Source organism: Coregonus lavaretus, assembly GCF_964263955.1.
Source record: "Coregonus lavaretus genome assembly, chromosome: 9".
In the NCBI taxonomy this organism is placed as follows: domain Eukaryota; kingdom Metazoa; phylum Chordata; class Actinopteri; order Salmoniformes; family Salmonidae; genus Coregonus; species Coregonus lavaretus.
The window spans coordinates 52,118,036-52,406,393 of NC_139996.1; the positions used below are offsets into that span (position 1 = coordinate 52,118,036).

At 43.8% G+C, this 288,358-nt stretch overlaps 1 protein-coding gene across 1 annotated transcript; it reads right to left on the bottom strand.

Moving 5' to 3' along the window:
• Nucleotides 1-47,915: 47,915 nt before the first annotated feature.
• On the bottom strand, nucleotides 47,916-157,511 carry cspg4 (chondroitin sulfate proteoglycan 4; the record flags this gene model as incomplete). Its single annotated transcript, XM_084168522.1, has 10 exons — nucleotides 47,916-49,795; nucleotides 50,251-50,434; nucleotides 52,515-52,675; nucleotides 54,364-54,495; nucleotides 54,775-54,973; nucleotides 58,099-58,275; nucleotides 61,395-61,865; nucleotides 70,410-73,973; nucleotides 75,034-75,197; nucleotides 157,439-157,511. 10 exons carry the CDS (start codon nucleotides 157,509-157,511, stop codon nucleotides 47,916-47,918), a joined length of 7,005 nt encoding a protein of 2,334 aa, XP_084024648.1.
• Between the last annotated feature and the right edge of the window lie 130,847 nt (nucleotides 157,512-288,358).

Below are 288,358 nucleotides of genomic sequence, written 5' to 3' on the forward strand. Positions count from 1 at the left end.
ACCTATAGTAACGACTGACTCTGGTGTCGGTTTATATTAATGGCTACCCATTATGACTTGTATTTAATAAAAAGCAGTATCACTGTATTTAATGTCTCAGTGTCTTAATGTCTTATATAAAACATTTATTGGCTTATGTGTTATAAAAGCCAATCTAATGACTTTTTAGGCTATTGCAAGTTAGTTCCCCTGAATCCCCAATTCCCTAATTAGGCCTAAGTGTTAATTAGCCTACTATTTCATACGATATACAGCCAAAATATGAACTGGCAGCTGTAGGCTAAATCTGTGTCAGTGTGTGTGTCTTTTTCTGTTTTCTCCCTACCTCGACTGCACTGTCTTCTGTTGCAGCAGCTGATCTGTCGGTGCTAAGCCTAGCATCATTTCTCAGCACAGACAGTCACAACACTCGGTCAGAGCGGGTCTCTTTGCTGATGCCAATCAGAAAACCGGGCCGGCCCATCTTGGTTGGTGGGGGGGGGGCAGCCCTTGCCAACTGATCAGGTAAATGCTCAGATATATTATTATGACAACAGAGAAATGGTGCAAAAATCATTACAAAATATATGACAGGCCCATGGGCTGCCAACCGTGTCCCTTTTTTATTTATATTTAAATTTGCCAGAATTGCCTGATGGCCAATCCACCCACGGCCAACACTTTGGAAAACGTTCCAAAACCTTGAACCAGTTGCCAAAGTAATGCTAACTGTGCACTCCAAAGTGCCTCGATTCAAGAAAGTAAGGAAGTGGAGAGATGAAAACAAGTCAACCTCATCTCCTTTGAGATTTTTCCATAGGACATAGCTGAGGGTTGAATGAGGTAACTACCTGTTTTCACAAGTCAAGGGAACAGTTCTTGAAACTAGTCCAATGTGGCCCCAAAGCTCAAACACTGAACTCATTTGTACAGAGGAACTCATAGTATGCGTCCCAAATGGCACCCCATTCCCTATATAGTGCACTATTTTCTACCAGAGCCCAAAAGTAATGCACTACTGTATAAAGGGAATAGGGTGCCATTTGTGACACATATCCACTACCTTTCAAAAGTTTGGGGTCACTTAGAAATGTCCTTGTTTTCGAAAGAAAAGCAATTTTTTGGTCCATTAAAATAACATCAAATTGATCAGAAATACAGTGTAGACTTAGTTAATGTTGTAAATGGCTATTGTAGCAGGAAACGGCTGATTTTCTATGTAATATCTACATAGGCTTACAGAGGCCCATTATCAGCAATGGCCAGAAAAAATTAACTTTCTTCTGAAACTCGTCAGTCTATTCTTGTTCTGAGAAATGAAGGCTTTTCCATGCGAGAAATTGCCAAGAAACTGAAGATCTCGTACAACGCTGTGTTGTACTTCACTCCCTTCACAGAACAGCGCAAACTGGCTCTAAACAGAATAGAAAGAGTAGTGGGAGGCCCCGGTGCACAACTGAGCAAGAGGACAAATACATTAGAGAAATTAAGGCTGTTCCATGCGAGAAATTGCCAAGAAACTGAAGATCTCGTACAACGCTGTGTACTACTCCATTCACAGAACAGTGCAAACTGGCTCTAACCAGAAGAGAAAGAGGAGTGGGAGGCCCCGGTGCACAACTGAGCAAGAGGACAAATACATTAGAGTGTCTAGTTTGAGAAACAGATGCCTCACAGGTCCTCAACTGGCAGCTTCATTAAATAGTACCCGCGAAACACCAGTCTCAACGTCAACAGTGAAGAGACGACTCCGGGATGCTGACCTTCTAGGCAGAGTTGCAAAGAAAAAGACATATCTCAGACTGCCCATCTTAATCTTTTATTTTTATTGGCCAGTCTGGGATATGGCTTTTTCTTTGCAACTCTGCCTAGAAGGTCAGCATCCTGGAGTCGTCTCTTCACTGTTGACGTTGAGAATGGTGTTTCGCGGGTACTGTGAAGGGAGTGAAGTACAACACAGCGTTGTACGAGATCTTCAGTTTCTTGGCAATTTCTCGCATGGAAAAGCCTTCATTTCTCAGAACAAGAATAGACTGATGAGTTTCAGAAGAAAGTTATTTGTTTCTGGCCATTTTGAGCCTGTAATCGAACCCACAATTGCTGATTCTCCAGATACTCAACTAGTCTCAAGAAGGCCAGTTTTATTGCTTCTTTAATCAGCACAACAGTTTTCAGCTGTGCTAACATAATTGCAAAAGGGTTTTCTAATGATCAATTGGCCTTTTAAAATGATAAACTTGGATTAGCAAACACAACGTGCCATTGGAACACAGGACTGATGGTTGCTGATAATGGGCCTCTGTACGCCTATGTAGATATTCCATAAAAGATCAGCCGTTTCCAGCTACAATAGCCATTTACAACATTAACAATGTCTACACTGTATTTCTGATCAATTTGATGTTATTTGAATTGACAAAATTGCTTTTCTTTCGAAAACAAGGACATTTCTAAGTGACCCCAAACTTTTGAATGGTAGTGTATATACTGTATATACCCTACCTGTCGTTCATCTTGTTTCCAAAGTGCTGAAGAAGGATAGGTCTAGTCCCCCCTCAGGAGAGGGGCATATTTCTTCCAGCTCCTCCTGCGTGTGTGCTTCTAGAGGGGCACATGGCAAACCTGTTACAGGCCAAAGTGCCAGCAGATGTCCATAAAAAGAACAGCATGCTGTGAAGAGAAGAGAGAAACCAGCAGCTCATGTCTGGGAGTCTGATAAGAGACAGCATTATTTTAGCCCTGTTACAGAATACTTTTGAGGACACTGTGAACCCAATGAGCGTTCTCATTTGTCCCAAACTCATTGAGAAATCAGGGCATGCTGTGAAATGCAGTTTGACTATTACTTTGACAGAGCTATGGATGCAAGGACTGACCCTCCATGATACCAAATTATAGTTTTAACTATGTTTTGAGGCTATACTGTGTTTGTTTACATTGTTTACAAACATTGGAGTAAAATACGCGTATATTTTGGGTTCTGATGGGGTATGACAGTTGAACTAAGCTTGTGAGGCATTTATAAGTTATATTCTTCAATAATCAATGGATATACAAATACAAACGACAGCATACAGACAACTAAGGATTCTAGCTTCAAGGATTTTGTGTAGTTTCAACCCTCACCTAAAGCTAATGCAGAAACAAAAAAACAAAAATTGAAGTTTGTTGTTTTTGATTAGACTAATCATGCTCTCTCTATGAGACTCATAGATCGGAAGATATTAAAATACCCATCTTTTTACATTGCATTTAGGAAGGCAAGTGAGAGAGTAATGGTCAAATAAATGAAAGAAGCAGAGCGTACTCATCATGCACCTGGTTGCCATCTTGATGTGTCTGGCTCCAGCAGGCTAGTGAATTGTTGCCCTGTGACATGGTTGTAGACTCCTACACCATAGGAATCTATAGCCATGTCTCAGGCCACCTGTTGTACAGTGGATTACTGAATCTCTTTTTCCTGCACTCCAAGAAAACAAAGGGAGCAGATGGTCACCCTCGAATCACACAGTATGCACCTCTTAATCTTGTCTACCCACAATGCCTCAGTGACCACGACGTCACCGTGAGGGAATTCTGCCCCCAGAGACTAGGATGGGACAGGGATTCCTAATATCAGAACACCCTGGATTCATAACTGCTTGTGGACTGATCAGGGGCCTAGTCTGAAAATAATCTCTAGCCCCCTCTCCAATGTTATATCTCTTTGCAGATCTGAATGAACTGGACAGGTATGCCAGTGTACTTGACCCTGTCCTGGAGAAGTAGTAGGCTGTGCTTAACAGTAATAACACACCTGATTTGACTAGTTGAATCATGGGTGTTAGTGCTGGGCTGGAACAAAATCCTGCAGGGCCAGCATTGGTGACTAGAAAGCTCCTTCAAGCCCATTGAACCATCACTATTTTCTACTGCTTACATTTTAGTCATTTAGCAGACGCTCTTATCCAGAACGACTTACAGTTAGTGAGTGCATAATTAAATTTTTTTTTTTTCATACTGGCCCCCCGTGGGAATTGAACCCACAACCCTGGCGTTGCAAGCGCTATGCTCTACCAACTGAGCTACACGGGGGGCTTTTACATCTATCCAATCTTCAATGGGGTTTGGACTGGGGAATAGTCACCAGTCATAGGCTGTGTTCACACAGGCAGCCCAATTCTGATTTTTTTTTCTCACTAATTGGTGTTTTGACCAATCAGATCAGCTCTGAAAAATATCAGATGTGAAAAGATCTGATGTGATTGGTCAAAATACCAATTAGTGGAAAAAATATCAGAATTGGGCTGCCTGTGTAAACGTAGCCAATGTCAACTTGATTTTAATTGATTTGATTTAGGATACCAAAGTCTTATGAATGAGGACTATGAACTGATTTATCTGGAACTCGAGTTAGGTGCTAGCATGTGTTGGACCAATAAATGCACAATTATTTATGTGTCCAGGAAATACTTACTGACTGGGAATCTGACATGCACATTTATTTTCTGCATTGCCCAAAGCACTTCATTCTGTGCTCCTCCCTTGGATATGACATATTTTAAAGTAGCTTATTAAGTTACTTTAAAGTGATTTGTCTTCGAAACATAGCAGGAATGCAAGTTAATCTTATTACGTGGGTATGGAAGGAGTGTGTGTGGGATTTGTTTTTCTACTGAGTGTATCTGTATGGAGAGACAGACCCAAATAGAGCAACTTGTACGGAGGCATAAAGAATCTCAAGCACTTGTTCTTAAAAAGGTATTTGTTTATCACCGCTTTGCAAAACACATTTTAGTCATTTAGCAGACGCTCTTATCCAGAGCGACTTACAGTTAGTGAGCGCATACATTTTTCATACTGGCCCCCCGTGGGAATCAAACCCACAACCGTGGCATTGCAAGCACCATGCTCTACCAACTGAGCTACAGGAGGGCCTAAACACAAGGCCATGGCCAATTTATAGAATAAATATACTGTAAAGTAGTAAAACAAATATATTTCAACTGTATAAACTATTTGGTAACACTGTATATGAACCATCTGCCACCTATCACCCTTTAATACATTAAAAGCTTTTCTATAGGCCATGGAGAATTTCCTGACATGACCCAAACTAACCCAATTGACCCAATTTTAAATCAAACCCTATGGAATTTTTACCATATTGCTTACATTTATCAAAGCCTCAGATTTCCACGAGTTCATAGGCGGTAGGGATTAAGGGTTGTTTTGGGATTGGGCAAATATATAATCTTGGCTCCTTATAACAGCAATTCATAACACATTACACACAGTTGGTTCACAGAGTGTTACCAATCATTTTGCATCTCAAACTGGACATTGGAAAAAACACATAGGGGGTATCCAGTACACTTTTTACTGTCAATGTTTTCATAACAGATAAAACACAATGTTGACCAAAAAAAAGAAACAAAATGCCCTTCAAAACTCCCTGGTGTTTTTGTTTTTCTATAGTATTCATTGCCTAAGGCTTCTACTACTACTGTGATGCTTTGCTGTATCATTTTCTCTGCATGGGGACAGCAATGTGTTAAAGTAATGCATGCCTCCTCAGCCTTGCTGTGGTTAGCAGCTGTTTAGAGATGTGGAAATAGCAGCCACTCTTTCCCTCTCTATAGTACAGAAAGGCTATAATTGACCGATGACTTGCATTTTGGGGGGAGGGGCGGCTGCGACTCCAGATGCATCCTTCCAGGGGAACACATTGACGTTCTGGGGGTGGTTGTGAGGGGTTTTGCCCAGTTAGGTGCGGCACTTCTCCGCCCATCAAAACCAGGCGTCGAGGCCAATCACTCCATCCCAGCCCAACGCCAAGCTGCTTTCCTCTGCCTGGATAAGAGTGAAATTCCAGTGGGTTTGACTCTTGGAGCTTCAACATTCTTACGGAAAGTCCCAGTACTAGGCTACGTCTGCTTCTTATGGTGTTTCTCAAGATGAAATCCTGACAAGTTAATCATCTCCTGAGGGCCTCGTCCCTCGCTGATGACGTCACTGGTGTCCGGTAAGGACAGGGCAATACATTATTCAAATGTTGTGGTTTAAAGAAAATGCAGAGACCCTCTGCTGTCCTGTAGCAAATAAACACACACATATTTATACACAGATCCGTGCTGACACAGTTGTTATTCTTGGTTGTTCAAAGAGGGTCAGGAGAAAGGCAGTTTCCCAATTTGTCTTTCTGTCCGTCCTCTTTCCTTGAAGGTCAGAGGGGAGGGACCTTGGATCTTCTCCAGTGCATTTTGAGAAGCAGACAAGCAGGAAAGGAGAGATGATGTGGGGAATCAAGGAAAGTCAAGAAAGAGCCAAAGATGGACTTGGAAAGTTTGCACCTCCTTTTTCATTAGAAAACTGTAGACGGCCAACTTTTCTCTGCTTTTACAAGAATATCCTCAACTGTACATTTCAATGGTATCTTGCCATTGCAGACTTGCAGTGATTCATATAACAAGGAAAAAGTGTAATAGTGCTGTATTTTGTCGAGACAAGCTTGGGGATTTCATAGTGGTCCAACAGGTTTTCTTTAAAAAAATAATCAGCTGAAACAATTATTATTTTGGGCTGTAATTAATTAGATTCACATTTCCTTGTGTGTTTGTATATTTCTGTTTTTGTGAAGCGTTATGATGAAACTGGCTCTCATGAGGACCGCCACAGGAAAGGAAGACCCAGAGTTACCTCTGCTGAAGAGGATAACTTCATTAGTTCAAGTAACAGACATACCTCAACATCAATTGTTCAGAGGAGACTGTGTTAATTACATTTACATTTTAGTCATTTAGCAGACGCTCTTATCCAGAGTGACTTACAGTTCTTTAGTGAGTGCATACATTTTCATACTGGCCCCCCATGGGAATTAAACCCACAACCGTAGCATTGCAAACGCCATGCTCTACCAACTGAGCTACACGGGCCTAATCAGGCCTTCATGGTCGATTGCTTCTAAGAAACCACTATTAAAGGACACCAATAAGAAGAAGAGACTTGATTGGGCCAAGAAACACGAGCAATGGACAATTTGTCCTTTGGTCTGGAGTCCAAATTTGAGATTTTTGGTTCCAACCGCCGTGTCTTTATGAGACGCGTGTGGGTGAATGGATGATCTCCGCATGTGTATTTCCCACCGTAAAGCATGGAGGAGGAGGTGTTATGGTGTGGGGGTGCTTTGCTGGTGACACTGTCAGTGATCTATTTAGAATTCAAGGCACACTTAACCAGCATGGCTACCACATCATTCTGCAGCGATACGCCATCCCATCTGGTTTGGGCTTAGTGGGACTATAATTTGTTTTTCAACAGGACAATGACTCAACACACCTCCAGGCTGTGTAAGGGCTATTTTACCAAGACAGAGAGTGATGGAGTGCTACATCAGATGACCTGGCCTCTACAATCCCCCGACCACAACCAAATTGAGATGGTTTGGGATGAGTCGGACTGCAGAGTGAAGGAAAAGCAGCCAACAAGTGCTCAGCATATGTGAGAACTCCTTCAAGACTGTTGGAAAAGCATTCCAGGTGAAGCTGGTTGAGAGAATGCCAAGAGTGCGAAGGGTGGCTATTTGAAGAATCTCAAATATAAAATATATTTTGATTTGTTTAACACTTTTTTGGTTACTACATGATTCCATATGTGTTATTTCATAGTTAAGATGTCTTTACTATTGTTCTACAATGTAGAAAATAGTAAAAATAAAGGAAAACCCTTGAATGAGTAGGTGTTCTAAAACTTTTTACCGGTCGTGTAGGTGTTGGAGGGTAGCCAGATACTGTAGCTAAAGTTCTGGGAAATGTAGACGTGCCTGATAAAAAAGCCCAGCTGGGGAACATAGGAAGCCCTAAAAACCACAAGGAGGGCCACAAGGAGGGCCAAATACTTCTGCCGAAGCATGAAATTCGTTGTACACATCTCGAGCATGCCCTTTAATCTTGTGCAACAGCTTAATTTGGATGAAGTGGTGTGTTTCTTTCAAGGTTCCTGATTCACAAATATAGTCATACCGAACGTGATATAACGCCACAGGCCTCCTCGATGTGAGGAAGAGAAGAATGTTGGATGATTGTTTCTGTGAGACTTCTGACAATGAGAATGCTCCTCACATGTTTGAGATGTCCTGGTATAAAATAATAAGGGGTTTACAGCATGTGGAAATTATACTCAACATCCTGTAGTGTGCTGTCCTCACGAAAACCTGCCAAAAGATTCCTTGGTGACACTTTATGTAAAGCCTGCCATTATAACGCTATAAGCATGTATTAGCGTTATTAATGTCTTACAGTATGCAATACAACTTTATTGTCCATTAGTTACAGAGAACAACGGAAATGTGTCTTCTGCTCCATTCTCAACCTCACCACATATACAGTTGAAACAAGCACAGGGTCAAGCTGCAGTGCAGCACCCATGGATGGAGAGCATGTTGTGGAGTTAAAGACCATGCTCAAGGGCCCAATGGGAATGTCTTGAGGATGGCATAAAATAGATGTTTTGTTGTTGCAGCTTTAAACCTAGTATCCTGCAATTCAAAAATAAAATCTGTGAAGCAGAAAAAAAAAATGTTGCAGTTTTAAAGCTTAAATTACAGTGCATTTATGTAAAACAATTACAATTAAATGGGGTAAAACAAGAAGTATTGAGTTAAAAAAATGGATCATTGTTGGAGTACTGTGGATACCAATATCACCGTGAGCCTCCCAGGTCCATGTTGCCCAGGATTAAGAACATAAATAAGAGACTGCGTGAATCAGGCCTTCATGGTCGAATTGCTGCAAAGAAACCACTACTAAAGGACACCAATAAGAAGAAGAGACTTGCTTGGGCCAAGAAACACGAGCAATCTGTAATCTGATAAGATCAAGTGGAGTGTTTACAAAAGCACTACCGGACACATGTAAAATGGGTGGGCGAACTGCTCCACTATGCACCACTAAGCCTGGCAATTGAAGCTATAAGATGTTACCAAAACCTTACACCAATCAATTATTGTTCAACATCTTCACATTTGTCACCAGCTCAAGTTATGTTTATACGAAATAGAGACACTTAAGACCTTCCAATGGCCCCTCCTTTCAATAACATGCCTCTTGTCAATAACCACGCCAGACATGGGTCATCATTCACAACTCTTCGCCACGGGATTCGAGTCCGTCCCACTCACACTTACCCGTGGGTCAGGAGCCAGGCGAGAGTTCCTTCTTGAGACAACAGCCATTTCCTCAGAACACTGAGTCCGCATTCCTGGGATGTTGCCTGACCCCTGTAAACAACATTCCAGCATTGGGAAAAGCCACAGTGCAGCAATGGCCACAGAAAACCATTATCTCACTGTCATTACTCAAGTCTCCCTCCCTCTCTGTCATTGCATCCTCAGTCTCTCAGAGTCAATGTACTGTAAGTTCCCCATAAACTAACATGGTAAGGGCTTCCATCATTTTTACAGTTTTATATCATACACACTATGGAGAAGAACATCCTTCTGTGAGTGAGATTGTTAGACGTTAGAACATTACAGATAGACAGGCATGTACAGTGAGGGAAAAAAGTATTTGATCCCCTGCTGATTTTGTATGTTTGCCCACTGACAAAGAAATGATCAGTCTATAATTTTAATGGTAGGTTTATTTGAACAGCGAGAGACAGAATAACAACAACAAAATCCAGAAAAACGCATGTCAAAAATTGTATAAATTGATTTGCATTTTAATGAGGGAAATAAGTATTTGACCCCCTCTCAATCAGAAAGATTTCTGGCTCCCAGGTGTCTTTTATACAGGTAACGAGCTGAGATTAGGAGCACACTCTTAAAGGGAGTGCTTCTAATCTCAGTTTGTTACCTGTATAAAAGACACCTGTCCACAGAAGCAATCAATCAATCAGATTCCAAACTCTCCACCATGGCCAAGACCAAAGAGCTCTCCAAGGATGTCAGGGACAAGATTGTAGACCTACACAAGGCTGGAATGGGCTACAAGACCATCGCCAAGCAGCTTGGTGAGAAGGTGACAACAGTTGGTGCAATTATTCGCAAATGGAAGAAACACAAAAGAACTGTCAATCTCCCTCGGCCTGGGGCTCCATGCAAGATCTCACCTCGTGGAGTTGCAATGATCATGAGAACGGTGAGGAATCAGCCCAGAACTACACGGGAGGATCTTGTCAATGATCTCAAGGCAGCTGGGACCATAGTCACCAAGAAAACAATTGGTAACACACTACGCCGTGAAGGACTGAAATCCTGCAGCGCCCGCAAGGTCCCCCTGCTCAAGAAAGCACATATACATGCCCGTCTGAAGTTTGCCAATGAACATCTGAATGATTCAGAGGAGAACTGGGTGAAAGTGTTGTGGTCAGATGAGACCAAAATCGAGCTCTTTGGCATCAACTCAACTCGCCGTGTTTGGAGGAGGAGGAATGCTGCCTATGACCCCAAGAACACCATCCCCACCGTCAAACATGGAGGTGGAAACATTATGATTTGGGGGTGTTTTTCTGCTAAGGGGACAGGACAACTTCACCGCATCAAAGGGACGATGGACGGGGCCATGTACCGTCAAATCTTGGGTGAGAACCTCCTTCCCTCAGCCAAGGCATTGAAAATGGGTCGTGGATGGGTATTCCAGCATGGCCCACACATGGCCAAGGCAACAAAGGAGTGGCTCAAGAAGAAGCACATTAAGGTCCTGGAGTGGCCTAGCCAGTCTCCAGACCTTAATCCCATAGAAAATCTGTGGAGGGAGCTGAAGGTTCAAGTTGCCAAACGTCAGCCTCGAAACCTTATTGGAAACCTTTTTTCCAATACATTTTATTGTCATACAAAGGTACAATCATTTATAGGTATGCAGAAGAGCTGGTAAAATATATATATATATATATATATATATATATATATATATATATATATATATACAGTATATAAACAATGTACAATATCAACATAAAAATACCCAGCACACCAAAATTGGTTCTGTGAAGGTTCCCAGAACATTCGTTAGGTCGCGGAAAATTTACTCATAACACAAAAACTGTCCAGTCGTAGTGATGATTATAGCATTTTTGCATAAAACATCCGCCTGATGTTGCAAGAACACATTTAACCTGTTCTTGAAAGGTTCCCAGATTGTTTCTTTAGGTTGTGGGAAGAGTCTGGTGAGAACAATGTGGGGACATCACAAAATACATTTTTCCCAAAACACAAAAACTGTCCAGTTGTGCAGATGATTCTACAACTGCTCTTTTCGGGTGCAAAAAAACATTCACCTGATGTTACAAGATAGTTCCCAGAAAAGTTTTTTTCTCAGTTCTTTAAAGGTTCTCAGAATATTTAATTAGGTTGTGGGAACAGTCTGGTAGAAACTAGTAAAAATAAAGAAAAAACTCTTGAATGAGTAGGTGTGTCCAAACATTTGACTGGTACTGTATATATATATATATATATATATATATATATATATATATATATATATGCAGTGGGGAAAAAAAGTATTTAGTCAGCCACCAATTGTGCAAGTTCTCCCACTTAAAAAGATGAGAGAGGCCTGTAATTTTCATCATAGGTACACGTCAACTATGACAGACAAAATGAGAAAAAATAATCTAGAAAATCACATTGTAGGATTTTTTATGAATTTATTTGCAAATTATGGTGGAAAATAAGTATTTGGACAATAACAAAAGTTTCTCAATACTTTGTTATATACCCTTTGTTGGCAATGACACAGGTCAAACGTTTTCTGTAAGTCTTCACAAGGTTTTCACACACTGTTGCTGGTATTTTGGCCCATTCCTCCATGCAGATCTCCTCTAGAGCAGTGATGTTTGGGGCTGTCGCTGGGCAACACGGACTTTCAACTCCCTCCAAAGATGTTCTATGGGGTTGAGATCTGGAGACTGGCTAGGCCACTCCAGGACATTGAAATGCTTCTTACGAAGCCACTCCTTCGTTTTGCTCGGGCGGTGTGTTTGGGATCATTGTCCATGCTGAAAGACCCAGCCATGTTTCATCTTTAATGCCCTTGCTGATGGAAGGAGGTTTTCACTCAAAATCTCACGATACATGGCCCCATTCATTCTTTCCTTTACACGGATCAGTCGTCCTGGTCCCTTTGCAGAAAAACAGCCCCAAAGCATGATGTTTCCACCCCCATGCTTCACAGTAGGTATGGTGTTCTTTGGATGCAACTCAGCATTCTTTGTCCTCCAAACACGACGAGTTGAGTTTTTACCAAAAAGTTCTATTTTGGTTTCATCTGACCATATGACATTCTCCCAATCCTCTTCTGGATCATCCAAATGCACTCTAGCAAACTCCAGACGGGCCTGGACATGTACTGGCTTAAGCAGGGGGACACGTCTGGCACTGCAGGAATTGAGTCCCTGGCGGCGTAGTGTGTTACTGATGGTAGGCTTTGTTACTTTGGTCCCAGCTCTCTGCAGGTCATTCACTAGGTCCTCCCGTGTGGTTCTGGGATTTTTGCTCACCGTTCTTCTGATCATTTTGACCCCACGGGGTGAGATCTTGCGTGGAGCCCCAGATCGAGGGAGATTATCAGTGGTCTTGTATGTCTTCCATTTCCTAATAATTGCTCCCACAGTTGATTTCTTCAAACCAAGCTGCTTACCTATTGCAGATTCAGTCTTCCCAGCCTGGTGCAGGTCTACAATTTTGTTTCTGGTGTCCTTTGACAGCTCTTTGGTCTTGGCCATAGTGGAGTTTGGAGTGTGACTGTTTGAGATTGTGGACAGGTGTCTTTTATACTGATAACAAGTTCAAACAGGTGCCATTAATACAGGTAACGAGTGGAGGACAGAGGAGCCTCTTAAAGAAGAAGTTACAGGTCTGTGAGAGCCAGAAATCTTGCTTGTTTGTAGGTGACCAAATACTTATTTTCCACCATAATTTGCAAATAAATTCATTAAAAATCCTACAATGTGATTTTCTGGAAAGTTTTTTCTCAATTTGTCTGTCATAGTTGACCTATGAGGAAAATTACAGGCCTCTCTCATCTTTTTAAGTGGGAGAACTTGAACAATTGGTGGCTGACTAAATACTTTTTTTCCCCACTGTATATTTCGCCAAATATCTCGCAATGTGTATATTTAGATTTTTTCAAGTATGACACCATTTTAATCACGATAATCTCCTCTTTCTAATTATGTAAGGCAGGGCAGCGTACTCCGTTGTCATCAATCGTTAGACCAGAAATAGTCAGAAGTTGCAATTTTTTCCCTACTTCCTCGTTATGCAGACATAAGCACAGTTGACACCATCGAGGTGTGGATGTTTACTTTCTACACAAGTTGTTATTTTTCAGTTTCGTCCTAAGAACAGATTGTAGTGGTAAAATGAAAAAGTATAACTTTTTTGGTGCCATTTAGGCGAAATGGAATTCTAAGCATAATCCCAGTCAAAATAGGCTCTGCGAACATTCTATTCAATTCATTTGCTATGGGCTCGCGCTAGTGTTCCAGCTTAGCCAACGTTCTATTGCCATTTTTCAGCCCCTAGTTATTTTGGTTTTTGCAGTATGGCTTTATGGATTCTTGGATTTTTATTATTCCATATAAACTCTGAGATCATTGTGTCCAGCACCCTAAAAATTTTTTTAGGCATAGCAATTGGGATACACAGGAATTTTGGTAGGACCTTCATGTTGCTGAAATTTTGTTTGTACTGTATCCTGAGATATTCCCAAATTGAGTTAAAATCTTAAGCACCAGAGGAATGGAAGCAACTGGGTCTGAAATGTATAAATGCAAGTCGTCAGAATATAGAGATACTTTCTGTTCTCTGTCCTCTCTTTCCACTTCACTAATATTTTCATTGGCCCAGGGGTTCTATTGCAATGGCAAATAGGAGCCCTGAGAGTGGACAGCCTTGCCTAGTCCACGTTTTAGTGAGAAATATTGGGATTTGTGGCCATTCGTTCTTACTGAAGCACATGGTAAAGCATACAATCATTTTACACAGGAAATTAAATTGCAGCCAAGTACAAATGTTCCTAACGTTGCAAATAGGTAATCCCACTCTACATAATCGAATGCCTTTTCGGCATCTAATGATGTTACAACCTCTTTTTTTTTATCCCTCGAGTTTATAGATTATGTTAAAGATTATAGGGGACAGGTTATTTTGTATAAATCTGGTTTGGTTCAATGATATTATCTGTTAATTGTCTCCAACCATTGGGATAGGACTTCAGCTAAAATATTTGCATCCACATTATTTAAGGATATGGGGCGATAGGAACTACACTCAAGTGTGCCCTTATTGGGTTTTAAGAGTAATGAGATGCTTGCTTGGTTCATTGATTGAGGAAGTCATTTGTATTCAGAAGATTCAAAGTAAACGGAATGCAAAATAGGAGTTTGTCGGACATCACATTTTTTTGTAGATGTCAGATAGGAAGCCGTCAGGTCCAGGGAATTAGTTTGCATTGATTTAATTGCATTAAAAAAAAAAATCGACAGTTAGCTCTTTGTCAAGTGTATGTCTATCTCTAGAATCAAGAGTGGTTAATGGGCGGTTGTTGAAAATAATGTTACAGGGTGCGTTAGGGGAGTGTTTTCCAATGGATTCTGATTTATATAAATTAGAATAGAAGGTTACCAAAATAGAAAAAAAGGCATGTCTGATTCTTTTGAGGAAACATTCCCAACATTCCTCCAACACATTGGTGCGGCTGTAAAAAGATGTGTTAAGAAATTGTTAATGTTAAGTTGATTGAACTTAGAATAAAGACATTTTGTTACAAAAACATATCATAATCAATATGTTTAAGCTGTGACATTCGCAGTAATGGTTACAGAAACGTTTTACTTTTTACATATGGTTGTTTATCTACCTTAGTTGAATGCAATGACTGAAGTCGCTCTGGATAAAAGTGTCTGCTAAATGACCCAAATGTACAGTTACAAAGCATGCTGGGTATTATTCTAATGAGCTGGGTATTTTTACATTTTTAGACATTTAGCAGACACTCTTATCAAGAGCAACTTACAGTTAGTGAGTGCATACATTTTCATACTGGCCCCCCGTGGGAAACGAACCCACGACCCTGGTGTTGCAAGCACCATGCTCTACCAACTGAGCTACAGGGGACTATTATTCTAATAAATTCCACCCCCAAACAAGACAATCTCTGACCAAACAAAATAAACTAGTATATTTCAAATAAATGGACATTTCTTGTTTACATCATTTACTTAAAAAACATCATGAATGTTTAATAATTTTAAATAAAAATGTGTTAGTTGTACTTATTAAATTAATGTCAACAATTACTCAACTAACCTCTGCTTAAACCTATGTGAAATTACCCCCAAAAACATTAGTTGCGTGAAATTGAAACCAATCAAATGTTGAGAAAATGTACCAAATGTTGTACCTAGTTGTCCTGACAGCTTTTGAGTTAGAACTACTTATAAAGTGAATGCTCAATAAACGATAAATGGTTTTGTTATGTGAACAGTTTATAATCAAGTTGTTTAAACTTGCTGTGATAAAGTTCCTTAAAAAGTTAGCATTTGTTATCATAACTTTAAAAACCTCAGTTGATGTGACTTCTCATTTAGTTTTAAGTCAGTACCACAAACATTTTAAGTAATAAATACTTTTTTATTGACTTTGAGTTCAACTTACTACTATAGAAGTATTTAAGGTAAAAATGCATTGGGTTTACAGTATGGAGAGTTGACCTAGTGTCAACAATTAATAAATAACAAATGAAAATTTGGTCAATGGAGACAGGAAATCTCAGGCGGTATATTCAGCACACAATCTCTACACACATTAAATAAAAAAGCCTGAGCACGCACGCAAACTAGATCAGCACTTCCAAGGTGAAACATTTTACGAATAGGAAAACATAGTTCCCCTACATCCCTATCATACAGAACATAAATTAGCCTGGTGTAGAATAAACAGCTTATTGGCTGATACTGTATATCTGGTGGTATGATCTGATGGTATCAAGCACTGTGTAAATGTCAGGAGCTTAACCTTTTACTGCAGTGGGCTAAATCAGGGTCACACATAGTGATTCTTGGTAGTCTTAAACAAATCTACTCTGAAACAAAAGTAAACACCTCACACACATGGTTATGGGCTTAAAGAAATAAGACACCTGTACCATGTCAGATATAGGGTTGACATGTATTCCATTTTGAGTTTGCATCCCAATATTAAACTTTATATACATCACAGAAGACTGAAATATAACAAAACTGTTTGACATAGAAACACTGAATTTTTGTCGTACATTTTTAAAATCTTTATAATGATGAAGTTATTAAAAACATTCTACCCATGGGGCCACAGAGGGTGCTTTTGGTCATTGACTGCAGGAAAGGGCTACAGGCATAGTTTACCCAAATTACAAATTCCTTACCCTGTAAGCAGTCTATGCACAAGGTATGACAGCAATCCATGCATTGGTTTAATTTCTCTGGCACTGTTTCCACATAATAACGTTTTAGCATTTGTGGCACAAATCCCATTCAAGTCATGGGACCGATAGTTGCATCATGTCCAAATCATCCGAAAGTATCTCAAATGCTAAAACGTTAGCATGTGGAAACGGTGCCAGGGAAACTAAACCAAAGCATGGATTGCTGTCATACCTTGTCCATAGACTGCTTACAGGGTAAGGAAACCAATATGTTAATTTGGAATTTGCGTGAACTATCCCTTTAATATAGAGCAAAGGGGAAATGATAAGGAAGAGAAACGCCTGGCTTTGTTCTAACTCTTTGGAGGTGTGCCAACACATCTCGCCTTCCAGTATGCTATTCCAGGGATATTTTTTCTCTCCATCTGTGGTTATAAACATTCCAGAATGAGGAGAACACTAAACTGAAAGCAGATATTAAAGAGCAATTAGATTGCCGCCTGCAGAATTTAGGACTAAGAAGAATCCTTAAGTTTTGCCATTGAGTTTAGGTTGTGAAATGATCCATTTGGCGCTATTGGAAACATAATTGTAAATCTCTCTGTTCACAAGTACATCGATGCATGACGAATAATGTCTGTTCAACCTTCACTGTTGTAACTTTATTTGGTGGTTCAAGAAATGACTACCCGGGTGTTTGTCATTTCTAACAACATCCCACAGTTTGACTTATCTTCGTCCTCAGCTGGGCTGTCCCCCTAAAGTGACTGTGTAGACAGCCTTAAGTGTATTTCCAGAGGTTCTCTCCTAACATAACTGCACAGCCGGGCTGCATACCAGTTATTTTGCCCTCCCCTTCCCTCCACCCCTCCTCCCCTTCACTTGTTGGAAGACCGCCACCCACCATCCCATTGGCTGGCATACAGTGACGACATGGCCCAGATCAAAAGCCAAATCAAGCCCTGTTTCCCGTCGGGGCGTCCACCCTGGTAATTTCCCGCCATTGCCCCAGCCTCTGGCCTCCTCCGTGGTCTGGGGATGGGGTTCTGCTAGACTGAGAGCTGTGTTTTCCTTGGCTGTGTCTGGCTTTGTAGTCTTGCCCAGCCCACTGCAGGGCCTCAGACACTCACACACACACAACAATAGTTTTCCAACCTGTTATGTTTGATCCTTGATTAATGATAAACCGGGGCGTAGGTTAACTACTTTTAATAACGAGATACACTATATATACAAAAGTATGTGGACACCCCTTCAAATGAGTGGATTTGGCTATTTCAGCCACACCCATTGCTGACAGGTGTACAAAATCGAGCACACAGCCATGCAATCGCCATAGACAAACATAGGCAGTAGAATGGCCTTACTGAAGAGCTCAGTGACTTTTAACGTGGCACCGTCATTGGATGCCACCTTTCCAACAAGTCAGTTCGTCAAATATCTGCCCTGCTAGAGCTGCCCCCTCCAACTGTAAGTGCTGTTATTGTGAAGTGGAAACGTCTAGGAGCAACAATGGCTCAGCCGCGAAGTGGTAGGCCACACAAGCTCACAGAACGGGACCGCTGAGTGCTGAAGTGCGTAGCATGAAAAAATCGTCTGTCCTGGGTTGCACATTGCAAAATACCTCTGGAAGCAATGTCAGCACAAGAACTGTTAGTCGGGGCCGTCATGAAATGGGTTTCCATGGCCGAGCAGCCGCACACAAGCCAAAGATCACCATGCGCAATGCCAAGCGTCGGCTGGAGTGGTGTAAAGCTCGCCGCCATTGGACTCTGGAGCAGTGGAAAAGCGTTCTCTGGAGTGATGAATCACGCTTCACCATCTGGTAGTCTGACGTACGAATCTTGGTTTGGCAGATACCAGGAGAACGCTACCTGCCCAAATGCATAATGCCAACTGTAAAGTTTGGTGGAGGAGGAATAATGGTCTGGGGCTGTTTTTCATGGTTCGGGCTAGGCCCCTTAGTTTCAGTGAAGGGAAATCTTCAGGATACAGCATACAATGAATGACTTTCTAGACTGTGCTTCCAACTTTGCGGCAACAGTTTGGGGAAGGCCCTTTCTTGTTTCAGCATGACAATGCCCCCTTGCACAAAGCGAGGTCCTTACAGAAATGGTTTGTCGAGATCAGTGTGAAAGAACTTGACTGGCCTGCACAGAGCCCTGACCTCAACTCCATCGAACACCTTTGGGATGAATTTGGAACGCCGACTGCTAGCCAGGCCTAATCGCCCAACATCAGTGCCCGACCTCACTAATGCTCTTGTGGCTGAATGGAAGCAAGTCCCCGCAGCAATGTTCCAACATCTAGTGGAAAGCCTTCCCGGAGGAGTGGAGGCTGTTAAAGCAGCAAAAGGGGGGACCAACTCCATATTAATGCCCATGATTTTGGAATGAGATGTTCGACAAGCAGTTGTCCACATACTTTTGGTCTTGTAGTGTATGTTATAGCAATCTGTCAGTCGATGACACAGTCGATGATATGGTACCCGACCATTGGTTGATGCATGCAACGTCTAATTGAGAGCAAAAACTTGACATTGACAAGTGACTATTGCTGGTGTACAATTTAATGCATTCAAATATGTTTTTTTACACATTTGAATCACGTTTCTTTGCTTACAGACATTTCTCTTTTTGATCTGAGACAATGATGTTCTGCTCTCTCTCGCAATTATGTTTCATCTTGCTCATGCACGCCATCTCACGCCCGTTCGACTTTTGAATCGGATTTAACTACATAACCACTGGGCACACCACGTCATTTCAATGTGGATAATTGGGTAATATTTGGTTGGGATGTTGATCAATGAAATGACAAGCTATATTCACCCACTCAAAAAGACAGCGAAAAGTTAGTTGAATTTCATTATGCTTTCAAACATCTAAAAGCCCGACCAAATTCCAATGGAAAAACAATGTCTGATTTTGTTTTTCACCCAAATGTCTATCACTGTGTTTTCAACCATTTGAAAGCACAGAAAAGTTAAAATGGGGATACAATGTCAGATATTTTGTTTAGTTATACAACTGATTGTATTATCGCTGTGCTTAATCTAATAGCAGAATCAAATTACTTGGATTGCAGCTGAGATTATATTAAAAGTACACGTTGCAAGTGATCAATGCCATTCGATTATTACACCAATTGTGAAGACCACTGACCTGTGACGACCTATGCATGACTACATAAGAAGAAATGTATAGTTACAGTAACCTGCGGCCATGGATGTGTTACTCATTTTAAGGTTGAATGCTACATTTGTTTGTAAGATAGCCTTAACTTTAGGCTATTTGCTGTATTACAAAAGTAATATTGAATTATATTTGGTTGACAACACAACTAAATATGAACATTTATGGCTCTATTCAATCCGTATCGCAGAAGTTCAGCGTTACAGCGTGATTGAAATTTAAAGGCAACGTTCCCGCTTTAGCGGAGACTGCATTCACGGTAAATGCTGCATACAGTATGTCGGAACAATCTGAAATTCCCCTAAAAGGAGATGTACTGTATCTGGTGTTGGATAGTTCCATCTGTGCCACTGACTTAGTTTGGCTTTAATTCCAGTTTGTCTACAAATGAATCATTCATATGTTGGATTCACGTCTCCATCTCTATTATTGTCTATTTTTAGTTAAATTCTGGGTTGAATTGAAACAATAGCTGTTGATGTCTTTGCAAATGCTATATAAGCCTAAATAGCATCATTGATTATATATAAGTGATCAAGTATGGTCACATTTAATTTGCTCTGTTAAATGTACCATTTGGAATGACCTCGATAGCAACAGGGAATCTCTTTAGTTTTTAAGTGGAGATCTCTCCACAATCATTCTCAAGATAGCACATTGGTAATAGTCAGTGACAAAAACAGTATCATAGCAGAGTTTGTTTAAAACGCTGGATGGGAGACCAAAGGGTAGCTGTAGATAGATCAATTCTCCAGTAGGAGGTGCTGCCCAGCCTATTGTTTTTTATCTGGATAGAACTTTGAAGATCTGACGTTGTTTTAAAGGTACAAATTCAATATTTTTTATACAAGGTTTGTCTATGTTGGAATTTGGTTACCTTGGTAACACAATCCTGTGGTTAGATTTCACCCTAATTTCACTTTTTTTCAAATCCAATGTATTTTCCACATGAATTCCATGTCACAATACATTGACAAATGACGTTGAAACAATGTTGATTCAACCAGTTTGTGCCCAGTGTGTATAATCCTTTATTTTCTCTGTCTATTCATAGCGACTACCAATCTGACACCATGTTATATTGGTTCCTCATCAATGACAAACCGGGGCGTAGGTTTAACTACTTTGAATAACAAGATTCTTCAGCTAGCAATAGTACAGTGTGTAGCCATGCAATACATACTCCCAACAACCGAGAAACACTCTTTTCACGCCACTTCGATACAGCTCCGACCAGAAGTGACTTTTTCATAGAGGGTTAGGAGAACTTATGCAGCAGGTTAGGAGAATGAACGTAGCAGGTTAGGATAATTAGGTTATGGTTAGGAAAAGGGTTAGTGCTCTCCTAACCTGCTATGGAAACTTTCCGGTCGTAGCTGCTTGGGTGGTGCATTGCCTTGCTTAAGGGCACATTGTTAGATTTTTCACATAGTCGGCTCTGGGATTCCAAACAGCAACACTTTGGTTCCTGGCCTAATGCTCTTAATCACTAGGCTACCTGCCTCATGGGTAACATAGTCTTAATGTTATTAACACATAACACACAACCCATGACATTACGAGGAAACCCTGAACAGCTTCCACCCCCAAGCCATAAGACTGCTAAACAAGACTGCTAAATAGCTAATCAAATGGCTACCCACACTACCTGCATTGACCCTTTTTTGCACTAACTCTCTTGCACTGACTCTATGCACAAACACTGGACTCTGCCCACACACTCGCACAAGCTTACATTCACAACCCAACACACACACACTACATACACCCACACACACATAACAAGCACACACACACACACACACACACACACACACACACACACACACACACACACACACACACACACACACACACACTTTCACGCTAATCACATATGCTGCTGCTACTGTCTATTATCTATCCTGTTGCCTAGTCATTTTACCCCTACCTACAGTGCCTTCGGAAAGTCTTCAGACCCCTTGACTTTTTCCACATTTTGTTAGGTTACAGCCTTATTCTGAAATTGATTAAATCGTTTTTTCCCCTAATCAATCTACAAACAATACCCTATAATGACAACAACAAAAACAGGATTTTAGAAATGTTTGATAATTTATTACAAATAAAAAACTGAAATATAATATTTACATAAGTATTCAGACCCTTTACTCAGTACTTTCTTGAAGCACCTTTGGTAGTGATTACAGCCTTGAGTCTTCTTGGGTATGACGCTACAACCTTGGCACACCTGTATTTGGGGAGTTTCTCCCATTCTTCCCTGCAGATCCTCTCAAGCTCTGTCAGGTTGGATGGGGAGCATTGCTGCACAGCTATTTTCAGGTCTCTAAAGGAGATGTTCGATCGGGTTCAAGTCCGGGCTCTGGCTGGGCCACTCAAGGACATTCAGAGACTTGTCCCAAAGCCCCAACTGCGTTGTCTTGGCTGTGTGTTTAGGGTCGTTGTCCTGTTGGAAGGTGAACCTTCGCCCCAGTCGGTTCTGAGTGCTCTGGAGCAGGTTTTCATCAAGGATCTCTCTGTATTTTGCTCCGTTCATCTCTTCCTCGATCCTGACTAGTCTCACAGTCCCTGCTGCTGAAGAACATCCCCACAGCATGATACTGCCACCACCATGCTTCACCGTAGGGATGGTGCCATGTTTCCTCCAGAAGTGAAGCTTGGCATTCAGGCCAAAGAGTTCAATCTTGGTTTCATCAGACCAGAGAATCTTGTTTCTCATGGTCTGAGAGTCTTTAGGTGCCTTTTGGCAAACTCCAAGCGGGCTGTCATGTGCGTTTTACTGAGGAGTGGCTTCCGTCTGGTCACTCTACCATAAAGGCCTGATTGGTGGAGTGCTGCAGAGATGGTTGTATTTCTGGAAGGTTCTCCCATCTCCACAGAGGAACTCTAGAGCTCTGTCAGCATGACCATCGGGTTCTTGGTCACCTCCCTGACCAAGGCCCTTCTCCCCCGATTGCTCAGTTTGGCCAGTCGGCCAGCTCTAGGAAGAGTCTTGGTGGTTCCAAACTGTGTTCTTGGGGACCTTCAATGCTACAGAATTATTTTGGTGCCCTTCACCCAGATCTGTGCCTCGACACAATCCTGTCTCGGAGCTCTACAGACAATTCCTTCGACCTCATGGCTTGGTCTTTGCTCTGACATGCACTGTCAACTGTGGGACCTTATATAGACAGGTGTGTGCCTTTCCAAATCATGTCCAATCAATTTAATTTACCACAGGTGGACTACAATCAAGTTGTAGAAACATCTCATGGATGATCAATGAAAACAGGATGCACCTGCGCTCAGTATCGACTCTCATAGCAAAGGGTCTGAATACTTATGTAAATAATGTATTTCTGTTTTTCCTTTTTAATAAATTAGCAACAATTTCTAAAAACCTGTTTTCGCTTTGTCATTCTGTTTTTTTTTGTGTAGATTGCTGAGGATTTTTTATTTATTTAATCAATTTTAGAATAAGGCTGTAACGTAACAAAATATGGATACTTTCCGAAGGCACTGTATATGTACATAGCTACCTCAATTACCTTGTACCCCTGCACATTGACTCTGTACTGTTATACCCTGTATATAGCCATGTTATTTTTACTCGTTAATGTTATTAGTTTATTCATTGATTTGGATTATTTTGAGATGGGTGTAAGTGGGGTCACCACATAACAGCACAGTTTCCCACAATGAAACACAGAGACTGGTGTCTCAGAAGCTTCATCAAGCAATAGCGACCCGCACTGATTGGGACTAATATTGAACGTAAATAGAGGACGGAAAGAAGCCATTTTAAAGTTTTGTGACACCTTCTAATGCTGCACTTCTTCTGTCATCACCAAGCACCAGTAAATTAGACCGTCTCCCGGTCAGGAAGCTGAGGTTGCGTAAAAGGTAATTGCATGGTTCAAAAACACGCGTCCATACAGGCGTGTTTACAGTGAGCCAGGAACAGCTGTATGGGGTTCACACGCACACATACATGCACAGACTGTTTGTGTACAGTGGACCACAGGGCAACTGACACTATTTATCCTACAAACACAACAGCACCAGTGCCATCTCCAGCCCTCTGCATTCCTTCCAACTGTTAACTGTGCGCTTGTATGTGTGTGTGTGTGTGTGTGTGTGTTTGTGCAACTCAGTGAATGAGCCTTTCTTCTATGCAGACTGAACACAGAGGGACTGTTCGGGCCTGATGCTGGCTCCAGCCCTGATCCGACACACACTGCTGCAATCTTGACCTGAACATATGGCCCCTTGGTATCCTGAGACACAGCTAGACTCTGACAGCTGGCTTCAACTGTGACAGGCTACAGTATGTACTGGAGTCAAATAGAGAACATATTATACCATAATAAATAATATAATGAGATTGTTTTGGGGAAAAAATTGGGAATTGATTCAAGGAGGGATAATATGTGTATTTCCAAACCACAACTGGATTTTGTTCAACAATCTCTGATTTTGTTCAACAATGTGCAAGTTTATATGATGGGAAATGTCCGGTTTGTTCCGTACACGACTCCAATATGAGCAAGGTCACAATATGAACCCTCTTGAAAACTTGATATAAAGTAAATAGAAAAATATTAATATTGATCATTGAGAAGCAAGAGGAGTAAGATAAAATAGATTATTTAATATGTACCCATGGGATAAGCACATTACAGTTCAGCACTGTAAATTAAAATACACTCTTATGCCCTGGATATATCTGCACACTATCACAACAATCCAGAGTCATTACATTTTTCAGTTGTCAGCAGTCATTTAACTTGATTTACAGTGCCTTCAGAAAGTATTCATACCCGTTGACCTATTCCACATTTTGTTGTGTTACAGTCTGAATTCAAAATTGATTAAATATTTTTTTTCTCTCACCCGTCTACACACAATACCCCATAATGACAAAGTGAAAAAAAAAAAGTATAATTTTTTTGCAAATGTATTGAACATTACATTTAGTATTCACACCCCTTTGCTTTGACACTCCAAATTGAGCTCAGGTGCATCCAATTTCCTTTGATCATCCTTGAGATGTCACTACATTTTAGTCATTTAGCAGACGCTCTTATCCAGAGCGACTTACAGTTAGTGAGTACATACATTTTTCATACTGGCCCCCATGGGAATTGAACCCACAACCCTGGCATTGCAAGTGCCATGCTCTACCAACTGAGCTACACGAGGCCACTACATCTTGATTGGAGTCCACCTGTGGCCAATTCAGTTGTTTGGACATGATTTTTAAAGAAACACACCTGTCCCAAAGTTGACAGTGCACTTCAGAGCAGAAACTATGTTATGAAGTCCAAGGAACTGTCCGTAGATCTCCGAGATAGAATTGTGATGAGGCATATATCTGGGGAAGGGTATTGAAAGTTTCCAAGAGCACAGTGGTCTCCATCATTAGGAAAATGAAAGAATATGGAACTACCCAGACTCTGCCTAGAGCAGTCCGTCCGACCAAACTGAGCAACCGGGCAAGAAGGACCTTGGTCAGGGAGGTGACCAAGAAACCAATTACCACTCTGACAGAACTATAGAGTTCCTTGGCTAAGATGGGAGAACCTGCCAGAAGGACATCAGTCTCTACAACACTTCAACAATCTGGGCTTTATGGGAGAGTGGCCGGACGGAAGCCACTCCTGAGAAATAGACACATGACAGCACACCTGAAGTTTGCAAAAAAGGCACGTGAAAGACTTTGAGAGCATAAGGCAAAATATTATGTGGTTGTTTGGTCTGAATGCAAAGCGCTATGTCTGGACAAAACTCGGCACAGCTCATCACCCATCTAACTCCATCCCTACCATGAAGCATAGTGGTGGCAGCATCATGCTATGGGGATGCTTTTCAGTGGCAGGGACTGGGAGACTGGTAAGGATAGAGGGAACAATGAATGGAGCCAAATACAGGCAAATCCTTGATGAGAACGTGCTTCAGAGTGCAAATGACCTTAGACTGGGGCAAAGATTTACGTTCCAACAGGACAATGACCCCAAGCATACAGCCAAAGCAACGCTGGAATGTGAAAGTCCTTGAGTGGCCCAGCCAAAGCCCAGACTTGAATTCCATTGAAAATCTGTGGAAAGACTTAAATATTGCTGTTCACCGCCGCTCCTCATCTAACTTAACAGAGCTTGAGAAGATTTGCAAGGAAGAATAGGAGAAAATCCCCAAATCCAGATGTGCAAAGCTGATACAGACATACCCAAGACGGCTCAAAGCTGTAATCCCCACCCAAGGTGCTTCTACAAAGTATTGGGGTGGAGGTAGCCTAGAGGTTAAGTGTGTTGGACCTAGTAACCGCAAGGTTGCTGGTTTGAATCCCTGAGCTGACTAGGTGAAAAATCTGTTGACGTGCCCTTGAGCTAGGCATTTAACTCTGGATAAGAGCATCTGCTAAATTATGTAAATGTTTTGACTCAAACCAGCAACCTTGAGTGAATACTTATGTAAATAAGATATTTCTGTATTTCATAAAAAAATATAAAAAAACATTTCACTTTGTCATTATGGGGTATTGTGTGTAGATGGGTGAGAGAAAAAAAAAGATTTAATACATTTTGAATTCAGGTTGTAACACAACAAAATGTGGAATAAGTCAAGGGCTATGAATACTTTCTGAAGGTACTGTAAGTGGGGTAATTACGTTTAGTGAATGTAAATTGGGGGAAAGTATACCTTCAGTAAATCCAGCCCAAACTCCAAAGGATTAAGCTGTCAGACATAATTTATGTAATGGTGAAATCAATCCCAATTAATCTCAGCAACCCAGAACCAACATCTCACGTAAACTACTCAATTAGTTTCTGGGGCAGAGGTATGAGATACGAAACTAGCACATATGCTGGAACCTCAGTAGCTCCACCCCGCTCTCTCCGCAAGTTTCAGGCAAGTCTATGGGCCAAATGCCCCCTCCCCTTCCGAAAATCAAGTCTGGTGTAGGTGAATTGTGATTCGTCCAAATAACCAGTGAACAATGTACAGTGGCTTTGGAAAGTTTTCAACCCCACATTTTGTTGCGTTACAAAGTGGAATTAAAATGGATTGAATTGTCATTTTTTTGTCACAAAATACTCTGTAATGTCAAAGTGGAAGAAAAAGTCTAACATTTTTCAATACATGTTAGAAAGACCTTTGGCAGCAATTACAGCTGTGAGACTTTTTGGGGCCTCATTTATAAACCATGTGTAAGTACAAAATATACCCCAAAATGTGCGCGCTCCAGTTTTCAAACAAAAGTTGGCATTTTACAGACACAGCATAAATGAATGCTAAAGATGAAAACATCCTGCCAACACAGTAAATAGACTAGTAGCTTACGTAAAATAGTTGACAGTATTGGGTCAAGACATTTCAGCTTTTCATTTTTTATTAATTTGTAAACGTAAAACATTCCCTTTGACGTTATGGGATATTGTGTATAGATTAGTGACACAAAAATGTAATCAGTCAAGGGGGTTGCATACTTTCTGAAGGCACTGTATAAGAAAGTTTTCACTTAGAACAATGTGGCAGAACCTGTTTTCAAACAATGTAACAGGGTGCATTTGGCCGTTTGCAAGAATAATCTGTGCCATTGTAGTCTTTGGAGGTTGCGTAAATCATACCCACTCTTCAACTCAACTCACTTCACATAACTCCACTGACTATTCTGTTCCTGTGGACATCCAACTGAAATGAAATAACAGATTATACACACAGGTAAATAGAGAGAGAGGAAGGCGGAGAGAGATAGAGAATAGAGAGGAAGAGAGGAGGGAGAGTTCTACTAATCCACACAGTATATTTGAAAATGAACTTCAAATGAAACTATTTTAGCTGTATCTTTTTTATTTATATTTCTGTTGACCACATTCTTGTTCATCGAAACCCCTACAAATGTGTGAAAATAATGATCTACTGATGCATCAACACAAGCAGTCAATATACTGTTCAATGATTACAGTGTGTAATCAGTGAGTGTGATTACAGTACAGTGATTAAAACAATGCATGCCCAGAACACTTTATTAAAAACCCAACAACTGTAGATCTCAAAATCATCTTGCCTTCCAGATTAGGACTGTTTTGGAATCTAGGGGGGATTGTAGACATAACAACTATATCAAATAGTTGATTTGTTCTTCCTAGCTATGGCTGCACCCAGAAGTCTCCTGTGTGAATAGCAGTTCCTATGCTGTATCTGTCTGGATGTGTTCACTGATGTGTTCACATTATCTATTGTTGAACTGAGGGGGATGCAGCAGTATGCAGTGGATGTGATTCTAGACACCAATACAGCACAGCCCTATCTCATCCTGTCTGAAGATGGAAAACAATTGAGACTTGGAGATACAAAACAGCGTCTCCATGACAAACCAAACAGATTTGATCATGTAGTCTATGGACTAGGAAAGCAGAGCTTCTTCTCAGGGAGATTTTACTATGAGGTACAGGTGAAAGGGAAGACTGACTGGGTCTTAGGTGTGGCCATAGAGTCCATCAACATGAAGATCAACCGGGAAGGGAGAATATGATTTAACCCTGACAATGGATACTGGACTGTGAGGCTGTTGAATGGACTATACCAAACATTGGGAACACAGTTTTGTGTAGTTGTCTGGATGTCCTTTGGGTGGTGGACCATTCTTTATACACACGGGAAACTGTTGAGCGTGAAAAACCCAGCGGCGTTGCAGTTCTTGACACAAACTGGTGCGCCTAGCACCTACTACGATACCCTGTTCAAAGGCACTTACATATTTTGTCTTGCCTAGTCACCCTCTGAATGGCACACATACACAATCCATGTCTAAATTGCCTCAAGGCTTAAAAATCCTTCTTTAACCTGTCTCCTCCCCTTCAACTACACTGATTTAACAAGTGACATCAATAAGGGATCATAGCTTTCACCTGGATTCACCTGGTCAGTCTATGTCATGGAAAGAGCTGGTGTTCTTAATGTTTTGTATACTCAGTGCAGGTATGGAGGTCTTGGTTACCCCTCTGTCCTCTCTATTAATCAGAAGCCCCAGAAGGTGGGGGTGTTTGTGAATTATGAGAAGAGTTAGGTCTCTTTCTATGATGTGGAGGTCAGGTTTCATATCAACTCTATCACTGGCTACACCTTCACTGAGAAACTCGATTCTTCAGTCCAGGCCCTTATGAGACTGGTAGAAACCCAGCCCCATTGGTCATCACTCCTGTCAGTAAAACAGACTCAAACTTTTGTTGACACATGGAAAGGGTCAATATTTTTCTCATGTTTTATTTAGGTAGTTTTCTCATCTGAAGTAGTTTAACCATGTTTTTGTGTCTCTTACACACTTTTCCTGCTATGCAATGATCTGTCTGTGAACATTTCCTGAAAAAGAGGGGGAAATAAATGACTACATGAAAAGTAAACAGAGGCATGTTATCCTTCAGAGTCAGCATGCACTCACACACGCACACAAACCTGGATATCCTTGATTATCCAGGTTATTGTACTATGTATACGTAAGCCTTGTACTTAAGAACCAATTGTGTTTAGATGCTGTCAGCAGACTTCTGAGCAAAGTAAACAGTCACATCCTTTGTACTTAAGCTGTCTGAGAATCAGACTTCAATGATAAACCCCAGAGTCAACAACACTGGGCTTTCAATGATATTAGAGGTTAATGACTCAACTCAATGGTCCTGAACCAACTTGATCTTACACAGTTTGGAAACAATACTAGGACACTGGAACCTGCTGAGTCTGCAAACTTTTGCCAGTCCATGGTTAATGAAATCTGATGCAATCTGTTATCTTCTTGTTCCTGAGAACAAATTGCCTCAAGGTCTCAACAGATGTGGATGGTCCAACCTGTTTTGTGAGTTGCAGAATCTAGATTAACCTAAGGCATCTAGCATAGAAAAATACTGAAAGAAGCTGCTACGCCAAAGAAGTTGTTTGCCAATTACAGTTGAAGTCGGAGGTTTACATACACCTTAGCCAAATACATTTAAACTCAGTTTCTCACAATTCCTGACATTTAATCCTAGTAGAAATTCCCTGTCTTATGTCAATTAGAATCACCACTTTATTTTAAGAATCACGTTTTTTATCACATTCCCAGTGGGTCAGAAATTGACATACACTCAATTAGTATTTGGTAGCATTGCCTTTAAATTGTTTAACTTGGGTCAAACGCACTTTTACACTCACCACATACGCTGCAGCTACTGCTCCATGTACTGTAAGCTGCTGCTACAGCTCAGTCTATTATCTATCCTGTTGCCTATTCACTTTAACCCTACCTATACAGTACCAGTCAAAAGTTTAGACACACCTACTCATTCAAGGGTTTTTCTTGATTTGTACTATTTTCTACATTGCAGAATAATAGTGAAGACATCAAAACTATGAAATAACACATATGTCATGTAGTAACCAAAAAAATAGTTCAACAAATAAAAATATATTTTAGATTTTAGAGTTTTAAAGTAGCTACCCTTTGCCTTGATGACAGCTTTGCACACTCTTGGGATTCTCTTAACCAGCTTCACCTGGAATGCTTTTCCAACAGTCTTGAAGGAGTTCCCACATATGCTGAGCACTTGGCTGCTTTTCCGTCACTCTGCGGTCCAACTCATCCCAAACCATCTCAATTGGGTTAAGTTCGAGGGATTGTGGAGGCCAGGTCATCTAATGCAGCACTCCATCACTCTCCTTATTGGTCAAATAGCCCTTACACAGCCTGGAGGTGTGCTTTGGGTCATTGTCCTGTTGAAAAACAAATGATAGTCCCACTAAGCGCAAACCAGATGGGATGGCATATCGCTGATGAATGATGTGGTAGCCATGCTGGTTAAGTGTGCCTTGAATTCTAAATAAATCACGGACAGTGTCACCAGCAAAGCACCCTCACACCATCACACCTCCTCCTCCATGCTTCACGGTGGGAACCACACATGCAGAGATAATCCGTTCACCTACTCTGCGTCTCACAAAGACACGGTGGTTGTAACCAAAAATCTCAAATTTGGACTCATCAGACCAAAGGACAGATTTCCACCGGTCTAATGTCCATTGCTCGTGTTTCTTGGCCCAAGCAAGTTTCTTCTTCTTATTGGTGTCCTTTGGTAGTGATTTCTTTGCAGCAATTTGACCATGAAGGCCTGATTCACACAGTCTCCTCTGAACAGTTGATGTTGAGATGTGTCTGTTACTTATTTGGGCTGCAATTTGAGGTGCAGTTAACTCTATTGAACATATCCTCTGCAGCAGAGGTAACTCTGGGTCTTCCTTTCCTGTGGCGGTCCTCATGAGAGCCAGTTTCGTCATAGCGCTTTTTTTGCGACTGCACTTGAAGAAACTTTCAAAGTTCTTGAAATTTTCCGGATTGACTGAGCTTCATTTCTTAAAGTAATGATGGACTGTCATTTTTCTTTGCTTATTTGAGATGTTCTTCCCATAATATGGACTTGGTCTTTTACCAAATAGGGCTATCTTCTGTATACCAACCCTACCTTTTCACAACACAACTGATTGGCTCAAACGCATTAAGAAGGAAATAAATTTCACAAATTAACTTTTAACAAGGCACACCTGTTAATTGAAATGCATTCCAGGTGACTACCTCATGAAGCTGGTTGAGAGAATGCCAAGCATGTGCCAAGCTGTCATTAAGGCAAAGGGTGGCTACTTAAAATATAAAATATATTTTGATTTGTTTAACACTTTTTAGGTTACTACATGATTACATATGTGTTATTTCATAGTTTTGATGTCTTCACTATTATTCTACAATGTAGACCACTACTCTCCACCAAACCCTCGTCGGCCAAGGCGCCCTGCTCGAGCAACATGACCAAGCCCTGAAGACCCTTCTGGGACACATCAAGGAGTTTTCACAGAGCCTGTCTGACCTACAGGGCAGACCCTTTGCCCAGAGCTCACAACCAATTCCAAGTCCTTCTCCTCCGCTCCGGGAGCCGTTTGTTCCGACTCCCGAGCATTACGATGGCAACCTCGGAGCCTGCAGAACCTTTTTGGTACAATGTTCACTAGTATTTGAGCAACAGCCCTACTCTTATGCTAGCGAAAATGGCCAAGATTTCTGATTGGCTGCCTCCGTGGAGCAGCGCTTTCCTGGGCCACGCCGGTTTGGGAGAGACAGTCCCCCATCTGATTCTCCTACTCCAGATTCACGGAGGAGATTAAGAAAGTCTTCGACCACACGGTCTGCGGTAATGATGCCGCTAAACGACTCCTGTCCCTCCGTCAAGGCCCCCATAGTGTTGCTGAGATGGCATGTGAGTTCCGCACCCTCGCCGCTGAGAGCGGCTGGAATGAGGAGGCCCTTCAGGGAGCATTCCGGAACGCGCTCACTGAGAACCTCAAGGACGAGTTGGTGTCCAGGGATGAGCCTGATGGACTTGATGAACTCATCTCTCTCGCTATCCTCATCGACAACCGTCTCTGGGAGCGTCGGAGGGAGGGGGTAGGTAGGGTTGCATGTCCCATAACATCTGCTTCAGTGCCTTGTCCTCCTTCTCGGACTGCATCCCATCCCCAGGCTCGTCCAGATCCTGAACCCATGCAACTCGGCCGGGCCCGTCTCTCTTCAGAGGAGAGGCAATGACGAATCGGCGCTAGGAGCTGCCTATACTGTGGCCAGGTTGGTCACTTTGTCTCCACTCGCTCCACACCTGGTTTCCAGAATTTTCCCCTGACCTGCACTCCATCTCCCGCCTGTGTCTCAATAAATACCTTGGTTACTTCATCCCAGTCTCCTCGTCTGCTCTTGGGTTCCCCTGTTCCACTCCGCGTAACATTGGTGTGCTTGGACCATGTTAGTTTGTTGGTGATGTGGACACCAAGGAACTTGAAGCTCTCAACCTGCGCCACTACAGCCCCGTCGATGAGAATGGGGGCGTGTTTGGTCCTCTTCTTTTTCCTGTAGTCCACAATCATCTCCTTTGTCTTGATCACGTTGAGGGAGAGGTTGTTGTCCTGGCACCACACGGCCAGGTCTCTGACCTCCTCCCCATAGGCTGTCTCATAATTGTCGGTGATCAGGCCTACCACTGTTGTGTCGTCAGCAAACTTAATGATGGTGTTGGAGTTGTGCCTGGCCATGCAGTCATGAGTGAACAGGGAGTACAGGAGGAGACTGAGCACGCACCCCTGCGATAGAGATTGCATCATCTGTGGATCTGTTGGGGCTGTATGCAAATTGGAGTGGTTCTAGGGTTTCTGGGATAATGGTGTTGATGTGAGCCATGACCAGCCTTTCAAAGCACTTCATGGCTACCGACATTAGTGCTACGGGTCGGTAGTCATTTAGGCAGGTTACCTTAGTGTTCTTGGGCACAGGGACTATGGTGGTCTGCTTGAAACATGTTGGTATTACAGACACAGATAGGGAGAGGTTGAAAATGTCAGTGAAGACACTTGCCAGTTGGTCAGCGCATGCTCGGAGTACACGTCCTGGTAATCCGTCTGGCCCTGCGGCCTTGTGAATGTTGACCTGTTTAAAGGTCTTACTCACATCGGCTACGGAGAGCGTGATCACACAGTCGTCCGGAACAGCTGATGTTCTTATGCATGTTCCAGTGTTACTTGCAAGCATAGAAGTAATTTAGCTTGTCTGGTAGGCTCGTGTCACTGGGCAGCTCGTGGCTGTGCTTCCCTCTGTAGTCTGTAATAGTTTGCAAGCCCTGCCACATCCGACGAGCGTCGGAGCCGGTGTAGTACGGCAGCTCTACCATTTAGCTCAGTGCAGATGTTGCCTGTAATCCATGGCTTCTGGTTGGGGTATGTACGTACGGTCACTGTGGGGACGACGTCATCGATGCACTTACTGATGAAGCCAGTGACTGATGTACTGTATACTCCTCAATGCCTTTGGAAGAATCCCGGAACATATTCCAGTCTGTTCTAGCAAAACAGTCCTGTAGCTTAGTATCTTCTTCATTTGACCACTTTTTTATTGACCGAGTCACTGGTGCTTCCTGCTTTAGGTTTTGCTTGTAATCAGGAATCAGGATTTGCCAAATGGAGTGCGAGGGAGAGCTTTGTACGCTTCTCTGTGTGTGGAGTAAAGGTGGTCTAGAGTTTTTTCCCCTCTGGTTGCACATTTAACATGCTGGTAGAAATGAGGTAATGTAGCTGGTGATTTTGGACGGATTCAGGCGCAGGAGGGTAAATCACAAAATAATATGTTTTATTCGGCAATACAGCAGTACGCAGCAATGCGTAAAACACTACAGTGCGGTATAACGGCGCACTGGAGAAAACAAGGCACACGGGTGAAAATCCCGGCGATACAAAATACAATATAGCTCCACCGAGCTATAGTCACCTCCACAATAAACAATCACACACAAAGACATGGGGGGCAGAGGGAATACTTATACAGGTACTGATGACGGGATATGAACCATGTGTGTGTAATAAACAAGACAAAACAAATGGAATGATGAGATGAGGAGCAGCAGTAGCTAGAAGGCCGGTGACGACGAACGCCGAAGCCTTACCGAACAAGGAGAGGAGGCAGTTTCGGAGGAAGTCGTGACAGTAACCCCCTGCCCCCGACGCGCAGCTCCAGCAGCACGCCGACACCGGCTTCGGGGACGGCCAGGAGGGCGCAGAGCAGGGCGAGCCGGATGGCGATGGTGGAAATCCTGCAACAGGGAGTGATCAAGGACATCCCTCACCTCCGAACCGTACCCCTCCCACTCCAGGTACTGAAGGCCCCCCAACCGACGCCTCGAATCCAGGATGGAACGGACAGAGTACGCCGGGGCCCCCTCGATGACCTCCCGCACCTCAGACTCCTGGAGCGGAACAGCCACCACCAGCCTGAGGAGAGACATGTGAAATGAGGGGTTAATACGGTAATCTGGAGGGAGTAGTAACCTATACGTAATCTTAGTTTACTCTCTTCAGGACATTCAACGGCCCCACAAACCGCGGGCTCAGCTTCCAGCAGAGCAGGCGGAGGGGCAGGTTCCGGGTCGAGAGCCAGACCCGATCACCCGGTACAACGACCGGGGCCTCACTGCGGTGGCGGTCAGCGTTGGCCTTCTGGCGACGCACGGCGCGCTGGAGGTGGACATGGGCAGCGTTCCACGTCTCCTCCACGCGCCGAAAGCAGTCATCCACCACAGGAGCTTCGGTCTGGCTCTGATGCCACGGTGCCAGGACTGGCTGATAACCTAAAACACATTGAAATGGAGATATGTTAGTGAAGAGTGGCAGAGAGAGTTCTGGGCATATTCGGCCCATGGCAAGAACACCGACCACTACCCCAGCAGGTCCTGGCAGTAGGACCGCAGGAACATTTACATTTAAATTTTTTACATTTTTGTAATTTAACAGACGCTCTTATCCAGCGCGACTTACAGTTAGTGAGTGCATACATTTTCATTCTGACCCCCCGTGGGAAACGAACCCACAACCCTGGCGTTGCAAGCGCCATGCCATACCAACTGAGCTACAGGGGACTGATTCACCCTTTCCACCTTCCCATTAAACTCGGGGTGAAACCCAGAGGTCAGGCTGACCGAGATCCCCAGACGTTCCATGAATGCCTTCCAGACCCTGGATGTAAACTGGGGACCACGGTCAGACACTATGTCCTCTGGCACCCCGTAGTGCCGGAAGACGTGAGTAAACAGGGCTTCCGCAGTTTGCAGGGCCGTGGGGAGACCGGGCAGAGGAAGGAGGCAGCAGGCTTTAGAAAAAGTCCACAACGACCAGGATGGTGGTGTTACCTTGAGAGAGGGGAAGATCAGTGAGGAAGTCAATTGATAAGTGGGACCATGGCCGTTGTGGAACTGTTAAGGGATGTAACTTACCCGCTGGAAGGTGCCTAGGTGCCTTACTCTGGGCGCACACCTAGCAGGAGGAGACATACACCCTCATGTCCTTAGCCAAGGTAGGCCACCAGTACTTCCCGGTCAGGCAGCGCACTGTACGGCCGATACCTGGGTGACCAGAGGAGGGGGACATGTGTGCCCAATAGATAAGACAATCACGGATAAGAGACGGCACGTACCGCAGCACATCTGGGCACTGAGGTGGAGATGGCTCTGTGTGTAACGCCCGCTCTATGTCCGCGTCCACCGCCCACACTACCGGCACCACAATGCAGGAGGCCGGGAGTATGGGGGTGTTGTCTATGGGCCTCTTCTCTGTGTCGTACAGCCGTGACAGTGCGTCTGCCTTCACGTTCTTAGTGCCTAGGATGTATGACAACCGGGTGAAGAACAAGGCCCACCTGGCCTGGTGAGGGTTCAGCCTCCTCGCTGCCCGGATGTACTCCAGGTTACGGTGGTCAGTCCAGACGAGGAAAGGGTGTTTTGCCCCCTAGAGCCAGTGCCTCCATGTGGTCAGGTCTCTGAAAACAGCCAACAGCTCCCAATCACCAACGTCGTAGTTCTGCTCCACCGGGCTAAGCTTCTTAGAGAAGAAGGCTTAGTGGCGGAGCTTGGGTGGCGTACCCGAGCATTGGGAAAGGACAGCACCTATCCCTACCTCGGACGCATCCACCTCCACTACGAACAGTAATGATGGATCGGGATGTGCCAGTACTGGGGCTGAGGTGAACAAAGCCCTCAGGTTAGTGAAAGCCCTGTCAGCCTCAGCAGACCAGCGGACGGCCCACCCTTCAACAGAGATGTAATGGGAGCTGCGACCTTGCCAAAGCCCCGGATAAACCTCCGATAATAATTGCAAAGCCAATAAAGCGCTGCACCTCCTTTACCGTGGTTGGAGTCGGCCAATTACACCTGAGGTGGTGATGTGGTATCCGAGGAAGGAGACAGACTGCTGGAAGAACAAACACTTTTCTGCCTTGGCATAGAGGTCATTCTCCAACAGTCGGCCCAGCACTCTACGAACCAGGGACACATGCTCGGCGCGCGTAGCGGAATACACCAGAATGTCATCGATGTAGACCACCACACCGCGACCAAGCATGTACTGAAACACCTTGTTCACAAAGGACTGGAAGACTCATGGAGCATTCATCAACCCGTACGTCATCACCAGGTATTCATAATGCCTCGCGGTTATGCTGAATGCTGTCTTCCCCTCGGCCGGTGACGACGAATGTCGAAGCCTGCTCAAACAAGGAGAGGAGGCAGCTTCGGAGGAAGTCGTGACAGGTCAAACTGATTTAAGTTTCCCTGCATTAAAGTCCCCTGCCACTAGGAGCGCCGCCTCTGGATGAGCGTTTTCCTGTTTGCTTATGGCCGTATACAGTTTATTTAGTGCGGTCTTAGTGCCAGCATTGGTTTCTGGTGGTAAATAGACAGCTACGAAGAATATAGATGAAAACTCTCTTGGTAGATATTGTGGTCTACAGCTTATCATGAGATACTCTACCTCAGGCGAGCAAAACCTCGAGACTTCCTTAGATATCGTGCACTAGCTGTTGTTTACAAATATACATAGACCGCCACCCCTTGTCTTACCAGAGGCTGCTGTTCTATCCTGCCGACACAGTGTATAACCCGCCAGCTGTATGTTATTCATGTCTTCGTTCTGCCACGACTCGGTGAAACATAAGATATTACAGTTTTTAATGTCCCGTTGGTAGGATATACAGTGAGGGAAACAAGTATTTGATCCCCTGCTGATTTTGTACGTTTGCCCACTGACAAAGACATGATCAGTCTATAATTTTAATGGTAGGTATATTTGAACAGTGAGAGACAGAATAACAACAACAAAATCCAGAAAAACGCATGTCAAAAATGTTATGAATTGATTTGCATTTTAATGAGGGAAATAAGTATTTGACCCCTCTGCAAAACATGATTTAGTACTTGGTGGCAAAACCCTTGTTAGCAATCACAGAGGTCAGACGTTTCTTGTAGTTGGCCACCAGGTTTGCACACATCTCAGGAGGGATTTTGTCCCACTCCTCTTTGCAGATCTTCTCCAAGTCATTAAGGTTTCGAACCTGACGTTTGGCAACTCGAACCTTCAGCTCCCTCCACAAATGTTCTATGGGATTGTTTCTAAATACAAGATTCACTGGCACAAAAGGCACATCTCTCCTTCCATGGGCACTGTGCATCATGGCTGGATAGCTCTCAAAATCCATGTCATTATCAACTGCTTTACTGTTAATACCTGCTTTTTGTTGTCTTAAATCTTCCCATTAGCGCTGCACAGTGGTGTGGTGCTTTTTGTTTAGCTGAGGAAGCACAAAACAATTATGTAGTTTGTACTGACAGGTGTAGCCAATTGAATATCCTATCATTATAGAATATGCATAAAAAGCATCCTCCAATTGCAACGTCTGCCTGTGCCCACACATATTATCTCAGGAACATTGTCTATTTTCAATACCCTCAAACACCAAGTTAGGCATACCTCATTTCAAAATAAGCCATCATCACTGTCAATCGTGAATGATAATTCTTCACGTTTTACCAGTGAAATGTCCAAACTTCATCTCCATGCCAATCATTTGATTGATCTCAATCAGTTTCATGGGAATATGCATTGAGATCTTCTTGAATGACTGTTTCGTGAGAGAGCAGATGGTGTTAACAAACTATTAGCCTTTCTTGTATATATTTTTTCAATCAAAGTATATATCCTGCCTAGTGGCATGCTCTGTTGAGTTTTGACGCATTATCATTTTTTTGTGACTATTCTGCTTCAGCTAACCATCCTAAAATCTAATTAGAATATAATAATAACAAAGTATAAGCAATAGAATGGCAAAAGTCTTACCAGACTTGATACATATCAAACAGGGTTTATTAAAAAGTAGTCACTTACAAACAAATACAAGAACATGTTTCAGTTTAATACTATACACAAAATAATTGCTGTTGATGCCGAGAAGGCGTTTGACCGCCTTGAATGGGCTTTTCTATTCAAAACTTTGGAAGCGTTCAACTTTCCTGCTGAAGTAATAAATGTAATACAAATATTATATAAATGGGCCTCCCAAGTGGCGCAACGATCTAAGGCACAGCATCGCATTGCTTGAGGCGTCACTACAGACCCGGGTTCAATCCCAGCGGCGTGTGACCGGGAGTCCCATAGGGCGGCGCACAATTGGCCCAGCGTCGTCTGGGTTAGGGGAGGGTTTGGCCGGGGGGGCTTTACTTGGCTCATCGCGCTCTAGTGACTCCTTGTGGCGGGCCGGGCGCCTGCAGGCTGACTTCGGTCGTCAGTTGAATGGTGTGACTTCTGACACATTGGTGCGGGCGGGTGTTAAGGAGTGTGGTTTGGCGGGTCATGTTTCGGAGGATGCATGACTCGACTTTTGCCTCTCCCGAGCCCGTTGGGGAGTTGCAGCGATGAGACAAGATCGTAATTGGGGAGAAAAAGGGGGGTAAAAAACAAACCCCCCAAAATATATATATATGTCCTAAAGCAAAAATATACACAAATAATACATTATCTGATTAAATGACTTTAGAAAGGGGGACAGGGATGTCCTCTCTCCCCCCTCCTGTTAGCACTGGCAATTAAACCGCTTGCAGAAAGAATTAGACAGGACCCAAACGGAACAGGTATCAGTATTGGTAAACATGAATATAAACTACACTTATTTGCAGATGATCTCCTGATATACCTGACCAATATTGAAAACTCAATGCCCCCCTGGCTAAAAAATATTTTCAGAATACTCTAAAATCTCAGAATATAAAATGTACGTGGGAAAAAAATGAAATAATGGCAATAGGAAAAAGAAAAATAATAACTCACGATCTACAGCAATCCTTTAAGTGGACCACAGAAACATTTGAATAATAAGATTGCTTAATAAGTGACAACAAACAACACATACTGTATATTTCAGGAAATGCAATATGAGGGTGGAGTTATATACCCGATGGGTTGGACGATACTTTTCTTGTCAATCATCTTGAAAAAATTTATACTTAAAAACTGGAAATCAACCAGTCCTCCATTGTAAACACAATGGGAAGATCTAATGCTTTATTATCTAAATGTTGAAAGTGTGTGGGCGACGGAGAGGAAAAAAATGATGCAGTTTGAGGCCATGTGGCGGAAAGTGATGCGGGCGCTGGAAATGGGGGAGTGAGCAGGTGGGTCTGGGCAGGGGTGATGTTGTGGATGTTTCTGAGTGTCTGTATGTTGTCGTTTGTATGTGTATGTTTTGTATTGTTTAATTCGAAATTATGTGTTTTTGGTGTAACAGTAACATTATAGGCATACTATGTTATGGTATTATATTCAGTTCTGTTATGTAAAATGAAAATTCATCATTATGTGATCTTATGAGACATTGGTTCAGATTTGTTCTAACTTTAGTAAACGAGCACAATTGTGAGAAAAGATAATCTTATATTTCTAATAAAAATAATAGTATGACTATTAGGCGTAGGCAACAGATCTTGTGTAGGCGTCATTGTAAATAAGAATTTGTTCTTAACTGACTTGCCTAGTTAAATAAAGGTAAAGAATGCATAGATTAAACATGCTATCAAATCAATAGACCAAGTAGTGAACATAAATCATTACTATGTAGAATTGCACGAAATTCATTTTAAAACAGCCATAAAATCAAGCTTTTGGTGTGGTGTATTCATGCAGCTCAATACACTATAACCTAAATGCATTATTACCTTCAACTTGGCCCAATTCAAATGTCCAATTGCCCACCCTGACGTACCAAGCTAGAACAGGCCCTGCATCTCAACCAACAGCCAATGTAGGCTAAATATCTCAATCAGGACTACAGAAACTTCCAGGGAGGGTCAAGCTCCTTGGGCTTTGCAGTGGCCACTCTGGTTTGGGTGTTCTCAGCAGAATGGTGTCGCCGTATCCAAGTGGTCACATACTGTATCGTTCTGGGTTCCACTCCGCAAGAGTAGAGAGGGGGTCCGTGGAGTTTTATTAACATCAAACCTCTGACGGGCCGCCGCAGTGCACACACATAGCCTATAGTTCTTCAGCATTCTTGCCACCGCCAGAGAGAAGACAGGGACCATTTACCTACCTCTAGGCTGCTATACATATTTATTTGGTTTGTCATTCTATTGTTTTTCATGGAATTTTAGTGGTAATTAAATATAATTTATTTAGAATTTATCAGAATACATTTTCCAGAAATAGTTTGACCAGCTCTGTGTATCCTCAAATTGAAAAACGTAAGGGAGCACCGCTCCTCTGCACTCCGGCAGCACTACACCCCTGGCGCGGCATGAAATTGTCACTTTTCAAATCAAATCAAATTTGATTTGTCACATGCGCCAAATACAAAAGGTGTAGACCTTACCATGAAATGCTTACTTACAAGCCCTTAACAATGCAGATAAGAAGAATAAGAGTTTAGAAAATATTTACTAAATAAACTAAAGTAAAAAAAAGTAACACTATAAACGTTGATGCTTGTTTTTAAGGACACACCTCAAATATTGCCACCCCTCCCACCTCAGCGCAAGCGAGATGATGTTAGACAGGTAAATTGCCGACCTGCCGTTAGGGCTGGTAATGCCATTGCGACAGTTTTTACATGACGAAATTGCAAACTAGCATGCGTTTGACACTTGCGCCTCCTTAGCGCCGGCCGAAAATAGAGCCCTTAGTGTAAGAATACTTTCATATGCACACAATAATACGATTATTGTGAATAATCAGATTAATATAATAGTTTGATTAAAACATTTACATGCTTTGCAAAAATAACTATTTCCCTAATAATCCTGTTTACCTGGACATATCTGATAGGACTTTGATAAATGCAGAACATCGCCAATCAAAATAAACATTTTACCACAGCGATCATGTTATTTTTGGGAAGCCTATTTGATTCGTAGTTTGGACATATGAAGTTTGTATGTGAAAAATAAGATGCATACTTTCAGTTTTTCTTCACTCGGCAAAGAGTGAGACTTGCTCTGCTCGTGCTAGCACATATCAAATTGACCGCTGGAACTCTGATTAAGGAGTGATCTTACGCCGATTAAGATAAGCAGGGTAAGGTGTTTACATGACTAATGCCATACTAGGGCTACTGCCATAATCAGTTTAAATATCGAATTATTAGTGTGCATGTAAACATACTCATTGTTTTCAGTGAAGTTCATTGGATGTCACCATCAAGCTCTTACTTTATTGTATTGTTTTAGACCATAATCAGCGTATTCTAAGGTCCCTGTCCCACTACCTCCACAATTTAAAAACAGTGACTACTCATGTTAGTTTCTGTCTCATTTGCCTGTTTTCTCCCTGATGTTCTTTTGGGAGAAGTTAAGGGAGGAGCTGGTCTACTTGGAACAAAGACTGATTGGCTGATTCTAGCACAGCCAGCAATCAGCTGCTCCCTCTCTCTTTCTCGCTGTCTGTCTCTCTCATGGAGAACGATAGAGGACTCTACTGCCCAAAAGCCTATATTATCATGGGCAGCGCCATTGAGGACATTCACCATTTTGAAGTAGTCAGTTGGGTGGGACTTCCTATGGGTTAAGGAAGGATCACATGATTTCCATCCAGGTAATCAGGAGGGGTCAGGCAATGAATTATACTTGTGAGCAAACATTCCAGAACTGCAGGTGGCAGTAAATCGTCAACCTTAGCTTTATACCTGTTCAAACAACACACTCTAGGTGGCAGTGTGCACCCTTTCAGTTGGTTTGCCAACTCATAGAAGCAGTAGAAGAAGAAAATGGACTACTTCAAAATGGAAATGACCTCAATGGCGCTGCCCCTGCTCTCACAGACGCCATAATGAGACAGATACAATGATGCGATGTCTATCTAAGTCTACGGTCCCTCCCTCCTCTCTCTCTTGCGGCTCCAACTGCTAACGAATAGAAGCAAAACAGACAACAAAGGAATGTAGGAGGAAGAAAAGCATTTCCTTCGATATAAAGACACAGTTTGGGGAGTGAAGTTGGTGTAGGGTGTAACCAATTTACCATGACAATCTCACTGGAAACATACTGTACTGTTCCATCCAATTGTTTGTCCATGATGTAAGACATAAGCAAAGCAAACACACGCAGAAACAGCTGTGTTAATGTATGTTGGCCAAGGAAGTTATGAAACGCATCTTTAGCATATCATTGAAGAGCACATCCAGAACACAAGCAGGAAAGCATGAGGGCTGTTTTGACAAGACAGAAAAAGCAGGAAAAAGCAGAAATAAGCACTGAACGTAAAGGCCGTTCATAGGAAAAAATGATGTCTGAAGAGGGACTTGTTAAATGCTGACGAATCCTGTACATACGTCGTTACTTGAATATTCCACTTTCACCCTTACGCCACCTGGTGTCAAATAGCACATATGACACCCCACCAAAATTCATAGTTTCACTGAGGGAGTGCAAATCTTAGTCTCAGTTACAGCAATTTAAATTATTTCAGATGTGTCAAAAAAAATTATGCAAGCTTCTGTGTGAAATAAAATGAAATATCACTCAACCAATGAGTCTTTGTAAGTAGAGCTACTCGTCACCAACCAACTGCTGTAATAGTAGAGCTAGACAAAGGCCTCTGTGTATAAATCATTTTATTTTCTATAGAACAGTCAAAAACAACCTGAAAGACATATTCCATGGGCATCTCTCTTTATTTGACTGAGGACTTTAATAACAATTTAAGGCACACGTTGTTGTTGGGTTACATTTACAAAGTAAATCTCTGACAAACCAAATAACCAAGTGTAAGTATGGCAGGAGTGACCAATATAAATAAATACAAGCACAAACATATTGGGGGTGATATGCAAAAACACCCTCAAGGGGGATAGAAAAGGAGAAACTGCAGATATAGAAAATATGGCATATAAGCATTGCAAATAAAATAAACTAGTATTCAATTGTTTTTATTTTTATTCTATGAGGTATGCACAAGCAATGGTATTTAAAAAGACAACATTTACAAAATAGCCATCAAGGCATGGACTTAATCAAACAGAAACGAAACAAGGCTCCTTGTCTATAATAATACTGTAAAAGGAAACACAATCCAGACATTTCCTGAGCTATCTCCTGAATGGTGTATCTGATATCAATATTATACTGGAATATCATGGTCTGCAAAGAAAAAAAAATACAAAAATAGCAACAGCCTCTAAAAGTAACAAGGTAATGTGTAGCTATCTAAAGATACTGGTACATACAGTGCATTCGGAAAGTATTCAGACCCCTTCCCCTTTTCCACATTTTGTTACGTTACAGCCTCATTCTAAAATGGATTAAATTAAACAAAATCCTCATCAATCTACACACAATACCCCATAATGACAAAGCGAAAACAGGTTTTTAGATATTTATGCAAATTTATTAAACATAAAAAACAGAAATACTTGATTTACATAAGTATTCTGACCCTTAACTATGACACTCAAAATTGAGCTCAGGTGAATCCTGTTTCCATTGTCATCCTTGAGATGTTTCTACAACTTGACTGGCGTCCACCTGTGGTAAATGCTATTGATTGGACATGATTTGGAAAGGCACACACCGGTCTATATAAGGTCCCACAGTTGACATGTCAGACCAAAAACCAAGCCATGAGGTCGAAGGAATTGTCCGTAGAACTCCGAGACAAGATTGCATCGAGGCACAGATCTGGGGAAGTGTATCCAACTTGACAGAGTTTGAGGGTATCTGCAGAGAAGAATGGGAGAAACTCCCCAAATAGAGGTGTGCCAAGCTTGTAGCGTCATACCCAAGAAGACTCAAGGCTGTAATCGCTGCCAAAGGTGCGTCAACAAAGTACTGAGTAAATTGTCTGAATACTAAATGTGATATTTCAGTTTTTTTCCTAATCAATCTAATCCATTTTAGAATAAGGCTGTAACGTAACAAAATGTGTAAAAAGTCAAGGGGTCTGAATACTTTCTGAATGCACTGTATATAGTCATTTCAAAGGAAAATAAATGTACAACTGTTGCCTAAATGTGTTATACTGTTAGATTTCGTAACGTTACTAACCTTCAGGACCATTTATTTTCATCAAATTATACAAATGCAACAAACAATATTCTTATATAATTGGGGATTATATTTCTATCTTTACCCTTTATATTGTCTAATTCCCAACTAATTAATTCCTCATTTGACAACTTCACAACAGTCGACAGCTAATTTAATTTAAAAGCAACAGAGTTTATACAAGGTAATAGGCACCGTTAAATTAAATTAAAGAGGACATTTGGTTAGTAAAATGTAGTAACAATATGAATCATGATCTTTATTAAAAAAAAAAAAATCACCAATGTTGTAACTAAAAATAATAAACGTTTCTGTAAATTGTGGTTGAAATGACTTACTACCTATTATTTTCTATCAGATAACTATAGCAAAGGAAAACACCCTGCAGTGCACAGACAGTAAATAACAGCTTTAATGTTTTTTTGATGGAGTTTCTTACTCAAACTATATTTGTCCATCAATGTCCATCTTGAAAATAATTTTGCTCATTTTCAGGCTTCTCTACAGGTTTAGTCTATATATAAACATTAACACCACCAGGATTTGATGCCAATTTGAATGTTATTACTTATGGCATAAGGTACACTGTATCTCCTGAAATTGCAAGATTGTACTGTACCTTCATCTGGTCAACTTAAATATGGAATGCATAATGCTATGGGACACACAATCTTTTCAGCACAGACTACCTAGCCTGGCCCCAGATGTGTTTGTGCTGTCTTGCCAAATCCTATAAGTCACAACAACCATAGCAGTTGGAAAGACATCACAAACAGATCTGGGACCAAGCTACAGAATACCCTCTCACAGAATGTGTTATTCTACATGATCCAACCAGTGGAGCTTAGGTAAACACCTATCCTATCACAGAAATCACGTTTCTCTCAACTTCACATATAGAAATCAGAGCCTTTATTAAACCTTAATTGCAGGCCTGGAAAATAGAACTCTGGAAGTTCTAAAATGACCTCACCGCTGCCTGTTAGCCAATAGAGATGCTTTTAAGACAGCCACTCGTGAGTCACGTCCTGTCTGTGGTCTCGAAATGTTATACTATTTTGTGTCATCAGTGCCATAGGTCAGTCCAGTGAATCCAAGCAAGCGGTTCAGTTTTGAGTGACTCTTCAGCATTGAAAGGCTAATGGAAAGGATATGATTAAAAGCTGGTTGAAAGATTTAGGGTCAAACTCAATCATAACTGCCTTAGCAATGTTTAGTGAGCACTGCCCTGATACACTTGTGTCATCATCTGAAAAATTTAAGTATATACCTGTGAGGGTAGTCTATCTGGTATTGGAACAATACTCAAAACCAGAGCCATATATTTGGATTATATTTGTATATAAAGATATACAGTATCTCGTTATTAAAAGTAGTTGACCTACGCCCTGGTTTATCATTCATCAAGGATCAAACAATAACGGGTTGGAAAACTATTGTTGTGTGTGTGTGCGTGCATGCATGTGTGTGAGTGTCTGAGGCTTTGCAGTGGGCTGGGCCAGACTACAAAGCCAGATACAGCCAAGGAAAACACAGCTCTCAGTCTAGCAGAACCCCATCCCCAGACCACGGAGGAGGCCAGAGGCTGGGGCAATGGCGGGAAATTGCCAGGGTGGACGCCCCGAAGGGAAACAGGGCTTGATTTGGCTTTTGATCTGGGCCATGTCGTCACTGTATGCCAGCCAATGGGATGGTGGGTGGTGGTCTTCAAACAAGTGAAGAGTGAAGGGGAGGAGAGGGCAAAAAAACTGGTATGCAGCCCGGCTGTGCAGTTATGTTAGGAGAGAACCTCTGGAAATACACTTAAGGCTGTCTACACAGCCACTTTAGGGGGACAGCCCAGCTGAGGACGAAGATAAGTCAAACTGTGGGATGTTGTTAGAAATGACAAACACCCGGGTAGCCATTTCTTGAACCACCAAATAAAGTTACAACAGTGAAGGTTGAACAGACATTATTCGTCATGCATCGATGTACTTGTGAACAGAGAGATTTACAATTATATTTCCAATAGCGCCAAATGGATCATTTCACAACCTATACTCAATGGCAAAACTTAAGGATTCTTCTTAGTCCTAAATTCTAAGTAAAGATATTTCTAAACTTAGTGTGAAAAAACTGCAGGTGGCAATCTAAATGCTCTTTAATATCTGCTTTCAGTTTAGTGTTCTCCTCATCCGGACTGCCAGATGGTGAAGCATGATTCATCATTCCAGAGAACGCGTTTCCACTGCTGCAGAGTCCAATGACTGCGAGCTTTACACCACTCCAGCCGATGCTTGGCATTGTGCATGGTGATCTTAGGCTTGGTTGCAGCTGCTCGGCCATGGAAACCCATTTCATGAAGCTCCCGACGAACAGTTATTGTGCGGATGTTGCTTCCAGAGGCAGTTTGGAACTTGTTAGTGAGAGTTGCAACCGAGGACAGACGATTTTTACACGCCATGCACTTCAGCACTCGGCTGTCCCGTTCTGTGAGCTTGTGTGGCCTACCACTTCACGGCTAAGCTGTTGTTGCTCCTAGATGTGTACACGTCGCAATAACAGCACTTACAGTTGACCGGGGCAGCTCTAGCAGGGCAGAAATTTGATTTACTGACTTGTTGGAAAGGTGGCATCCTATGTCGGTGCCACGTTGAAAGTCACTGAGCTCTTCAGCACGGGGCATTCTACTACCAATGTTTGTCTATGGAGATTGCATGGCTGTGTGCTCGGTTTTATGCACTTGTCAGCAACGGGTGTGGCTGAAATAGCAGAATCCTCTAATTTGAAGGTGCGTCCACATACTTTTGGTGATGTAGTGAATCTTATAACCAAATAGAAGGCTCTGCCCAAAACCACTCAGATTTGATTCTACAACAGGACAAATGTCGTATGTGGCTTTGTAATTACTGCAACCAAGTTCGATTGAATTGAGGCCTAACGACGAAGCAAAAAATATATATACATGGTCAATAATACATTTATAGAAGAATAATCAACCTTTTCCTTCATATAGCATAGATCTACCTTATGGAGTTGAATTATGTACACACTTGTCCACCTTTACTGTTGAAGCGAAACTACAATGACCAAAACTTCAAATCAATCTGCTTATGTAGTCAAATGAGTAATATTGGCCTATGATAGCATACTGAATATATTGTAGGAGCACACAAAAAACTTTTTGCGAACACAATATGTCCTCAGCAGTTGTCCTAAAAATAAATATACGTGTTAGGCAAAACCCTCTTTAGTTTAATGGTGACATTTTTATCAATGGAAATATTCAGTGTTTCTTGACCTGAGGATTGGCGCAACATTAGTATGTGATAGTGAAATGTCCAATGATATCAAAACATACACATTTCTTAATACTATCGTGGCAAAAAGGTCTAACACTGAAAAGGAATGATTCAAGAAGAAGGCCGCATTCAAAATGATAGAGGATCTACCTCTCTGTTTCCTATGTCTAAGCATTCAGTCAGCTCTCATACCCAGTACTGGTTCTTTTTTAACGCCGGGTTCGTTGTCCGACAGTGCTGCAGCAACTCAGGGTCGGCGTCTTTGGAGTCCATTTGGGACATGGGGATGTTATTGGCCGGGTCGGTTTTCCGGAAGGTCTCCTGGCTGACCTCTCCGTTTTTGGGCTTGGAGCCGGCCACCGTCTGCACATTGTGTTTGCCCGTCTTGTTGCGACGCACCAGGTAGAAAGCCAAGATGGCTGCCAGCAGGAGGAGGAGCAGGAGGACCAGAATGGGGATGAGGATGGACCACAGGTTGTTCCTCCTGGACACAACTGGTTTCCTATGGGAGTCTTTGTCAGTGGAGGCGGTGGTGGGGGCGTCTCCTCCATGAGGCCAGTCCATGTTGCCCCTCCAGCGGGGGCTGGCTGGGGTGATGCGTGGGGATCCCGCCCCTCCAGGGAGGTCGTTGCTATTGGACCATGCAGACCCGGCGGGGACCTTAAGGAGAGTGGCCGAGTAGACCCCTGAGGCGTTGTAAGGGGCCGTCTTGAAGGAGAGGACGCACTCAGCGGGAGGGACCCCATGGGCCTTGAGCAAGAAGCGAGCCACATCCTGGACTTGGCTGCCTCCTGTTCCATTCAGGATCTCCATGGCCACACGGCCCTCATCCAGTTCTTTCTGGGTGAATGTGTCCACGGGCTGGCCGTCTCCCTCTGGCCCTCTCCCGCCAGCCCTCACGAAGCGGGCGCCTTGTGGCTGCTGAATGACGCTGAAGGTGGGCGACGTCCGGGTCTTGTTGGCCAGCGGCGTGGCATCCAGCAGCTTCTTGTCCAGAAGCACAGTGGTGCCCCGTGGAAGCAGGGGTTCCTGTGCGATGTTGGCCAGAGGCTTGACCGTGATGTTGAGGACAGAGGAGACGTTGGCCGCCCGGCTCCGGGCCACGAAGGCCACGCTGTCCCGGGGCGAGGTGGACTTGATGAAGCGAACGCTCACCCGGCCCTCCCTGATCTGGGTCTGGGTGAAGGCCGACGTGGGCTGCCGGTCCACCATGACGGCGGCATACTTGGGCACGCTGGTGATCTTGTAGAGGACATCTTCCTCATTGGGGCCGCCCGTGGTGGCCCTCAACATCTCCTCTGTCACTAGGGTCTCGTCGTCCCCCTGCAGCACCTGGATCTCCGGGGCTTTGGCCAGCACCAGCGTCCGGGCCAGGACTCCTATGTGGAGCGTGTGCGGCTCGGTGTGGTGCTTACCGTCCGACACAGTGAACTCCATGAAGCCGTCTGACAGGCTTCCGTCACTGACAAACCCCACCTGGCCCTGGTTGACCGCCTCCTGGGTGAACGTGGAGATGTGGTCACCCTTGGTGGCGTCCACCAGCCGCCCGTTGGTGGGCGCCTTGGAGACGGTGAAGCGCACCTCGTCGGGCGTGCTGTCCTCATCGCGGGTGTTGAGATACTTCTGGGTGATCACCGTCATGGAGCCCTGGAGAACCTCCAGAAGAACGTCCAAGCTCACCAGCTCTGGAGGACTAGAGTCCCTTCTCCGGATCGAGATGTTGAAGACCTCCTCCAGGACCACGGCCTGGTCTGGGGAGGGGGGAGGTGTGCCGCGGCCCTGGGAGTTGAGCCGGGCTCGGAAGGAGAAGCTGTCCACGGAGGCTCCAGAGTCGTCGTGGAGGTACTCCAGCTCACCCTGCGCAATGTCCTGCTGCATGAAGTAGGGGGCACCCTGGGGCAGATCCAGGCCCCCCAGGGTGACTCTCCCATGGGCCGGGAAGCGGCGCAGCTCAAAGACCACATCCAGGAGACCTCGCTCCGCCTCGGGGAGGCTGGCCAGCAGGTTGGTGGCGTCCAGGATGGAACTGTCAATCACCTTCCTCTGACCTTGCACTATGTCCAGACCTGAGAAGAAGAAAGACAAATAATATACATTGACGGATAGGGCCACAGACTTCCTTTGTTTATATGACACTTGAAACAACTTTTTCCTTTTCTTGTAATGCTTCTTTGTAATTATGCCAACAACAGGCCTGATTCAATAAACCTTCTATAGCAATGTTTACAGAATATTTGTGTTTACAAACTGCTGCCTCTACACACATGCATATCTTAGATTGATAACAGGCAGCCAGACCTGGGTCAAATACATACTGTATGGCAAGTCAGCTTGATTTATCTTACTCAGTAGAATAGAACCAACGGAATAGTCACTAGTGCTAGCTAGTACACAGTTATCTGCATCTTCAGATGTTGTGAAACGTCTTGAATCCCATACAATGACTGACCTGGACACCATTTTCTTTGGTGTCCACCACTTTTGACATGACACCTGCCCAGATCCACGTGGCTCTACCTACCTTTGTTCTTCCAGAGCTGTGAGGAGACGTTGTGGCCAGCTGCGTAGTAGGACACGGTGATGGGGAGGACGTGATGCACAGCTGGGGCCGGAGGGGAGGAGAGCAGGAGCTCCACAGAGTCCCGGACCACCCAGAAGGGCTCCTCAGGCATCTGGTGCTCGTAGAAGACGGCCCCGGACTCCAGCTGTGGGGAAGAGCAGAGGATAGGACATTGTTCATTAAGGCAACGTTTGAAATGTTTAGCAACAAAAATGAGCGTTTCTCATTAGACAAGACCAGGTAGTCCCTCCTTGTTTCAGTATGTAATCTTCAGTTCGGCGCTTAATGAACACGACCCAGGTAGCTGTGCGTTTGTGTGTGTGTGGGTGTGTGTGTGTTTGTGAGTGAGCATGTGTGTGTAAGTGTGTGCGTCAAATATCTCAATTACTTTCACATACAATGAGATCCAAAAGTATTGGGACAGTGACAATTTTTTTGTTGTTTTGGCTCTGTACTCCAGCACTTTGGATTTGAAATTATCCAATGACTATGAGGTTAACGTGCAGCCTGTCAGCTTTAATTTGAGGGTATTTTCATCCATATTGGGTAAACCGTGTAGAAATTACAGCACTTGGAAAGTATTTTCAAATACTTATTTCAAATACCTGGGTTAAATGCATGCGAGTGTATTTGAGTCAGTGCATTTTAGTATTTGAAATACGATTTAGCAGAATATTTGGTTTTTACAAATAACCATTCAAATTCTCAAATAAAGTACTTGTTTTGGGCTGTGTATTTCAAAAGAGGTTAAAGTGAAAATAGTGAAAAGTGTATTTTAAATATCAGATACACATGTATTTGAACCCAGGTCTGGTGTGCGTGTGTGTTACTTTCAACCCAGTCAACGTTAAGCTACATGATTACCCAGAAGCACTGTGTCAGTCTTGACTTTTACACCCCTGTAGTTGGTGTCTGCGTGATGAGGAGGATGATAAACATAACCCTATGTGAGCCGGGAGATTAGAAGGAAAAATTAAGCTCAAAAACTTCTAAATAAACTTTTTATGAAGTGCTTTTCTGATCTAGCCTGTTTTGTAATCTGTTTTATTGATTTGTGTCATGACGATTTGTGTAATTGATTTTTCTTATTGGCTGGACATCTTCATGATCTTCATTTACCATCCTGTACTGTAAGATTAGATCACCACTGAGCACTGGAGGTTGATGGCACCTTAATTGGGGAGGACAGGCTCGTGGCTGGAGCGGAATCAGTGGAATTGGATAAAACACTGTACATCAAACACGTGTTTGATGTCATTCCATTAGCTCCTTTCCAGCCATTATTATGAGCTGTCCTCCCCTCACTGAGGTAGTGTAGAGTGCTGAAGATAGATCTGGGTAACTAGACTGGGAATGTGATGGAAGGTAGACTGGAATGTGCCTATGTGTGCTCGTTTGAGGTGACTGTGTCTTGAGCTGAACTTTTCAACACCACTAAAACGTGTCTGCAACACGCTAATCAACCACACATGGGAGCATATATTGCAGTATGCAGAGTCTATTTTGTATAATTATTTTGATATCCAAGGTAGCCTAGCGGTTAAGAACATTGGGCCAGTAACCGAAAGGTCACTGGTTCAAATACCGAGCCGACTAGGTGAAATCTGTCAATGTGCCTTGAGCAAGGCATTGAAAGTCGCTTTGGATAAGAGCATCTGCTAAAAGGTGAAACATGTTGTTTTGATATCCAAGATAGTTTTTTTTAGATGGAGATGAATTTTGTGATTTACTTAAATTCACTGAAAACCCGCACTAACACAGTTATATTAACAGTATTGCACTTTTCAAGTAGTCTAATTTTGGCCTGCTAATAGCCTTACCACCGATCAAGCAACATTATGGAGTAAACGTTCAAATCCTGTTGCTGCAGGATTATTTTGCTGTGTCAATACTGGTCAAATGAAGATCCTACATTGGATGCATGTATGTAATCTTTTCCCTATCTTTCCTTTTTCCCCCCATCAGCATATACATAAAATATGGACCATAGCCCCCTGGTGACATGATCAGAGGCATTGACATTGGCTTGTCTCATACAGCATTAGTTAAGTATTGGTTTCCAAGCTCATCATAAATTGAAAACCAGATGCACTGACTGGACACTTTTCCCACAGGCAAGGGAAGTAAATGTCTTATCCATTCTTTGGAATGTTCTTATAATGGAAGACGGCACAATGGAAATGACATTATAATATTCTCAGTCATCTGGAGATCCTCTGTCTTACCTCTGATTGAGAGAAGCGTGTGATCTCTTCAAACTGGTTCCTGTCGTTGGCTAAGATCAGTCTTCCCAGGCGAGGAGACCTGACCAATGAGAAGCTTATCTCATTTCCATCCTCATTGGTCACTGCCTTCAGAATGGCACTGGTGATGGCATGTCTTGTTCCTGAAAAATTGTAAAAATGGTACAGATTCACTATAAGAGCTCAAATGCAGGATATAAAACACATACCCTTTCATTGTATCTCTTAGCTTCTTCTCATTGACACCTTTTAGGCCTTTAAGGCCAGACTTTCTAATAGCTCAGACACCGGTAGGATTGTCAAACGTTTGCCTGCCGACAGTACTTACTTAGCACCTCTGAACAGAGTGTCGGCAGTCAATCTCTTTTGTGTTCACACAGCAAAGACCTTGAAGTCGTCAGCCACTCAGCCTTGTTAAAATACACCAAACCAGAAAGTGGCAGTAGGGTTGTTTGGCAATGCATGTCCATGTGTGTTTCTTAGTTTATGGTGTAGATTCCCATGTTAGATAGCTAGCTGCGCTAATGTTGCTATTTTGTAGAAAGCCCTTGTTGATACTAGCCAGATGGCCACAGCTAGATAACTACCTAGCAAGATGACCAAGAAACAATTGAATTCACTCTCCATGATCCCATTCTGCCAGCGCCAGCCCATAGCCAACTGTTTAGCTAGCTAATGTTAGCATATTCGCTAGCTAGCACAACTTAGCTTGCTAGCTAAGGACACGGCACTAACATTGCAGCTAACACAGGCAGCTGTTTCATGGAAACTAATCCATTGTAATTTAATTATGTCAATACTAGCTACAGTGGTTAGTTAGCTTGGAGGAAGTATTTAGTGTTGTGTGCATTGCTGGCTACCATCCCATAGCCTACATTGCATATGAAGTGTGACTGGCTCATGACATTTAACTGAGGATGTACGGAGAAAATGCCCTATTTTTTCCATTTTGTTGTCACTCTTGCTGGCTCCCCCATCTGGGGGTTCCTGCGCTCAGATTGGCTCAAAGTCAAGTTGTTGGCCACTGACAAGCATTGCCAGGTTCGTTGCTACCGGGTTGGCGGCAGGTACTAGTGATGGGAAAATAAAACTTCATGATGCATTGAGCATTTCCCGCCAATTGTGTCAAAAATAGGTTCATTACCTGAGGCTTTAATCAACACAGTGTATATTAGTGGCACCTGCTGGGCAAAATAGAACAGCCAAATTATTATAGATGACGTCGCACACGCTGTAGCACGTGTGCAGTGTAGTCTTTTTGTCTTCTACCAAAACCAATACCAGACCAATCAGGTGGTTGTTCGACGAAACGAAGCTTCGAACGTCATTGATCACGTGGTTCTGATAAAGCGGTACAAGCATCGGCATACTGCTTAGAAATAAACTGCTTAGCGATTTCGACACATGCCTCAGGGCTCCGGTTTCAAACGTAACTCGCAGGTACCACTTTTGTTCTAGCAAGAGAAGAAACGGCATCCCACTGAGATAATACCTATTGGCAGTCTATCGGCAGTGAGATTCTCGGTGTGTTTCATGCTTAAGTGTGGAATGTCTACATGATGTGATTTAAAGAGGGGAAAAGGGATTAGAATGGAAAAGAACAGAAAACAAAGCTAAACATGACACATCCTGAATTGTATTTATTGTAGGCTACAAAATACCCATGGACGTATTTTAATCTGATGTTGAGGCCTATTTGTTATCCAATAAACGAAATGAAAAACAAAACCATGCTGAGACATAATTTGAAATGGCCATTATTTGTTAATCATAAATGTCTGGTCAAGTTGGGTTCACCACTTCATGACCCAGCATGCTTTCGGCAGCTCACCTGGAAAGATCATGAGCTCCTCCCCTGTTTCCATGGTGATGGTGAGCTGTCTAGCCATAACGACGAAGCGGTAGAGAGGAGAGGTGTGCTCCCCATCTGTCACGGTAAAACTGAAGCCTCCAGACTCCAGACCTGAAGGAACAGTTCAGAATAGTACGTGGCATAGGTTGACCAACAGAGTCAAAGATAAAGCTTACAAAGCCTAGGGAGCTAACACGGGGTTTTCCGGTCTCAGACAAGGTATACCAATTGCATCCTTAAAAAGAAAAGGAAAAGCTGCACACTCTAGTAGCTCCGATGAAATAATTGATTTACCAATGTTTCAACAGAAAGCTTTATTCATCCACCTGAAAGTAAATGTGTGGCCAGTGAGGTAGCTGAGGCTGTAGGTAGAAGCTCAAACAGCCTTACCTTCATGGATAAAGACGACTTCCCCATTGTTAATTTGTGCCTGTGTGAAGTTCTGGATTTCTTCGTCAGGTTCCACCTTTAGAGCCACCATCCCATTGATGGTTGACTCGATGGAATAAACCAACTCATTGATGGGGGTGTCTGCATCTTCTGTATTTAACATACTGGTGGTGATGTCCGATTCCTCTCCAGCTAAAACCTGAGAGAGAGAGGAGAGAGGAGAGGAGAGAGAGAGAGAGAGAGAGAGAGAGAGAGCGAGAGAGAGAGAGAGAGAGAGCGAGAGAGAGAGAGAGAGAGAGAGAGAGAGAGAGAGAGAGAGAGAGAGAGAGAGAGAGAGAGAGAGAGAGAGAGAGAGAGAGAGAGAGAGAGAGAGAGAGAGAGAGAGAGAGAGAGGTGTAAAAGTTAATTATTCCTCTACCAACAACAGCTCCTGTTATCTGAAGATTAAGCATGTGGGTCATTGGGAATTAGTCTCCCTGAGTTTAGTGCTGGCTAAAAGGAACATTAATTGAAAGAAATGGGCCAGATGTCCTGAAAGACAGTCTTAAATAGGCAGAGTCAGAAGGGAGAAAGCTGGGAATTATACATATTGATTCGTTCAGGCTGGTTATTTTCTTCGCTCCATCCATCTCCAGTCTCCAGATAAAGAGCAAAGAAATATAGCAAATAAAGGAAAGAAATCAGAAAGTGGGAAAAATCTGAAAGACAGAAGCCCAAAGAACAGAGCTTGATCTTGATTAAGCAAAGGGATACATCTCTATTAACTTTTGGTGAGTCTATTTTCAAAAAAGCATATATGTAAAACAAGATGTGCATTATATTCAGCATTATATTCAAAGGTTTTAAGTTTAGAATGTTTATCATACCCATTGTGATATACTCAACCAGCAACTATGAGCATTTTCCAACTACTTTTAATAGATATGTATGAGCATACTATTTGAAGAGTTTTATATACCCCCAAAATTATATTATATGTAAGGCTTCATACAATTGGATGTACTCTATGTACAATGTAAATTGACGAATGCAGCCTGTTCTATATCAAGCTTATTCTTTCCTACTGCTCGCTGGTGGCAATACTGTGTCGGGTGGCTAGCCTAGCGATTAGAGTGTTTGGCCAGTACAAGGTGAAAAATCTGTCCATTGCCCTTGAGCAAGGCACTTAACTAATTTACTCCAGGGGCGCTGTACTACTATGGTTGACCCTGTAAAACAACACATTTTACTGCACCTATCCAGTGTATGTGACAATAACGTTAATATTTTTGGGGAGGGGTGTGTACATCATATAATTAGTTATTCCATTAACTCTCCACTAGATGGCAACATTACCTCACTTTCACCCAAGAAATTGCCCTGAGTGATTTTGGCAAGTTAAATCTAAATTGTGCTGGAAATTGATTGTTTATATAACAATCAATGGATTTTACTCGTCAGGAAGATGGGTTGCAAATTAAATTTCATCTGACAAAATGGATGTCTTATTTCTTTTGAAGCCAAAAATATGATTCAATGTGTCAATGTTTTAATTGTATCCGTCCCCAAATCCCAGTAAGGAGAGAGGGAGAGAGAAAGCGAACAAAGAGAGAGAGAGAACGAGAGAGAGAGATGAAATGAGAGCAAGGGAGAGAGAGAAAGAGAGAGGGGGAGCGAGATTAGATCAAAAGAGAGGGAGAGAGAGAGAGAGAGAGAGAGAGAGAGAGAGAGAGAGAGAGAGAGAGAGAGAGAGAGAGAGAGAGGAGAGAGAGAGAGAGAGAGAGAGCGAGAGAGCGAGAAAGAGAGAGAGAGAGAGAGAGCGAGAGAGAGAGAGAGCGAGAGAGCGAGAAAGAGAGAGAGAGAGAGAGAGAGAGAGAGAGAGAGAGAGAGAGATACAGAACATATGAGAGAGAGAGAGAAGGAGAGAGAGAGAAAGAAATAGAGAAAGATAGACAGAGAGAGAGAGAGAATATCCTAATAGAAGCCAGCTGTGGCGAGGGCCTGGCCAAGCAGGATCTATGGTGATCAGAGAGTCACAACCGGACCATGTTGTGTGTCATGCCTGATCATCTGCTGTAGGTTACTATGCTCACATTACCTGCCCTAAATCAGAAGCAGTGCTAGGGAAGCTAAGGAGAGAACCCACAGGAGGAGCTGGAGCTGGTATGAATTAACACTAGGTCTGCATGCGGACAGAGACATATAATTATATTACATTTTGTGGCCGTGCGAGAGACGCTGCGATTGGCTGGTTCCCTGGCATCGCCAAAAGCCTGAAGTCTTGTCATCGTCTCAGTTTTCCCAAAATACGGGTTACCGTGGATACGCCGAACCACAGGCCAGAGTAAAAAAAGCTGAATGACACACTCGGTTTCCAGTTGTGTGTGAGATGATTTTAGCTTTTTCCAGCCATTTTTGGTCTCTACAGTAAAATCTGCATACTGAATTCCTGAAGCACTTAGGCCTTTTCCGAATACCCGTATTTCTGTTCTAAATAGTAGGCATTTTGGATAGGTGAAAAAGGAACATTTTATAGTATGCGACATTTTGAATTCACTGCACACTATTGAGGAAATAATTGTCTTTCAAGACCAACGTGTGTCTGACAACAGCTGATAATCAGCTGAGGGGACGCGCTGTGCCAAAATAAATGAATGGTAGGAATCAACGCAATTGCGCATTACATGACTCATTCTCAGTAAGATGTGCCTAGTATGTTGATATTTGTTGCATACTGCATTTGTTTTTACTAAACAGTAAGTTCTAAATAGTATGTAGTACGATTAGTACACAGTATGCAGTTTAAGTAAGTAGTAGGCAAGCCAGATTTCAGACACGGCTTTACTGTTTGCTTTCAAGAATTCACGGGTAATGCAATATATCCATGACTGAAATTGGTAATGAACCTCAGGTGTAAAATGGTTACTAATATAAAGTGTTGCCAAATGTGTCTAAGGTATTACTTAATTAAGGTATTCATTATCAAGTACAATAATTAGTAAGATGTTAACAAACCAATTATGTCCTTCATAACTAGTGGCACTCTGTAAATCACTTATGAATAGAGTTAATTAGCTATTAAGTTGTTTTCAGGCCACCCACAGAGAGGACTCGGTGATAGCACAGATGACCAATCAAAAAACAGACAAATAAACAAACAAACACTGTCAACTTCTGACAAGTATAACGGTTTTGGAGTGTCCTGAATGTGTGCCCTAAACTGGAGCATAAAACAAATGTTTTTGTCATGGTTCCGGTGAAATACAGTACATTGCAATTAAACAGAGTGTGCACTCATCAAATATACACTTATCAGTAGTCGATTGTAAACCGACAGCTCAGTACCTCCAGTCCCGTGTTGCGTGTCAATTTAGGCGGCTCATCGTTGACCGGGAAGACTGTGACAGTGAAGGTAACAGGGAGGCTGCGGCGCTCTATCTCATAGGCCGTGGCAGAGAGTGTGAAACTGTCCTCGCTGCTTTCCGTGCTGTCATGTAAGTAGTAGATGTGTCCAAGTTTCACCTGTAGAGGACAAAAGGAGCCGCGGGGGTCACACAGACTTGTCAGTTCTCCTGTCACACAATAGTGTTAGGCAAAGACAATTGGCACAATGGACACAGTGCTGTTGTATAATCCCTGTCTCAAGCAAAGCTATAATAGCAATTTGGCAACTTTTGGGCAAAACATTTTGGACTAAGGTGATAATTCATGATGTTGACCACCATCTTATCATGTTGTAAATGTGTTACACTCAAAAATAACAATATGTGAATGCAGTAGTAAATATGAATGTGTGTAAAATATATAATGCACATATTTTGGAGATGGATGGATCAACAATATTCTACCAGTATTTTGGATTGTGAAAGAATGTAGTCCAGAGGACAGACAGACAGACAATGGATTACTGTGTATTTCTCTCCTTCTACTGATCAATAACATAGGCTACATGTTAAAGTGTAGGCCACTTCGAACTTGATGTTCTGATATGCAAATACACAGGTGAGGTATAGTAAGACAATACTCTAACAAGCACTCCTGGGCCCGTATTCAGTCTCAGAGTAGGAGTGCTGATCTAGGATCAGTTTTGCCTTTTAAATCATAATACCTAAATAAGACAGGGGGACCTGATCCTAAATCAGCACTCCTACTCTAAGAATACAGTCCTACAGTCCTACTGTTTGTGAATACAGGCCCTGATTATTTGAGGAAATGCATACAGACGCATTGCAGGGGAGTATGACTTGGTGGTGAGAGGGGCCTGATGCGCCACAACTAGGGAGATTTGAATTGATCCAAGATGGAAGCCAACTGACTGGAAAAACACTCGGTTTCATTACTGATCGGAGAAAGTGAGTGGGAAAATCAGCCTCTGCTCAAGGACAATAAACAATTAATGGTTCTTGTTCGACATGTGGCCTTCACATTGTTCCATGGTGAGATACAATGTGGTGTTCTGATATTTTTATTGGGGACAGTCATTCAGCTTTACCACAGTATGTGAGAGAGCTTTGCTAATCCAGGATAGTGCTTGTACAGCATCAGACAGGTCAATGCTCGGCTGTTGTGTGTGTGTGCATGCATGCGTGCGTGATGGAGTGGTATGTTTGTGCATGCTTGCGTGGATGTGCTTTTAACAAGTGGTTTGGATCAGATGGAGGCTCCATGTTTCTAGAAGCAACACCATTCCAGATTAAACTCCTCTCTCTGCACCTGGTTGAGCTTGTTTATCGTACCTTTGGTAGTCTAGAATGTTCTACTTCCAAGTCAGTTTGTATTCAAATCTCTAAACATCACAACAAAAGTAAATAGTGGCTCTTCTAGAAAACGGTTTAAATTCGGACTTTTCTCACACACCTTTCATCATGTAATGTACTATGTTCCAATGTTACAGTACTATTTACTCTATGTTCTGTTCCTATGTTACATGTACAGTACATGCAAGTAGCTATTGAGATTCTTGTGACCTCTTTAATTCCTGCTTATGATGACTACCAGTCTATAATGAGAAGTGCCAACCAATTTAGCTACAGGAGTAAAGCTCCCTCATTCTCCTTTTCTACACTGCATCTCCTACATGCAGTAAGCTACAGTACTCTGACATAACCTCACAAACGTCCCCTGCGTGACGGAGAGTTTATCACGAAAATGTATTTTCGCAGCAATTAAGCCAATATGAGTTTGGCGGAGCAGTGGGCCCGTCCAGTGGTGCTCAAGCATCGATGAGCATGAAAAGAACCACTGCTCCCACATGAGTGAGTCAAGAAATTCAAAATCATGTCCGAGCACATCCGTCTTTAATTTACGAACAATTACGCTCTGGTTCTAATCCCGCCTCAACCGAGTCAGTCTGCAGATTTACTTCTCAATGTTGAACTCATTTGGAGAAGTGTTGTGTTTTGTCGTCTAAACTTATTTTGTCATCCTTGCATAACAGGAAAAAAAACCAGACTGAGGATGTACAGAGAGAGTGCGTTCAAAAAATACACTGACCCAGAGAGAAAACGTGTCCAGGATGGCAGACGATTATGTGTAAGTTTTCCCCCCACATTTTCTCCCCTAAAACCAAAATCAGATTAAGCTGAATAATGGCTATGCGCTTGTCCCAGTTGAATTGAAACACATAGTGGGGTCTTTGAGAAAGTCTGTCTGGGAGCAAAGCGCGGGAGGGCTGTGTGCACATGCCTTATTATAGGAATATGCGGGCCAGTTTATTTTGGCTTTGGGCTTCCGAACGTCACCGTCAGTTTTTCCACAACCCTTTCAGCAGGAGGAGTAGTGTATGAGTGAGGATATGAGCTGAGCTATACACGTAGCAGGCAAGCCATAAGTGGAGTGACTAACAAGCTCCACTAGGCTCCCTAGTACATACAAAATTGCATGAGGCTTTTCCACCACAAGCAACCACTCATGTCTCCTTTTCATTCTTTCCAAGTGCTAGCTAGGCCTCCAGACCACCTGGTTGGAGACTAGACAACTCAGTGTCACATACTGTAGTTTCTCTCGATCTAATACTACGGACAGAATCATAAAACAGCAGAGAAGCATCGCACAGAATAGTGAGTAGCTGCTGTGGAAAGAATTACTAAGCAAACAACAGCAATGTGAACTTAGCGTGGCCTTGGTTGTCTTCGCGAACAACCAGCAAGATCAAAGTCAGGAAAGGTGGATATTATTCTGTGAGCGTCTTGTAATTAAGACACAGTAAAAGCTATGGTGCAGATAAATTATATGGCTTGTGGTCTGGTGGGACTCGGTTTGTCTCCAAACAAGCCAAAATGGATAAGTCAAGCTCCATTTTCAATGAAACTAACAAATCCCTTTTGTTGTTGTATTTTCTCATGGTTCCTTCTTTTCAGAAAGAAGGGGGAGTAGCTCAATTCCTGGCATCTACATAGGCAGTAGCTCAATTCCTGGCATCTACATAGGAATGTTATGTTTTTAAAATCCTTGATCATTTGAATTTGAATAAATATACTGTCTTTATCACAGGGGGTGACACATACCAGAGTCCACCTCTTAACAGTTGATATGGAAATATGTGTACTTTTAAATTATCTAATGATTTAGTAATGAATCAATCCATCAAACAACCAACCCCCCCACCTCCCTCCAAAACGAAACCTATGAAAAGCACTCACCTCCTCCCAGGTAAAGAAGGTGAGCGCTTGTTCGTCCCCATCCAAGTAGCGGATATCCCCATGCTGCGGTGGCTCCTCTACGATGAAGTCTACGTTGACCGCACTGTAGAAAGGGTGAGAGATATTCAGGAGCTCTGTGGTAAGGGCCATCCCACCGCCCTCCCTCACACTGAAGTTGAGGGCCTGGATGGGGATGAGGCGAGGCACGATGTCCACCGTCATCCGGAGGTCCTCCACGGTGGTGAACCCGTTGCTGACGTCGGCCGCGAAGCCGTCACTGCCCTGGATGGAGGCAGAGACATAGAGGATGCGGCCCCTGTTGACATCCTCCTGGGTGAAGGAGTGGATGTAGTCGAGGATGGGCGCAGCCGTACTGTCCGAGTGGTTGGTAAGCATGACCACGTGGCCCAGACGAGGAGGCTCCTTGATGGTGAACACCATCTCAGAGGGCAGGATGTCTGGTTGTTCCACCTGGGAGGAGAAAGTTGGGAGACCAGGTTCAGATTCACTTTTAATTCTTGAGTAATTAAATGGTCATACTTACATGGTTGTGTAATACCTATGTAATAGCTATGTATTTACATGGACAGGTGCAGTGTGTGACTACGATGTAAGTAGCCTACACATTGTTACATAGTACTTACAACTTACAATTTACCATGTAAATACATATTTTAGGGACACTTATGTAAAGTTGGACCAGTTAATTCAGTCAGTACATTCCATATACATTCAGTCAATGTATTCCACCACCACTGTAAAAACCTATTGCTACTAAGATGAGCACATCAATGTATCGTAGGATTTACTATGTCTCCCCTTATGTTGTATGACAGAAGTAGGCCTATATTTACAATAACAGTATACTAAAAGTTTTTCCAACCTATAAATTCTGGTAATGGAATAAACAGACAGTCTCCACTGTCTTTGATTCATTGCATATGAATTACATTCGTCGCACAATAGTTTTTCATCTAAAGCCCTCAAACTTGGTAGATTTAAGAAGATTCAGGGCTTGGCACTTTTGTAGCCTGATTGAAGCGCTTCTGAAAACAAGCACCTTTCAAAATAGGCAAAAGCAGTGTTTCAAAGCTTGATGATTAGTTGATTATTTGAATCAGCTGTGTAGTCCTAGGGCAAAAAACTAAATGTGCACCCCTTGGGGTCCCGAGGACTGAGTTTGGGAAACCCTGGGCTAAAGGAAGATGCTTTGCCTCAGGGATAAATCCTTTCTGGAATAGTTGATTGTTCTACCATCTATAATCACAACATTAGTCACAAATACACATTTTTCCTATGTGAATTAGGCAAGGGGCACTTGCTATGACTCATAGCTATACGGTCTTAAAAAATAAAACTATTTTTTGGTCACTTGGGAAAGCTTGGTATTGAAATCTAAAAGATCATATTATTTTACACTACTTTTTTGCCTTCACTAAATCTAAATGTTAATCAAACGTATGGCAATGGCACCTCATATTTGTATCAGTATAATTGTTTGGTTTGCAGAGAGCACACAGTAGGACTTTTGGTATTACACAGTAATTGCTAAGAGACTGAAGTAAAAATGTAGAACAGTAAACTGAGTGTACAAAACATAAGGAACGCCTGCTCTTTCCATGACATAGACTGACCAGGTGAATCTAAGTGAAAGCGATGATCCCTTATTGATGTCACTTGTTAAATCCACTTCAAATCAGTGTAGATGAAGGGGAGGAGACAGGTTAAATAATGATTTTTAAGCCTTGAGACAATTGAGACATGGATTGTATATGTGTGCCATTGTCACGGTTTCGGCCGAGGCTGCTCCTCCTCCTGGTTCGGGCAGGCTGCGGCGTTCGTCGTCCCCGGAATACTAGCTGCCACCGTTGTATGTTTCGTGTATTGATTGCTTTAGTCTGTCTGGTACACCTGTGTCTGTTTGTGTCCTAATTACGTGTCCTATAAGTTCCCTGTTTTGTGTTAGTTAGATTGTGTGTTGTTGTTCGCCTGTCGTTGTGCTGCGTGTTTTGTTTCTTGTTTGCTGTTTTAGTGTTTTACGCATGGTGCGTAAATACTCGCCTCTGATTGTTTCGAGGTAGTTTGTTTACCGCCTCCTTGTTGGATTTTTGAGTAAACTCTGTTGGACTGAGCCTTGGTGTCCTGCGCCTGACTTCCACACCACATACACCTCACCACATGACAGAACAACACACCTTCATGGAGTCAGCAGGAACAGCGGCGGCACCCGATTCCCTGGAATACCGGATTAATTCCCAGGACGCCATGATCCGGCAACTCGGGCCGCCATGGACGAGGTGTCCAACAGACTGCGCCGTTTGATGAATCGGGAGGTGCCCACGCCTTCTCACACCATCCCAGCACCAACGGCCAGTCCTCCTCTCTCAGCACCGGAACCCAGTGGCATTCGGCTCTCGCTCCCGAGGGCATATGACGGTTCTGCAGCCGGGTGTCAGGGCTTCCTCCTACAGGTAGAACTTTACCTTGCCACTATACACCCGGCGCCCTCGGGATACGAGAGCGTCTCCGCCCTCATCTCCTGTCTCTCCGGAAAGGCGTTGGAGTGGGCCAACGCCGAATGGAGGGGAATAGACGCCACCACCATCACCTACGCAGAGTTTTCCCGCCGCTTCAGGACTGTCTTCGATCATCCACCTGAGGGGAAAGCGGCGGGAGAGCGTCTATTCCACCTCCGACAGGGGAAGAGGAGCGCACAGGAGTTCGCACTGGAGTTCCGGACATTAGCAGCGGATGCGGGATGGAATGAGAGGGCCCTCATTGACCACTATCGGTGTAGCCTACGAGAGGACGTTCGTCGTGAGATGGCCTGCAGGGACACCAACCTGTCGTTCGACCAGCTGGTGGACATCTCCATCAGTCTAGACACCCTGCTGGCTACCCGCGGACGTCCCGAGTGGGGGCCGTCCATTCCATCCTCCAGCACCTCCGAGCCTATTCCTATGGAGCTCGGGGGTGCTGGCGCTAGAGAGAGGAGGAGGGAGAACCCGAGGAGGGCCAACCCCTGCACCAACTGTGGCCGTGGAGGACACACCGCGGCCAGGTGCTGGGGAGGGTCTTCTGAGAGAGGGGACAACAGGTCACGCACTGGGGAGTCATTTCAGGTGAGTAGGCGCCCCACTTACCCAGAGCTCTCTGTTGGCCACATGAGCATTCCTGTGCGTTTTCCACAGGTGGCACCTCATTCCCAGCATAAGGCGCTAGTAGATTCAGGCGCAGCTGGGAACTTTATTGATCGGGCATTTTGTGCTAGGTTAGGAATTCCCCTTCGGCCGGTAGAAGTTCCATTCCCTGTCCATGCATTAGACAGCCGGCCGTTGGGGTTGGGTCTGATCAGGGATGTCACAGCACCACTGACGATGACTACGCAGGGGGGTCATGAGGAAATCATTCAGTTCTATCTGATTGACTCTCCTGCGTACCCAGTGGTGTTGGGGCTTCCCTGGTTAAGCACCCACGATCCTACCATAGCGTGGCAACAGAGGGCTCTTATGGAGTGGTCTGCCCAGTGTGTAGGGAGATGTCTAGGTGTTTCCATAGGGGCGACCTCGGTAGAGAGTCCGAACCAAGTGCCCGCACTGCGCATTCCCCCCGAGTATGAGGATTTAGCACTGGTGTTTAGTAAATCGAGGGCAGCACGGCTACCTCCTCATAGACAGGGGGACTGTGCGATAAATATCCAGACTGAAGCAGCTCTTCCCAGGAGTCGTGTGTATCCCCTGTCTCAAGAGGAGACTGCGGCTATGGAGACTTACATAGCCGAGTCCTTGGCACAGGGATACATACGGCCCTCTACTTCTCCGGTCTCCTCGAGTTTCTTCTTTGTGAAGAAGAAGGACGGGGGATTGCGCCCGTGTATTGATTACCGTAGTCTCAATCAGATCACAGTAAAATACAGTTACCCACTTCCACTGATTGCGACGATGACGGAGTCATTACGCGGAGCGCGGTTCTTCACAAAGTTGGATCTCAGGAGCGCGTACAATTTGGTGCGCATTAGGGAGGGGGATGAATGGAAAACAGCATTTAGCACCACCTCGGGTCATTACGAGTATCTCGTCATGCCATACGGGTTAATGAATGCTCCTTCAGTCTTCCAATCCTTTGTTGATGAGATTTTCCGGGACATGCATGGGCAGGGTGTAGTGGTGTACATTGACGACATTCTAGTGTACTCTTCTACACGAGCCGAGCATGTAGCCCAGGTGCGCCGAGTATTGAGACGACTGTTGGAGCATGACTTGTATGTCAAGGCAGAGAAATGCCTGTTCTTCCAGGAGTCCGTCTCCTTTTTGGGTTATCGGTTGTCCGCGTCTGGCGTGGAGATAGAGGTAGATCGGGTATCGGCTGTGTGTAATTGGCAAACTCCAACCACCGTAAAAGAGGTGCAGCGGTTCTTGGGTTTTGCTAATTACTACCGGAGGTTTATCCGGGGCTTTGGACAGGTTGCAGCTCCCATTACGTCCCTGCTAAAGGGGGGTCCGGTGCGCTTGCAGTGGTCAGCTGAGGCGGACAGGGCATTTGTCAAGCTGAAGAACCTGTTCGCCTCGGCCCCGGTGCTGGCGCATCCGGATCCCTCTTTGCCTTTCCAAGTAGAGGTGGACGCGTCCGAGACCGGTATTGGGGCAGTCCTGTCACAACGGTCCGGCACGCCACCTAAGCTCCGCCCCTGTGCGTTCTACTCCAAGAAGCTCAGCTCGGCGGAGCGCAATTATGACGTTGGGGACAGGGAGCTGTTAGCTGTAGTCCAGGCTCTAAAGGTGTGGAGGCATTGGCTTGAGGGGGCTCAACACCCTTTCCTCATTCTGACTGATCACCGTAACCTGGAGTACATCCGGGCAGCTAGGAGATTGAACCCTCGTCAGGCTAGGTGGAACATGTTCCTGACCCGGTTTGTTTTTAAGATCACATACATCCCTGGGTCCCAGAACGGTAAGGCAGACGCCCTGTCCCGGCGGTATGACACAGAGGAGAGGTCCATTGAGCCTACTCCCATACTGCCGGAGTCTTGTTTGGTGGCTCCGGTGGTGTGGGAGGTCGATTCAGAAATCGAGCGGGCGCTGCGTACCGACCCTACTCCCCCCGAGTGTCCTGTGGGGCGGACGTACGTTCCGCTCGAGGTTCGTGATCGGCTTATTTCTTGGGCTCATACATCACCCTCCTCTGGACATCCTGGTATTGGTCGGACGGTGCACTGCCTTAGCGTGAAATACTGGTGGCCAACGTTAGCCAGGGATGTGAGGGTTTATGTCTCCTCCTGCTCGGTATGTGCCCAGTGTAAGGCACCTAGACATTTGCCCAGAGGTAAGTTACTTCCTCTGCCCGTTCCACAACGACCATGGTCCCACCTCTCGGTAGATTTTGTGACCGATCTACCTCCTTCCCAGGGTAATACCACCATTTTGGTCGTTGTGGATCGGTTTTCTAAGGCCTGTCGTCTCCTCCCACTGCCGGGTCTCCCTACTGCCCTACAGACCGCCGAGGCCCTCTTTACCCACGTGTTCTGGCACTATGGGGTCCCCGAGGATATTGTGTCCGACCGAGGTCCCCAGTTCACCTCCAGAGTCTGGGGGGCTTTCATGGAACGCCTGGGGGTCTCGGTTAGCCTTACCTCGGGGTACCACCCAGAGAGCAATGGGCAGGTTGAACGTGTGAACCAGGATGTGGGTAGGTTTTTGAGGTCCTATTGCCGGGACCGGCCGGAGGAGTGGTCGAGGTATATCCCCTGGGCAGAGATGGCCCAGAACTCTCTCCGCCACTCCTCCACCGGATTAACACCTTTCCAGTGTATTTTAGGGTATCAGCCGGTCCTGGCACCGTGGCACGAGAGCCAGACCGAGGCCCCTGCGGTGGACGAGTGGATTCGGCGCTCGGAGGAGACGTGGGACGCTGCCCATGTCCATCTGCAGCGTGCCATCCGTCAACAGAAGGCGAGCGCCGATCGCCACCGCAGTGAGGGGCCGGTGTACGCACCAGGAGATCGAGTCTGGCTCTCGACTCGAAACCTGCCCCTCCGCCTGCCCTGCCGGAAGCTGGGTCGGCGGTTTGTGGGGCCCTTCAAAGTCCTGAGAAGATTGAACGAGGTGTGTTACAGATTACAACTACCTATTGAGTACAAAAATATTAACCCCTCGTTCCATGTGTCTCTTCTCAGGCCGGTGGTAGCTGGTCCACTCCAAGAGGAGGAGATAGGAGAGACCCCTCCACCCCCTTTGGACATCGAGGGGGCACCGGCGTACAGGGTCCGGACTATATTGGACTCGAGGCGCCGGAGGAGTGGTCTCCAGTATCTCGTGGAGTGGGAGGGGTACGGTCCGGAGGAACGGTGCTGGGTGCCTAGGAGGGACATTCTCGACCCATCCCTCCTGACAGAGTTCCACCGTGGGCATCCCACGCGCCCGGGTCCGCGTCCTCCTGGCCGTCCCCGAGACCGGGGTCGGCGCACGGCTGGAGCCGCGCGTCAAGGGGTGGGTACTGTCACGGTTTCGGCCGAGGCTGCTCCTCCTCCTGGTTCGGGCAGGCTGCGGCGTTCGTCGTCCCCGGAATACTAGCTGCCACCGTTGTATGTTTCGTGTATTGATTGCTTTAGTCTGTCTGGTACACCTGTGTCTGTTTGTGTCCTAATTACGTGTCCTATAAGTTCCCTGTTTTGTGTTAGTTAGATTGTGTGTTGTTGTTCGCCTGTCGTTGTGCTGCGTGTTTTGTTTCTTGTTTGCTGTTTTAGTGTTTTACGCATGGTGCGTAAATACTCGCCTCTGATTGTTTCGAGGTAGTTTGTTTACCGCCTCCTTGTTGGATTTTTGAGTAAACTCTGTTGGACTGAGCCTTGGTGTCCTGCGCCTGACTTCCACACCACATACACCTCACCACATGACAGCCATTCAGAGGGTGGTTTTGACTGGAGCCGCTAATCGTTGTAATGTTAAGCAGTCATGCACCCACTACATCTTGTCAACAGTCAGAGATGGTTCTCCATCTAAAAGTGAGAATGCACTTCAAGTAAGCTCCAAAAAAGCCATGGTCAATAGGACCACATTTAAAGGCCATCCTGAGCTTTGTTTGACATTTCTCAATAATGCATTCAATGTCTGTACATCTTCGTCCTTCTTAAGTCAATACTGAGAAAAGAACAGAACAAGGCCGGCTGAGAAATTGAACTTTAAATAGCAAGCACTGTTCTCAATATGTTTCTTATTACTTCACAATTAAAGGTGAAAACAGGAATGCAATATGCATTGGAAAAAATGTAACTTCATCATTAGGCTCTCAAGATGAAGTGCACTCGTGTTCATCTTCGAGAGGACACAATTCCAGATATATCCTTAGGGTGTACTTAGTGAGTGTTTTCCACACTAAATATACTATAATTAAGTACATAAACGAGATTAAAACAGAGACGTTGAACGGTGATACTTATTCCTGCTTTCATGTGTGCCTAATTGCACATCACTTCTACACCATGTTAGTGTGATTACTGTATGTCGTCAAACTGAGAGTCTGCTCCACAGAAACATAAACAAAAAGTGAACTTCTAAACACTGAACGAAGAAGAATTCTCCAATGAACAGGATGAATCAAAAAACACAATGTACAAGTGTACTAGGGCTGCACTATTAATCGAATTCAGATCGAAATTGCGATGTTGACATGTGCAATAGCCATATCGCAAGAGGCTACGATGTTCTCCTTTCTTTGACACTCCGTTAATACAACAAAAACTAGCCTAAGGTACCTCTTCCAATGAGATGCACTAGACTCCGTTCATTCACTCTCTACATGCGCGGCAGGCAAACCGATGTCAACCAAATGCAAGTGTTGTGCAAAAGTTGCCTCAGAGTTATGGCAACAAGACGCAACACAACACATTTATTCAATCATTTGAAGAATAACCATACCCTACTTTACAACGATTGTATGGTACAAAAAAAGCGCCCGACAGCTGCAAAGCAACTCGGCCACAACCAGCCACCTACGTTAAACAGGCATTGATTTCGGATGGGTTTTCAAATGTAACGCCCTACGAAAAAACATCCCGCGCAGACACAGAAATCACGGAAGCTATCACATAGCCAAAGACATGGTTTCTATTTACACAGGCAGCAAAGACCGCTTCAAGAAGATTATAAACAAGTCAAGAAGATGATAAACAAGCTGGACAGGAGATACAAGATTCCATCTCGCACATATTTCTCCCAAGTCGTCATCTCTACATCGTATAACAAAATTAAGCGAGAAGTTGAAACATGTCACGTTGAATAACTGGACCAAACTCCAATGTTTTGGACACAGGCTGTACCCTGCAATCTGTAGGCTACACGTTACATGTTTTTAAGGCACTTTGAATTACAATTTCAATTATAATAATTATTGAGCCTACTTATACATAATTGCACAATCATAAGCTTCCTAATCCATCTGCAGCCTATGGCTGCCTGAATAAATAATTAATTTAGGTTATTTAGGAACTCATAATGATAAAATAGGAACTCATAATGTTATTAATTAATACATTAATAAATGCACAATATACTTTGATGATCATGGTAAAAATGTTTGTTAATATGTAGGTGTAATAGTACTATCTATCATATTTGTTTCATTTGGTTTTGTATTCAGTTAGCACAGTATGTAGTCATTCATATGATCTCATTTTATTAGTGATGTTCTCTACCTGACACTTGTTTTAACTAAGTCTGATGGAATTACCAAGTTTTCACCCAAGTGTTTTGAAAACCGCAATTCATAATCGCAATTGCAATATCCCCCCCCCCCCCAAAAAAAAATTGTTATTAGATATTTTATCCAGATCCCTAAAGTGTACATACTGTTGAGGGTGCATGCTTGGGTACTTGCAACTCTAATGACTGCTTCATAAGCACAATTACAGTCTACTAAGTCACTTAGTTGGCGGTATTGTAATAGATTCAAGAACAACCAGTAGTCAAAGGTGGAAGTCAACAATTGGTAAACATAGAAGGGAATATAATGTAAACATACCTTAAGATGATCCTGGTTGATCACGGTGTGCTCTCCCTCATAGGAGATGATGACCTCATTGGTGATGACCTCAGGCTCGGACAGATAGCCTTGCTTGAAGATCTTTATCCTGAATGTGCCCTCCTCAGAAAATCCTTTTGCTTCCACAGTGAAGCCAAACGAGTCCTTGGAGCTCAGACTCTGGTCGTTATGCTCGTAGGACACCACACCCTTTTTCAGATCCTCCTGGGTGAACCGAGAGGCCTCAATCCCACTCACAATGATCTTCCCATCACTAGGGGGCGATGTCACTTGGAACCTAATGTCACTGGCATCTCTTATGTCCATGTTGGACTCGGCACTCAACAGACTGGTGTTGAGCGTCTTTGTGCTTCCATGGTCCATGACAACCATGGTGTTGTTCACCACCCGGAGGTAGGCCTCACCAGCCTGGATCTGCAGCAGGGCTGTGGTCTTGTGCAGGCCATCAGAAACCTGGAGCTGGAAGCGCTCGCGGTCTGCCCCATGGTGCACAAAGAGAACATTCTGGTCTCTCACGTCTGCTTGAGTGAAACGAAAGAGGGGCTGCGAGGGGTCTGAGGTGGAGACAATGTTTCCTGAGAGAATGCCTGTGCGAACAAAGACCAACTGGGTATCATTGAACCCTGAGTCATCGTCTCTGAAGAGGATGTCTTCTGTGGTCAGCAAACGTTGTCCGTTTCGGACCACGTTGAAGGTTTTATCAACCACTCTCAGAGGCACGTGGTCGTTCTTGGACTGAATAGATATTCTAAACATGCCACTCATAGATTCTTGACCATCGATTCGGATGTTTTCACTTCCTGCTGCTTGCTCAAATACCAGGAAAGAGAACTCATCATCGCTAGACTCTGAGCCATCATGTTGGTAGATCAGCCTATCTAGATTCAGGTCCTCATTGCTGAACATTCTAATGGCCCCGTCGAACCTGGGCTGTCCAGGTGGGGACTCCCTGATGAGACGGCCATACTTTGGGTCTTGCGTCACCCTGTAAACAAAGTTTGTCGAGACGGATGTCTGAACCCATAGATAGTCTTTTTTCAGAATATTCTCCCCGCCCTCCAAGACAATGAGTCTCTCATTGGTCAAAACAGGGGCGTCTGAATCAGCCTGGATCTTGATTGGGTAGGTGTACATAGGGGAGTACTGATTCTCTGCAAAGACTCTGAACTGGAACTGGTCCTCGCTAGCCACAGCCCTTTGCACCCGGACTCTATAGCTGACCTGGGCATTCCAGAGGTCCTGTTGGGTGAAACTGTCTCCCTCAACTAGCTTCCTGCCGATCATTTGAAGAGTACCCAGTGTGGGGGCCTTCAGAAGGATGTATCTTATAGTTTCTGGGGCTACACTCTTTCCCTTCACTTCTGCCTGAAGTTCAGTGTGTTTTATTGCCTTTTGCTCTACCTCACTCTCAATCTCAAGGGGAACTACTTGGGCCATTTTAACCTGGGAGGGTGTGATCTTGATCAAAAAAGTGTTGTTCCACAGGGAAAACTGTCCAAGATGGACATCAAATTGAAAATGATCTGACACAACGTCCTCCAGGTCACTTGAGTCTGTGCTAACATATCTCAAGCGTTCTTGCTCCAAATCTGACTGATGAAAAGATGTCACCTGTTTGGGCAAACCATTGCTAGTGAGAACATGCAGTTCGCCATATCTCAGAGCCTGTGTGACGTTATACACAATATCTCCATTACGAGGGGTGGCAATGACAGCCAGGTTCTGGATCCCAATGGAAGAGTTGCTTCCCTGAGACAACATAAGGCCAGTATTGGTCACAAGGCTCATTTGGGGCTGTGTAATGGACAGTTTAAAAGTGGTCGAATGACTTATGGATTGTCCGTCAGATACCTGTAGAGTTATCCCACCACTCCCAGTTCTGTGGACAAAATATATATTGCCGTCTTTCAACTGCCTGCATGTGAACTCTTTGATACTTCTCCCTGGTTGCTGGTCATTTTCTAAGTAGCCAACCCCTCTGGGAGGTTCTGAGGTCACAGTGACAATCAATTCGTCACAGCGAGTGTCCGAATCCACAATCTTGATAAGGTTGGGATTCAAACGAGTGCGACCGCTTTCTGTGATGGAAATGTCTCCTCCGCTTAGTTGTGGTGTGTCATTGACAGGTATGATCTCCACTGGGAGGAGGTACTGGCGGGGATTTTTTAGACATTCTGGAAGGTAACTGTTACTATGGGTAACCACCTCCAACTGGATCTGATCGCCATACTTTTCATTGCCGTCATGGAGATACTTGATCTTCTTGTTGACCACATCCAGGAGTGTAAACTTTTTGGTACGTCTGGTTTTGATGTTCATATCTAGGAGTCCGTACCAAGGATCACTTTGTAGAGTGAAGATGATCTGGGATTGGCGGATTCCCACAGTGTTTAGGTCAAATGTAGGGCTAAGGTTGTAAATATCGAGAAAAGCTTCCCCACCTTCGGGCACAAGCAAAGGTTTGACTTCAAGAAGCTTTGTAATGTTCCGGAAGGCCTCTGGTGTGTCGTCAGTTGGGTAGCAATGTCTTTCATTAGGGTCAACGTCAACATATCGGATCCGAACAGGAGCCGTAGTTGTGGTTGCCTCAAAATCATAGTAACTTGAGTAGTCATAGTCCTCTCCCTCGCACTTCACATGGACGTCTTTGGTGACCAAAGCGTCCTGCAGGCTTCTGTCCTTCTGGTTCACTTTGATTTCTCCCATGCATCCGATAAAAGACTCAGATGTTAATTCCTCCTCCATACGAGACAAGCTACTATCACGAAACACATCCTTCATCTTGCCCTGGATCCCCCCCATATACAGATTGCCAACTAGATCCAATCGCTCTGAGCCCCTTAGAGGGAGAGAGGCAGGCTGGCTGTCCACGTTAATCTCAAACACAGTCGCATCTACAGTGACTCTGATCCTATGCCACTGATCATCATCTAGCTGTACTCTGGGGTTGTCCAGTACCACCATCCCACTCCCAAGGTCCACCACACCTTTTAGGTAACCGCCCACAACGCCAACAGCGATAAAGTCTGACTCTCGTCCAGGGTGGAAGGTGAGTAGGGCATCCTCGATGGTGGTCTTCATGAGAAACTCCAAGGTCCTTTCACTACCACTAGCCCCGCTCCAAGTAGGGAAGGACACAAATGAGTCTGGGCTGATGAAGCTGGTCGCCTCTCCATCACCAGCCTCAAACTCACTGCTACAGGACTCCTTTGTGTCATGGCAGTCGATGGGCTCGGAGTCGAGAATATCAAACTGATGGGACTCCAACTTGACATTGGTCATGCAGCCGCGGAATGGAGGTATGGTATTGCTGAGATATGGGGCGTCTAAGTCTCCGGTGCCCCCCAGGTAAACCCCCATGTCAATGTTGAGGTCCTCCTGGGTTTGAGGGACAGAGATGAAAGTGGAGAAGAGGTCATCGATCAGCATGGTCAGTTTGGCCTCCTGCATCGTGATGGACACCTTGTGCTCCACGATGTTGTTCAGTTGCAGCCCCAGAGATGATGACAGCACCATCTCACCGGCCCCAAGGTCCATTCGCACCTAGATGAAAAAAGAGAGAAGAGAAGTATCATTGCTATTTTATGAAGTGCAATAATTGTATATTCTTTTGACTGTCATTATATTCTTGAAAGGATTCCTTCCTCATAGCCTTTCTTTCCATGAATGATTATCTAAAAGGATTTGACAGGTGATATCAAAGAGGCATCAATCTAGCCTAGACTCGTTCACCTATCTCGTCCTTACAAACATTTTAAGAATTTTGTGAGCAGAGCTTTCTTGTGCTTCCATCATCTTCAAATGTTATTAATAGCAAATGCACCAGACCTCTAAAAACAGTAAACCTTTTTTGTTTATTCTACACAATTTAGGGAATGTTTATGACAGCACATCTGATGCTAATTCAGTTCCTCACAGACTCTGCCAAGCAATTCATTATGGAATTAAAATGTCAGGAATCCCATTTTAAAGTGACAGCCAGTAAAGCAATGTAGAATGATTTCAGAGTACCATCTAATTGAAACTGTCACAGACATGCTTCTTTAATGAGCACACACCACCAGCCTGCTTTCACTTCTGTTATAATCTTTAAATGTATTAGGTAGAAGTCAATGTCAGTTTTTGGTTTGGAGAGAGGAAAGTGACAGTACAGATGCTGTTGTCACTCTTCCAATTACAATATAGGACATTTATAGGACGTTTTAAGACAGTTCTTTCAGGTGTCCTTTTTCTAATACTTTTAGTGGAGACAGGATAGAACCAGTGGTGGAATTGGGGGGCAGGGGAATGTGTGGGAACAGAGTTCCCAAAGTGAAAGCATTTTTGTAAAGCTGTGTTTAATGAATATTTCTAGGATTTGACATGGTCAGTCCCCAGAGTGACTTTTTCCAATTCCAACCCTGACAAAACATGTATGCCATCTAGGATTCACAATCTGTCATCCACCCCAATAACCATGCCTTGCACATTTCTGGGTGGTCTAACATCATAAAGCTTGTGTAAAATACACTTTGTGACAGCTTGCTAGGTTGCCTTGAGTTAAGCCGGTCTGATAGTACATTGCAATTAGAATCCTTTCCGACAGACAGGTGTTGATACTAACCTGTAATTTCCCGTTTTGGAGTTCCAGAAATAGGTAGTCCTGCATCCCTGCAGCCAGGAGGAGGAGTCCACTTCGTCGGCTGGTCTTGAACTGCAGCGACAGGTGAAAGGAGGAGACATCTTGGATCGACGTTATCTTGCAGAAACTGTCCCCAAAGTAGGATGCTGTAGAGACAAAAATGAGGAGCATTAAAAAATATAAATACAGTTCTTACATACAGTATTCTTTGAACAGTCAATAAATATGGTTAGATATATTTTTGTTGAGTATACAGTCACTTATTATTTCATATAGTGGCCAATCTTATTGACAAAGGTGTGGTGTTGGGGTGATTCGATACCAAATGGCATAGGGATATAGACAGAAAAATAGCTTGGTACCCTTTCATAGAGCTGGGCGATATGGACAAAAATCCATATTGTGATAAATTGACCAATTATTTTTTTTGCGATAACGATAAATCAGTGATCAATTATTTTGTGGGGAGGTGCTACAGCTGGATGATATGGACAAGAAGACATATGGAGATAAATGTAACTATTTGGCTGGATAACAAAAAACACATTTATATTTTTTTATGGACGGTTCATTTACATTAGCGGCAGGGCTCTAGACATTTTTGTCCAGTGCCAAGTAAGACAACTGAGATGGTAACCTCCCACTGGGCAAAAACTGGTTGAATCAACATTGTTTCCACGTCATTTCAACAACAAAAAATCTATGTGATTACATTGATTCGACGTGGAAAACTGATTTGATTTGAAATAAGTAATCGACGTAAGGGAATTTCACCCAACTTTTAACCTAAATCCAATGACATGGTGAACTTTTTTGGTAATTTCACGTTGAATTCAGGTTAGAAGACAACTAAACCAAATGTAATATCTGTTATATTGCCTTGCTGCCATTGTTCTCGCTCTTTTTCTTGTCCCGACAGGGAGTTGAGTAGCTGTGATTGTTTTATCTGATTTATTTGGCGTAGGCTACCTGTGAGTTTGGAGTCAGTAAACCGTCAATTCGAGAACTCGAGAACTGTAGTGGACATTCTCTCATTTATGATCTATCGCGGTCATTACAATATGATATTGTTGCTATATAGCCATGTAGGCTAATTGATTAATCTATCAGTAAATGTAGGCTAATGTCCTAGAAATATTTTCCAGCACTAGGACTAGGCTACTTGATGTAGGCCCATTCACTGCAAATGGCGCACTCTGCTCACTCCGGGGGCGAATCAAAACCATACTACAGCTTACTCCGGTTGTAAAATGGTGTCATGAACTCAATATTGTTAAGAGGTGAAAAATACATTATATACTCATAAAAAACTGTGATTCTCCTCTCTGTAACTGGAACAGTAGTTGCTTTGAAAACTGTATTTCTCCCGCAAATTGCATTTTGAGCAATGGTCGAATGCTTGTGCTTCTCAGAATGCATCTCTCTCTCTCTCCTCTGTGCGCACAGTGGGGAGAGGGAGTGAGAGTGGCCCCCTCACACAGCAGCCGACAGGGAAAAAGGGACAGGCAGATACCTTCATAGCAGGAATCAACATAATGTATAGGCTATTACTGTTGACCAAATAATGGTTTTAGAACAATCTACAGGAAAAATGTGTAGCAAAATCACCAACGTAGGCCTATGCAAAAGGATTTGGTAAGAGGAAGGCGGTGTCGGTAATTTTCGGTTTATCGTCCCAGCTCTAACCTGTCATCATTTTTTACTTTCTTTCTTTGTATCATGGTCCAGCTGCAACTCTGTTCTATTGCATCTCTGCTGTACTGACCAACACGAAAAAGCTCTTTGGACGAACTAAAACATTATCAGGCCTGGCACAGCTGTTGCTCTCTGAAGAGGTGTTCTCATTGCTTCAAAAGGATTCTCTCACTGAGACCTCAGTCATGATCATTAGAGAGGGTTTCTGGGAGCCAACTCTGGGCTGTAGGGTTTCCCAGGCTTTTTGGCTGTCACCTTTCCAGCGATATGCAAATTCAGCCATCTGCCTTGGACCACGTTCTCCGGAGCCCCTCTCCAACAGTAAACCACTCAGGAAGCCAAAAATGTCCCAATAAATTGTGCTCCTAAATAACAATAGCTTGACCTCCAAGGCCCTGTTTCCAAGCCAGGGTTTTCCAAAGCCCGAGCCAAGAGACATAGAAGGGGGCTTTCCACAAGCCGCACACTCGCCTTCTGGGGATTATAGGTCAAGCCAGAGTGCCTTTCTGGAAGACATTGAAGTGGAACTCTGACATTGTTCCGAACGACAGAAAATGCAGATGCTTTGGGGACCGGGAGGAAAAGACAGACATCGCTACATCTCACCCAGAGCATTCCAAAGAGGTCACAGTGGCACCGAATGTCCCCTCAAAAACTAACAGAGCACCCAGCAAGCCAGCAGCTGAGCACTCTTGCCAAGAGTAGAAGGTGCAATGCCACCACAAGAGACAGATCTAATTGCAATACTTTGTGCTGTATAAAGTGCATGTGGGCAGTTATTCTGACTCATTATTGTAACTATAAAAGGTAAAAATATGTTTTCAAGACTTGTTCAGTGTGTGTTTCCATGTGTGTGTGTGTTTAGATGGTTGAGTGGTAGTCAGTGTCTGTGTTTTATCAATATTAACGGCCTTAGGCCTACTGCCAAACGCGACCAGGGTATGTTTGTCCTGTGCTTTCTCATCCTGGAAAATGATCCCTTTCCAACCAGATATGCAACAAAAATTGGAAACCAAAACACTGCATTAGAGAGCCCCCAAACACATGTATACAGAACTAAAATAAGACAGTCGGTTTGATGTCAGGGAAGACTTTTATCGTCTCGCCCAGGGCCTTTGTGATCTCACTGTGTGCATTTGAAGGTGCAAAGATTGCTCTTTCATGAACAAAGACAGTTGTGATTAACTGTCCCAGTATAGAGCCAAATGTACACAATGACCTTTAGTGGCACACAGCACAGTGCTGCTCTCCTGCCAAAGATACACAATGTAGGCAACTCCCAATGTTGAATGATACAATTATTCTAACTGTTATCACATGTACAAACATACACAGCAGATGATTACTATATTATACATACTATATTTACAAACCATGGCAAAGTGAAATAAACAAGCCGCAAAAAACATTCACAAATGAGAGTTGACTTTCCCTCTAAAATGATCATAAGAACATTATAGTTAAGGCAGAAATCTGTTATTGGTGGCAGCGGTGGGATTTGAACCTGTGCCTCCAAAAAGAGACTGGAGCCTAAATGTAAATAAATATTTGGACTATATGCAAATACTAAAGATAGTCTGGAAGCTATGTCTATAAGTTTCTGATTGTGTCCAAGCTTTATATGCTACAGTTCAGAGAACTCTAGGGGCCATGGTCCAAATAAGGTCTTCCAAATACAAGACTTCTGCTAATAGAACAGGAGCCTGCGGCTTAGAACCAGAAAGAAAAATTATTCAATTGACTTTTAGAGAACAGTTTAACAAAGCAAATCACGATGACCTTTATGGTCCTTAAGCTGGAGCTTTAGCTGGATTGTTCACAGAGAAAATGGGATAAAATACTGAAGAAGAGGGTGATGCCAAACAATTCTGCTTGGGGAGTTTCTGGTCTGTGCCAAGCTCACTGCTCCAGCCTGTGGGGAAGAAGCACCATTTTGTAATGAGATACAATGGCCCTAGTCTCAGCAGAGTACCTGGAATTAATTACCTCCCCTAGAGCGCTGTGAATAGAATACATGTGTAAAGAAATGGGCAATTTTTAAAGGGTTTGCATGGGGTTTTAATGTAAGATGCTTTGTTTCGAGGCATTTCTCAACCTTTATTGGCTGACAGCCCTCACTACAATCAGCCCACTCACAGCATGGGCAGAGGTGTTCCATCTCTGTATGATACACAAACCTAGACCACAATCTAGAGATAGTCATGCTGTGGCCAAAGAAGACAATATCTAGAAAATAAGACTGATGTTGATTTCACAAAAATGCAAGAACTTCCTTTGTCAAAGTGCAGGCGAAGTCCAGGCCCAGTTGGATAGCATTCGTAAAACATGTGGTGCTAACTCTGAAAAGAAATGGCCTTCAGCGAGCGGATAGCCTAGGTGAAATCTAGCCTTGTTGATCCATGTTAAAGCATCATTAAGTTTGAGTTATGGCTAACATTCTACCAGAGGAGACAGAAGACCCAGGTTGTAAAACAGCTGAGAGGTTTGGTCTCACATGTCTGTCTGAGTATGTGAGAGTCATCACAGCTCCTCTGTGAATGCACTAGAACTGATCTGAAGACAGCTCGTATCCCCCTTAGCCGCCACACCCAGGCTAACACTGCTGTATTGTTCATGGGCAGTGTCCTGGGCAGATGGCTATAATTTGATGACTGACTGAGGTTGTATTTATAGTGCTCAGAGGAAACTGAAAGTGTCTTCTATTTCTCAGACCAGTGAATTCATTTCCCTCATCTTTTATCCCCTCCTCTCTTCCCAGCTAACAACAAACATTCCCACAACTTTAGAGAACGTTCCCTTAAGAGTCTCATTAGGTCATTAACTAACGTTTTCATAGGAATGTTCCAGTGATGTGCAAGGACTGTTTCCAAGAGATCGTTCCCTTAATGTCAAACAGAACTTACCCAGAACGTGGTTACCATGTTCTCAGAATATTCAATATTAATGTTCTAGACATGTTTCATTGGAACATTGCAAGACTGTTCCAGTGTCCATTTTTCTGAGGGTTAGGAGAATATTCTATCAACGTCACACCAAACATACACAGAACATGGTTGCCATGTTATCAGAATATAAAATATGAGGTTCTAGACACGTTTCATGGGAACGTTTCAGGAACATTCCTCTGTCCAATGACGTTTAAAACATAGGACGTTCTGTCATGGTCCCCTGGAGGATTTTGTGTAGTTCCCAGCTTGTTCCTGGGATGTCCCTAAAGACGTTTTTAGGACGTTGCCTGATGGTCCCAAAGAAACATTCTCCCCCCAAAATGTTTGGCTTCTTTATACACCACCCCTTGTTACTGTTGTCAAGCCTATGATTGGTGAACCACTGATCCATTCACAGCTCTTTGTCTGTTGGCAAGGGACACCCTCACACACAAACAGTGCTTTTAACATACAAAGTTTTCAACTTACATATTTGATTTCATTGTGCATGTTCATTTATACAGTAGTTATTATTCAACATGTGCTCACCTGGGATTTGAACTCACAACCTCTTGGTTCACGGCATTCTGATCTTCGTGCTACGGCAACCATGTCTGTGCCAGTTATCAGTTCATCTCACTATTCTCTCATTGATTTGATTTACTTATTTCAGCAATTTTGGGGTTTTCTGTATAGTCTAAGGATGCTGGGGCATATTGCTCGGTTTTAATGTTACTCCTTAAACACAATGATAAATAAAAGTTTGTATTGAGTGTACTTTTAACAGAGCTGAGATTTACTTTGAAGTGCAAGGTGTAGCAATACAGGTGAAGTCAGTCATTGACACAGACGTGCTGGTGTAGCAGGAAGATCGGAATGCTGTGAACCAAGAGGTTGTCACGATCGTCTGAAGGAGCGGACCAATGCGCAGCGTTGCGAGTGAACATGATGACTTTATTAATTAAAGCAACCACGAAGAAAACAACAAATGACGATAAGTGAAGTTCAAATACTGATACAGACTAACAGCAACACGGAAACAATAACCCACAAACACAAGGTGAAAACACACAGAATATATATGGCTCCCAATCAGAGATAACGAGCCGACAGCTGACACTCGTTACCTCCGATTGGGAGTCATTAACCAAATTACCAAAACCACAAACAAATGAAACTCACCCTACCCAACACCACCAAATGAAATACACCCAAAAGAAAACTGAACACCCCTGGCTCAAAATCAAAGTCTATGGAGCCAGAGTGTCACAGTACCCCCCCCTAAAGGTGCGAACTCCGGGCGCACCAACATCAGGACTAGGGGAGGGTCTGGGTGGGCGTCTGTCCATGGTGGCGGCTCTGGCCCCGGTCGTGATCCCCACCCCACCACAGTCACAACCTGCTTCGGTAGCCTCCTCCCAATGACCACCCTCCACCTAACCCCACCTGGACTAAGGGGCAACCCCGGACTAAGGGGCAGCATCGGCCTAAGGGGCAGCACCGGGATAAGGGGCAGCACCGGGATAAGGGGCAGCACCGGGACAAGGGGCAGCACCGGACTACGGGGCAGTACCGGACTAAAGGGCAGTACAGGACTAAGGGGCAGCACCGGGCTAAGGGGCAGCACCGGGCTAAGGGGCAGCACCGGACTAAGGGGCAGCACCGGGCTAAAGGGCAGCACCGGACTAAGAGGCAGCACCGGACTAAGGGGCAGTACCGGACTACGGGGCAGCCCAGGGCTAAGGGGCGGCACCGGACTCAGGGGCAGCACCTGACTAGATGGCGGATCCTGGCTGGCTGGCTCTGGCGGATCCTGGCGGGACGGCTCTGGCGGATCCTGGCGGGACGGCTCTGGCGGATCCTGGCGGGACGGCTCTGGCGGATCCAGGCTGGACGGCTCTGGCGGATCCTGGCTGGACGGCTCTGGCGGATCCTGGCTGGACGGCTCTGGCAGATCCTGGCTGGACGGCTCTGGCGGATCCTGGCTGGACGGCTCTGGCGGATCCTGGCTGGACGGCTCTGGCGGATCCAGGCTGGACGGCTCTGGCGGATCCTGGCTGGACGGCTCTGGCGGATCCTGGCTGGACGGCTCTGGCGGATCCTGGCTGGACGGCTCTGGCGGATCCTGGCTGGACGGCTCTGGCGGATCCTGGCTGGACGGCTCTGGCGGATCCTGGCTAGACGGCTCTGGCGGATCCTGGCTGGACGGCTCTGGCGGATCCTGGCTGGACGGCTCTGGCGGATCCTGGCTGGACGGCTCTGGCGGATCCTGGCTAGACGGCTCTGGCGGATCCTGGCGAGACGGCTCTGGCGGATCCTGGCTGGACGGCTCTGGCGGATCCTGGCTGGACGGCTCTGGCAGATCCTGGCTGGACGGCTCTGGCGGATCCTGGCTGGCTGACGGATCTGGCTGCTCATGGCTGGCTGACGGATCTGGCTGCTCATGGCTGGCTGACGGATCTGGCTGCTCATGGCTGGCTGACGGATCTGGCTGCTCATGGCTGGCTGACGGATCTGGCTGCTCATGGCTGGCTGACGGATCTGACTGCTCATGGCTGGCTGACGGATCTGGCTGCTCATGGCTGGCTGACGGATCTGGCTGCTCATGGCTGGCTGACGGATCTGGTTGCTCATGGCTGGCTGACGGATCTGGCTGCTCATGGCTGGCTGACGGATCTGGCTGCTCATGGCTGGCTGACGGGTCTGGCTGCTCATGGCTGGCTGACGGGTCTGGCTGCTCATGGCTGGCTGACGGATCTGGCTGCTCATGGCTGGCTGATGGTGCTGGCTGGGAGACTGGCGGTGGAGGCGGACCCCAGCCTCGGATCGCAGTCATCACCTCCAGCAGGGCGGCTCCCATCTGCAGGAGCTGCTCTTTCTGGGCCCGAACCCGAGCTTCCAGTCTAGTATGGGCTGCGTCGGCTCCTGCTGATTCCATAGCAGGTGTATGATTCTGTCTGGCGGAAGGCTCTAGCGGCTCCTGTCTGGCGGAAGGCTCTGAAGGCTCATGGCAGACGGGCGGCTTTGCAGGCTCAGTACAGACGGGCGGCTTATGCAGCGCTTGACAGACGGGCAGTTCAGACGCCATAGGGCCGACAGGCAGTTCAGGCGCCGTTGGGCAGACGGCCAGTTCAGGCGCCGTTGGGCAGACGGCAGACTCTGGCCGACTGGTGACGCACCCCGTAGGATTCGTGCGTGGAGCAGGAACAGGCCGGGCTGGGCTGGCGACGCGCACCTTATCCCTGGTGCGAGTGGCCGGAACAGGCCGGGCCGGGCTGGCGACGCACATCGTGGACCTGGTGCGTGGAGTAGGAACAGACCGGTCCGTACCGGGAACACCCACCACTGGCCTCAACTGGGGATCAAGAACGGACCGGACCAGACTGGGAACACACTTCAGTCTCTCATGCCGTGCCACAACAACTTCCCTCCCTCTACTCGCCAATGGCTCCCGTAATCCGATAGCCTTCTCTCCAGCTCTACCTGTGGCAGCCTCCTGCTGCCCAGGCGCCCAAGCCATGTGCCCCCCCCCAAAAATTTCTTGGGGTTGCCTCTCTTCCACGGGCTTCCAGCCTTGCCTTCGCGCTGCCTCCTCGTACCACCTCCTCTCGGCTTTGGCTGCCTCCAGCTCTTCACGAGGGAGGCGATATTCTCCCGGTTGTGCCCAAGGATCCTTTCCGTCCAATAACTCTTCCCATGTCCAGACCCTCGGCTCCTGGACACGCTTGTTACGCTGCTTGGTCCTTTTGTGGTGGGTTATTCTGTCACGATCGTCTGAAGGAGCGGACCAATGCGCAGCGTTGCGAGTGAACATGATGACTTTATTAATTAAAGCAACCACGAAGAAAACAACAAATGACGATAAGTGAAGTTCAAATACTGATACAGACTAACAGCAACACGGAAACAATAACCCACAAACACAAGGTGAAAACACACAGAATATATATGGCTCCCAATCAGAGATAACGAGCCGACAGCTGACACTCGTTACCTCCGATTGGGAGTCATTAACCAAATTACCAAAACCACAAACAAATGAAACTCACCCTACCCAACACCACCAAATGAAATACACCCAAAAGAAAACTGAACACCCCTGGCTCAAAATCAAAGTCTATGGAGCCAGAGTGTCACAGAGGTTGTGAGTTCAAATCCCCAGTGAGGACATATTAAATAATAATTACTGTATAAATAAACATGCCCAATGTAATTATGTGTGTCAAATATGTAGGTTGAAAGCACTGTGTTTGGGTGTCCCTAACTTTGCCAACAGACAAGAGTTGTAAATGGATCAGTGGTTCACCGATGGACTCCGCAATAGTAACAAGGGGTGATGTGTAATGAAATTCATTTTTTTTGGGAGAGCGTTTCTTTGGGACCATCAGGCGACGTCCTTTAAGGACGTCCCCAGAACAAGCCGGGAACTAGACAAAATCCTCCAGGGGACCATGACAGAATGTCCTATGTTTAAAACATCCTTGGACACAGGAATGTTCTTGCAACGTTCCCATGAAACGTGTCTAGAACATTAATATCTTATATTCTGAAAGCATAGCAAACACATTCGTGTATGTTTGGTGTAATGTTGATGAAATATTCTCGTAACCCTCAGAAAACTGGACACATGAATGTTCTTGCAACGTCCCATGAAATGTGCATAGAACATTACTATTGGATATTCTGAGAACATGGTAACTACATTCTGGGTAAATTCTGTTTGACATGAATGTTCTCCTAACTAACGCCAAAACATACTAAAGAGGTTATAGGAGGTTTTTGCTAACATACATAGAACGTTCCCCCCTAACTAACAGGTAACTGGACAGTCAAACATCAAGGTAACATTACGGGTAACATTACAAAAATGTTTTCTCTCCCTAGAAACCCTAGCTGGGTTTTTTCTTTCGAGCTCCTGACACATGTCCGGAAAGACACATGTGGAAGAGGGCACACGGGAAGGAAGCTATGCGTTGTTTGGACTGCTTCTTTTTGGCCTTGTGACTTGGCAGAGTGATGAGTCAGATTCCTCTGGCTATAGACGCGGTAAAGAGGTCAATGGAACGCAGACCATGGGGGATAGAAGGACGCCGGATTGGCACACATTCAACAAATCTGATCTAACAAAGTGGATATTCTTTAAATCCGTCATGATTTATGTATTGTAACAGGCCCACAATGTGGTTACTAATATCCAATTTGGATGTATTTGGCTGTTTTCGCTGCATAACATTTAGAAGTTGTCCCTTTTCAAGTTTAGGAGAATGACTGCTAAATGCTAACTCCTGTTCTTATAAGCTAGTAGCATAGCTAGCGTACAGAAATCGGTGGTGGTAGTCAAAGTTGTTTTTAACTGTAATGCAGTTGATTGGTGACGATGACATGAACATGTATTGGGGTTGACATCCATACAATCATTATACTCCGATTGTTTACCTCAACATAGTGTTAAATACACATATAAACAACAGCCTAAAGGTAGGCTAGTTTTGCTGGGAGGCCATGGGGAGATTCGGGATCTTTCCCCCACGCGTTTCCATGGCATTTCCATTGTTTTGGTCAACTTCGATTAATATCTTTACCGCATGTATTCAATGTGGTTTATGTGACTCTCTAGAGATGAAGACACCATCCAGATCAGATCAGATGAACGGCCCTTGAGTCAAAGCTGTACCTTATCCCTCCCACTTCATCTTTAGCCTGAGAAAACACTTACAGGTTACAGCGCACTGTACTTCCATCATGTTTTAGACACAGATGTGCAGGCTTTCTGTACATAGCCATACCCCTGTACACCAAACATGAGCTTTATTCCAAAAAGATTTTTTATTAATACTGATGTGGTCCCATTGTCATATTTGTAGATTCCTTGTGTCACAGTCCCTATCATAATGCAGGTCGCATCAGCATGTTTATCTGTGGAAACCATTTTTCCATGTGTGCTGCCATAGCAACAGCCACTGATTCACCAAACAAACCATCTACTCGCGTAGCGGTGGTAAAACTCTGGTCAACTTGCCTGTAAATAGCAGTCATGTTGGTAATTTGTTTTCCTTACTGGGTTGTGCCTACTATACTAGCCAGCGAAGGGTGATGTTCTGGATATTAATACATGAGGGACAGGGAGCTGCTGCTATTCAGCGATAGAGTAGATCTATTGATGGATATGATGACATTTACTGTACGAGACCATTATAATTAACATGACAGTGATATGAATGAATCCATTCAAAGTTTCATGATAATCATGTACAGGGGTTAAATTGGGCCGGGTCCCACTATGATCCAAATTAGACCTGGTAGGTAGGCCGCCTACCTTTGGTTATTTGAATTATCTAATGAAAAATGGTTGTCCACAGAACATTTTCCACAGCCAACAACACGAGTAAGCAACAGCAAAATCAGACAACCCCATAGTACAATAGTTGACCTATTGTTGTTCAGCCTGTTGCATTCTATGCGAGAAAATAATATTCCTCTAGAGGGGCAATCAAATTCTGAGTGCTGCACAGAGTGAAATATACATGCCCAGTCATTGTACAACATTCTTAGTGCAGTCACGGTAAAACACACCTTTTAAAGCAATTTTGATGGCGACTGTTAAAAGGAGGTTCCCAGAGTTTTCTATTGTTACTAGGCTACACTTATTTCTCCAATCCAAGAAATTTGTAAAAAAAAAGAAAATAATATGAGCCCTTTTCAACTAGATGTTGTTGTTTTTTCAACCACTTCATTGCAACACCTACAGTGTTAGTCACATGCAAAACTCAGCACGCTAGCTGCTCTTTAAAGGAACCAAACACTCACTGTAAAAATGAAGTGCTTTGTAAGACAAACTAGTGGCAACTGAGCTGCCACCACCACCTTAAAGGAGACGATATCTTAACTTTGCTAGAGTATTGAAACACATGGTTGTGAGGGTATTGGGACCGATTTAAGGTGTCCTGAAACGTTCATCCTGAGGTGTTCTGACATGGTGTGTTGTAACACCACATAATCAAGAGTTGTGCTACACATTGCCAGAGACTGGGAGTCCTAACCCGGAAAATCTTGAAAACACTATTATGGTGTTTCGAGTCCTGTGTAGAGCAAAATGAGATCCCTTCTCTTTTGGTGTTGTTTCCTTTCTCTAAAGCTCTTAACCACTATGATGGTGTTTCGAATCCTGTCTAGTGCAGAATTTGATCCCTTTTTCTGGAGTTTCCAAATATTGTAAATGGGAGTCTCTCCTCTTATTGTATATTCCCTGCTCTTATAAGGTGTGTTTACAAACTCCTCATCGGTAATTACAAATGGCCAAATGTACAGTAGTATGCTCAAACAAAGGACACGAAAAAAAATAATTTTGTGAAAATACAAATGAATACGTTTGTACAGGATAATAATGAATGAGTACAAAATTACTTTTTCAAGACATGACTGAATCAAATTATTTGCAAATTATCAAATGACAACAAAAATGTAAAGGTCTTAAAAATGTTATATTGATATAGACCGTTCAAAGATCGAAGATATTTATCATATTCTTCTAATGCAACAGAAATGTGGCATATTTCACATTCATGAAAAAGAATAGGGCCATTGATTGCTAATGTTAGCAGTAGCACACATACAAAACTTGTAAAAAACTTCAGCCCAGGGCTCAATGCGATTCACCAGTCAGTCATCCATTATTCTAATGTCCTGACCTGAGTCTATATATTCAGATGAAGGTTCATGGCATGGAAGGTTGTTCAGATTAATTTAATCACAGTACAGTAAAGATAGGACTTTTACTTGGACTATTAGCATTAGCGTCCGAAATGCTACACAAAACAAATGTTTTTATTGAGTGAATTCCTTTTCTATCTCCTTCTTCACATTGTGTAGTCACGTTTCATTGACACATACTTTCTTGGATTGTTTTGGAGAGTTTTATCTGAGCGTTTGGCATTCTCTCACCTGTCTGAGTTTGTGAAGGACCGGAATACAGGGAAGGCGCCTGCAAACTTGCCTGTTTTTATACTTTACCATAGAGTTTACTAGAGGGCACACCTGCCCACAAATGCCCTCCCTTCACCTCTATGCCTCTGACTGGGGAATTCTGAAGAGTACAAAGCACAATGTTTGTAGTTCACATTTTGCCTTTAATCTAAACATTTGTCTTCTGATATGAAGATATGAAAAAAAAAAGGTGGAATTTCACCCAAAAACCTTATCCCTAGGCCCTATTCAGATTTGAGATAAGTTGATTTAACGTGGACTGTAGTCCATTACTGAGTCCATGTTGTCTTCTTATCTCAAGTCTGAATCGGGCCCCATGTGATCAGTGTAACAAGGGTGGTTCATCACAACAGTTTTCTCCTGAAGACTGGCTGAGTGGACTATGGCAGTGATTTGACAAGCAGGAGATTCACATCCACCTTCTCACATAAATACCAGTAATGAAGGTTCATGTTGTACATTTAATCTCTGCTATAACATACATTGCCCTAAACATTTTGACTGTAACATTATTTATAATCTCACAAAGTTGCCAGGCAACTGTACCCTATAATTAGTGCCAAAGTCTACCCTAGGAAAAGTATTCAACTTCCCAGTGTCTTCTTTAAAATTGTAATTAAAATATTGACTGAAAATTCAATAAATATTTATAATCAATCAATATTTATGCTTTAAATCATTTGCTATTTTAAAACATTTGATTATATGAGAGACACATTCTGCCAAAACATTTTGTGTTTGGATGCTGACTTCTACATGCACTGAAACACCAAAAAGTGTTTTCACAACACTCTCTTAAAAACACAATTATTCAGATTGAAGAACCACTTTGGGTGGCTCAGAGTACTTCCATTCTGTTTTGAAATACATTCAGTGTATCCTAACACTTACATTCGGTTAACATGCAAACACCCTCCACTAGATCTCAGCTTAGGTGCACTACTTTTCATGGTTTTACTACACAGTGATGGTGTTTTGAGTATTTCTATTTTAATAGTGCTGTAGCACAACACAGTTACAGACCTAATGGTGCCAGGCCAGCTCCAGAACATTATTGGCTTTGGTCTGTGAATGCAGGAGTTGTAGGAAACCGCTGCTACCCCCAACCAGTCTGTTGTAAGGGGCAGAATCTGAGGCACAACTCAGCATACCTCTGGCTATGGTGTTTCATAGGGCTCATTCATTGCGGCTCTCTTTTGAGCGCTCACCAGGGACACACATTTACAGTCATTGTGGAGCCATTTCTCACACAGGACCCAGGCATTGTGAAGGCAAGCACAACATAATTTTAGCCTCCTTTCAGATTCTCATCTACCTCCGCGTCCCCTCAAGATTCCCCAAAGCCGCCGGGGCAAAGAGAAATAAAAGATACAATATGGTGGCCGTTGGTGTTGACTCAGCGGGTGGCCTCCTCCCTGCGAATAATTACAACGGTTCTGCTCCTTTGTAAAAACACACCGCGCTTACACGTGGAGTGGATATTTTTTTTTCAAAGTTGAAAAAGAGAGAGAAGCATGACAAAGTGGTGTAAGTTCAGCTGTGAAAATTGACAAGAGAAATGAGGGAGAAAACATGGGAAAGTTGAGGTGGAGAATAACTTTGATTTAAAGGGATACTTTGGGATTTTAGCAATGAAGCCCTTTATCTACTTCCCTAGAGTCAGATGAACTCTGTTGTCTGGGCTTGGTCCACCAAGGGGACATTTGGGAAAAAGTGTCTCATCAAAACGAAATAAATCAAATGCATCAAAGGAATGTTGTCTATTCTCATGTTCATTCAACAGTAGCCTAAGCCGCAAATTGCAAAAGAAAATGCATTTAGGCCATCCTTTACAGTGAGGGAAAAAGGTATTAGATCCCCTGCTGATTTTGTACGTTTGCCCACTGACAAAGAAATGATCAGTCTATAATATTAATGGTAGGTTTATTTGAACAGTGAGAGACAGAATAACAACAAAATAATCCAGAAAAACACATGTCAAAAATTGTATCAATTGATTTGCATTTTAATGAGGAAAATAAGTATTTGGCCCCCTCTCAATCAGAAAGATTTCTGGCTCCCAGGTGTCTTTTATACAGGTAACAAGCTGAGATTAGGAGCACACTCTTAAAGGGAGTGCTCCTAATCTCAGCTTGTTACCTGTATAAAAGACACCTGTCCACAGAAGCAATCAATCAATCAGATTCCAAACTCTCCAACATGGCCAAGACCAAAGAGCTCTCCAAGGATGTCAGGGACAAGATTGTAGACCTACACAAGGCTGGAATGGGCTACAAGAACATCGCCAAGCAGCTTGGTGAGAAGGTGACAACAGATGGTGCGATTATTCACAAATGGAAGAAACACAAAAGACCTGTCAGTCTCCCTCGGCCTGGGGCTCCATGCAAGATCTCACCTCGTGGAGTTGCAATGATCATGAGAACGGTGAGGAATCAGCCCAGAACTACACGGGAGGATCTTGTCAATGATCTCAAGGCAGCTGGGACCATAGTCACCAAGAAAACAATTGGTAACACACTACGCCGTGAAGGACTGAAATCCTGCAGTGCCCGCAAGGTCCCCCTGCTCAAGAAAGCACATATACATGCCCGTCTGAAGTTTACCAATGAACATCTGAATGATTCAGAGGAGAACTGGGTGAACGTGTTGTGGTCAGATGAGACCAAAATGGAGCTCTTTGGCATCAACTCAACTCGCCGTGTTTGGAGGAGGAGGAATGCTGCCTATGACCCCAAAAACAACATCCCCACCGTCAAACATGGAGGTGGCAACATTATGCTTTGGGGGTGTTTTTCTGCTAAGGGGACAGGACAACTTCACCGCATCAAAGGGACGATGGACGGGGCCATGTACCGTCAAATCTTGGGTGAGAACCTCCTTCCCTTAGCCAGGGCATTGAAAATGGGTTGTGGGTGGGTATTCCAGCATGAAAATGACCCAAAACACACGGCCAAGGCAACAAAGGAGTGGCTCAAGAAGAAGCACATTAAGGTCCTGGAGTGGCCTAGCCAGTCTCCAGACCTTAATCCCATAGAAAATCTGTGGAGGGAGCTGAAGGTTCGAGTTGCCAAACATCAGCCTCGAAACCTTAATGACTTGGAGAAGATCTGCAAAGAGGAGTGGGACAAAATCCCTCTCAAGATGTGTGCAAACCTGGTGGCCAACTACAAGAAAACGTCTGACCTCTGTGATTGCCAACAAGGCTTTTGCCACCAAGTACTAAGTCATGTTTAGCAGAGGGGTCAAATACTTATTTCCCTCATTAAAATGCAAATCAATTTATAACATTTTTGACATGCGTTTTTGTGGATTTTTTTGATGTTATTCTGTCTCTCACTGTTCAAATAAACCTACCATTAAAATTATAGACTGATCATTTATTTGTCAGTGGGCAAACGTACAAAATCAGCAGGGGATCAAATAATTTTTTCCCTCACTGTACTTGTAAAGTTGCAAACATTAGCTATTAGCACAGTTCTCCCACGCAGCACACAGGTAGGCAGCTCCATCCATTAGGGCAGGGATGGGCAACTCCAGTCGTCGTGGGCCTGATTGGTGTCACACTTTTGCCCCAGCTAACATACCTGACTCCAATAATCAACTAATCATGATCTTAATTTAGAATGCAATTAGTTACATCAGCTGTATTTGCTAGCTATGGGAAAAAAGTGTGACACCACTCTGGCCCCCGAGGACTGGAGTTGCCCATCCCTGCATTAGAGCAGCCAGCTGGTCGGAGAGCAGAATTGAGTGCGCCCCATGCATCCACGCATATAGAATTGGTGTACTTAGTCGCATCCATCTTGTAGAAGTCAAGGCTCTGGCCTACATTAAGTGGCGGGAAAAGCCCCATTCCCTTTATGTCCACAAAAAAAAAAGTTTATGTCCAAGACGTGTAAAGGTCTGGGTAAAAAGTATGAATTGGTAATGACAGTAGTGTACAGTCCAGCATTCACTGTTCGCCTGCCTGACAGATAGCAGTGATGGAGATATCGGTAGAGCTCCTGTCTGCTGCCTCTGTCTGGTCTTAACTTTCGTTCCACTCTTCGAACCCTGCAAACGGCACGTTACATTATTCCAACTTGGAAAATTGTTTGAGGTGCAGTATAATGTCAATTTCTCAGGTTGTTTTTGCTAGCTAGCTAGCTTCGTTCAGTTCAAGGCTACATTTTGTAGACACTGACACATTTTCAGAGCTTATCCCAGGTTTACCCAAACAACAGGTTTAGGCAATACGCATGCGCAAAATATGAAATTGGCTCAATGCAACGAATGAAGCTACAGGACTTCAAGCTAGGCAAAGCAGCAAAGCCTATGCTGACCCTGTCCATTAACAGTGACTGGAGTCAGGAACGGCCGTGCACGTCAATGATTTGAATTAATGGAAAGGAAGGCATGTATACCCTGGCGCCTTTCCTGAGGTTTTGATTCAGTTTTAGCAAATGTTGAGATTTTGAGCAAAAAAACACCAGAATCATTGAGAAAAAACATTTAGATAACAAAAAAGAATGACGATTTTTTATATGATTTTAATTTGGCTTTTCATAACAGCTTTTTTAAAATTAGATTATCACAGGGTAAGCACTGCCTACCCTGCCTACCCTGCCTGCACGTCACTGGTGGGTGTGCAGTTTTGGACCACACAGTTTCCTGTAGCTACCCTACCATGGGAACCAAATCACAGAGCAATTATTTATGTGAAATGTATGTCTAGAAAACTCACAATAATCCCCTATATGCCAGTGAAAATACTGTTTGTTAGAGCTTGGCTGCATTTCAGTGTCATATTAAATTTGCGATAGCTCACTGCACAAATCTACCAAGCGATATCATACAATCCTTCATTCTTTCCTATTTAGAGACACCTCAAAAAGACACCTCAGCCTGAAATCCCAACATTGTTTACCTTGTATGTAATTGTATGTGTTCTATTCTAGCAAGCAGGACAACAACTTCGCTATTTGGTTTAGAGTTCATCACACCCAAATGAAAAGACTAATAGCAGTCGTCACAAATGGCCTGGACGGATGATCTCACTCACCTAACAGCATTTGAACAAAAACAGAAATCTCAACAGGAGCATTGTACCAGGCCTGAGCCCGGCCTGGTTTATAGCCAGGCAGCACAAAGGACGCCTCTGTCAGGCCCAGGCGAGCTACGGAAGCCATCACCATCCAAGGTCCCTGCGGGTGGGTTCTGTTTAAATAATCCCCCCCGTGACATCAGATGATTGACCAGACCAGGTTATTACACTGTAGTTACTCTGATATCAGACCAGTAGCATATAATTCAACCATAGCCTCATGTCACTATATTAGTAAGGGATGATTGATGTGTATATACTCGTATTTTTCCTTTTTTCCTTTCCATATACCCACTACCAGTGTAACCTTACAAATATTCCATACAGAGTTTTTATCACCTTTACCTACACGTCTGTAGTCCTGCCGCTATAACATATTCCACTGTTCCTGACATTTCAAAAGCATAATTCACTAGTATTCACATTTTCTCCCTTACGACTCCGGTTATGAGCACTAGAGAGCAGCCATCAGTCACGCCACCGCTAATTATCCGCATGACATTGGCTTTTCAATGTAGCGGAAAACAATTTGGCAAATAGCAGATCTCTGTCATAAATCACCTGTGAATGTCAGCAAAGGAGGAGATTTGAGGACTGATTCAAAAGAATCTTCTCTTTAACTGGTTCCTTTGTGTGCTGTGTGCTGTGCAGGGAATCGGGTATATGGGGAAGCTGAATGGGGTATAGAAAGGGGGAAAGTAAAGGGTCCCTTAGTCTGAGACAGAGCCCAGATCAGTGCTCTCTCTACGGGCTGTGAGCCCCTAGCCAAGCAAACCTGGTTGTATGTATAGTCTGTGGAGGGGAAACTGTGATACAGAAGCAGAAAGCTTCCTATCTGGCTTACAACTCTGGTGTGTAAGTCAGTGTGTGTGTGAGATCAGAGCACGACATTAGCCGCTTAATGCAGACCAGCTGAAGGCACACGCCACTCGTCTGACCCCGCAGGGCTCAGGTTACACCCCCACCTCTCCCCCTTCCATTCCCATAAGACAACTCACCGTCCACCCCTCCCTACCCCATCTCAGTCCACTGTATTTAGGCTCCCCATAAATGTTTTTCCAGAAGCTGTCTAGCTACCCCTCCACCCCTCCTTGCCCACTCCACCTCTTCCTTGCGTCGCTCACTTTTTCCCCCAACAACTAGGTTTTCCACAACCCCTCAATCATTTTATTCAGTCTCCTTGTTGGTCTGGTCACTCCACCCTTAGCTGGTGCTCTCCCGCCACTCGCGGCACCATTTCCACAATGCTACCACTCAGGGGCCCCACCCTGTTTTTACTGACTGACTGCCTCTCATTTGGGAGAAATTAGGAGCAAGCCACCCCACACCAACCCACCTCTCACCCCCCTCCACCCCGCCTCCCTCCCTCGCCCTACCACCACTCTCCACAGACCCAAAATAAACACGGGCGCTAGGAAATCCCGGGAACACTGCAAAACAACTTAAACGCTACTCTAATCTTCCATCTCTGACTTTTCATCCATCTATTCATCCATTTTCTTTTCCTACGCCATGACAATTTGTTTCGTGAAGTTTCTGGATGTCTAACTTAAAGATTGATAGCATCGTTGGCCATGGAAAATGTAGGTCGGGAGTCATTCAGAGACAGAGAGAAAACCCACTCAGCCGGGGGATTGATCCGAAACAGCCACATTCTCACTCTCTGGCATGGCCGTCCGTGGTACACTCTCTCTAACCAACTGTACAGAAATAGATAAGTCCAAGATATTATTTCATATAGGGAAATGGAGAACCCTAAGGGCCAATTCAATCTATCCAAGTAGGTTTTCAGGATAAACCTGAAATAAGTCTGAAATGTGTTTGTGAAATACTGTATTGTACTTCTACTGTTGATTTATACTGTAGAAGTAAGATCAAAGTCCAGATCCCGGACGAGCCCCCAAATATGTTACGATATAGGATACACAAACTCTACAAAACAAAGTTTACATTGAAACCCAGTAATCACTGTTTATTGACTGTGGGTTACTTAATAGCCTCTGCAATCACTGAATGGACCAGTCTCAATCAAGATGCAATCTAAACTTGGCTCAAAGGCGGGTATTGTTCAAGAGGTCTAGCACATTATGAGGTCTAGACACATTATATAGGTCAGGAACAGGCATGGATTGGTGGTGGGCTCAAGGTTCAATGGGAAACAGCACAGTGAATAGAATTGTCTTCAAATCACAAAAACATACAACACATTTGGCAACTGTTTCATCACTTTCAAACCCCACTTTTAACCCCACTTAAAAGCATATGAGGTAAGAATGTCGCTTGACCCTTTATTTATCAAGTCCCATTTTTTTTCTTCTGTTGAGGTTGTGGACCACAAAACGCCCGTATTCCCATCCCAATGGCCACATCCATGTTAATGGTTTAAACATGTACTGTTTCAGTGAGAAGTCCCCCTGAGGGGAAGACTCCGACTCTCAGCCTCCTAGTAATCATTCATTAGCCGCCACTCCATCTGCCACAGTGGGCCAGGAGGTACAGTGCATTCAGACTCCTTCCCCTTTTCCACATTTTGTTATGTTACAGCATTATTATAAAATTGATTAAATAAAACATTTTCCTCATCAATCTATGCACAATACCCCATAATGACAAAGTACATTTTTGGGACATTTTTGCAAATTTATATTTTTTAAACAGAAATACCTTATTTACATAAGTATTCAGACCTAGGGGTGTTGCGGTGACCGTATTACCGCCACACCGGCGGTCATCAGTCATGAAGGCAGTCAAATTCCACGTGACCGTTTAGTCAAGGTAATTAGGCTTCTCCAAGCTCCGATGCTGCTGATGGTCCTTAGTAGTCTACCAAACTTGTTAACTGCCTGGTACTCAGCACTCTATTGTCCCTCTAATCACTCTGACATCAATGCAAATGTCTTTGGAAATCGAATCAAACACTTAATGAGAGCCCATGAGCTCATGTTGCGCAACATTTCAATAGGCTGTGCAATTGCGCGAGAAAACAGAGTGATGGCCTCTACAAAAAAGAGGAGAATCAGATTTCTATAGGCTAGGCCTACTATATTTATTTTTAAACTTTCCTAATAATAAGCACATTGCTTATATTTACAACAGGAGTATAGCCTACCTGGCTGACATGAAAATAAACCACGGGGAAAGGTGTCCTCCATATGCTATTTAAGTGCATAGACATGTATTTTTTCCCGCTGCCCCTGTTTCGATACAGGTGCATGATAATGGTCCATTCTAAATCAAAACAAATTTCACACATATATTATTTAGTATATGTAAAGACAAGATTAAATCAAGAATAGTCAGATGGGTGACAATATTAGCCTTTCACTTGTGTATTATATATTATCACTTGTGAATGATGCCCAGCATAAGAAACAATGCCTTTTTTTTGTCAACTTTTTCGAATCATAGTCACACACCTCATGTAGCCTAGCCCATAGGCCTATATGTTTTAATAAGGTTTGTATCACAACTAAAGTGGCCAAATAACTTCTTAAAATCAAGCACATTCATCTGCTTTACAAGGGGTGTAGAGCCAAACTGGCATACATAAGCAGCGCGTGAGTTTCAGGTTTTGGGAAGATAATTTTCACCATAAAAATGCACCTTTTTAATAAAAGCATTACATGCATAATTGCATTTGCAGTCACTTTTGATAATGGAGATTTCCGCTAATGGAACATTTGCGCTTATAGCTTACTACCATGTGCACATTGCTGCACTTATAAGGTGAGCCCACTCCCTTGGCTGAGAAGCAACCTCACACATGAATGGTCTCAGGATGCTTTACTGTTGGCATGACACAGGACTGATGGTAGCATTCACCTTGTCTTCTCTGGATGCACCAAACAATCGGAAAGGGGATTCATCAGAGAAAATGACTTTACCCCAGTCCTCAGCAGTCCAATCCCTGTACATTTACATTACATTTTACATTTGAGTCATTTAGCAGACGCTCTTATCCAGAGCGACTTACAGTTAGTGCATACATTATTTTTTTATCGAACCCACAACCCTGGCATTGCAAACGCCATGCTCTACCAACTGAGCTTCATCACCTACCGGCCATTCCCTCCCCTACCCTGGACGACGCTGGGCCAATTGTGCGCGCCGCCCCATGGGTCTCCTGGTCGCGGCCGGCTACGACAGAGCCTGGATTCGAACCAGGATCTCTAGTGGCACAGCTAGCACTGCGATGCAGTGCCTTAGACCACTGCCTTAGACCACTGCGCCACTCGGGAGTACCTCTCGGGAGTACCACTCTGTACCTTTTGCAGAATATCAGTCTGTCCCTGATGTTTTTCCTGGAGAGAAGTGGCTTCTTTGCTGCCCTTCTTGACACCAGGCCATCCTCCAAAAGTATTCGCCTCACTGTGCGTGCAGATGCACTCACACCTGCCTGCTGACAATCCTGAGCAAGCTCTGCACTGGTGGTGCCCCGATCCCGCAGCTGAATCAACTTTAGGAGACGGTCCTGGCGCTTGCTGGACTTTCTTGGGCGCCCTGACGCCTTCTTCACAACAATTGAACCTCTCTCCTTGAAGTTCTTGATGAGCCGATAAATGGTTGATTTAGGTGCAATCTTACTAGCAGCAATATCCTTGCCTGTGAAGCCCTTTTTGTGCAAAGCAATGATGACGGCATGTGTTTCCTTGCAGGTAACCATGGTTAACAGAGGAAGAACAATGAAATAAAGCACCACCCTCCTTTTAAAGCTTCCAGTCTGTTATTCTAACTCAATCAGCATGACAGAGTGATCTCCAGCCTTGTCCTCGTCAACACTCTCACCTGTGTTAACGAGAGAATCACTGACATGAAGGCAGCTGGTCCTTTTGTGGCAGGGCTGAAATGCATTGGAAATGTTTCTTTGGGATTAAGTTCATTTTTATGGCAAAGAGGGACTTTGCAATTAATTGCAATTCATCTGATCACTCTTCATGACATTCTGGAGTATATGCAAATTGCCATCATCGAAACTGAGGGAGCAGACTTTGTGAAAATTAGTATTTGTGTCATTCTCAAAACTTTTGACCACGACTGTACTACTCAGTGTCTGATCGGAGAGCTATGTACAGGTACTTGAGAAGTGTTCTCCCTGTTTCGTTATTTGTTTCAGTCTTAGGTAGTATTTCGTATTTTGGCTGTCAGCTGGTTTTTGGAGACTTATTTGCTCCGCATTTCTTTTATCGTGATGAGACCATTATTTTGTATTCTGGCTTTGGGACCACCAGTAAATATCCTTGTTTCACCATCTCTGCCTACTGCCTACTGTATATCCTGCACCGCACCTGGGTCACAGCTCACCCCAACCCTTACACATCTGTGTCCCTTCTCACATCTCCCTCTGAGACTCTCTGTCAGAGAGAAATAGATTTGTTTCAAAAGAGGGAGATTCTGAGAGAGAGAGATAGAGATAGAGAGAGAGAGAGAGAGAGAGAGAGAGAGAGAGAGAGAGAGAGAGAGAGAGAGAGAGAGAGAGTACTATACTAAGGAAGTCTCAAGGTTTCGGTCGCCTGAGGTAGAGTATCTCATGATAAGCTGTAGACCACACTATTTACCAAAAGAGTTTTCTTCTATATTTTTCGTAGCTGTCTATATACCACCACAAACCAATGCTGGCACTAAGACTGCACTCAATGAGCTGTATAAGGCCATAAGTAAACAGGAAAACGCTCATCCAGAGGCAGCGCTCCTAGTGGCCGGGTGACTTTAATGCAGGGAAACTTAAATCCGTTCTACCTAATATCTACCAGCATGTTAAATGTGCAACCAGAGGAAAAAAACTCTAGACCACCTTTACTCCACACACAGTGACGCATACAAAGCTCTCCCTCGCCCTCCATTCGGCAAATCTGACCATAACTCTATCCTCCTGATTCCTGCTTATAAGCAAAAACTAAAGCAGGAAGCACCAGTGACTCGATTAATAAAAAAGTGGTCAGATAACGTAGATGCTAAGCTACAGGACTGTTTTGCTAGCACAGACTGGAATATGTTCCAGGATTATTCCGATGGCATTGAGGAGTACACCACATCAGTCACTAGCTACATCAATAAGTGCATCGATGACTTCGTCCCCACAGTGACTGTACGTACATACCCCAACCAGAAGCCATCGATTACAGGCAACATCCGCACTGAGCTAAAGGCTAGAGCTGCCGCTTTCAAGGAGCGGGACTCTAACCCGGACGCTTATAAGAAATACCGCTATTCCCTCCGACGAACCATCAAACAGGCAAAGCGTCAATACAGGACTAAGATTGAATCGTACTACACCGGCTCTGACGCTCGTCGGATGTGGCAGGGCTTGCAAACTATTACAGACTACAAAGGGAAGCACAGCCGCGAGCTGCCCAGTGACACAAGCCTACCAGACGAGCTAAATAACTTCTATGCTCGCTTCGAGGCAAGCAACACTGAAGCATGCATGAGAGCACCAGCTTTTCCGGATGACTATGTGATCACGCTCTCCGTAGCCGATGTGAGTAAGACTTTTAAGCAGGTCAACATTCACAAGACCGCAGGGCCAGATGGATTACCAGGACGTGTACTCCGATCATGCACTGACCAACTGGCAAGTGTCTTCACTGACATTTTCAACATGTCCCTGACTGAGTCTGTAATACCAACATGTTTCAAGCAGACCACCATAGTCCTTGTGCCCAAGGACACTAAGATAACCTGCCTAAATGACTACAGACCCGTAGCACTCACGTCTGTAGCCATGAAGTGCTTTGAAAGGCTGGTCATGGCTCACATCAACACCATTATCCCAGAAACCCTAGACCCACTCCAATTTGCATACCACCCCAACAGATCCACAGATGATGCAATCTCTATTGCACTCCACACTGCCCTTTCCCACCTGGACAAGAGGAACACCTACGTGAGAATGCTATTCATTGACTATAGCTCAGCGTTCAACACCATAGTGCCCTCAAAGCTCATCACTAAGATAAGGATCCTGGGACTAAACACCTCCCTCTGCAACTGGATGCTGGACTTCCTGACAGTGCGCCCCCAGGTGGTAATGGTAGGTAACAACACATCTGCCACGCTGATCCTCAACACGGGGGCCCCTCAGGGGTGCGTGCTCAGTCCCCTCCTATACTCCTTGTTCTCCCATGACTGCATGGCCAGGCACAACTCCAACACCTTCATTAAGTTTGCCGATGACACAGCAGTGGTAGGCCTGATCACCGACAACGATGAGACAGCCTATAGGGAGGAGGTCAGAGACCTGGCCGTGTGGTGCCAGGATAACATCCTCTCCCTCAACGTGATCAAGACAAAGGAGATGATTGTGGACTACAGGAAAAAAAAGAGGCTTGAGCACGCCACCATTCTCATCGACGGGGCTGTAGTGGAACAGGTTGAGAGCTTCAAGTTCCTTGGTGTCCACCAACGAACTATCATGGTCCAAACACACCAAGACAGTCGTGAAGAGGGCACGACAAAGCCTATTCCCCCTCAGGAGACTGAAAATATTTGGCATGGGTCCTCAGATCCTCAAAACGTTCTACAGCTGCACCATCGAGAGCATCCTGACTGGTTGCATCACCGCCTGGTATGGCAACTGCTCGGCCACCGACCACAAGGCACTACAGAGGGTAGTGCGTACGGCCCAGTACATCACTGGGGCCAAGCTTCCTGCCATCCAGGACCTCTATACCAGGCAATGTCAGAGGAAGGCCCTCAAAATTGTCAAAGACTCCAGCCACCCTAGTCATAGACTGTTCTCTCTGCTACCGCACGGCAAGCGATACCGGAGCGCCAAGTCTAGGTCCAAAATTCTTCTCAACAGCTTCTACCCTCAAGCCATAAGACTCCTGAACAGCCAATCATGGCTACCTGGACAATTTGCACCCCCATCCCCACCGACCCCTTTTTTACTCTGCTGCTACTCTGTTAATTATTTATGCATAGTCACTTTAACTCTACCCACATAAATATTACCTCAATTACCTCGACTAGCCGGTGCCCCCGCACATTGACTCTGCACCGGTACCCCCCTGTATATAGCCTCCCTACTGTTATTTTATTTTACTGCTGCTCTTTAATTATTTGCTTTTATTTTTTTTGCTTAACACTTTTTTGTTGTTGTTTTACTTTGCATTGTTGGTTAAGGGCTTGTAAATAAGCATTTCACTGTAATGTCTACACCTGTTGTATTCGGCGCATGTGGCAAATACAATTTGATTTGATTTGATTTGATGTGAGAGAGTTGCTTCTATGCTGCTGATTGTGTAATTGTTGTGTAATTGTTGAGACGCAAGGTTCCTTGCAAAAGAGACCTTGGTCTCAATGGGGCTCCCTGCTAAAATAAAGGTTACAAATATATGTATACAGTGAGCTCCAAAAGTATTGGGACAGTGATACATTTGTTGTTGTTTTGGCTCTGTACTCCAGCACTTTGGATTTGAAATGATACAATCACTATGAGGTTAAAGTGCAGACTGTCAGCTTTAATTTGTGTGTATTTTCATCCATATCGGGTTTAGAAATTACAGCACTTTTTGTACATAGTCCCCCCATTTTAGGGGACCAAAAGTATTGGGACAAATTCACTAATACATTATGTGTATTAAAGTAGTCAAAAGTTTAGCATTTGGTCCCATATTCCTAGCACACAATGATTACATCAAGCTTGTGACTCTACAAACTTCATGGATGCATTTGCTGTTTGCTTTGGTTGTGTTTTAGATTATTTTGTGCCCAATAGAAATGAATGGTAAATAAAGTATTGTGTAATTTTGGAGTCACTTTCATTGTAAATAAGAATAGAATATGTTTCTAAACAGTTCTACATTAATGTGGATGCTATGCTACCATGATTACGGATAGTCCTGAATGAATCATGAATAATGATGAGTGAGAAATATACAGACGCAGAAATATCATACCCCCAAGACCTCTCACAATTAGAATAACAGGGGAGGTTTGCATTTTTTGGGGGTATGATATTTGTGCGTCTGTAACTTTCTCACTCATCATTATTAACGATTCATTCAGGACTATCCGTAATCATGGTAGCATCCACATTAATGTAGAACTGTTTAGAAACATATTCATTTTAGGGGACCAATACTTTCGGTCCCCTAATATGGGGGGACTATGTACAGTACAAAAAGTGCTGTAATTTCAAAACAGTTCACCCGATATGGATAAAATTACCTTTCAAATTAAAGCTGACAGTCTGCACTTGACTAACCTCATAGTCACTGTATCATTTCAAATCCAACGTTTTGGAGTACAGAGCCAAACAACACAACAATTGTCACTGTCCCAATACGTTTGGAGCTCACTGCATATAGAGACAGAGATTTGTTTCAACAGAAAATGAGAGACGCTAAGAGAGTGGAATGAGAAACAGAGACAGATAGAGAGTGGAAAGAGAAAGAGATTTATTAAAAGACAGAGTGGACCAAACAGAGAGAGAAAGAGAGAGAAGAGAAAGAGAGAGAGAAAGGAACTTCGTACATCATTATTGTACGTGAACAACGTGGCAAAGAGCTGGCAAGACGATGGAGAAAAAAAAGTACTTATTCCCTCCATTTGCATTTAGATTATAACAATCGTGAGGCAATTTCTATACGCTGTTGTTCAAACAGCTTTCCCAGTGGTTAAACCAATGTAATTACAAGCAATTGCACCTCATTGCCTGCAATTGATTTCTGTTATCTCTTCATTCCATTTGAATGAATTGGCTTCTACTCCTAATCCCAAACTACCCTCTTTGTAATACATAGTGCGTAACATGCTCAATATCCCGGGCAGTATGCTAGTTGCTAGTCATTGTGCATGAAATTAGCATTAGCTTTCCAAGACAACCATAGAGCATAATGCATTAGGCCTACTCCAACACTTATTATCTTTTAGCTTCACCATCATCAGCCCAGACCCAGTTTAGCTAAGCAGATAATGAGTCTATATGCAGATGTAGGATCTTAATTTGAGCCTGTTTGCCACAGCAGGAAAATAATCCTGCAGCAACAGGAAATGCAAATTATTATGTGGATTATAATTAATGGCCATTTTTGTAGGGGTTAATAAAAAATGTGTAAGGGAAAACCAAGTCTGAAATTTCAAAGTGGAATTTACAAACTTCAGAAGCTTTTTTAATGTTCTGCTGGAACAGGGTGATACAATTAAGATCCTACATCTGTAGGGCGAAGCAACAGTGTGAAGAGTTCGGCTTTATCCCAATTATTTATGTCCACACCGCGTCTTCCTGTATGAAGTCTGCTGCGATAGGCTAACACATACATCTCGGTTTTGGCCTACCCACGCCAAAACAATCGTCCATCATGAGCTACAGATATCTTTGATACTTGTCACAGTGTAATTATGTTGATTAAAGCACTATATAGGCTCCTGTGTGAATCATTCTACAGAATAAAATATGCTCTACCAAGCACAGATTTCTTGCATAAAACACACATCTACCAACATAGTTTTACATACAATGGAGACAGCTCAACGGCTTTATCTAGATTTACGACCACATTCTTCGCCTCTATATGTTTTTTTTTTGCACACTTCAGGCGAACAATATTGATATTGGTGTCAAGTTGTGATGAATACGGGTTTGGCTGACACACAGTAAATGGGAGGGAGAAGAAGAGAAGATTATTATCATGGTTGAGAGACTGGGTCGCTGAGGAAAAAAGGGAAAGTGAAGGATGTCTGCTCTATCCACAGCTGGAGGTGGCTCTAAAGAGACTGTACCACAGGGGACTTTTTGACAAAGCACTTGACTAAAATCAATGCTGCATTTCTGTGCGTGAATGCGTTAGTTACTCTATCATGTTGGTCCATGCAAAGGGGGCATGGGTGACTATCTTCGATGTGGGTTATCGATAACTACATGATGTATTACTGTAGCTCGCATCCTTAGCTAACTCTATAATGGCCTCTATTCCTGACGAACAAATAGCCCTCATATTTAGTACCTTGTGCTTACATAATGTATACCTAGAACAGGATGCACTACGCTCGATGCCTTACGGTCCCAGGACCTAGCAAAGATGCACTATGCTCCCAGGAGTGAGATGAATATCTAATGTAAATTAACTACCTGTGATAATATGTAACATATTACATATTGAATGAAGAGATATTATAACCATGATCTAAGTCTTTAGACTTGTTTCATACTCAACAAATGTAAAGTTCTGATGATCTGACATTATCCACAATGGATGCATTGTTCGATAGCCAGCTTTCTGAAGCAATGATTTGGAAACTCTTGACTGTTCTTGATTCAAATCAAGTAGATTCACTCCCCCATATTCCATGTCTACAGCAGCCAGGCACAAAGGCATTGTCTTCTATCTCTGTAGTTGCAGGCTGATAGTACGTCATTATGATGATTCTGTGACAGGCCCCTGGTGGGCATTTGTTTATTCGTTCACCTGTTTTTCTTCCCATTTCACTCCTAATGTATTAACCACACTCACTGTATGTATACCAGATCTCTATACCCTTCAGTTCTCCTACTAAGAGACCTTGGACAAGTCACATGGTTAGCTATATCACTTCACTACAAGGGTATATCACAGAACTGTGGTATAACATATAAATGCCAAAGGCATTACCCATCTACCAAGACCGAATGAAACCCATATATAACACATTGCTTGAGAAATCTATATCCATGTATGTGGCAATGACAATGCCTGCACACAGGGTTTTGTTGAACAATTTTCAGGTTAAAAAGAAGTTGGTTAACCAGTGCCTGATGGGACTAGCGGAGAGAGGTTTAGCCATGTTCAGAAGCAATCACATTCAATCATGTCCCTGAAATATGTCTTAAAGGACACTCGGAACGTTATGCAATGTTCGGTTAACCACTGCATTCACAGAATGTTTGGCCTTAAAAAATAATCTGACCTTATTTGAAAGAGGATGTTCCTCTATTTTTCAGACTGCCTGTTAGTTATTAGGGAGGATAACCTATAAACTGCAAAGATTAACCTTTCTGTTCTTCTTTTTGCCCCATTAAACGGAAAAGAATACACTGCATCTGCACAACAAATGAAGAGAACACCAAAATGGGGGACTCCTACAGTACGAACCAAACCAAAACGATCTGCAGATGTGCTCACTGGTGCTTACCCTCTAAGTAAGCAAACCATCCTCGCAGAATGCTGAAAAGTCAATATGTGTGAGAATATACAGTGCCTTCACACCCCTTGACATTTTCCACATTTTGATGAGTTACAGCCTGATTTTAAAATAGATTAAATTCAAATTTTGTTTTACTGGCCTACACAAAATACCCCTTACTGTCAAAGTGGAAATATGTTTTTATACAGTTTGACAAAAAAAATAAAAATGTATGCTGAAATGCCTTGCGTCAATAAGTATTCAACCACTTTTTTTATGACATGCCTAAATGTTTTCATGAGTTAAAATTTGCTTAACAAGTCACATAATAAGTTGCATGGACTCACTCAGTGAGCAATAATAGTGTTTAACATGATTTTTCAATGATTACCTCATCTCTGTACCCCATACATACAAATATCTGTAAGGTCCCTCGGTCAAGCAGTGAATTTCAAACACAGATTCAACCACAAAGACCAGGGAGGTTTTCCAATGCCTCGCAAAGAAGGGCACCTGTTGGTAGATGGGTAAAGAAAACAGACATTGAATATCCCTTTGAGCATGGTGAAGTTATTAATTACACTTTAGATGGTGTATTAATACACCCAGTCACAACAAAGATACAGGTTTATTCCTAACTCAGTTGCAGGAGAGGAAGGAAACCGTTCAGGGATTTCACCATGAGGCCAATGGTGACTTTAAAACAGTTACAGAGTTTAAAGGCTGTGATAAGAGAAAACTCAGGATGGATCAACAACATTGTAGTTAGTCCAAAATATTAACCTAATTGACGGAGTAAAAATAAGGAAGCCTGTACAGAATAAAAGTAAAACTGCAAAAAATGTTGTACAATCCAGGTGTACAAAGCTCTTAGAGAGTTACCCAGAAAGACTCACAGCTGTAATCGATGCCAAAGCTGATTCTAACATGTATTGACTCAGGGGTGTGAATACTTATGTAAATGAAATATTGATGTATTTCATTTTCAATACATTTGCTTAAATTTCTAAAAACATGTTTTCACTTTGTCATTATGGAGTATTGTGTGTAGATGGGTGATAAAAAAAAGAAAATTCAGGCTGTAACTAAATGTGGAATAAGTCAAGGGGTATGAATACTTTCTGAAGGCACTGTATGTGCCACATGTTCTACACATGCACAATCTAATACCTCACAAGGGAATCGACTTCCGATAGATGGGAATATGGTAATCATGGGGTTTAGGTTTTACAATTCAAAATAGTTCACGGCTCTAGAGAATCTTTCAGGCTGGCATGTTCCTGGACACGTCTCAGGTTTACACACACTATTCCTCCGTCGTTGAAATCAAATTGTACAAATTGTGTTTGAAAAGAATTGACAACGTCCCTTCACTGTCTGGTATTCTAATAGGTGAAAGAGATTCTGCGAGTGGAGTATGAAATAGCCCTCTGTTCTGGTTAGTGAAAGTTTGACCTGTACCAAGCCTATACCATATCCTTGATTTCAGTTATGCCTTGTTAACAGAGATGGACCAATGGTCCCTCCAACTTAATTGTATGGGCTTTCACTATTCCACATCTTTACTCTAATAGCTGATGTGTGGAAGACATCTGGACACAAAATAGCTACCAGTTAGGTGAGATGAGTTTCTAGTTAATATAATGGAATAATATCATGGAATACACCACTGATGCAATTCATGAATACAAAAAAAAGTTGAAATGGTTTATAATCTGTTCATATGACGAGAGATTTGCAACGGATCTGCTTGTATTCGAAATGTAAAGTCAGATTTCTGTTTCAACTTGTTTATTTTTCTTTTTTTTTTCAACAGAAATCCCCCATATCTTGGGTGTGTTGTTGTCAACATACCTTGAGGTTTGGCTTGGGTGCGCAGCAACATTCTTGAAATGGTTTTCCTCACAAGAGGTAAAAAAAACATCTGACTTAAGCATCACCATTTTACCAACAAACAACACAAGCAACCAATTTGCAAGCTATCCTAATATTGTTAAAATTCCAATAGATTTTAATGCCTTCATTGAGTTTCATGGGGGTTGTTAGAAAGACTTTAGCTATGCTTAAATTCTCTCGAATGTGCGAACATTGGATTTCATAGTACTCAACGCAATGATCCCTTTTTAGATATGAAGAGAGTGAAGAACCAAATTGCACATGACAGACACTCATGAAGACTCATTAGCACTCATTGAGCCTTTCACACCACGCCAGTGGTTGATGGTACATCTGCTCAGTCCTTTTTTTTTCTTCTTCCCGTTCCTAAACGTACTTTACTTTGAAAACATTCTCTGCACTCTTTGGACCAATGGCGACCCGTCATTCAGGGCAGGTGGGGCAGTAAGGCAGCTCCAAAATGCAGGTGTTTCAGCCTAGCTCAGTGCTTTATGTGGTGGTGGGGCAGCCAGCGGAAAATACGGCGTGTAGGGGTTGGTAATCTAGTTGCGCCTTGATTGGGTAATGTTCTCTAGTTGCGCCATGATTGGCTCAGTGTTCTGTCACTCATGGGGACACTACGTCACCTCCAAATCTAAGGGTAAAGCTCGAAAATTCAAGCCCCTTGGGTGCTGCCATAGAGTTACATTAGAAGTGCCCATCCAAGAAGGCTCAAGGTCATTGGTCACAGATAAAATGATGTCAAATCACGTTATATCTACTGTAGCTTTGATTGGACTGATCATGTCAACATCATACTTTCAAAATCTTAGCTAGCAAGCTAGCAGTCATCATCATGAATCAAGTCAACAATCTACTGGCAAATGCTTTTTAATCCTTGTCATATGAAGATAAATAGTGAAAATAAATTATAGATAAAACGTTTTGGTGCTCATCGGCCATTGGACATAAACATTACACAACAAGATGGAAATCGCAAATTCAACAATGAGTGGTTTGGAAGGAATTAGTGGCTAACTGCAAGCATTGCAAAGCAATCACTAGCCTGCTATTCAGTGGCGTGGCTGTGTGGTCAGAAGTCTGGGTTTAAGGGTCTCTTTTCCAAGCTTAAAATGATAAACATTCAACATTGGCCATGCTGTCAATCCAGCATGATTTCCGCCACGCTCAAAACAACAGTTAACTCTGAACTAGGAAATCTGACATCAGTGAGTTCAAGACAACTGGGAACCTGGGAAAAACGAACTCCAACTGGGAAAATACGTTTTGAACGGTCATCCAACTCGGAATTGTATGTCGGGAACTCAGGCTTCTTTCTAGAGCTACGACTTGAAGATCACTGACGTCATTAGTATTTTTTTTCCCGAGTTCCCAGTTTTTCCCGAGTTCCCAGTTGTCTTGAAAGTGCCATAAATCCCGAGAATACCAGACTTTGATGACAAAGTTTGATGATAAAATTTGCCAATGAAGGACTGCAGCGCCACCTTCCTGTTCAAGTGAGCACAGCACAACAAGGTGAGTCCAAAAATGTCTTGTATGCTGCTGCATAAATTATGTAATATGCCAGGGAGATATGTATACTGTAGCTAAGAAAGTAATACTAAGTGTTTGTTGTGTAGTAAGCTGTTAGTAGCCCATGTGCCTCACCCTAATAAATTGGTATATTTTCCCCTCTTAATTTCGCCTACTGTTCTGACTTGGTGGTGCACATGTAGCCTATAACCTGTTTTAGAGAAATGTAATCATCGAATATTCTAAGAGCTCTACTTTTATGCCCCTTTTATTTATCCTACAGTTCTGACTTGGTGTACAGGAAGAACGCTGTAATAACGGCCCATGTTCTGAATTCTGTCGGTGTACATTTCAAAAGTGCTGAACAAATGGTTAAATTGACAACGTCCGTCCTAGCTCGCTCATTAATGTCTTAATCGAAATTACGGATTGCCTCTTATCCGCTTGTCATCCCCTTATGCCATAGTTTGTACATGTCAATTGTCAGTAGAAACCACATCTGTTTAAGCAAGTCAGCCATATCAGCTATGTTTTTTTAAAAGGCAGTAAATGAGCCTGAAGTAACTGTTTCGCTGCCAGACAAGGCTCCGCTGATAGCCATGTGTAGTTGTGGTAAGGTGTTGGGACTGCTGTTGGGACTCTGCTGTTGGGACAGCTTTATGTTGGCCCTAACAGTTTGTGTGCACCGTTTGTCACCGTTATAGTGCAATTCATGTATTGTTTAGTTTTGTGTTGTGTTGTGTAGTGGCTTTGCTGGCATGCATCCCCCAATTTTATTTTTAGTTTGCCCAACCAAGATTTACATGCTAAAATCGTCACTACTGTGGACCAACATTTGAATGTTTCCAACAAGCCTAAACTATTCACAGATTGTCATCATGTTAGGACTTTAGCTTTTCTATGAAGCTAAATCTACACATTCTTAGTACTGATGCGCAGGACATTCAGAATGTATCACTAATGTCCCAGAATTTCTAACACTATTGTTTGAGCGTAATATATAAAATGTCAGAACAGTGCATGGTGGGAGCAAATCTTCAGCTGCAGATAGACGCGTTGGTCCTTATTTGGAACTTTGGTGCTATTTGGGGATTATTGGCGAGAGGGAGACATTGGACACAGTACAGGATAAGGTCAAATAGACCCCAGACTACACAATGTTTGAAGCACGGGAGCTTTTGAGCACCACGTCACCGCCCTTTTAGTCTGGGAAAATAGGGCATTTATTCAACTATTACCATTATTTATGATGACATCAGTGAAATCCCCCCTCACCCAGAATGAATTACAGAGGTTTCAAGACGCTGTTCACAGCAAACTGTTGCTCTGCGCACATGGGATGTGCTTATATGGGGCAAACTTGTTAAGGGGGGTGAGTGTTGGTGGATTGTGCAGATAGGTGCATGGGGATGGATAGATGGATGTTCGGGTCAGGAGATGCTATGGACTACTGCTGTACTGGGAATGCAGATCCCAGCTGCAAAGGATTATGGGAGATTAGAGTTAGTCTTATCTCTTGTGAACAGTACCAGGTCTGTACATCTATGTCAATAACTTGAAATACTTTGTGAATGGAAAAATGAGTTTTTTGGGACTAATTATTTATGGTTTGGGTTGGACATATTGCACAATCTGTGAGAATGAGTAACAAGGGCAAAGAGGCTTGTATTATTGGCTAGCATGGACTGATTTGTAATCAACCATATCCCTTCTTTCCCTATGCCCTCGTTGATTTCCCCTCATGGATCAGAAAGGGCTATGTGGAAGCAGTAAGGTAATAGCTCCTCAATAGCTTGCCCTCTAATGTACTATGTATATTTTGGGACACCCTCTGGTTCAAGGAGGGGTGATGCTTGAGAATGAGGGTGTCCTAAAATGCACATCGTACTGTTAGACTGTGTGTACAGTTTCTGCCATATTTCTTGTACCTATCCTGTCCTTTCAGATGGATCCAGAAATAACAAGGTCAACATGGATGGAGGTACAGGATAAAGGAACAAGCTTGCATTCCACTCTGATGGAAACTTATGCTAAACTTTGTGTGACATGGCTAATGTCTTCATCACTCCAAAATTCTGCTGTTCAGCTCGACAACCACAGAACTGTCATCGCAAACAACAGTACACAAAAGCGCTGTGGCTTGCCTCAAAAGCCACAAAAACGATACAACATTACCTCATATTTTCGCTGGGTAATAATTAGGTCTGAATAAGGCAGGAATACATTCCCACTGTTTGTGCTGCACTAGATTGATTGCTTTGGTCTGCTCCGCAGCTGTTGTTTAATCCAGCTATCTTCTTTGAACATCAGCAACACTGTATCCAATACGGGATTAGAGAAATTAATGTCAGATGAGACATTTCCAATTTAATCAAATTAACAATAGAGCTTAGTTAATCTTTAAAAAGAGCAATACCACTGGGCACAAACTGGTTGAATCAATGTTGTTTCAACGCAATTTGTCAACGTATTGTGATGTGGAATCTACGTGGAAAATACATAGGATTTGAAAAAAGCCTCAATTTAAGATGCTATTTTGAGGGTGAAATTTCAACCACAGGATTATGTCATCATTGTAACAAATTTTCAACATAGACAAACCTTGTAAAAAATATGTTGAATTTGTACCTTAGAAACGTCAGATCTTCAATGTTATATGCACTATCAGAAAAAAAGCAATAGGCTGGGCAGCACCTCCCACTGGAGAGTTGATCTATCTACAGCTACAGTGTTCATTTGGTCTCCAATCCAGGGTTTTAACCAAGCCCAGCTTTGATATGTGTCACTGACTACTACCAATGTGCTATCATGAGAATGATTATTGAGAGATCTCTTAATAACCAAATATATTCAATTATACAATTTAGGCCTATATGGCATTTGCAAAGTCATCAACTGTTTCAATTCAGCCCAGGGTTCAACTAAAAATAGATAATACATACACTGAGTGTACAAATATTAGCAACATCTTCCTAATATTGAGTTGCACCCCCTTTTGCCCTCAGAACAACCTCTATTTGTTGGGGGTATGGACTCTACAAGGTGTTGAAAGCGTTCCATAGGGATGCTGGCCCATGTTGGCTCCAATGCTTCCCACAGTGGTGTCAAATTGGCTGGATGTCCTTTGGGTGGTGGACCATTCTTGATACACACAGGAAACTGTTGAGCGTGAAAATCCCAGCAGCATTACAGTTCTTGACACACTCGAACCAGTGCACCTACCATACTCCGTTCAAAGTCACTTAAATAATTTGTCTTGGCCATTTACCCTCTGAATGGCACACATACAAAATCCATGTCTCAATTGTTTCAAGGCTATAAACTGTCTCCTCCCCTTCATCTACACTGACTGAAGTGGATTTAACAAGTGACATCAATAAGGAATCATAGCTTTCACCTGGATTTACCTGGTCAGTCTATGTCATAGAAAGAGCAGGTGTTCCTAATGTTTGTACACTCAGTGTATAGGCCTGGGGTTTCAAACTTTGGTTGATTTCAAATTTAATCATTTAATGTTGGATTCACATCGCCATCTCAAACAAAAATGTTAGTTAAAGAATATGACTAAATCAAATAAAATCAAACTTTAAATGCACTTTAAATAAAGTTTGATTTGATTTGGTTTAAAAAATAAATAAAAATAAAAAAAAGATGGAGACGTGAATCCAACATATAAATTGTTAATTTGTAGACAAACTGGAATTAAAGCCAGACTAAGTCAGTGGCACAAAATATGTTGATATTTGGTTGCGTTGACAACCAAACACAATTCTTAGTCACTTTTGCAATACAGTAAATCGCCTATTAACTTATCGACAAATTAACAAATTATATGTTGGATTCACGTCTCCAACTAAACAAACAAAAAGGATTAAACCAGTGGCTCAGATTTAACTATCCAAGCATTAGATTTCCTTTAAATGTTGATATTTAGTTGTGTTGTCAACCAAACACGATTCAATTTTGCTATACAGTAAATAGCATAAAGTTAAGGCTTTCTTACAAACTAATGTAGACCTAACAGTATTTATTAAACCTTAAAATTAGTAACACATCCATTGCCACATATTGATGTTAGCCTACTGTAGCCTAACTATAAATGTCTTCTTATGTAATCATAGAAAGTGTGCATGTTCAACATAACATGCAAAGGTCGCAGGTCTATGGAGATCTTCACAATTGCTGTAATAATCTGTGCAGAATCTCGAACAGCATTGATTACTTGCATTATGCACTTTTAATGTAGCCTAATCTCAACTCTAATCCAGGTCACTTGGTTGTGCTATTATATGAAGCACAGTGATAACACATTAAATGGTTGTATAAATACAAAATATCTTACATTGTATTCCCGTTTGAACTTTGTTGTGCTTTTAAATGGTTGAAAGCGCAATGATAACACATTTAGATTAAAACTCAACCAAAAATTAGACATTGTTTTTCCATTGGAATCTGGTTGTGCTTTTAGATGGTTGAAAGTATAGTGATAACACATTGGGAATTCAACTAACTTCTGTCTGTCTTTTTGAGTGGGTGAACAAATGTTTAAATCTCATTGATCAACGCCTCAACCAAACATTACCCACATTTCCACGTTGAAATGATGTGGTGTGCCCAGTGGGATATTATACAGAAGATTTTCCAATGGGATCATATTAAGCTTTGTACTCTCAAAGAGACCACATCACACATCTGACCACCAAGAACTTAACAGAGTTGTATTCAATTCTTCAAACCATAACAGTTCTCTTAACAGTCATTCTATTCTCTGCAGAAACAATATATCTTACTTTCCTCAATAGTTTCAATGTCATTATATGCACAAATTATTGTTTACAGATTGTGCCAATGCATCATGGGATGGGTGACATCAGAGGTCATGGGAACAACAACAACAACAACAACAACAGGGGAAATCAATCTTTTAACCCTATCAGTCCCGGGAACCCAGGAAAAAAAGGCTTTTCATTTTTATGACTTTCATTTATCTGCATGTCCAGCCTGTGTTTTACCATTTTCTTTTCAGGACAACCAGGGCTACAAGTAGAACACAAAACAATTTCACATAAACAGTTGCATTTTTGTGTTTTATTGACAAATGTCAATAAAAAAACAAGGGCAGCCAAAGCAAAAACCTGATAAAAATGAATTTATGTGAATGCTGTAAGTACAGAAATTGTTTTCTCAGTGGCAAATTAATATCCAACTAGTCAGTGACAACTGTGTGGAGTTTGGAGTTTGTGACAGCAACTATGTGAGCTTATTACAGTATTATAGAAACTATGTCCTTGGATTCCCTATGATCTTCTATGTAGAAGAACCCTTTACCTTCTAACGACTCTTGTGTAGCTTGTGAGTGTCATAGAGCAAAACTGTTTGTGAGAGTCTCAGCTTTTCATAGATAGCTTTGAATAGTTGGTAGCTCAAACCATTCAGACCCGGCCCCGGGTCTAGCTTAGCCCCCGTTAAGAAAGTCTGTAGCTCAAACACACAATGTTTAAAAGAGGTTAGAAGTCCAAATCGAGCAGGTGACGTGGTGGGACTTATTGGGTTAACCAAGATCATTGTAAATTATCTAATGGGGTGTGGGTGAGTGCTTGTATCCAATTTAGATTGACTGTAGGATGTCAGACTAGGCCCAGGTTCCTTTATTCAACTCATTGGTCAGGGTGTGGTATTCATTACTGCATTATACACTAGTTTCATGCATCCACTTGGGCATGATGCACCTAACAAGGTAAGTAGCTAGCCTATGTGTACGACACCAGTGGAAATGCACCACTCCTATTGGGTTCTTTTGAACCATAAGGTGTGGCAGTGTTTACTCTCCTGGCTATAAATGCAGATCTGATAATAAAATCCACAAATGCTGATTTAAAAAAAAAGTTTTACATTGATCAGCGTCAATGCACTCTATGATGTTATGGGTGAAAGCACAAGTTGTTTTGCGCTATTTGGCAACTGAATGACAGCCCACCTTTCACTTTGGGCACATTATATAAATTGTTATGACATTCATGAATTTATCATGGTGGTAAACATCATGTAAAATGTCACTAGTCTGACACTATAACGGGTACCCTACGCTCTTAATGTGTTTCGAAACGAATCCATTTGTGATCATGACAAGCAACGTGCGAGCTGGTGTCGCTGCGGCACGACCCTTTCTCCCCCCACGCCGAGCCCTTTGTGAACAGAATCCGCCCAGTAAGCCACAGCCCCACTCCAGGGGAACCACAGATCCACAGTCCCACACCTACTGCCTCCAGCCCACTGGAAGACAGCCATGGAGTCACATAGCATGATATGCAGGGCTCACAGAGACACAAACAATTACAACAACAACTGCTGTACTGTGGGACTCTTCTTGATGCACTTCAGTTGCCAATAACCAGCCAGGTGTGCGCGTGTGTGTGGCGGAGTCAATTAACTCATTAGCGCATACTGGCTAAACTAAGCAAACACAGACTCTGTCAGCAAAAGCAAGGGATGAGAAAAACGCTGTGCCTCGGCAGCCGTGCAGGCCTGAAGACATGAAAAGCGTGTGCTGTTTTTTTTTTACTGCGTAGCTTCCCTCCAGACTCCAGCATACCAAGCTTTGAGGTGGTTTTGGAGCCAAGGGAAGAGGGCCCTTTTTTTAAACGGTTTACGAGGTACAGGGCGAATCCATTCGCAGATGGGAGGGCCCTACTAGAGGGTGTAATAGGGGAAACTGTCCCGAAAAAAAAGAAAAGCAAATAAACAGCATTTTTTTTCATGTTGATTACTGTAAAAGGAGCCTTTGTGTCTCCAATGGTTGATGTCCACCGGACGCTCAATGCTATGTCAGAGCAGAGGAAAGGACAGCAGGAAATCAATACTCAACAGACGGGTACAAAATGTACCAAAAGGGAGGGATTTTTGGTGAACTGTAAAATATGTATTTTGGGAGGAAAGAGATCCTTCTTTCAGTTTGAAATCCGCGTTTCGCCAGCAGGTCTTGGCTTCAGGTTCTGGGGCGTTGATTCTAGTTTCCAGAGGCGTCACTTACTTTCATTGCAACAGCACCGCTGCTTCATAAGACATTTATAACATGTTTTATTTTTACCCTATCATCTGACGTGGCAGAACAAACAGCATCTGTCAAGTTCAGTGAGCAGACCTGGTTTGAATAAGGCTGCACATATGAAATATAATCATGCGTTCAGTTTGGCAGACGACCACTCAAGGGAGCTATGAATAGCTAATGTCAGAACATAATGTTTACTCAACAGAGAGGAATTATGTAAGTCTACATCATATTCATAGACATGTTGAATGGTATGAGCACATCGTCCCTTTTCATATATCTGTTGCTGGGTAACTTGTTACTCTTTCAACCTCAAACTCCACTCTCTGTTGGATGTTTAAAGGGGGGCTGAACTTTCTGATTTAGCCTCGGTTTCAATTCTCCTCATTAGGATATGCGACTGAGAATGAGATTTGGGTTTTGGAGAGGTGCTCTGATGTGGGTGTCTCTTGTGTGTGTGTTCGAACGTGGGAAGGTGTTTGTATTTTCACTCTGCCAAAACAGTACACAGTTACAGTCACTCACCCTTCTAGATAACTTGAAACAGTCTAACCAGGTCTTGTGTCTGGAAGTAGCCTAGACTAGCTAACAAGCAAGCCAACTTATTTCGCCAATTAGCTTCAGCCTGCAGGTGTGCGACCATGGTAAAGTTGGTTTAACTTTGGATAGCCTGTCTGTGGGCCTAGTTAGGGACCATCAATAAACTACACAATGTAAATGGGACAATATTTTTATGTTGCACACCTTTTAGTTGTCTCATTAAATGCTTTCAATATGTGTATATGCATTTCTACAATTTACAGTTAGTGTTACACCCTGATCTGTTTCACCTGTCTTTGTGCTTGTCTCCACCCCCCACCAGGAGTCTCCCATCGCCCCTCATTATCCCCTGTGTATTTATACCTGCGTTTTCTGTTTGTCTGTTGCCAGTTTGTCTTGTCCCGTCAAGTCCTACCAGCGTGTTCCCGTGTTTCCTGTGCTCTAGTTTTGGTTTTTCTTAGTCTTCCCAGTTCTGACCTTTTTGTCTGTCTTGACCTACCTGCCTGCCGTCCTGTACCTGCCTGACTGGATTACAACTCTTTGCCAGCCTTGATTTACCTTTTGCCTGCCCCTTGAACTATAATAAACTCTGAGACTCGTACTATCTGCCTCATGTGTCTGCATCTGGGTCTTAGCCTGAGCTGTGATAGTTGGTTTGAGGTTTTTAAGTCACCGAAATTTGGAGGTATTGACATTTTAAAATATTGTCCCATGTACATTGTGTAATTTACTGTTGGTCGCTAACTAGCCCCATAGGGATATCAAATGTCAAACCAAATTGACCATGGTCATTAGGATCAGGTCGCGTGCAGCTGCGCTCCGAATTGATGATTACTTGCTGCCAGCTATGGGGAGAATTGAAATAAACCCAACCAAAGATTTTCTATTATATTGACAATATAGTCGAGTGACCGCTTTAACAATGGAAATACATGTCCTCAAATATAGAAGGCAGGCAAGATCAGGTGAGACCATTCTAGCCAATGAGAGGGCAGATAGCCGTGTGAACAACTCTGATATAAAGTCGTTTTTTTCAAAGTTGACGAAATGCCACGTGCATCCACTTATATCAGTGCATTCGTAACAACCTATCCATTACTTAACTTATATTCAAATTAGCCTCAAGTATCAAATTAGCAATAAAGAAAATGTTGGACCATATTCAACACTCTCATTGACCTCCATATAAAAATTCCTCACTTCGTGGACAGATTTTAGGCAGAGTAAACCCTCTCACTTCGCCTCTTCCCCTCTGACCCAACCCAAGGCAAACTGTTACGCTACCCTTCATTCCGTGACATAATTCTTTCCCTAATTATCTCGCAAATCTCTGTTGTGGACGAGACTGAATTTATGACCAAAATGATCCTATTTACACTTTGTAGTCAATTTTGACATTTGAGTAAATGTCTCTGACTCATATTGATGCCACATAGGCCGTTTTCAAAAGGAGAATTAGCTTTTGTGGTTCAGTCGCACTTTAACATCTGGATGTCACACCACTGTAAGACACACAAGTCATAACATACATTCTTTACTGTAGATACTTGTGTGGAGTATGTTGGGAAATATCTTGAAAGTCTTTACTACTGTATGACTTGTAGAAGTCATAACATACATAACAGAAATTCTTTATTGTAGCTATTTGTGTGGAATATGAATGATGTACAGTCGTGGTCAAAAGTTTTGAGAATGATACAAATTGTCACAAGCTGGGCTAGAACTCCGGTCTCAGATGTGGATAGCTGGGGGGTTCTACCCCTTAGCCACAGAGGAGGTATAGTTGGACCCAAATGAAACACCCAAGGCAATACTCCAGGCAAGTAGATTTAATGTAAAAACAAAGGTTCTTCGCACTTCAAAAATAGTCCAACAAAAGTTCTTCTCAGAAAGAGGTATATTAACAGAGGTAGAGTAACAAAACAGGAGGCAAAACAAAATAACTCCATGAGGGGAGAAAAACAAACTAAAGATAACTTAGAAAAGCTTACTTGGAAAGACACGGTGGGACAAAGCAGGAGACACATAGCCAGGACTCAAAAACCAAGTGAGAAACAAGGGGAAAACACACAGCTAAAATACTCTAGGGGAAACAAGGCACAGGTGACCTGGATCAAGCTAATAAGGACACACGAGGAAGAACTAAGGCAGAGGGGAACACAGATGACCTCTAGAGGCCCGGAGACAAACAGGAGGCAGGAAGCTGACAGGACCCCCTCCTCTAGGAACGACTCCTGACGTTCCTTCCAGAACACCCTGGCCTCAGGGTGCGAAAATCTCGGATCAAACCTGGGTCCAGGATGTCCCTGGCTGGAACCCAGGAGCGCTCCTCTGGCCCGTAGCCCTCCCAGTCCACCAGATACTGCAGAGAGTTCTGGACCCTCCGGGAGTCCAGTATCCGGCGGACTGTGTAGGCTGGCTGGCCGTCAATGATCCTGGGAGGTGGCGGGGGTCTGCGTGGGGGGGCAAAGGGAGAAGACAAGACAGGTTTAAGTAGTGAAACATGGAAAGTGGGGTTAATTCTAAGGGAGCGAGGGAGAACCAAACGATAAGAAACAGGGTTAACTTTTCTAGCTATGCGGAAAGGGCCGATGTATCTCTGGGAAAGCTTCTTGGATTCGACCCGGAGGGGCAGGTTCTTAGTGGCCAACCAAACTCTCTGACCAGCTCGGAAACTAGGGGCCGTCCGGCGGTGGCGATTAGCCTGACTTTGGTATCTCTGGGAGGTCCGAAGGAGGGTACGCCTGGCCTTCTTCCAGGTCCGCCTACAGCGTTGGACAAAGCGCTGGGCCGAGGGAACACCAACTTGCGCCTCTTCCTCTGGAAATAATGGAGGGTTGTAACCGAACTGGCATTCGAAGGGGGACAATCCGGTGGCTGAGGACTGGAGGGTGTTGTGGGCATATTCAGCCCAAATGATATAGGTGGCCCAAGACGTGGGATTACTGGCCGCCATACACTGCAGGGTGGTCTCCAGATCCTGATTAATCCGTTCCGTTTGGCCATTAGACTCTGGATGGAACCCCGACGATAGGCTGGCTGTGGCCCCAATAAGCCTGCAGAAGGCCCCCCAAAACCGGGACGAGAATTGGGGACCTCGGTCGGAGACCACGTCCAGGGGAATACCAAATATCCGGAAGACATGGTTCATGAGGAGCTCAGCAGTCTCCTTAGCCGAGGGCAGCTTGGGCAGGGGAATAAACCGGGCAGCCTTAGAGAACCGGTCTACCACCACTAGGATGACGGTGTTGCCCTGGGATGGAGGAAGTCCCGTAACAAAGTCCAGAGAAAGGTGTGACCATGGCCTTCGAGGAACAGGTAAGGGATGGAGCAGTCCCTGGGGTCGCTGGCGTGTCGACTTTCCCTGGTTGCACACAGGGCAGGCCTCAACATAGACCTGCACGTCCTTCTTGATGGACGGCCACCAAAACCGCCGTCGGAGGAATTCCAGTGTGCGAGCACTGCCTGGATGGCATGTCAAGGGCGACTCATGACCCCACTGCAAGACGCGGGCCCGAACAGAGAGAGGAACGTACAGGCGACCGGCAGGACCACCGCCTGGATCGGGCTCATGGACAAGGGCTTCTCGTACCCCTCTTTCTAGTTCCCACTGAAGAGGTGCGACGATCCTAGACCTCGGAATAATCGATGCCAAGGGCTTCTCTTGTACCTCGGGAGAATAGGCTCGAGACAGGGCATCCGGCTTGACGTTCTTGGTGCCAGGTCGGTAAGACAGGAGGAACTGGAATCGATTAAAGAAAAGGGACCATCGTGCTTGCCGAGGGTTCATCCGCTTAGCCTGTTGGAGATATTCCAGGTTCTTGTGGTCTGTGAGAACCTGGAAAGGGTGCTGAGCCCCCTCAAGCCAATGGCGCCACTCTTCCAAGGCCAGTTTTACCGCAAGCAACTCTCGATCCCCCACGTGGTAGTTGCGATCGGCCTCAGACAGGCGGCGAGACATGAAGGCACAAGGGTGTAATCTCCCATCCTCACCCCTCTGTGACAGGACGGCTCCCACCCCCACCTCTGAGGCGTCCACCTCCACCACGAAAGGTCTTTCTGGGTCAGGGATCACCAGAATCGGAGCAGAAGTGAAGCGGCGCTTGAGATCCTCGAAGGCCCCTGCTGCTTCCGGACCCCAGTGAATCTTGGTCCCTCCTCCCTTGGTAAGCGTCGTCAAGGGGGCTACCACCGAGCTGAAATTCTTGATGAACTTCCGATAGAAGTTAGAAAAGCCAATGAACCGTTGAACCTCCTTGACCGTGGCAGGTGTGGGCCAGCAGTGGACCGCTTTGACCTTCTTGGGATCCATCTCTAGGTGCCCGGGAGTGACAATAAACCCGAGAAACTGAGTCTGAGAAACATGAAATTCACACTTCTCAGGTTTAACGTAGAGGTGATTGTCAAGGAGCCTCTGGAGAACCCTGCTAACATGCCCCTCATGCTCCTTCAGTGACCTCGAGAAGATGAGGATATCGTCCAGGTACACGAAGACGAACAGATTAAGCATATCCCGGAGAACATCATTAATCAGGGCTTGGAATACTGCGGGGGCATTGGTGAGCCCGAACGGCATCACCCGATATTCATAGTGCCCCGTGGGCGTGTTGAACGCCGTCTTCCATTCGTCTCCTTGCCGGATCCGCACGAGATGGTAAGCATTGCGGAGATCCAGTTTAGTAAAAATGGAAGCCCCTTGAAGCAGCTCAAAAGCAGTGGCCATGAGAGGAAGGGGGTATCGATTCCGAACCGTGATCTTGTTGAGTCCCCGGTAATCAATACAAGGCCTAAGACCCCCGTCTTTCTTTTCAACAAAAAAAAAGCCCGCCCCAGCCGGGGAAGTAGAGGCATAGATGAGGCCGGCTGCCAAGGACTCCTTGATGTAGGTGTCCATAGCTGCGTGCTCGGGGGAGGACAAGGAAAAGATCCGACCTCTAGGAGGGCAGCACCCAGGGAGTAGATCAATGGCACAGTCATACGTGCGATGAGGTGGTAAGGAAGTAGCCCGGGCCTTGCTGAACACTGCCTTGAACCGATGGTAAACACTGGGGACTCGGGAGACGTCAACAGACTCTTGAAACTGGGTACTAGGGGCTGAGGGACTCTGAAGCATGCAGGTGAGTTGGCAAGTGGGACCCCAGCTTAGAATGGTGCCAGTAGGCCAGTCGATCTGGGGATTATGTCTGCATAGCCAAGGGTGACCCAGGATAATAGGATACTCGGGAGAGTCAATGAGATAGAAGGTCTCCTCCTGCTGGTGTTGAGAGATGGTAAGTCGCAGGGACTGAGTCGCCTCTGTAACCTTTCCTGGTTCCAGAGGTCTGCCATCTAAGGCTGTAACTGCCTGGGGTTGAGGAAGTAGTTGGGTAGGGATCTTAAGTTCCTTAGCCAAGGTTACATCCAGGAAATCACCTGCGGCACCGGAATCGATCATAGCCTGGACCCGATGCTGGTGGCCCTCCCAGGACAGAATGGCTGGAATAGCCAGGACAGCGTTAGTAGGAGGAGCTCTAATTCTCCCCATCACAGCCCTCCTGTAGCTGGGCGGGGACAGGCGTTTCCCGAAAGCTCGGGGCAAGTGGAGCGGAAGTGGCCGGCAACCCCGCAGTAGAGGCACCGACGCTCCCTCATGCGACGTTCCCTTTCGTTGGGAGAAAGCCTGGAACGGCCTAACTGCATGCTCTCCGGGGAATCCTGGAGCAGTTCAGGAGCCGGGGAAGCTCTGAATGACGGAGTCCAAACAGGAGAAACAGAGCAGCTCAGAGGAACTTGGGACTGAGACACCTGGCGGCGAGCCGTTCTCCGCTCTCTTAGACGATTGTCCAGGCGGATGGCCAAGGCTATGAGGGACTCGAGATCTCCAGCTGGTTCTCGGGTGGCTAACTCATCTTGAAGGGGCTCAGATAACCCTCCCTGAAAACAGACCCTCAGCGCTTCATCATTCCATCCGCTCCTTGCTGCTATGGTCCGGAAATCAATGGCAAAATCTGCCGTGCTTCGGGGGCCCTGACGGAGAGACAGTAGGCGCTTGGAAGCCTCCCGCCCACTGACAGGATGATCGAACACCCGCTTGAACTCTTCTACAAATGCAGCGTGGGAGTCACAACAGGCCTCCTGGGACTGCCACACCGCAGAGGCCCAGGCGAGCGCCTTGTCTGAAAGAAGGGTAATGATGTAGGCAATCTTGGAACGGTCTGTGGGAAAACTTGAGGGTTGGAGCTCGAAGGTGAGGGAGCATTGGGTGAGGAAACCCTGGCAAGAGCTGGGATCCCCAGAAAAGGGCTTGGGAGGTGGTAGTCGGGGCTCCGCCACTAGAGAAGGCCTGTCGTCACTGGGGGGTGACCTGGGGGAAGGGAGAGGACCAGGGAGGCGTTCAAAGAGCTGGCGGAGGGAACTCATCATTTCGGCCAGGAGTTGAGAATGACTAGCCATCAGCTCTTCTTGTCGGCTGAGAACGGCTTCATGGCGCTGGAAAGAAGCCTCATGTCGAGTGATCCCCGACAACAGGTCCTGGGAACTGAGTGTTTCTGGGTCCATGATTGACTTGGTTTTTCTGTCACAAGCTGGGCTAGAACTCCGGTCTCAGATGTGGATAGCTGGGGGGTTCTACCCCTTAGCCACAGAGGAGGTATAGTTGGACCCAAATGAAACACCCAAGGCAATACTCCAGGCAAGTAGATTTAATGTAAAAACAAAGGTTCTTCGCACTTCAAAAATAGTCCAACAAAAGTTCTTCTCAGAAAGAGGTATATTAACAGAGGTAGAGTAACAAAACAGGAGGCAAAACAAAATAACTCCACGAGGGGAGAAAAACAAACTAAAGATAACTTAGAAAAGCTTACTTGGAAAGACACGGTGGGACAAAGCAGGAGACACATAGCCAGGACTCAAAAACCAAGTGAGAAACAAGGGGAAAACACACAGCTAAAATACTCTAGGGGAAACAAGGCACAGGTGACCTGGATCAAGCTAATAAGGACACACGAGGAAGAACTAAGGCAGAGGGGAACACAGATGACCTCTAGAGGCCCGGAGACAAACAGGAGGCAGGAAGCTGACACAAATACTAAATTTCAGAAAGTCTGCTGCCTCAATTTTGATGATGGCAATTTGCATATACTCCAGAATGTCATGAAGAGTGATCAGATGAATTGCAATTAATTGCCAAGTCCCTCTTTGCCATGAAAATGAACTTAATCCAAAAAAATAACATTTCCACTGCATTTCAGCCCTGCCACAAAAGGACAGTGATTCTCTCGTTAACACAGGTGAGAGTGTTGACCTGGACAAGGCTGGAGATCACTCTGTCATGCTGATTGAGTTAGAATAACAGGCCGGAAGCTTTAAAAGGAGGGTGGTGCTTGAAATAATTGTTCTTCCTCTGTTAACCATGGTTACCTGCAAGGAAACACGTGCCGTCATCATTGCTTTGCACAAAAAGTGCTTCACAGGCAAGGATATTGCTGCTAGTAAGATTGCACCTAAATCAACCATTTATCGGATCATCAAGAACTTCAAGGAGAGAGATTCAATTGTTGTGAAGAAGGCATCAGGGCGCCCAAGAAAGTCCAGCAAGCGCCAGGACCGTCTCCTAAAGTTGATTCAGCTGCAGGATCGGGGCACCACCAGTGTAGAGCTTGCTCAGGAATGGCAGCAGGCAGATGTGAGTGCATCTGCACGCACAGTGAGGCAAATACTTTTGGAGGATGGCCTGGTGTCAAGAAGGGCAGCGTGGAAGCCACTTCTCTCCAGGAAAAACATCAGGGACAGACTGATACTCTGCAAAAAGGTACAGGGATTGGACTGCTGAGGACTGGGGTAAAGTCATTTTCTCTGATGAATCCCCTTTCCGATTGTTTGGGGTATCCGGAAAACACCTTGTCCGGAGAAGACAAGGTTAGCGCTACCATCAGTCCTGTGTCATGCCAACAGTAAAGCATCCTGAGGCTATTCATGTGTGGGGTTGCTTCTCAGCCAAGGGAGTGGGCTCACTCACAATTTTGCCTAAGAACACAGCCATGAATAAAGAATGGTACCAACACATCCTCTGAGAGCAACTTCTCCCAACCATCCAAGAACAGTTTGGTCAATGCCTTTTCCAGCATGATGGAGCACCTTGCCATAAGGCAAAAGTGATAACTAAGTGGTTCTGGGAACAAAACATCGACATTTTGGGTCCATGGCCAGGAAACTCCCCAGACCTTAATCCCATTGAGAACTTGTGGTCGATCCTCAAGAGGTGGGTGGACAAACAAAAACCCACAAATTCTGACAAACTCCAAGCATTGATTATGCAAGAATGGGCTGCCATCAGTCAGGATGTGGCCCAGAAGTTAATTGACAGCATGCTAGGGTGGATTGCAGAGGTCTTGAAAAAGAAGGGTCAACACTGCAAATATTGACTCTTTGCATAAACTTAATGTCATTGTCAATAAAAGCCTTTGGCACTTATGGAATGCTTGTAATTATACTTCAGTATACCATAGTAACATCTGACAAAAATATCTAAAAACACTGAAGCAGCAAACTTTGTAAAGACCAATACTTTACCAATACTAATTCCACCACTCCAAATTAACCATTCCATATTGTTGACTGCAAGTGAATGTTGTTAATGGATGCACTTAATTGGTGATTACATTACTTGGTCTGAATACTGCCAAACACTAACCAGCTGGTACTCACATCTGCTGAACAAATAGTAGCATATCCATAAGGCCAATGGAAATGAATGACTGATTTACACAATTGTCCATGCTGTATAATAGACATGAAATGGTTATAATACAATCATATCATTGGAGCTAGCATGCCACTTCTTACGAAGCCACTTAAACTTAAAGGTGCAATATGCAGAAATCAATTTCCTAGTTGCTAAAATTCGAATAGTTCACAGAATTTCAGTTTATGTGATAAAACAAACAAGTATAGTGTAGAGAATCATTGTACCATCTAAACTGCTGTGAAAAATATTTTCCATAACCAAAAATATTGTATTTTCAGCTGTTTGAAGCTGGTGTACACAACTGAAAGAAAAAGACGCAAAAACCATATCCCAACCACCCTCCCTCCCTTCCTTCCTCCCTCCACATACTCCCTCCCTCAATTCGGTCCTAGAAAAATATATTCTACAGAGATATCACAATAAATAAACAAACAAACAGGAATACAGGAAAAAAATACAGATTCAAAATACAAAAAGTGGAGCAACAAAAACAGAAATAAATAAGTAAATAAATTATCAGTAAACCTTAGACAAACTTGCTTGGACTGGATAGCATTATATTGATGACTGTACCTATTATGTAATGACTACTGGGAATACCTACTGGGAAAACTTAAAGCATCTCATCAGAGGGGAGCCTCTGTAAGCCAATGAAGTATGATATAAATGGTTGCCATTTTCTAACAAATTTGATCATTGGAACTACTAAGAGAATATTTCATTTTCTCAAGCTTTAGGAAGAACATTACATCATTGAGCCATTGAGAAATACAGGGGGCTGAGCAGACTTCCACTGGAAAATAAGGATGTAAAAGCAACAATATCGGCATGTTTGGGGTTCAAGGAGAACAAGTCTTCTGGAATACCAAAAACAGCTATCAAGGGACATTGCTGCAGGTTAATTTCAAGCACCTCAGATACAATTTTAAAAATAGACTCCCAGTCATTTTGTAGTTTAGAGCATTGAATGAACATGTGACTAAGGTCACATGGTGAGACATGACATCTATCACACTCATCATTTACATTTGGATATATTTCAAACAATCTGGATTTGGAAAAATGCACTCTATGTAAAACCTTAAATTGTATGAGACCAAGACGAGCACAGGATGCAGTGGAGAGTACTCTATCAATCGCCTCATCCCACCACTCCTGTGTAAATTTAACACCCATTTCCCGTTCCCAAGCATATTTCGTTTTGTTGGTGGAGTGTATGTCCAATGACATAATACACAGATAGAAATGACTGCTTTCTGTCGAGGTAATAGTGTCAATAAACCAATTCAAGGGTTGGCAAGGTGGTGGAGCAGGGAACCAGAAAATTGGGTGGAGGCACAATACCTAATTTAAAGGTAATGGAAAAAGTGAGATGGAGGCAGAGTATTTAGAGGCCAGGTTGGGAAAGCTAGAAAAAATTGCCATTTACATATACGTTTTGGAAGGCCTTAATACCTTTCCTTGTCCAGTAAGAGAAAGCATTATCTATTAGGGAAGCGGGGAATAAGTGATTCTTATCAATATGATCCATAGGAGAATTTAAAATGCTGTCGAAACTGGTACCAAATCTTAAGTGTGGAAAGCACTACAGGATTGCCAGTATAGCGAGAGGGGCATGCTGGGAGAGAAGAGCAGAGTAAATCAGGAAGAGAAGCAGAAATACAAGAATGTGCCTCTAGGTGGCACCATGTGGTATCTGGAGCATGGAACCAGAATGGCAATTTCTGAAAGTTGGCTGCCCAGTAATAGTATAAAAAGTTGGGTAGTGCAAGCCCTCCACTAAACTTGCATCTCTGAAGTAAAGATCTACTGACTCTGGGTACCTTTCCTCCCAAGATAAATGTGGTAAAATCCTGATTGATTGACCTTCTTAAAAACGTTGGTAAAAACAATGAGATAGATTGAAATAGATAAAGGAATTTGGGTAAACTGTTAATTTTTACATAATAGTGGTAAACTACCCCATCTCTGAAAATCAGATTTTATTTGCGTAAGGAGGCAAGAAAAGTTTGCAGAAAAAAGAGCATGTAATGAATGCGTTATGTTCACTCCAAGGTATTTGAAACCAGAGCAGCTAAGCTGAAAAGGCAAGTCTGTCTGCTGGAGCTGTAGCGCTGCTGGATTGATTGGGAAGCACTCACTTTTCTGGAGATTCAGCTTGTAACCGGAGAAGGAGCCAAAGTTCTCCAGAATAGAAAGGATAGAAGGTAAACAGATTACAGGGTTATTTACATAGAGTAACAAATCATCTGCATATAATGATAACCTACGTTCAACTCCTTCCCGTGTTTCACCTTGGAAAGAGGAGGATGCCCGTAAAGCTATTGAAAGGGGCTCAATGGCGACGCTAATTAATAAAGGGGACAGTGGGCAGCCTTGGCGTGTCCCACGTTCCAGGGAAAAATAATCAGAACGGGTGTCATTGGTACAGACACTGGCCTGGGGAGACGTATATAAGAGATGGATCCATGAGCTAAATTTGTCCCCAAATCAAAAAAATTTAAGAACAGCAGATAGGTACTCCCATTCCATTCTGTCGAATACCTTCTCTGCGTCTACGGAGATTACCACCTCAGGAGAGTTGGAGAATTGTTTAGAATAAATAATGTTAAAAAATTAAAATCTGTCCTTTATAAAGCAGGTTTGTTCCTCTGATATGAGTCCTGGTAAGACTACTTCCAGACACCTCACTATCACCTTCGCCAGCACCTTTACATCCACATTAAGGAGGCTTAGGGGCCTAAATGAAGAACAGGAGGTGAGGTCTTTCCCCTTCATAAGGAGAAGCGCTATTGAAGCCTGTGTTAATGTAGGTGGCAGCGAGCCATGTTCAAGTGACTCATTATACGTAGATAAAAGTAAAGGAGCTAACTTGGTATGGAATTTCTTAAAGAACTCGGTTGGAAACTCATCAGGCCCTGGAGTTTTGCTGCTCTGCATTGACTTGATAGACTGAATAACTTCTTCAAGGCTGAGTGGTGCATCAAGGTCATCTGCAGTTTCAGCCTCAACAGTGGGAGTCTCCAGTTCACCCAAAAATGGATTCATATTGGCAGTATCTGATGGAAATTCAGATGTATACCGGGAGGTATAGAAAGATTTGAACGTGTCATTGATTCCCGTAGGGTCAGAAATCAAACTATGAGAGGAATCTTTAATTTGGGGAATCAGACGGGTAGCAGCGCTGCGTTTCAATTGGTGTGAGAGCAGATGACTTGCCATGTCGCCATGTTCATAGTAGGTACCACGTGAATGCAATAGTAATCATTCTGCATCTGTAGTGGTCAAGAGATTGAATTCAGATTGTAAGTTCAAGCGTTGCTTATATGACTCTGGAGATGGCGTCAAGGCATATTGGTGGTCTAAGTCAAGGATGGCTTTAGAGAGTTCTTCTAGTTTAGCTTTCCGAGTTTTGTTTAAATAAGAATAAGAAATAATTTATCCTCTAAGATAGGCCTTAAGGGATTTTCAAAAGAGAGAATGAGAGGTTGAGCTTGTCTGATTTGAAAAAATAAAATGATCAGTAGAAGTGGAGATAGCGTTACAGAAGTCTGCATCAGACAGGAGAAGAGAATTGAATCTCCAACAGAGAGGAGTACAAGGGCTAAAGGTCCATGGTCAGAAATTACAATGGATAAATATTCAGAAGAGGTGACATTTGGAAGTAACTCATGATCAATAAAGAAATAGTCAATATGAGAAAAATAATTTTGTACATGTGAAAAGCAAGAATACTCTCTTGCCTGGGGATTCTGAAATCTCCAGGGATCTGTACACCCATTATGAACCATAAAATCTGAAAATAACTTTGACATAGCAGAAGGAGACATAGTTCTGGGGTTGGAGCGGTCTAAAGCCGGGCTAATAACACAATTCAGATCCCGACAAATATCAAAAGATGGGTGTTCAGAGAAGGGATTTTCCCCAGCAAACCATTGGCAAATTCAACATCATCAAAATCGGGAGCATATACATTGACCAATACTACAGGTGTGTGCCAAATGGTGCCAGTTATGATTAAATATCTCTCCATCAGTGCTCAGACTGTCCGCAATAGGCTGAGAGAGGCTGGACTGAGGGCTTGTAGGCCTGTTGTGAGGCAGGTCCTCACCAGACATCACCTGCAACAACGTCGCCTATGGGCACAAACCCACTGTTGCTGGACCAGACAGGACTGGCAAAAAGTGCTCTTCACTGACGAGTCGCGGTTTTGTCTCACCAGGGGTGATGGTCGGATTCATGTTTATCATCGAAGGAATGAGCGTTACACCGAGGCCTGTACTCTGGAGCGGGATCGATTTGGATGTGGAGGGTCCGTCATGGTTTGGGGCGGTGTGTCACAGCATCATCGGACTGAGCTTGTTGTCATTGCAGGCAATCTCAACGCTGTGCGTTACAGGGAAGACATCCTCCTCCCTCATAAGGTACCCTTCCTGCAGGCTCATCCTGACATGACCCTCCAGCATGACAATGCCACCAGCCATACTGCTCGTACTGTGCGTGATTTCCTGCAAGACAGGAATGTCAGTGTTCTGCCATGGCCAGCGAAGAGCCTGGATCTCAATCCCATTGAGCACGTCTAGGACCTGTTGGATCGGAGGGCTAGGGCCATTCCCCCAAGAAATGTCCGGGAACTTGCAGGTGCCTTGGTGGAAGAGTGGGATAACATCTCACAGCAAGAACTGGCAAATCTGGTGCGGTCCATGAGGAGGAGATGCACTGTTGTACTTAATGAAGCTGGTGGCCACACCAGATACTGACTGTTACTTTTGACCACCCCTTTGTTCAGGGACACATTATTCCATTTCTGTTAGTCACATGTCTGTGGAACTTGTTCAGTTTATGTGTCAGTTGTTGAATCTTGCTATATTCATACAGATATTTACACATGTTAAGTTTGCTGAAAATAAACGCAGTTGACAGTGAGAGGACGTTTCTTTTTTTGCTGAGTTTACTATGGGGAGTCAATGACCAATCATGCACAACGGGCCAATGGATGCTGAGCCTGCCCTCGGAAGCCTCACCTTCCTGGTTATAATACCGGGGCTCGCTTTAATTTCCTGAATTCATTACCGCTCTTCAGCGATCCCAAACCCACTGATGCCGCTGGTCAAAATATGTTATACCTCATTCCCTCATTTAAGGAGCAGTAGTTATATTCATAACTATGTGTTTCCTTTCAGTCGATCACTCGGTATAACATACTATGGGGACATACAATCACGCCCCAAGCTGGCTTAATGGGTACCAAACTAAGAGGCAGCCCAAGCACACAAAGGTTTCACCGGCTCCAAAAAGGGCTTACAGAAGCCACCCTTTTCCCTAATACCTACCTGAGAAGCCTGAACTGTCAGAGCCTCATGAGCCCCATATAGGGAACCAGAACCTGCTGCACCTTGGTAAAGCACACACGCGTTTTGCATAGCATCGACCAGAGTCGATTAACCATGGCAGCCGGTTCTCAAACCCACAGGAAACGGTGGTAACCCTTGTAATGCACACTTTACGCGCTGCCGCAGCCCAAGGCAGCCTAAGGCTCAAACCCACAGCGAACTGTGGTAACGGATAAATGCCCAACCTGCGTGTTTCCTACCACCCACTCCCAGACTCAGCCATAAGAACACTATGAGCCACACTGGGAGCAGTTACAGCCAAGTGATGAAACCTTAAAGATACAGTTGAAGTTGGAAGTTTACATACACCTTAGCCAAATACATTTAAACTCAGTTTTTCACAATTCCTGACATTTAATCCTAGTAATAATTCCCTGTTTTAGGTCAGTTAGGATCACCACTTTATTTTAAGAATGTGAAATGTCAGAATAATAGTAGAGAGAATGATTTATTTCAGCTTTTATTTCTTTCATCACATTCCCAGTGGGTCAGAAGTTTACATACACTCAATTAGTATTTGGTAGCATTGCCTTTAAATTGTTTAACTTGGGTCAAACGTTTCGGGTAGCCTTCCACAAGCTTCCCACAATAAGTTGGGTGAATTTTGGCCCATTCCTCCTGACAGAGCTGGTGTAACTGAGTCAGGTTTGTAAGCCTCCTTGCTCGCACACGCTCTTTCAGTTCTGCCCACAAATTGTCTATAGGATTGAGGTCAGGGCTTTGTGATGGCCTCTCCAATACCCTGACTTTGTTGTCCTTAAGCCATTTTGCCACAACTTTGGAAGTATGCTTGGGGTCGTTGTTCAAATGGAAGACCCATTTGCGACCAAACTTTAACTTCCTGACTGATGTCTTGAGATGTTGCTTCAATATATCCACATAATTTTCCTTCCTCATGATGCCATCTATTTTGCGAAGTGCACCAGTCCCTCCTGCAGCAAAGCACCCCCACAGCATGATGCTGCCACCCCCGTGCTTCACGGTTGGGATGGTGTTCTTCAGCTTGCAAGCGTCCCCCCCCTTTCCTCCAAACATAACAAGTGTTTCATCACACCAGAGGACATTTCTCCAAAAAGTATGATTTTTGTCCCCATGTGCAGTTGCAAACCGTAGTGTGGCTTTGTTATGACGGTTTTTGGAGCAGTGACTTTTTCCTTGCTGAGCGGCCTTTCAGGTTATGTCAATATAGGACTCATTTTACTGTGGATATAGATACTTTTGTACCTGTTTCCTCCAGCATCTTCACAAGGTCCTTTGCTGTTGTTCTGGGATTGATTTGCACTTTTCGCACCAAAGTACGTTAATCTCTAGGAGACAGAATGCGAATCCTTCCTGAGCGGTATGACGGCTGTGTGGTCCCATGGTGTTTACACTTGTGTACTATTGTTTGTACAGATGAACGTGGTACCTTCAGGCATTTGGAAATTGCTCCCAAGGATGAACCAGACTTGTGGAGGTCTACAAATTTTTTCTGAGGTCTTGGCTGATTTCATTTGATTTTCCCATGATGTCAAGCAAAGAGGCACTGAGTTTGAAGGTAGGCCTTGAAATACATCCACAGGTACACCTCCAATTGACTCAAATAATGTCAATTAGCCTATCAGAAGCTTCTAAAGCCATGACATCATTTTCTGGACTTTTCCAAGCTGTTTAAAGGCACAGTCAACTTAGTATGTGTAAACTTCTGACCCACTGGAATTGTGATACAGTGAATTATAAGTGAAACAATCTGTCTGTAAACAATTGTTGGAAAAATTACTTGTGTCATGCACAAAGTAGATGTCCTAATCGACTTGCCAAAACTATTGTTTGTTAACAAGAAATTTGTGGAGTGGTTGAAAAACGAGTTTTAATGACTCCAACCTAAGTGTATGTAAACGTCCAACTGTATGTGGGGAACACCAACTCTGCTGCACAGATATCACCAATCATCATGCCCCTGAACAATGCCCAAGTAACCGCCACACCCCTAGTGGAGTGAGCAAGCACACCGCTAGGAAACCCTTGTCTTTTGCTGTCACATGCTAGGTAGATAGCCTCCACAATCGAATGAGAAATTGCCATACCCTGAGCTGGATTAGCGAAACAGACAAAATACTGGTCACAAAGGCGGAAATCCTTGGTCCTATCCATATACCTGCGTAAAGCGCACACCAGACATGCAACCTCCTCCGTTTGCTTCCTTGTTCACTGGAAGCAAATGGAGGAGGTGAGAAAGGGAACAGCTCGAAATCCAGGGACCTGGGAGCAAAAGCTACATTAGGATGTAACATCACTTTGGAGTCGCCAGCCGCAAACTCCAAACAGGAAGGGTGTACTGATAGCGCGTGAAGATCCCCAACGCACTTGGCTGACTCCAAGGCCATGAGAAGTGCAGTCTTGTAGGAAAGGACCTTCAGGTCCACAAACTCCAATGGTTCAAATAGAGGTTCACACAGAGCATCCAGGACCAAAGCCAGGTCTCAGGTCAGTGCCATATGTTCAGACACTGGTCTGAGCCGAGACACGCCTTTCAGGAACCGCACCACCAGAAGATGAGATCCAGGTGTGGGGCCGTCAATCCCTACATGACACGCCGAGACGGCTGCCATATAAACCTTCAATGTGAAAAAAGGCCCAGCTCAAAAAGCTCTTGCAAGAATATCAAAATGTCCACCAAAGAGCTCTGAAAAGGAGAAACTCCTTTAACTTGTCACCAACCCTCAAATGCATGCCACTTGTATATGTATACAACCATCTCATAGAATCAGTTCCACCGGAGGAAACACAAAGACCAGGGTCCGAGGCCACTGATACACCAAAGCTGAGCATCCATTCCCAACGGAGTGTCCAGATCCCTCATTGAAAAAACAGACGACAATGCAGATTTTTTTGCGATGCGTAAAGATATACATCGGCCCTGCCGAACCAGTCCAATATCTGGGCAACCACTGAGGGGTGCAGCCTCCACTCCGTAGAGATAGGATGACCCCCTGGAAAGTAGATCCACACCCACGTTGAGAGATCCATGAAGATATGTCACCCTGAGGAAATGCGCACTGCTCTTTATGAGCAAATAACGGGCCAGGTTTATGAGAGGGAGATATCACGTCCCCCCCTGCCTTTTGATGTACGCCGTCCTGTCTGACCTTACCAACACATGCTGGCCTGTCCAAGGAGTCAACGCACTTATGCATGACGGGGATAACTTGAGCAACCGATGGAGGGGGCGAGATGCGTCCAGGCGCATAGCATTCACCCAGCGCTGAAACAAAAGCATCAACAGAAGTCCCAGAGGCACCAAAGTTATCCTAGAGTCCATCAGACCCAATAACCGCAGGCACAAGCGAAACCGTTCCAGACAGAGCCGGAATGCGACCCCTTCGGTAATGCTTCGCTGAGCAGCCCGGGTGAAGGATTTCCGTTGGGAAAAGCACCCGTAGAGCTGTGTCCTGTTTTTGTTTCTCCTCGACTCTGAACACTGTTAGAGAAACCGGAATGAGCCTCACTCGGCTGGGATGACACCCTTATCAACTCTGACCACCGCTGCTGCTCTCTCCCATCCTCAGACAACCCCATTCCTGAGGTCTCTTCACCAGAAGACCCTTCGCCAACAGCCCTAATCTTTCTCACAAAGTCAGCTCGACGCCTAATGGAAGTTGAACACAGCCGGAAACAATGGTCACACTAACTGGTCCAAGCCAAAGCCTGTTGAGCATGTTTCCACCCCAGGCAAACAGGACAGCACTCGTGAGTATCTTTTTATTGGGCACGGTCAGAGGCTCAAACTCGGCTGGTAAGCCTTTTTGAACTTACTCTTACCACTGGCCATCTTACTCAAGCAAGGAAGCACTGGCTACACAAGCAGAGTAGAAAGTAGTGGGTTTTTAGCAAACACAAATCCTACCCAAGCAAGGAAGCATTAGATACACAAGCAGAGCAGAGAGTAGTTAGCTTTTAGCACACAAAAATTGATAACATGACCCAAAACTCGTAATATCTAGGGGGAAAAGAACTCTCTCTACTAACAGAAACCTAAGTCAGAGCCAAATATTGTAGTCTTCGTGTGCTTGAAAAGATGATAAATTGCGTGACATGTTCTTCCTTCATGTGAGCTGAAGAGCTAAGAATTAAGGAAATTATTGCGAGCCCCGATATTATAGCCAGGAAGGTGGGGCTTCCAAGGACGGGCTCGGCATCCATTGGCCCGTTGGGCGTAAATACTGCATGATTGGTAGTTGACGCCCAATAGTATGTCAAACTGAGTGACTGACTGAAAGGGAACAGCCCTTTATATATTATCCAACCCCCTCCCTCCATGAACAGAGTAAAATTGTTTCTGGATAACGTTTCCGTTGTTTCAACTAGCCACATTCTTGAATGATGTGATGCTGAAGTCATGAATGGGTCAGACACAGAACACCGTCAGAATTTTACACCATGTTGTAAAATTGACTACGCCAAAAGTATGTGGACACCTGCTCGTTGAACATCTCATTCCAAAATCATGGGCATTAATATGGAGTTGGTCCCCCCCCTTTGCTGCTAAAACAGCCTCTATTCTTTTGTGAAGGCTTTCCTCTAGATGTTGGAATATTGCTGCGGGGAATTGCTTCCATTCAGCCACAAGAGCATTAGTGAGGTCAGGCACTGATGTTGGCGTTCCAATTCATCCCAAAGGTGTTTGAAGGGGTTGAGGTCAGGGCTCTGTGCAGGCCAGTCAAGTTCTTCCACACCGATCTCGACAAACCAAGCACAGAATCATCTAGAATGTCATTGTATGCGTTAAGATTTCTCTTCACTGGAACTAAGGGGCCTAGCCCAAACCATGAAAAACAGCCCCAGACCATTATTCCTCCTCTACCAAACTTTACAGTTGGCACTATGCATTGAGGCAGGTTGCATTCTCCTGGCGTCCGCCAAACCCAGATTCTTCCATCGGACTGCCAGACGGTGAAGACGATTTTTACGCGCTACGTGCTTCAGCACTCGGTGGTCCCGTTCTGTGAGCTTGTGTGGCCTACCACTTTGCGGCTGAGCCGTTGTTTCTCCTAGATGTTTCCACTTCACAATAACAGCACTTACCGTTGACCGTAGCAGCTCTAGCAAGGCAACAAAACTGACTTGTTGGAAAGGTGGCATCCTATGACGGTGCCACGTTGAAAGTCACTGAGCTCTTCAGTTATGACTATTCAACTGCCAATGTTTGTCTTTGGAGATTGCATGGCTGTGTCCTCAATTTTATACACCTGTCAGCAACGGGTGTGGGTGAAATAGCCGATTCCACTAATTTGAAGGGGTGTCCACATACCTTTGGCCATGTAGTGTACATCCCACATTTAGAGATCAGATGTTATATGGGTTGCAACCATATGGTTTGGAAAATGGCCACCATTTGGACAGAATGTTCTGAACTCCAATGTAAACAGACTTTGACTCTCTAGACAAGTGAAAAATGTACAGACACATTTTCCTTGCTTGGGTTGGTGGTAAACATATCATAATATGCAGTAGATATGCAGCTTAACCCTAAATAATTACTGGGTTGGCTTGAATCTTGCAAATTCTTGCCGTAATAAAGGAAGGCATACATGTATAAAAACCTACACTAAAATGTTTTTTTCAGCCAGTGATTCTCCCTTGGGATCCTAAATGCTGAGCAGACACTGTGAGAAAACTTAAGTGCTCCATAGTTGGGTTGCTTCCTTGACTTGACAGTTAAACAAAGCTCTCCCAGTATCGGCTCCCAAACTGTATCCATTTGTCGGCCGCAGAATGTCTCTGGAATGCTAACTATAGTTTATACAAAGACAGATGGCAGGTAAAACCTGAACGTTTCACTCCAATAATGTGCTCTTGACTTTTCTGTGAGAGTATTGGGAATATAAAAACATGTTCCATTCAAATGTGGACCGAATCTCACTTATCTTTGACTTTCTGAAGTGTATGTTTGCACTTGAAAAACATATGTGGAATTGCATTGTGTTCTGGGCATCTATTCAATAAACAATTAAAAATACTTTTTGGATGACAAAGAATGCAAAGCGGTTTCAGGGCGGTATTTGCTAAAGAATGCTTCGATGCGATTAGGACTGCAAGCCTTCCTGCCTTGCTCCTGTCTCCATCTTCAAGTAGCAACCAGATGACATGCTACAGGATTCATGACTACAATGTTCTCCTTCCATAGAGGTCATGTGTATGTTCTGAATTAAGGTGAAGACAGCAAGTGATGTGTTTTGAGCTGAGATCTATGGAATGGACATGGCCAGTGAACTATACATCTAAGACAGGAACATACCTCCTACTGGGCACACACTGGTTGAATCAACATGGTTTCAACGTAATTTGTCTTTGGATTTGAAAAATGTCATCAATCAGTACTGTTTTCATCTCATTTCAACCAGCATTATAAGCATTGAAATTAAAAAAAACTTCATCTTAAATACATTGACATAACCTGACTAACAGGTTGTTATATCAATATAATTTCAATATAATCATCAGAACTATGTATACGTTGAAATTGTGTTAAATTCCACATAAAAACGTTAATCTTTTTCATCTTATATTCAATATATATTGGGTGGCTGAAATTATGTTCAATTTTATATTTGATTAGACATTTTATTTGACCTTGTTTCAATGTTGATTGTAAAATGGTATGTTTGAATCAACGTCATTGTTTCAACGTCATGCCATCAAACTAAATAAAGAGGTATATTGAAATAAAATGTGAATCCACAGTCCAATGTTTCCTGCCTGAACAGTGACTCCTAATGGTAATGCACTTCAGTGAGAACACCATCCAGTTGCCTACCTCTATGTACCCTGCTTAGCTTTGGAAACAAGCTGCAGTTCAGTTGAGTTAACACAGTCAGACATTGATCAGCTTCCATACTCATTTGTGTAGACTACCAAAATAAGATGTAATAGTTGAAAGTAACTAACTTTTCTTACACAAGCTGTATGTGAAATTACATTTAAAGTGATGTTGGGTTTATGTAGGCTATATTGACATCTGATTTGCCCAACAAAGGACAACATAATTTCAACGTGTAACTAGGTATATTATAATTAATCTATGGTTGATTGGATCTTTGGAAGTTTCGAAGTAGTTACCATTAGCCCTACAAACAGGCTATTCATGATATTTATAATACATTTTCACCTTGGGTTGCTAAAATTCCAATAACGCGCCTAATTTCAGTTCATGTGACAAAACAAGCATATAGTGTAGGGGATTCATTGTACCATCTAAACTGCTTGAAATATATTTTCAATAACCAAAAATATTGTATTTTCAGCTGTTTGAAACTGGTGTACAAAACCCGAAAGATAAAAAACAAAATGTAAGAACGGGAAGCATAGAAATAACGCACATAGAACAGAGCTACCATTTCTTAGATTTGCTTTCAATGAGAATAACTCATATATCTATGTGAATTTCGTCGGGTCGCCCAAAAAGTTACATATTGCAGCTTTAACTGTAAGGTTTCTCTTATCAAATCAAATCAAATTTGTCATAGGTGTAGACTAACCAAGCCCCCAGTGTCCAGTCTGGAAAAATGAAGTCACAAGCTCTGCTGGTCGGCTACTGCGTAGAACCAAGCGGTGCCAAAAGCCATGATCTACCCTAGAAAGCTTATGGAAATTATGATCGCCAGAACAGAAATAGCAACAAAAAAAATACGACCTTTTTGGGGCGATCAAGTTCGATCCCCACTGTGAATTATTTTCAAGTTTGCTACAAATCAAGATATTTAATTAAATAGTGATCAATTCTGACTACCATTCTGGTTTTGTTATATTTCAGTCCTCTCAAGCTCTGTCAGGTTGGATGGGGAGCTTCGCTGCACAGCTATTTTCAGGTCTCTCCAGAGATGTTCGATCAGGTTCAAGTCCGGGCTCTGGCTGGGCCACTCAAGGACATTTGGAGACTTGTCCCGAAGCCAGTCCTGCGTTGTCTTAGCTGTGTGCTTAGGGTCAATGTCCTGATGGAAGGGGAACCTTCGCCCCAGTCTGAGGTCCTGAGCGCTCTGGATCAGATTTTCATCAAGGATCTCTCTATACTTTGCTCCGTTCATCTTTCCCTCGATCCTGACTAGTCTCCCAGTCCCTGCTGCTGAAAAACATCTCCACAGTATGATGTTGCCAGCACCATGCTTCACCGTAGGGATGGTATTGGCCAGGGGATGAGCGGTGCCTGATTTCCTCCAGGCGAGACGCTTGGCATTCGGGCCAAAGATTTCAATCTTGGTTTCATCAGACCAAAGAATCTTGTTTCTCATGGTCTGAGAGTCCTTTAGGTGCCTTTTGGCAAACTCATGGCCATTAATATGGAGTTGGTCCCCCCTTTGCTGCTATAACAGTCTCCACTCTTCTGGGAAGGCTTTCCACTAGATGTTGGAACATTGCTGCGGGGAATTGCTTCCATTCAGCCACAAGAGCATTAGTGCGGTCGGGCACTGATGTTAGGCGATTAGGCCTGGCTCGCAGTCGGTGTTCCAATTCATCCCAAAGGTGTTCGTTGGGGTTGAGGTCAGGGCTCTGTGCAGGCCAGTCAAGTTCTTCCACACTGATCTCGACAAACCATTTCTGTATGGACCTCGCTTTATGCATGGGGGCATTGTCATCCTGAAACAGGAAAGGGCCTTCCACAAACTGTTGCCACAAAGTTGGAAGCACAGAATCGTGTAGAATGTAATTTGTCTGTCGGAGATGACGAAGCGTCACACCGAGGACACATTTCCACTTCTCCAGAGTCCAATGGCAGCAAGCTTTACACCCCTCCAGCCAATGCTTGGCATTGTGCATGGTGATCTTAGGCTTGTGTACGGCCACTCGGCCATGGAAACCCACTTCATGAAGCTCCCGACGAGCAGTTCCTGTGCTGACGTTGCTTCCAGAGGCAGTTTGGAACTCGGTTTTCTGCGCTTCACGCTTCAGCACTCAGCGGTCCCGTTCCGTGAGCTTGTGTGACCTACCACTTCGCGGCTGAGCCGTTGTTGCTCCTAGACATTTCCACTTCACAATAACAGCACTTACATTTGACCGGGGCAGCTAAATCAGGGCATACATTTTACGAACTGACTTATTGGAAAGGTGGCATCTTATGCCATGTTGAAAGTCACTGAGCTCTTCAGTAAGGCCACTCTACTGCCTGTGTTTGTCTATGGAGATTGCATGGCTGTGTGCTCGATTTTATACACCTGTCAGCAATGGGTGTAGCTGATATAGCCAAATCCACTAATTTGAAGGGGTGTCCACATACTTTTGTATATATTGTGTATGTGACCTGATGTACTGGTTATGTGGCTGTGGGAGCAAATTCCAATATTACCAATCTTTTTGCAGCATTGGGACACCATGCTTTTCACTGCAAAATACTGTGTAGCTCTTGCCATTGTATGTTGATTCTGCTGCCATCTGATAGTGTTTTTCTGTTTGACCTATGATTTGTCTACTTTGCGAGTTGGACTGGTTTGCCAAAACCGATAATCCAGCTAGGATTATGGTTAACCATTTTATTGTTATTGAGCAACATAGGACAACAATTTGTTATACAATAACATTTTATTGAGACTTGCTGTCTTATTACATTCAGTATGCATCCCTATGTACCAAAGAAACATAACTCAAGGGCTACAGAATGTTCTGTAAGACAGCACCCATTTGTTAGCTATATAATGTGCGTTATACAGCAATAATGTCAAGTGCTGTAAATAAACACACAATAAAGACATAACTGTACTAGCCTTGGCTATTATCAGCTCAGACAAGGGATCGGTCGCCTGGCAGGCTGACCCAACCCCCCCCCCCAGTCCCCTCAGCCCCCGAGGCAGCTACTGAAGAAGAGGTTAGTCAGTCAGGCCCAGCTCCATGGGACAAAACATTTCCTCTGTCTATTTCAAGCTGCCGTGACTGGGGGATGACGCCATGCTCTAGCCCCTGAACACTGGGATCTGTGTGAACCACCACACTGCACCCCTTCCCTCCTCTCCGCTCCCCTGAGCTGCCAAGCAGCCCCTCTCACACCCCCTCTCCTCTCCGCAACATGTGAAGCAATACACTATAGTGTCGGGCGGGCCGCACCCGGCTATATTTATCCAGCACAATTTAGTCAGGTCTTGCCAGCTGCAAGAGCAGAACCAAGCTACCCCAGCAGGCCCCTTGATTCTGTCCCGTAGGAACCAGCCTCTGACGAGACTGGCGGGCTGCAAATTACCCAGAAACACTTCAGGGTTTTCATCAGGCCTGAAGAAGATTTCAGCAGGACGGAAGTTGGCATTGATATGCCTCTGTGTCAGCACACTGTAAATACTCACCCTCCTTGCATATTGCCGTCTGCCTGCCAAAGCCATGTTGCGAAAGTCAAATGGCAGGAGATATTCAAACTGCATATTGAGGTCGACAGATGACTGAGAGTAATTTCATGCATCAACAGACAATCATGTTATATTTTCTGGGTTGGGTTGCTGGAAAGAAGGGATTTTGCTCTCTCGATAGAACATACAAGGATGTTCCTGTCGGGTTTCCATTGGTTGCAGGATATTGTTATAAGGGAGAGTTTTCACAAAAACTTTACCACAACATTTCTAACAAGCACCATTGAGAGGACTCAAAATGTGTTAGTTGTATTAGTGTAAGATACACTATCCCATGATTTAACCACAGTGGCCTCATGAGTGTATGACTCAGACTCAGACATTCTGTGGACCTGAGGGAACTCCCACAGACCAGCAGCACTAGACTGGTGTCTCCTACATTTAATCAAGGTTGCCATTTTGGACGTAGCCGATGACTCATTAAAACATGTGAGCTACCATCAAGGCTGTCTGTGTTTGTATTATTAACAGAAGGAAAGTCCCATGGAGGGTTTAAATTACAAAGCCTCACAAGTATGTCTTCAAAGATATACTGTAGGTTGACATATTTTCAAAATAGATATTGAATCATTTTAAGGAATGTATTTTCCCTAGTATTCCCTTGTATGATCATTAATGTAGATTTGGCCATAGCTGATGTGAAGCTTGGCTCCAAGCCGGTAAATTGTTGCAAAGGTTCCTATGGGTTCAGCAGTAAAATAACAATAACGTTTTCTTGGTATAACAGTTAATTGCTCTCTAACAAGTCCTTTTTATTTACATTTACATTTTAGTCATTTAGCAGACGCTCTTATCCAGAGCAACTTACAGTTAGTGAGTGCATACATTTTCATACTGGCCCCCCGTGGGAATCGAACCCACAACCCTGACGTTCCAAGCGCCATGCTCTACTAACTGAGCTACACGGGACCAGTTTCCATCACAATCTCTACCTAATCGAAAGAACAAAGAAATAAGAGCAAACAGTAGGCATTCTTGAAATCAGGAACTATTGCGATGGCAATCGGAACATTTTTTAAGCCTCTCACAGAAGCAGTTGTCTCTATATTAGGATGGGGAAGCTACAGGGATATTTTAATTAAGGCTTATGGGGTTGCCATGTTGCTAACCATCAGACCAGACTCTTTTCTCACACTTCCCCCAATGAATCCTCCCAACACTGGAGACTATTTATATGAAAATGGTATTTTCTCAGTGTGAACTCTCGGTCCCATCCCTCGTCAGTGAGTCAGCACACGATGGAGTAGTGGATGGATAGTTCATTTATTACCAAGCTGCAATGATGGGACACAGTATAGATGAATGTTCAGTCATAAAAGCGATATTAACAGCACTCCAACAACAATTCTCCATAGATCTGCTGTATAATGTACTAAAAAAAAAATCTGAATGTCTATAAAGGTCCTGGTGATCGTATAGTAGATACTTTTTTTTAAATAATAATTTCTTATTTCTAATAATACTAATAAATAAATAGTCTCATGTCTACAACATTACAATAAACTACTATCATCCATTTTAGTATTCAAAATATATCAAATGAACCTGAAAAGTGACTCGATGTCACATTAGTGGTGAAGAAATAGAACGCACAACATAGTATTTCTGAGCTAACAACCACGCTAACAAGCTAGCTGGTGCTCATGAGCTTATAAAACATTTATACTTTGTACAATCGTCAACAATAAATTACCTGCAATGATGGGACACAGTATAGATGAACGTTCAGTTATAAAAGGGATATTATCAGCACTCATAAAGAAGATGCATTTTCGAGTTACAAAGGGCAACCTTAGCTAGCAATAAACTCACATGGAAACAATATTCTTAGATTAGGAAATTAACATATAAAGAGTGGCTTATTTGAAGCCAAATAAACAACAGTAGTTACTGATAACATCAATCGCTAATGTATGGTACAAAATGTGAATTTTATGACAACATAATTACAGTTTTTATCCCAGGACATTCAACTCTCAACTCACCCACAACAATGCCGAAGGTGCATAAAGATGTCGGAATTCAGATATGACATCATTGTTTTAGCCCTATCCACAGAGTTTTGAAACTACAGCGTACAGCATGGTTCAATGCACAATTACAATTTTTCCGTTTTTAAAATTGCCGGTGTCTTGGAGTAGAAATTTAGATAACGTATACAGTGTTAATGATGAGACAAAAAAAGAGTAACGGAGAGGAATGTACAATACGGGCAAACAAGGCATTTGTGGTAAATTCATGGGGGCCGCTATATTTGTGATCGGACCATAACATAATTTGCATATACATTACTCTTACAGAATTTCCACGTGGGCTAGGATATTGGAAATGTAATCAAAGCCTAATGGATGATAACTTGTTTTTAACTAGGACAGAAGAATTTATAACTGACTTTTTCGACATAGGGACAGCAGATCCCCTTATTGTATGGGACACTTTTAAATGTGCCTTTAGAGGCCATGCAATTCAGTACTCATCTCTAAAACAAAAGCAATTTAGGTAAAAAGAGTCCATATTAACAAAGGAAATGGAAGGACTAACAGTACAGATAGATACCAATAAAAACTGTACCATAGAGGCTAAGAATAAGTTAGAGGAAAAACAAAAATAAATTGAGGAATTTATTCAAGAAAGATCATGTGTAATATATTATAAAAATAAAGCGAACCGGATGGAATATGGGGGAAAATGCACCAAAAGAATATACTGAATCTTGTTACAAATGATGGAGTCACCCATGAGTCAACAAACAATATTTTGAAAAAGGAAGTAAAGTACTTCAAGCATATCTTTTCGTTTCAGTCTCTTCCATCTCCAGTAACCGAAGCTAATTGTATGCCTTTTTCTTCTAATAATAATGTAAAATTAACAGCTGTACAGAAAGACTCATGTGAAGACCACATTACAGAGGAGGAACTTCTTGATGCAATTAAAGCCTTTAAGTCCGGGAAAACTCCATGGATGGATGGCATACTAGTGGAGGTATTCCCCAAAATTGTGGATATACTCAGAGGACCATTATTAGCATGTTTTAACCACTCCTATATAAGTGGTAGATTATCAGACACTTAACAAGAAGGTCTGATTTCATTACTACTGAAACAGGATTCAAGTGGTAAATATAAAGATCCAGTCCATTTAAAAAAGTGTAGGCCTTTTACACTTCAGTGTTTTGATGCAAGAATTTGAGCAAAATGCTTAACACATAGAATTAAAAAGGTATTTGTCAGATATTATTCATCCTAATCAGACAGGTTTTTTACATGGAAGATATAATGGAGATAATATAAGACAAGTACTGGAAACAATAGAACACTATGAACAATCTGGGAAAACAAACCTGGTATTCATACCTGACTTTGAAAAGGCCTTTGATAAAGTATGACTGTAGTAAAATGGGTTAAAGGTATGTACAGTGAGGGAAAAAAGTATTTGATCCCCTGCTGATTTTGTACGTTTGCCCACTGACAAAGAAATGATCAGTCTATAATTTTAATGGTAGGTTTACTTGATCAGTGAGAGACAGAATAACAACAAGAAAATCAAGAAAAATGCATGTCAAAAATGTTATGAATTAATTTGCATTTTAATGAGGGAAATAAGTATTTGACCCCTCTGCAAAACATGACTTAGTACTTGGTGGCAAAACCCTTGTTGGCAATCACAGAGGTCAGACGTTTCTTGTAGTTGGCCACCAGGTTTGCACACATCTCAGGAGGTATTTTGTCCCACTCCTCTTTGCAGATCTTCTCTAAGTCATTAAGGTTTCGAGGCTGACGTTTGGCAACTCGAACCTTCAGATCCCTCCACAGATTTTCTATGGGATTAAGGTCTGGAGACTGGCTAGGCCACATCAGGACCTTAATGTGCTTCTTCTTGAGCCACTCCTTTGTTGCCTTGGCCGTGTGTTTTGGGTCATTGTCATTCTGGAATACCCATTCACAACCCATTTTCAATGCCCTGGCTGAGGGAAGGAGGTTCTCACCCAAGATTTGACGGTACTTGGCCCCGTCCATCGTCCCTTTGATGCGGTGAAGTTGTCCTGTCCCCTTAGCAGAAAAACACCCCTAAAGCATAATGTTGCCACCTCCATGTTTGACGGTGGGGATGGTGTTCTTGGGGTCATAGGAAGCATTCCTCCTCCTCCAAACACGGCGAGTTGAGTTAATGCCAAAGAGCTCCATTTTGGTCTCATCTGACCACAACACTTTCAACCATTTCTCCTCTGAATCATTCAGATGTTCATTGGCAAACTTCAGACGGGCATGTATATGTGCTTTCTTGAGCAGGGGGACCTTGCGGGCGCTGCAGGATTTCAGTCCTTCATGGCGTAGTGTGTTACCAATTGTTTTCTTGGTGACTATGGTCCCAGCTGCCTTGAGATCATTGACAAGATCCTCCCGTGTAGTTCTGGGCTGATTCCTCACCGTTCTCATGATCACTGCAACTCCACGAGGTGAGATCTTGCATTGAGCCCCAGGCCGAGGGAGATTGACAGTTATTTTGTGTTTCTTCCATTTGCGAATAATCACACCAACTATTGTCACCTTCTCACCAAGCTGCTTGGCGATGGTCTTGTAGCCCATTCCAGCCTTGTGTAGGTCTACAATCTTGTCCCTGACATCCTTGGAGAGCTCTTTGGTCTTGGCCATGGTGGAGAGTTTGGAATCTGATTGATTGCTTCTGTGGACAGGTGTCTTTTATACAGGTAACAAGCTGAGATTAGGAGCACTCCCTTTAAGAATGTGATCCTTATCTCAGCTCGTTACCTGTATAAAAGACACCTGGGAGCCATAAGTCTTTCTGATTGAGAGGGGGTCAAATACTTATTTCCCTCATTAAAATGCAAATCAATTTATAACATTTTTGACATGCTTTTTTCTGGATTTTGTTGTTGTTATTCTGTCTCTCACTGTTCAAATAAACCTACCATTAAAATTATAGACAGATAATTTCCTTGTCAGTGGGCAAACGTACAAAATCAGCAGGGGCTCAAATACTTTTTTCCCTCACTCTACAGCAACCCTAGGTGTAAAATAGTAAATAATGGCTACTTTTCAGAAAGTTTTAAACTGTCAAGAGGAGTAAAACAAGGTTGTCCACTATTGGCATATCTATTTCTTATTGGCATTGAAATGTTAGCTTTTAAAATCAGATCCAACAATAATATTAAGGGGTTAGAAATCCAGGGCTTAAAAACAAAGGTGTCATTGTATGCTGATGATTAATGTTTTCTTTTAAATCCACAATTTGGATCCCTCAACAGCCTCAAAGAGGATCTAGTTACTTTTTCTAACCTCTCTCGATTCAAATCAAATTATGATTAGTGTACTACAGTGCCGTGCAAAAGTATTCCTCCCTCTTGCCGTTTTTTCCTATTTTGTTGCATTACAACCTGTAATTTAAATTGCTTTTTATTTGGATTTCATGTAACGGACATACACAAAATAGTCCAAATTGGTGAAGTGAAGTGAAAAAAATAACTTGTTTCAAAGAATTCTAAAAAATTAATAACGGAAAAGTGGTGCGTGCATGTCACGACTTCCGCCGAGGCTGCCTCCCCTCCTTGTTTGGGAAGGCTTCGGCATTCGTCGTCACCGGCTTACTAGCCACTGCCGCTCCATAATTCATCATTCCATTTGTCTTGTCTTATGTATTACACACACCTGGTTCTGTATAAGTGTTCCCTCTGCCCCCCTTGTCCTTGTGGGTGATTGTTGATTTGTGGAAGTAGTGTAGCTCGGTGGAGCTACTATTACCTTGTTATTGCTGGGGTAGATATTTCCCCTGTGCCTGTTATTGTTGGAGCTACCGTTACCTTCAATGAATAGTTATGCACACTCCAGATTTCTGTTTGTTTGTCTTATTTCTTGTTTGTTTCACGTAAAAAAATATTTGGCATCTTCAAAGTGGTGGGCATGTTGTGTAAATGAAATGATACAAACCCCCCAAAAATCCATTTTAATTCCAGATTGTAAGGCAACAAAATAGGAAAAATGCCAAGGGGGTGAAAACTTTTGCAAGCCACTGTATATTATGCATTGGATAATGAAAAAATACAAGTTTTACATTACCATGTAGTTTACCAATAAAATGGTCTGACGGGGTGAGGACATATTCGGTATACATTTCCCAAAAGAAAGAAATGATCTCACTCCAATAAATGTTAATAGAAAGTCAGCAAAAATAGATAAGCTCTTGCTACCATGGAAAGGAAAATACTTGTCCATTTGTGCAAAAATCAACCTTATTAACTCTTTAGTCATATCCCAGTTTACCTTTTTGCTTATGGTCTTGCCTATATCTAGCGACCTGTTTTTAAATTACACTACCAGTCAAAAGTTTTAACTATTTTTTACAGTGTAGAGTAATAGTGAAGACATCACAACTACACTGCTCAAAAAAATAAAGGGAACACTAAAATAACACATCCTAGATCTGAATGAATGAAATAATCTCATTAAATACTTTTTTTTTACATAGTTGAATGTGCTGACAACAAAATCACACAAAAATTATCAATGGAAATCAAATGTATCAACCCATGGAGGTCTGGATTTGGAGTCACCCTCAAAATTAAAGTGGAAAACCACACTACAGGCTGATCCAACTTTGATGTAATGTCCTTAAAACAAGTCAAAATGAGGCTCAGTAGTGTGTGTGGCCTCCAAGTGCCTGTATGACCTCCCTACAATGCCTGGGCATGCTCCTGATGAGGTGGCAGATGGTCTCCTGAGGGATCTCCTCCCAGACCTGGACTAAAGCATCCGCCAACTCCTGGACAGTCTGTGGTGCAACGTGGCGTTGGTGGATGGAGCGAGACATGATGTCCCAGATGTGCTCAATTGGATTCAGGTCTGGGGAACGGGCGGGCCAGTCCATAGCATCAATGCCTTCCTCTTGCAGGAACTGCTGACACACTCCAGCCACATGAGGTCTAGCATTGTCTTGCATTAGGAGGAACCCAGGGCCAACCGCACCAGCATATGGTCTCACAAGGGGTCAGAGGATCTCATCTCGGTACCTAATGGCAGTCAGGCTACCTCTGGCGAGCACATGGAGGGCTGTGCGGCCCCCTAAAGAAATGCCACCCCACACCATGACTGACCCACTGCCAAACCGGTCATGCTGGAGGATGTTGCAGGCAGCAGAGCGTTCTCCACGGCGTCTCCAGACTCTGTCACGTCTGTCACATGTGCTCAGTGTGAACCTGCTTTCATCTGTGAAGAGCACAGGGCGCCAGTGGCGAATTTGCCAATCTTGGTGTTCTCTGGCAAATGCCAAACGTCCTGCACGGTGTTGGGCTGTAAGCACAACCCCCACCTGTGGACGTCGGGCCCTCATACCACCCTCATGGAGTCTGTTTCTGACCGTTTGAGCAGACACATGCACATTTGTGGCCTGCTGGAGGTCATTTTGCAGGGCTCTGGCAGTGCTCCTCCTGCTCCTCCTTGCACAAAGGCGGAGGTAGCAGTCCTGCTGCTGGGTTGGTGCCCTCCTACGGCCTCCTCCATGTCTCCTGATGTACTGGCCTGTCTCTTGGTAGCGCCTCCATGCTCTGGACACTACGCTGACAGACACAGCAAACCTTCTTGCCACAGCTCGCATTGATGTGCCATCCTGGATGAGCTGCAATACCTGAGCCACTTGTGTGGGTTGTAGACTCCGTCTCATGCTACCACTAGAGTGAAAGCACCGCCAGCATTCAAAAGTGACCAAAACATCAGCCAGGAAGCATAGGAACTGAGAAGTGGTCTGTGGTCACCACCTTCAAAACCAGTCCTTTATTGGGGGTGTCTTGCTAATTGCCTATAATTTCCACCTGTTGTCTATTCCATTTGTACAACAGCATGTGACATTTATTGTCAATCAGTGTTGCTTCCTAAGTGGACAGTTTGATTTCACAGAAGTGTGATTGACTTGGAGTTACATTGTGTTGTTTAAGTGTTCCCTTAATTTTTTTGAGCAGTGTATATAATAACACATATGGAATCATGTAGTAAATAAAAAAGTGTTAAACAAATCAAAATATATTTTATATTTGAGATTCTTCAAATAGCCACCCTTTGCCTTGCTGACAGCTTGGCACACTCTTGGCATTGTCTCAACCAGCTTCACCTGGAATGCTTTTCCAACACTCTTGAAGGAGTTCCCACATATGTTGAGCACTTGTTGGCTGTTTTTCCTTCACTCTGCGGTCCGACTCATCCCAAACCATCTCAATTGGGTTGAGGTCGGGGGATTCTGGAGGCCAGGTCATCTGATGCAGCACTCCATCACTCTCCTTCTTGGTAAAATAGCCCTTACACAGCCTGGAGGTGTGTTGGGTCACTGTCCTGTTGAAAAACAAATGATAGTCCCACTAAGCCCAAACCAGATGGGATGGCGTATCGCTGCAGAATGCTGTGGTAGCCATGCTGGTTAAGTGTGCCTTGAATTCTAAATAAATCACAGACAGTTTCATTAGCAAAGCACCCCCACCCCCACACCTTAACACCTCCTCCTCCATGCTTTACGGTGGGAAATACACATGCGGAGATCATCCGTTCAACCACACCACACGGCGGTTGGAACCAAAAATCTCCAATTAATGTCCATTGCTCGTGTTTCTTGGCCCAAGCAGGTCTCTTCTTCTTATTGGTGTCCTTTAGTAGTGGTTTTGTTGCAGCAATTCGACAATGAAGGCCTGATTCACACAGCCCCCTCTGAACAGTTAATGTTCAGATGTGTCTGTGACTTGAACTTCAGCATTTATTTGGGCTACGATTTCTGAGGCTGGTAACTCTATTGAACTTCTCCTCTGCAGCAGAGGTAACTCTGGGTCTTCCATTCCTATGGCTGTCCTCATGAGAGCCAGTTTCATTTACATTTTACATTTTACGTCATTTAGCAGACGCTCTTATCCAGAGCGACTTACAGTTAGTGAATACATATTATTATTTTTTTTATACTGGCCCCCCGTGGGAAACAAACCCACAACCCTGGCGTTGCAAACTCCATGCTCTATCAACTGAGCTACATCCCTGCCTGCCATTCCCTCCCCTACCCTGGACGACGCTGGGCCAATTGTGCGCCGCCCATGAGTCTCCCGGTCGCGGCCGGCTGCGACAGAGCCTGGATTCGAACCAGGATCTCTAGTGGCACAGTTAGCACTGCGATGCAGTGCCTTAGACCACTGCGCCACTCAGGAGACAATAGCGCTTCAGCGCTTGATGGTTTTTGCGACTGCACTTGAAGAAACTTTCAAAGTTCTTGAATTTTCCGTATTGACTGACCTTCATGTCTTAAAGTAATGATGAACTGTCGTTTCTCTTTGCTTAAAAGAGCTGTTCTTGCCATAATATGGACTTGGTCTGTTACCAAATAGGGCTATCTTCTGTATACCCCCCTACATTTTCACAACACAACTGATTGGATCAAATGCATTAAGAAGGTAATAAATTCCACAAATTAACTTTCAAGAAGAAACACCTGTTAATTGAAATGCATTCCAGGTGACTACCTCATGAAGCTGGTTGAGAGAATGCCAAGTGTGCAAAGCTGTCATCAAGGCAAAGGGTGGCTATTTGAAGAATTTTAAATATAAAATATACTTCGATTTGTTTAACACATTTTTGGTTACTACATGATTCCATATGTGTTATTTCATAGTTTTGATGTCTTCACTATTATTCTACAATTTAGAAAATAGTAAAAATAAAGAAAAACCGTTGAATGAGTAGGTGTGTCCAAAGTTTTGACTGGTACTGTATACAGTGGGGGAAAAAAGTATTTAGTCAGCCACCAATTGTGCAAGTTCTCCCACTTAAAAAGATGAGAGAGGCCTGTCATTTTCATCATAGGTACACGTCAACTATGACAGACAAATTGAGATTTTTTTTCTCCAGAAAATCACATTGTAGGATTTTTTATGAATTTATTTGCAAATTATGGTGGAAAATAAGTATTTGGTCACCTACAAACAAGCAAGATTTCTGGCTCTCACAGACCTGTAACTTCTTATTTAAGAGGCTCCTCTGTCCTCCACTCGTTACCTGTATTAATGGCACCTGTTTGAACTTGTTATCAGTATAAAAGACACCTGTCCACAACCTCAAACAGTCACACTCCAAACTCCACTATGGCCAAGACCAAAGAGCTGTCAAAGGACACCAGAAACAAAATTGTAGACCTGCACCAGGCTGGGAAGACTGAATCTGCAATAGGTAAGCAGCTTGGTTTGAAGAAATCAACTGTGGGAGCAATTATTAGGAAATGGAAGACAAACAAGACCACTGATAATCTCCCTCGATCTGGGGCTCCACGCAAGATCTCACCCCGTGGGGTCAAAATGATCACAAGAACGGTGAGCAAAAATCCCAGAACCACACAGGGGGACCTAGTGAATGACCTGCAGAGAGCTGGGACCAAAGTAACAAAGCCTACCATCAGTAACACACTACGCCGCCAGGGACTCAAATCCTGCAGTGGCAGATGTGTCCCCCTGCTTAAGCCAGTACATGTCCAGGCCCGTCTGAAGTTTGCTAGAGTGCATTTGGATGATCCAGAAGAGGATTGGGAGAATATCATATGGTCAGATGAAACCAAAATATAACTTTTTGGTAAAAACTCAACTCGTCGTGTTTGGAGGACAAAGAATGCTGAGTTGCATCCAAAGAACACCATACCTACTGTGAAGCATGGGGGTGGAAACATCATGCTTTGGGGCTGTTTTTCTGCAAAGGGACCAGGACGACTGATCCGTGTAAAGGAAAGAATGAATGGGGCCATGTATCGTGAGATTTAGAGTGAAAACCTCCTTCCATCAGCAAGGGCATTGAAGTTGAAACGTGGCTGGGTCTTTCAGCATGACAATGATCCCAAACACACCGCCCGGGCAACGAAGGAGTGGCTTCGTAAGAAGCATTTCAATGTCCTGGAGTGGCCTAGCCAGTCTCCAGATCTCAACCCCATAGAAAATCTTTGGAGGGAGTTGAAAGTCCGTGTTGCCCAGCGACATCCCCAAAACATCACTGCTCTAGAGGAGATCTGCATGGAGGAATGGGCCAAAATACCAGCAACAGTGTGTGAAAACCTTGCGAAGACTTACAGAAATCGTTTGACCTGTGTCATTGCCAACTAAGGGTATATAACAAAGTATTGAGAAACTTTTGTTATTGACCAAATACTTATTTTCCACCATAATTTGCTAATAAATTCATTAAAAATCCTACAATGTGATTTTCTTGATTTTTTTTCTCATTTTGTCTGTCATAGTTGATGTGTACCTATGATGAAAATTACAGTCCTCTCTCATCTTTTTAAGTGGGAGAACTTGCACAATTGGTGGCTGACTAAATACTTTTTTTCCCCACTGTATATTGTTGATGTAAATTGAGAAGAGCGTTGGGCCTAGGATCGAGCCTTGGGGTACTCCCTTGGTGACAGGCAGTGGCTGAGATAGCAGATGTTCTGACTTCATGCACTGCACTCTTTGAGAGAGGTAGATTAGCAAACCAGGCCAAAGACCCCTCAGAGACACCAATACTCCTTAGCCGGCCAACAAGGATGGAATGGTCATCATTTAGGACCTTTAAGGTTGCAGTGACACATCCATAACCTTAGTGGAAACCAGATTGCATACCAGAGAGAATACTATAGACATCAAGAAAGCCAGTCAGCTGAATATTGACAAGTTTTGCCAACACTTTTGATAAACAGGGCAAAATAGATCATGTGTCTGCACAGTTTCTTCGAGCCATAGACTGTAAAAAGAAGCCTTGAGCACACAGTAAAGTTGATCTGCTCACTCAGCTGTACCTCAAAAGTAATACAACACATGATCTATTACAATTGTGATCATTTCATTAAAAAAATATATAATTTCAAAATGGCCTGAGAAGAACAACATTTGCAGGGCAATTATAGCGTAGCCAATATGCAGTGATAATGTATTGGGCATAATAGCCTACTACAAACCTCATTGCTACAGAACTGTTTTGAATAGGTTAATGTTGCGTAGGCTTAATTTTTTTAAGTGCATTTTGACTCAGAAAGTGATCTTGACTCAGTAAAGGTTGGTGACTGCTAAACTATATCTAAACTAATTTCAAACATATAATAATAGAGTTAGCCTAAAGACAATATTAAAATGACTATAGTCTGATGGGTGAGAATATTATCAATTGTTAAATTGTATATGAAGAACCTGATGAACAGCGCAGCTTGGAATTGAGAGGCAGGGAAATGAAACTGAGTGCCAAAAAGTGACTTTAGCAAATTCTCCTACAGAGTTACAAGCAGGTAAGATGTTTTGATGTCTATATAGTATCAGAAAGAGACAATTCTGCAGTTTCCAAATCACCTATCCTTGCTAAACTCTTAAAAATTACCCCTTGAGCTCTATTTCAAAATAGAACAAAACATTTTCGGGCTGAACTACCGCTATTACATGCGCTCCCCACGTGCACTCGCAACACTCAAAGCACAGTAATATATTTACATTTACATTTACGTCATTTAGCAGACGCTCTTATCCAGAGCGACTTACAAATTGGTGCATTCACCTTATGATAGCCAGTGGGACAACCACTTGACAATTAAAAAATATATATTTTTCAATTTTTTTATTTTTAGAGTATATTTTTTAATTTTAAATTGTTTTATATATATATTGTTTATTTTGTAAAATATTTTTGTAAAATATTTTTGGTTTGTTAGTTTTTTTGGGGGTGGGGTAGGTGGGGGGGGGCGGTAGAAGGATTACTTTTATACTATCCCAGGTATTCCTTAAAGAGGTAGGGTTTCAAGTGTCTCCGGAAGGTGGTCAGTGACTCCGCTGTCCTGGCGTCGTTTGAGGGAGCTTGTTCCACCATTGGGGTGCCAGAGCAGCGAACAGTTTTGACTGGGCTGAGCGGGAACTGTGCTTCCGCAGAGGTAGGGGGACCAGCAGGCCAGAGGTGGAAGAACCCAATGCCCTCGTTTGGGTGTAGGGACTGATCAGAGCCTGAAGGTAAGGAGGTGCCGTTCCCCTCACAGCTCCGCAGGCAAGCACCATGGTCTTGTAGCAGATGCGAGCTTCAACTAGAAGCCAGTGGAGTGTGCGGAGGAGCGGTTTTTATTTGAACTGAAAATATCCCACTGTTCTTTTGAAATACATATTTTTTCATAAATTAATTCCTTAAGAACTGCCCTTAACTAATGAATGATTTATGATCTTTGTGATGGTGTTTATTTTATTATTATTTTATTAATATATTTTTTGTACATATAGCCTGCAGTTACATAAACTAATGAAAATGCTATTGTGTTCTATGAAGTACATGATCTTTTGTATAATGTTACCTTTTTTTTTTTTTTTTTTTTTTTTTTTTACCTAAGACCTTCATAAACACATCGAAATGATTATTCTTCCGATAGCATATATGACATTTATTTATTAGACTGTTAGAATGTTGACTTTCAAAAGACACGTCATTGGCCCGAAGGGGTCCAAGGAGGCCAGGCTTTTCTAGTGTTAATCACTAGCATGGAGGCCAATCAAAGTAGATCAGGTTTGCATTAGACACCATCAAAGCGAACATGCATGTTTGCCTAACAGAATGCTAATACACATAATAATAGTCCGTAGCCTATATAGACTAGAACAGTGGTCCACAACCTTTTCTTAGTTGAGATCACTTTATGAGTCATAATGCAAGCAGAGTGCTTTTCTCTGTGGGCGCGGGAGATCAAGTGTGCCTACAATGTATTGTGTGATATCAGTTAAATGATCAATAGCCTATAGGGCCTAACTACAGAGCATGGGCGGAGAAGCACAGGACAAAGTTCTATTTCCAATTAAACGAAATTCCAAAAAATTATAGGCTATTTACACTGACTGGAAATAAATATTGTTTCATGCATTTGCCTATTTTCATATATAAATAACATAGAGTCCCTTATATTTCAAAACTCGAGTCTCAAGCTAGGCTATATGATAACACTGGTAATAGGTCAGTTGTTGTAGCCTATTACTTGCGAGGCACATCAGAGCATAAATTTAAATAACTACATTTTATATGGTGGCAGTGGGGTTATGGTATGGGCAGGCATAAGCTATGGACAACGTACACAATTGCATTTTATCGATGGCAATTTGAATGCACAGAGATACCGTGACGAGATCCTGAGGACCATAGTCGTGCCATTAATCCGCCTCCATCACCTCATGTTTCAGCATGATAATGCAAGGCCCCATGTCGCAAGGATCTGTACACAATTCCTGGAAGCTGAAAATGTCCCAGTTCTTCCATGGCCTGCATACTCAACAGACATGTTACCCATTGAGCATGTTTGGGATGCTCTGGATTGACGTGTACGACAGCATGTTCCTGTTCCCGCCAATATCCAGCAACTTCGCACAGCCATTAAAGAGGAGTGGGACAACATTCCACAGGCCACAATCAACAGCCTGATCAACTCTATGTGAAGGAGATGTGTCGCTCCGCATGAGGCCAATGGTGGTCACATCAGATACTGACTGGTTTTCTGATCCCCTACCTTTTTTTTAAGGTATCTGTCACCAACAGATGCATATCTGTATTCCCAGTCATGTGAAATCCATAGATTAGGGCCTAATGAATTTCAATTTACTGATTTCCTTATGTGAACGGTAACTCAGTAAAATCTTTTAAATTGCTGCATGTTGTGTTTATACTTTTGTTCACAGGGAATAGGGTACCATTTGGGATGCAACCTTTGTGATTATGTGGGATGCGAAACCACATGTCTGTACATTGATGTCTGTACTACATACTTACATGTATACTGTTGACATCCTATTCTATGATGAAGTCCAAAGGGCCGAAAATAAGTCCTGTGTGATTTGCGCAGTATTTATACACTGTCGGATTTGCAAAGCCCGTATGTTTAGATCTACATAATGTGCATTTACAATTAACCATAACATTACAGTTAGTAAACTGTTTAAATTGCGGGGTGAATTCAGGGTCGCTGGCTGCATTAGTCTCCAGCCACCAATGGACTAATCTCGTCAATTCCCTAAAACAAATATTGGATTTATTAATCTAATGCGCAGCCACAGTGCAGTTTACTCTTCTGCCAACTCGCACAGAACACATGGGCTCCTTGTATAGAAGCTCCAAGAAGCCCAGTGTCAAAATCCATATTTGTTTAACCCTGTTACCATACCAACATAATACACAGCGGTAGAGAGGGAGATGTAGTAGTTTTGACTAGAAAGGATAGAGCTTTTGTCAGATTTGACTTTTTGTAGCAGGTTAGGAGAATTATTGTAGCAGGTTAGGATAATTAGGTTAAAGTTAGGAAAAGGGTTAGGGTTAGCTAAAATGCAAAAAAAGTACAAACTCATTATGGAACGAGCCATTTAGTAACACCTCCAACGACCAGAGTGACTTTTCTATAGCATTCTGCTGTTGTACAATATCGTACAACTTCGTCCAGTTCCAGCTGGGAGCAATGTGGCACCCCGTGACACAGGAACACGATGTAAACATAGAGGAGGTGAGGTCAGAGATGCACATTCCAGGTAGTTTGTGAGGTGTTCCTGACAGCTTGTGGTCAGAAGGGTGAGGGGAAGGGGGAAGGGGGAGAGAGAGAAAGGCACAGACTCTGGAACATCTGTTTAGCATTAGCGCTATCGGGTCAGCAGTTTAACACTACAGACTGTGGTGCCGATAGATATCAATGCTATCACCTGATAACATCGCATTACAGTGCTAACGCTACAGATGAGATTCACTACACAGGCTTTGAAGTTTGAAATTATTCCCTAAACTAGACTTATCAATTAATACGCGCATTTGTAAGATGATCCCATGGAATTATACAATGGCATAGCCATGAAGTGGTAAGTTGATACATTCATGAGCATGGATATTATGGATGGAAACACAGCGACCACAGACCACCACGATAAAGTGGATTGCGGAAACCAAATCTTCTTTAGCTTTGATTCTATGCCACTGAGATTATGTAACAAGCGGTTTTTGACTCAGATCATGTGGCATTCCCAACCCCAGACTGAGGCTCATCACTGTTTGCCCATTGGAGTTTAATCTGAGTTAAATTTCCAATGTGATTTGAAAGATCTAAGAGCCTGGGACAAACAATAAACTAAACATCTGCGCAAAGGGGCCGGGGCTACTCCTGCCAAATTGCCATGTGTACAGATTTCTGTAGGATCCAGTGACCTTTTGAAAGGCATCGTTTCATTCCCTCACCGGATTCAGGGCAAACACCAGATTTGCCTTCCCCCAACCAGTGCACACATGCACACGCATGCACGGACGTGATCGCACAAACACACACTTCTGAGGTGCTGCTGCAGCTGATTCAAACAAACTCAGAACTGTGGGGCCATTGTATAGACCATGCTACACATCCAAGTAAGGAGAAGGGAGAGAGGGCGGAGAATGGAGGGAGGGAGGCAGCCGGCTCTCTCCTGACCCTCCACCCCCTCAAGCTCACTTCCCTGGATGGGTGAAATCAAACCTCGCCTACCCTGCCCCTGGTCTGCTTCTGAAAGAGCCTTTCAGAGCCCGAGGAGGGGACCTCAACTCACCTCCCTGTAAAGTCAGCTACCTAACCACTGACTGCAACACACTGCTCCCACAAAACTGTTCCTGAGCAAACATTACACTGACACACATAAACTTCAACATCTGCTTTCTGAGACCTATAGCACTGCACACGACCTACAGCAGATCTCTCCAGGCGTATCTAGTTTTATGCAAAACAGTGGAGAGCAGTAAAAGGTGTTTGAAAGTTTGACTGAGCGATATCAAATGGTGTGGGATGAAGTCACCCCTATGCCCGGGTCCAACGTCAGTTTTTATTTTTTCCTCCCAAAAGTGAGGAGGGTGAAGGATCGATTAGGGTAATGATTTGGTTAGGTTTAGCTGAACCTAAATCTGCAATTAGGGGCAACTTCAACCCAGAAACCCAACTGATTATGATTATGATTGTGATTTATCTGTATAGGAGGGAAGCCCCTGAAAGTGAGAGTTGACTTGAATGACCCCCATAGCTACAGCTGTGACTTTCTGACATAACAGGGGGTCGGTCGGCTGGGAGACTAATAGCTTGACGACCTAATTTGGCTTGTTGCACTTACCTCCATGGCTGGGGCTGGGCAGACAGAGCAGAGGCAAGAAGGCACTCAGCAGGACCAAACGCAGGGCTCTCATGTTACCGGTGTAGTCCTCTGCAACTCACTCTCCATTCAAAGGGAACTGTCTTCCAGTTAATTTTGGGAGCCGAGTTGCTTCTGCAGCCTCTACTCTATGAAAGGGGCTGGGCCCCCGAAGTAGACGCCCTTCTTCCTGCAACCCCCCGAAAAGCCACAAGAGCCCTGCCTACGCCTTCCTCCAGCCCTTTGCCTAGCACACTCCCAGAGAGAGCCACGCCGCCACTGGTGGAAAAAAGTACACAACTCTCCCTCGCCCCTTTCTCCCCCTCTCACTCTCTCTCGCTCCCTCTCTCTCAAATTACTGAGTCTGGTCACTTAAATTTGAAGGGCTCTTTTTGTATTCCGCCAGTAATTGGAATGGCCTTTAGAGACTGTAGGCTATTGCTGCAGGGATAAACCTTTTGGTTTTAATTAAAGATGAAAATCAAGGTTGTTTCACTCTCTGTTGCTTTTGTCTCTTAAATCTGGAGGCAGTGTCTTTGTTACTACTTGGTAGTAATAATGGTATGCACATACAAATCCTACACTTGAATTCAATGGAATAACTTCTGAAAAGTGTACACAGTAAATCAAGGAGAGTTTAAATCAGTGTTAACATTTTAGGGTTAAATTGACTCTACTGGAGTTATCTTAACACTCAACAGAGTGATAAGCTCAATGGAGTTAGCGCTGATAATTGTGTACTTTTAACTCTACTAGAGACAGGGAGTTAAATCTATGGAACATTCACATATGTGGGAGGGGCCTCATTGTCATATTTCCCAGCATGCTCTGTTGTAGGTAGATTTCTTAAATTGGTTGTTTCAATATCTAGGATTTCGCATTGATTGTTTTGATCTTATGCTACACAAATATAAGTAACACTTTTTTTTTAACTAATCCAATCTGTAAGTGGTTGGATTTATTGCAACCATTACTGAGATGGTTGTTCCAGTTTGAATGAGGTACTGTACGTAGTGTTCAACAGCACTATTTCCCCCCTACTTTGGCAGGTATTCTGATTGCAATGGGTGATGTACCTCCTGTAGCTCAGTTGGTAGAGCGTGGCGCTTGCAATGCCAGGGTTGTGGATTCGATTCCCATGGGGAGCCAGTATGAAAAATGTATGCACTCACTAACTGTATGTTGCTCTGGATAAGAGCGTCTGCTAAAATAACTAAAATGTCAATTTAAAATTGGTGGAGTTCCTCTTGCTAGTTGGAATCCAACAGAAATTGGGTTACACATTGCAAGCCACCATAATGTGACACTTTTAGAAATATGCAAATAAGACGTTACACCCTTATAACTCAAAGGAAGTAAATTGACAGAGAAAATGTTTACTCTGACGGAGTTGATCGTTAATGAAAAACAACACAGAAAAGTGGAGTTACATTTAATCAACTCTCTGAGTGTTGGATATTCACTCCATTTAGTGTTGTTTTAACTCCAAAAATATAAACACCATGACCAGAGTAGTTTTACCTCAAAATGGGGGTGGAACCATATAAACCTCAAAATAGTGTTGAATTTGACTACATAGGAGACATTTTTACTGTGTATATAAATTAAAGGAATGGATCAATGGGTCTTATTCAAGAACGGTATTTTAAGTGACTTTAGGGACAGAAGTTACGAGACTAATCTTTTTGACTCTGCTCCCTTGATAATTTCATGGAAGCTTGTGCTGCATCAATAATGTCTTTATGAATCATAGCACACCACATGGTCCCATGACACAGAGGCTCGTTCCCCTGGGCGTGGTAATTTGCCTGGAGGGATGCCACTCACAGATATGAGTGGGTTCTCTCAGCATGGGAGGGCACAGAGCCACAGACATTCATTAAAATAAGGTTCACCTCACAGTCACGACAGCTTCAAACCACTTCACATGCTGTGTGGTGAGTCAATTGTATGGCAGTTTATAAAACAGATTCACAACAAACAGTTTGTTGTTGTGTGTCTATGTCTCAAACCCAGACAATTTTCTGTAAACTCAATAAAAAACTGCAGTTATTTAATTAAAATATTCAATTTGCAATATTGGTTGCTTATATAACTAAACCTCTGTACGCTGGATACAGTCACATATGAAGTATAATATATACTATAATAATATGAGCAAGGGATAAACACAGACGTTCTGTACATTACCTTGGAAATACCTTGGAAATTTACCTTGGAATACCTTGGAAACCTTGGAAATGTTCCAAGGTAATGTACAGAACGGAGGCGTTTATCCTTCTTATACCACAGTTGCCAAAGAAAACAATATGAATGTTTATAAGCAAATTCATACTTTCTCACCTTTTGGTTGCTAGAGACGCACACAACCCAGTTGTTTGTTTGATTAGTTCGATATTTACGGACGCGACCCAGTCGTCCGTTCTTTATGTTCCGTTGCCATGCTCAGTGGCAATGTTCTTATCCCTTGCTTGCTAGCCAGCCAGCTAGCTACGGCTAACACAGTCACTACCTCTGCAGCCAGAATAACAGCAAAGTAGCTGTTTCTATTGACATTCAGTTGGATACATCTATAACAATGAGCTGATAATGCCCAATTTTGCCTGGCATAGCTAGAAAGGTTTTGCCTTCTCGTCAGGACACTCGTCAACACTGACTGTTAATTACGAGGAGATCGCATTACATATCAAACACTAGGCTAAAAGCTAGCTAAACAGTTTGTTGCTAGCAAACCTGCCAATATCACAACCAACTAACGCAGAGATGCCTGGATACAGCCCTTAGCTGTGGTATATTGGCCATATACCACAACCCCCCGAGGTGTCTTATTGCTATTATAAACTGGTTACCAATGTAATTAGAGCAGTAAATACAAATGTTTTGTCATACCCGTGATATACTGTCTGATATACCACGGCTGTCAGCCAATCAGCCTTCAGGACTCGAACCACCCAGTTTATAATAATATAATATATGCCATTTAGCAGACGCTTTTATCCAAAGCGACTTACAGTCATGCGTGCATACATTTTTCCTATGGAAATCAAACCTACTATCCTGGCATTGCAAGTGCCATGGTATACTGACTGAGCCACAAAATGTCTAATGGACTTATTTACTAAATTATCTGAGGAAGGCCTAAATACTAGCTGAACGGTATCAGCAGACATGCTCACATTGAATAAATGGAAATTATGTTCTGCCATTGAATTTCTTGTTGTTGCTACTGGACCACTTTTTGGGCCCAAGCACCCAGCCAAAGCGCACAATGCTGAAAACCTCACACCTACCACTCCCTTTTGCACTGGACTCGTTCCTCTGTTTGGCTTTGTTTGAACATCAATAACAAGGAGCCAAGTCAAGCAGACTAAACAACACTTCTCATTTTCCTCACAGTTGATGTGTGTAATCCCTAAACACACACACTCTAACATGCAGAATCCTGGGATAGTTATCCAAAGGAATACTTGGGAATACCTCACAAGTCTCCTCAGGAAAGAGCAGTATGGCTCAGTTTTCACCACAAACGAGCTAGAATATAATGTCTCTGTGTTGCTGCTGCTGTCACACCAGGCCCAGACCACCTCTTCACTCTCAAAGCTAAAGACTTGATTAACTGCAGCTTTGGGTGTGTCAATGTTATTCTAGACATTTTTCCACTGTCGGGTAATAACCCAGCACCAATTGCCAGATAATCACAAAAGGTAAATAATCATCAATGTATTTATTTTCTGTGTTCAATTATACATTCAAGTGCCCCCTTGAACAAGTTCTAAAACAGTATACTGTACACATTTGCTGCAGTTGTGCACCCAAATGGAAGAAAGCAGCGAAAAAAATTAAGATACCCATACAATGTGTTTAAGTTTGATTTTGTGACTAAAATGTGTTTAAGTTTGATTTTGTGAATACAATGTGTTTAAGTTTGATTGTGTGACTAAAATGTGTTTCAGTTTGATTTTGTGACTCGGTGTACCAGATTCCAGACACCATAAATAAGACATAAAATCAGATGGTTTTGAATTTTCCATACTGCATTTGAGATAATATTTTGCAAATGGACTAAGCGTTGCATTTACTTTCCCTTTAATGTCTTAACTCTGTTTCCATCCTTGCTCTACATTTTTCTGGCTTTGGGCATGATTCAAAAGTCCCACATCATAACAACCCAAATGTTGGGTGATAATGATTCAAAACTCATGCCCAAATCCTCTAGAGAAGTATCACTTTAGGACCTCATGCCAGCTTCTCTCCATAAGCAGGCATTGAGAAAAGCAAGTTACCTCCAAGCCACTTCTGTACCTTCACTCCTCGCCACGCCTCCAGTGTAGAGGGCAGATTTTTATAGAGGGAAAGTTATTTGGAGGTGGTCACACCCTTGTCAGTGAAACGGCTAGAGCTCACACTTTCATGAGTCTCGGTGAGACAAAGCAGTAGTGTTGAGAAACAGAGTTCATGGGTGCCTGGAGTCATCCAGATGGCTTGGCAATGCCTTAGAACAGTTCCTATCATCTAGAGACAAGTGGCTACTCAGACAGGCCACTGGAATATGTGACATACTTCGATAAGATTCCCAGCCCAACCGGAATATACTACCCATAATGGGTGGGACTATGACACTGTTCCCATAGAACGCATGTCATAAGATGTCAGAGTAACTGTCAACAGCCTTTACACTTCTGACAACAAACATATTGTTTTTGTGACACCTGAAATGCATGACCAATATTTGGTAACACTTTATATGAAGGGTGTATACATAAGGTATACATAACACCTTTATGAAACAGTCATGACATCTTTATGAAACAGTCATGACATCTTTATGAAACAGTCATGACATCTTTATGAATGTTACAGTGACATGGAACAACATTCGTAACACATTGATTCAACATCATTCATCAGGTGTCTTCAAAATAAAAGTCAATTTTCATTATATTACAAAAAGTTATTTTAGTAGAAAAATCTGGTGGGAGTGAAGCAGATGGTTGCTGGTGTTACTGACGGGGTGGGTGGGGTCAAGCCCGGGTCTCCTGCGCACATCACACTAGGCATTACTTTGTGTAGCTAATACAAGTCTTCAGGTCTCACCTTAGATTGTTTACTACCACATTACAATGGAAAACAATTGCTCAGGTGCCATCCAGACCTGGATTCAAATAGTATTTGAAATCTTTAAAATACTTTGACTGTTTGCTTGAACCTGCCTGGAGTGCCAGATGGGCAGGTGTGGTTTGCACTTTTAGGACTATTCCATTGATTCCACTGCAATAGGCAAGTTCAATCCAGCACAGCTATCTTATGTATTTGAAAGATACTACACACAGGGCTGGGGCCATCCCCTACTGCCATTGTGGCCTTGAGCAATACATGTTATGTATTACCCCTTCGGTAACACATTACTTGACACCCAGCGTCATAACATGTTGTTATTAACGATGTAATAATATGTTATAACAGCTGAAAAAATTGTCATAACCTGTTATAATATGGTCATAACACTGTCATGACCCACTGTCACAAATATTGTGTTATTTTATTGCTGGTTATGAAACTTACATAAGAGTGTCAAAACCCACAAAACGCACCACACAACATTTTAATTACATCATAGCCTATGTGTCAACAGTATGTTTATGTTGTATATATATATATATATATATATATATATATATATATATATATATACATATATATTTTTTAGTTTTTTTGTTGTTGACCATATTAAATGATCATTGTAATTGCTCACACATTGATGTAAGACATGCACCTACCCGAATGCTCTGCTGCTGATGACTGGGATGAATGCAGGAGCAGATTTCAGGCGCAGGACAAGACACCCTCCTTTGACTGATGACTGATAGAAGGGCATGTACGTGATATGCTTGTCTGGCTTATATGATTATGATGGTCATAATGCTTCTTGACAGTGTCATAAAGTGTATTTTCTTAGTCAAAGTAAAGTTACACAGGATGGTCATAATGCTTCATGACAGTGTCATAAAGTGTATTTTCTTAGTCAAAGTAAAGTGACACAAGATGGTCATAATGCTTCATGACAGTGTCATAAAGTGTATTTTCTTAGTCAAAGTAAAGTGACACAGGATGGTCATAATGCTTCATGACAGTGTCATAAAGTGTATTTTCTTCAAGTTATTTAAAATATGATGAAAAAAACATTACTGTAAAGAATTCATTACAACAACTACAAAGGATTTAAGAAACAAACTTTCAAACCGGTGCCCCCGCACATTGACTCTGTGCCGGTACCCCCTGTATATGGCCTCGCTATTGTTATTTTTACTATTGTTATTTTACTGCTGCTCTTTAATTATTTGTTACTTTTATTTCTTATTATTTTTTGGGGGTATTCTTAAAACTGCATTGTTGGTTAAGGGCTTGTAAGTAAGCATTTCACTGTAAGGTCTACACCTGTTGTATTCGGCGCATGTGACAAATACAATTTGATTTGATTTGATTAGAAAATAACACAATATATGTCACAACAGGTGGAAATATATGAGTCATGACAGTGTTTTGACCATATTACAGGGTTATGACAAGTTATGTCAGCTGTTATGACATATTATGACATGGTTATGACCGTGTCAAAACCAATTATGACACTGGGTGTCAAGTAAAGTGTTACCCCCCCCTTCATATAAAGTGTTGACAAATTCTTCATGAATTAAGGCAGAGTTTTGTTGGTTGCTCTTAACTGGTACTGTTATGACAGTCCTGATGTCACTCTCATGACCGTGCCACGACAGTGTCTTGATGCGCTATCCTATCATGTATGCATGCCCCGAATCCGTCAGTCAGTCAAACCGTTTAACAGCTTGAAAAGTGATGCCACTTGATAATGAAACATCAAAGCCCTCACAGTCCTCCCGGTATTTACTTAAGAACTTCCACCATTTTCTGAGCCGTAATCTGTATTAGCCCTCACTTCTGAAAGGCAACAGGAATCCCTAACTAAATGCTAATCCTCATCACATACAGTGTGTTTATCTTTCTTCTAACAGCTTTGTGGCTGTGAATCTCCATCTCTAATGCCATGCTGCCGGGTGTATTGTCTGTGTGGATAGATCAGAATCCTCAGGTATTATAAATGGAGAAAAAGGGAAAATAAGGGATTAACAACTAAGCGGTGGTTGAAATTTCATTGTAATAAAGAGACTTTGCAAAATTGTAAGACAAAAAGAACAAACACAGGAACATCTGAAGATTTCAAAAGTAATTTCCTCTTCAGTGAAAGTAAATTTATAGTTCACTGTTTGATAAAAGTAACAATCTTCTCTACCATACAGAAAAAGTTACAATGTTAAATGTTAGAACTGTTTAACTTTCGGTACATGTGCACTATGCAACAAGGCAAAGCATAAAACTTGAAAGCCCATCATAACATATTAAGCCAGTTCTCTAATTTTGCCAATATCAAAGGAACAACTTAATTGGAGGACGGGAGTTGAAAGAGATGTTTGGACTTCTTTTAGCTATCTGTGAAAGGAATTGACAAATACATATTTACACCAATGAAAAAAACATCTGAAGTTCTTTCACGAGACAGGAGAGAAATGTCAATCAACTCAAGGCCCAGGGAGGAGGCTGCTGATAGAGCTGGGGGGAAACACTGTGATTTCTACTCTTTAAAGTAGCACAAGCACTGCGTGACAAGAACAGACCAAAGGGGTATCCTACGAAGCAGATTTGAGGAGTTAACGAGGTAACTTTGGTCAACTCTGAGTTCAACTCAGGATAACCGGTCATACGAAAGTGGCTCACGTTTTAGCCAGGTAAATGTCTATGGCAGCGAATTCTTCAGAACTATCCTGCTCCGGGGCAGGCTAACTCACGGCTAACTCCATTTACCCTGAATGAAGTGACTGAGCCGCGAGTTGAGGACCAGTGAAATCAGATTCCCTTCCTTTCGCAAAGATTGCGTCATCATCCCCTTAATTTGAGAAAGATGACTGATTTAAATATTTGTTAAAAAAAAAGTTTAATGTTAAAATATATCACGTAACACATTTAGCAATGACAGAATACATTTTAAACTTCACGCATTGTAACACTTTTGGTGCTTGTGCATTGATAAGCACACCAAAGGCGGCATTAAATATAAGGGATTTTGGCAGAAATTAAAATGTGGCACTGACTCACCCATGGATTGATGTTTCAGCATTGTCTCAATGAAGAGTTCAGAGTTCGACTAGCCATGTGCGACATGCAGTTATAAGCCTGCTAGAGTTAGCGGCAGGCGGACAAGAAATATCCACCGTCGTAGTACAGATGAAGCCTGAGCTGGATTGTGAAGCTAACTGAAGCTGGTTAGCTTTAGAAAACCCTGAGTAGATCTAGCTTGCTTTGTAGGATATCCCTCAAGTCAACCCACTTGTTGCCATGTATACTGAACAAAAGTATAAACGCAACATGTAAAGTGTTAGTCCCATGTTTCATGAGCTGAAATAAAAGATCCCCAAAATGTTCCATACACACAAAACCTTTATTTCTCTCAAATTTTGCGCACAAATGTGTTCACATCCCTGTTAGTGAGCATCTCTCATTTGCCAAGATAATCCATCCACCTGACAGGTGTGGCATATCAAGAAGCTGATTAAACAGCATGATCATTACACAGGTGCACTTTGTGCTGGGGACAATAAAATGCCACTCTAAAATGTGCAGTTTTGTCACACAACACAATGCCACAGAAGTCTCAAGTTGAGGGAGCGTGCAATTGACATGCTGACTGCAGGAATGTCCACCAGAGCTGTTGCCAGATAATTTAATGTTCATTTCTCTACCACGTCGTTTTAGAGAATTTGGCAGTACGTCCAACCGGCCTCACAGAAAACACAGTGTCATTGATGGAAATTGTGTGTCAAGCATAGTTTATAGGACAGAATTCCCTCTTGTTGAGAATCAACTGTCCTTTACACAGATAATGACCCGATGCCTCTAAATGCTTGCAGGCTAAACAACAATCTGGCCTGTTGAACATCGAGGTAAAAAATAGAAAATCTCTCTCAGGGATAAGAACCAAAGTCATACCTGCCTGCTTCAGACACTAATCATATTCCCATCTTGGTGGGAATCGTGATGGCTTTATTGTGTTACCTGTCTATGGTGCCGGTCATGGAAAGGCCTTTCTACGCCTTTTTTTGTTACAATCCAATTTCATTGAATGCTGGCCCAAGATTTCACTCATCACAGCTGGACCTAATTCTCATCAACTGGCTACAAATGACTCCATTACTCATTTGCCCACTGAAGTGGCTATTGAGATCCAGTTGGAGTTGTTCAACTCTATGTGAATGAGGGAGCTGTAGTCACACACTTACACACTTACATCTTCCCTACATAACACTTTTCATATCAGACCACCACTAAGAAAAGTGAATGAGTCAGTACTCCGATTGACCAAATCAAATGAGCTCCAGTTACACACAGATTATAATCCTTTCAACTTGGTCTAGATGAGAAGTGAAAAGCATATTTTGATGCATTCTGTCATGCTCCCATTACATTTTGGTCATTGACAAATCAAAATCACACGCGCTGGGGTGGTTATGACTTGCAACGCTAGGGTGAAACATTCTTTATATTTGCAGATAGAAATATAGTAATTAGAAATATACTATGGAAAGGGGATACAGAACATGATAGGAGATTGATACTTTTGTTAAATTTTGTTGTGCACATATAGATCCCTTTTCAGTACACAACACACTGACGTCAGGCACAGATGCGAGCACATTTTGGATGCAGAAAGACTGGCCATCGCCATCAGCGCCCATTCAACATAGCTTAAATTTAAATACTTATTACTTCTATACAAAACAAAAAACTTTGGGGGTTTTCATACACTAACAATGTTGTTTTGATTATTGCTTGAACAGTCGGTATGATTTGGTTGTGATCTTCGCAAAATACCTATTTTGGAAGCAACAGTTGTTGGCTAGAATGCTAACACTCATTGACATAGGCTGTAGCAAAAGCTAGCCAGAGAACCCTTTTACTGTGTTTATTAAGTATAATGCAGTTGTTTTTTGATGATGACACAAACATTAAATTAAGCAGGACATTCATACGAGCCTTAAAATCCAGTTGTAATCCAAAAGTAGTGTGAAATGCATTCATAAGAAACATGTAAATGGAGGCTTTTTTTTGCTGCCGGTCAATGAGAACTCCCCCATGTATGTTCTGCCACCAAATTTGTGCGCATCACCCTCGTGTGGCAATGTTTGCAAACACAGAAAGGGGTCTATATCTGTCCCAGGGGGTGTCTCAATACCCCCCCCCCCCCATCCCTTCAGCACGGATCTGAAAACACATGATGGGTGAATGTGATATGGTGGAGAAGGGTGCTTTCACTTGTCCAGTTGTTTCAGATCAGTGTAGATTAAGTAAAGCAGACAAGCAACTTTTGACAAGCTAGAGAGGCACAGGCGCATTGCTAAGTGCAGAAAGAGGAACTAGGGTGGTGTGACGGAGTAGAGTAAAGCATCCGAATTCTGTAAATTACTGCCCTCTGGTGGGGGAGGTTCAAATGACCCTTACAGAGTGCCACTTTCCATTATCCCCTTACCCAGTACATAAGAAAGTATTTCATGATTTTCATATCAATGCACCAATAAATATCATATGTCATTCAAGAGTAGTGATGAAAATTAATAGCAGAGATCAATGCTGATGATCTCATCCAAATATCTAATCTGAAAAGTTGTCCTTGGGAAACTTTTAATTCAAGCTGATTTATGAAACAGTACTTTACATGATGACTCAACATACAAAAAAAAAACAGATCTTAAATGATAAACAGTTTCTGTCCCTGCTTTTCATTCACAGAGTAGTTGTCGGAAAAATATGAGCCTTGGGAAAGAGACAGGAAAGAATGATTCTCAGAGGATAGTATGAGAACTTCCTTGCAATTGCGAGCTCAGGTCAAAGGCCAAACACTATCATCATTACAGCATAGCCACCCAGTGAGTCATTGCAGAGTGAATCTGTCCTTAAAATCTATTGTATGACTGTCACTGCCTGAATTGTATTGGCTCTGACTCATTTGTGAATTTAACAGTATGGTCCACTGGCGTACTGGACACACCCGCAAGACGGGGAGGCCCACGAGCCTCTCATTGGTCTATTTTTGTACATTTAATAAATCATTTTGCCACTAACCCTCTTTTTTTTTTTTACTTTCAGGAATGTGACTGAAAAGGGGTAGGGACGTCCCAAGGATTCCCGATAGCACTGACCATGCAATGAGTGGAGCTTACTCAGGTGTTCAAAAGCTCATATCAGACCGTTGACCAAGAGCCTAAAACTTTTTAGCTAGTTCTTTATGAGTTTTAGTTAAGAAAACGATCTCTACGCAGAAGCGACAGTTACAGGGATGGTAAAAACAGCTTGAATGCAGTAGCAGCATCAGGGAAACTGGGCAGAAGGAAGTGGTGCTTCAAATACAGCAGTTTAGTTCTGCAACATCTTTAATTGAGCCTCTCATTCTCATTCTTAGCTTTAATTTGAGGGTATTTTTGTCACGCTCTGACCTTGAGAGCCCAGTTTTCTCTAGTTGGTTTGGTCAGGGTGTGAATTCTATGTTATGTATTTCTATGTTGGCCGAGTGTGGTTCCCAATCAGAGGCAGCTGTCGATCGTTGTCTCTGATTGGGGATCATACTTGGGTAGCCATTTTGCCTACCTTTAGTTGTGGGATCTTGTTTCTGTGTGTTTGGCTTGTTTGATGTATAGCCTTTAGAACTTCACGTTCAGTTGCTTTGTTATTTTGTTGAGTGTTTATTATTAACATTAAACATGTACGCATACCACGCTGCACCTTGGTCCAATCCTTTACTCAATGAACGTGACAATTTTCATCCATATCGGGTGAATCGTTTAGAAATTACAGCACTTTTTGTACATAGTCCCCCCATTTTAGGGGACCAAAAGTATTGGGACAAATTCACTTTTATTAAAGTAGTCAAATGTTAAAGCTACGATTAACTTTTTGGGCGACCCAACCAAATTCACATGGAAATGTGAGTTATAGATCTTTCATTCCCATTGAAAGTAAGTCTAAGAAGCGATAGATCTGTGTGCTATTTCTATGCTTCCAGTTCTAAAGTTTTGTTTTCGTGTCTTTTACTTTCGGTTTTGTACACCAGCTTCAAACAGCTGAATATACAATATTTTTGGTTATGGAAAATATATTTCACAGAGGTAGATGGTACAATGATTCTCTACACAATGACTGCTTCTTTTGACACATAAACTGAAATTAGGCAAAATATTAGAATTTTAGCAACCAGGAAATGGCGGAGAGATTTCTGCATAGTATTTGGTCCCATATTCATAGCACGCAACGACTACATCAAGCTTATGATTCTACACATTTATTGGATGCATTTGCTGTTTGTTTTGGTTGTGTTTCTGTCACGGTTCTCTGAGACAGAACCCAGAAGCAGACCAGGACACAGTGAGTTGAACGAAGGTGAGGGTTTATTTACAGATTCAAAAGATGCAGAATAATCCAGGAGACGGAGCGGGTGGCGGAGATGAGTAGATGGAGGTGAAGTGGCAGATTAAATGATTGCACGGCAGGGGTTGGGTGAAGGTTCCGGGAGAATGATGTTAATGGCTAACGATCCGGCAGGGAATGGATGTCAGGTCAGAGCTTAAGAAGGGGTGATGATCAGGACCAGGTGTGCCGAGGCTGATGAGAAGCAGGTGTAGTTAATCGAGAGATCACCCGCCTAGCAACGTCGCCCGGCAACCGGACAGGGTGCGTTCAGGCACCTACAGGAAACAGGAGATACCGAGCAGAAAAACGGCAACACAGGCAGGAACAGACTCAGGACGCAGGGTTCATGACAGTACCCCCCCTCCGATGAACGCCACCGGGCGGACTACCCGGAGCGCCAGGATGGAGGCGGTAGAAGTCACGAAGGAGGTCAGCATCAAGGATCTGACGCCGAGGAATCCAACTCCTCTCCTCAGGACCATACCCCTCCCAGTCCACGAGATACTGGAAACCCCGGCCCCGCCGTCTGGAATCCATGACGCGGCGCACCGTGTAGACAGGACCTCCTCCGATCATCCGAGGAGGAGGAGGAGGAGGCGGAGGGGGCAACAGAGGGCTGAGGAGAACAGGCTTGAGGCAGGAGACATGGAAGGTGGGATGGACTCTGAGCGTCCTAGGCAACTTGAGTCAAACCACAACCGGATTAATCACTCTCTCCACCACAAACGGACCAATAAACCTCGGCGACAGTTTCCTTGACTCAGTCCGCAGAGGAAGGTCCCGTGTAGCCAACCAGACCCTATCTCCGATGGCATAAGCGGGGGCTGGAACACGGCAACGATTCGCCTGGAGCTGATACCGGTCAGAAACTCGAAGGAGGGCCTTTCTGGCCCGATGCCAGGTCCTGTGGCAACGACGAATGTGGGCCTGGACAGAGGGAACCGAGAGATCCTTCTCCTGAGAAGGAAACAAGGGGGGTTGGTAGCCGTATAGGCACTGGAAGGGAGACATCCCAGTGGCAGAAGTAGGGAGAGTATTGTGGGCATACTCAACCCAAGGCAACTGAGAGACCCAAGAGGTGGGGTTGGAGGAAACAAGGCAGCGCAGCGTGGATTCCATCTTCTGGTTGGCTCTCTCCGCCTGTCCATTGGATTGGGGGTAAAATCCAGATGTGAGACTGACTGTAGCTCCAATGGCCAAACAGAAGGACTTCCAGACAGCAGAGGTGAACTGAGGACCACGGTCGGAAACTATGTCACTGGGCAATCCGTGAACCCTGAAAACCTCCCTAACCAGGATCTTGGACGTCTCAGAGGCAGAGGGAAGCTTGGAGATGGGCACAAAGTGGGCGAACTTGCTGAATCTGTCCACAATAGTCAGAATGACCGTGTTCCCCTCAGAAGAGGGCAACCCAGTGACAAAGTCCAGGGCCAGATGCGATCATGGTCGCCGGGGGATAGGTAGGGGGTGAAGAAGTCCAGAGCTGGGCCGATTGGCACTCTTGTTCTGCGCACAAACTGGACAGGCAGCAACAAACCTCCGAGTATCCTCTCCCATGGCAGGTCACCAAAATCGTCTGTGTAGAAGCGCCATCGTCCGAGCCACGCCAGGGTGGCAAGCCATCTTGCTGGCGTGGGACCATTGGAGGACAGCCGAACGGACCGACTCAGGCACAAACAACCGACCGGGTGGACCATTACCGGGGCCGGGCTGCGTCCGAAGGGCCGCCATAACCTCCTCCTCAATCCTCCACATAACGGCTCCTACGACAAGGTTCCGGGGAAGAATCGTCTCAGTCTTGGCCCCACTCTCCTCCGTCTTGGAGAACATCCGGGACAAGGCGTCCGCCTTGCCGTTCTTAGACCCCGGTCGGAACGTCAAGGAAAAATTAAAGCGTCCAAAAAACAACGACCACCTGGCCTGACGGGAGTTGAGACGTTTAGCCGATTGCACGTAAGCAAGATTCTTGTGGTCAGTCCAGACAACAAACGGTTGCTCCGCCCCCTCCAACCAGTGGCGCCACTCCTCCAAGGCAAGTTTCACTGCGAGAAGCTCCCGGTTACCCACATCGTAGTTCCTCTCCGCAGACGAAAGACGACGAGAGTAGTAGGCGCAGGGATGGAGTTTACCGTCAGTGGAGTATCGCTGGGACAGGATGGCGCCAACCCCCACATCAGACGCATCCACCTCAACGACAAACTGACGGGCAGTGTCAGGTTGAGAGAGAATCGGAGCGTTGGTGAATCGCCTCTTCAAATCCAGAAATGCTCGGTCCGCCTCAGGATTCCAACTGAAGGTTCTGGTACTAGAAGTCAGGGAAGTTAAAGGAGCGGCCACACGGCTGTAATCACGGATAAATCTACGATAGAAATTCACAAACCCCAGAAACCTCTGAAGCTGCAATCTCGTACCGGGCTGGGCCCAATCCAGAACCGCCCTAACCTTCTCTTGGTCCATCCTAATCTCTCCCCTGGAGATGATGTACCCGAGGAAGGATGTAGTGTGGGCGTGAAATTCACACTTCTCGGCCTTCAGAAACAGGCGATTCTCCAACAATCGTTGCAGAACCTGCTTGACATGCTGGACGTGGCTGGAAGGCTCCTTAGAGAAGATAAGAATGTCATCCAGGTAAACGAACACAAAAAGACTGATCATATCTCTCAGGACGTCATTCACCATACTCTGGAACACTGCTGGAGCATTGGTCAGTCCAAACGGCATCACCTGATACTCGAAATGACCCATCAGTGTATTGAAACCAGTCAACCATTCGTCACCCTCTCTGATCCAGACCAGATGATACGCATTGCGTAGGTCCAGCTTGGTGAACACCGTAGCACCCTGTAAGGAGTCGAAAGCAGAGCTCATCAAGGGCAGGGGATACTTGTTCTTGACCGTGATATCATTCAACCCCCGATAATCAATACAAGGTCGAAGAGAGCCATCCTTCTTACTCACAAAGAAGAATCCTGCCCCCAGGGGTGATGACGAGGGACGAATGAGACCAGCAGCTAGGGACTCCTTTATGTAGGTCTCCAAAGCTTCACGTTCAGGTCGGGAGATGCTGTATAACCGTCCCTTGGAATAGACAGCTCCAGGGAACAGGTTTATGGCACAATCATATTGTCACGCCCTGGCTCTGGGGACACTGTTATGTTGAGCCAGGGTGTGTAGATCTATGTATTATATTTCTGTGTTGGCCAGAGTGGTTCCCAATCAGAGGCAACGAGTGTCAGCTGTGGCTGGTTGTCTCTGATTGGGAGCCATACTTATAGAGGCTGTTTTCCCACATTAGTTGTGGGATCTTGTTTCTAGGTGGTTTGTGTTAGACCGTGAACTGTCACGTTATCGTTTGTTTATTTTGTCGTATAATCGCTAAATAAAGAGTATGTTTGCCTGCAACGCTGCGCCTTGGTCCTCATCTGTTCCCGACGATCGTGACACATATGGTCGGTGGGGAGGAAGTGACAGAGCCCTCTGCTTACTGAACACCTCCCCCAAATCATGATATGTTTCGGGGACCAGGGACAAATCTGGGGGTTTAGCCTCAATGACCTGACTGGGAACAGAATGGGAACAGGCAGTCTTGAGGCAGTTAGCATGACAATCAATGCTCCAACTAGTTACCTTGCCAGTCACCCAATCGAACGTGGGATTGTGTTCCTTCAGCCAGGGGTATCCAAGGACCAGAGGAACATGGGGAGAAGGCAGAATGAAGAATGAGATAACCTCAGAATGATTCCCTGACAACAGCATCTTAACCGGTTCCGTCCTCATCGTGATACGTGCCAGACTACTGCCGTTCAGAATGGTCGCTTCAATGGCTTCCGGTAGTCGCTCCTTGGGAAGCCCCAGCTGTTCCACCACGTCGGCATCAGTAAAGCTGCCATCGGCACCTGAATCGATGAAAGCGTTAATCGCTAAACTCTGATTCCTGTTCATGAGGGTAGCCGGGAAACGGGGTCTGACAGGGGTATTGAGAGGTTGAAACCGGCTCGCTAAAAGTCCTCCCAAACTTAGCGAGCCGGGCAGTTTGACGGCCGCTGGGAACAAGTGGAGATGTAATGTCCCGAACCACCATAGTAGAGGCAGCGGTTGGTCTCACGTCTATGTTGGCGCTCCTCCTTGGTTAACCCGTGCCGCCCCACTTGCATGGGTTCAGAGTCTGGAGGCAGGACCTCTCCACTAATCCCGTGTGGTGGACAATGATCGACGCGTTCTGGTCCACCTCCTGACCTGACTGGGAACCGAGAAGCTGATTGATTGGACGGGCCCCATTGCTTCTCCCTCCTTCTCTCTCGAACTCTGTTATCCACCCGAATAGACAAAGCGACCAAACTGTCCAGGTCACTAGGCTCCGGATAGGAGATCAGCTCATCCTTGAGTTGCTCCGACAACCCCTGATAAAAGGCTGCTTGCAGTGACTCTTCATTCCACCCACTCTCCACAGCCAATGTCCTGAATTCTATTACGAAGTCGGCAACTCTGCGAGCTCCTTGGCGAAGAGAAAACAGGCGCTTAGCTGCGTCCTTACCTCGGACAGGATGGTCAAACAGCTTCCTCATCTCTGCCGTGAACTCCTGGTATGAAGCCATGCAGGTGTCCTGTCGTTCCCATACGGCTGAAGCCCACTCCAGGGCTCTACCACGCAGCAATTCAATGACAAAGGCTATCCTAGCCTTGTCTGTGGCATAAGAGTGGGGCTGCAGATCGAACACTAATCCACACTGCATAAGAAAGGAACGGCATCTTCCCAATTCCCCCTCATATTTATCAGGCGTTGGAACCTTGGGCTCACGGAAGGGCACAGCTCCAGAAGCGGCAGGCGAGATGGGTGAAACCGGTGGTGGATTCTCCACCGGCAAACTGAGCTGAGCCTGGATCTTCGTCAGACTGGTAGAAAAGTTCCGAACTGACAACGCTATCTCCTGTAGCGCCGTGCTATGTTGTCCCAACATCTTCTCCTGATGGGTAATGGCATGGCGAACAGAGTCCAGGTCCGCTGGGTTCATTTCTGGCCGGATCGTTCTGTCACGGTTCTCTAAGACAGAACCCAGAAGCAGACCAGGACACGGTGAGTTGAACGAAGGTGAGGGTTTATTTACAGATTCCAAAGATGCAGAATAATCCAGGAGACGGAGCGGGTGGCGGAGATGAGTAGATGGAGGTGAAGTGGCAGATTAAACGATGGCACGGCAGGGGTTGGGTGAAGGTTCCGGGAGAATGATGTTAATGGCTAACGATCCGGCAGGGAATGGATGTCAGGTCAGAGCTTAAGAAGGGGTGATGATCAGGACCAGGTGTGCCGAGGCTGATGAGAAGCAGGTGTAGTTAATCGAGAGATCACCCGCCTAGCAACGTCGCCCGGCAACCGGACAGGGTGCGTTCAGGCACCTACAGGAAACAGGAGATACCGAGCAGAAAAACGGCGACACAGGCAGGAACAGACTCAGGATGCAGGGTTCATGACAGTTTCAGATTATTTTGTCCCAAATAGAAATGAATGGTAAATAATGTATTGTGTCATTTTGTAGTCACTTTTATTGTAAATAAGAATAGAATATGTTTGTAAACACTTATACATTAATGTGGATGCTACAATGATTGTTGGTAATCCTGAATGAATCGTGAATAATGATGAGTGATAAAGTTACAGAGGCATAAATATCAGACGGAGAAACACTCCAGTGCGGTAAAACGGCGTACTGGGGAAAACAAGGCACACAGGTGAATATCCCGGCGATACACAATACAATATAGCTCCACCGAGCTAGTGTAACCTCCACAATAAACAATCACACACAAAGACAAGGGGGGCAGAGGGAACACTTATACAGGTACTGATGAGGGGATATTAACCAGGTGTGTGTAATAAACAAGACAAAACAAATGGAATGATGAGATGAGGAGCGGCAGTGGCTAGAAGGCCGGTGACGACGAACGCCGAAGCCTGCCCGAACAAGGAGAGGAAGCAGCTTCAGAGGAAGTCGTGACAGTAACCCCCACTTGACACGCAGCTCCAGCACTGCGCCGACACCAGCCTCGGGGACGGCCAGGAGGATGCGGAGCAGGGCGAGCCGGATTGCGACGTTGGAAATCTCGCAACAGGGAGGGATCAAGGACATCCCTCACCAAGACCCAGCACCGCTTCTCCGCACCGTACCCCTCCCACTCGACGAGGTAATGAAGGCCCTCCACCCGACGCCTCGAATCCAGGATGGAACAGACGGAGTACGCCGGGGCCCCCTCAATGTCCAGAGGGGGAGGAGACCTCCTGCACCTCAGACTCCTGGAGCGGAACAGCCACCACCGGCCTGAGGAGAGACACGGTAATCAGGACGGAGTAGTAACCTATACGAAAACCTTGTTTACTCTCCTCAGGACTTTGAACGGCCCAACAAACCGCAGGCTCAGCTTCCGGCAGGGCAGGCGGAGGGGCAGTTTCCGTGTCGAGAGCCAGACCCGATCACCCGGTACAAAGACCGGGGCCTCACTGCGGTGGCGGTCAGCGTTGGCTTTCTGGCGACACACGACGTGCTGGAGGTGGACGTGGGCAGCGTTCCACGTCTCCTCCGCACGCCGAAACCAGTCATCCACCGCAGGAGCTTTGGTCTGGCTCTGATGCCACAGTGCCAGGACCGGCTGATAACCTAAAACACATTGAAATGGCGCGCGTAGCGGAATACACCAGAATGTCATCGATTTAGACCACTACACTGCGACCAAGCATGTCCCAAAACACCTAGTTCACAAAGGACTGGAAGACTGATGGAGCATTCATCAAACCGTACGGCATCACCAGGTATTCATAATGCCCCGTGGCTGTGCTGAATGCTGTCTTCCACTTGTCCCTCTCTCGGACACACACCAGGTTGTACGCACTCCAAATATATAATTTTGTGAAGAAGCGCGCCCCATGCATTGACTCGATCACAGATGGAATGAGGGGTAGAGGATAACTATAACGTATTGTCCCCTTGTTCAGTGCTCGGTAATCAATGCAAGGGCGCAGACCTCCGTCTTTCTTCTTCACGAAAAAAATAAACTAGAGGAGGCGGGCGAAGTGGAAGGACATATGAACCCCTGGCGCAGGGACTTGGAGATGTATGTCTCCATAGCCTCCGTTTCAGCCTGCGACACGGGATAGACATGACTCCTGGGAGGCACAGTGTCTAACCGGAGGTTTATCGCGCAATCCCCCGCCCAATGAGGTGGTAATTTGGTTTTACCGCACAGGGGAACACAAGGCACACGGGTGAATATCCCGGCGATACACAATACAATATAGCTCCACCGAGCTAATGTAACCTCCACAATAAACAATCACACACAAAGACAAGGGGGTCAGAGGGAATACTTATACAGGTACTGATGAGGGGATATGAACCAGGTGTGTGTAATAAACAAGACAAAAACAAATGGAATGATGAGATGTGGAGCGGCAGTGGCTAGAAGGACGGTGACGATGAATGCCGAAGCCTGCCCGAAACAAGGAGAGGAAGCAGATTCGGAGGATGTTGTGACACATACCCCCAAGACATGCTAACCTCTCACCATTACAATAACATTTACATTTTACGTTTTAGTCATTTAGCAGACGCTCTTATCCAGAGCGACTTACAGTCAGTGAGTGCATACATTATAAAAAAAAAAAAATTCATACTGGCCCCCCGTGGGAAACGGACCCACAACCCTGGCGTTGCAAACGCCATGCTCTACCAACTGAGCTACATCCCTGCCGGCCATTCCCTCCCCTACCCTGGACGACGCTGGGCCAATTGTGCACCATCCCATGGGTCTCCCGGTCGCGGCCGGCTATGACAGAGGGGGGTAAATAGCTACAGTTGAAGTCGGAAATGTACATACAATTAAGCCAAATACATTTAAACTCAGTTTTTCACAATTCCTGATATTTAATCCTAGAAAAAATTCCCTGTCTTAGGTCAGTTAGGATCACCACTGTCAATAGTAGAGATAATTATTTATTTCAGCTTTTATTTCTTTCATCACATTCCCAGTGGGTCAGAAGTTTACATACACTGAATTAGTATTTGGTAGCATTGCCTAAAACTTGGGTCAAATGTTTCAGGTAGTTTTCCACAAGCTTCCCACAATAAGTTGGGTGAATTTTGGCCCATTCCTCCTGACAGAGCTGGTGTAACTGAGTTAGGTTTGTAGGCCTCCTTGCTCGAACACGCTTTTTCAGTTCTGCCCACAAATGTTCTATAGGATTGAGGTCAGGGCTTTGTGATGTCCACTCCAATACCTTGACTTTGTTGTCCTTAAGCCATTTTGCCACAACTTTGGAAGATGCTTGGGGTCATTGTCCATTTGGAAGACCCATTTGCAACCAAGCTTTAACTTCCTGACTGATGTCTTGAGATGTTGCTTCAATATATCCACATAATTTTCCTTCCTCATGATGCCATCTATTTTGCGAATTGCACCAGTCCCTCCTGCAGCAAAGCACCCCCACAGCATGATGCTTCCAACCCGTGCTTCATGGTTGGGATGGTGTTCTTCGGCTTGCAAGGTACCCCTTTTTCCTCCAAACTTAACGATGGTCATTATGGCCAAACAGTTATATTTTAGTTTCATCAGACCAGAGGACATTTCTCCAAAAAGTATGATCTTTGTCCCCATGTGCAGTTGCAAAACGTAGTCTGGCTTTTTTATGGTGGTTTTGGAGCAGTGGCTTCTTCCTTGCTGAGCGACCTTTCAGGTTATGTCGATATAGGACTTGTTTTACTGTGGATATAGATATTTTTGTACCTGTTTCCTCCAGCATCTTCACAAGGTCCTTTGCTGTTGTTCTGGGATTGATTTGCACTTTTCGCACCAAAGTACGTTCATCTCTAGGAGACAGAACGCGTCTCCTTCCTGAGCGGTATGACGGCTGCATGGTCCCATGGTGTTTATACTTGCGTACTATTGTTTGTACAGATGAACGTGGTACCTTCAGGCGTTTGAAAATTGCTCCCAAGGATGAACCAGACTTGTGGAGGTCTATAATCTTTTTTCTTGGCTGATTTCATTAGATTTTCCCATGATGTCAAACAAAAAGGCACTGAGTTTGAAGGTAGGCCTTGAAATACATCCACTGGTACACCTCCAATTAGACTCAAATGATGTCAATTACTCTATCAGAAGCTTCTAAAGCCATGACATCATTTTCTGGAATTTTCCAAGCTGTTTAAAGGCACCGTCAACTTAGTGTATGTAAACTTCTGACCCACTGGAATTGTGATACAGTGAATTATGAGTGTAATAATCTGTCTGTAAACAATTGTTGGAAAAATTACTTGTGTCATGCACAAAGTAGATGTCCTAACCGACTTGCCAAAACTATAGTTTGTTAAGACGACATTTGCGGAGTGATTGAAAAACTAGTTTTAATGACTCCGTCCTAAGTGTATGTAAACTTCTGACTTCAACTGTATAGATAGTAGGCTACACTAAATAATGAAACAATCCCTGGTAAACTAGTGTTTTGAGGGTGGACTGACTGCATTATTTGGCATTAATAGACTGATTTTACGCACAACTTTCTATCTAAGCCGGGAGAGATCATGAGGACGGCTCATGTCATGCAGGTCATGCAGGTTCAGGTAGGCTATACAGGACAGTCCTGTATTAACTACTACATTGCGTGGTTCCATAGAAACTGCGTTATGCCAGTGTATGGTCCATGTACGTCAGTGATGTTCACAAAAGATATCACACAAAAGCAACTGGGTGGAATGGTGAGAGTTAGCTGTTCATGTGTTAGCATAGCGATTGCTGCATTAGCCACAAGTCTGTTAGCTAGTTGTGAACACTCCTGTGTAGATGGCTGCGCTCGTGCGGATGGCTCTCGTCTCACCCTCCCTCACCCTTGAATTAGTTAGCTAGCACAATAAGCTATCAGCTGGTCGAGATGGCTTGTTCTCAGAGGTGTGCAGTCTTAGCTTGCTTGTATAGCTAAATTATTGAATGTTAAAGCTTGTTTTTAGACAAAGTATAAACAACTCTTTCACCTAGCTTGCTAGCTAGCTAGTTGGCTAACAAATGCTTATTTAAATAATACAATGTTAGTAATCACACTGAGTTACACTAACTTACCCAAATGGTGTCTCTGTCCTCTCCCTACAGTCAAAAATACACTTAACTCTGCATGTCGAGAAGATTGGATGTTAGCCTACCACCTCAAGCTCAACATTGACAAGAGAAGCTGATCTTCCTCTTTGGAAAGGACTGCCTGCTCCAATACCTCTGTCACAGTTAACAACTATATTGTGTTCCCCTACCAGACTGTGTAAAACTCCTTCACACTTGTGGTATCTGAACAATTTATGACTTTGCTAATGGTTGCAAATGGTCTTAGAGGATGTTGACTTAGCTTAAGGGAGCATCTGGAGAGTAGTTCTATAGGGGCACCCTAAAGCAGAGGAAGTCTGTTAGGTGGAGTCCTGGGATTGGTCTGTGGGGGAAAACACCCATATCAGGTTACATAGGATATATACTATGGTTTGGGACAGAGGACGGGGAGAATAACATATTAGAGATTGGAGCCGGTTATTCTCCAGATATCGGCAGATGTCTGTAAATTGACGCTGGAATCCTTTGATATAATAAACCTTTATAATCAAAGTACAGTGTCAGCGGATTTCCTTGTTCTCACAGCATAATTAGCATCGTTTTCTCGACACTACAATAATGTCGACGAGGATGCCCACTCTGGGAAACTACACACTCTCCACTGGCTCCCATCAGTGTGCATCAAATTCAAGTCCCTGTTGCTTGTCTACAGGGTAGCAAGGAAAATAGATCCTCCCCAATCTTTGTCAGCATTGCCAAACTTATTGTTCTTCATATTGCCATTATACATATCTTATACTCTCCCCATTTTTTGGACCCTAATCTGACCTAAGAGCACTGTTGGAGGTGTGACAGGCAGAGATACCCAGAAGGTAAAAACAGCCATCTGTATAATGTCACGATCGTCAGGGAGAGACCAATGCGCAGCGTGATGAATGAACATGTTTACTTTATTAAATAAAGCACGACCAAAACAACAAACGACTCGTAACGTCCAACGGTAACAAATACCGACACGGAACAAAAACCCACAAACACAAAGGGAAAACATACAGTTTAAATATGGCTCCCAATCAGAGACAACCAGCCAACAGCTGACACTCGTTGCCTCTGATTGGGAGTCACTCAGGCAAACATAGAAAATGAAGAACTAGAATCCCCAACATAGAAAATAACCACATAGAATGAACACACCCTGGCTCAACAAATAGAGTCCCAGAGCCAGGGTGTGACATATAATTTGTAAAGAATATTTCGATCAGTGTTTCTTAACCCTGTACCTGGGGACCTTTTTTGCCGTGCCAAGGCCTGATTAAAATAATGAAAGCATGATAGGACAGGAGCCTATCTCCTGTTTCTATAGCATGAAGCACAAGTACACCACCTGGACAGGACACTAGTCTATCGCAGGGCCTTACCCCCAATCTATCTCCTTAATGCTGGAGACAAATCAGGTCCCTTTTTTACAGTCTTTGGTATGACTCAGCCATTAGCAGTTGCCTTCAACTCTCATCCTTTCCTTCAAACGGACCCAGTTTGGACATTCTACTCAGTTTAGTATCGTGGTCTTCGTTTCACATTGTGATGAAAACGTTTAGAATTTTCGATCATGTTCCTCGACAGTGTCAGGACAGCAGACAGTTCATACAACATCATCCTGTCAAAGACTGAGAATGTGTTGGCGGGCAGGGATATTATACACCAGGCCCAGTCCTTCCCAACAGCCCCAGGTGAGACAACAGCCCTAGCCCATCATCCCATCCCTCCACCCTATCCCTTTGCCCTGTGTTTCCCAATCCGTTCCTCCAGAGCCCCAAGACGTTGTATATTTTTGTCCTATCGCACCTGATTCAACTAATATATAGCTTGAGAAGGGATATAATGTTACAGAACATTTAGATATACATTTATTGTCTAGAACAGACATAATTATCTGCCAGGTAAAATAGCTAATTGAAATAACTCTATTAATTACATTTTTACCTGAAATATTCTGTACATTTCACTTGAGATTTCACTGAATATACATACCTCAGGTGTACTTCTGGTGGAATTGAACCACCATTTAAAATGACTGGGGGTCAAGGAATGTATTAAATTCTAGTAAACTCAGAGTGGCGCAGTGGTCTAAGGCAGTGGCGGCTCCTGAAAAAATTCTCAGGGGGGGCAATTTTTCTGATGATTTAGGTGACCTACACACATTTTAAAAAAGATATGTCCAGCAACAACATGAAGACAGGGGCAGCATATAAGTCAATACCAGAAGCATTTATTGACTGATCTCAAAAGTGTTGGCTTACCAGGGTTGGTGGAGCCCTCAGTTTCATCTTTGCCTCGCAAAGCTAACTCAAACACTCCGCAAAACTTCACACACTGGATTAGCCGGCTGAGGATGTGGCGGTTCTTGCTAATGTCGTAGTAAATATATTTGTTATAGTGAATATGGAATATGATATGTTGAGTAAAATGTTGTGCTAAGATCTATTTAGGTCAGGAGCTGGTTATAAGTTCTGTTCCTATCCAATAACAATGGACAAAAGGGTCCTATCTTGTCAGCCTTGTCAGCAGGTGGCCAAGGACAACACCCACGCCATAGGCCTCTCAGTTCTTCCAACTCACGAGTTCTTGCTCTGAGGACACACACACACACACACACACACACACATCATCACTGTTAAACACACACACACACACACACACACACACACACACACACATCATCACTGTTAAACACACACACACACACACACACACAAAAATCCCCTCTCTTAGGCTGAACATTTGAAGACAGAGAACCCGACTCAGAGCCAATGCAACAGTGACAGTAGCCTGGAGGGGACCTCGCCCAACTCATCAGGACCAATCAGAAGATCAGAACTACTAGATTCAACCTACTTCATTTATTGCATAAAATGTCTGCACACAATGTTTCGGGGCTCTCTTCAGATAATAATAATAATAATAATAATAATAATATGCCATTTAGCAGACACTTTTATCCAAAGCGACTTACAGTCATGCGTGCATACATTTTTGTGTATGGGTGGTCCCGGGGATCGAACCCACTACCTTGGCGTTACAAGCGCCATGCTCTACCAGCTGAGCTACAGAAAGTGGATACTCATGGATGCGCATCGCAATTGTAAAATGTCAACACAATTGGAGACACCACGTCATTTTTGGAGACATGTTATTGACAGTAAACTATTGTAGATGCGACTGCTAACTAAATAAAACATTTTAGCTGGCTAGCTAATCATCTTAGCTAAATGTGGGGCAAACAATTCAGTTATTTACCGTTAATTTGAGGGATTGGGGTGAAAGAAATCGAGTTACATAGTGATACTTTACGATATACTGTATTGACAATATCACAATATTTTAGCGCTAGTTGGCTGTACCTGCACCAAAACACCATTATTGTTCCTTCATAGCTTGTTCTCAATCTTTTCACATTGGGAGCCAATTTGTTTTCAGCACTTTTATTTCCATGACTGATCAAAACTCGTTCTCATGGCTTTCTGATCCCTCTGCAACAGACATATGGTGCGCAATAAAATCACAGTATCGAATCGCAATACGTATAGAATCATGAGACTCGCAATGCTGATGCATATATCTTATCGTGAGGTTCCTGGCAATTCCCAGCCCAAGTTCATTTGCCACAACAAATCTCTTCGCTAGCAAACGCGATGTCTTCTCCAAAACGGCAATGTGTCTCCAGCAATGTTTACTTTTTTGACGTTCTATGGCATCTTCACTTTCCAAGCATATATGACCACATGTAATATTTTGGTAAGTGATGCAAATAGTGAACTATGTAGGGCCAGGATGTAAAATATATGTAGCTGCAGCAATTTCTCTTATCTGATATGGTAAGTAATGGGGCTTAATTTATAGCTCCCTAAGAGTTTGACGAACGGGTCCGTGCACGCGATTCCAGATATCTTTACCTCTGAATAAACTGCCTTTATTATACCATATCCACCCTGTCCAAAGTCTCTACTTGGTCTCAGTTCTCCAGTAAACTTGTGATTATCAACACTAACCTCATCGTTGTGGCGGCGGACAGCTAGCCTGTATCCCTCATCAAGTTGAGTGGCAATGTTATTTTTCCGTTCGTACCAATTTTTGGAAAATCCTCGGGTGTAGGACTTTCCGCCTTTAGTAGAAACCTGTTGAATTATTAAATTTGGTCTGGGAGGTCCTAATTGTTTCGTTGCCAATTTATCTTCATTTGTTCGCCGACAAAAAGGAACTTCTTTCAAAGACACAATCCGCTCTTTTCTCAGTTACGTTCATGGTTACGTTACGTTACGTATGACGAAAGCGCGTAAGTGCAAGCCCTCAGACACCCATAGAGATTGTATTGAAGGCTCTGAAATTTGAAAAAAATAGATTTTACATTAGAGGCTATGAGAGACTTCTGGGCGATTTTCAACCTGACTGAAATCGCCCCAAAAGGGGGGGGAGCCATTTGAAGCACGACTTTAGCCTGATTCGACATTTAGTGGCAGTGTGGCACTGTGGCAGATCAGACGTATAGATTACAACACTGATAACTACTGTTGCCGTGATATAATTGATTAGAAAAAAAATCCCTTCCTTTTCCCGTTTGGCAGTGCGTCGCCCATATCGCCCTATTGAACAGGCCGCCCCTGGTCTAAGGCACTGCATCGCAGTGCTAGCTGTGCCACTAGAGATCCTGGTTCAAGTCCAGGCTCTGTCGCAGCCGGCCGCGACCGGGAGACCCATGTGCGGCGCACAATTGGTCCAAGGTAGGGGAGGGTTTGTCCGGCAGGGATGTGGGATCGTTTCCCACGGGGGGCCAGTATGAAAAAAAAAATGCATTCACTAACTGTAAGTTGCTCTGGATAAGAGCGTCTGCTAAATGACTAAAATGTAAACAGTCAATCAGCTTGGTCAATAATGTGACTCATTGCATGGGTTTTTATCACTGGGTATTCATGCATCCGTTTCCATAACTATTTCTAGCTTTGTCTCCCTAGATCTGCTCAAGGCCTTTGTGGATCCCCTCTGTCACGGTCGTTGAGAGACGGGTCAGACCAAGGTGCAGCATGGTATGCGTACATGTTTATTAGAACGAATAAACACTTGACAAAACAACAAAAGCAAGATAACCGTGAAGGTCCTAAGGGCTATAACACCACAAGCCTAACAGGAACACAAGATCCCACAACTAAGGTAGGCAACCAGGCTACCTAAGTATGTTCCCCAATCAGAGACAACGAGCGACAGCTGCCTCTGATTGGGAATCACACCCTGCCAAACCTAGACATACACATACTAGATCTCCAACATAGAATATAATCACATAGATCTCAAACTGAAACTCACACCCTGACCCAACCAACAAGAGTTCTCTAGGTCAGGACATGACAGTACTCCCCCCCCCCCCCCCCCCCCCCCAAAGTGCGGACTCAAAACCTAACATAACAGGGGAGGGTCCGGGTGGGCATTAGCCTCGGAGGCGGCTCCGGCTCTGGGCGTGACGACCTCTCCCTCTCTGCCTCCCCATTGCACCCCTGGTCTGGTCTGGACCTCGGCGCGATGCTTCCCCTCTCCTTCCTCCCACGATGCACCAAGCCCTGTCTGGAGCCTAGTGTGGGAGGCCCCGAACCTGGAGAGGGACTGACGTCTGGGCCTGGATCGGCAATCCTCCCGCGATGCACCAAGCCCTGTCTGGACCCTTGGGTGGGAGGCCCCGACCCTGGAGAGGGGCTGACGTCTGAACCTGGAGTGGAGCCGCTGACCGGAGCTGAACTGGACCCCGGTGTAGCGGACTGCTCTGGCTCCGGAGTGGAGACGCTGACCGGAGCTGGACTGGGCACCGGTGGAGCGGACTGCTCTGGCTCCGGAGTGGAGCAGCTGACCAGAGCTGGACTAGGCACCGGTGGAGCGGACTGCTCTGGCTCCAGAGTGGAGCAGCTGACCGGAGCTGGACTAGGCACCGTACTCCTCTGTGTAAAACTGCTCCCATACCTGCTCCCATGGTTGTAGGGACTCCACCTGGAACCCCCACGGGTGCAATGGTTGGGGCTCTTCTCTCTCGATCCACGACCACCCTTTTAGCCCCCAACATCTTTTTTTATTTGGGCTGCCTCTCGGTCTTCCTCTTCGGCCGGCACCGTTGATGTCGCCATTGATCCTCTCCTACCCGGGCTTCTTCCTTCGCCCAGGGTCCTTTATCGGCTACACTCTCCTTCATTGCCTCCTGGTAACGGACGGCCTCCTCCTCAGTAATTTTCCCCCAACCAAGGAGGACATCTACCAAGGTTACCTCCCGTTGAGTCCCAGGCGTTTGCTCCTTCTGGGCACGCTGCTTGGTCCTTTTACGGTGGGATCTTCTGTCACGGTCGTTGAGAGATGGGTCAGACCAAGGTGCAGCGTGGTATGCGTACATGTTTATTAGAACGAATAAAGACTCGACAAAAACAACAAAAGCAACGTAACATACATACACATAATAGATCTCCAACATAGAATATAATCACATAGATCTCAAATTAAAACTCACACCCTGACCCAACCAACAAGAGTTCTCTAGGTCAGGACGTGACACCCTCATAACCATGACCCCAAGGAAGTTAAGGTAAGCCACACATAGGGTGCATCTCAATACGTTTGGATATGAATGGATGCGTTTCACAATGGTAAAATGTAAACACAACTGGAGACATCATTTTTGTCTGCAGACATCATTTTTGGAGACGGGTTGTTGACATGGCAAAGCTACTGTAGCTAACAAAATAGTGTAGAAGCCAGGGCTGCTGGCAAACGTGTGGCGAGTTGGCATTTGCCCCACTCTTTTTAATCAGGTGTGGCAGACAAGTTAAGTACTTTCAATATAGCTGAAATAGGCTTTCATAGTTCATGACAATAGCCCATTTAGTTCCATCAGGGGCCCAATGGTAGGGTAAATGTGTTGCTGAAATTGACTTTTCCCCAAAAGGGAATCTTCTTTTCCATAATTTCCAATGTTGCCCAGAACCCATCCTTACAATTTACTTGTATTTGTTGTGTTTAAACGTGATTGTGTTAGAATCCCACTAACTGTTTGTATTGTTATTTCCCCTAGCGAGCACAAGCCCTGGCACCCTCAGGTCCTGTGTTCTTCTCAGACTCCACCCCACATTCCATTCTGAGGAGCAGCCTGATCATGTGCCCAACCGCTGGGCACTCAGTCTCCATCTTGTTGCACCTGTCCTTTCACTTCATTCATCCTCACTGTGCCATGACTTTAATCAAACTTTTGCCTCCTTTGCAATCACATTTTCAGTTGTATATGCTTTTTTTTCACCATATTTCTCTCACCACATTCTACCTCTTGCTTGTATTAGTAATATATGGGTTGAAGGACTGATTATGTTTGTAAAGCTTGTGGAGAATACATCAGGCAAAACTAAGTTGGAGTTACAGTGGGGAAAAAAAGTATTTAGTCAGCCACCAATTGTGCAAGTTCTCCCACTTAAAAAGATGAGAGAGGACTGTAATTTTCATCATAGGTACACGTCAACTATGACAGACAAAATGAGAATTTTTTTTCCAGAAAATCACATTGTAGGATTTTTAATGAATTTATTTGCAAATTATGGTGGAAAATAAGTATTTGGTCACCTACAAACAAGTAAGATTTCTGGCTCTCACAGACCTGTAACTTCTTCTTTAAGAGGCTCCTCTGTCCTCCACTTGTTACCTGTATTAATGGCACCTGTTTGAACTTGTTATCAATATAAAAGACACCTGCCCACAACCTCAAACAGTCACACTCCAAACTCCACTATGGCCAAGACCAAAGAGCTGTCAAAGGACACCAGAAACAAAATTGTAGACCTGCACCAGGCTGGGAAGACTGAATCTGCAATAGGTAAGCAGCTTGATTTGAAGAAATCAACTGTGGGAGCAATTATTAGGAAATGGAAGACATACAAGACCACTGATAATCTCCCTTGATCTGGGGCTCCACGCAAGATCTCACCCCGTGGGGTCAAAATGATCACAAGAACGGTGAGCAAAAATCCCAGAACCACACGGGGGGACCTAGTGAATGACCTGCAGAGAGCTGGGACCAAAGTAACAAAGCCTACCATCAGTAACACACTACGCCGCCAGGGACTCAAATCCTGCAGTGCCAGAAGTGTCCCCCTGCTTAAGCCAGTACATGTCCAGGCCCGTCTGAAGTTTGCTAGAGTGCATTTGGATGATCCAGAAGAGGATTGGGAGAATGTCATATGGTCAGATGAAACCAAAATAGAACTTTTTGGTAAAAACTCAACTCGTCGTGTTTGGAGGACAAAGAATGCTGAGTTGCATCCAAAGAACACCATACCTACTGTGAAGCATGGGGGTGGAAACATCATGCTTTGTGGCTGTTTTTCTGCAAAGGGACCGGGACGACTGATCCGTGTAAAGGAAAGAATGAATGGGGCCATGTATTGTGAGATTTTGAATGAAAACCTCCTTCCATCAGCAAGGGCATTGAAGATGAAACGTGGCTGGGTCTTTCAGCATGACAATGATCCCAAACACACCGCCCGGGCAACGAAGGAGTGACTTCGTAAGAAGCATTTCAATGTCCTGGAGTGGCCTAGCCAGTCTCCAGATCTCAACCCCATAGAAAATCTTTGGAGGGAGCTGAAAGTCCGTGTTGCCCAGCGACAGCCCCAAAACATCACTGCTCTAGAGGAGATCTGCATGGAGGAATGGGCTAAAATACCAGCAACAGTGTGTGAAAACCTTGTGAAGACTTACAGAAAACGTTTGACCTGTGTCATTGCCAACAAAGGGTATATAACAAAGTATTGAGAAACTTTTGTTATTGACCAAATACTTATTTTCCACCATAATTTGCAAATAAATTCATTAGAAATCCTACAATGTGATTTTCTGGATTTTTTTTCCTCATTTTGTCTGTCATAGTTGACGTGTACCTATGATGAAAATTACAGGCCTCTCTCATCTTTTTAAGTGGGAGAACTTGCACAATTGGTGGCTGACTAAATACTTTTTTTCCCCACTGTATATACATTTGTTGGAAGTCATGGCTTGTGCGGCTTTAAGTGTGACTAATATGCCTTAGTATGAGCAGAGTAGATTGAATAATTTGTCTGAAGACAAAAGGAAAGCAGACATAAATTAAAAACTTGTGAATTTTATTATTAGTCATGTCTTATGGCTTTAATGTTATTGTTTTTTGTCTGAAATTGGGGAAGGGCAAGCCCCATTACCCTTGAAATGGAAACATGTCACATAGTTCAGTGTTGTTGTTTGCTGTCATTAACCTAACGTTAAACCGGCCCAGCGGGTAAGGCAGCTAGACTGCTGATTGTGTTTGACTTGTCTAGTGTCACCAATAACAGCTATAAGACAGCAGATCACTATGAGGTATGGGAATTGTTTATGTACATGTTTGCTTTTGGTCTGATACCTGCCAGGGGGGAGGATGAATAGTTTTCTTCCAGGTAGCCTGTAATGTCTCTTCCTCATAACCTGAAATAAGATCTGTTCACACAAATATTTCACTGTTACTTTTTGTTGTCATCAACCTACTAATTAAGCATATGGCCATGGACTGACAAAGGACACCAAGGATTGTCTTGTTTTCTCTTTGGCATTATCGAGACAAATCTGGAAGAAACACAACTAAGTGTAGTCTTTTTAACAGATGCATTTTGTGAAATTGTACTACCATGGCAATCATAGTAGTGTTGATACATAGCAAGCTATATACCTCAGTAATTGATAGTTGATTACTTGGCTTTATCACAAATTAATATCAAATTTATTTGCACTTCACATCAAATCAAATCAAATGTTATTGGCCACATGCGCAGAATACAACAGGTGCAGACATTACAGTGAAATGCTTACTTACAGCCCTTAACCAACAGTGCATTTATTTTTAATAAAAAAGTAGAATTAAACAAAAAAGTGTTGAGAAAAAAAGAGCAGAAGTAAAATAAAATAACAGTAGGGAGGCTATATATACAGGGGGGGTACTGGTGCAGAGTCAATGTGCGGGGGCACCGGCTAGTTGAGGTAGTTGAAGTAATATGTACATGTGGGTAGAGTTAAAGTGACTATGCATAAATAATTAACAGAGTAGCAGCAGCGTAAAAAGATGGGGGGGGGGTGGGCAGTGCAAATAGTCCGGGAAGCCATGATTAGCTGTTCAGAAGTCTTATGGCTTGGGGGGTAGAAGCTGTTGAGAAGTCTTTTGGACCTAGACTTGGCACTCCGGTACCGCTTGCCGTGCGGTAGCAGAGAGAACAGTCTATGACTAGGGTGGCTGGAGTCTTTGACAATTTTGAGGGCCTTCCTCTGACACTGCCTGGTATAGAGGTCCTGGATGGCAGGACGTTTGGCCCCAGTGATGTACTGGGCCGTATGCACTACCCTCTGTAGTGCCTTGCGGTCGGAGGCCAAGCAGTTGCCATACCAGGCGGTGATGCAACCAGTCAGGATGCTCTCGATGGTGCAGCTGTATAATTTTTTGAGGATCTGAGGACCCATGCCAAATCTTTTCAGTCTCCTGAGGGGGAATAGGCTTTGTTGTGCCCTCTTCACGACTGTCTTGGTGTGTTTGGACCATGATAGTTCGTTGGTGATGTGGACACCAAGGAACTTGAAGCTCTCAACCTGTACCACTACAGCCCCGTCGATGAGAATGGGGGCGTGCTCAGTCCTCTTTTTTTTTTCCTGTAGTCCACAATCATCTCCTTTGTCTTGGTCACGTTGAGGGAGAGGTTGTTATCCTGGCACCACACGGCCAGGTCTCTGACCTTCTCCCTATAGGCTGTCTCATCATTGTCTGTGATCTTAATGATGGTGTTGGAGTCGTGCCTGGCCATGCAGTCATGGGTGAACAGGGAGTACAGGAGGGGACTGAGCACGCACCCCTGAGGGGCCCCCGTGTTGAGGATCAGTGTGGCAGATGTATTGTTACCTACCCTTACCACCTGGAGGCGGCCCGTCAGGAAGTCCAGGATCCAGTTGTAGAGGGAGGTGTTTAGTCCCAGGATCCTTAGCTTAGTGATGAGCTTTGAGGGCACTATGGTGTTGAATGCTGAGCTGTAGTCAATGAATAGCATTCTCACGTAGGTGTTCCTCTTGTCCAGGTGGGAAAGGGCAGTGTGGAGTGCAATAGAGATTGCATCATCTGTGGATCTGTTGGGGCGGTATGCAAATTGGAGTGGGTCTAGGGTTTCTGGGATAATGGTGTTGATGTGAGCCATGACCAGCCTTTCAAAGCACTTCATGGCTACAGCTGTCAGTGCTACGGGTCGGTAGTCATTTAGGCAGGTTATCTTAGAGTCCTTGGGCACGGGGACTATGGTGGTCTGCTTGAAACATGTTGGTATTACAGACTCAGTCAGGGACATGTGAAGACACTTGCCAGTTGGTCAGCACATGCTCGGAGTACACGTCCTGGTAATCCGTCTGGCCCTGCGGCCTTGTGAATGTTGACCTGCTTAAAAGTCTTACTCACATCGGCAACGGAGAGCGTGATCACATAGTCATCCGGAGCAGCTTGTGCTCTCATGCATGCTTCAGTGTTGCTTGCCTCGAAGCGAGCATAGAAGTGTTTTAGCTCGTCTGGAAGTCTTGTGTCACTGGGCAGCTCGCGGCTGTGCTTCCCTTTGTAGTCTATAATAGTTTTCAAGCCCTGCCACATCCGACGAGCATCAGAGCCGGTGTAGTACGATTCAATCTTAGTCCTGTATTGACTCTTTGCCTGTTTGATCGTTCGACGGAGGGCATAGCGGGATTTCTTATAAGCGTCCGGGTTAGAGTCCCGCTCCTTGAAAGCGGCAGCTCTACCCTTTAGCTCAGGGCGGATGTTTCCTGTAATCCATGGCTTCTGGTTGGGGTATGTACGTACGGTCACTGTGGGGACGACATCATCGATGCACTTATTGATGAAGCCAGTGACTGATGTGGTGTACTTCTCAATGCTGTCTGAAGAATCCCGGAACATGTTCCAGTCTGTGCTAGCAAAACAGTCCTGTAGCTTAGCATCTGCGTCATCTGACCACTTTTTTATTAACCGAGTCACTGGTGCGTCCTGCTTTAGTTTTTGCTTATAAGCAGGAATCAGGAGGATAGAGTTATGGTCAGATTTGCCAAATGGAGGGCGAGGGAGAGCTTTGTATGCGTCTCTGTGTGTGGAGTAAAGGTGGTCTAGAGTTTTTTTTCCCTCTGGTTGCACATTTCACATGCTGGTAGAAATTAGGTAGAACTGATTTAAGTTTCCCTGCATTAAAGTCCCCGGCTACTAGGAGCGCTGCCTCTGGATGAGCGTTTTCTTGTTGACTTATGGCCTTATACAGCTCATTCAGTGCAATCTTAATGCCAGCATTGGTTTGTGGTGGTAAATAGACAGCTATGAAAAATATACTTTCCACTTGGGGCTAGTTGTGGTCATGTAGCTTGCTAGCTATTGTTAGAAATTGCGTAATTCAAATCTGGTATTGGAATAAGAGAAAACATAATCAAGAGATATTCAATCCAAGCTACATTTATTATATGCAAAATGTATGTATGATAAGTATGATGGTTCGTATACGGACTCACTGAAATACCACGCAGGGCAGACAGAGAACTGACTTCCTCATTACAAATCCTTCCGTAAATACCCTGACAGTTTTAGTTCCCGCTCTCTGCTGGGCCTATCAGGGTAGAGGTTGGGCGTGGTTTAGACTTGCCCAACCTATCGCTGGCGCTCAGGCTGGTCCCAGCCTCTTGGCGCTCCACTGTTGCACACTGTTGCCAGGCATAAGTTGTTATCATAACAATCTGTAGAGTCAGCACCCATAGACACCGTTCCACTGTACTCTATGTACCTACGTTCAAGGACGGTTCACAGATCACAAAGAAGCAGTGTAGTCTAGTATTTTGAGACACAAGTTCTTATCTCATCCTATCCCCTAACGTTCCTCACATGAATCACAGCTTGTTATGTGAAACAATTTATATCAGTACAGTACAAACCTTCTATGTTTAATCACCAATGCATTCCTTCTAAGCTATTCATCACATCCAGATCCAATTATGAGAAAATAGATCCCCACACTAGTGTATCATGTGATGCACAGAATGGCAGCTAGCTAGCTAGCTCAATACATTTGGTTATCAAAATAACATTTGAACAATGTAAAATCAAAGTAACTGTAGTGGAGATGTGGGTGAGAGGAGAGATCTCAGTGGCGCAGCAATGAGCTCAGCCATTGACACAGTGTTCACAACTAGCTAGCTAACAGGCTAGCCAACAGGCTAAATAGCTATACTAACACATAAACGGCTAACTCGCCAATCCACACTAGCTAGCTATCCCCGATAATATATTTTAAAAGTGATCTTATTTATTCACGTTAACAGTGTCAATTTCAATCAGGCACTGACGTTATCCACCTAACCAACACCGATAACCCGGAAGCAGAATTGAAGCACAAGCACAAGCAATTCACCAGTGAGAATTCTCAAGCTGTGAGCTTTTTCATGCTTTGACGTCACAATCACAGCCAATCATTAGCATAAAAATGCTCACAATAATAATTGATTGTGAGCTATTGACATTTACATTTACGTCATTTAGCAGACGCTCTTATCCAGAGCGACTTACAAATTGGTGCATTCACTTTATAGCCAGTGGGATAACCACTTTACAATTATTATTATTATTATTATTATTTATTTTTATTTTTTGGGGGGTAGAAGGATTACTTTATCCTATCCCAGGTGTTCCTTAAAGAGGTGGGGTTTCAAATGTCTCCGGAAGGTGGTGAGTGACTCCGCTGTCCTGGCGTTGTGAGGGAGCTTGTTCCACCATTGGGGTGCCAGAGCAGCGAACAGTTTTGACTGGGCTGAGCGGGAACTGTGCTTCAGCAGAGGTAGGGGAGCGAGCAGGCCAGAGGTGGATGAACGCAATGCCCTGTGAGAATATGACAGAGCCAAGTGACTTGGTGTATAGCGAGAATAGGAGAGGGCCTAGAACTGAAACGCTGCAAGCTTTTTTACATGACACATGACAGTCTCCAAATACTCCAAAGCAGAGACTGTGTGCACTTATACAGTACATATGAACACATACACATGGTAAATGTATCTGTATGAGTGGGTGCGTGTGAATTCACACTACACTTAATCCCAAAGGGGCCTGTAATTCAACTATGAGAATTCACCGACGGTGAGTTAGTGACTCAGGTCCCTGTGTTTGAGTGATGGTGCTTCCAGACCGTCAGGCCTCCTCCATAGAGCAGAGGCCAGTTGTAAAACTCTTGCCCGAGTCCCAAGTACTCCAAGGGCTCAGAGGCTCAGGGTTGACTGATCGCAGGATTTTCTCCACAGGAACCATCAGGGGTTTGTTTTATACGATATTCTCCCCACAGAGACCCCCGTGGATTAGGACGCCTGGGTTGGTATTGCAATAATAAGGCTCTTCACTGCCCAGGGAAGATACTGCAGTAATGCCTTGCAGTTCTTAAGCCATGCCCTGTCTCTTCAGGCTGCAGAAAGAGTCAGAGTGAGAGAGAAATATGAAAGAAAGAGGCAAATAAATAAAGATTGGGGGCAGAGAAAGAAAGAGATGCAGAGAGAGAGAAATATGTAAAGAGAGAGAAAGACATATACAGAAGACAGACACAAATGCAGAGAAAGAGAGGGAGTGAGAAAACATGGAGAAAGAAAGACAGATGCAGAGACAGACACAGGAGCAGAGAGAGAGAGAGAGTGGTCTCCCCAAGGTCAGTCAAAAAGTAATAGCTGGACTTTTGCACTTCATAAAAGCGAGCCGAAGACAAACAGACACTGTTGTTCTTCTCCCTCGTCTTCCCTCTCAAAGCAAACCAGTCAATAATTACTCTCCTAATCCCTTCTCCCAGCTTTGAGATCTCAGAAAACAAAAGACTTGAAAGACATTTAGCAAGGAAGCGAAGAGGGAAGACAGATCGTTATTTTTCTCCTGAGCGCTAGATGAAAATGCATTCCCTGGTTGCTTTCCTTTCCTCTCTCTTTTTTTTAATCTTAGGGAGGGGGGTCTGAAACCTCTTTCTATTCATGATATCATTACCTTTTTTACAGTCATACAATATGGAACAGCGGTACTCCAGAGTCCCACAAACTCCCTGGCTCCCCTAGGTACAAAAAACGTTTGGAGGGATGCTTTCTGCGAAGACTCATCAAATATCTATGGGTGGAACAGTGGTACCGATGGAGTGGGCAGGCTTTGGGAACCTCATGGGAGGCACTTGGTAAACCGAGGGCTCTCACTTTCCACCTGCCCACCAGTTTCTTGCAAGAGAGCTTTGCGATGGAAGGCAGCCATGAGCTACTGTGTAGTTTTCTTTGTTCATTCTCCTTCTGGAGTGATGTCAACACATCACATACGTGCTCGCTGGTCATTTGGCATTCTAACAGGTAAACAACAACTGCACTGGGCCTAGGTAGTCAGAGGCAAGGTTCGATGGTGAGTCGATGACTAGAGTGTAGCGTGGGAAAACAAACAAGCTAGCCATAGGATATCTAGGTTTGCCTCCCTGCACAGCACCTTAGTGCTTTGGGCTTTAGAAACAGGAATGAATAGTTAGTAGTGGTCTTAACTACATGGGAAAAAAGCAACTATCTCCTGCCTCCTTCCTACCCTTTACTACTCTGCACACCACCTCCCCCAACATCCTCCTTTTCTCCTGTGCCCTTCCCGACTCACTCTCTCCACTCTCATGCGTTCACCTTTGTTCACCTCCGTGCCCTGTGGAGTACCCTTTCGCCACATGACGCCTCTAATAGTGACAGCAGCGAGCAAAGGGGGCTCGCATTAGCGGCCCATTATTCATACGAGAGGTAACCATGAGGCTGTGTCTCTCCCAGGTACTGTCCTCCGCAGCATGGGCCTCATTGACAGATAAACCCCATTTGCGGCTACTAATGCCCAGCTCAAGGGCTGAGTGGATAAATACACCGTTCCCCCCATAGGGACCCGGGCCGCTTATGAATGGATATTGAAATGAGGGGTCAAGAAGTCCAACATTTCAATCTATCATCAAAGGGAAAAGACTGGAATCATATAAGAACTGCCTGAGAATAATATCAGCGTCATGTTGCTGGCTGAATACTAAGCACTATCTGCTGCAGGCAGCCAGTGATGTTTGAAGTTGAGAGGAGAAGACATTTCAGGGCACCAAACAGTCGGCCGCAGAATCACAGGCATTGCAGAAGCAGAGCTGCTTCAGTATTGTGAGTATAGTTGAGATTATGTGTGTCATAAAGCTTCATATATTGTTATTTTTATTCATTATGTGATATTCATTGTTATTTGTTAATGGAAATTCAGTGATTTACATGTTTAGATATTGGTTTCCTTGCAGTCACTCCTTGTCCATAGACTGCTTTAAAGGCCCATTGCAGTCAAAATTCTGTTTTTCCTGTGCTTTATATCATATTGTTCAACAGCTGATGAAAGTAAAAACAATTGGATCAGTGTAATTTCCTGATAGTTGCTGGTTGAAAATACAATCTACACAGGACCTTCTAATCAGCAGGTTAGCATGGGCGGAAGTTTCGACTTTCCATGTTGACATCACCATTGGTAAATTGGTTAATAGACCAATAACAAAGAGTTCCAAACCTCTCTGCCAATAACAGCTCGTTTTCAGTTTTCCCCTCCCCACTCAGACCACTCCCAGACAGTCCTAGCAAAATTATTTATTGAGAAAAAAAAATATGTTGCTAAAAGCAATATCTTGCCATTTTTATGAAAATATATTACAGTAAGGTACTTAATTGTTACCCAGAAATGATTTGATATTGATATAAAAACAGCTGCATTGGGCCTTTAAATAAATACCTAAATATGCAAAATTGCTTAAATATCCCTTTAAGATGAAAACGATTGTGAATGAAATTGCAATATCAGATTTTCAATGCTACATATACTTTTATTTCACTGAACATTAAAATAAGCTCTCCAGTGCTTATTTGATGGAGAAGAGATACTAGAAAGCTGAATTTGAATTGCCTCATTTATTGCACACATTCTGCAATACATCTCTATTCGACCAGATTGAGAACACAATGTGAGGATGTGTCCAAGACACAGTATTCCCCATGGAGAATAAGTTAATCTTATCTCAATTCCAAATCAAATCAAATCAAATTTTATTGGTCACATGCGCCGAATACAACAGGTGCAGACATTACAGTGAAATGCTTACTTACAGCCCTTAACCAACAGTGCATTTATTTTAACAAAAAAAGTAAAAATAAAACAACAACAAAAAAAGTGTTGAGAAAAAAAGAGCAGAAGTAAAATAAAATAACAGTAGGGAGGCTATATATACAGGGGGGTACCGGTGCAGAGTCAATGTGCGGGGGCACCGGCTAGTTGAGATAGTTGAAGTAATATGTACATGTGGGTAGAGTTAAAGTGACTATGCATAAATAATTAACAGAGTAGCAGCAGCGTAAAAAGGATGGGGTGGGGGGGCAGTGCAAATAGTCCGGGTAGCCATGATTAGCTGTTCAGGAGTCTTATGGCTTGGGGGTAAAAGCTGTTGAGAAGTCTTTTGGACCTAGACTTGGCACTCCGATACCGCTTGCCGTGCGGTAGCAGGGAGAATAGTCTATGACTAGGGTGGCTGGAGTCTTTGACAATTTTGAGGGCCTTCCTCTGACACCGCCTGGTATAGAGGTCCTGGATGGCAGGAAGCTTGGCCCCAGTGATGTACTGGGCCGTACGCACTACCCTCTGTAGTGCCTTGCGGTCGGAGGCCAAGCAGTTGCCATACCAGGCGGTGATGCAACCAGTCAGGATGCTCTCGATGGTGCAGCTGTAGAATATTTTGAGGATCTGAGGACCCATGCCAAATCTTTTCAGTCTCCTGAGGGGGAATAGGCTTTGTCGTGCTCTCTTCACGACTGTCTTGGTGTGTTTGGACCATGATAGTTTCATACATTTGTGACGAGCAACAGGCGCGATAATAGGAGAATTCGGCAACTCCTGTTCGATCTACATCGTTAATACTATACATCTTGTAGTTTTAAGACTTTAAAAGCATTCATACATTATGAGTTTGACGCTCAAAACAACTGAACCCAGTTTAAATCGTAAATCAATCCAAAACAGATCAAGTGCGACTTGAGTGATTAGAATAGTGCATGTCACATACAGTATGATACATGCCAAATGATATCCTTATTGGAGAGTAGCCAAAGGAACTTTAGTGTTTCAGATCAACGATTTCTCCCTCATTTCCTTCACTTCATTAGGGCAACCCATTAATCAGAGCTCCAGAAGGAGTCTACCCTCACAGTCTATTCTAATAGTACAATAAACATACACCACCAGCACGTACACAGTAATAGAAAACATGCATCAGGTAGGAAAGGTCATCAATAACCACTGTATCACTTTGTTATTTTTACTTCATATAACCTACACCTCAGAATAAGACCCAATGTCTAAGTAATTGTTGTATCTAATTGCACCTCGTTAACTACACAAAAGATGAGTCACCCTGCTGCCTTAAAATCTTGAGTTATGTCAAATGTTAAGTTATCTAGCAGAGCATACTGTACTTGTAGTGGCAGTAGCGTAGCATACTATTATCTAGCAGAGCATACTGTACATGTAGTGGCAGTAGCGTAGCATACTATTATCTAGCAGAGCATACTGTACATGTAGTGGCAGTAGCGTAGCATACTATTATCTAGCAGAGCATACTGTACATGTAGTGGCAGTAGCGTAGCATACTATTATCTAGCAGAGCATACTGTACATGTAGTGGCAGTAGCGTAGCATACTATTATCTAGCAGAGCATACTGTACATGTAGTGGCAGTAGCGTAGCATACTATTATCTAGCAGAGCATACTGTACATGTAGTGGCAGTAGCGTAGCATACTATTATCTAGCAGAGCATACTGTACATGTAGTGGCAGTAGCGTAGCATACTATTATCTAGCAGAGCATACTGTACATGTAGTGGCAGTAGTACGTCACTGCAGCATCAGGCTTTGGGTGACCTGGGCCTGTATCCATAAAGCGTCTCAGACTAGTTTTGCCTTTTAGATCATTATGAATGAGATTACTTGGACAGTGGGGGCCCTGATCCTAGATCAGCACTCCTACTCTGAGTTGCTGTATGAATATGGGCACGACTGTATCTGAGTCATAGGCGTTGCGGCCTCTCTCCTCAGACACCCTAAGGGGGAGCTGTTGCTCAACAATGAGAGTCTACAACGGTGAGAGCAGACAGGGAGGAGAGGGTGCGGGGTGTACATCGAGCAGACTCAGTCTGAGGAGACCGGCTGTCACAGCCGAGCAGATGGAACGCACAGACCTCATTTGCAATCAGATTGTCGAGAGTTTAAGCATTTACCTGATGGAGATGGCTCAACAGCTCTCACTTTCGGGGGCTTTTTTTCCACCGTCCTTTTTTTGTGTGTCACCTCTTCAATGCTACACTCTTGCCAATCTCATTTGAGCCCTCTCACAATCATGATAATTGTTCTAATCTCTCAAACGGTGTTCTGTTTCCAAGGGTTATCATCATTTGCATGATAATAAAACAGCCATGCATTCAGCCAAACCATTCTGATCTTTCTTAAATGATTTTGGTTTTATGAAAAGGTCAGGCAATATTATTAAAATGGTAACCCACTGGGATAGCTATTTATTTATTTATTATAGCCTGAGTGCGCCTAATCATGACATTTTAGTAATAGTGTCCAGATTTTTTGGCTGTCATTAAGTCTTAGTGAGTTAACTTATAAATAATGTAGTAGATGAACAGAGCCGTCTAAATTGAAATATATTATTACTTAGCAATGTTATAATGAAGAACAGTCTAACCCCTACCAACCATGATTATGCAGAAAATGGTTGATTAATTTACTATTGGTGAAACAACACAGCTGCAGCTTTGACAGACGTTGAAAGATTCATAACTACCAACAAACAAATACTTTCTGACATGTTACTAGAAAACATCCGATTGAAAATGTAGGACAAGAATGAATTTGACTTTCTTTGGGCTCTTCCATGACAGGTAATGCACATTTTTCATCATGTACGGAGAGTGTAAGCAAACAACTCTAATATTACAGTCTATGACTGTAGCTCTATAGCACGTGTGACAAGGCTCCATGCATAGATGATTCATAAATTGATTTAATGTAAGTACCACCCTGTCAGACCAAGACATCCACTTAAAGGGATAGTGCGAGATTTTGGCAATCATCTACTTACCCAGAGTCAGCTGAACTAATGGATACCATTGTTAAGTCTCTGTGTGCAGTTTGAAGGAAGTTGCAGTTAGTTTCACGAGCCATTGCTAACTAGCATTGGCGCAATGACTGGAAGTCTATGGGATCAGCTAACTGATTCCAGTCATTGCGCTATCCCTTTAACATCTGGGTATAAGCTCTGGCTCCCTTAGTGACCAAAGATGGTGGATAAATGAAGATAGTTCACTCAGGCCATTTAGCAGCTGGGTCTGGTCTGCTTAGTTAATTACTGTATATGAACCAGAAAAAAACACTGAGTGGGATGTCTTGCTTCATTTTCAGTCTCTGGAATGACTGTCACTTTTCCTTTGTGTTAGTCATTGGTCTCATTGTATACATTTTAATTTGCTGAAGGGAACTGAGTTTCAGTGTAATGTGTGTTCAATGAGATGCATTGGTCGATTTATAATACTGACTCCATCTGCTACAGAACCTATGGTCTACCATCTATTGCCATTTTCGTAGCAATTGTTACATGATATTGACATCTTGACATTAGGCCTACCAGTATACTACCAGTATTTACCCCTATCTCTTGAATGTGCTCGATGTGTCAGTGGGTACGTTTACATGCACTGAATATTCAGATTAATGTAATAGTTTGACTAAAACGTGTACAAGCTTTGCAAGAACAACTATTTCCCTAATAATCCTGTTTACATGGACAGATCTGAAATCAGGCTACCTGATGGGACTTTGATAAATGCATAAAATTGCTAGTCAAAATAAAGTTTCTATCATAGGGACCATATTATTTTTGGGAAGCCTATTTGGACCGGACATATAAAATATTTATAAGATTCATACTTTCAGTTTCTCCGAACTCACTTCACTTGCACAAAAGATGGAGGCTCGCACTGCTGGTGCTAACACATGCACAGATCTAATACAATGCTGGAACTCCGATTAAGGTACATGTCCTAATATATTAACGTAGGTGTTTTAATCAGCGTATGCTTACTTCGATTATGACCTTATGCCGATTAATATAATCAGTGTGTTTACATGACTAATGCCATATTCGGCTTATTGCCATAATCAGTTGAATATAAATTATTAATTTGCATGTAAACATACTCAGTGTCAATCCCTGTTGATGTTGGTCTGGAGTCAACTAAAATGTAAAAATTGTCATATTTCAGAAATAAGTGTGCTACTGATACGTGTCTTCAGCATTGAGCATTGAGGTGCTCAAGTGCTCTGCCCTGAATTGTCCCAACCATGCTGCTAGTTACCCCACTGCCATTGCTCCATAGCTTGTCATGTTTCCTGTGGTAAGCAGTGAGTCACAAATTGACACAAAGATGGCGTCTTATATTTTCGTATACCAGCTTCAAACAGCTGAAAAATCAATATTTCACAGTGGTTTAGATGGAACAATGATTCTCTACAATATATTTTCGTGTTTTGTCACATAAACTGATATTAGGAGAACTGTTAGAATTTTTGCAACCAGGAAATGGCGGAGTGATTTCTGCACAGTGCACCTTTAAGTCATTTTTGACAAATTTGAATGTGTTATTCACAAGGTTGTAGAAATGACATGTTCAACTACTTAAGACATTGGCTCGATAAAGACACATTTTTCACTTCTGCCATTGACTTCCCAAACCCTGGTCTTTTCTCTCTCGTCTGCTTCATGAGGTGTTTCCGAAAGTGTTAACCAGTTGGAACTTTGGGTTTGAAAACTCTTCACTAAACTGTCAACTTGAAGTTCTAAGAAAAACACAACCTCGAACCCGATGACAGGTACAAAAATGATTTGGCTTCAATTGTCAACACAATTGTAACAAACTTGGATAAACCACAAACTTGCCAGAAATAAAAGATTGGGGAACTTTGTCAGTTCAATAACATAGAGAAACTATGATAAAATGTAAATATTGTATTTCTGCATTTCTGCAATGAAGTTATTGTATAGGATATAAGAAACAAAAGCAAACCTAATTATCCATGGCCTTTTCCACACAGTGGTCAATTATGTCACATGTCTGTACGGTCTAACGGCTGGCAGTTGTTCTTTGCTTGACATGTCATGACAACATCTCATCATCAAGTTTCATTGTCACACTCTGTTGCATCATGCCACGAAGCTCAGGAACATGAGTGAAGTTGTTGCGTTCCCCACACCTCGTCTTAACCCGCCCTTTCCTGTTTCAAGATACAGTGCGTCATTTGGATGTTTTGTTTGCCTCTTTGATCATCAAAGATTTAGATTCCTATTCAGTGGGGTGATGAAACGTCTGGGGAGCTATCGTACTATTGACACGTCTCTGCTTTTAATATTTCACTGATGTTGCCACAGTCAGGCTAAATGTTATATAGGGGGTGCTACATTTGACAGGTCTCCCCCTCCTTGCTCTTCCATTTCCTGTCAGAGCGAGATGATAGTATGGAAATGTGTCATGAAATGTTTATCTCCTCTCCATGTCAGACAGGAGTCAGATTTTGCAGCGCTGTTGTTGTTCTCAGACAACAATTACCAGATGTGACTCACGAGCACAGATTGCCAAGACTGACAGATTACTTTTCTGAGTTTTTTAATCTCTTCGGGGCTTTGGAATTCGTTTTTGAGGAATGACTGACCACCAACTCAAATGACACGACTGACAGTGAAAGGCCAAGGTCTTAAAGAAGCTTGTCACCAGACCATGCAATGCCCATGACTTCTCGATACAGTCATGGGTATAATTTAATTCAATAATTGAACTATCATTTAACCATTATCATTAACAACAAACAGTAAAAGTGCTGTATAATGTCTTCTGTTTACCTCTGTGTCTCCGCAGTTACCGGCACCATATCTGCAGCATGGAAGCCGGCTGTGTTCTGGTAAAGGAGGTCCGCCCGGAATTCCGGTACTAAAGTATTGTTCCGGAAGGACGTTGGGAAATGCCACCTCTCTGGTCAACGCAGGGGAACTCTGTTTCCGTGATGATATTAAAATGGCTAAGTACTTTGATACATTTATGTTGTGTACTGCTAAAATAATGTTTGTATTTAAAAACCTGGGCTCGGTTTCCCAAAAGCATCTTAAGGCTAAGTTCATCGTTAAAACCTTCGTAAGAGCATCGTTAAATCTCCGAGCTGTTTCCCAAAACTATCGTTACTAAAGTTGCACTTGACAACGGTTGTTATATAACGACTGCCTCAGAACTCTTGTAAAACAGCTAACTGCGTCGTTAGATGCTTTTTTGCCCTTCCGCGTGAGTTTATACACAGAAGATCTCTGCTAAACACAAAATCAAGATGTTTATCTGTCTATCTGTGACCGCCGATAACTTCAGAACAAATGTGACTACAAATACAAAGTTGCAATGTCTGCAATTGTTACAAACAAGCAAAGGATATGACAACCGAGATGATTGTATTAAAATATAAATACAGGACAGACACTTCAAAATCTTACATAGTCCTATATTCTATACTTTCTGCATTATTTGTTTTATATTTAGAAGTATAATATATTATACTTGGTACATTTTGAGTGAGTAATTTAGTAATATTTTCTACAAATGAAATACTCTAGTTTTTTGCTGTTGTGTTGAGTGTTAATCGTTTTTTTGATCTTGAGTGTCTACACAATAGAAGACAAAATTAGTGTTTTTCCTATTGACAAGAATGTGGTGTCATATTAAAGAAGAGGTTGTGCTCTTTAAAACTAAGTTAACTTGTACTTGCCATTTGTTCTTTGTTTTTGAGCTATGTCTGTTTGTTTGAAATGTGTGAGAAAATTAGCTCTATCTAGAAAATTCTCAGTAAAAACAGCAGTATTCTACAATTCTATTGGGGTCTAAAGGGTTCAAATGAATGCTTTGCAAAACTCCCTTCAGGTAGAGAATGGAACTGGCCACTCCTCATATATTCTCTGTGTAACCACTTCTGTTCCTGCACCTTAGACCTCAGTTCTTTTTTAAGTTGAGGCTTTTAGGACAGTCCGTTTTTCATTTAAATCCATGTTTTATTTTAAAACATTATTAGGTTTATTTTCTCCCGTTTTAATTTGTATTTTTTGCAAATTTGGAGAATAAAACCCCAACTTTTTGCACCCTATCTCAGCATTTCTCGTTGCCTCCTTGGTTATCCCTAACAGTGTGTATAAGGGGACAGAAGCTTTTGCATTTCATAAATCTGTGCAGTTTCCCATATCCTTACTGAGTTCATTTTCATAGGATTATCAGACACCCATTTCAAATACTTCAACCCACTGGCCAAAACATAATTCAAGTCCAGGGGCAACACATCAGTTGCAGAGCTGAGCTGCCCAATAGTATAGTTTCCTTTTAGGAAGCCCAAGGCCGCTTGCCTTATATGGTAGATAAAGTACATTAATACGGATTCTGGAAACCTTTCCTTTCCAAATTAAAATAGAAAGCAAGCTGAGTTTTTTTTTTTTTACCCCTTTTTCTCCCCAATTGGTAGTTACAGTCTTGTCCCATCGCTGCAACTCCCATATGGACTCAGGAGAGGCGAAGGTCGAGAGCCATGCATCCGAAACACAACACTGCCAAGCAGCACTGCTTCTTGACACACTGCTCGCTTTACCTGGAAGCCAGCCGCACCAATGTGTCAGAGGAAACACCCTACAACTGGCGACCGAAGGCAGCATGCATGCGCCCGGCCCGCCACAAGGAGTCGCTAGAGCGCAATGGGACAAGGACATCCCAGCCGGCCAAACCCTCCCCTAACGACGCTGGGCCAATTGTACGCTACCTCATGGGTCTCCCGGTCGCGGCCAGCTGCGACACAGCCCGGGATCAAACCCGGGTCTGTAGTGACGCCTCAAGCACTGCGATGCAGTGCCTCAGACCGCTGCGCCACTCGGGAGGCCCTGCTCTGAAGTTCTTTAAAGAAAATATTAGGAATTGCAATTTGCAGCACCTGAAATAAATAATTCAGCCTCGGAAGGACATTCATTTTAATTACGTTGACTCTACCCAGTAATGAGACTGGGAGGGTTTGCCATCTCGTTAAATTACCCTCTTATCTTTTCTAACGTTGGAGATTCATTCTTCTTAGACACCTTTTCCAATTTACTTAAGCAGCACCCTCAGCGTTTTTAAGTGAGAGTGGGACCATTTCCACTTATAGCGTCTTTCTAGAGGATTTGAGTCAAAATTCGAAATAGGCACAATTTCAGTTTTTCCCCAATTCACTTTAAAGCCTGAAACTGAACCAAATGCCACCAATAGTTCTAGAAGGGAAAACAAATATTGCTCTGGGTTGGAGAGGTAAAATAATATGTTGTCTGCATACAAAGAAATAACATGAAATCTCCACCTATGTATATTCCTTGAATAACATTAAGCGAGCTGATTATTGAAGCTAAAGGTTCAACCACAAGAGCAAATACAAAAGATAGGAGTTGTCTTGTTTTGTTCCTCTAAATAAGCTAAAAGGATCCGATATCTGGCCGTTTGTTTTTATAGAGGGCTTTTGGTGATTTATATAATAGTTGATGTAAATGATGTAAATACTTGCCCAAAATTAAATATTTCCAGCACAGCTAACAGGGAAATCCACTCCACTGTATAAAAGGCTTTTTCAGCGTCTACTGATACAACTACATTAGGAGTGTTCAGGCTATGAGTGTGGTAAATCACGTAAAATATGCGGATATTGTCTGAGGTCAACTTCCTTGCATAAATCCTGATACATTTTTGTACAACCGTTTCCAGTCTCTGCACAAAAACTTTAGCAATAATCTTGTAGTCAACCGTTTATAACGAGACTGGACGAAATGAGCCACACAACAGAGGATCCTTATCTTTTTTCTTCAACAGTGTTATAGTAGCTAAACATAGACTCTGGGAGTCAGCTGCTGCCTGGATCATACTCAGTGGGAGTTTTAGAAGCTTGGCTTGGAAGCTTTTATAAAAATGCACTGGAAGTCCATCGCTTCCAGGAGACTTTCCATTTTGTAAGTTATTTATAGCCTTTATCAGTTATTCAGATGTAATAGCTCCATCAAGGTAAGCTTGGTCAAGTTCTGACATGGCAGGGAGACTTTTATCAAGTGATAAATGTCTTGATCAATAAAATATTTGATCTGAACAGGTATTTTCCGACTGATATAGGTCCTGCTAAAAGGATGCATACATTTACCACCTATCACGTTTCAGGAGAAGACCCAGATGCAGACAGTGTCGAAGTAACAAAGGTTTATTACAACACCAGGGGGCAGGCAAACGACAGGTCAATGGCAGGCAGAGGTCAGTAATCCAGATCAGAGTCCAAAAGGTACGGAACGGCAGGCAGTCTCAGGGCAAGCAGAGGTCAATAATCCAGGGTGGTGTGACAAGGTACAGAACGGCAGGCAGGCTCAGGGTCAGGGCAGGCAGAATGGTCCAAACCGGGAAAACAGGAACTAGAGAACAACAGGCGCAAGGGGAAACCCGCTGGTAGGCTTGACGAAACAAAACAAACTGGCAACAGACAAACAGAGAACACAGGTATAAATACACTGGGGATAATGGAGAAGATGGGCAACACCTGGAGGGGGGTGGAGACAATCACAAAGACAGGTGAAACAGATCAGGGTGTGACAACCACCAGCATATATTATTCTGAAAATGGCTCTTTCCTCCTCTTCTTTCCTCATTTGCCAAGTTAGTAATATTACAGCACTCTATCCTTGCTCTGTATTGCTATTTCTGCAGTTTGTGTAGTCAGTGTTATATAGTAGTTTAAGATTTTTTAACTGTTGTAAAGTATTAGGGCTTCTATCTATGCTGTGCTTTTTTTCTAGATCATGAATGTTCTGTTCTAGCTCTTCTATTTGCCTTTTAGCTTTCTTTTTTTGTATAAATGCCTTAACGCTTCCCTTGAAATGGAGCATGTCTCTTGATTTTGATGGGCCTCTAAAAACATGTCAATTTGGATGTCATGCAAGTCGGTAAATTCTCTATCTACTAATAGTAGGGTATTTAAGTGCCTTGTCCTTGATGGTGCCATAGTGGGGTTTAGTTCTATGAAAAAAGACAGGACTGAATGGTCAGAGATAATTATGGACAAGTATTTACATTCAGATCCACTCTCAAACGCAACACATAGCATATTTAGAAAATCTCAAACTCTTGAATTACTTTTTTACAATGATGTTGGCTCCGCCAAGTCCTCACGCATTGGGCAATTCAGATGTATTGTTATGCTTTTATTTTTTATCTCTAGAAATGTGCAACCAAACCCTGGGCCGGTAGATCTATACCGATTTAAAAAATAGAGCAGGTCTTGGTCTAGTACATAGTAATGTCAGAAGTCTAATTCCGAAAATGGACATGATTAGAATATGGGCAAATATGACGAATGCGGACATAATGGTGTTATCAGAAACTTGGCTAAAGAAATCCGTGTCAAATGACTCTTTCTATTGATGACTACACAGTCTTTAAGACCGATCATGTGAGTAAAGGAGGAGTTGAAATTTGTGAAGTCAAAGTAACTCTCTCGATTACCAAAGCCAAATTAATTATTTTCTGTTAAAGTGAACGTGTAAAGGACTCACACATCACTGTAGTCGGCTGTTACAGACCACCCTCTGCTTCAGGAGACACCCTTACCTATCTTTCTGATGACCTTGCAAAAGCTAAATTACTCAGAATTGTTCATTTTAGGAGATCTGAACTGCGACTATCTTACATCTGTATTGGACTCTTTCAACACTAGAACCGCTAAAGCAGTCACTTTGACTGCTCGTGAATTTAAAAAATGTATTGTTAGAATCTTAATATCACAACCAGAACTGGAGTTATAACCAATTTTAAGAGGGCATGTCATTTTTTGAATGTTTTTTTCCCAGTTGCCCCTCCTTCTGCTCCGCTCCGCTCCCCTCAACATTGGAAGGTGCCATGCCCAGTTGATAATCACCCCCATAATTGCCTCGAAACTGAACCTAAACTATACCAAAACTAATTTCACACATATTAAAACAGATTAAATGAATTAAGTAAAATATGATGGGGGAGAAAGCGGGAGAGTGGGTGAATTGATTAGCGAGGGGAAGCGAACGCTGCATAATTATGTTATTGCCAATTGTGAATGAAGAACAGGGCCGGCCATTGTATTGGTATATTATAATTATAATCGCAAAATGGTACAGTGAGGGAAAAATGTATTTGATCCCCTGCTGATTTTGTACGTTTGCCCACTGACAGAGAAATGATCAGTCTATAATTTTAATGGTAGGTTTATTTGAACAGTGAGAGACAAAATAACAACAAAAAAATCCAGAAAAACGCATGTCAAAAATGTTATGAATTGATTTGCATTTTAATGAGGGAAATAAGTATTTGACCCCTCTGCAAAACATGACTTAGTACTTGGTGGCAAAACCCTTGTTGGCAATCACAGAGGTCAGACGTTTCTTGTAGTTGGCCACCAGGTTTGCACACATCTCAGGAGGGATTTTGTTCCACTCCTCTTTGCAGATATTCTCCAAGTCATTAAGGTTTCGAGGCTGACGTTTGGCAACTCGAATCTTCAGCTCCCTCCACAGATTTTCTATGGGATTAAGGTCTGGAGACTGGCTAGGCCACTCCAGGACCTTAATGTGCTTCTTCTTGAGCCACTCCTTTGTTGCCTTGGCCGTGTGTTTTGGGCCATTGTCATGCTGGAATGCCCATCCACGACCCATTTTCAATGCCCTGGCTGAGGGAAGGAGGTTCTCACCCAAGATTTGACGGTACATGGCCCCGTCCATCGTCCCTTTGATGCGGTGAAGTTGTCCTGTCCCCTAAGCAGAAAAACACCCCCAAAGCATAATGTTTCCACCTCCATGTTTGACGGTGGGGATGTTGTTCTTGGGGTCATAGGCAGCATTCCTCCTCCTCCAAACACGGTGAGTTGAGTTGATGCCAAAGAGCTCCATTTTGGTCTCATCTGACCACAACACTTTCACCCAGTTCTCCTTTGAATCATTCAGATGTTCATTGGCAAACTTCAGACGGGCATGTATATGTGCTTTCTTGAGCAGGGGGACCTTGCGGGCGCTGCAGGATTTCAGTCCTTCACGGAGTAGTGTGTTACCAATTGTTTTCTTGGTGACTATGGTCCTAGCTGCCTTGAAATCATTGACAAGATCCTCCCATGTAGTTCTGGGCTGATTCCTCACCGTTCTCATGATCATTGCAACTCCACAAGGTGAGATCTTGCATGGAGCCCCAGGCCTAGGGAGATTGACAGTTATTTTGTGTTTCTTCCTTTTGAGAATAATCGCACCAACTGTTGTCACCTTCTCACCAAGCTGCTTGGCGATGGTCTTGTAGCCCATTCCAGCCTTGTGTAGGTCTACAATCTTGTCCCTGACATCTTTGGAGAGCTCTTTGGTCTTGGCCATGGTGGAGAGTTTGGAATCTTATTGATTGATTGCTTCTGTGGACAGGTGTCTTTTGTACAGGTAACAAGATGAGATTAGAAGCATTCTCTTTAAGAGTGTGCTCCTAATCTCAGCTCGTTACCTGTATAAAAGACACCTGGAAGCCAGAAATCTTTCTGATTGAGAGTGGGTCAAATACTTATTTCCCTCATTAAAATGCAAATCAATTTATAACATTTTTGACATGCATTTTTCTGTTTTTTGTTGTTGTTATTCTGTCTCTCACTGTTCAAGTAAACTACCATTAAAATTATAGACTGATCATTTATTTGTCAGTGGGCAAACGTACAAAATCAGCAGGGGATCAAATACTTTTTTCCCTCACTGTATGTACCGGTATGTTATAGTTTAGGCTTGTTGGAAACATTCAGATGTTGGTCCACAGTAGTGACGATTTTAGCATGTAAATCTTGGTGGGGCAAAAAAATTAAAATTGGGATGCATGCCAGCAAAGCCACTACACAACACAACACTAAACAATACATTAATTGCACTATAACGATGACAAACAGTGCCCACAAACTGTTAGGGCCTACATAAAGCTGTCCCAACAGCAGAGTCCCAACAGCAATCCCAACATTGAACCACTGCTACACCTGGCTATCAGCGGAGCCTTGTCTTGCAGCGAAACAGTTCATTCAGCCTCATTTATTGCCTTTTTAAAAAACATAGCTGATATGGCTGACTTGCTTAAGCAAATGTGGTTTCTACTGACAATTGAGATGTACCGACTATGGCATAAGGGGACAACAAGCGAATGAGAGGCAATCCGTAATTTCGATTAAGACATTAATGAGCGAGCTAGGACAGACGTAGTCAATATAACTATTTGTTTAGCACTTCTGAAATGTACACCGACAGAATTCAGAACATGGGCTGTTCTTACAGTGTTCTCCCTGTACACCAAGTCAGAACTGTAGGATAAATAAAGGGGGCATATAAGCTGACAATATTAGATGATTACCTTTCTCTAAATCAGGTTATAGGCTACATGTGCACCACCAAGTCAGAACAGTAGGTGAAATTAAGAGGGGAAAATAGACCAAATTATTAGGGTGAGGCACATGGGCTACAGACAGCTTAGTACACAACATACACCTAGTATTAATATCTTAGCTACAGTATACATATCTCCCTGGCATATTACATAATTTATGCAGCAGCATACAATACATTTTTGGACTCACCTTGTTGTGCTGTGCTCACTTGAACAGGAAGGTGGCGCGGCGGTCCTTCATGGGCAAATGTTGTTATCAAAGTCTGGCATTCTCTGGATTTATGGTGCTTTCAAGACAACTGGGTACCCCGAAAAAAACAAGGTTGAATCATGACGACGTCAGTGATCTTCAGGTCGTAGCTCTAGAAAGAGGCCCGAGTTCCGGATTTACAATTCCGAGTTGGATGACCGTTCAAAACACATTTTCCCAGTCGGAGCTCGTTTTCTCCCAGAGTTCCCAGTTGTCTTGAACTCACTGAAGTCACGTTTTTGCAGATCCAAGTTAACAGTTGTTTTGAGCGCGGCACAAATCATGCTTCATTGACAGCATGGCCAATGCTGAATGTTTATAATTTTAAACTTGGAAACGAGACCCTTAATCCCAGATTTGGGACCACACAACCACTCCACTGAATAGCAGGCTAGTGATTGCTTTGCAATGCTTGCAGTTAGCCACTGATTCCTTCCAAACCACTCATTGTTGAATTTGCGATTTCAAATTTGATGTGTAATGTTTATGTCCAATGGCCGATGAGCACCGATATGTTTTTATCTATAATTTCTCTTAGTTATTTTGTCATGAGCCTCTCACTCCACCGGGTTACCACCTTAATTTTCTTCCACTCTGCTCACCACTCTCTCTACTCAGCCTAACTAGCTCCACCTGTCCCTGCTCTGCTCTGCTCTAATTACTCTGCCAGCTGCGCTGCATTACCCACTACCTCTCCCAGTATTTAAGGCCCTGTCTTTCAGCTCTCCGGTGTCAGATCGTCTGCAAAGCTCACACCCGGAACCTGTTTGCTCGCGCTTCTGGCTCACCCTGGTTTTGTGACCCCGGACCTGCCTGATTTTTGGATACTCTTCTGCCCCAGGAGATCCAGACCTGCTTCTGCCATTACGACTCCTGACTACTCTTCAATCCCGGTAACTCTGACCAGCCTTCTGCCTTGCTACTACGTATTTTGGATTTCCCTTGAACTGTACTGCTGCCTTGTTTCATTCCGCCCTGTTGTGTCTGTGTCTCCCCCCCCCAGGACTTCTGGACCACCCACCACCGGCTTCATAGGACGCATCGCTGCCACTGGGGGGGGCACAGACCCAGCACATTGGACGGGATCCCTGTTACCCCTGGAGCCTTCATTCACTCCCTACTTCCCTTTTCCCTTAAGTTTTAATAAACTTTCTGGTGTGACGCAATTGTGGTCCTCTGGTCGTCTGTCTGAACCGTGACAGTACGATCTGACCATTATGGACTCAGCGCACACTTTCCCCGACATGGAAACCGATGAGCATGAGCAGCAGTTCCAGCAGCAGCAACAACAACTCGCCATGATCATTCAACTCCTCACCAACCTTACCCCAGCCAGTCTGCCCACCAGCCCTGCCCCCGAGTTACCTGCCCCGGTCATTGCAGCCGCTGCTCCGGAACCCAAGATTGGAAACCCCGAGCGGTTCAACGGCGATTCAACCCAGGTCCGGCCATTCCTGACTAGCTGCCGACTTCAGTTCTCCTTGCAGCCAAGGACCTTCGCCACGGAGGGGGCTAAAGTTGGGTATGCCATCACTCACCTGACGGGCCGAGCTCGACTCTGGGGAACAGCAGAGTTCGAACGTCAAACCCCCGCATGTGCAACCTTCGACCTGTTTGCTGAGGAGATGCTGAAGGTGTTTGACCTGGATTCACCAACCGCAGAGGCGTCTCGTGAACTGTTCAGTATTCGACAAGGCAGACGTACAGTCGCAGACCATTCCATCGACTTCCGAACCCTGGCTAGACGAAGTTCTTGGAACACACCATCGTTGGTGGACGCGTTCTTCCATAGTTTGGCTGACTATATCAAGGACGAGTTGGTCTCCCATGAACTGCCTTCCACTCTTGATGAAGCCATCGCACTGACTGTCAGGATCGACAGAAGGATACAGACCCGTCGTCGTGAGAGGGGGCGCCAAGGTCCACCTACTACCGGCATTCGGAGAGATCCGACTGGGCTCCTGTCATCTACTGCCACTCACCCAGGTCAGCTTGATCAGTCTGAGCCTATGGAGATTGGGCGAGCCTCTCTCACTCCTGCAGAGCGCCAGCGCCGCTTCACCTCAAACCTCTGCCTCTATTGTGGAGGTGATGGACATCGTGTGGTAACCTGCCCTTTAAAGGGCCGAAGCTCACCGGGCATAGGGGGAGTCCGGTTGAGTTCAATGACCATCCAGTCCTCCGACCGCAAACCCCTGCTGCAAGTTCACCTCCGCCTCTCTGACTCAACTCACACCCTGGCTGCTCTGGTGGATTCTGGCGCCGAAGCCAACATAATGGACATCAAGCTGGCACGCCAACTGGGACTGGAGAACCTCCGTTTGACACCTCCTATTCCTGCCCGGGCACTGGACGGACACTTACTCGGATCGGTCACTCATGTCACGGCCCCGGTCTCGATGGGTCTGTCCGGAAACCATCAAGAAACTATCCAGTTTCACCTGCTCCCCTCTCCAGGCCAACCCCTCATCCTGGGTTACCCATGGCTCCGCCGGCACAACCCTCAGCTCGACTGGGTGACCGGGGTGATCAGGGAGTGGGGAGAGGACTGCCACCGAACCTGCCTGCTTGCTGCCGCACTACCCCCTCGGCCAGTACCTACTAACTCCGCTCCTGACCTCTCCAATGTCCCAGAATGCTACCATGGTCTCAGAGAGGTGTTTAACAAAGCAAGAGCCACATCTCTGCCCCCTCACCGACCGTACGACTGTGCCATCGACCTCCTCCCTGGAACAGCCCCTCCAAAGGGTCGTCTTTATTCGTTGTCTGCTCCTGAAAGAAAGTCCATGGAGGACTACATCAATGGCTCTCTGTCCGCAGGATTAATCCGTTCATCTTCATCTCCTGCTGGTGCTGGCTTCTTCTTTGTGGGGAAGAAGGACGGATCTCTTCGCCCCTGCATCGACTACAGGGGACTCAACGACATCACAGTGAAAAACCGTTACCCTCTGCCTCTGCTCACCTCTGCTTTTGAGTTGCTCCAGGGAGCCACTGTTTTTACCAAGTTGGATCTCAGAAACGCTTACCACCTAGTGCGGATCCGGGAGGGAGATGAATGGAAAACCGCATTCAATACACCAACAGGCCACTACGAGTATCTGGTTATGCCTTTTGGCCTCACCAATGCTCCTGCTGTGTTCCAGGCTCTAGTGAATGATGTACTGCGGGACATGTTAAACAAGTTTGTCTTCGTTTACCTGGATGACATCTTAATCTACTCCAGAAACCTGTCTGAACACACCCGCCATGTCCAGCAAGTCCTTCATCGTCTTCTGGAGAATTCCCTCTACGCCAAGGCAGAGAAATGTGAGTTTCACGTCAAGACAGTGGCCTTCCTGGGGTACATAGTGGCAGAGGGAAGTATCCAAATGGATCCTGCCAAAGTATCAGCAGTCACTTCATGGCCAGTTCCGGAGAACAGAAAGAAGCTGCAACAGTTTCTGGGGTTTGCTAACTTCTATAGAAAGTTTATCCGGAACTACAGTACCGTTGCTGCCCCTCTCACTGCTCTAACCAGCACCAAGCAACCCTTCACCTGGACCCCAGCAGCCGACAAAGCCTTCAGTACCCTCAAGGTGAGGTTCACCTCCGCTCCCATCCTCCAGATGCCTGATGTGGACCGGCAATTCATTGTGGAGGTGGACGCCTCGGATGTGGGAGTTGGTGCTGTGATTTCTCAGTGGGCTGCGGAGGATAGGAAGCTCCATCCCTGTGCCTTTTTCTCACGTCGGTTGTCCCCCTCTGAGTGCAATTACGACATAGGGAACCGTGAGCTGCTGGCTGTGAAGCTTGCCTTGGAGGAGTGGCGTCACTGGCTGGAGGGGTCCACCATTCCATTTCTCGTTTGGACCGATCATAAGAACTTGGAGTACATCCGCACGGCCAAACGGTTGAACTCCAGGCAGTCCCGCTGGGCCCTGTTCTTCACCAGGTTTAATTTCACTCTGTCATACCGGCCTGGATCACGCAACACCAAGCCAGACGCCCTCTCCCGTCAATTCCAGAAGGATGACACCCCCTCCAAGGACCCTGTGTCGATTCTGCCAAGTCCCTGCATCGTTGCAGCTCTGACCTGGGCTGTTGAGGAACAGGTGCTGGAGGCTCTCCGTAACCAGCCAGGTCCCAGCACTTGCCCAGCTGACCGCCTTTTTGTCCCCGAAGACCTGAGGTCCCAGGTCGTTCAGTGGGGACATGACTCCCGCCTAGCTTGTCACCCTGGCTCCACCCGCACTTACAACCTGCTCGCCCAGAGGTTCTGGTGGCCCTCTCTGAGGAAGGATGTACGGGAATTCGTCCAAGCCTGCCCCATCTGCAACCAACACAAGTCGTCCTGCCAGCCCCCAGCCGGATTGCTGCAGCCCCTGCCTGTGCCCAGACGTCCCTGGTCTCACATCGCCCTTGACTTTGTCACGGGGCTGCCCCCTTCAAGTGGCATGACCGTCATTCTCACCATAGTTGACCGTTTCAGCAAGATGGCACACTTCATTCCCCTCCCCAAGCTCCCAACCGCCAAGGAGACCGCCCAGGTGGTCCTGGAACACGTCTTCCGGATCCACGGACTGCCAAAGGATGTAGTTTCTGACCGTGGTCCACAATTCTCCTCCGCTTTTTGGAAGGAGTTCTGTCACCTGCTGGGAGCCACAGTCAGTCTGACTTCCGGATTCCATCCCCAATCCAATGGGCAGTCAGAGCGGGCTAATCAGGAGCTCGAGAAGGCACTGCGATGCATGACTTCACGCAACCCCCACTCCTGGTCGCAGCAATTGACATGGGTGGAGTACGCACACAATTCTCTGACCTGCTCTGCCATCGGTATGTCCCCTTTCCAATGTGTTTATGGATACCAGCCTCCTCTATTTGCCAGCCAGGAAGAGGAGGTTACTTGCCCATCTGCACTTGCTTTTGCCCGTCGATGTCGCCGCACCTGGTCACAAGCCCGAGCCACACTCCTCAGATCCGTTGCCAGCTACACTACCGGGGCCAACCGTCGGAGAATTCCTGCTCCCACCTACCATGTTGGTCAAAGGGTGTGGTTGTCATCGAAGAACCTGCCACTCAGGGTGGAGTCGCAGAAGCTGGCACCTCGGTTCATTGGCCCATTCCCTATCATAAGAGTGATTAGCCCAACTGCTGTCCGGCTCCAACTGCCTAATTCCCTGAGGGTGCACCCCACTTTCCATGTGTCTAAGATTAAGCCCATCCATGAGAGTCCGCTGGTCCCTGCTGCGCCTTGTCCTCCTCCTCCACGGCTCGTCGATGGTGGTCTGGTTTACACCGTCCGCCGCCTGCTTCGGTCCAGACGGAGGGGTAGGGGTCTCCAGTACCTCATTGACTGGGAGGGCTATGGACCTGAGGAAAGGACCTGGGTGCCAGCTAGTCGGATTGTGGATAGGACTCTCATCACCGCTTTCCACCAACGGCATCCTGATCAACCTGCAATCCGTAGGGGCCGCCCCAGAGGGGTCCCTAACCGTCCTGCCCGCTCGGCTTCCTGTCCTGTGCCTGATCCTGTCTCGGGACCTGTCCCATCTCCCGACCACGGCCCTCCGGCTTCCTCCGAGGATGAGGACGTTCACTCGGACCGTTCGGAGGAGTTCTAGCCCTCCTCCGGCTCCCCTCCTCCCGCCCGGCGTGGTGTTGCTCTTGGGACTTCTGGGGCCGTCCCTTGGGTGGGGGGTTCTGTCATGAGCCTCTCACTCCACCGGGTTACCACCTTAATTTTCTTCCACTCTGCTCACCACTCTCTCTACTCAGCCTAACTAGCTCCACCTGTCCCTGCTCTGCTCTGCTCTAATTACTCTGCCAGCTGCGCTGCATTACCCACTACCTCTCCCAGTATTTAAGGCCCTGTCTTTCAGCTCTCCGGTGTCAGATCGTCTGCAAAGCTCACACCCGGAACCTGTTTGCTCGCGCTTCTGGCTCACCCTGGTTTTGTGACCCCGGACCTGCCTGATTTTTGGATACTCTTCTGCCCCAGGAGATCCAGACCTGCTTCTGCCATTACGACTCCTGACTACTCTTCAATCCCGGTAACTCTGACCAGCCTTCTGCCTTGCTACTACGTATTTTGGATTTCCCTTGAACTGTACTGCTGCCTTGTTTCATTCCGCCCTGTTGTGTCTGTGTCTCCCCCCCCCAGGACTTCTGGACCACCCACCACCGGCTTCATAGGACGCATCGCTGCCACTGGGGGGGGCACAGACCCAGCACATTGGACGGGATCCCTGTTACCCCTGGAGCCTTCATTCACTCCCTACTTCCCTTTTCCCTTAAGTTTTAATAAACTTTCTGGTGTGACGCAATTGTGGTCCTCTGGTCGTCTGTCTGAACCGTGACATATTTATCTTCATATGTCACGACTTCCGCCGAGGCTGCATCCCCTCCTTGTTCGGGCAGGTTTCGGCGTTCGTCGTCACCAGCTTACTAGCCGCTGCCGCTCCATATATCATCATTCCATTTGTCTTGTCTTGTCAATTACACACACCTGGTTCATATCCCCTCTTTAGTCCGTGTATAAGTGTTCCCTCTGCCCCCTTGTCCTTGTGGGTGATTGTTTTATGTGAAGATGAGTGTAGCTCAGTTGAGCTACCCGTACTTTGTATTGCCGGGGTTATTTCTCCCTTTGTGCCTGTATTGTTTTCCCAGTGCGCCTGTATTACACCCTGTGCTGTTGACGCTATCCAGCGTAACTGTGTACTACGGAATAAACTCTGTATTCTGTGATTTACCCTCCTGTGCCTGACTCCTTTAAATCACACTCTCACATCATATGACAAGGATTAAAAATGATTTGCCAGTAGATTGTCGACTTGATTCATGATGATGACTGCTAGCTAAAGATTCTGAAAGTATGATGTTGACATGATCAGTCCAATCAAAGCTACTGTAGATATAACGTGATTTGACGTCATTTTATCTGTGGCCAATGACCTTGAGTCTTCTTGGATGGGCACTTCTAATGTAACTCTATGGCAGCACTGTCACGGTTTTCAAAGCCAGAACCCAGAAGCAGACCAGGACAAGGTAAGTTGAAACAAAGGTGAGTGTTTATTTAACAGATCCACGAGTGATGCTGAATAATCCAGGGAACAGAGTGGGCGGCGTGGATGAGTTGTTGAGGGTGCAGTGGTAGGTCCAATAATGGCTCGGCAGCCGCCGACCATCAGGCAGAGGTTGGGTGAAGGTTCCGGACAAGTGACTGCAGATGGAACAAAACGGAGGTAAGTACACAACAAGCAAACAAGGTGCAAAACAACAAAACTAACGCTATAAGCTCTAAGGCTGATTCTCCGATAAACATACTGTTCATGGCTAACGATCCGGCAGGGAATGGATGTTAGGTCAGAGCCTAAGAAGGGTGATGATCAGGACCAGGTGTGCAGATTGCTGATGGGATGCAGGTGCGGAAATCATGAGCGCTCCCGCCTAGCAACGTCGCCCGGCAACCAGGCAGGGAGCGTTCCAGAACCCTCGGGAAACTGGAGATCCCGAGCAGAAAACTAACAACCCAGACAGGAACCGACTCAGACTGCAGGGTTCGTTACAGTACCCCCCCTCCGACGAACGCCACCGGGCGGACTCCCCGGAGCGCCAGGATGGAGGCAGTAGAAGTCACGAAGGAGGTCAGCATCAAGGATCTGTCGCCGCGGAATCCAACTCCTCTCTTCAGGACCATACCCCTCCCAGTCCACGAGATACTGGAAACCTCGGCCCCGCCGTCTGGAATCCATAATGCGTCGCACCGTGTAGGCAGGACCACCTCCGATCATCCGAGGAGGAGGAGGAGGAGGCGGAGGAGGCAACAGAGGACTGAGGAGAACAGGCTTGAGGCAGGAGACATGAAAGGTGGGATGGACTCTGAGCGTTCTCGGTAACTTGAGTCGAACTGCAACCGGATTGATCACCTTCTCCACCACAAACGGACCAATGAACTTCGGTGACAACTTCCTAGACTCAGTCTGTAAAGGAAGATCCCGTGTGGCCAACCAGACCCTATCTCCGATGGTATAGGTGGGAGCGGGAATCCGGCGACGATTCGCCTGGAGCTGATACCGGTCAGAAACTCTAAGAAGTGGGGTATGGTCCTGAAGAGAGGAGTTGGATTCCGCGGCGACAGATCCTTGATGCTGACCTCCTTCGTGACTTCTACCGCCTCCATCCTGGCGCTCCGGGGAGTCCGCCCGTTGGCGTTCGTCGGAGGGGGGGTACTGTAACGAACCCTGCAGTCTGAGTCGGTTCCTGTCTGGGTTGTTATTCTCCAACAATCGCTGCAGAACCTGCCGGACATGCTGGACGTGGTCGGAAGGTTCCTTCGAGAAGATCAGAATGTCATCCAGGTAAACAAACACAAATAGACCGATCATATCTCTCAGGACGTCGTTCACCATACTCTGGAATACCGCTGGAGCATTGGTCAGTCCAAACGGCATCACCTGATACTCGAAGTGACCCATCGGTGTATTGAACCCCGTCAACCACTCGTCCCCCTCTCTGATCCGGACCAGGTGATACGCATTGCGTAGGTCTAGCTTGGTGAACACCGTAGCACCCTGTAAGGAGTCGAAGGCAGAGCTCATCAAGGGCAGGGGATACTTGTTCTTGACCGTGATATCATTCAACCCCCGATAATCAATACACGGTCGAAGAGAGCCATCCTTCTTACCCACGAAGAAGAATCCTGCCCCCAGGGGTGATGACGAGGGACGAACGAGACCAGCAGCTAGGGACTCCTTGATGTAGGTCTCCAAAGCCTCACGTTCAGGTCGGGAGATACTGTATAACCTTCCCTTGGGGTAGACAGCTCCAGGGAACAGGTTGATGGCACAATCATATGGTCGGTGGGGAGGGAGTGACAGAGCCCTCTGCTTACTGAACACTTCCCCCAAATCGTGATATGTCTCGGGAACCAGGGACAAATCTGGGGGTTTAGCCTCAATCACCTGACTGGGAACCGAATGGGAACAGGCAGTCTTGAGACAGTTAGCATGGCAATCAAGGCTCCAACTCGTTACCTTGCCCGTCACCCAATCGAACGTGGGATTGTGTTCCTTCAGCCAGGGGTATCCAAGGACCAGAGGAACATGGGAAGACGGCAGAATGAAGAATGAAATCACCTCAGAATGGTTCCCCGACAACAACATCTTAACCGGTTCAGTCCTCATCGTGATACGTGCCAGACTACTGCCGTTCAGAGTGGTAGCTTCAATGGCTTCCGGTAATTGCTCCTTGGAAAGCCCCAGCTGTTCCACCACCTCGGCATCAATAAAGCTTCCATCGGCACCTGAATCGACAAAAGCGTTAATCGCTAAGCTCTGATTCCTGTTCATAAGTGTAGCCGGGAAACGGGGTCTGACAGAGGTATTGAGAGGTCGAAACTGGCTCGCTAAAAGTCCTCCCAACTTTAGCGAGCCGTGCAGTTTGACGACCGCCGGGAACAAGTGGCGAGGTAATGTCCCGAACCACCACAGTAGAGGCAACAGTTAGTCCTACGTCTATGTTGGCGCTCCTCCTTGGTTAACCCGTGCCGCCCCACTTGCATGGGTTCAGAATCGGGAGACAGGACCTCTCCACTAATCCTGTGTGGTGGACAATGATCGACGTATTCTGGTCCAATCCCCGACCCGACTGGAACCTGAGAAGCTGATCGATTGGACGGAACCCATTGCTTCTCCCTCCTTCGCTCTCGGACTCGATTATCCACCCGAATAGACAAGGATACCAAGCTGTCCAGGTCACTAGGCTCCGGATAGGAGATCAACTCATCCTTGAGCTGCTCCGACAGGCCCTGGTAAAAGGCCGCTTGCAGAGACTCCTCATTCCACCCACTCTCCACAGCCAACGTCCTGAACTCGATCACGAAGTCGGCAACGCTGCGAGTTCCTTGGCGAAGCGAAACCAGGCGCCTAGCTGCGTCCCTCCCTCGGACGGAATGGTCGAATAGCTTCCTCATCTCGGCCGTGAACCCCTGGTATGAAGCCATGCAGGTGTCCTGTCGTTCCCAAACGGCTGAAGCCCACTCCAGCGCTCGACCACGCAGCAACTCAATAACAAAGGCTATCCTAGCCTTGTCTGTGGCATAAGAGTAGGGCTGTAGATCGAACACTAAACCACACTGCATAAGGAAAGAACGGCATCTTCCCAGCTCCCCCTCATATTTATCCGGCGTCGGAACCTTGGGCTCACGGAAGCACACAGCTCCAGAAGCGTCAGGCGAGATGGGTGAAACCGGTAGTGGATTCTCCACCGGAAACTTGCGCTGGTTCTGGACCTCCGTCAGACCGGTAGAAAGGTTCCGAACAGACAACGCGATCTCCTGTAGTACCGTGCTATGATGGCCCAACATCTTCTCCTGATGGGTAATGGCATGGCGAACAGAATCCAGGTCCGCTGGGTTCATTACTGGCCGGATCGTTCTGTCACGGTTTTCAAAGCCAGAACCCAGAAGCAGACCAGGACAAGGTAAGTTGAAACAAAGGTGAGTGTTTATTTAACAGATCCACGAGTGATGCTGAATAATCCAGGGAACAGAGCGGGCGACGTGGATGAGTTGTTGAGGGTGCAGTGGTAGGTCCAATAATGGCTCGGCAGCCGCCGACCATCAGGCAGAGGTTGGGTGAAGGTTCCGGACGAGTGACTGCAGATGGAACAAAACGGAGGTAAGTACACAACAAGCAAACAAGGTGCAAAACAACAAAACTAACGCTATAAGCTCTAAGGCTGATTCTCCGATAAACATACTGTTCATGGCTAACGATCCGGCAGGGAATGGATGTTAGGTCAGAGCCTAAGAAGGGTGATGATCAGGACCAGGTGTGCAGATTGCTGATGGGATGCAGGTGCGGAAATCATGAGCGCTCCCGCCTAGCAACGTCGCCCGGCAACCAGGCAGGGAGCGTTCCAGAACCCTCGGGAAACTGGAGATCCCGAGCAGAAAACTAACAACCCAGACAGGAACCGACTCAGACTGCAGGGTTCGTTACAAGCACCCAAGGGGCTTGAATTTTCGAGCTCTACCCTTAGACTTGGCGGTGACGTAATGTCCCCATGAGTGACAGAACACTGAGCCAATCATGGCGCAACTAGAGAACATTACCAACACCTACGCTCCATTTTTTCCGCTGGCTGCCCCACCACCACAGAAAGCACTGAGCTAGGCTGAAACACCTGCATTTTGGAGCTGCTGTATGCGGCTTTATTAACTCAGTTATTTTTTATGTTGTTTGCAAACTGATATGTGACACGTATTAATGCCAAAATAACATGCAAAACAGGCAAGTCCATAAAAATGTGGGGCTCTGCCCCACCTGCCCTGAATGACGGGTCGCCACTGACCCTAATATCAGTCCACCAAATCCAAGCAGTCTTATCAGTCTACTCTGGCCTACTTGGAGTAAACAGTGAGAGCGTGCGTAATTTACAATGGCAAGAAGACCAATACGAATGGATGCACATGCGGCATTAGCGCAGCTACTAGATCTGAATGAAAATGACTCAGATGGTGGAGAAGAAATTAATAATGACATCTCTAATAATTCTTCTTCTGATTCTGAGCCTCAGCCTGAACCTACACCTCCGAGGCCTAAGCGCAAAAAAAGACATAACGGTGCACACTGAGCAGGTGCCCACGCCATCACCAAATGAAACCGTGAGACAGGAGAGATGGAAGAGAAGGCACCGTTTGGATAGAAAAAGAAGGATGACAATGCTACGGGCCAATTATCAGCCCAAAATGTAATCACTGAGAGAGCAGGCCCTACATTAATTTTATTTTTTATTTAACCTTTATTTAACTAGGCAAGTAAGTTAAGAACAAATTCTTGTTTACAATGACGGCCTACCAAAAGGCAAAAGGCCTTCTGCGGGGACGGGGGCTGGGATAAAAAAATAAAAAATAATATAAAATATAGGACAAAACACAACACCACAACACTACATAAAGAGAGACCTAAGACAAAAACATAGCATTGCAGCAACACATGACAACACAGCATGGTAGCAACACAACATGACAACAACATGGTAGCAACACAACATGGCAGCAGCACAACATGGTAGCAGCACAAAACATGGTACAAACATTATTGGCCACAGACAACAGCACAAAGGGCAAGAAGGTAGAGACAACAATACATCACGCGAAGCAGCCACAACTGTCAGTAAGAGTGTCCATGATTGAGTCTTTGAATGAAGAGATGGAGATAAAACTGTCCAGTTTGAGTGTATTTTGCAGCTCGTTCCAGACGCTAGCTGCAGCGAACTGAACAGAGGAGCGACCCAGGGATGTGTGTGCTTTGGGGACCTTTAACAGAATGTGACTGGCAGAATGGGTATTGTATGTGGAGAATGAGGGCTGCAGTAGGTATCTCAGATAGGGGGGAGTGAGGCCTAACAGGGTTTTATAAATAAGCATCAACCAGTGTGTCAGTACATCTCAATGCACTCCCCAGCTTACATTGTTTATGTGACGCACAGGGAGCAAGGAGACACTGCCTGGGATCTGTCTGTTGATGAGCTGAATGCGTTCATTTCAATCCTGTATCTCCGTGGAGCATTCGGTGGAAAGAGCATGTACTGTATATGGAGAGCTTCTGGTCAGACATGCATGGGATACATTTCTTTGGCGAAACCATGCCACGGGATCGCTTCAGAGAGATCATGTGTTACCTCCATTTTGGGTGACATAGAAACGAGACCGTAACGCCTGGAAACAGACAAATTCGCCATGGTATCCGACATATACAATTTTGACCATTTTTTTACTGCCGACATATTCATTATAATATAATTATTTTTTTTCTGTGTTGATTTTCACTATTTATCAAGCACACTTGGCGCTTATTATGATGTTTAGGCTACTGATGTTTTCATAATTTGACCGCGCGTCTTGGTGGTTCCTAACTTCCATGTCACCCTGCTCCTCCGCACACTCCACTGGCTTTCAGTCGAAACGCTCATCATCTTCAAGAACCCGGACACTCCGTTCTGCCACCTCTGGTCTCTTGGCCATCTCCACCCCTATGGGAGGGCAGCTCCCGCTCAGCCAGTCAAAGCTCTTCTCTGTTCTGGCACCACAATGGTGGAACAAGCTTCCCCCTAAAGTCAGGACAGCAGAGTCCCTGCCCATCTTTCGAAAACAGAGTATCTTAACTCTCACGTCGCCCCTGACGCTCCCCTCCCCCAAATGTAAAAATAAATAAAGGCACTACTCTTTTCCCACTAGCACTGACTTTGCGGATAAATACTTTGTTGAGGGAAAATGTACTTGATGCGATTGTCATATGGTTGTTGTCTCACCTAACTATCTTAAGATTAATGCAGTAATTGTAAGTCGCTCTGGATAAGAGCGTTTGCTAAATGACTAAAATGTAAAATGTGGTTGGGTTATATATTTTTTGTCATTATAAAAAGAAGCTGTTACCGTGTTCCAACACATATGCTTTCTGTTTCATAGTTGTAACAAAGGCACTCCACTAATAAAAATTGATTGAACACTTGAATTTCGGTTTTAATTATTATTTTTACATATAGCCTACAGTAACATAAACTAATGAAATGTTTGATTAAAAAATATATATATATATTGTAATGTTACCTAAAACATTCGTAAACACAACCAAATGATAATTGTTTGTGATAGTATATATTAAATGTATGAATTACACTGTTAGAATGTTGCAGTCAGTCTGAAGGGTCCCTCGAGGCAGAATTTCGTGCAATTAATTACTAGGCTAAATCCCAGAGCCCCTAACAAATCAACGCTATTGGACCTCATTCTGACGAACACCCCTCACAAATACACACCACGTCCTCTGTGTGGCGGAAGTACAAAACGGTGTTTTCCAAAATCTTGATACTTATATTTCTATCATATTATTCCATCTTGGATGGTTTACATATGCCAATGTGCAATAAATTAATAAATAATACCTGGCAGGGCGTGGACGCTTTCAGCCAGTCAGCCCAGACGAACCCTCGTCCCACACCACTCTATATCAAGACTTTGCTTAGCAAATTCATTTACATTGCTCCCTTTTTGTAACTTTAAACGATTGTATTTTACTGTATTATAAACAAAACAAATAGGGTTGGCCCAAGTTCCCTTCAGCCCCCGCCCTCAACCCAAAGGGATTTTCCAAGGACCCATGCATATATTATGATTACATTTTGTGACTTATTTTGTTCGTTTTGGACTTCGGTGAGGGGTTTTTCAGCTGTTCGGGCACACCATTTTTTTTCAGGAGGCAAGCCCAAGTCTACGCCCCTTCGTCGATGATTGGTCAACAGTAGGGATTCTTCAGTCAAGTATTTGTTGTCATTCAACGAGAGAATACTCTTTTTCATGCAAATGTTTTCATTGAGAAATACTGCACCAAACATCAAATCAAATCAAACAACAGGTGTAGACCTTACAGTGAAATGCTTACTTACAACATCATAACCAACAATGCAGTTTTAAGGAAAATAAATGTTAAGTAAAAAATTGATAAGTAAAAATTAAAAAAGAAGAAAAATAATTAAAGAGCAGCAGTAAAATAACAGTAGCGAGGCTAAATACAGGGGGAGGGGGGTACCGGTACAGAGTCAATGTGCGGGGGCACAGGTTAGTCGAGGTAATTGAGGTAATATGTACATGTAGGTAGATATAAAGTGACTATGCATAAACAGAGAGTGGCAGCAGGGTAAAAATAGGGGGTGGGGGGAACAATTCAAATAGTCTGGGTAGCCATTTGATTAGCTGTTCAGGAGTCTTATGGCTTGGGGGTAGAAGCTGTTATGAAGCCTTTTGGACATAGACTTGGCGCTCCGGTACCGCTTGCCGTGCGGTAGCAGCGAGAACAGGCTTTGTCGTGCCCTCTTTACGACTGTCTTGGTGTGTTTGGACCATGATAGTTTGTTGGTGATGTGGACACCAAGGAACTTGAAGCTCTCAACCTGCTCCACTACAGCCCCGTCGATTAGAATGGGGGCGTGCTCTGTCCTCCTTTTCCTGTAGTACACAATCATCTCCTTTGTCTTGATCACGTTGAGGGAGAGGTTGTTATCCTGGCACCACACGGCCAGGTCTCTGACCTCCTCCCTATAGGCTGTCTCATCGTTTAGGTGATCAGGCCTACCACTGTTGTGTCGTCTGCAAACTTAATGATGGTGTTGGAGTCGTGCTTGGCCATGCAGTCATGGGTGAACAGGGAGTCCAGAAGGGGACTGAGCACGCACCCCTGAGGGGCCCCCGTGTTGAGGATCAGCGTGGCAGATGTGTTGTTACCTACCATTACCATCTGGAGGCAGCCCGTCAGGAAGTCTAGGATCCAGTTGTAGAGGGAGGTGTTTAGTCCCTTAGCTTAGTGATGAGCTTTGAGGGCACTATGGTGTTGAACGCTGAGCTGTAGTCAATGAATAGCATTCTCACGTAGGTGTTCCTTTTGTCCAGCTGGGAAAGGGCAGTCTGGAGTGCAATAGAGATTGCATCATCTGTGGATCTGTTGGGGCGTTATGCAAATTTACATTTTACATTTACATTTTTAGTCATTTAGCAGACGCTCTTATCCAGAGCGACTTACAGGAGCAATTAGGGTTAAGTGCCTTGCTCAAGGGCACATCGACACATTTTTCACCTAGTCGGCTCGGGGATTAGAACCAGCGACCTTTCGGTTACTGGCACAACGCTCTTAACCACTAAGCTACCTGCCACCCAAATTGAAGTGGGTCTAAGGTTTCTGGGATAATGGTGTTGATGTGAGCCATGACCAGCCTTTCAAAGCACTTCATGGCTACAGACGTGAGTGCTACAGGTCAGTAGTCATTTAGGCAGGTTACCTTAGTGTTCTTGGGCACAGGGACTATGGTGGTCTGCTTGAAACATGTTGGTATTACAGACTCAGTCAGGGACAGGTTGAAAATGTCAGTGAATACACTTGCCAGTTGGTCAGCGCATGCTCGGAGTACACGTCCTGGTAATCCGTCTGGCCCTGCGGCCTTGTGAATGTAGACCTGTTAAAAGGTCTTACTCACATCGGCTACGGAGAGCGTGATCAAAGTCATCCGGAACAGCTGATGCTCTCATGTATGCTTCAGTGTTGATTGCCTCGAAGCGAGCATAGAAGTAATTGGTACTTCCTGCTTTAGTTTTTGCTTGTAAGCAGGAATCAGGAGGATATAATTATGGTCAGATTTGCCAAATGGAGGGCGAGGGAGAGCTTTGTACACGTCTCTGTATGTGGAGTAAAGGTGGTCTAGAGTTTTTTTTCCCTCTGGTTGCATATCCCTTCATTAAAGTCCCTGGCCACTAGGAGCGCCACCTCTGGATGAGCATTTTCTTGTTTGCTTATGGCCTTATACAGCTCCTTGAGTGCAGTCATGTGCCAGCATCGGTTTGTTGTGGTAAATAGACAGTTTTCATCTACACTGCTCAAAAAAAATAAAGGGAACACTTAAACAACACGATGTAACTCCAAGTCAATCACACTTCTGTGAAATCAAACTGTCCCCTTAGGAAGCAACACTGATTGACAATAAATTTCACATGCTGTTGTGCAAATGGAATAGACAACAGGTGGAAATTATAGGCAATTAGCAAGACACCCCCAATAAAGGACTGGTTTTGCAGGTGGTGACCACAGACCACTTCTCAGTTCCTATGCTTCCTGGCTGATGTTTTGGTCACTTTTGAATGCTGGCGGGGCTTTCACTCTAGTGGTAGCATGAGACTGAGTCTACAACCCACACAAGTGGCTCAGGTAGTGCAGCTCATCCAGGATGGCACATCAATGCGAGCTGTGGCAAGAAGGTTTGCTGTGTCTGTCAGCGTAGTGTCCAGAGCATGGAGGCGCTACCAGGAGACAGGCCAGTACATCAGGAGACGTGGAGGAGGCCGTAGGAGGGCAACAACCCAGCAGCAGGACTGCTACCTCCGCCTTTGTGCAAGGAGGAGCAGGAGGAGCACTGTCAGAGCCCTGCAAAATGACCTCCAGCAGGCCACAAATGTGCATGTGTCTGCTCAAACGGTCAGAAACAGACTCCATGAGGGTGGTATGAGGGCCCGACGTCCACAGGTGGGGGTTGTGCTTACAGCCCAACACCGTGCAGGACGTTTGGCATTTGCCAGAGAACACCAAGATTGGCAAATTCGCCACTGGCGCCCTGTGCTCTTCACAGATGAAAGCAGGTTCACACTGAGCACATGTGACAGACGTGACAGAGTCTGGAGACGCCGTGGAGAATGTTCTGCTGCCTGCAACATCCTCCAGCATGACCGGTTTGGCGGTGGGTCAGTCATGGTGTGGGGTGGCATTTCTTTGGGGGGCCGCACAGTCCTCCATGTGCTCGCCAGAGGTAGCCTGACTGCCATTAGGTACCGAAATGAGATCCTCAGACCCTTTGTGAGACCGTATGCTGGTGCTGTTGGCCCTGGGTTCTTCCTAATGCAAGACAATGCTAGACCTCATGTGGCTGGAGTGTGTCAGCAGTTCCTGCAAGAGGAAGGCATTGATGCTATGGACTGGCCCGCCCGTTCTCCAGACCTGAATCCAATTGAGCACATCTGGGACATCATGTCTCGCTCCATCCACCAACGCCACGTTGCACCACAGACTGTCCAGGATTTGGCGGATGCTTTAGTCCAGGTCTGGGAGGAGATCCCTCAGGAGACCATCCGCCACCTCATCAGGAGCATGCCCAGGCGTTGTAGGGAGGTCATACAGGCACGTGGAGGCCACACACACTACTGAGCCTCATTTTGACTTGTTTTAAGGACATTACATCAAAGTTGGATCAGCCTGTAGTGTGGTTTTCCACGTTAATTTTGAGGGTGACTCCAAATCCAGACCTCCATGGGTTGATAAATTTGATTTCCATTGATAATTTTTGTGTGATTTTGTTGTCAGCACATTCAACTATGTAAAGAAAAAAGGATTTAATAAGATTTAATTGAGCAGTGTATATTTTTTGTAGCTATCTTGGTAAATAGTGTGGTCTACAGTTTATCATGAGATACTCTTCCTCAGGCGAGCAAAACCTTGAGACTTCCTTAATATTAGACTTTGTGCACCAGCTGTTATTTACAAATATACACAAACCGCCACCCCTTGTCTTACCAGAGGCAACTGTTCTATCTTGCCGATGCACCGAAAACCCCGTCAGCTGTATGTTATCCATGTCGTCGTTCAGCCACGACTCGGTGGCCAGCCGCCAGCCGAACTGAAGCATGCTGACGCCTTAAACCCCCAATGGGGCCGGCAAGAAGCCGAGCGCACCCACAGACACATGAACCAACATCATATTGACAGTGATTAAGCAAGCCCTCAAAAGAAAAGAAAAGTTAGCCCCTGCAATTGCACCAAATCAGCTGTCCACTTTCCCATTTGAGAGAGAGAGAAAAAAAAGTGTACAACAAATGTTCATTGATCTTTTCATCCAAATAAACTAGACAAGAAAGTTATCATAGCCAACAGTGGCAGCTCAATAAAATAAAATGGCCACAATGCTGATAACAGGTATAGCCTATGGGAGACAAAAAGAGATAGATAGATAGATAGTGCGCAGCTCTCATAATTTTCACAAACACAATTCCATTCCATGAATTACAGGCTGTCATAATGTTGTAATTAGACAGATTTTTTCTTCTCCAAATCCCATGTAGCCTATGCAACCGGACATTCATTCATCCCTCGTTTGTGGTCTGGTGTTAGCTTTCAAAATAGTCTAGTTACAGGGAGAGTATTTGCCCAAGGCTACTTAATAGTTCATAGTTCATTTCGGTCACCTCTGTCTATCCCTACACTGTCACCCAATCGGCGTGTAGGCTACCCCCAATTTAGTTCATAGTCAAAGTATATATATGATCCTAATATGCCTTGGTAAAGTACCAGGCTGTCACATGTAAGGCCCCCATGAGGTGAGCCCTATAGTAGTTACATACAGTTGAAGTCGGAAGTTTACATACACTTAGGTTGGAGTCATTAAAACGCGTTTTTCTACCACTCCACAAATTTCTTGTTAACAAACTATAGTTTTAACAATTTTTTACAGACAGATTATTTCACTTCTAATTCACTGTATCACAATTCCAGTGGGTCAGAAGTTTACATACACTAAGTTGACTGTGCCTTTAAACAGCTTGGAAAATTCCAGAAAATGATGTCATGGCTTTAGAAGCTTCTAATTGACATAATTTGAGTCAATTGGAGGTGTACCTGTGGATGTATTTCAAGGCCTACCTTCAAATGCAGTGCCTCTTTGCTTGACATCATGGGAAAATCAAAAGAAATCAGCCAAGACCTCAGAAAAAAAATTGTAGACCTCGACAAGTCTGGTTCATCCTTGGGAGCAATTTCCAAATGCCTGAAGGTACCACGTTCATCTGTACAAACAATAGTACGCAAGTATAAACACCATGGGACCAGGCAGCCGTCATACCACTCAGGAAGGAGACGTATTCTGTCTCCTAGAGATGAACGTACTTTGGTGCGAAAAGTGCAAATCAATCCCAGAACAACAGCAAAGGACCTTGTGAAGATGCTGGAGGAAACAGGTACAACAGTATCTATATCCACAGTAAAACGAGTCCTATATCAACATAACCTGAAAAGCCACTCAGTAAGGAAGAAGCCACTGCTCCAAAACCGCCATAAAAAAGCCAGACTACTGTTTGCACATGGAGAAATGTCCTCTGGTCTGATGAAACAAAAATAGAACACATGTTTTTTTGTTTGAATTTTACCAGATCTAATGTGTTATATTCTCGTACATTAATTTCACATTTCCACAAACTTCAAAGTGTTTCCTTTCAAATGGTGTCAAGAATATGCATATCCTTGCTTCAGGTCCTGAGCTACAGGCAGTTAGATTTGGCTATGTCATTTTAGGCAAAAATTGAAAAAAAGGGTCAGATCCTTAAGAGGTTAAAGAAGGATTTTTAAGCCTTGAGACAATTGATACATGGATTGTGTATGTGTGCCATTCAGAGGGTGAATGGACAAGACAAAATATGTAAGTGCCATTGAACAGGGTATGGTAGTAGGTGCCAGGCACACCGGTTTGAGTGTGTCAAGAACTGCAACGCTGCTGGGCTTTTCACGCTCAACAGTTTCCCATTTGTTTCAAGAATGGTCCACCACCCAAAGGACATCCAGCCAAATTGACACAACTGTGGGAAGCATTGGAGTCAACATTGCCCAGCGTCCCTGTGGAACGCTTTCAACACCTTGTAGAGTCCATGCCCCGATGAATTGAGGCTGTTCTGAGGGCAAAAGGGGTGCAACTCAATATTAGGAAGGTGTTCCGAATGTTTTGTACACTCAGTGTACATCGTGAAACCCTTCCTTTAAGTGTTTGATAAAAGAATGCAATAGACTTGCATGTAAGTTTCCTTCCATAAAAGGCATTCAGTCGTCCTTATTGTGTTCAATGTCTGTGGGTTCACCTTGAATTGTGTAGTCTTCCAGACTGCGGCCCACAGCAGTCACCATAGCAAAAGAACTGGATGTGTATGTTGATGCAGAGTTGGATGTTAGCGATATGAAGTTCAGAATTGTAGCTAACTCAAATCTGTGACAGAATTGAAATTGACCTTTTTATTTAACCTTTATTTAACCCTTTAGACCCCAATATAATTCTTAAATGCTGCTGTAGATAAAGTTAATTTTCTCACATAAAAAAAACAGACATAACTCAAAAACAAAGAACAAATTAGAATTACAAGTTTACTTAGTTGTAAAGAGCACAACCCCTTTTAAAATATGAAACCACAGTCATTTCAATAGGAATACCACTCATTTTGTCTTCCATTGACACTCACTATCAAAAAACGATTAACACAACACAACAAAAAACCCTAGAGTATTTAAATTGTAGTACATTTGACTAAATTACTCACTTAAAATGTACCAAGTATAATATATTATACTTAGATATTATTTACATATAAAAAAACGTGACCAGAGGACAATAATCAGAAAGTATTTAATTGACAATGATTCTTACTTTTGTAACAATGCAAAAATGCAAGCAACTATTCAGAGACCTTAAAAATGTAGGTAAGCTCGCTCAATAAGATTTAGTACAGACAAGGCCTGACACAAAATGTAGAAATATTAGCCTACTTTGACAACAATTCAGTGAATGCAACAAGTATTAGATATCGATAGATGAAGAGAGAAGATACAAGAGACAATAAAAGATTTGTAGGACAAATTCATATTTCACACTGTCACTTTAGTGTTTGCATTTAGCCTACAACATGTCATGGAACTTCTGGAAGCACGGCCCCATCCCGCAAAGTGGAACAGTACACGTAGAGCACCGAAAGGAGGTTTCTACACATCTCCCACTCTTTGCCATGTGTCCACTCCGGATGCACACCACACACCCTCTCTTGTGCACTTCAAACTTGATCTGCTTTCAAATGAGTTACAACTCGGTCCACACACCTTGGTGCCATACTCTTGGCTCCCCTCTTCCTGCCATTGTAGCCATATCACAAAGTGAATCCTCAAGCCGCAATTTGAATGCCTTCAGGGACCAACGCCTGCGGTTTCTGGGAAGGGGCCTTTGCAGGGTCCCCCACACAATGTACGCATTTATGATGGCAATGTTGAGCATCCCTCAAAACACATACTTCCACCATTTGGTCAAGATGGTCAGCCCCGCTCATTTTCTTGTTGTAATCCATTACAAGCTCTGGAACAGATATAAGTTGCTTAGGACTTAGAGCAGAGACGCCATGGAAACGTAGGCTCCACTCTTGGGTGTACCCTCCCTCTGCTTCCTCTTCTCCCTCTGCTTCATCCTCTGCCTCCTCATGTTCCTCTCTCTCCACTCTTTTCTCCCTCCTCTTCACTCTCCTCTTCCTCTCTCCCTCCACTGTCCTCACCTTCACTCTCCTCTTCCTCTCTCCCTCTACTCTCCCTCCTCTTCACTCTCCCCTTCCTCTCTCCTCTCACTCCACTCCTCCCACCTCGCTCCACATCTCTATCCCTCCAATCATCTCTAACTCCTCTTCCTCCCTGCCTTTTGCTGCTGAGCCCTGACTCTCCACATCACTTCCTCCGCTTTCACTGACCTAGAGGAACAGAGTAACAGAAGGAGAGAAGAGGAGCAACAAATAGGATACAATTGTGGTCAGGAACATGATCTCTCTCTATCCCTCTCACACTGTCTCTCTTTCTCTTCCTCCCTCTCTTTCTTTTTCTCAACCATACACATACTCTCTTCCTAATAAGGGGTTTCGATAATAAATTGTTTGATACAGTTACACGCCTCCCATTCCACACACACTCTCTCTCTCCTCCAATCAACTCTTGCTTTCTTCCCTGACAGACTAACTACAGAGTTTGCCAATGTGATGAAATGAATTGCATCAAATGAATTGCATAAGTAGAAACAGGCCAAAACAAGCTACTTGATAGCTGGCTATGTAAACACATATCCAACTTAAAATATGAGCTCCACTGCGCGGGCATCTTCTACCCTAACATGACAGCTAAGCTGTCAAATAATAGGAAAACGAGGCAATGTATAGCCTATGAATATCTGCACCTAGCAAACATGACAAACCATAACCTAAGCCCAACAGATAAACACAAATTACTCATTTTGGTGGCTAGTTAGCTGGTTGTGTGTATGGCTTGCTAGTGAAAGTGACAGCTGAGGTTGACGCTTCATGAGCGCTTCCCAAATGTACCGTTAAACAAAAATGTTCTAGCATGACAGATTAACTATTTAGCATTCTAACTATATCAAGCAGCTTGGGCCGTTTCCATTGTTAAATGACAGCATACCCTTTTCCCGGTTGATGACAACAGCCACGCGAATACGACAACAGGTTGTTAGCAAGATAATTTTGCGATATTGACACAGATATAATTGTTAGAAAAACAAGGCCGGTTGCGGCTGCTATAGTAATTTAAAGAAAGCACGTCAACGGACAGTATGGGTTAACCAGATAAGACCCATTGAGGTTAAAAACCTATTTTGCGGGGGGACATGGCAAGAAGGCAAAACAGGGATATAGCAACAAAGTGTTACAAGTTACAGATACATTTGAAGATTAAAAACAACTGCAGCTAACAAAACATTGTCATCATTCAGAGTCTGAAAAACAGGCAAGGCTAACACCCCTAACTTTAATATATTCTGAAGCATGTTCCAGGATGAAGGGGCATTATAGGACAAATATTGTTTCCACATCTCAGTTCTAGAACAGACAAGGACATATATTGGCGCCGGAGAAGATGGCTGCCGTTTTACAGCCCTCTAACCAATTGTACTATTATGTGTGTTTTTACGCGTTATTTGTAATTTATTCTGTACATAATGTTTCTGCCATCGTCTCTTATAACCAAAAAGAGCTTCTGGATATCAGGACAGCGATTACTCACCTCGTATTGGACGAAGATTTTTTCTTCAACGAGGCGGCCGCGAAGGATATCCTACAGACACCCGACAAGGCCCAAATCCCCGTCATTCGCAGGAGAAAGAGACTGATATATCGTGGACGTAGGTTGGTGTGCCTCGTAAGGATCCAATGGCGAGCAAGTAAACTGCCTCTTCCATCAATCCTATTAGCCAATCTTCAATCATTGGAAAATAAATCAGATGACCTACGATTACGCTTATCCTACCAACGGGACATTAAAAACTGTAATATCTTATGTTTCACTGAGTCGTGGCTGAACGACGACATGGACAACATACAGCTAGCGGGCTATACGCTACATCGGTAGGATAGAACGGCTGACTCCGGTAAGACAAGGGGTGGCAGACTGTGTATATTTGTAAACAACAGCTGGTGTACAAAATCAAATACTAAGGAAGTTTCAAGGATTTGCTCACCTGAGGTAGAGTACCGTATGATAAGCTGTAGACCACACTATTTACTAGTTTTCATCTAGATTTTTCATAGCTGTCTATTTACCCTCACAAACCAATGCTGGCATTGGCAAATCTGACCATAACTCTATCCTCCTGATTCCTGCTTATAAGCAAAAACTAAAGCAGGAAGCACCAGTGACTCGGTTAATAAAAAAGTGGTCAGATGATAAAGATCCTAAGCTACAGGACTGTTTTGCTAGCACAGACTGGAACATGTTCCGGGATTTTTCAGATAGCATTGAGGAGTACACCACATCAGTCACTGGCTTCTTCAATAAGTGCATCGATGACGTCGTCCCCAGAGTGACCGTAAGTACATACCCCAACCAGAAGCCATGGATTACAGGCAACATCCGCACTGAGCTAAAGGGTAGAGCTGCCGCTTTCAAGGAGTGGGACTCTAACCCGGATGCTTATAAGATATCCCGCTATGCCCTCCGACGAACCATCAAACAGGCAAAGAGTCAATATAGGACTAAGATTGAATCGTACTACACTGGCTCTGACGCTCGTCGGATGTGGCAGGGCTTGAAAACTATTACAGACTACAAAGGGAAGCACAGCCGCGAGCTGCTCAGTAACACAAGACTTCCAGACGAGCTAAACCGCTTCTATAGCCGATGTGAGTAAGACTTTTAAGCAGGTCAACATTCACAAGGCCGTAGGGCCAGACGGATTACCAGGACGTGTACTCCGAGCATGTGCTGACCAACTGGCAAGTGTCTTCACCGACATTTTCAACATGTCACTGACTGAGTCTGTAATACCAACATGTTTCAAGCTGACCACCATAGTCCCTGTGCCCAAGGACACTAAGATAACCTGCCTAAATGACTACCGACCCTTGGCACTGACGTCTGTAGCCATGAAGTGCTTTGAAAGGCTGGTCATGGCTCACATCAACACCATTATTCCAGAAACCCTAGACCCACTCAAATTTGCATACCGCCCCAACAGATCCACAGATGATGCAATCTCTATTGCACTCCATACTGCCCTTTCCCACCTGGACAAGAGGAACACCCACGTGAGAATGTTATTCATTGACTACAGCTCAGCGTTCAACACCATAGTGCCCTCAAAGCTCATCACTAAGCTAAGGATCCTTGGACTAAACACCTCCCTCTGCAACTGGATCCTGGACTTCCTGACAGACCGCCCCCAGGTGGTAACAACACATCTGCCACGCTGATCCTCAACACAGGGGCCCCTTAGGGGTACGTGCTCAGTCCCCTCCTGTACTCCCTGTTCACCCATGACTGCATGGCCCGGCACGACTCAAACACCATCATTAAGTTTGCCGACGACACAACAGTGGTAGGCCTGATCTCCGACAACGATGAGACAGCCTATAGGGAGGAGGTCAGAGACCTGGCCGTGTGGTGCCAGGATAACAACCTCTCCCTCAACGTGACCAAGACAAAGGAGATGATTGTGGACTACAGGGAAAAAAAGAGGACTGAGCAAGCCCCCAGGTTGAGAGCTTCAAGTTCCTTGGTGTCTACATCACCAACGAACTATCATGGTTCAAACACACCAAGACAGTCGTGAAGAGGGCACAACAAAACCTATTCCCCCTAAGGAGACTGAAAAGATTTGGCATGGGTCCTCAGATTCTCAAAAAGTTATACAGCTGCACCATCGAGATTATCCTGACTGGTTGCATCACCGCCTGTTATGGCAACTGCTCGGCCTCCGACCGCAAGGGACTACAGAGGGTAGTGTGTACGGCCCAGTACATCACTGGGGCCAAGCTTCCTGCCATCCAGGACCTCTATACCAGGCGGTGTCAGAGGAAGGCCCTCAAAATTATCAAATACTCCAGCCACCCTAGTCATAGACTGTTCTCTCTGCTACCGCACGGCCAGCGGTACAGGAGCGCCAAGTCTAGGTCCAAAAGGCTTCTTAACAGCTTTGACCCCCAAGCCATAAGACTCCTGAACAGCTAATCATGGCTACCCAGACTATTTCCACCCCCACCCCATCTTTTTACGCTGCTGCTACTCTGTTAATTATTTATGCATAGTCACTTTAAATCTACCCACATGTACATATTACCTCAACTACCTCAACTAGCCGGTGCCCCCGCACATTGACTCTGCACCGGTACCCCCCTGTATATAGCCTCCCGACTGTTATTTTATTTTACTTCTGCTCTTTTTTTCTTAACACTTTTTTGTTGTTGTTGTTTAATTTTACTTTTTTATTAAGAAATAAATGCATTGTTGGTTAACGGCTGTAAGGAAGCATTTCACAGTAATGTCTACACCTGTTGTATTCGGCGCATGAGGCAAATAAAATTTGATTTGATTTGATTTGACAGTAGCGACTGTGAATGAAGACTGTATTGAGTGACAGATCTTGCTGTGGCCAGCATATAGACAATATCACCATAATCCAGCACCGATAAAAAAGTGCTTTGAACAAGATCCTTTCTGACTGACATTGAAAAACAAGATTTGTTCCTAAAATATAAACCCAATTTCAACTTTACTTTCTTGGTCAAGTTATCAATGTGCTGTTTAAAAAGTTCAGCTTTTCATCTATCCAAATCCCAAGATACTTATAGGAGGTGACATTTGCTGGCCTTGTTGAGTTAAAATCTGCAAGTGACTCCATCTGTCTACTTTCAGAGAAGAGAAAACCATACATTTAGTTTCCCTTGCATTAAGCACAAGTTTCAATTTGAAAAGTTGCTTTTGAACAGCATCAAAAGCCAACTGTAAGTCCTATAAAAAGTATTCTCAATATTAGATGCGCTAGAATAAATAATTGTGTCATCAGCATACATATGGAGATTTGCAGAGTCAGCAGTTTTCCCTATATAATTGATATGCAGTGTCAAAAAGGATTGGACCAAAAACGGAGCCCTGAGGAACTCCTTTGTAAGCCGTCGAAACTCGTATTTCATACCCTCCTGTGCTACTCACTGTGTTCTGTCAGAAAGGTAGTTTTGGAACCAGTCTAATGCTTCAACACTTGAACCAACCTTGTTTAGTCTATACAACAGCAGGGCATGGTCAACAGTGTCGAAGGCCTTCGTTAAGTCAATAAAAAGTGAAACAAAGTGATGTTTCTTTTCCTGAGCATCTAGAATATCACCTACAATCTTAGTTACCACAGTAATTGTACTATGCTTGGCTCTAAAACCCGACTGGAATTTATATAACTGAGTTATTAACAACTGTGAGATCACCAGGTTTTCCTAAACTTTTGCCAATGCAGACAGTTTAGATATGGGACGATAGTTATCTAACTGGGACGGATCTCCACCCTTATGTAAAAGGGTGATGTAAGCTGCTTTCCAGACTGTTGGAATCATATTACTTGCCAATGAAATATTGAATAAATGAGTGACAGGGGCAGCAATGATTTGCACCAATGTTTTTTAAAATAAGGGTTCAATTCATCTGGGCCAGCCGCTTTCTTAATATCAATAGATTTGAGTGCCTTTACAACTTCTGAAAGCTCAATCTCTGTAAAATGAAATAGATGAACCGTAGGCCGGCATGCAGCAGTTTAATTAATTTGAGATGTTAGGTTGGAGTTCAAATAAATGCCCAGCCTTAGCAAAATGCTCATCGAACATGTCTACCAGTTTATTCTTGTCCGTCACGTCCATTGAATTTGAGGTCAATTTCAGTGGAAGACCAGAGGAGTTTGTGTTAGCAATCATGGACTTAATGGTTTTCCATAATTCCGTCAGGTTATTGAGGTTTGCCTTGGTAGATTTGTATTTGAAGCTATATTTGCATTAAATGTAGTAACAAGGTGCACTTATTTCTCAGTGCCCTGAATAACTGCCATTCAGCCTGGGAGTTACCTTTTCTGGCTTTGGCCCATTTTGTATTTCATTTATGGATCAAATCAGATAATTCCTCAGTAACTTATTTTGCATGACCCAGCAATTTAGACAAGTGTCTCTGAGTAAGCATCATCTAATAATTATGAAATATTTAAATCTGGACACTTTCTATTTCTGATATTGCTACTATGCAAATATGCAAGTAACCATTTCACTGTACCATTTACACCTTCTGTATCCTGTCCATGTGACAAATAAACGTAGACTGTGTTTGATATAGTGTGTGTTTACCAGAGACGGTATAGGTATTGATATAGTGTGTGTTTATGAAAAATGTATGCACTCACTAACTGTAAGTCGCTCTGGATTTAGCGTTTGCTAAATGACTAAAATGTAAAATGTAAACCAAGGATTGTCTCTACCTCTTATCCGGTACTTTTTGAGAGGGGCGTGTTTATCAGAGAGTAGAAAACATGGAATGAAAATAGGAGAATGCCTCCTCGATATCTGGAATAAGCGCAATCCTATCCCAGTTCCATGCGTAAAGTTTGTACAGGAATGCCTGCTCACAGACAAACTTAACATTTTGTTTGACTATGAATTTACGGGGCACTTTAGGGATTTTAGTTCCTCTAATGCAAGCAACTGCACAATTATCACTTAAATCATTAGGGAAAATACCAATGGCCGAGTATTTATGCAGATTGTTAGTTAGAATAAGTTACAGATGTCTTTTGGATTGGGTCTTGTGACTGCATTTATCAATTATGTAAAATGCAGTGTATTGCCAGTCCTCTTATGGCCACGGAGTTTGGAGATAACCAGTCCCAGTTTAAATCGCCCATGAGCACCATTTCATTTTCCCCCCAACCAAGGAGTAGTTCAGCCAGAGAATCCAGGGATTTTACTTTTGCAGATGGAGATCTATAACATCCTATTTAAATCTAAGTGCACAGCTTTCGATAACTGCAGTTTCAATGCTAAAAACTCAAACGGCTTTGGTTTAGATAAAGACCTTAGTTCAGTAACAGCATTTCTGTCTTTAATATACAGTGCATTCGGAAAGTATTCCGACCCCATGACCTTTTCCAGATTTTGTTACGTTACAGCCTTATTGTAAAATTGATTAAATAAATAAAAATCTCATCAATCTACACACAATACCCCATAATGACAAAGCGAAAACTGTTTTTTAGAAATGTTTGAAAATGTATTAAAAATACAAATCAGAAATATCTTATTTACATAAGTATTCAGACCCTTTGCTATGAGACTCGGAATTGAGCTCAGGTGCATCCTGTTTCCATTGATCATCCTTGAGATTTTTCTACAACTTGATTGATTGAAGTCCACCTGTGGTAAATTCAATTGATTGGACATGATTTGGAAAGGCACACACCTGTCTATATAAGGTCCCACAGTTGACAGTGCATGTCAGAGCAAAAACCAAGCCATGAGGTCGAAGGAATTGTCAGTAGAGCTCAGAGAAAAGATTTTGTCGAGGCACAGATCTGGGGAAGGGTACCAAAACATTTCTGCAGCATTGAAGATCCCCAAGAACACAGTGGCCTCCATCAAGACTCTTCCTAGAGCTGGCCGCCCAGCCAAACTGAGCAATTGGGGGAGAAGGGCCTTGGTCAGGAAGGTGACCAAGAACCTGAGTGTCACTCTGACAGAGCTCCAGAGTTCCTCTGTGGAGATTGTAGAACCTTCCAGAAGGACAACCATCTCTGCAGCACTCCACCAATCAGGCCTTTATGGTAGAGTGGCCAGACAGAAGCCACTCCTCAGTAAAAGGCACATGACAGCCCACTTGGAGTTTGCCAAAAGGCACCTAAAGGACTCTCAAGACCAAGAGAAACAAAATTCTCTGGTCTAATGAAACCAAGATTGAACTCTTTGGCCTGAATGCCAAGTGTCACGTCTGGAGGAAACCTGACACCATCCCTACGGTGAAGCATGGTGGTGGCAGCAACATGCTGTGGGGATGTTTTACAGCGGCAGGGACTGGGAGAAGAGTCAGGATCGATGGAAAGATAAACGGAGCAAAGTACAGAGACATCCATGATGAAAACCTGCTCCAGAGCGCTCACGACCTCAGACTGGGGCAAAGGTTCACCTTCCAATTAGGAGAATGACCCTAAGTACACAGCCAAGACAACGCACAACTGGCTTCAGAACAAGTCTCTAGCTATGTACCTTTATTTTTCCTGCAAGCCACCTAGCTAACTGAAACCCATATTGTGCATTGCTGGCTAACATACTACTTTGTTACAGTGGGGGAAAATCTTATAATTTTTCTGTTAGCTAATTTAGCTAGCTAGGTAGCTAGCTAAACCCTTACAAAAAACTGCAGTAATCAAGTAAAAAAACAAAAACAGTTATACTGTAAAACAGATGTGTGTGATATTACCTTCAAATAAAAGGTGACATTCTGTACTGTCCACTTAAATTAAATGTGTTATCTCAAATCCAAAATGCTGGCGTATAGAGCCAAATAAAAAGAATTAACTTCACTGCCCAAATATACAATACGCACTACCATTTAAAAGTTTGTGGTCACTTAGAAATGTCCTTGTTTTGGAAAGAAAAGCAATTTTTCTGTCCATTTAAAATAACATCAAATTGATCAGAAATACAGTTTAGACATTGTTAATGTTGTAAATGGCTATTTTAGCTGGAAATGGCTGATTTTTAATGGAACATCTACATAGGCGTACAGAGGCCCATTATCAGCAACCATCAGTCCTGTGTTCCAATGGCACGTTGTGTTTGCTAATCCAAGTTTATCATTTTTTAAAAGGCTAATTGATCATTAGAAAATCCTTTTGCAATTATGTTAGCACATCTGAAAACTGTTGTGCTGATTAAAGAAGCAATAAAACTGGCCTTCTTGAGACTAGTTGAGTATCTGGAGCATCAGCAATTGTGTGTTCAATTACATGCTCAAAATGGCTAGAAACAAATAACTTTCTTCTAAAACTCGTCAGTCTTTTCTTGTTCTGAGAAATGAAGTCTGTTCCATGCGAGAAATTGCCAAGAAACTGAAGATCTCGTAAAACGCTGTGTACTACTCCCTTCACAGAACAGCGTAAACTGTCTCTAACCAGAATAGAAAGAGGAGTGGGAGGCCCCGGTGCACAACTGAGCAAGAGGACAAATACATTAGAGTGTCTAGTTTGAGAAAGACGCCTCACAGGTCCTCAACTGGCAGCTTCATTAAATAATACCCGCAAAACACCAGTCTCAACGTCAACAGTGAAGAGGCGACTCCGCGATGCTGACCTTCTAGGCAGAGTTGCAAAGAAAAAGCCATATCTCAGACTGGACCAAAAAAATCAAAGATTAAGCTGGGTAGTCTGAGATATGGCTAGATGTTACCTATAGGCATATAGTTCTCTCATGATTTGGCCAAAGGGGATTTCATATAAGCTTGATAAGAATTAATGATATTTACTCAGATTCTCTAGTCATGTGTTTGTACAAAAGGAGGAAGCGGCAGAGAGAGGTTTCAAGCATGTGGCGTCCCAGGTGGCACAGATATAAAGTTCTTAGAGGACAGTGTGGAAACACAGCATTGAGACGAGCTGCAGCTGTAAGTCTGCATTCTCTTACAAAGATAGTGTCAAACTGTATGCAGTAAACAGGGTCCAGGCTAAGTAATTTATGACCAAATTCAGTACTTTAGTGAATTGGATGGCCAGCACATCAAAAATAATCATCAACAATCAATTTATTTGCCCTGCAGGTTGGTCGGAATTTGCTCCAGCAGAGCAAATATTGGGATTAATTATATTTTGTTTTACTTGCCTTGAAGCTGCTTAGGCAAGATGTGATTGCTGAAAATTATGAATAAATAAGTCTTCATAAAATGTATTTCCTTTTCCACTAATTGTTTTGTTATGAAACCATCTAGCCAAATAATTTAATGACAATTCATTTTTTAGGCTGCTGAAGCTGTGGAAGGAGGTGAGTGACACGTCCAAGTCAGAAACAAACATGCATGAGGTACATCTAAATGGGTGGAATGTTACACAGAGGTAGCCCTAAATTAAAGCATTAGTGTTTCTCTTTAGGCTGCAGGAGCTGTGAGTGATAGTCAGGACAGGGATTTGGAAGACTGGAACGATGTATCCGAACCAGAAGACGCACACACCTCTGGACCCGTACAAAGAATCTCTGAAAAGGTCCTAGGAATCCTATTAAAAATACTATTTTCACAAGTACTGTATGTGGTACATTTTCACAACTCTTAGTACAAAACTCCAAACTGGTCACACTTGTAACGCAGCCAGTCTTTCATTCAAAACCTGTCATGATGCATTCATTTGGATTGTAAACATCTGTCACCACACAACCATTGATTCAAAATAAGTTTGTGAAACGTAATGAGAACATTGGTTTAATCACCAAAACCTTTTCAATTTAACTACCAGTTAATCCAATACTAAACGATGCAAGATACTTGTTTCAAATCGCCTTTAGAAGTGCTGAAAGTAATATGCTACAGTACTGTAAATTACAGTTTTCACATTAGTCAATACACAAAATTGACAGAAAATCTATCATTTCCATAAAATCTATCCAATGTGTAATCAAAGGTGTGTTCAATGAAAACATCTTCTACAATCATTCATGCAAAAAACACATTGAATGTTTAGCACGCATTAATTTGCATCAAGCCTGTCTTGAGCATTTGGCCATAAATTCTCATCCACATCACAGTGAATGTCCTCATTGTTCAAGCGCCGCGGGAAAAACCTTTTGGCATGGCGAATCCAAGCTTGACATTGGTCTGCATTGATGTCGTCGCATGACTTATCTATGGCCAGAAGGAGGGTGGCACGCTCATTGGGATGGCGATCGTACACCTTCCAACTCCATGCTGAAAGAAATTAATCAATAGGGTTGAGGAAAGGAGAGTCTGGGGGCAGGTATAGGGTCACAAATCGGGGAACTGAACCACTTCTTCATGGTGGAACGTGGCATTGTCCCACGCAATGACATAGATGACCCCTTCACCTTGACAGGTCTGCGCAATTTCATTGAGAAACACAATGAGGTGTGCAGCATTGTAGGATTCAAGTAATGTCCTACCACAACATCTTCAGAGATTTGAGCACATGGAGATGTTTCCCCCACGTTGTCCAGGCACTTGGACGGTTGCCCGTTGGCTGATGAGGTTCCGCCGATGGCACCTAGTTTTGCCCAGGTTGAAGGCCCACTTCATCAACAGAGATATACTTGTGATGGTTCACAGCAGCATCAAGCACCATCACCCTCTAAAAACATATTTTGGTTAGTTATTTTTACAGTATACTGCAGTTCCAATATGATAGTGAAGTAGCATGATTTTATTTAACCAGGTAAGCCAGTTGAAAACAAGTTCACATTTACAACTGCGACCTGGCCAAGATAAAGCAAAGCGATAAAAACACAGAGTTACATATGGGGTAAACAAAACATAAAGTCAAAAATACAACAGAAAATCTATGTATAGTGTGTGCAAGTGTATCAAATAGTAACAGTAATACAGTATATAGTGCTGTACCTGAACATACTCGGCCACAGTTGTTTCACCCGGATGTTGTTTCTCTCAAAAGGCACCATGTAAATGTGTTTCATAGATACCTGGTGCCTCTTCAAAAGGGGGGCGATTGTTGGTAGGCTGATGGATGACACATTGGCAAAGGTGTCATCGTTCTCCTCAATGGCCTGCTTTATTTCAGACAGCCGTATGTTATTCCTGGCCCTCACCATTTCCACCACTGCCCACTCCTGCTGGTCGGTCAGCACACGGCCACCACCATGGGGTCTGTCAATTCTGAGGGTAGAATTGAGTATACTGTCAATACTGTAAGAATGTTTTGTGAATTTACATGCATTACAATATGTCACTTACTGTAAATGTAATGGTAAAGCATAGTGCATATCCTGCAGACTTACCGGTTTTCTTGACTAAATGTTCTCATGATCGAATTAACAGTTGATCTTTTCAGATTGGGGTGAACTAATCTGGCAGCCTCTGCCATGGTAAGGCATTTGTTTACCACATGGTCAACGACAACTACCCGGACTTCATTGGACACAACAGTTACCTGCCGTCTGCCTTGCTCTCTCCGATGCCCACCTCTTTGATCACTTCGATGGGCCCCTTGTCCACGAGGTCTTTGATTTCTTCCTCTCCCTTGCTGTCTATCCTGCTCCATGTTGAAAGAAATTGCAAGTGTTCACACACCCCTTTTTATATGGTGACCAATTGTGGTTACCACCATGTGAAATCAATTAGCAATAACGAGTAGTCATTATGTATGGTTATCATTTATCAATTTAGATGTTAATACTTTACAAACACACATTGTTTTCTGTAGTTCTTTAAATCCATTTATAGTAGACAGACCAGTTTAAAATGTATAGGTTTACCAAATGGTTAAGTGACTAACCAGTAAACGCAGTTGGATTAAGTGACGGTCAAATGTATTTAAACAAATGAGAAGAGAATCATATGAAAAGTATTGTGAGCATTGCAATTACTTTGTATGAAAGTTATTTCTAGATGAAACACTGATTAGGTTTGGTGAAAAAGTTACTGTGTGGTTGTGTTGTACTTAGTCAATTGAAAATGTGCTTAAAGTTTTGAAAAAACAGTCTTTTTGATTATCTGTTTTGAGTTTTGTACAAAGAGTTGTGAAATTTGACCACATATTTGTGAAAATAGTACCAAAGCGATAAAAAAAAAACTGTAAGACACTGCCCAGACAAACTCTGAGCCAGGAGTAAAATCAACTAATCTCAAAACAACTCCTCTCAGCTGGTTATCACGACAATTTGAGGTACCGCAAAGGAAAGATAGTGATGACGCTCATTGACATTGTACCATGATGAGGCATCGCCAACCGGAAAATCTATAGCACGCTTCAGACAGCTACGGTGAATGTGACTGTAAATCAAATGTTGCAATGGTAAAACGTTTGATATAATTTGGCCTGACATGATCACTTTGACTACTCGTAATTCTTGCATATTATGTTGGCATGCATAATCCTTGATCAAATTCTAATATTTTGAATAATGTGGTAGGAATATACTACTTAAACATACAATATGTTTGTTGAAAGCAACATTTTTATTACCGTTATATCAACAGCCTTGTCACTCCTGTTCAACAACTCTCCAAATCGCCTTTGACCTAGGCATCAAGTCACTTGCCGATAATGTTGCATAAAATGTATGAAAGGTTTATCAATAATCACCGAACACATAGGTCCTACAGTGAGGGAAAATAGTATTTGATCCCCTGCTGATTTTGTACGTTTGCCCACTGACAAAGAAATGATCAGTCTATAATTTTAATGGTAGGTTTATTTGAACAGTGAGAGACAGAATAACAACAAATAAATACTGAAAAACGCATGTTAAAAATGTTATAATTGATTTGCATTTTAATGAGGGAAATAAGTATTTGACCCCCTCTCAATCAGAAAGATTCTGATCCCAGGTGTCTTTTATACAGGTAACGAGCTGAGATTAGGAGCACACTCTTAAAGGGAATGCTCCTAATCTCAGTTTGTTACCTGTATAGAAGACACCTGTCCACAGAAGCAATCAATCAACTCTTCACCATGGCCGAGACCAAAGAGCTCTCCAAGGATGTCAGGGACAAGATTGTAGACCTACACAAGGCTGGAATGGGCTACAAGACCATCGCCAAGCAGCTTGGTGAGAAGGTGACAACAGTTGGTGCGATTATTCGCAAATGGAAGAAATACAAAATAACTGTCAATCTCCCTCGGCCTGGGGCTCCATGCAAGATCTCACCTCGTGGAGCTGCACTGATCATGAGAACGGTGAGGAATCAGCCCAGAACTACACGGGAGGATCTTATCAATGATCTCAAGTCAGCTGGGACCATAGTCACCAAGAAAACAATTGGTAACACACTACGCCGTGAAGGACTGAAACCCTGCAGCTTCCGCAAGGTCCCCCTGCTCAAGAAAGCACATATACAGGCCTGTCTGAAGTTTGCCAATGAACATCTGAATGATTCAGAGGAGAACTGGGTGAAAGTGTTGTGGTCAGATGAGACCAAAATAGAGCTCTCTGGCATCAACTCAACTCGCCGTGTTTGGAGGAGGAGGAATGCTGCCTATGACCCCAAGAACACCATCCCCACCGTCAAACATGGAGGTGGAAACGTTATGCTTTGGGGGTGTTTTTCTGCTAAGGGGACAGGACAGCTTCACCGCATCAAAGGGACGATGGACGGGGCCATGTACTGTCAAATCTTGGGTGAGAACCTCTTTCCCTCAGCCAGGGCATTGAAAATGGGTCGTGGATGGGTATTCCAGCATGACAATGACCCAAAACACACGGCCAAGGCAACAAAGGAGTGGCTCAAGAAGAAGCACATTAAGGTCCTGGATTGTCCTAGCCAGTCTCCAGACCTTAATCCCATAGAAAATCTGTGGAGGGAGCTGAAGGTTCGAGTTGCCAAACGTTAGCCTCGAAACCTTAATGACTTGGAAAAGATCTGCAAATAGGAGTGGGACAAAATCCCTCCTGAGATGTGTGCAAACCTGGTGGCCAACTACAAGAAACGTCTGACCTCTGTGATTGCCAACAATGGTTTTGCCACCAAGTACTAAGTCATGTTTTGCAGAGGGGTCAATTACTTATTTCCCTCATTAAAATGCAAATCAATTTCTAACATTTTTGACATGCGTTTTTCTGGATTTTGTTGTTGTTATTCTGTCTCTCACTGTTCAAATAAACCTACCGTCAAAATTATAGACTGACCATGTCTTTGTCTGTGGGCAAACGTAAAAAATCAGCAGGGGATCAAATACTTTTTTCCCTCACTGTAGATGCTGTCAATTGCCAATTTATAGGCATGCCCAATTTAGACATATTTTTTAACATCAAGATATTGCGCACCAAAGGGATAACATGAAATAACATTTAGGTAATTAAATAATCTGAAGATGTATTTATTTATTATTTATTAGCCTTGTGGTTATAATTATTTAGGCATATCATGTGAATTAGTCCTCATGTAAAATCATTGTCAAAACCACAAGAGATACTGTTGCATGTAGGTCTAGATTATTTATGGTTTGATCATATAGAAATGTAACAAATATTCTTTCAACTCCTAAGCAATTGCCTGTCTTTGGCGCAGGAACCACTGACTCAATGCCTTTTTCTATAATCAAAACACCTGCTTGTAACTCTTGTTTAGGACAGCTTCATGCATAGATGTTATTTTTACCCATTAGAGTAGGAGTAAAATGTCTCTATTCTCAGCACTTACAACCAATTTTATAGTCTGAGGCGCTTTGTGGATACGGCCCTGGTCTGATCTACTGTTTAGGCATTTGTGTCTACTTAAGCAAAATTTTTACATATTCATAACTTTACATGTTAGACATGAAAATCAGTCTTACTCTGATAAAAGGACAGTTTTGATAACACTTGTGTTCACATCTTTTTAAGGCTGCAGAAGCTGTGAGGGGGGACATTAATCGAGCTAATTGTCAAACAGCGAAAATGGGTTGCCAAGAGACAACATGGAGGTAGGCCCTCCGAAGTGAATAAAGCAGTATAGTACTAGTCAGCAGATAAGTCATTACTTTCACTTACTTTAATACATAAAATGCACATTTAAAATGTCACAATGGTACTTGAGACATGCCCTAAGCCTAGACAATTGCTAAAACAGCATATGGATGTAGTAAAGGATACACCGTTTTCTAATGCTTTAATTTTGACCAGTAAGAATGTCATATTAGTCACCAATTTAAATGGCTTGGTGGCCCAAAAAGCCAGGGCAAGTTTTTCTTCACATCTACCCCCTTCGAATAAAGTGTTACCCAAAGTAGTTTGCTTACAATAGTTGTTACGGAGTGGGTGTTATAATGCTCAAGTGCTGGTGAGCTACATTATCTGCACTCTTACTAAAGTGTTCTCTTGTTTTCCATTTCCCCTTTGGGCAGAGGTCCAAAATCAAAGATGGTGACATCCCACTCTACCCTGGTGCGAAGCTGACAAAAGGAGAAAGCTTAACCGCTGCTGGCATTCAAGTTGAGTCACCAATCTACAAAGGCTGTTTCAAGACCTGTTGTCTTTGTTACAGATGCATCTCCCAGAAAACAGTTTACCCTGTACTATCCATCTTTTCAACAATGCATTGTGCACAGCTGACGACTGGGAGATGCATCACATTTACATAATTTAGCAGACGCTCTTATCCAGAGCGACTTACAGTTAGAGAGTGCATACATTATTTTTCATACTGGCCCCCCATGGGAATCGAACCCACAACCCTGGCATTGCAAACACCATGCTCTACCATCTGAGCTACATCCCTGCAGGCCATTCCCTCCCCTACCCTGGACGACGCTGGGCCAATTGTGTACCGCCCCATGGGTCTCCCGGTCGCGGCCGGCTACGACAGAGCCTGGATTCGAACCAGGATCTCTAGTGGCACAGCATGTGCAGCATACATAGGTTTATTGGTTGAGGAAAGGGTCTCCTGTCTTAATTGTGGGAAAATTATGCCACTGAAAATGTGAAGTCAAGTTGTTTTTTCATGTACACATCACTTGCAAATGAGATAAGGGATTGATTTGAAAGTCACAACCTCAAAGATACACTGATCCAAAGAAGGGAGTTTGACAATGGTATTACTGATGTTAGTGATGGTGCAGTATACAAAAGGGTGCCACTGTAAAGGGATGGGAACATTGACATGGAATACTGATGGAATTTCTGTATTTGAATCTTCACATTTTTCAATATGGCCCATTCAGTGGACAATAAATGAAGTGTCAATCTCAATGAGAAATAACTTTTTGATAGTGCCCGGACTCTGGTTTGGTCCAGCAAAACCAAACATGGAATGCTTTTTGAAAGCATTTATTGACAACTGTATCAAACTTGAAACAGATGGTGTCCAGTGGCAGAATAGACTAATGGGGTCACAAGAATGCACCAAGGTGGTCAACTTACTATGCATGGTAGATTCTGTTGCTAGGGCGCCAATACAAAACATCAAACAGTTAAATGGCAAGAAAGAGTGCAATTTCTGTCTACCCCGGGGGCTCGAGTTTACCCACTGTCAATACCACTTCCACCATACAGAACACACAAGGGCATTTTACAAGATGCTGAAGTGGCCACAGCAGACAGACCCGTGAACGGGGTCAAGGGGCCAACTCTGCTGTCCACAATGCAGTATTTTGACGTGGCATTGAGCATTGTACCAGATTTCCTCCACTGCATGCTCCTGGGGGTAGTAGGCAAATATCAGACCTTTTTGTTTGAAAATAAAGTTCCTGCAGTAAGGGTGAAAACAATGAAATTGTAAGACCGCCAAGTGAAGTGACTTGATTGCCTAGGTCAGTGAGGCAGAGACATGTGGGAAGGAAGTGAGTGGAGGACATTCCTCGTCATTTCACCCTTCATCCTACTAGGTTTGTCCCAAACCTGTAATTAAATCATTGGGTGCTTCTTGCATTTGCAATTTACTCACTGACAAGTAACATTTTCAGAGACTTGACATTGATAATGCTAATCTGGCACTATGTGAGTTTGTGCTCAATACAGAGTCACTATATGAGAAAGAAAATTACTTGTTTAATGTTCATCTCTTTACCCACCTTGCAGAGAATGTTAGGAGATATGGGCCGTTGTCTTTAACCTTTTCAAACATACCAACAAACAGCTGTGATCATTCTACAGTCGTTCCTCCAGCGTATGCTCAAACCGGTGTGATTAGAACCCTTATTTAGAACGTCCAGTTTCGATTGACGCAACAGTCAGCATTTGCCAATTTTTTTCACAGAAACAGTTTGCACAAACATTGTCCTTACAAAGTTATGTCCAAAATGTGACCAGTTTATTTTTTAATGCAATGTTCAGACATTCACAGAAGTAGCTACAGCATAACACAATCATCCAAACCGGAAAATGTAGGCTATATTTGTCCTAGCGCTAACTGGGGAAAGATTGACCAAGCGGTCAAATATTTTCAAGTCTCGGCTGACAGAAACTACAAAATGAATTAGCTAATAGCAATTACTATTCATAATTAATCACATCAAGGTGAGCTCACCATTGATCTAAATAATTCAGCCAAACACTTTCTAGAAATCGAATGTAATCCGACGATGGGTAGTTTGTGCGGACTGCCATGTTTGTTTTTTTCACATCAGCCAAAGATAATAAGAAGAGACTAGATGAGTTTGGTGTGTCGTCTACCTGTCACGACTTCCTCCGAAGCTGCCTCCTCTCCTTGTTCGGCAGGCTTCGGCGTTCGTCGTCACCGGCCTTCTAGACACTGCCACTCCTCATCTCATCATTCCATTTGTTTTGTCTTGTTTATTACACACACCTGGTTCATATCCCCTCATCAGTACCTGTATAAGTGTTCCCTCTGCCCCCTTGTCTTTGTGTGTGATTGTTTATTGTGGAGGATAGAGAAGCTCAGTGGAGATCCTTGTATTTTGTATCACCAGGACATTTCCCTGTGTGCCTTGTTGTTTTGACGTATTACTGCGGATCTCTGTCTTGCGGAATAAATCCTGTTATTCTGTGATTTACCCTCCTGCGCCTGACTCCTTCGAAATCACTCATCACACTACCATCGTTCACATCCCATCATTCACTTTACTTTACTCGAAAAATGAGTGAACCCTCCCTCACCTCATTTTGTTATAACATCTTTGGTCCGATAGACGTTTACGTGAAACCCAAAATGCATTGTATGTCAACAAACATGGCTCCACACATAGCTGGAATTAGCTTATCTCATCATAATCAGTACAACCTTCAAAAAAGTATTTTACCCACGTGTCCATTACAATCTATGCAAGAATCGGAATGCCTGATTTGTCACCAGTACTTGAAAACATGTGAATAAAATGCTATGCTAAACAGGCCAAATGAAAACGAACCATGGTCATAAGGCCAGGGTAAATTCCTGAATACAGTGCTAAGAGTCTATGCTTTGCGAATAAAGGTTGAGCAGGTGGAAGAATGTAGTTTATTTGGTCAAGGTGTCAAACAGGAACTACCACTCTCACCAACTTTCAGTGCAAAACATACGGGTTCAGTTACTCAGCACCAGCAGCACCTATTTCAAAAGGGTTGTCTGTACGCCACATACGAGTACAGTTTGAAATACTCAAGATGCAACTCTTTAATAGCAGTCGGAAACAATGTTGCAAACATAAACTACATCATTGCTCTGAAAAACTCTGCTGCCTCCGACCAAGTTGTCATACTTGCAAATGCAGCACATGCCAAACCATTTCTGAAAAGAAGGACAGATTACGTATGTGCTAACTCTCACGTTACTCGTGAAATCTTGTGGCCATCACAAATCACTAACAAGTGCATTGAGGTTGGAAAGGACGGTGATGGGATAGTAGTTCTGCCATTACCAAATAAACATGAACTTGACTAAAGCAGACTGAGTGTTAAGAACACACACCCATTCAGAGTCAGGGGATAATAGAAGAGAAGAAAACATATGGATATATCAGTTCAGTCCAGCCAGTCCAGTCAAGTCAGTCCAATCTAGTCCAGCACAAGAAATTAAGAAAGAAGAAAATGTGTGTGCTTGCTTTCGCAGTTAGTTGTCTTAGATCTATACAGTGGACTAGTAAATTACATGTGTATGTTAATGTATAATTAATTTAGATCTGTAATCTAGATTTGTCTATATCTAGAGTCTAGTTGGGCTAAATCTATGGTCTAGTAGTTGGCCTAGTAGTGCTATTGTATGGTTGGTCTAAAGTACACTACCGTTCAAAAGTTTAGGGTCACTTAGAAATGTCCTTGTTTCCATGAAAACATACATGAAATGAGTTTGAATAGGAAATATAGCAAAATGAATAGGAAATGTAGTCATTGACAAGGTTAGAAATAATTATTTCCTTCAAACTTTGCTTTCGTCAAAGAATCCTCAATTTGCAGCAATTACAGACCTTTGGCATTGTAGTTGTCAATTTGTTGAGGTAATCTGAAGAGATTTCACCCCATGCTTCCTGAAGCACCTCCCACAAATTGGATTGGCTTGATGGGCACTTCTTACGTACCATATGGTCAAGCTGCTCCCACAACAGCTTAATAGGGTTGAGATCCGGTGACTGTGCTGGCCACTCCATTATAGACATAATACCAGCTGACTGCTTCTTCCGTAAATAGTTATTGCATAGTTTGGAGCTGTGCTTTGGGTCATTGCCCTGTTGTAGGAGGAAATTGGCTCCAATCAAGTGGCGTCCACAGGGTATGGCATGGCATTGCAAAATGGAGTGATAGCCTTCCTTCTTCAAGATCTCTTTTACCCTGTACAAATCTCCCACTTTACCACCACCAAAGCACCCCCAGACCATCACATTGCCTCCACCATGCTTGACAGATGGCATCAAGCACTCCTCCAGCATCTTTTCATTTGGTCTGCGTCTCACAAATGTTCTTCTTTGTGATCCGAACACCTCAAACTTTGATTAGTCTGTCCATAACACTTTTTTTCCAATCTTCCTATGTCCAGTGTCTCTTCTTTTGCCCATCTTAATCTTTTATTTTTATCGGCCAGTCTGAGATATGGCTTTTTCTTTGCAACTCTGCCTAGAAGGTCAGCATCTTCACTGTTGACGTTGAGACTGGTGCTATGCGGGTACTATTTAATGAAGCTGCCAGTTGAGGACCTGTGAGGCGTCTGTTTCTCAAACTAGACACACTAATGTATTTGTCCTCTTGCTCAGTTGTGCACCGAGGCCTCCCACTCCTCTTTCTATTTTGGTTAGAGCCAGTTTGCGCTGTTCTGTGAAGGGAGTAGTACACAGCATTGTACCAGATCTTTAGTTTCATGGCAATTTCTCACATGGAATAGCCTTCATTTCTCAGAACAAGAATAGAATGACGAGTTTCAGAAGAAAGTTATTTGTTTCCGGCCATTTTGAGCCTGTAATCAAACCCACAATTGCTGATGCTCCAGATACTCAACTAGTCTCAAGAAGGCCAGTTTAATTGCTTCTTTAATCAGCACAACAGTTTTCAGCTGCTAACATAATTGCAAAAGGGTTTTCTAATGATCAATCAGCCTTTTAAAATGATAAACTTGGATTAGCAAACACAACGTGCAATTGGAACACAGGACTTATGGTTGCTGATAATGGGCCTCTATACGCCTATGTAGATATTCCATAAAAAATCAGCCGTTTCCAGCTAAAATAGCCATTTACAACATTAACAATGTCTACACTGTATTTCTGATCAATTTGATGTTATTTTAATGGACAAAAATGTTGCTTTTCTTTCGAAAACGATAACATTTCTAAGTGACCCCAAACTTTTGAACGGTAGTGTAGGTATATGTTAAGCTAAGATAATGACTTTATTATTCACATGGGGACATTTTGTGTCCCTATGCATACATTAAAGATATATCATAAAAAAAGGACATAGACAATTACAGACAACTACAATGTGTGAGAAAATCGAGAGTCATTCAGAAGTCTTGGCTACTGTGATAAAATAGTGTTTGGCTCTATTTCCTCTATGCCCTGGTCAAGATACCTTTGGTCATGGCAACCAGCGTTGTACCGCAAACAGGGACGGACAGTTTCCCCATCCCAATCGCTACAGTATTTATGCAATAGATAACAATAGTGATCCACATGCACAGCCCTTTAATAATTGGGCTTGCATGTGCTCTTGTAGGTGATACTTCTCTAAACCAGGGTTTCCCAAAGTCGGTCCTGGGGGCCCCCCTGGGTGCACTTTTTTTTTTTGCCCTAGCACTACACAGCTGATTCAAATAATCAAAGCATGATGATGAGTAGGTTATTTGAATCAGCTGTGTAGTGCTAGGGCAAAAACCAAAACGTGCACCCAGGAAGGGCCCCAGGACCGAGTTTGGGAAACCCTGGTTTAGAGAAGTACCACCTACAAGAGCACATGCAAGCCGAGTTTGGGAAACCCAGTGAGGGAAAAAAGTATTTGATCCCCTGCTGATTTTGTAAGTTTGCCCACTGATAAAGAAATGATCAGTCTATAATTCTAATGGTAGGTTTATTTGAACAGTGAGAGACAGAATAACAACAAAATAATCCAGAAAAACGCATGTCAAAAATGTTATAAATTGATGTGCATTTTAATGAGGTAAATAAGTATTTTACCCCCTCTCAATCAGAAAGATTTCTGGCTCCCAGGTGTCTTTTATACAGGTAATGAGCTGAGATTAGGAGCACACTCTTAAAGGGAGTGCTCCTAATCTCAGTTTGTTACCTGTATAAAAGACACCTGTCCACAGAAGCAATCAATCAATCAGATTCCAAACTCTCCACCATGGCCAAGACCAAAGAGCTCTTCAAGGATGTCAGGGACAAGATTGTAGACCTACACAAGGCTGGAAAGAGCTACAAGACCATCACCAAGCAGCTTGGTGAGAAGGTGACAACAGTTGGTACAATTATTCGCAAATGGAAGAAACACAAAATAACTGTCAATCTCCCTCGGCCTGGGGCCCATGCAAGATCTCACCTCGTGGAGTTGCAATGATCATGAGAACGGTGAGGAATCAGCTCACAACTAGACGGGAGGATCTTGTCAATTATCTCAAGGCAGCTGGGACCATAGTCACCAAGAAAACAATTGGCAACACACTACGCTGTGAAGGACTGAAATCCTGCAGTGCCCGCAAGGTCCCCCTGCTCAGGAAAGCACATATACATGCCTGTCTGAAGTTTGCCAATGAACATCTGAATGATTCAGAGGAGAACTGGGTGAAAGTGTTGTGGTCAGATGAGACCAAAATTGAGCTCTTTGACATCCACTCAACTCGCCGTGTTTGGAGGAGGAGGAATGCTGCCTATGACCCCAAAAACACCATCCCCACCGTCAAACATGGAGGTGGAAACATTATGCTTTGGGGGTGTTTTTCTTCTAAGGGGACAGGACAACTTCACCGCATCAAAGGGACGATGGACGGGGCCATGTACTGTCAAATCTTGGGTGAGAACCTCCTTCCCTCAGCCAGGGTATTGAAAATGGATCGTGGATGGGTATTCCAGCATGACAATGACCCAAAACACACGGCCATGGCAACAAACGAGTGGCTCAAGAAGAAGCACATTAAGGTCCTGGAGTGGCCTAGCCAGTCTCCAGACCTTAATCCCATAGAAAATCTGTGGAGGGAGCTGAAGGTTCGAGTTGCCAAACGTCAGCCTCGAAACCTTAATGACTTGGAGAAGATCTGCAAAGAGGCGTGGGACAAAATCCCTCCTGAGATGTGTGCAAACCTGGTGGCCAACTACAAGAAACGTCTGACCTCTGTGATTGCCAACACGGATTTTGCCACCAAGTACTAGGTCATGTTTTGCAGAGGGGTCAAATACTTATTTCCCTCATTAAAATGCAAATCAATTTATAACATTTTTGACATGCGTTTTTCTGGATTTTTTTGTTGTTATTCCGTCTCTCACTGTTCAAATAAACCTACCATTAAAATTATAGACTGATCATTTCTTTGTCAGTGGGCAAACGTACAAAATCAGCAGGGGATGAAATACTTTTTTCCCTCACTGTATATTGCAAATAAACATCACTAAAAACTGCATGCTACAGGCATACTGCATTTACAGTATACTGCAGTATAACTGCAGTTGAACTTCATATGCACTTCAGTTGAACTGCAGTTAACTGCATACTGATTTGATTGAAGAAAGCCTACTGCAGTTTAACTGCATTGAACTGGGAACAACTACCAGTAGCCAAATCTATGACTAAAAATTGAAGAGGTTTTACAATCAGAGATCTTTTTTATTTCAATTGTAAAACCTCTTCTCTTTTTAGTCCTAGATATGGCTAGCTACTAAACATCAAGCTACAATGTTACAACCAGCCACCTATAGCTAGGTTTACCAGCAAACATTAGCACATGACTGGAGTTGGCTAGCTGGTTAGCCTGGCGGCTGCTAACTTGTTATGCGCCACACCTCACATTTGTAACTTGTTAGGAATCGTGTAACATCAGCAACTGTAAATTATTTAACTAGCTAGCTATGTAACATAATTGACGAGGTTGACATTGGTTATGATTATGACCGTGGATGCATTTCAGTATCACAAAATTATAGGCATGACACAAGATAAGATTCCAAACAGATGTAAATAACAAGTATTGTTTTTCCAGCAAGTTTACTGGCAAACAGAAATATTAATACAACAATGTACTGTTGTAAATTTCTAAGACTGAAGCTGGTTTTACTATAATCCCGGGAATAATTCATATTTATCCCGAGAGTTCTAGGAAATACCGCAAAAATCAGAAGTGCCCATTTAAAGCGTTTAAAACCAAGATATGGTCACTATGCCAGGGTTCTCCCAAAATCAGATTGTCGCTGCACCACATTGTTGGCTTGGCTGCCCCACTATGTATAGAGTAACTTTGATCGCCAATGACATTGTTGTGAATTGTGAAACTGGCCATCATAAATTTGTTAGCGTTATAATGTTCATTAATTAATTCAGTGCATTTCAGCAGTAGTCCTAGGCTATCTCGACACAAAATGCACTCAGGACTCCCAGAGGACCGAGTTTGGGAAACCGTGTGCTAGATAACCTCCAACGAATGACAGAATATCCTATTTGGCAAAATGATTATACAGATAGCAGATCAGCTCATGGATAATGTATGCACTCACTAACTGTAAATCGCTCTGGATAAGAGTGTCTGCTAAATTACTCAAATGTAAAATGTAAATGTAAAATGAGATGAAGAGAGATCAAGGTATCTTAACGTGGCCCAATTTAACATGGCCCAACTCTGTTTATTTTGTTTTATATTCATATCTACTCTCATACAGTTTGTTGATCACACATTCTCTACCGAAGCTCTCATATTGGGCAGCAATACGAGACAGCGCAGGGAAGAGGGGGAAATGTTATAGAGGTATTTTGACATTAATAGGCGAGACGTGCTTTGATAATTCAACCTATGGATTACAGAATACAGTTAGAAACGTTCATGTTTCATGCAACACAGGAGTCAGGATTTTGGGTTTCAGTGGGATAGGGACAAAAGGAAAATAGCTTAGGCTCTATTTAAGGCTACAGTATATATAAGGCTGCTACGAGTCAGTCAAACTAAATAATACACTTGATTTAGGCTACATTATTGCACGCAAAATGTTTCTGATCAGTGATAGATGAGCAAACAAATAAATGAGCTACCACTTCCACTTGTCCAGCCAGAGATCAATTAAACAAATATACAGACAGAGATGCAGTGAAACAAAATCAAATTGATTGATTATCAAACAAGTCACAGGCTTTTGGTTGGGAGTAGGACAGGCTACTACGCGAGTGAAGAACAAAATCCACTTGTATAACATGCTAGAAAAATGTTCTGATCAGCTAATATATGAGCACACTAGAATGAAGATGATAATTTGAACTAACCTCAATTTAGCTAACATTTCCCCACCCTAATTGTTACCAAATATCCAGATTCACTGAAAAAAAATAATATCATATTGATTAGTCCCCTATGCTTGTCTCAAAGCAGTCCCAATCAAAACGGTGCTGAAATTATAATCTAGGTGACAACACACACGACTATTGCTTTATATTGGAACGAATTGCAAAAATCTCTGAAGCTGGAGACTCTTATCTCCCTCACTAACTTTAAGCATCAGTTGTCAGAGCACCTTACCAATCACTGCACCTGTACACAGCCATTCTGAAATTAGCCCACCCAACTACCTCATCCCCATATTGTTATTTATTTTGCTAATTTGCACCCCAGTATCACTATTTGCACATCTATCATTCCAGTGTTAATACGAAATTGTAATTATTTTGCACTATGGCCTATTTATTGCCTTACCTCCATAACTTGATACATTTGCACACACTGTATTAATATTTTCTGTTGTATTTTTGACTTTATGTTTTGTTTTACCCCATATGTAACTCTGTGTTGTTGTTTTTATCGCACTGCTTCGCTTTATCTTGGCCAGGTCGCAGTTGTAAATGAGAACTTGTTCTCAACTGGCTTACCTGGTTAAATAAAGGTGAAATAAAAAAAATTAAAAAATATTGGTATAAAGGTTGGATATGACTTTGGGAGTTTCAGCATAAGAAATAATTTGTTACAATCCTTCAATTGCATTAGCCTACGTTATTCCAATATTGTAATAATTTAGTTGATCATAATAACTAAGGTGAGTTTTCCTCTCTCTGTTCTTTTTCTAGGACCAATGGCTGTTTCCTCGTCTCCTCACTCAGCTGCCTGCCGCGTTGTTCTCAACACCAGTTTAAATCAATATAGCCTACTGTTTTCTAGAAATCGGACTGTTTTTCAGGTTCGGGTAATCATTTGATTTCTGTGATGTCGGACCAGGCCTATGCTCGGGCTTCAGCTTCCTGTGCTTGGGTCGGACCGGGATCACATTTTCCGTTCTGATGAGAACTCTAAACTGCATTCGGGTCTGGTGTGCATTCCGGCAGTGTCAATTATGCATGTGCTTTGAATTTATGGCGACTTTGCGTGAAGTAAATGGGCTAGGCTAAAGGCTTTCATGCGACAACCTGTTTGGGTAATGTGCTATTACATTTTGTGCCAATCTGCTGCTGCACATGTTGTGTATTTTGTGGAATTTCCATTAGTGCGACATTGTTGTTGTAATTTCCTGGCTCTTGTCATTACATTTTTTCGGGAAGTGTGAAGAGTGGTCGCAGGAATGTCCCGGGTGTCACGCCCAGGCTCTAGGGACTCTTTTAAGTTGAGCCAGGGTGTGTAGAGTTTATGATTTGTGCTCGTTGTGTCTAGTCTAGTTTTTGTATATCTATGTTGGCCAGAGTGGTTCTCAATCAGAGGCAACGAGTATCAGCTGTTGCTGGTTGTCTCTGATTGGGAACCATATTTAGTCAGGTGGTTTTCCCACAGTGTTTGTGGGATCTTGTTCCGTGTTGGTTTGTGTTTTGCACCTGTGGACGTCACGTATCGATTTGTTGTTTTGTTCGTGTATCATTTAATAAATAAATAAGTATGTTCACCTTCCACGCTGCGCCTTGGTCCTCTATATCCGACGATCGTGACACCGGGATCCCGGTTACACGTGTTAATCCCTAGTGTTGAGGATGGACATAGATTCTCTGTTTGAAGTAAATGTTCATGTTAAGTGAGAAAAATTACTGACACTGAAAACTTCCCGTCTCTTATTTCCTTTACAACCTGAACATAAATTGCACTGGATAAGCAGTGCAGGCCTAATTCAACCATGTTGAACAAAACAATATGCCATACCATGCTTATTTAACTATAATTGATGACCAATTAGCCAATACTATTTGTTTTGCAATGCAGTTCACCTTTACCTGGAGTTGAATAATTTGGAACTTCACATTTCAGTATCCAATGCTAGATGTGTCAGTAAATCCAATGAAGATGACAAGAAGTATAAAGCACCATGTGAAAGCAAAACAATATGCTATGCCATGGTTTTTTAACTACACTGAACAAAAATATTAGCATAACATGTAAAGTGTTGGTCCCATGTTTCATGAGCTGAAAAAAAAGATCCCAGATACACTACCAATCAAATATTTTAGAACACCTACTCATTCAAGGGTTTTTCTTTATTTTTAATATTTTCTACATTGTAGAATAATAGTGAAGACATCAAAACTATGAAATAACACATATGGTGTCATGTAGTAACCAAAAAAGTGTTAAACAAATCAAAATATATGTTATATTTGAGATTCTTCAAATAGCCACCCTTTGCCTTGATGACAGCTGTGCACACTCTTGGCATTCTCTCAAACAGCTTCACCTGGAATGCTTTTCCAACACTCTTGAAGGAGTTCCCACATATGCTGAGCACTTGTTGGCTGCTTTTCCTTCATTCTGCGGTCCGACTCATCCCAAACCATCTCAATGTTGTTGAGGTTGGGGGTTTTGTGGAGGCCAGATCATCTGATGCCGCACTCCATCACTCTCCTTCGTGGTAAATTAGCCCTTACACAGCCTGGAGGTGTGTTGGGTCATTGTCTGTTGAAAAACAAATGATAGTCCCACTAAGCCCAAACCAGATGGGATGGCGTATCGCTGCAGAATGCTGTGGGAGCCATTCTGGTTAAGTGTGCCTTTAATTCTAAATAAATCACAGATAGTGTCACCAGCAAAGCACCCCCACACCATAACACCTCCTCCATGCTTTATGGTGGGAAATACACATGCAGAGATCATCCGTTCACCCACACTGCGTCTCACAAAGACACGGCGGTTGGAACCAAAAACTCAAATTTGGACTCCAGACCAAAGGACAAATTTCCACCGGTCTAATGTCCATTGCTCATGTCTTAAAGTAACGATGGACTGTCATTTCTCTTTGCTTATTTGAGTTGTTCTTGTCATAATATGGACTTTCTCTTTTACCAAATAGGGCCATCTTCTGTATACCCCCCCCCCCCCCCCCCCCTTTATCAACAGAGTGCCCCATGGTGGCGGTGGGGTTGTGGTATGAGCAGGCATTAGCTACGGACAACGAACACAATTGCATTTTATCTATGGTAATTTTAATGCAAGATTCTGAGGTCCATTGTTGTGCCATTCATCCGCCGCCTTCACCTCATGTTTCAGCATGATAATGCACGGCCCCGTGTCGTAAGGATCTGTACACAATTCCTGGAAGCTGAAAATGTCCCAGTTCTTCCAGACATGTCACCCATTGCGCATGTTTTGGATGCTCTGGATCGACGTGTACGACAGCATGTTCCAGTTCCCATCAATATCCAGCAACTTCGCGCAGCCATTGAAGAGGATTGGGACAACATTCCACAGGCCACAATCAACAGTCTGATCAACTTTATGTGAAGGAGATGTGTCGCGCTGCATGAGGCAAATGGTGATCACACCAGATACTGACTGGTTTTCTGAAACATGCCCCTACTTTTTTTTTTTCAAGGTACATTATATGTGACCAACAGATACAGTGGGGAAAAAAAGTATTTAGTCGGCCACCAATTGTGCAAGTTCTCCCACTTAAAAAGATGAGAGGCCTGTAATTTTCATCATAGGTACACGTCAACTATGACAGACAAATTGAGAAAAAAAATCCAGAAAATCCCATTGTAGGATTTTTAATGAATTTATTTGCAAATTATGGTGGAAAATAAGTATTTGGTCACCTACAAACAAGCAAGATTTCTGTCTGTCACAGACCTGTAACTTCTTCTTTAAGAGGCTCATCTGTCCTCCACTCGTTACCTGTATTAATGGCACCTGTTTGAACTTGTTATCAGTATAAAAGACACCTGTCCACAACCTCAAACAGTCACACTCCAAACTCCACAATGGCCAAGACCAAAGAGCTGTCAAAGGACACCAAAAACAAAATTGTAGAACTGCACCAGGCTGGGAAGACTGAATCTGCAATAGGTAAGCAGCTTGGTTTGAAGAAATCAACTGTGGGAGCAATTATTAGGAAATGGAAGACATACAAGACCACTGATAATCTCCCTTGATCTGGGGCTCCACGCAAGATCTCACCCCGTGGGGTCAAAATGATCACAAGAACGGTGAGCAAAAATCCCAGAACCACACGGGGGGACCTAGTGAATGACCTGCAGAGAGCTGGGACCAAAGTAACAAAGCCTACCATCAGTAACACACTACGCCGCCAGGGACTCAAATCCTGCAGTGCGAGACGTGTCCCCCTGCTTAAGCCAGTACTTGTCCAGGCCCGTCTGAAGTGCATTTGGATGATCCAGAAGAGGATTGGGAGAATGTCATACGGTCAGATGAAACCAAAATATAACTTTTTGGTAAAAACTCAACTCGTCATGTTTGGAGGACAAAGAATGCTGAGTTGCATCCAAAGAACACCATACCTACTGTGAAGCATGGGGTTGGAAACATCATGCTTTGGGGCTGTTTTTCTGCAAAGGGACCAGGACGACTAATCTGTGTAAAGGAAAGAATGAATGGGGCCATGTATCGTGAGATTTTGAGTGAAACCCTCCTTCCATCAGCAAGGGCATTGAAGATGAAACGTGGCTGGGTCTTTCAGCATGACAATTATCCCAAACACACCGCCCGGGCAACGAAGGAGTGGCTTCGTAAGAAGCATTTCAAGGTCCTGGAATGGCCTAGCCAGTCTCCAGATCTCAACCCCATAGAAAATTTTTGGAGGGAGTTGAAAGTCTGTGTTACCCAGCGACAGCCCCAAAACATCACTGCTCTAGAGGAGATCTGCATGGAGGAATGGGCCAAAATACCAGCAACAGTGTGTGAAAACCTTGTGAAGACTTACAGAAAACGTTTGACCTGTGTCATTGCCAACAAAGGGTATATAACAAAGTATTGAGAAACTTTTGTTATTGACCAAATACTTATTTTCCACCATCATATGCCAATAAATTCATAAAAAATCCTACAATGTGATTTTCTGGATTTTTTTTCCTCATTTTGTCTTTCATAGTTGACGTGTACCTATGATGAAAATTACAGGCCTCTCTCATCTTTTTAAGTGGGAGAACTTGCACAATTGGTGGCTGACTAAATACTTTTTTTCCCCACTGTACATATCTGTATTCCCAATCATATGAAATTTATAGATTAGGGCCTAATGAATTTACTTCAACTGACTGATTTCCTTATATTTTGTGCTGATAATCAGCCCATAGCATTGTCACCAGATTGTTCTATCCAAACGGTGCCCTTCCCTTCCTCTCTCCTGTCTCACCGTTTCATTTGGTGGTGGCACACGCACGTGCTTAGTGCGCATTGTTCTGGCGTCTTTGCACTTAGGCCTCGGAGGTTTAGGTTCAGGCTTAGGCTCAGAATCAGAAGAATAATCATTAGAGATGTCATGATTAATTTCTTCCCCACCATCTGAGTTGTTTTTATTCTGATTTTGTAGCAACACTAACGCAATGTCACGCCCTGACCTATATAACTCTAGTTAGTTTGGTCAGCGTGTAGATCTAGGTTTTGTATTTCTATGTTTGGCCGGGTGTGATCCCCAATCAGAGGCAGCTGTCACTCGTTGTCTCTGATTGGGGATCATACATCAGCCAGTTTTCCTGCCTGGGTTGTGGGATCTTGTTTGTGTTTCGGTGAGTTTGGCTTATTTGTGTATGGCCTTCCGACGTCACGTCACATTTCATTGAATTTTGTTGTTTTGTATGTTTATTTAGTTCAATAAACATGTATGCATTTCACGCTGCGCCTTGGTCTGACCCGTTCTTCAACGACCGTGACAGAAGATCCCACCAAAAAAGAACCAAGCAGCGTGCCCAGGAGCAGACATCCTGGACATGGGAGGAGATCCTGGACGGAAAGGGATCTTGGACATGGGAGGAGATTCAGGCTGGGATGGATCGCCGTCCTTGGGAGGAGACAGTGGAGGCCCGGGTTAGAGAGGAGCAACGGCAACACAGAAGGCGCCGGCTGAGGAGGAACCCCGAGAGACAGCCCCAAAAATTTTTTTGGGGGGGATAAAAGGGTGTACGGGGAACCCCGACCACTGCACTCGTGGGGGCTCAGGGAAGAGTCCTCACGGGAGGAGGACTGGGCGCGGAGAGTAAAAGACTGGTACAGTCGGAGATCTCTAACGTCAGTTCCCAGTCCGGTACACCTCGTGCCTGCGTCTCGCACCAAGCTAGTGGTGCGTGTTCCCAGTCCGGTACGGCCCGTGCCTGCTCCTCGCACCAAACCAGTGGTGCGTGTCGCCAGCCGGTACGCCCCGTACCTGCTCCCCACACCAAGCCAGTGGTGCGTGTCCCCAGTCCGGCCCGGCCCGTTCCTGCTCCTCGCACCAGACCTGTGGTGCGTGTCTCCAGTCCTGCCCGGCCCGTTCCTGCTCCTCGCACCAGACCAGGGGTGCATGTTCCCAGTCCGGCCCGGCCCGTTCCTGCTCCTCGCACCAGACCAGTGGTGCGAGTTCCCAGTTCGGCCCGGCCCGTTCCTGCTCCTCGCACCAGACCAGTGGTGCGAGTTCCCAGTCCGGCCCGGCCCGTTCCTGCTCCTCGCACCAGACCAGTGGTGCGTGTTTCCAGTCCGGCACGGCCCGTGCCCGTTCCACCGGTGCTGGTCCAGCACTGGTCAGCTGCTCCACTCCGGAGCCAGAGCAGTCCACTCCACCGGCTTTGGGGGGTGGTACTGTCATGCCCTGACCTATATAACTCTAGTTAGTTTGGTCAGGGTGTGCATGTTTAGTTCGATGTTGTGGTAGATCTATGTTTAGATCTAGGTTTTGTATTTCTATGTTTGGCCGGGTGTGATTCCCAATCAGAGGCAGCTGTCGCTCGTTGTCTCTGATTGGGGATCATACTTCGGCAGCCAGTTTTCCATGCCTGGGTTGTGGGATCTTGTTTGTGTTTCGGTGAGTTTGGCTTATTTGTGTATAGCCTTCCGACGTCACGTTTCATTGACTTTTGTTGTTTTGTATGTTTATTCAGTTGAATAAACATGTATGCATTTCACGCTGCACCTTGGTCTGACCCTTTCTTCAACGACCGTGACATGCAACACTGGCTTCCATTCCTCTTGGTCTTCTTGCATTGTAAATTATGCACACTTTGACTGTGTACTCCAAGTAAGCCAGAGTAGACTGTTTAACAACGACAGTGTGTTATATAGACTTACTTAGGAAAAGTTAATAATAATATAATATGCCATTTAGCAAACGCTTTTATCCAAAGCGACTTACAGTCATGCGTGCATACATTTTTGTGTATGGGTGGTCCCGGGGATCGAACCCACTAACTTGGCGTTACAAGCGCTGTGCTCTACCAGCTGAGCTACAGAGGACCACTGGATGGATGGGTCATGACTTTAAAAATGGCAGAGTACATTTTTAAAAAATACGGAGCAGTCCAAATGACAGCTTCAGCGGTTCTAGTGTTAAGAGGACATGTAATTTTCCCCCCCTGCCCCTCATTCACTGCCAGTCAGCCTGCGCTGCTGATGACCCATCGAAACTACACCTAAACTATCTCAAAACAAATTTCACACGTATAATAGAGTTAGCCTAAAGACAAGATTACATTGACAATAGTCTGAATGGTGATAACATTCTATATCATATCAGAGAGTAGATTCTGCAAATCCTAAAACACTTTGTCAAATAACAAAAACTTAAAGAGGTGAGCTCTAATTCAAAATATCACTTTTTCAAAGAATAACCACTGTTCCATGCGTTCAACACGTGATCACTCGTGGCAGCATAGCTCAGGCTACTAAGCAAAGACTAGTAATATAATACAAGGTCAAATATGCTATTATGTTCTTTTGAAATATACTGTCATATTTTCATGTTTCTTAAGACCTGCCAAAAATTTTTTATAATGAATTGCTTTGTGATGAAACTATTGAATTGTGGTGGTTTTAGTGTTGTTTCATTTTTACATATAGTAACAAACTAATACAAATGCTATTATGCTTGAAATAATTGTTATTTAATATTCTAATGTTACGAAAGACCTTCATAAACACAACCAAAGGACATACTGTATATAAAAAGTATTTGTTAGACTGTTAGAATGTTGATGTCCAAAAGACATGTCATTGGCTCAACGGGGATCCCTCGAGGCCAGGCTTTTATATTGTTAAAATGCATGATACAAAACATTACATATATACATTACATAGAGTGCCTTGGGAAAGTATTCAGACCCCTTGACTTTTTCCAAATTTTGTTACGTTACAGCCTTATTCTAAAACATAATACATGTACATTGTTTTTTCCCCTCATCAATCTACACACAATATCCCATAATGACAAAGCAAAAACTGGTTTTTATAAATGTTTGCTTATGTATAAAACATTTAAAACAGAAATACCTTATTTACATAAGTATTCAGACCCTTTCCTATGAGACTCTAAATTGAGCTCAGGTGCATCCTGTTTCCATTGATCATCCTTGAGATGTTTCTACAACTTGATTGGAGTCCACCTGTGGTAAATTAAATTGATTGGACATGATTTGGACACACACACCTTTCAATATAAGATCCCACCGTGGCCTCTATCATTCTTAAATGGAAGAAGTTTGGAACCACCAAACTGAGCAATCCGGGGAGAAAGGCCTTGGTCAGGGAGGTTACCAAGAACCCGATGGTCACTCTGACAGAGCTCCAGAGTTCCTCTGTGGAGATGGGAGAACCTTCCAGAAGGACAACCATCTCTCCAGCACTCCACCCATCAGGCCTTTATGGAAGAGTGGCTAGACAGAAGCCACTCCTCAGTAAAAGGCACATGACAGCCCGCTTGGAGTTTGCCAAATGGCACCTAAAGGACTCTCAGACCATGAGAAACAAGATTCTCTGGTCTGATTAAACCAAGATTGAACTCTTTGGCCTGAATGCCAAGCGTCACGTCTGGAGAAAACCTGGCACCATCCCTACGGTGAAGCATGGTGGTGGCAGAATCATGCTGTGGGGATGTTTTTCAGCAGCAGCGACTGGGAGACTAGTCAGGATCGAGGCAAAGATGAACGGAGCAAAGTACAGAGATCCTTGATAACAAGCTGCTCCAGAGCTCTCGGGACCTCAGACTGGGGCGAAGGTTCACCTTCCAACAGGACAACGACCCTAAGGACACAGCCAAGACAACGCAGGAGTTGCTTCGGGACAAGTCTCAATGTCCTTGAGTGGCCCAGCCAGAGCCCATACTTAAACCTGATCGAACATCGCTGTAGAGACCTGAAAATAGCTGTGCAGCAACGCTCCCCATCCAACCTGACAGAGCTTATGAGGATCTGCAGAAAAGAATGGGAGAAACTCCCCAAATACAGGTGTGCATAGCTTGTAGATTCATACCCAAGAAGGCTCGAGGCTGTAATCGCTGCCAAAGGTGCTTCAACAAAGTACTGACTAAAGGGTCTGAATACTTATTTGTAAAAAATGTGCACAACATTTTTTATAAAAACAGGTATTGTGTGTAGATTGATGAGGGAAAAAAACAATTTCGTAAATTTTAGAATAAGGCTGTAACCTAACAAAATGTGGAAAAGGTCAAGGGGTCTGAATACTTTCCGAAGGCACTGTAAACCAGGTTTCCATCCAACCTTTTTATGCGAATAAAGTACATGTCAGATAAAAAAGGTAATGACAGGTCTGATGGAAAACAGAACATTTTTCGATAAACTTTCCAAATTTCGACAACTAAATGTTGCATGCAGCATATTATGTGAGAAAATAAAAAATGCGATGGAAACCCATTTAACTTTTATTTTTTATTCGGTACATGGGAATAAAATATATTTTATGTGCATTACGTCATCACGCACAGCATTTTATTTGCAACAAGTCAATTTGATGGAAACACATTTCTGGAGGGAAAATGTGCATATTGTTTTTATGCAGATTTTAGAATATTCGCATGAAAATCTGTCGCCAATTGGCTAGTGATACAGACATGAAGATTGATCTATTGTTCAGTCATCAGAAAGCTTTTGACACTCATTTTAAAAGTTGGTATAGCTTTAAGGTGTTGTGGTAGTTTATTGGCTCTGGTACTGTACTGGTGGACATCTGGTATAAAAGTAACATAATTGGATAGGCACCTGGAGGCTGAGTCAGTAATAATTCTGAAGACATTAAAACTATGAAATAACACATATGGAATCATGTAGTAACCAAAAAAGTGTTAAAGAAATGAAAATATATTTTATATTTGAGATTCTTCAAAGTAGCCACCCTTTTGCCTTAATGACAGCTTTGCACACTCTTGGCATTCTCTCAACCAGCTTCATGAGGAATGCTTTTCCAACAGTCTTGAAGGAGTTCCCACATATGCTGAGCACTTGTTGGCTGCTTTTCCTTCACTCTGCTGTCCAACTCATCCCAAACCATCTCAATTGGGTTGACGTCAGGTGATTGTGGAGGCCAGGTCATCTGATGCAGCACTCCATCACTCTCCTTTAGCTCAGTGCGGATGTTGCCTGTAATCCATGGCTTCTGGTTGGGGTATGTACGTAAGGTCACTGGAGACGATGACGTTGATGGGCTTATTAATGAAGCCAGTGGTTGATGTGGTAAACTCCTCAATGTTATTGGTTGAATCCCTGAACATATTCCAATCTGTGCTAGTGAAACAGTCCTGTAGCTTAGCATCCGCTTCATCAGACCACTTCCATATTAAGTGCGTCACTGGTGCTTCCTGTTTGAGTTTTTACTTGTAAGCAGGAATCCGAAAGATAGAGTTATGGTCAGATTTGCCAAGGGGAGGGCGAGGGAAGCCTTGTATGCATTTCTGTGTGTAGGGTAAAGGTGATCTAGAGTTTTGTTGCTTCTAGTTGCACATGTTGGTAAAAACGAGGCAAAACGGATTTCAGTTTCCTTGCATTAAAATCACCAGCCACGAGAAGCCCTCTGGATATGCATTTTCTTGTTATGGACCTACAGTATGCACACACTCACTGTGGGACATGTCCCCCCCACATTCTGATATTGCATTTTTGTCCCCCGCAGTTTTATCATTGGAATGTGATACAAAATGACGCAACGGTGTGCTTTAGGACCATGCGGACGCCTCCGAGTGGTCGGGTAGGCTCTTTGGAGTGTTTATCCGACTGGATACAAAAACAATTAAAAGATAAGTTGCGCCGCTGTGCACACTTACCACAGTGAATGTGTGAGCTTGATTCCACTTGGAAAACCCAGAATTTATACACAGGTAAAAGGGGATGGAAGAGTAAATGCTACTGACAATTGTGGGCTTGAGTTACTAATTAAAAGTTATGAAAACTAAGTAAACTGTGTAAGTATGATCACACTAATAAACTATCACATAATCACACTACAAACTATCATCCTTACACACTTAAGAAAATCACAAATGTCATGGATATATTGGAACTAGTGGATATATGGAGGCTTAAATATCCTGACCTAGTGAGTTATACATGGTGGAGGCTCAATCAAGCTAGTCCTCTTGTTTACTTTCTTATGTCATTCTCTCTGGCACTAAAAGTTAAAGTGTTGATAGGGGACAGAATGCGATCGGACCATCACATAATTGGCATATATATTACTCTTACAGAATTTCCATGTGGGCGAGGATATTGGAAATGTAATCAAAGCCTATTGGATGATAACTTGTTTTTGACTAGGACAGAATAATTTATAACTGACTTTTTTCGACATAACATAGGGACAGCAGATCCCCTTATTGTATGGGACACTTTTAAATGTGCCTTTAGAGGCCATGCAATTCAGTACTCATTTCTAAAACAAAAGCAATTTAGGTGAAAAGAGTCCATATTAACAAAGGAAATGGAAGGACTAACAGTACAGATAGATACCAATAAAAACTGTACCATAGAGGCTCAGAATAAGTTAGAGGAAAAACAAAAATAAATTGAGGAATTAATTCAAGAAAGATCAAGTGTAATATATTATACAAATAAAGCGAACTGGATGGAATATGGGGGAAAATGCACCAAAGTCATTTTTAATCTTCAACATAGAAATGCTACCAAAAAGAATATACTAAAACTTGTTACAAATGATGGAGTCACCCATGATTCAACAAACAATATTTTGAAAAAGGAAGTAAAGTACGTTAAGCATATCTTTTCGTTTCAGTCTCCTCCATCTCCAGTAACCGAAGCTAATTGTATGGCTTTTTTTTTCTATTAATAATGTTAAATTAACAGCTGTACAGAAAGACTCATGTGAAGACCACATTACAGAGGAGGAACTTCTTGATGCAATTAAAGCCTTTAAGTCCGGGAAAACTCCAGGGATGGATGGCATACTAGTGGGAGTATTGAACGCAGACAATTACCAAGACCAGTACTAGAGTATGCTGTCCCAGCCTGGCATGCTGGCCTCTAACAAACCCTGTCTGCTCAGCTGGAGCGTGTCCAGAAGAGAGCCTGTAGAATAAATCTGAGCAGGTCGTACAATAGCTACCAGGAAGCCCTCGTAACCCTGGGAATCATGTCCCTGGAGAGCAGATAGGCGCAGATCTGCCTGACATTTGCTAAATCCCAGACTGGCTCCCCCACCAATCATACTTCACCAAACTGCTCAATGCAGACACGAAATAGCCCAGGGGACCTAAGAAATTCCTACAAAAAACTCAACATTAGAGCCTATGTCTTTTCTGAATCTGCCACCCCAAGTATTGTTGTTTTATTATTATTGTATTGTTTATGAAATGCTTACAGATTATTTTACCCCAATGCAATGTGTAGACTGCATCTTGCAGTTACAACAGACAGAGAAAGTTGTATCCTACAACCTAATTTGGCCAAGAAATACAGCTATATTTTTGGGGAATGTTCGTTCAAATCGTCATAGGGTTTTTATTTCAACTGTTCAGAAATATGAGGCAGAGACGTATCATGCGCAGAACATGATTCGGTAGATAAGGCTCCCGAGTGGCACAGCGGTCTAAGGCACTGCATCTCAGTGCTTGAGGCGTCACTACAGACCCCCTGGTTCGATTCCAGGCAGTATCACAACCGGCCGTGATTGGGAGTCCCATAGGGCGCCGCACAATTGGCCCAGCGTCGTCCGAGTTTGGCCGGTGTAGGCCGTCATTGTAAATAAGAATTTGTTCTTAACTGACTTGCCTAGTAAAATAAAGGTTAAATAAAATAAGCTCTGGGGAAGAGGTGTCCTGGGGGGGCGGGGCGTGGCGGTTCGATTAAGTCACGCAGCCTCAGCATAAAAGTATTGTGATAGCTTTGTGAATTAGTGAATGATTCAGTCCATGACCGCAATAAACCAATAAAGATCTATTGCTATTACTGCTAGGCCCCTTGATTTCTCATACTTTCACCTCAAGGTAGGGTTGCAGCAAACTGCACTTTACACGGACAAGATGCACAGCGCTTCATAATCCGCTGAACTAGAATAAACTGTGCCACTGATATGGATTCCAATGGCTTGCCCCACACCTCAACAGAGGGCTTGAGGTGATATTTATTTGGATGTTTCTAGTACCAATTTTCATGAACCAAAACATGACAAATGTGTGTTTACATGTGCTGGACCAATAAGCACATCACAAGAGAACAACTGTGTTACTATTCCTGGTCTTGGCTCTGCATTATATTTTAATAATAACTTCACTAATACCTCCTTAAACATTTCACTGCTATACTAGTTTTATACAATTACCACATTGCATGTATTTTCACCTGGAAATTAATAATATTATAAGCCATTTAGCAGACGCTTTTATCCAAAGCGACTAACAGCCATGTTTGCATACATTTTTACGTATGGATGGTGCCGGGAATCGAACCCAGTATCCTGGCTTTGCAAGTGCCATGCTTTACCCAGTGGGTTACAGAGGACCAATGAACAATGAAGTACTGTGTGCACCAGTTCCACACTTGGATTGTTAGCCAACAGATCCTCTATAGGTCCATAGTACGCCCAAGGGATGACCCCGGTCCCTGTCTTCTTCAATTCGTTTTTTATATTCTTGAATCAAAGACAGCATCAGACACAGTGTAGGTTTATGTACCTGTTTGAAATATGTTCAACTTTTCCAAACTACATTTTAATCAAAGCATTTCTGTATTTCCCATCACAGGCATCTGCTGAGTGATAGTGACCTTTTGAAGCCATTTCTATGGCCACTTTCCTCCACACTTCACATTTTTCTTAATGACTCCTCTGTGAATTGTCCCACCAGGGATATTAGGAGGAGGGTGGCCTCATGGGTCCATTTGGTTTCTAAAACACAGATCAACATGTTAGTTACAGAGAATAAATCCACAACAGATTTAACATGGAAACCTCACTTTCATTACTTACCTGTGCAATTTGTCTGCCTTCTCTGGGTTGGAGATGGGTTATGGCAAGAACCCACGGTGTGGGATGACTGTGTTGGCAGTATAGGGTGTGAATTGGGTCTCTCAAGGGCAGCTTGTTGTAACCGTTTCAGTTCTATGAGACTTGCGTAAAGCCGGAACATCATGGGAGCACTATATACAGTGCCTTCGGAAAGTATTCAGACCCCTTGATTTTTTCCACGTTTTGTTACGTTACAGCCTTATTCTAAAATGGATTAAATAAAACAATTTCCTCAGCAATCTACACACAATACCCCATAATGAGATAGCGAAAACAGGCTTTTAGAAATGTTTGCACATTTACTAAAATATACAAAACAGCTATACCTTATTTACATAAGTATTCAGACCCTTTGCTATGAGACTCGAAATTGAGTTTAGATGCATCTTGTTTCCATTGATCATCCTTGAGATGTTTCTACAACTTGAATGGAGTAAATTCAATTGATTGGACATGATCAGGAAAGGCACACACCTGTCTATATAAGGTCCCACAGTTGACAGTGCATGTCAGAGCAAAAACCAAGCCATGAGAACGAAGGAATTGTCCGTAGAGCTCCAAGACAGGATTGTGTCGAGGCACAGATCTGAGGAAGGGCACCAAAAAATGTCTGCAGCATTGAAGGTCCCCAAGAACACAGTGGCCTCCATCATTCTTAAATGGAAGAAGTTTGGAACCACCGAGACTCTTCCTAGAGCTGGCCGCCCGGCCAAACTGAGCAATCGAGGGAGAAGGACCTTGGTCAGGGAAGTGACCAAGAATCCGATGGTCACTCTGACAGAGCTCTAGAGTTCCTCTGTGGAGATGGGAGAACCTCCCAGAAGGACAACCATCTCTGCAGCACTCCACCAATCAGGCCTTTATGGTAGAGTGGCCAGATGGAAGCCATTCCTCAGTAAAAGGCACATGACAGCCCGCTTGGAGTTTGCCAAAAGGCACCTAAAGGACTGTCAGGCCATGAGAAACGAGATTCTCTAGTCTGATGAAAACAAGATTGAACTCTTTGGCCTGAATGCCAAGCGTCACATTTACATTTTACATTTTAGTCATTTAGCAGACGCTCTTATCCAGAGCGACTTACAGTGAGTGCATACAATATTTTTCATACTGGCCCCCCGTGGGAATCGAACACACAACCCTGGCGTTGCAAACGCCATGCTCTACCAACTGAGCTACATCCCTGCCGGCCATTCCCTCCCCTACCCTGGACGACGCTGGGCTAAATGTGCCCCGCCCATGGGTCTCCCGGTCGCGGCCGGCAACGACAGAGCCTGGATTCGAACCAGGATCTCTAGTGGCACAGCTAGCACTGCAATGCAGTGCCTTAGACCACTGCGCCACGTCTGGAGGAAACCTGGCACCATCCCTACATGAAGCATGCTGGTGGCAGCATCATGCTGTGGGGATGTTTTTCAGCAGCAGGGACTGGGAGACTAGTCAGGATCGAGGAAAAGATGAACGGAGCAAAGTACAGAGAGATCCTTGATGAAAACCTGCTCCAGAGTGCTCAGGACCTCAGACTGTGGTGAAGGTTTACCTTCCAACAGGACAACAACCCTAAGCACACAGCCAAGACAACGCAGAAGTGGATTCGGGACAAGTCTCTGAATGTCCTTGAGTGGCCCAGCCAGAGCCCGGACTTGAACCCGATCTAACATCTCTGGAGAGACCTGGAAATAGGTGTACAGCGATGCTCCCCATCCAACCTGACAGAGCTTGAGAGGATATGCAGAGAAGAATGGGAGAAACTCCCCAAATACATGTGCCAAGCTTGTAGCGTCATACCGAAGTGTGATATTTCCATTTTTTTAATTAGCAAACATTTCTAAAAAGTAGTATGAAAAAAGTATAAAAATGTATGCACTCACTGGATAAGAGTGTCTGCTGATTGACTAAAATGTAGTTAACCAAAGTACAAAAGATAAATGCATAAACTAATGTGCTATTCTCCAAATAAATGTTATGTTTTACTACTGTAAATGTAACCTACTACTACTAAACTAAACAATTTAAATATGTTTTTGTGTATGTGTGTGATTTACACCATTTTCAAAATGGGTAGAGAGTAGTGATGTGCGGTTCAAACTCTTTTTACTGACTCAAGAGTCATGATTTGTTTTGCGAGTGACTCATTCATTTTAGTCGTTCGTTTGGCCTGCTGGCTGCAATGAATTCTACAGTAGGACAAATTAATTAATACAAGCTCCTCCAGCGCAGCGGCTCCGGGAGACGTGTTCCGACCACCAACTGTCTATCATGCGAACACAGAAAAATAGATCATGCATAGAGAAGGAAAATACTTGTTTAGAACAGAAAATTGATCACATATCGATGGACACAGTTTTGTAGAACCAAAACAAACACAAGCCTGTGCTCGACACTCCTCTCAAACTCGAGAATGAATCGCTGCTGCAGTTCAAACAATATTGTACTAGTCTCCCTCTCCTTCGTGGCTGTCAAGCCGAGAGCATTCCGCCAAGAGTTGTTTACAATCTAGTCCGGTTGCGGCTGAAATGTATCAATAAATAATCATATTTGTATGCCTAGCAATTACAAATGTAAATTGTTTGAATCACACTTTATATTAGAGGGTTGGACAGGCCTTGTATAAGCAATATTGTAATTGCTCTACTTTGTCCCCTGATGGGACAGGTTGAAGATTCCGTCAATGATGCAGCACACAACCATTGGTTGCTGTACGTAGCGAGACTGAAATGTAGGTCACCTGGAATAACACATGGCAAGGCTAACCTGGCGTTGACGGTCTTCTCTCTTTCTCTCTCCCTAGCCCTCTGGCTGGTCTCTGATAGGCCTCCCTCTCTGTCCAGCATCGTTTACCGGCTGCCTCTTTTTAAGGGAGAAACATAGAGAAGAAAATGTCAAGTTATTGTCATGACATGAGCAAAGCTAATTCCCTTCAAAGACAGGAAAAATATCTACTCATTCGTACTGATTTAGTTTCTGAGCGATTAACTGAAATGTCAGTTCTTTTTTGGTTTTTAAACAACTAATTGACCAATGTCAGTTCAATTATTTGAGGGGTTTTTCTGTGAGCTCAATGCGCACATTGCACAGTTTCTCTAGACATAAATCTGATCAAGCCCGAACTGTGCAATGTAGTATGGAGTTGTAGTTTCCAACAGGCCAATATTCTACATAGTTTAGTGCAGAAAACGTGGTAATTGACTAGAGTGACCATAATCCATTGCCTGCCTACTTGACCGCGGGCAGATGGGTTAAGGATAATTAAATATGGTGTGAAAAAAGGGCAGATGGGTGGCGGGCGGGTTGAATAAAGAGTAAAATACCTTAGAAAATCCATAAATGTATCATTCTTGTGCAATGGTTAAATGGAAACTGAAATCTGGACACTGACTGTAGGTTTAAAACCTTACATAGCCTTAATATTAACTGCTGGATAATTAAGCATTTCTTGCTGTAGAATTATACACCAAAGGTAGGCAAAAGTTTTACTCAGGAACAGGACTGGAGAATTATGATTTCTTTCTTTCAGCATCTTCAGAGAATGCGAATGCTCAGTTAGATACCATCTGTAGGAGGTGCTATCTTTATCAGCATCATAAAAGCTGATAGTATTTCAACCACTTAAAATATGCATCCAAACCGAACTGAATTATTTTATAGGGGGTAGATCAGCTTTAATATTTCAGATAGATTGTAACTTCCATCAATGTAATTGTCTGCATCACTTCCAATCCCCCATATGTTTTTTTTCTCACAAATATATACAGTTGAAGTCGGAAGTTTACATACACTTACACTTAGGTTGGAGTCATTAAAACTAGTTTTTCAACCACTCCACAGATTTCTTGTTAACAGACTATAGTTTTGGCAAGTCGGTTAGGACATCTACTTTGTGCATGACACAAGTCATTTTTCCAACAATTGTTTACAGACAGATTATTACACTCATAATTCACTATATCACAATTCCAGTGGGTCAGAAGTTTATATACACTAAATTGACTGTGCCTTTAAACAGCATGGAATATTCCAGAAAATTATGTCATGGCTTTAGAACAGGGTTCTTCAAATCCGGTCCTGGAGGGCCGAAACACCTCTGTTTTTCATCCTTTCCTTCTAATCAGGGGCTAATTCAGACCTGGGACACCAGGTGAGTGCAATTAACTACCAGGTAGAAATAAAAAACAGAAGTGTTTCGGCCCTCCAGGACCGGAATTGAAGAACCCTGCTTTAGAAGCTTCTGATAGGCTAATTGACATAATTTGAGTCAATTGGAGGTGTACCTGTGGATGTGTTTCAAGGCCTACCTTCAAACTCAGTGCCTATTCGCTTGACATCATTGGAAAATCAAAAGAAATTAGCCAAGACCTCAGAAAAAAAATTGTAGACCTCCACAAGTCTGGTTCAGCCTTGGGAGCAATTTCCAAACGCCTGAAGGTACCACGTTCATCTGTACAAACAATAGTACGCAAGTATAAACACAATGGGACCACACAGCCGTCATACCGCTCAGGAAGGAGACGAATTCTGTCTCCTAGAGATTCATGTACTTTGGTGCGAAAAGTGCAAATCAATCCCAGAACAACAGCAAAGGACCTTGTGAAGATGCTGGAGGAAACAGGTACAAAAGTATCTATATCCACAGTCAAATGAGTCCTATATCGACATAACCTGAAAGGCCGCTCAGCAAGGAAGAAGCCACTGCTCCAAAACCGCCATAAAAAAGCCAGACTACGGTTTGCAACTGCACATGGGGACAAAGATCGTACTTTTTGGAGAATGTCCTCTGGTCTGATGAAATAAAAATAGAACTGTTTGGCCATAACGACTATCGCTATGTTTGGAGGAAAAAGGGGCCGCTTGCAACCCGAAGAACACCATCCCAGCCATAAAGCACGGGGGTGGCATCATCATGCTGTGGGGGTGCTTTGCTGCAGGAGGGACTGGTGCACTTCACAAAATAGATAGCATCATTAGGAAGGAAATGTATGTGGATATATTGAAGCAACATCTCAAGACATCAGTCAGGAAGTTAAAGCTTGGTCGCAAATGGGTCTTCCAAATGGACAATGACCCCAAAACATACTTCCAAAGTTGTGGCAAAATGGCTTAAGGACAACAAAGTCAAGGTATTGGAATGGCCATCACAAAGCCCTGACCTCAATCCAATAGAAAATGTGTGGGCAGAACTGAAAAAGTGTGTGCGAGCAAGGAGGCCTACAAACCTGTCTCAGTTACACCAGCTCTGTCAGGAGGAATGGGCCATAATTCACCCAACTTATTGTGGGAAGCTTGTGGAAGGCTACCCAAAACGTTTGACCCAAGTTAAACAATTTAAAGGATTACATTGAAATTGCAACCAACTTTCTATGGCTTGTTTTAGAAATAGTGATATTTGGGAGATTATTTCCTTTTCATATAATTTAAAGTGAGAGGTTGTAATCTGAATAAAGGGAAAAAGGGCCATTCTTGAACATTGGGTGAGACAATCTTACTAATTTGCTAGAGAACCAGTTCGGATTTAAGTATAACTTTTGTATGACTGAAGCTTTTAGTGATAGGTGATAGGACTAATGCTTTAATATTTAATCATTTCTGTCCTCTGAATTCATATTCATTATATAAATAGGCCTGTTTAATTTAGTCTGGCTTGCCATTCCAAAATAAAATAGAATATTTTTGTTCTCATATAATTTTAAAAACTGTTCGCTAGGCGTAGGCAAGACCATAAGCAAATAGGTAAACTGGGATAATACTAAAGAGTTACTCAGGGTGATTTTTCCACAAATTGACAGGTATTTACCTTTCCATGGTAGCAAGATCTTATCTATTTTTGCTAACTTTCTATTAAAATGTATTGGAGTGAGATCATTTATTTCATTTGGGATATGTATTCCGAGTATATCCACATCACCATCAGACCATTTTATTGGTAAACTACATGGTAATGTAAATATTTAATTTTTTAGTGATCCAATACGTAATATAGTACATTTATCATAATTTGGTTGTAATCCAGAGAGGTTAGAAAATGTATCTAGATCCTCTATGAGTCCCTGTGGAGGGATTTAAGCCCTGGATTTCTAATCCTTTGATATTATTGGATCTGATTTTAATAGCTAACATCTCGATGGCCATAATAAATAGATATGCCGATATTGGACAACCTTGATTCACTCCTCTTGACAGTTTAAAACTTTCTGAGAAATAGCCATTATTTACTATTTTACACCTGATTACACCTTATATTTTACACCTATTTTACACATGATTTTAACCCAATTTATGAGAGATTGTCCAAAATTGAAATGCTCCAGGCATTTATATATAAACCCCAGTCGTACTTTATCAAATGCATTTTCTGTCATGAGCCTCTCACTCCACCGGGTTACCACCTTAATTTTCTTCCACTCTGCTCACCACTCTCTCTACTCAGCCTAACTAGCTCCACCTGTCCCTGCTCTGCTCTGCTCTAATTACTCTGCCAGCTGCGCTGCATTACCCACTACCTCTCCCAGTATTTAAGGCCCTGTCTTTCAGCTCTCCGGTGTCAGATCGTCTGCAAAGCTCACACCCGGAACCTGTTTGCTCGCGCTTCTGGCTCACCCTGGTTTTGTGACCCCGGACCTGCCTGATTTTTGGATACTCTTCTGCCCCAGGAGATCCAGACCTGCTTCTGCCATTACGACTCCTGACTACTCTTCAATCCCGGTAACTCTGACCAGCCTTCTGCCTTGCTACTACGTATTTTGGATTTCCCTTGAACTGTACTGCTGCCTTGTTTCATTCCGCCCTGTTGTGTCTGTGTCTCCCCCCCCCAGGACTTCTGGACCACCCACCACCGGCTTCATAGGACGCATCGCTGCCACTGGGGGGGGCACAGACCCAGCACATTGGACGGGATCCCTGTTACCCCTGGAGCCTTCATTCACTCCCTACTTCCCTTTTCCCTTAAGTTTTAATAAACTTTCTGGTGTGACGCAATTGTGGTCCTCTGGTCGTCTGTCTGAACCGTGACAGTACGATCTGACCATTATGGACTCAGCGCACACTTTCCCCGACATGGAAACCGATGAGCATGAGCAGCAGTTCCAGCAGCAGCAACAACAACTCGCCATGATCATTCAACTCCTCACCAACCTTACCCCAGCCAGTCTGCCCACCAGCCCTGCCCCCGAGTTACCTGCCCCGGTCATTGCAGCCGCTGCTCCGGAACCCAAGATTGGAAACCCCGAGCGGTTCAACGGCGATTCAACCCAGGTCCGGCCATTCCTGACTAGCTGCCGACTTCAGTTCTCCTTGCAGCCAAGGACCTTCGCCACGGAGGGGGCTAAAGTTGGGTATGCCATCACTCACCTGACGGGCCGAGCTCGACTCTGGGGAACAGCAGAGTTCGAACGTCAAACCCCCGCATGTGCAACCTTCGACCTGTTTGCTGAGGAGATGCTGAAGGTGTTTGACCTGGATTCACCAACCGCAGAGGCGTCTCGTGAACTGTTCAGTATTCGACAAGGCAGACGTACTGTCGCAGACCATTCCATCGACTTCCGAACCCTGGCTAGACGAAGTTCTTGGAACACACCATCGTTGGTGGACGCGTTCTTCCATAGTTTGGCTGACTATATCAAGGACGAGTTGGTCTCCCATGAACTGCCTTCCACTCTTGATGAAGCCATCGCACTGACTGTCAGGATCGACAGAAGGATACAGACCCGTCGTCGTGAGAGGGGGCGCCAAGGTCCACCTACTACCGGCATTCGGAGAGATCCGACTGGGCTCCTGTCATCTACTGCCACTCACCCAGGTCAGCTTGATCAGTCTGAGCCTATGGAGATTGGGCGAGCCTCTCTCACTCCTGCAGAGCGCCAGCGCCGCTTCACCTCAAACCTCTGCCTCTATTGTGGAGGTGATGGACATCGTGTGGTAACCTGCCCTTTAAAGGGCCGAAGCTCACCGGGCATAGGGGGAGTCCGGTTGAGTTCAATGACCATCCAGTCCTCCGACCGCAAACCCCTGCTGCAAGTTCACCTCCGCCTCTCTGACTCAACTCACACCCTGGCTGCTCTGGTGGATTCTGGCGCCGAAGCCAACATAATGGACATCAAGCTGGCACGCCAACTGGGACTGGAGAACCTCCGTTTGACACCTCCTATTCCTGCCCGGGCACTGGACGGACACTTACTCGGATCGGTCACTCATGTCACGGCCCCGGTCTCGATGGGTCTGTCCGGAAACCATCAAGAAACTATCCAGTTTCACCTGCTCCCCTCTCCAGGCCAACCCCTCATCCTGGGTTACCCATGGCTCCGCCGGCACAACCCTCAGCTCGACTGGGTGACCGGGGTGATCAGGGAGTGGGGAGAGGACTGCCACCGAACCTGCCTGCTTGCTGCCGCACTACCCCCTCGGCCAGTACCTACTAACTCCGCTCCTGACCTCTCCAATGTCCCAGAATGCTACCATGGTCTCAGAGAGGTGTTTAACAAAGCAAGAGCCACATCTCTGCCCCCTCACCGACCGTACGACTGTGCCATCGACCTCCTCCCTGGTACAGCCCCTCCAAAGGGTCGTCTTTATTCGTTGTCTGCTCCTGAAAGAAAGTCCATGGAGGACTACATCAATGGCTCTCTGTCCGCAGGATTAATCCGGTCATCTTCATCTCCTGCTGGTGCTGGCTTCTTCTTTGTGGGGAAGAAGGACGGATCTCTTCGCCCCTGCATCGACTACAGGGGACTCAACGACATCACAGTGAAGAACCGTTACCCTCTGCCTCTGCTCACCTCTGCTTTTGAGTTGCTCCAGGGAGCCACTGTTTTTACCAAGTTGGATCTCAGAAACGCTTACCACCTAGTGCGGATCCGGGAGGGAGATGAATGGAAAACCGCATTCAATACACCAACAGGCCACTACGAGTATCTGGTTATGCCTTTTGGCCTCACCAATGCTCCTGCTGTGTTCCAGGCTCTAGTGAATGATGTACTGCGGGACATGTTAAACAAGTTTGTCTTCGTTTACCTGGATGACATCTTAATCTACTCCAGAAACCTGTCTGAACACACCCGCCATGTCCAGCAAGTCCTTCATCGTCTTCTGGAGAATTCCCTCTACGCCAAGGCAGAGAAATGTGAGTTTCACGTCAAGACAGTGGCCTTCCTGGGGTACATAGTGGCAGAGGGAAGTATCCAAATGGATCCTGCCAAAGTATCAGCAGTCACTTCATGGCCAGTTCCGGAGAACAGAAAGAAGCTGCAACAGTTTCTGGGGTTTGCTAACTTCTATAGAAAGTTTATCCGGAACTACAGTCCCGTTGCTGCCCCTCTCACTGCTCTAACCAGCACCAAGCAACCCTTCACCTGGACCCCAGCAGCCGACAAGGCCTTCAGTACCCTCAAGGTGAGGTTCACCTCAGCTCCCATCCTCCAGATGCCTGATGTGGACCGGCAATTCATTGTGGAGGTGGACGCCTCGGATGTGGGAGTTGGTGCTGTGATTTCTCAGTGGGCTGCGGAGGATAGGAAGCTCCATCCCTGTGCCTTTTTCTCACGTCGGTTGTCCCCCTCTGAGTGCAATTACGACATAGGGAACCGTGAGCTGCTGGCTGTGAAGCTTGCCTTGGAGGAGTGGCGTCACTGGCTGGAGGGGTCCACCATTCCATTTCTCGTTTGGACCGATCATAAGAACTTGGAGTACATCCGCACGGCCAAACGGTTGAACTCCAGGCAGTCCCGCTGGGCCCTGTTCTTCACCAGGTTTAATTTCACTCTGTCATACCGGCCTGGATCACGCAACACCAAGCCAGACGCCCTCTCCCGTCAATTCCAGAAGGATGACACCCCCTCCAAGGACCCTGTGTCGATTCTGCCAAGTCCCTGCATCGTTGCAGCTCTGACCTGGGCTGTTGAGGAACAGGTGCTGGAGGCTCTCCGTAACCAGCCAGGTCCCAGCACTTGCCCAGCTGACCGCCTTTTTGTCCCCGAAGACCTGAGGTCCCAGGTCGTTCAGTGGGGACATGACTCCCGCCTAGCTTGTCACCCTGGCTCCACCCGCACTTACAACCTGCTCGCCCAGAGGTTCTGGTGGCCCTCTCTGAGAAAGGATGTACGGGAATTCGTCCAAGCCTGCCCCATCTGCAACCAACACAAGTCGTCCTGCCAGCCCCCAGCCGGATTGCTGCAGCCCCTGCCTGTGCCCAGACGTCCCTGGTCTCACATCGCCCTTGACTTTGTCACGGGGCTGCCCCCTTCAAGTGGCATGACCGTCATTCTCACCATCGTTGACCGTTTCAGCAAGATGGCACACTTCATTCCCCTCCCCAAGCTCCCAACCGCCAAGGAGACCGCCCAGGTGGTCCTGGAACACGTCTTCCGGATCCACGGACTGCCAAAGGATGTAGTTTCTGACCGTGGTCCACAATTCTCCTCCGCTTTTTGGAAGGAGTTCTGTCACCTGCTGGGAGCCACAGTCAGTCTGACTTCCGGATTCCATCCCCAATCCAATGGGCAGTCAGAGCGGGCTAATCAGGAGCTCGAGAAGGCACTGCGATGCATGACTTCACGCAACCCCCACTCCTGGTCGCAGCAATTGACATGGGTGGAGTACGCACACAATTCTCTGACCTGCTCTGCCATCGGTATGTCCCCTTTCCAATGTGTTTATGGATACCAGCCTCCTCTATTTGCCAGCCAGGAAGAGGAGGTTACTTGCCCATCTGCACTTGCTTTTGCCCGTCGATGTCGCCGCACCTGGTCACAAGCCCGAGCCACACTCCTCAGATCCGTTGCCAGCTACACTACCGGGGCCAACCGTCGGAGAATTCCTGCTCCCACCTACCATGTTGGTCAAAGGGTGTGGTTGTCATCGAAGAACCTGCCACTCAGGGTGGAGTCGCAGAAGCTGGCACCTCGGTTCATTGGCCCATTCCCTATCATAAGAGTGATTAGCCCAACTGCTGTCCGGCTCCAACTGCCTAATTCCCTGAGGGTGCACCCCACTTTCCATGTGTCTAAGATTAAGCCCATCCATGAGAGTCCGCTGGTCCCTGCTGCGCCTTGTCCTCCTCCTCCACGGCTCGTCGATGGTGGTCTGGTTTACACCGTCCGCCGCCTGCTTCGGTCCAGACGGAGGGGTAGGGGTCTCCAGTACCTCATTGACTGGGAGGGCTATGGACCTGAGGAAAGGACCTGGGTGCCAGCTAGTCGGATTGTGGATAGGACTCTCATCACCGCTTTCCACCAACGGCATCCTGATCAACCTGCAATCCGTAGGGGCCGCCCCAGAGGGGTCCCTAACCGTCCTGCCCGCTCGGCTTCCTGTCCTGTGCCTGATCCTGTCTCGGGACCTGTCCCATCTCCTGACCACGGCCCTCCAGCTTCCTCCGAGGATGAGGACGTTCACTCGGACCGTTCGGAGGTGTTCTAGCCCTCCTCCGGCTCCCCTCCTCCCGCCCGGCGTGGTGTTGCTCTTGGGACTTCTGGGGCCGTCCCTTGGGGGGGGGGTTCTGTCATGAGCCTCTCACTCCACCGGGTTACCACCTTAATTTTCTTCCACTCTGCTCACCACTCTCTCTACTCAGCCTAACTAGCTCCACCTGTCCCTGCTCTGCTCTGCTCTAATTACTCTGCCAGCTGCGCTGCATTACCCACTACCTCTCCCAGTATTTAAGGCCCTGTCTTTCAGCTCTCCGGTGTCAGATCGTCTGCAAAGCTCACACCCGGAACCTGTTTGCTCGCGCTTCTGGCTCACCCTGGTTTTGTGACCCCGGACCTGCCTGATTTTTGGATACTCTTCTGCCCCAGGAGATCCAGACCTGCTTCTGCCATTACGACTCCTGACTACTCTTCAATCCCGGTAACTCTGACCAGCCTTCTGCCTTGCTACTACGTATTTTGGATTTCCCTTGAACTGTACTGCTGCCTTGTTTCATTCCGCCCTGTTGTGTCTGTGTCTCCCCCCCCCAGGACTTCTGGACCACCCACCACCGGCTTCATAGGACGCATCGCTGCCACTGGGGGGGGCACAGACCCAGCACATTGGACGGGATCCCTGTTACCCCTGGAGCCTTCATTCACTCCCTACTTCCCTTTTCCCTTAAGTTTTAATAAACTTTCTGGTGTGACGCAATTGTGGTCCTCTGGTCGTCTGTCTGAACCGTGACATTTTCGAAGTCTGCTATGAATAGCAGGCCTGGTTTCCCAGATTTTTCATAGTGTTCTATTGTTTCCAGTACTTGCCTTATATTATCTCCAATGTATCGACCATGTAAAAAACCTGTCTGATTAGAATGAATAATGTCCAACAATACCTTTTTAATTATATGCGCTATACATTTTGCTAGAATTTTCGCATCACAACACTGAAGTGTAAGGGGCCTCCAATTTTTTAAATGGACTGGATCTTTATATTTTCCACTTGTATCCTGTTTCAGTAATAATGAAATCAGACCTTCTTCTTGAGTGTCTGATAATCTACCATTTACATAGGAGTGGTTAAAACATGCTAATAACAGTCCTCTGAGTATATCAAAAAAGGTTTGGTATACCTCGACTGGTATGCCATCTAACCCTGGAGTTTTCCCGGACTTAAAGTTCCTCCTCTGTAATGTCACCTTCACAAGAGTCTTTCTGTATGGCTGTTAATTTTACATTATCAAAAGAAAAAAATCTCTACAATTTGCTTCAGTTAGAGGAGATGGAGGCGACTGAAAAAAAAAGATGCTTAAAGTACTTTGTTTCCTCCTTCAAAATATAATTTGGTGAATCATGGGTGACTCCGTCATTTGTAACCAGTTTCAATAAATTATTTTTGGTAGCATTCCTATGTTGAAAATAAAAAAATTAATTGGTTCATTTTTCCCCATATTCCATCCAGTTTGCTTTATTTTTATAATATATATTATTTTTGTTTTTCCTCTAAGTTATTCTGAGCCTCTATGTATATTTTTTTTATTGCTATCTATCTGTTCTGTTAGACCTTCTATTTTCTTTGTTAGTGTGGACTCTTTTGACCTAAATTGCTTTTGTTTTCGAAATGAGTACTGACTTGCATGGCCTCTAAAGGCACATTTAAAGGTGTCCCATACAATAAGGGGATTTGCTGTACCTACAGTGGGGAGAACAAGTATTTGATACACTACCGATTTTGCAGGTTTTCCTACTTACAAAGCATGTAGAGGCCTGTAATTTTTATCGTAGGTACACTTCAACTGTGAGAGACGGAATCAAAAAATCAAAAATCCAGAAAATCACATTGTATGATTTTTAAGTAATTAATTTGCATTTTATTGCATGACATAAGAATATGATCACCTACCAACCAGTAAGAATTCTGGCTCTCACAGACCTGTTAGTTTTTCTTTAAGAAGCCCTCCTGTTCTCCACACATTACCTGTATTAACTGCACCTGTTTGAACTCGTTACCTGTATAAAAGACACATGTCCACACACTCAATCAAACAGACTCCAACCTCTCCACAATGGCCAAGACCAGAGAGCTGTGTAAGGACATCAGGGATAAAATTGTAGACCTGCACAAGGCTGGGATGGGCTACAGGACAATAGGCAAGCAGCTTGGTGAGAAGGCAACAACTGTTGGCGCAATTATTAGAAAATGGAAGAAGTTCAAGATGACGGTCAATCACCCTCGGTCTAGGGCTCCATGCAAGATCTCACCTCGTGGGGCATCAATGATCATGAGGAAGGTGAGGGATCAGCCCAGAACTACATGGCAGGACCTGGTCAATCACCTGAAGAGAGCTGGGACCACAGTCTAAAAGAAAACCATTAGTAACACACTACGCCGTCATGGATTAAAATCCTGCAGCGCACGTAAGGTCCCCCTGCTCAAGCCAGCGCATGTCCAGGCCCGTCTGAAGTTTGCCAATGACCATCTGGATGATCCAGAGGAGGAATGGGAGAAGGTCATGTGGTCTGATGAGACACAAATAGAGCTTTTTGGTCTAAACTCCACTCGCCGTGTTTGGAGAAAGAAGAAGGATGAGTACAACCCCAAGAACACCATCCCAACCGTGAAGCATGGAGGTGGAAACATCATTCTTTGGGGATGCTTTTCTGCATAGGGGACAGGAGGACTGCACCGTATTGAGGGGAGGATGGATGGGGCCATGTATTGCGAGATCTTGGCCAACAACCTCCTCCCTCAGTAAGAGCATTGAAGATGGGTCGTGGCTGGGTCTTCCAGCATGACAACGACCCGAAACACACAGCCAGGGCAACTAAGGATTGGCTCCGTAAGAAGCATCTCAAGGTCCTGGAGTGTCCTAGCCAGTCTCCAGACCTGAACCCAATAGAACATATTTGGAGGGAGCTGAAAGTCCGTATTGCCCAGCGACAGCCCCGAAACCTGAAGGATCTGGAAAAAGTCTGTATGGAGGAGTGGGCCAAAATCCCTGCTGCAGTGTGTGCAAACCTGGACGAGACCTACAGGAAACGTATGATCTCTGTAATTGCAAACAAAGGTTTCTGTACCAAATATTAAGTTCTGCTTTTCTGATGTATCAAATACTTATGTCATTCAATAAAATGCAAATTAATTACTTAAAAATCATACAATGTGATTTTCTGGATTTTTGTTTTAGATTCCGTCTCTCACAGTTTTTGTGTACCTATGATACAAATTACAGACCTCTACATGCTTTGTAAGTAGGAAAACCTGCAAAATCGGCAGTGTATCAAATACTTGTTCTCCCCACTGTATGTTATGTCGGAAAAAAACAGTTTTAATGCCTCTGTCCTAGTTAAAAACAAGTTATCATCCAATAGGCTTTGATTACATTTCCAATATCCTTGCCCACGTGGAAATTCAGTAAGAGTAATGTATATGCCAATTATATGATGGTCCGACCGCATTCTGTCCCCTATCAACACTTTTTAAACTTTTGGTGCCAACGAGAATGACATAAGAAAGAAGTCAAGATGACTAGCTTGATTGAGTCTCCGCCATGTATATCTCACTAGATCAGGATATTTAAGCCTTCATATATCTACTAGTTCTAATTTATCCATGACATTCACGATTTCCTTAAGAGCATGAGGGTGATTGTTTGTAGTGTGATTTCCTTTATGGTCCATTGAGCTATTTAAAACAGTATTATAATCTCCCACCATAATAATAGAGTCTTGAATTGCTTGCAGAGTTTATAATTTATTATATATATTGTCAAAGAAGTGTGGATCATCATTATTTGGTCCGTAAAGGTTAATGAGCCATATCTGTTTATGGTCCAATAACATATTTAAAATAATCCATCTACAGTGGGGAGAACAAGTATTTGATACACTGCCGATTTTGCAGGTTTTCCTACTTACAAAGCATGTAGAGGTCCGTAATTTTTATCATCGGTACACTTCAACTGTGAGAGACGGAATCAAAACAAAAATCCAGAAAATCACATTGTATGATTTTTAAGTAATTAATTTGCATTTTATTGCATGACATAAGTATTTGATCACCTCCCAACCAGTAAGAATTCCAACTCTCACAGACCTGTTCATTTCCTTTAATTTTTCCTCCTGTTCTCCACTCATTACATGTATTAACTGCACCTGTTTGAACTCGTTACCTGTATAAAAGATACCTGTCCACACACTCAATCAAACAGACTCCAACCTCTCCACAATGGCCAAGACCAGAGAGCTGTGTAAGGACATCAGGGATAGAATTGTAGACCTGCACAAGGCTGGGATGGGCTACAGGACAATAGGCAAGCAGCTTGGTGAGAAGGCAACAACTGTTGGCGCAATTATTAAAAAATGGAAGAAGTTCAAGATGACGGTCAATCACCCTCGGTCTGGGGCTCCATGCAAGATCTCACCTCGTCGATTAATATGCGTAATGATGTTGGCAGTTCATGCATAGGATTTTTACCTATA